General features: G+C 29.4%; 3 protein-coding genes across 6 annotated transcripts; 1 reads left to right on the top strand and 2 right to left on the bottom strand.

Moving 5' to 3' along the window:
• Positions 1-42,915: 42,915 nt before the first annotated feature.
• On the bottom strand, positions 42,916-212,184 carry LOC129906615 (terminal nucleotidyltransferase 5C). Of its 3 annotated transcripts, XM_055982430.1 has the most exons (3): positions 120,268-120,383; positions 113,133-113,237; positions 42,916-45,810 (listed from the first exon to the last, which is right to left on the bottom strand). In XM_055982430.1, exons 2-3 carry the CDS (start codon positions 113,169-113,171, stop codon positions 44,191-44,193), a joined length of 1,659 nt encoding a protein of 552 aa, XP_055838405.1. In that variant the 5' UTR covers positions 113,172-113,237; positions 120,268-120,383; the 3' UTR covers positions 42,916-44,190. The 3 variants fall into 3 exon arrangements, with proteins under 3 accessions (XP_055838405.1, XP_055838404.1, XP_055838406.1); XM_055982429.1 differs by lacking the exons at positions 113,133-113,237; positions 120,268-120,383 and adding an exon at positions 209,832-212,184; XM_055982431.1 differs by lacking the exon at positions 113,133-113,237 and having other exon boundaries at positions 120,268-120,385.
• Positions 177,537-179,523, top strand: LOC129906616 (KRAB-A domain-containing protein 2-like). Its single transcript, XM_055982432.1, has 2 exons — positions 177,537-178,367; positions 178,427-179,523. Exons 1-2 carry the CDS (start codon positions 177,846-177,848, stop codon positions 178,745-178,747), a joined length of 843 nt encoding a protein of 280 aa, XP_055838407.1. The 5' UTR covers positions 177,537-177,845; the 3' UTR covers positions 178,748-179,523.
• A 14,889-nt stretch (positions 212,185-227,073) lies between the features above and the next one.
• Positions 227,074-236,931, bottom strand: LOC129909177 (kynurenine 3-monooxygenase). Of its 2 annotated transcripts, none has more exons than XM_055986197.1 (9): positions 236,895-236,931; positions 233,066-233,135; positions 232,809-232,999; positions 232,614-232,750; positions 228,169-228,340; positions 227,852-228,103; positions 227,566-227,793; positions 227,339-227,500; positions 227,074-227,274 (listed from the first exon to the last, which is right to left on the bottom strand). In XM_055986197.1, exons 3-9 carry the CDS (start codon positions 232,878-232,880, stop codon positions 227,152-227,154), a joined length of 1,146 nt encoding a protein of 381 aa, XP_055842172.1. In that variant the 5' UTR covers positions 232,881-232,999; positions 233,066-233,135; positions 236,895-236,931; the 3' UTR covers positions 227,074-227,151. The 2 variants fall into 2 exon arrangements, with proteins under 2 accessions (XP_055842172.1, XP_055842164.1); XM_055986189.1 differs by lacking the exon at positions 236,895-236,931 and adding an exon at positions 235,192-235,268.
• Between the last annotated feature and the right edge of the window lie 5,522 nt (positions 236,932-242,453).

Below are 242,453 nucleotides of genomic sequence, written 5' to 3'. Positions count from 1 at the left end.
TTTATAAATAATTTTTTGGAAAAAAACTTTTAAAATAAAATTGTAATGCCATTTTGTAGAAATCACTAATCAAGAATGTGAAGTTAGTGTCAACACAAAACATGAAAATGGATGAGTTCAGACACCAACAATGAGGATACTGCGTTTACATACACTACTTAATATTATTACTCTCGGTTTAGATGGGCACATTTGTTTGGCACAAATATTTTGGGTAGATTTGACATAATTACAATTTTTTTTGTCAATTATTAAAAATAAAATTATTTTAGAGAAAGAACTTGGAAAAACCTACCAAATTGACTTCAAACCCACCAACCTACCCAAGGTAAAAAAACCTACCCAGTTTGGTAGGATCCTACCCACTCCGGCAACCGTGCTTCCTACACTGGTGGCTGGTCATCGGCAACAGAATTCCACAGGTGTTTTGAGGTATTTTTCAAGTTTTTCAATTTAAGATTGTGTAACTTGTAGAACACATACCGTTATGTGTGATATATATTAAACGAAAGGTAAAATTATTAGCATGCGTATTAAAGTTAAATCAAATTTTCTATATCTATTAAAACAAAATATTATAATCAATTGATTTTTCCTGTCGCTTTTTCGTTTCATCGTGTTTCAAATCACTACGATACTAAAGAAGTTTTCACTTCAAAAAGTGTTGCGAATTAATTTTAATTTCTCCATTTGTCTTTTCGGATAAGGATCTCTAGCTTGCAGCCAAAAAATAAAAATCTGACAAAAAGGAGATTTTCTACTTTTCAATTTTCTCGAAAACTAGAAGACATAGAAACATATGGTTTTCAGTGTTTGGTAAGGAATCAATTAAGGCAGTTTTCTTTATCATTCAATTTTGTATTCAAATCCCCAGTCTTGACAAAAATAGTATTGGACGTGTTTTTTTAATTTTTTTTTTCAAAATTTTGAAATTGAAATCGATTATTTCAAAAACAATTAACTTAAAGAACTTAATTTGAAAGCTCGAATTAAGCGTAATGTTCTGGCTTTTAAAAAAGATATCATTTATAACTGTAAGTGTTACCATTGATTTTTAATATTTTTTTTGTTATTTGAAGTAATTTTTAAGAAAATCATTTTTGCGACCAAATGAAGTTTTCAATTGCCAGTAAAAAACGCAGTGGCACCTGGTGGCACCTAAATTTGGCCTTTATCGAAAGGTAATTTCATAAGGAAAATGTTTTTAATAGTCTCTAACTGTAGGCAAGTGTAGCTAAAATTATATGTACAAAAATATGAAAAAATCAAGCCATTTTTTTCTCTTTTCTTTAAATAATTATATAAAATAATTAACATCTTTAAAATTAATAATTTATTCGATTTACAATAGACAAATTATGGCATCTTTACGGTTAAATAAAAGTGTATGAGTCGGCTCAAGCAAAAAAAAAATTACACAACTTTAATTTCAGGGTATTTTCACTTCGTTTTTTATACTTTCAACAACTTGTCTCTTTACAAAGCTCTAAAAAGTAAACTACAAGTCCGATTTTAGTAATTCTTTCTGATTTTGATTCAGATTTTATTCTAGAATTTAGAAATTGTATTGAAAATGTTCTCCGAGGTACTTAAAATTTTTGACTTTTTTCCGCAAAATCCCCAGTGTGCGGCGCACAATGGGCCCAAAGGACCATTAGCGTCTCAAAAATGTTTTTATGAAATTTTAATTTTTGGTAATTTCTTTATGGAAATGAATCAAGGGAAAGTCAATCTATATGTTTTTATTGAAAATTGATTTTTAAAATGAGTTCCTCTGTTACAAAATTGTATCTGAAGTCTCCACTTGAAAATACTTTGTTTTTAAGTAACAAAATAAAACAAATCTTCACGATACGTTTTCAAAACTATATTTGAATAAATTATATAAGTGTTGTATGTCGTTGGAAAGCTTATTTTAACTGCTATTTATATTGCTGAAAATAAAAATTTTTTAAAATATATTTTTAATTAATATAATTTTTTTCACACAATAAGCTTTTATTTGCAGTTTTTTAATTTCGAATTGAGTTTTAAATGTTTCCGCTGTCTACTTTTTTTCACAATTTTGTTCTTTGGTTTATGTTCTAAAAGATACAAAAAGAATTGGCTGCTTTTATTTGCTTTTCTTTGATAGAGAACGATATATCTGTCGGAAGACATAGTACAAAAAAAAACGTATTTTGGTGCATCCTGACCTGTTTCAATACATATCTTGAGTTCTATTGATCGCACTGTCAAGATTGATTTCTTCAGGCTTTGGGAAAATGACAGAGCATCAGTCCTTATATATTCAGAATGTGATTTTGTGTTAATTTAGCCTACTCACATTAATTGGAAAACTCACGATATTTAACCCCTCGGAAACCATATAAAGCCGCGATTTAAAGCTGACAGACTTTTGAATTCGTTATTAAAACGCATAAGGCTATAAAACTGCATACTCACATTTTGGTTATACCTCAACTCCCAAAATTTGCTGTGTGCTTTTAGACTTAGTATATGCACCCGAAATTGAAGATATTTGTATTTTGAACAATGCTGTCATTGTACTATTAGAAAAAGTCTAAGGTAGCAGAAAAATGTTAGAATTTAATATTGTAATTGTTGAAAAAATTTTATCTATGGAAAAAGTTACATAGAGATTTTATTTACTGATTTTGATTTTACTCGAAGATTTTCAAAAGAGCCGTTTAAAGTATTTAATTAAGAAAGATTTTCGTGAAAATTTACAACCAGTTTTTTTTGTGATTTCTTTTTTTGTTCTTTTCTTAAAAGCGTAGTTTTTCGACTATTTCACTTTGCCTTACAAAAGACTTTATTTAAAATGAGTATAATCAATATTTTTCTTATAATTTTTCAATAAAATAGCTTTAATTTCAAATAACGTAACACAAACAAACTACATTGAAATGTATTTTTTCTTTATTTTATACTCATACAAATAATTAAGTAATTTTAAGACACAAAAGGAAGGCCTTTATAAAATTAAGAAACCAGTTTTATCTTATTTTGCAAAATTTGAGAAAATAATCTTTTAAGATACAAAAGTTACAGATTTTTGAGACGTTCTAGCCTAGTCAAAATCGTATTTTTTTTTAGCTTTGAATAAACGTTTAATACTTAAATAAAAATATTAGCTAAAAAAACAGTGTGTCAAATAATTTTTTAAACATTTCAGGTAATATATTCCTAATTTGAGTTAATTATTTTCAGACTCGAAGAAATGAAAAATTTTTGGAACGCTATAGTCGAGCCAAAATTGTATTTTTTGAACTTTGCCTAGCTTTTCAAACTACGCTTAATGATTTTTGATACATTAAAGATTATATGTTCCAAATTTGGTTTGATTATTTGAGGAGACAAAAAAGTTACAGATATTTTTAAATACCCAAATCAAACGAAAATCGTACTTTTTGAACTTTGTCTAATTTTTAAAAGCTTAAAAACAATTTTAATTTAAAAAAAAAGTAAGTTGAATGATTCGTTATATGCCAAATTTGAAGCAATTATCACAAAAGACAACAAAGTTACAGATTTTTGAGATGCCTAAGGCCATATGGGCCCACTGTGCGGCGGCTCAAATTAGTATGGAAATTATAATCACCGCGGAGCCGATTCTATGTGTATTGGTTTTTTCATCATGATCTCTCCTTCGACTTTGTGTTCATACACAAAAAGTTGCAAGTGTTTGAGTGCAACCCCGTTTTTCTCGTTTTGAGGTTTTAGTGTCTTTTCTGAACTCAGTTTTCTTGCTTGAAGGGTGGGCACAACACTGTGTAGCCAAGGCCAAATTATTTATATTTGGGGTGGGTCAAAGTTCTGTTTTCGAAATTCGGTTTTCAAAGTTCTGTTTTTTTAACAAAAATTTTTGATGAGGATATCACATTTCTTAAGTTGAATTATGTTATTTTTTTTATACCTAAACAAAAAAAGCATTTGATTTTTCTATACAGTTTTTCTAGAAAAAAAGAACCAATGCATTTCTCATGGGAGAGATTTTTTGTATATTTTTTCCGAAAAAATATATTTTTTAACTCACCACAGCTGTAAACCAAAATCGAAATATAAATGTTTTATACTAACGACGATTTTTTCACCATTTATTTTTTTTTTTTTATCAAAAAGTTTTTAGTTTTTATATACAAAGGTATTGGGCTACTAATTGGGCTAGTGTAAAAAAGTGTAAAAAAATTGTAGTCTGAATATTTTGCTGTTTAAATTTAAGAAAATGTTACACTTTTGCAACGATACAAGACCATTTGCATCGAATCGTGAATACCCCGGTGCAGGGAACTAAGTCCACGGGAACTAAGTCCACTGAGGGACTTCGTTCTCATTGAGTGGGTACAAAATCCACTTTAGTGAAGTGGTTTTCTTTCCCATTCAAGGTGGGATTGAATTCCACTCTCTAATGGGAACCTGGTACACACTCAAAAAAATTAAAAGAGAATTTATTTCCAACAACGATTTAATAACGAAAGTAATTAAATAAGCGTGATTGTTCGTAAAAGTACTTTTTAGTAAAAAAAAAGCGCAACGGCATGAGTCCCGATTTTTTGGAATTTATGTCCCACTTTACTAGAATCCAATTCGGGATTTGTCTCTCTACTGAGATAGACCGAGAGCCGGCAGCATATTTTGGCAGTTTTGATATAACCGAAATTCGAGTGTGCACATATCTAGATATGCACCACAGTATATCAACGGAACAAGTCTGGCAGTGATCTTTTTCAGCTTTCCCTTGCCAGACGCATCCAAAGTGCAGCAAAAAATCAATTTTTGGCGTTTTGGTATAACCGAATAAATGATACACCAAAAAATCATAAAAAATCCCCTGATTTCGAATCTGTGGGTACAGCAAGTTTCTTTTTCAGCTTTCCCCCCGCCAGACCGCTTTAAAGCATTTTTAAGTGCATTTTTCTAATAAAAAACCTAATTACTTATTTTCTGTTAGGTATAACCGTATGATGGTAACAAATTAATATTCTATGTCTATTCCAGGCCTAGAAAATATAATTTTTATCCAGCTATTTTTCAGCCTTCCCTCTGCCAGACGCCCTAAAAGGTATCTCAATAGTACGGGAAAGTTAGATTTTGCTATATGGGGCATGGGGGTCTGGGAAAAAATCCAAAATGCATTTTGACTTCAGGGCTCGAAAGGCATAAAGACACGAGTCGTAAACCAAATTTTGTTCAATCGCACCAAGAGTCATTTGGCCGCCATTTTTTTTAATACAAATTTTAGTTTTCACATAACTCGCGTATTTTTGAACCTACAGAAAAAACAATGTAGGTATGACAAACTTGAAATAATTTAATTTTCTACAATATATGTTAAATAACATTTTTCGATTATCCCTTTGGTTTAAAAGTTAGGGTGTTTTTTTTTTTAAACACGTCAAAAAGTGATTTTCTTATTTTTGTCATATCTCTTTTACTTGAGCGTTTTTTAAAAAATTTGTTCGTTGTAAAAGTTGTAGATCTTTTAATTACCTTCATTTGTTACAATATTGGTTTTTCCATTTGACACACCGTTTTCGATCTGTAGGCAAAAAACTTCAAAAAATTGCAATTTTTTGTATAGGGACAAACAAAATGATTCTTGGTGCGGTTGTACAAAATGTGGTTTTAGACTCTTTTGATCCCTGGGTTTATGCTCTTTTAATCCCTGAAGACAAAATGCATTTCGGATTTTTTCCCACACCCCCATGCCCCATATAGCAAAATGTAACTTTCCCGTACTATTGAGATACCTTTTAGGGCGTCTGGCAGAGGGTAGGCTGAAACAAAACTGGCTTAAACTTACATTTTCTAAATCAGGAAAAGGCAGAGAAAGTTAATATTTGGCCATCATATGGTTAGGTACTCTAAACAAAAACTATTATTTCAATTTTATAAGAAAAAAACAGAAACTAGGTGTTTTTTCTATGGAAAAACCTGTTTGGGAAACCTTTAAGGGCGTCTGGCAGAGGGAAGGCTGAAAAATATTTGGCTTAAACTTATATTTTCTAAACCAGGAATAGACATAGAATTTTAATTTGTTACCATCATACGGTTATACCCAACAGAAAATAAGCTATTAGGTTTTTTATTAGAAAAATGCATTTCAAAATGCTTCAAAGCGGTCTGGCGGGCCGAAAGCTGAAACAAAGCTTCTGGTACCCTTATTTTTGAAATCAGGGGATTTTTTATGATTTTTTCGTGTATCATTTATTCAGTTAATACCTAGGAAAACGCCAAAAGTTGATTTTTGACTGCATTTTGGATGCGTCTGGCAGAGGGAAGGCTGAAAAATAGCTGGCTAAAAATTATATTTTCTAGACCTGGAATAGACATAGAATATTAATTTGTTACCATCATACGGTTATACCTAACAGAAAATAAGTAATTAGGTTTTTTATTAGAAAAATGCACTTAAAATGCTTTAAAGCGGTCTGGCGGGGGGAAAGCTGAAAAAGAAACTTGCGGTACCCACAGATTCGAAATCAGGGGATTTTTTATGATTTTTTGGTGTATCATTTATTCGGTTATACCAAAACGCCAAAAATTGATTTCTTGCTGCACTTTGGATGCGTCTGGCAAGGGAAAGCTGAAAAAGATCACTGCCAGACTTGTTCCGTTGATATACTGTGGTGCATATCTAGATATGTGCACACTCGAATTTCGGTTATATCAAAACTGCCAAAATATGCTGCCGGCTCTTAGACTAAGACATAAGTCTCAAAAAAACAATTTCGGCACTCATTTCCCATATGTACTTTTTTTTATTTTTGCGTATAAGTACCTGAAGAGACAAGTTAATATGACCACTGCTGATGAAATAGTAGAACTGAAATAGTAGAACCGGTCTTGATTCATTTTTGTCGGTAGTACCTAGTCCAATGCAAAGCACAATTACAAGATGTTGAAAAACAAAAAAGAAGTTGGCAAACTTAATGGTTAGTCGAAATAGCATCGTGACAAAATAAGATCATGGAAAGTGAGTCTTTTCGAAAATATTTTTGATATGATGTATTCTTTTTGAGTTAATAACAGTTCACAACTTTTGCTCACATGAGAATATTTTTAATTTGTACAACCCAAACGCGAAGCGGAAAAAAATTTTGCCCAGGGGAGAATCAATTTTGAGGTGTGAAAATAAAAATTCGCGCGGTACTACCGACAAAAATGAATCAAGACCGGTTCTACTATTTCAGTTCTACTATTTCATCAGCAGTGGTCATATTAACTTGTCTCTTCAGGTACTTATACGCAAAAATAAAAAAAAGTACATATGGGAAATGAGTGCCGAAATTGTTTTTTTGAGACTTATGTCTCAGTAGAGAGACAAATCCCGAATTGGATTCTAGTAAAGTGGGACATAAATTCCAAAAAATCGGGACTCATGCCGTTGCGCTTTTTTTTTTACTAAAAAGTACTTTTACGAACAATCACGCTTATTTAATTACTTTCGTTATTAAATCGTTGTTGGAAATAAATTCTCTTTTAATTTTTTTGAGTGTGTACCAGGTTCCCATTAGAGAGTGGAATTCAATCCCACCTTGAATGGGAAAGAAAACCACTTCACTAAAGTGGATTTTGTACCCACTCAATGAGAACGAAGTCCCTCAGTGGACTTAGTTCCCGTGGACTTAGTTACCTGCACCGGGGTATTCACGATTCGATGCAAATGGTCTTGTATCGTTGCAAAAGTGTAACATTTTCTTAAATTTAAACAGCAAAATATTCAGACTACAATTTTTTTACACTTTTTTACACTAGCCCAATTAGTAGCCCAATACCTTTGTATATAAAAACTAAAAACTTTTTGATAAAAAAAAAAAAATAAATGGTGAAAAAATCGTCGTTAGTATAAAACATTTATATTTCGATTTTGGTTTACAGCTGTGGTGAGTTAAAAAATATATTTTTTCGGAAAAAATATACAAAAAATCTCTCCCATGAGAAATGCATTGGTTCTTTTTTTCTAGAAAAACTGTATAGAAAAATCAAATGCTTTTTTTGTTTAGGTATAAAAAAATAACATAATTCAACTTAAGAAATGTGATATCCTCATCAAAAATTTTTGTTAAAAAAACAGAACTTTGAAAACCGAATTTCGAAAACAGAACTTTGACCCACCCCAAATATAAATAATTTGGCCTTGGCTACACAGTGTTGTGCCCACCCTTCAAGCAAGAAAACTGAGTTCAGAAAAGACACTAAAACCTCAAAACGAGAAAAACGGGGTTGCACTCAAACACTTGCAACTTTTTGTGTATGAACACAAAGTCGAAGGAGAGATCATGATGAAAAAACCAATACACATAGAATCGGCTCCGCGGTGATTATAATTTCCATACTAATTTGAGCCGCCGCACAGTGGGCCCATATGGCCTTAGGCATCTCAAAAATCTGTAACTTTGTTGTCTTTTGTGATAATTGCTTCAAATTTGGCATATAACGAATCATTCAACTTACTTTTTTTTTAAATTAAAATTGTTTTTAAGCTTTTAAAAATTAGACAAAGTTCAAAAAGTACGATTTTCGTTTGATTTGGGTATTTAAAAATATCTGTAACTTTTTTGTCTCCTCAAATAATCAAACCAAATTTGGAACATATAATCTTTAATGTATCAAAAATCATTAAGCGTAGTTTGAAAAGCTAGGCAAAGTTCAAAAAGTACAATTTTGGCTCGACTATAGCGTTCCAAAAATTTTTCATTTCTTCGAGTCTGAAAATAATTAACTCAAATTAGGAATATATTACCTGAAATGTTTAAAAAATTATTTGACACACTGTTTTTTTAGCTAATATTTTTATTTAAGTATTAAACGTTTATTCAAAGCTAAAAAAAAATACGATTTTGACTAGGCTAGAACGTCTCAAAAATCTGTAACTTTTGTATCTTAAAAGATTATTTTCTCAAATTTTGCAAAATAAGATAAAACTGGTTTCTTAATTTTATAAAGGCCTTCCTTTTGTGTCTTAAAATTACTTAATTATTTGTATGAGTATAAAATAAAGAAAAAATACATTTCAATGTAGTTTGTTTGTGTTACGTTATTTGAAATTAAAGCTATTTTATTTATTATTTATTATTGATTATACTCATTTTAAATAAAGTCTTTTGTAAGGCAAAGTGAAATAGTCGAAAAACTACGCTTTTAAGAAAAGAACAAAAAAAGAAATCACAAAAAAACTGGTTGTAAATTTTCACGAAAATCTTTCTTAATTAAATACTTTAAACGGCTCTTTTGAAAATCTTCGAGTAAAATCAAAATCAGTAAATAAAATCTCTATGTAACTTTTTCCATAGATAAAATTTTTTCAACAATTACAATATTAAATTCTAACATTTTTCTGCTACCTTAGACTTTTTCTAATAGTACAATGACAGCATTGTTCAAAATACAAATATCTTCAATTTCGGGTGCATATACTAAGTCTAAAAGCACACAGCAAATTTTGGGAGTTGAGGTATAACCAAAATGTGAGTATGCAGTTTTATAGCCTTATGCGTTTTAATAACGAATTCAAAAGTCTGTCAGCTTTAAATCGCGGCTTTATATGGTTTCCGAGGGGTTAAATATCGTGAGTTTTCCAATTAATGTGAGTAGGCTAAATTAACACAAAATCACATTCTGAATATATAAGGACTGATGCTCTGTCATTTTCCCAAAGCCTGAAGAAATCAATCTTGACAGTGCGATCAATAGAACTCAAGATATGTATTGAAACAGGTCAGGATGCACCAAAATACGTTTTTTTTTGTACTATGTCTTCCGACAGATATATCGTTCTCTATCAAAGAAAAGCAAATAAAAGCAGCCAATTCTTTTTGTATCTTTTAGAACATAAACCAAAGAACAAAATTGTGAAAAAAAGTAGACAGCGGAAACATTTAAAACTCAATTCGAAATTAAAAAACTGCAAATAAAAGCTTATTGTGTGAAAAAAATTATATTAATTAAAAATATATTTTAAAAAATTTTTATTTTCAGCAATATAAATAGCAGTTAAAATAAGCTTTCCAACGACATACAACACTTATATAATTTATTCAAATATAGTTTTGAAAACGTATCGTGAAGATTTGTTTTATTTTGTTACTTAAAAACAAAGTATTTTCAAGTGGAGACTTCAGATACAATTTTGTAACAGAGGAACTCATTTTAAAAATCAATTTTCAATAAAAACATATAGATTGACTTTCCCTTGATTCATTTCCATAAAGAAATTACCAAAAATTAAAATTTCATAAAAACATTTTTGAGACGCTAATGGTCCTTTGGGCCCATTGTGCGCCGCACACTGGGGATTTTGCGGAAAAAAGTCAAAAATTTTAAGTACCTCGGAGAACATTTTCAATACAATTTCTAAATTCTAGAATAAAATCTGAATCAAAATCAGAAAGAATTACTAAAATCGGACTTGTAGTTTACTTTTTAGAGCTTTGTAAAGAGACAAGTTGTTGAAAGTATAAAAAACGAAGTGAAAATACCCTGAAATTAAAGTTGTGTAATTTTTTTTTGCTTGAGCCGACTCATACACTTTTATTTAACCGTAAAGATGCCATAATTTGTCTATTGTAAATCGAATAAATTATTAATTTTAAAGATGTTAATTATTTTATATAATTATTTAAAGAAAAGAGAAAAAAATGGCTTGATTTTTTCATATTTTTGTACATATAATTTTAGCTACACTTGCCTACAGTTAGAGACTATTAAAAACATTTTCCTTATGAAATTACCTTTCGATAAAGGCCAAATTTAGGTGCCACCAGGTGCCACTGCGTTTTTTACTGGCAATTGAAAACTTCATTTGGTCGCAAAAATGATTTTCTTAAAAATTACTTCAAATAACAAAAAAAATATTAAAAATCAATGGTAACACTTACAGTTATAAATGATATCTTTTTTAAAAGCCAGAACATTACGCTTAATTCGCGCGAATTTTTATTTTCACACCTCAAAATTGATTCTCCCCTGGGCAAAATTTTTTTCCGCTTCGCGTTTGGGTTGTACAAATTAAAAAGATTCATATGTTAGCAAATGTTTTTCCACTTCCCGTTTGCCAAATTATAACACTTCACTAACATACAAAAATTTGCGTCTGCCTGGCGATCTAACATTACCTAAACAGAGAAACGAACTAGCGTTAGCGGCCATTGTTGGCTGCTTTTTAACTAACTGAAACCTTACCTGGGTCGCTCCATGGGTCTCAGTATTTTCAATCCCTTTTAGGGTTCTCTGTCCCGCTCACGTAACTTCGTTGCTCCGCTAAGGGTATGTAAAGTCGCCAGCCAATAACAACACTTTTTTAACTAAACTGTGCCTCGTCGCGTGGATGTTAATTCCAAATTAAATGGAACTAACATCCAATTGGGTTAGTTCCGTGGGTGTTACACTCTTTTCAGTTTCTTGAAAACTGGATCTCAAAATGAAAAAGTCAAATTAAAAACTCGCGACTCTTTTTCTTCTTATTTAACTTCTTCTTGGTGAAATGGGATTTAAGTTAACATTGAGAGGGAACGAAAAGCACACGTTTCTTTTCCGGAATTAGATTCCCACCTAGCATGGGAACTTACTCCACTTTACTAAAGTGGGTTTCGTTCCCACTGAGTGGGAACTAACTACCTCAGTGGACTTAGTTCCCGTGGACTTAGTTCCCCGCACCGAATACCCCTAATCTAGGTACCTACATATTTGCCATTAATCAGAATATGGATGTTTTTTTTTTTTTTAATACAATTAAAATAAATTAATTTTCTGCTGTAAAATATACTAATATGTAAATTATATTTTAATAACATATTGCACTTAAAATTTTATAAAAGAAAATTTTGTTAAATCAATATCCTACAAAAACAAAAAATAAACCCAACAAATAAAACCAACAAATGTTTGCTTTTGGTATTCTAATTTCATGTCACTCAATAATTATCATAAAAAGTGATATAAAATACATGTTTTATAAAACAAACAAATTTTTTTAAATTTTTTATACGAAATTCAAGAACCTTTTATTTTAATTTGTTAAACAGAAATAAATAATGCATGATTCTGATGACTTATTAAAACATAAACTTCTTTTAATTCAAATTAGTTCATTATAAAAGTTTTATGAATTTATTCATCAGCAGATAAACATTGCGTGACACATCTTTTTCAACAAAGACAAAATTAAAAATAATTTAATTTAGACTTAAGATTAAAAATAACATGAGAAACCTGCTCTGATTTGCATCTATTACTTTTATACAAGTTATATTTTTGTTTTGAATATGAAATATTTAAATAACATTATTTATAGAGAACAATAAATTATCACGTTTTCATATAGAAAAAAAAAAAAAACAAAAATATGTCCTGAACATGTTTAGCGACAAGTTTGGAAATAGTTTAGTTTATTTTGTTAACGATGTGATGCGGACAAGTTTATATACATATACATATATTAGGGTGGTCCTTAACACAAAGTTCATGAAGACATCCGCTCAATCGTCTCGAAATTAATAAAAAAAATCCTCTAATTTTTACAGATTTTTATCTATACCCCTTTCACTTTGTTGCAGCTCTAGCTGCAACAAAGTGAAATTCTTGTACATGGACTTTGCGTCTGATTTTTGTATTATTTCCATATATCTCCTTTACGACGTGATTGATTTTGTACTAATTTTGCACAATTATACTAACAATGATCCTTTGTAATAATGCATTCCAAGATATTTTTAAAAATACAGTCTTGAACCACAAAAAAATCGATTTTTTGCGTACCTATAACTTGTAGCATACTTTTTTTTTAGATTTCTCAAAAACGGATTGAGCAATTTTTTGCAAGCTTCGTCAACACGTCAATAGACAATGTTCAATTAATGTTGCATACTAAAAACCTTTGTTCGTGTTTTAGTTTCCTTGTAAATTTAAATAGTTTTCTGATATTCTTCGTGTTGACGAAGTTTGCGAAAAATTACTTAAGCCGTTTTTGAGAAATCTTAAAAAAAAACTATACTACAAGTTATATGTACGAAAAAAATCGATTTCATTTTCGATTTTTCTGTGGTTCAAAATGTATTTTTAAAAATATCTTTAAATTGGCCCTCCCGGCTAAACGAGGGGGAATAGCCCCCCCCCCCATCCTATACTATTTTTTCTTTGTCTAGGCCCAACCTACACGCTCTAGCTTTTTGGCCCGTCCCTCCTGAATCACCCTGTATGAGCTTAAAGTTTGCAACTGCACAAGATCTCCATATATTCTCTAAGGTTTGCACCTAGGCCGAAGTTTTAAACTGTACGACCACTTTGAAAACATGTATAATCCTTTTTATAAACAGATTATTATAATCATTATTTTTAAAGCCTAGTACGCTGCTGAAGCGAAGCAAATGTTTTTCTAAGTCTCCAATGTCAATCAACTCTTTTATAGCAAGAAAAATGATCTGGACATTTAAATGTGAGTGAAAAAGGATTTTAATTTTTCTAAATATTCTAGTATAAACTGGAAGCTGCGTGCTATGCAACGGAAAGCATACATAATTTTCGTTTACCATTTCGTTGTGCTGGTTTTGAAAATCTTCGTTTCACTTCAGCAGCATATGTACTTGGCTAAAGGGAATGGAGAGCATTTTTAGAAGTAACAGGTAAGAAATAAAAGTTAAAAAAAAACATTGCCCCTCTTAAAGATAAGAATGGCTTGCAAAAGCCAAAAGTTCGTCTTTTCTATAGGTTTCGGTACGGTGTCCATTTTCCTAATGACCAAAAAGAGGACATAATTTATAAATTAAAAAAAAAAAATGGATAAAAATTGTGCAGCAGGCTGTTAAAACCAATTTCTTGAGCGATTTCCTTAATTCCTGACTGATAAGCGATCAATTCACTACGAAATACGGTTTGGTGCGCATTTTGGGCAAATGATTCAAATGATATTTGGGAAGGCACGTTTCAGTGCAATCCACAATAAACAGCGTTCGTTATCGAGACTCATTTATGAGTTCTCCTAGTCTTAAGCCAGAACTATAACTGACTGAAGCGTCGGATGAAACGGAGGGGAACAGCGCTCGCAACCGCAATCGGCGGATGAAAACTTATCGAAAATACAAAGAAAACAACAACAATTGACAGTAGCTACCGACTCCATCCGCCAATTATGGTTCTGGCTTAAGATTGGTAAAACTCAAATGAGTTTTCATTAACGTGCAAATTATAAAGCGAACTAAATTTTGGCTTTTTGGAAGAAAAAATTTGTATGTATGCATCTTGCTAAAAACATGTTCTGCCACTTTTATTTTAAGTTTTTGTATATCTTTCTTAAATTACGAGTATTATTGAAAATATTTGCGGAAAGAAGGACATTACTTAGGACAATTTTGGGAATGAGGACAATTTACTGACCTCTTTTAGTAAATATATTAGGGAGGACATACTAACGAAAACAAGGACTGTCTTCTCTAATAAAGGACGGATGGTCACGGTAGACATCGGTGTATTTTTTTCAATTGAATATTAGACGACAGCAACGTTTTTTTTTACAATTGTGTTTAATAATTTTCTGGCCAAAACTCATTTATCTATGAACGGTTAAAACTCGGCCATAATCTGGCGAAAGTTTTTTCTACTAGGCCAGGATTCTTATCTCGCTCAAATTCGGAGTGTATTTATTAAGGTTTAAACACATTGCCGTGGCAATGGAAATAGCAAAGTCGATCGAATTTTTGTGCAATGTGTTTTTTGTGACGCTTGTATTTTGTGTAAAATTTCACACCACGCTGCTCCCAGGGTAAATTCTAATATTTTTCAAAGACTAGTTTGTAACATGTTAAAACTTCCCTACCAAATTTTAAACCTGACCTGAGTTAAACTTTCAAACCACAAAAAAATATTTGGTATAAATGTTAAGATATTTTTTGGTACCTACCTACATTGTAAATCTTCAATGGAATGCAAAAACGAATTTCCTGTACCGATTAATCGGATTTATCCAACATTCGCTGAAAACTAAATTTAACAGGGTTTAAACTCTATGTTCACCTGTGGCAATGTCTTATGCAATCGCAACAATTTAATATCACTAGAAGGTGATCATCATTCAAAATGTAAATACTTTACTATAAATACGAACAACAAAATTGTTAAATAAACAAAAAAACATAAAAAAAAACCTTGCAGCCTTTCCTCCTATTTATATCTAATTGTAATTGTGTTCTTTTATTTCATCATTATAAACTGCACCCATGTAATTGTTTTGATTATTCAGTAATGATACGGTTTCCTCGGCTCGGCGTACACCATGGCAAAATGAAGAATTCCCTTCCTCCTTTGTGTGAAATTGTCTAGCATCAGAGTTAGAGTGCCACCGAAGTCTTTCACTTTTCTTAAACATAGAAATTGATTATGGATACTGGTTCGTCTTTTAGCTTGGAGGCACCAGCAACAGCAACATTAGCAGCAGGTTACCAAATGTCCAATCATGGGTCTGGTCTTTGTGGTCCCTGGGTCCGTATGGACAATCAAAGAGAGTTTATACATTTTCCTCCTGATGCTGCTGATGATGGTAGGTTCCTCCTTTCGAATGGAACAAGATTCGAACAGCCGTTATGACACAATCATCTGCCGTGTTTCAACGTTTATATTGTTGTTGTGGATTAAGTTTGGCTGATGATACTCGATTGCAGTGTCTTCCCCAACAGAGGATGATTATTGCCCTCTACCGATTAGTTTGAACACACCAAACAAATCAACCTCAGCGTCAGCTCCAGCGTCCAGCATCGAATAAATTGGCTGTTTGTGGTTTTTTTTTTTGCTAACTGGTTTTTGGAGGTAGCTTATGACGGCCTATCTATGGGATGATGCGATGGTCAGTGGGATGCACGTTCGTCAAATTACTGGATATTAATGTGTACCGGGTGCGCAGTGCTGTGTAAATTATTTTTAATTTTTTTTACAAGTTTGTATTATTTTTAGAAGAAATAATGTCCTTAAAAAATCTTACTTACAAAACTGAATCAAAAATTACACTGGTTGGCAACGAAAATGTAGCTTGGATCAAATCATACTTTTCTAAAGGACTTTTGTGTGCTGATTCCGAATCTGAAGTCAAAATTTGACTGGCACGTCAAGTTTTCGAAATATTTAAATATTAACAGGTCAAAAACGCGTTTTTGTGGTACTTTTGGCCTTGAATCTCATCACCGTTAAATTTTTTTACGCAAAACTACATATGCAATATTCAAAAGCCATATTTTATCGTCTTAAAACGTTTATTTTTATTTTCAAAATTATTTTTTTCTAAAAGATATTTGGTATAGAAAGGTATGATATCTCAAAATCTTGGTGGTTAAGGTAACTTATGGTTTTTGAAGCAGATTTGAAGTAAATTTCAGTTTCGACTCCTGATTCGGTTGAAAAAATAGCAAAATATTACGGAAAAATAATATTTTTAGATTAAATTTCAAAGAACATTGCATTTAAAATTAGTTTTTGGAACTTTATAGCTAAAATTGTGATGAGCAGAGTTCAAAAACTAGACGTGATGGAAAAAATCTGTAATCTGTTTTTGAATTCAGCACAATTCAATCAAGTTTATTAAAATCACCTTACAGAGTTCTTGCTCCCGACTTTTTATGTTTTTTTGCCGACCAGTGTTATCTAGCTAAAAAGGTTTTAAAAAATAATTTCAGGTACAAATATTTGATATCACTCTATTAACCGAAAGTCGAATAAATCTAGGTTGGAAATATATTTTTTCCCAGCACAGTATATAGCCAAAGCCAAGAAATAAATTCCATGAAATGTGTACTTTTGTACCTACATATACTTTCAACTTTTACTCGACGAAGTTGTAGATTAAACGCGATCAAAAATATTTTTTTCATCTTCTTTACTTTGCTTGTTGAAAGATGAATTTACTAAGCAAGGCTTTTAATAGGTGGTTGCATGGTTTTCTTATTGGAAGATCATAATGCCTTTTATGTCTAAGGTGTCGTCAGCTAATTGTACTCGAATTTAGTTAATATTTTTTTTTTTGGAAATTCCATTCAGTTGTATTAATTTTGTGTTAGAAGTTTCAAAGCGTTTGTATAAACAATTTTTTTTTAATAAAATACTTGAACAGGGCACAGGAACTTGCTCTTACAGTTAAAGGAGCTCATGAGGTGAATATTTTGCTTATTAGAAAATTCTTTTTTTTCGGAGAAGGGTTCACCTGATTTTCCGAAAAATCCAGCAACCAAACCACAAAGAAACTTTTGCATTTCAATTATAAATAGAGCATAAAGAGACCATTCACAGTGAATCTGAACAAGTTTAACAAGGTTGACCTAAAATGAAGACAAAAACTAAAAATGAGGCTTTATTCTTCATGGTCTCAGCAATAACAATCCGTTTTTACCAAAATCGGATTAGATTTTTTTTTTCGAGATATCCCAGTAAACGTGTATTTTTACGTGAAAAATTCATATTGACGCAAGGCACGAGTACGATAACTTAGGCATCGAGAATTAATAACGGTTTCTTGCAGGTCCATAGCCAGAGTTGAATTTAAGGTAGGGCAACGGTTTTATCAGGTTGGGCATTGGTAATCGTTTAAAAAGTGTAAAATTGCTAGACTTTATTTTTCTACTACTACAACCACAAATACACAAATTTTGCACAATTGTATTTTTTTTATACATAGGTATAGCAAAAGTACAAAAGTGTTAAAAAAAATTGTAGTCTGTATATTTGGTTGTTTTAATGTAAGAAAATGTTACAAAAAATGAAATCCCAATAGAGCAAGCACAATATATAACCAATTTAATTTAATTTTTGTAAAAAATCTGCACTTTTTTTTTGGTTCTATTTTTGAACATAGTAGACTCTTCTATTGTTGGAATTGTTAGACCTTAAACGCCAATTGAAAATTAGCATTTTTATGCAAATGCGTTTAATTTGAACACATATCACAAAGGTTAACAACATTAAACTTTTAGTTTATATTTGAGACTAAACTAAACTTTTTAAAAGGTTTTTTTGTGTGCTGAACTCGTCTCCGGGAAATTAGGCCCCAGGAAATAAGCCCCCAAAAGAAAAAATGAAATAAGGCTCAAATTGGGGTATTTTTCTGTACCTAATGAAATTATGCCCCGCTGAAATATGGCCATAACGAAATGAAAAAATGCTTCAAAAATAAATGAAATAAATCAATAACTTCTTTTGACCTTTTTTGGAAAAATGAAATAAAACTCCAATTTTTCTTTATCTACATTATAAATCATAAATCGTGCGATTTTGTTAGCTACTCTTTTACTTACTAATACTTTTTAATGTAAAAATTTTGCTGCCAACCATCAGCGAGTCCACAATAAGCGATACTTTGACAATTCTGGGCAGGAATTTCACAAAAGTTTTTTGAAAGACAATTCAGTTTAACATTTTCATGTTATATGAAAAGTGAAATATGGCCCCAAATTATTTTTAAAATAAAATAAAAGTAAGAACCAAAATTAGTATTGGGGTCTCATTTCATTGGGACCTTATTTACCTATGCCTCAAAAACAAAATTAAATAAGGCCCAAAAAATGAAACAACACCCCGAAATTTAAGAAATTTCGTTCTTGTTGTTTTATGTGTATTTTTGGGGCCTTATTTCCTGGGGCCGCTGAACTCGAAGTCAAAATATTTTGGTACTTTTTCGATTTTTAAATATTTATTAACTGACTGTGCTGGAAAATGCAAAAAAAAAGAAGTTTTTTACTGTTTTTGAAGTTATGCTCTAGTGTATCAGTTTCCTTAAAAAAACGATGTCTTCTCTCAAAACTGTTTAAATCTTTCCGATATTTTTTTACTGTCTGAGATATCTTCAGTTGTTTGGCATTATAATAACCATAAAGGAGAAATATAACGTCTCTTCTATAAGAACGATATTTTTAAACGAAGGGCATTTTCATAAGTAGGGCATTTTTGAAGGTCGAACGTTTTCATAGTTAGGGCATTTTTGAAGGTAGTGCATTTTTGAGGAAAGGAATTTTTAAAGGTGGATGAATTTTGAAGCTACGGCCGGCATCTTTATAAGTTGGGCATTTTAAAAGCTAGAGCTTTTTTGAAGATGGGGCATTTTTATAAGGGCACCCTTTTGAAAATAGGACATTTTAAAAGCTAGAGCATTTTTGAAAGTAGGACATTTTCATAAGTAGGGCATGTTCTAAGGTAGGGCATTTTTAAGGCAGGGAATTATTGAATGTACAGCATTTTTATAAGAAAGGCATTTTTGAAGGTGAGCCATTTTTGATGGTAGGGCATTTTCCAAGATAGGACTATTTAAAGGTAGGGCATTTTAAATTTAAGGTAGGGCATTGCCTCTCAATGCCCCCCCTGGCTACGGGCTTGGTTTCTTGTAGAGTTGTTCAATACAATCATTTTTTTTTTTGTTATGGGAGGGGGGTCTATGACCTCTCCTTTATACGTAGACATAGACATAAATCATAAAAACAAAAATAAAAAAAGGCAACACTTACAATTACCAATGACACCTTTTTCAAAAGCCAGAATTATACACTAAGTTTCAATTTTCAAATCATGTAATTTTTGAATTAACGATTTCAAATTCAACATTAGTGAAAAATAAGTTTAAAAAAATACATTGAATACTATTTCTGTCAAGATTGTGGATTTCAATACGGAATGAATCGATGAAGTGAATTGCTTCAACAATTCTCCTATATCATACAAAATATACCTGGAGGTGTGTTTCCGACAGGTGAAAACTGTACGATTCGGATGAAATCGGACAAAATCCACTCCGACGGATTACCTCACTAGGGCCGTTTAAAAATCGAAAACTAAAAAGTACTGTGCTTTATCTACTTCGACTCTATAAATGGGTTTTATTTCCATGTAAAATTGTATCTTAAAAATAAAATTTCTTGGTACCAGTGTGGTACCAGTACGCTTATTAGTGAGCCTGATTTGTAATTTTGTTTACCGAAATGCATAACCCTGGTCACTATGAGCTTGAACTCGTTTCGAAACTTTGATCGGAAGCAATGAGGAAATAACTCGGCAACAAGACCTCTATTCAATTGTGAATAAAGCTTAAAGAGAACTTTCTTTTGATGTAACATTTAATGGGTTTGGAGAAAATTTTTTAAAATGCATTTTTTTTGACAAGGCGATTTTTTTCGAAAAATCAAAAAAAAAAATAGATTTGTAATTTTTGTACCCAAATGCCTGGTCACTATGAACTCTTACACCCTTAATAAAAATAAACCCAAACTTCAATTTGAGATTTCGATCTGAAACTCTATCTGCTTTTGATTTTTTTTGCATAAATTATATCAATGGATCTTGCATCTTGACTTAATCTTCCCTGGTGCCTTTACATAAATTATGTTATGTGTACTTAATTATAGTCAATCCTCATTTAAATATCAGCTAGCCAACAATAAACATTCCTTCAAATAAGTTTTTGGAAACCGCTTCACGTTTTTTCATTTATAAAAAAGTAATAAAACAAAGTTCATCGTTATGTCCTTTTCAAATATCAGTTAAGACATTTCAATATGCAGCCCATGGAAGACGGAACAGGTTATACTTCTCTCAGTTAACTGCTTTCCAAAGTGTTTAAAGAAACATTATTTTGAGAAAGAAAAACAATAAATCAAATTGACACAAGTTTTTACACCCTGCACATAAGGAAAAGTGCAGCACTTTGACTTTTGCACTTTTGTTTATAGGAGATTTCGTTGCTAGTCGTCTGACCTGCACACGTAGTGAGCCGTCTTTTCATACAATATTTAAACTTGCGCGAGTTATCGGTTGGTTAGTTTTGGTAGACATTTAAACGATAACATTGTTTCCATTTCCGTACCTTGTCACCTAGCAATGGCGACGCTTGCACCGACCGTAGCCCGTCGTCGTCGTTGTCATCATCGACACAATCGACTATCGAAAACGCCATTCCATAGTGATGTCGCAATGTCGTCGATGCTGAATGTCCCGAAAAAAAATAAAAACTCCTTTCCCATTTTTCGTTTGGGTGATTATAAACTTACAACAATAAATAACCTGTATTACATTACTATATTCGCAGAAATGCCTAATTTATGGCCAACGAAATCGCAATGCTCGTAAACCGAGATAAACCGCCAGATAGGTAATGGCTATCTAATTCCAATGACTGTAACGCTAAACGGTTGTCCATGTCATTACTATCTTCTGTGGCACAAGGAACCCTATTAAATTAAACGAAAGTGATGAGTTAATTATGATGTTGAGTTTAGGTGTCTTTGAGAGGTTTTTATATGCATACAAATATACAGTACGCGAATGGCATCCTTGTTTGTTTGGGATAGCTAATGCACATACATATATAATGCACCAGCATTGTGCTGTCCGAGTTGGTAGATTTAACTTTTACAAATGGCTGCTTGAGATTTAACTGCAGATAATTTGGCAGAAGTTTTTTTTTATTGTAAAATGATGTAACAAAGTTTGTCAAATAATAAATTTTTTGTTAGAAAAGCCGGTACAAATTTTTGAGAGGAAACACAATTATGTGACTGTTAAGATTATAGACTTTCTTGTTTTAACTACAGCCAAGCTTACTGGAGAGACCTGAGACACTACCTACCTATACTTTTGGTTATGACAAATGTTGGCAAAAAGGCAATAGAATATAATTGCTGTATTTATCTCTCCAAAACAGAAAACAGATAAAATTGCGATAAGCATAGGTATTTTTTCAACCACTAATCCCATAACAACTTTCTAACTACATATAACCATTAAGAGTCTTTTTGATTTTAAGTGGACAAACAAAAATTATGTATTAAAAAAAAAATTGCTGAATTTCGATAGGAAACCTAACAATTTTACACATTCGTCCCTGGTTGATGATTGGTGCATTTGATAGATTGTATTTCAAAACTTACGTAATTCTTTTTGATGTTCTTTTATGGTGCCAATTGCCATATTGTAAAAGTGTCCCTTGATCATTTCATATAAATGTATTTTGGAAGTCAGAGCTAATTACTTATAGAGCATAAATTGAATGGAATGCAAAGAAGTACACTGAGGGAAAAAATAAATTGAAGTTGAAACGTCATTATTTCAAAGAGAAACTGCTTTGATTTATGTGACTTTAAGATACGAAACCATAAAAAAATTTACCTTTTTCCCACGTTGATTTTAAAATGTTCACCTTCAACGAAAAATAATTTCGAATAATAGTTAAATCATTTTGGTGTAGTTTGTACTTTCTTAACTGAAAATATATATTTTTTAAATCCTTAAGTGGCCTTTTATTATTGCATTTCTTTTCAAACCCTTGGAATGATCTAATAAACCATTTGAAAGGTCAGAGAAAAGACAACAACTCTTCTGACTAAATACTCAACAGGAAAGTTATTTTAATTTAAATTTTTCATTGTACAAAAAAGTACACATACACCAGAGTGTTCTGCTAATTTCGCTTTGATTTAATTTAATTAGATTTTTGTTGCTTATTTAGTTATAGAGTTGAAATTTAACATGCGTGGTCTTAAGATATTGGAATCTGTAGGCAAAACATGTGTGAAAGGCACACGGGTGCGAATTTGGTTTGTACTTTTTCATGTCCCTAACTTTTTTCGGTTTCAATGTTTTATATGGAAATTTACGTAGAATTCCGAAGAATTCTTAAAAAATAAACTGTCACCATTATAATGATAATGTTTTGCGAACACATTTTTTAATTTTAAAATTTACTTTAGCCAAATTCGCAAAACTCGTTCGATTTTGAAAAATCAAACGGAAATCGCTTTGTTTCATAAAAATTTACGAGCAATATTTTTTAGTTTTCTTTTAATTTCACTTTACAATCAAGTTATGGCAAAAAATCGCAAAGATCACCATAGAAAATAATTTACAAAATTTTGGACTTTCTCCACCACTGTAATAATGGACCGATTTTATTAAAAATACAGCAATCGCTTTATTTTGGCAAAATTTTTTAGTTTTTTTTTTATTTGTCTTTAAATAAAAGTTATATGGCCACAAACTACAAAAATTTCCTTAAGAAACTTTGGAATTTTGTCACAACTGTAATAATGGACCGGTTTTCTTAAATTATACAAACGCTTTGTTTCATAAAAATCAAGTGGTGATATTATTTAGTTGGCTTAACAATACAAAATTATGGTCAAAAACGCAAAATAGACCGAACAAATCAACTAAAAAAACTTTAGACTTTGTTTGCTAAAAAAACTGGTGCCCATTTCATAAAACTACAAGACTAAATTATTCGTGAATTTTCTAACAACTAACAACTACAAGCATTGAATAATTATATATAGAAGTGACACCGATAGTTTCTAGCGCTACAGAATTTTATTTTTTTCGGCAATCAGATGTACTAAAAAATCCCCAGAGAGAATGGGGCTTGTCTTAGAAAATTATTTTTCCAAAAATTTGTTTTTAAAAAAGGAAATTTCACAAATACAAACGTAACAAAACAAATATCAAATAAAAATAAATTGTATCAACACGTCGACATCCTATAGTAGAAAAAAAAATAAGGAAATTTTACTCACACATAAAACATAAAACAAATATCAAACAAAAATAAATCGTATCGACACATCGACATCCTATAAATGAAAAAATAAAATAAGGAAATTTTACTCATACATACAAAATTACACAAATATCAAACAAAAATATTGAAAAGTTAGTTGACATTATAAATGTATCCATAGTAACTCGAAACTAAAAACAAGAAATTTTGTATTAACGACGAGAATTTGAACAAAATTAAATATTATTGTTGTATATCCTAGGCACGTTATAGCTTATAGGGCATGAAAGTTACCCTTGTTTCAATAGTCCTATTAGCGTAGGTGACAAGGCGATTGCTGTTTAATTTTGCTTTCTGAGTTCGTATCCCCACAGAGATTGCTATTTTTTTTATATTATATTTTGTTTTGGAATATTATGAAATGCGTAACAATTAGAGTCTTTTTTTGCTGAATCGAAACTTAAGCATTTAATTACAACATAAATCCTTATGTGACAGTTTACGCCGAAGTCAAAATAGAGCCTTAAAATTTATGTTCAACATGAATTATTTAAGGTTCGTTTCAGCTAATGGCCCTTAAAGAAAAAAAGAAAAACGTTAAGAAAAACTCAATGTAATAATTTAAATGAGGTAAGAGCTCAAACCAATAAGTTGTTTTGGCTCAAACTTTTTGTTTATTTTTGATTCCAAGGAGGGAAATTTGAAATTTTTTAACGGCACCAACTAGAGATGCTGCAAATAATGATTCGGTCGAATACCGAACATTCGACCACGCTTTTATTTTATTTTTTATTTTTTTTTTTATTTTTTATTTATTTAATTCGTTAAATACTAACGTTACATCTTAATACTAAATTTATAAACTAAAAAAAGAAAAAAAAATATTAAATACAATATTATAAATAGGTATGTACATTAAAATTGTGCATTAAAAAAACTTTGTTTGAAACTCTTACTCTTAAAATTAACATTAAATGAAGAAATTATAAAATAGTATCTGTTGAAGACTGAAATCAGTTGATTTAAGGGACTATTTACACCATAATTTGTTCTGCTAAATATTGGACTTAAAATAATTTGTCTGCGTAAATTAGCTTGACTGTAGCTGAAATTAAGACGATCCAGAGCTGATGGAGATGTTATTGACCCATTTATTAATTTTAAAATAAAACATAACTGTAAATATTGTCTATGGCACGATAATAACGGAAGATTGATTAACCTCAATCTATTTGCGTACGGGGGAAGTGTATATCCTGGAGACCACGGGAGAAAACGTAGACAAAAACGCATGAACCTTCTTTGGATGCTCTCAAGGCGGTCTATGTGAACTGTGTAGTATGGTGCCCATATTACACAGCCGTATTCTAGAACTGGTCTCACAAAAGACACATAAAGTAGTTTTACGACGTAAGGATCCTGGAACTCACGAGCAAATCGTTTAATAAATCCTAAAATTCTATTTGCTTTTTTTACGATATAATTGTAGTGATCAATGAAAGCCAGTTTTTGGTCAAGAATAATTCCGAGGTCGGAAAAGAGGGATAATTTATCCAGTGAGAATGTGTCCAACGTATAGTCATATGTCACAAAGTTCTTTTTGCGTGTAAAACACATTGTTTTACATTTGTCTAAATTTAATAAAAGACTGTTTTTATTACACCATTCTCTGAATGAATACAGATCACTTTGAAGATCTAAACAATCTCTTGTTGATGTTATTTTCTTAAAAATTTTTACATCGTCAGCGTAGATAAGTACAGATGAGTTTTTCAAAATTGAAGGCAAGTCATTAATATGTAATATAAATAACAATGGACCGAGGTGGCTACCTTGGGGAACACCAGAATTAATAAAAAATTGATCAGAAAGTTCATTTCTGAAATTCACACTATAAGTTCTATTTCCTAAATAAGATGAAATCCATAATAAAAACGATTCGTTAAAACCCATAGCTCTTAGTTTAAGTATAAGTGTTTTGTGACAAAGCTTATCGAACGCTTTGCTAAAGTCGGTGAACACACAATCAACTTGTTTATGATCCTCAAACGCATTGAGGCAAAACGTAGTAAAATGGAACAAATTAGTTACTGTTGATTTATTTTGAATGAATCCATGCTGATTGTCACAGATAATGGATCTACAGTTAAAAGACAAGACTTCACATATAATGGACTCGAATATTTTTGGGATGACAGAAAGTTTTGCAATAGGACGATAATTGGTAATTTCATTCTTAGACCCTTTTTTGTGAACTGGTGTTATAAATGCACTTTTCCACAATATAGGAAATGTTGAGAAATTAATAGATATATTGAAAAGAACACAAAGAGGATAGGATAATTCTGACACACACTTCTTCAAAACACAAGATGGAACACCATCAGGGCCCGGACTGAAACAGTTCTCAAGATCATTAATTTTTTGAGTTATTGAATTTTCTTGAATGCCAAAATTGATCGAACTAAGGTGCGAAAAACTTAGGTTTGGAGAAAATGAATACGAGGGTTCTTGAGAACCAGTTAGTAAAAATGCTTCTTTAAAAAAATTTGCAAACATATTTGAAATCTCTCGCGAATCATGGCTTGAATTCTTATTAAAGCTCATAGAGTTAGGGTATCCGTCAACATTCCGTTTACTGCTCACAAAAGACCAAAAGTTTTTAGGGTCATGTTTTAACTCGTTTTGAATTTTAAATATATACACTCCGTTTCAACTGAATAAGCACACAAATTTTCAAAGGTATTTTGTCCATTTTTTCCTAAGATTAAGCTTTCATGTAACATTTGATGATGTTTATCGTTAGCTTGTGATGTTGAGAAACCAAATCAGAAAGAATAATTCTCAAAGTGCCGCTATTTTTTTTCGTGTTCTCTTACAAAGCGTCCCATATGGAAAAATGCAGTTTTTTTTTGCGTCAACTGAATAGACACACGGTCTTTAAAGGTCAATATCTTCGTTATTTGTGAGAGTTTTGAGGTGATTGGCATACCAAATGAAAGGTTGAAATGTTCTTATTGAGATTTTGTTATTTAATTAAAATTAAAAAAAAAAGTAGTAGATTAAAAGCTTTGAATACTGTCGACAGATCTAAAATTAATTTGTTAACGGAACAAGTACTGACCGGGTCTGCTATAGCTACCAAAATTGATCGGAGTTTTAGTGTGTTGCCTATTCGTACCTCAAAAATAAAAGTTCGTACAGGAAAAATATGAATTAAGGTAAAAAACGGCAAAAATAGCAGTTAATCGACGAGAAATTTTGAGATCTGCCTCCAATTCATTTGACTCTGGGGCAAAAATCAAACAAAAAGCTGGTGTTTCTGCAATTGTTTCAACACTCCGCAGAGTAATTAACAGCACGGATCATTTTAACCCATTAAAAGTCCAAAAGAAACCAACTTTAAACAAGCAACAAAAAGGTATTCGTTTAGAATTTTCTAGACTCCATATGAGCTGGAAAAATGAGTGACGCAAAGTGGTTTTTTTCATTTGAAAAAGGTCAATTTTGATGGCCCCGATGACTTCAATTATGAATCCATCAAAATTGACCTTTTTCAAATGAAAAAAACCACTTTGCGTCACTCATTTTTCCAGCTCATATGGAGTCTAGAAAATTCTAAACGAATACCTTTTTGTTGCTTGTTTAAAGTTGGTTTCTTTTGGACTTTTAATGGGTTAAAATGATCCGTGCTGTTAATTACTCCGCGGAGTGTTGAAACAATTGCAGAAACACCAGCTTTTTGTTTGATTTTTGCCCCAGAGTCAAATGAATTGGAGGCAGATCTCAAAATTTCTCGTCGATTAACTGCTATTTTTGCCGTTTTTTACCTTAATTCATATTTTTCCTGTACGAACTTTTATTTTTGAGGTACGAATAGGCAACACACTAAAACTCCGATCGATTTTGGTAGCTATAGCAGACCCGGTCAGTACTTGTTCCGTTAACAAATTAATTTTAGATCTGTCGACAGTATTCAAAGCTTTTAATCTACTACTTTTTTTTTTAATTTTAATTAAATAACAAAATCTCAATAAGAACATTTCAACCTTTCATTTGGTATGCCAATCACCTCAAAACTCTCACAAATAACGAAGATATTGACCTTTAAAGACCGTGTGTCTATTCAGTTGACGCAAAAAAAAACTGCATTTTTCCATATGGGACGCTTTGTAAGAGAACACGAAAAAAAATAGCGGCACTTTGAGAATTATTCTTTCTAATTTGGTTTCTCAACATCACAAGCTAACGATAAACATCATCAAATGTTACATGAAAGCTTAACCTTAGGAAAAAATGGACAAAATACCATTGAAAATTTGTGTGCTTATTCAGTTGAAACGGAGTGTAATTTGTATACAATTCTTTGGAATAGTCAATAAACATAGTTTTTAGTTCAGAATATATCATAAAATCACCATAAGCTCGGGATGCACTATATTTTGCCCAAGATTTATTTCTTTTATTTTTTAAATTCTTAAGTTCAGTATTAAACCATGGTGCAGTTTTAAGACTTTCAAATGATTTACGAATCGGAATGGTTTGATAAAAGCAATCAAATAGAATGCTATAAAATTTAAAGCACATCTCGTTAATGTTACAATTTAAAAAAGTTTGATTCCAGTCCACATTACATAATAAGTTTTTTAGTTGATCGAAATTGCATTTTTTGTAATCAAATTTAAGTTTGTTATTTGATTTAAAAGAAAGATTGTTAATATTAATACTTAGAGATATGTCTAACGCTGGGTGATGTCGGTCTTCTTCTAAAAGTTTAGTATGAGCGGGAATTACAACCATGTCATTGTATATTGTGTTGGAGAAAAAAACCAAGTCCAGAATTTTATCAAAGCGATTTGTAATTCCATTGAATTGGCTGAGTCCGCATGAAGCTAAGCCATCGATAGTCGAAAATTCACTTGCGGATGAAGGGTTAGAAGGAGAGAAATAGTTGCATTCAGTAGAATTTGTCCATGTCAAGTTTGGAAGATTGAAGTCACCTAAGATTAAGAGCTCGTCACTTGGTTCCATTTGGTCATGTATGCTATCAATGCAGTTAATATAGTTTTCGTAGGTATAGGTGTTGGATCTCGGAGGTATATACAAAGATATAATGAAAAGGTATCCAGATTCCATTTTAATTTTAATGCATATTATTTCAATGTCAGAGGAATCGTGATTATTGACTAATGTGCATACAAAAAAGTTTTTAATTGCTATGAGTATTCCGCCTCCAACTGTTTGCGAATCGTTCGAGTGTCTGTCACGCCTGAAGACTTGATAAGATGAATCAAAGAGCTCAGTGTCAAGAAATGTATTATTTAACCAAGTTTCAGTCAGAATAATTATATCATGTGGAAGATTATTGATATTTTTGTAGACCGTGTTGATCTTTGTCCTTAGACCGTTTACATTTTGGTAATAAATTAATACCTGTTTATATGTACAGTGCGGTTCACTTGGTTAGACGCACCAATTTTCGTTTACATAAATTTCATTTTTTTTTGTGTGTGTGCAAGAATAACCAAAAAAATTGTATTTATTAGAATGGTTATTTAGTTCTTAATAGAAAAACAAAAAGAATTAGTGGGTGAGTGGAAGTTAACGGTACTTTTTAGTCCTTCTTGTCCTTGATGTAAGAAAAAGGGCAGCTTTTTTCGGTTCACATGATTAGACGCACACCTTAAATTAGTTAGTTTGGCGAGATCTATACAACTGATTTTTAAGATACAGTAGTTTTTTTTGAGATTTTCAAAATACTTTAATGCGAATATCTCAGAATCCTGACATGATAGAATTTTTGTTGACTTCGGATTCTAACTCATCACATCAAATACTATAAGACAAGTATACTTTTGTTTCTAGGAGAAAAAAAAGCATTATAAGGCGGTTTAGTGAATAAGATATTTATAATTAGAAAAATAGTGTATAAAATTACAAAACACGTAAAAATTTTGTTTAATGTATTTTATTATGGTTTTCTTTACATATCCCTCCGTAGGCACACCTCTTTTTTTTTTGACGTGATAGGCACACGGGTGCGAATTTGGTTTATGCTTTTTCATGTCGCTAGAACTTTTTTCGGTCACAATATTTTATAGAGAATCAAGCATGAAATTAATGTAGAATATTCCGAGGAATTCGAATATTGTATTCACATTTCCGAAAAAAAAACTATTTTCACCCTTATAAAGAAACTTTTTTGTGACTACTTTTTTGAAAAATCGTAATTTTTTAATTTTTGTCCTGCCATATTATGAGGAATAAGTACTTCAAATTTGAGCTCAATGCGACAAGTAGTTTTAATTTTATACAAGTTCAAATGAATCTAAAAGGATGATTTTTTAGAAACTACCCACATTTTTCAAAAATCATTTTTACAAAAATGGTACCTGATAGAATTTTTCTGAAACCAGATTTAGATTTAAGAAAATCTAATCTTTCATAATATCAAAAAGTTATTTGAAGGAGAAAAAAATAGTTAAATTTTGCAGACCAGTGTAATCAAATTAAAGGTTCACTTAAATATTTAACTGAATTATACATATTTCTCTCAACCAATATAAACAATTTAATACTCAGATTAAAGGCTAAAGCTCGGCTAAATTTAATACTTGAGTTTCATAACCATAAAATTTAACCGAGCATTAGCTTTTAACCTGAGTTGTTTTTATACACTAGCCCAAAAAGTTTAAGGAACAAAGGAAAATTCGTGATAGCTCCAAAACAAGTACCAATTCGATTTGATTTTTTCTACTACACAGAGAAAAATAGACCACATAAAATAGAACAAAAACAATAAGATTTCTCTATGGTTTTCATCCAAGAAGGAAACCTTATTAAAACAATCGGGTTTTCCTTATTATTTTAAAATCTGCAAAAAAATAAAAAAAAAAGATGACCAGGCTGGGAATCGAACTGGAGACTTCAAATCATTAGTCGCCCACCTTACCACCTGAACCAACCTGCCATGAAAATAATGATCGCGATTTTTGTTCTAGTGCTAAGTTGCAAAAAAAAATCAAGTTTTCAGTCAAATTTTAATAAGATTTTCTCTATAAAAATAATAAGAAATCTTCTTAAAAAAACCTTATTAATCGTTGATTTTAATAAGATTTCCTTATGAAATGTATGGACGGTAAAACAATATGGCAATCTGTTAGTTTTTAGCGGGTCATATTTTTCTCTGTGTAAGATAGATTTTTACACAGAGAAAAATATGACCCGCTAAAAACTAACAGATTGCCATATTGTTTTACCGTCCATACATTTCATAAGGAAATCTTATTAAAATCAACGATTAATAAGGTTTTTTTAAGAAGATTTCTTATTATTTTTATAGAGAAAATCTTATTAAAATTTGACTGAAAACTTGATTTTTTTTTGCAACTTAGCACTAGAACAAAAATCGCGATCATTATTTTCATGGCAGGTTGGTTCAGGTGGTAAGGTGGGCGACTAATGATTTGAAGTCTCCAGTTCGATTCCCAGCCTGGTCATCTTTTTTTTTTATTTTTTTGCAGATTTTAAAATAATAAGGAAAACCCGATTGTTTTAATAAGGTTTCCTTCTTGGATGAAAACCATAGAGAAATCTTATTGTTTTTGTTCTATTTTATGTGGTCTATTTTTCTCTGTGTAGAAAAAAAAAATTTCAAAATCGTTGGAACCTTATAAATTAAAAAAAAAAAAAACTCAAAAATAAAATTGGTATGCAATTTTGTAGAAATTACTAATCCAAAAACTATTATTTTCCCAAATTTTCTTTCTGTTTTATATCTAAACTATATAAATGCTTTTGTATAAAAAATTCGTTGAAATTAAATTGGTAGTTTGGCACGGTTCTACGGTAGGTTAATAATAATTTTAAGAAATGTCCATGATTGCCCAAAAACTATTATATAATTTTTTTAAACAAAATCACTGGTACCGTTTTCGAGAAAATTAAACATTTCCTAAATTGGTTTATGACAGGTATCGTTATTTTTGATAAAAAAAAATTAGTTCTAAAAACCCCTATGGAGATTCTGCAAAAAAATGCTACATACCAAGTTTGATGTTACTCGGTAGATCCATTTAGCTGTTCCTTTGGGAGGTGGCAAAGTACTACTAATAGTTAACTAGCGATTTTCAATGGAACGCACTTTCAACGAATTCAATACAAATCGTATCCACTCGGGAAGAAGAGCATGAGTAGGTAGATGATAGTACTAGATTAAACAAAAAATCTACTATTAGCAGACTACCACCTCCAGTGGAACAGGGCTATAGTAATCCCATGTCTGATTGTTATCTCAACTTTTTTTTTGTACGAATGCATAGCTTGACTATATCATGACAAAATAAAAAGCATGTAAAAGCTACATTCTTCTAGTTTTAGAATCTTAGAACCAAATATGTATTTTATTTCAAATGGTGAAATAGAAAAATCATTGGAACTATCCCAAAACCACATTTTCTTGCATTTGCGATCAAAATATGCCCTTTTACCTTTTGAGTTTATTTTAACATTTTATTTATAAATATCGTTTAAATTTTAGATAACAAAAATGTTTTAATTAAAAATAAAGAAAAGTATACAAAAATGGTACGAAAAGATTTTTTTTTCAAAATTTAATATTTTATGAAAACTTTTAATTTTTATTTGCAGTTGCAAATTTGAACAAAGCCGTATATCCAGAGTCCTTGTTCGCAAACATAAATCAGTTTAAGCAAATAAACGAGGTTGTTTCGTATTGTATTAAAATACTTTAAAATAATGTGAAATTTGGCCATATTGTATGAACTTGATCCCTACCTACTCTTGCATTATGCGGTTTAAGAAAATAGTAAGTATATGCCACAGTGCATGTGGAAAACATTCAAACAATGTGAACTACAACTTTGGCCTAGATATTATTACAAAAAGCACCCTAATCAAAATTAAATAAACACTTCTATAACTGAAGAAAATCTTCTTCTTTTCGTTAATAAAAACAAAAAACAAAATCCTTCCAAACATACATAAGAATCAAACATTCAAAAATAAATATTCAATTCAAAATAATACAAAAATTTAAAATAAATTCAATTTCAATATTACAGAAACAAAAATAAACAAACATACTACTAGCACAAAACAAAACTAATACAAATACACCAAATATAAATAATATTGTAAATGTGGTTACTTAGTAACCAAAAGTCCTTTTCAGGGATTTTTCGGCCATCGAATACACAATCCTAAAACGATTGTGGCGCCACCCCTCAAACGATTGTGGCTCCACCCCTCAAACATAGCGGACGTTTTTTCCGGTGTCACTTCTATATATAATTATTCAATGCTACAAGTATCGTAGACTTGTAATTATATAATACAAGTAAATAAAAAATGAGGCGAATATTTTTGTTTCATTAAAGTATTTGCAATTCCTCTGTGCCATGGCCACCTGCTCGATTTCTTTTAAATTGAGATAATTTCAAACTTCAAATCAAATAATTACCTGCACGATAAGACATAAGACGAAATAAGAAAAGTTTGTGAAATTAAACTGCGTTTTCATTTTTACTTAAAAATTCGGATAATGGAAAATTGCGTTTCGGTTTCTGAAAAAAAAAAGTTAAAGCTTATTTGATGAAATATCATAATTTTTGAAAGTCAAAAGAAGTTCATTTTGACGTAAAAAAACTAATGTCGTTTTCGATTGGCTCTCCGGAAGCGTCTGGAGTCATTCAGAAGTCTTCTGAAAGTATTTTACTCCCACGAACATGACAGAAAGAACGCTTCTCAGAATACAAATTCTCTTCTCGATTTCAAAACAGAATTCACTCGAATTCACTAATATTTAAATAACACTGGTCAACAAAATTAAACTTTTTTTTTGTTACAGAAACCAAGGTATACTTTTCTATAGGATTTTGGTGTGCTGAGCTCAAATCCGAAGTCAAAAAAATTCTATCACATCACGTTTTTGAGATAATCCCGTTAAAAAATCGAAAATGCCGCTTTTTACCAGTTTTCGAGATTATTTCTTAGCTTTTGGTTATTTGTTTTAAATAAATTTGTAACGGTTTCTAATAGAACTAAATGTTGTCTTTCTAAATCCGTTTAAATCTTTTAAAAATCTCTTATCTTCTTTGAGAAATCTGAAATTGAAATCAACGTGTTTGGTATATCTCATATTTATTTGCTTTTAATAGTAAATCTCGAAATGTTCTTTGCCAATCGCTTTCAAATTTTGACACAACGTTTCATTTACATTCCAGTAAGTTCTTATCTTGTTTTTAACAAGAAAAAAAATTATATTTTTCTCACTAGTAATTATTTAGTATAAGTATCTGACACGGTCACGCTTTGATGTATCTCACTGCGATTCACCACCTTCGCAAATATAAAAACTTGCAAGATTCTAAATGGAACGTTGTGTCAAAATTTGAAAGCGATTGGCAAAGAACTTTTCGAGATTCGCTATTAAAAGTAAATAAACATGAGATATACCAAACACGTTGATTTCAATTTCAGATTTCTCAAAGAAGATAAGAGATTTTTAAAAGATTTAAACGGATTTAGAAAGACAACATTTAGTTCTATTAGAAACCGTTACAAATTTATCTAAAACAAATAACCAAAAGCTAAGAAATAATCTCGAAAACTGGTAAAAAAGCGGCATTTTCGATTTTCTAACGGGATTATCTCAAAAACGTGATGTGGTAGAATTGTTCTGACTTCAGATTCGAGCTCAGCACCCAAAAAACCTATAGAAAAGTATATCTTGGTGTCTGTAACAAAATCCTTGTTGACCAGTGTAATTAAACGTCAAACCAAATTTTCTAGTAGAAAAGCAAACAATTTTTAGTTGATTATTCACCAATACAGGCATACAATTTCAGAATTGAGTGGAAGTGATTCAGACCTTTTTTTTTGGATTTCAGAATGAGTAAATCCTTGAGTGAAACCAACCCGAAAACGACATAAGAAAATAAAACTGATTCATTTTAAAAACTCAATTTAAATTGTAGCTTTTTTCAAATCGGATTTTCTGCAAAACTGCTTATTGTATTTCAACGAAATTTTTTATAGAAAAGCATTTATATACTTTAAATATAAGCCAAAAATAAAATTTTGAAAAAAATAATAATTTTTGGATTTTTAAAAAAATTTTGAAAATTTTTTTTTTTGAAAAATCAAATTTTCGAAAACGGGACATTGAATGTTTTTGAAATTTTGTTTTTAGATGTTGATTAGTAATTTCTACAAAATGGCATACCAAATTTTTTTAAAATTTTTTTTTCAAAAAATTATTTATAAAAAATTAGTTTTTTTAAAAAACGGCTCTAACGATTTTGAAAATTTTTTTTTGTAAAAATGCACTTTAATATATCAAATAAAACTGCGTCCTTGTTTTGTGGGGCGATTTGATTTCAGATATTGTTTTATTTTTTTTGAAATAGAATTTTATTGTTTTTTATTTGTTTTTTTTTTTGTTTTTGTTTTTATATACCTACATTTCTCAAGTTTCTATATAAAAAGTCTTAAAAACTTAAGCAACTTGAACTCTAAGAGCAAGTTCGTGCGACCCAGTCGTGCATTTTATTTTAAATACAACTCGCAACGCAATTCGCCGAAAGAAATTTTTATGGTGTGACACTGGTTTTTACTTGCTCTATAGGGCAAGTATTGGTTTCGTGTCAAAAAAAAAATTTGAGGTTTTAATCAAATCCAATATTACGATGATGGAGAATTTCAAAAAAGTGGGTCTCGCAATTCCGTCCGTGCGTCTGTGCGTCCATCTGTACACATTTCCACAGCCTAAACGGGTGGGCGGATTTTCTTCAAATTTGAAACAGATGATTGGATGATATGGAATTCTGAAAGTTGGTTTTTTTTTTGTTTTTTTATATCTCGTTTAGAACGTATACCTCCCATACAAAAAATACGATATTGCGAATTTCTCGAAAACGGCTCTAACGATTTTGATTAAACTTTGTAAACGTAATATTTAAAGCAGTGGAAATAAAACTGCATTTTTATTTTTTCTCAAAAAAGTCAAACAACAAAAAAAAATCATGTGTGCAATTTACACGTGGTAGAAGTGAAACCTTAAATAATCATTTTTCTTGAAAAAAAATAGAAAAAATCTACCTATTTTTATTCTATCACCTTCAAATATGTACATGTTTTTTATATGACAACCTATATAAATTTTATATCATCTGAAAGCTTTTTGTCTTAGCTCAAAATATATATATCGATCAGGTCTATGGTCTATCTACAAAAAGAGCTAGAATTTTTTGAACTCGATCAATTTCCATAAAAAAAAAGCGAAAAAAAAACACGGATTTTTATCTTCTCACGCTATTAAATGCATTTTTTCCCTAACAAGCTATAGAAAATTTAATACCATCTGAAAGCTTATTGTCTTAGCTCGAAATATATATATCGATCAGACCTATGAGACATCTATACAAAAGAGCATTTCTTTTTATGTTCTCATGCTATTAAATCAATTTTTTTGTTTGACATCCTATAAAAAATTTTATACCATGTGAAAGCTTATTGTTTCACCTTGTATAGTGATGTATAAATCTTATTTTAAAGATGTCTACAAGAGAAGTTAGAATTTTTTAAAGTCAACCATGTCGAATTTCCAGACTGAGACTACGGTACTTCCTACACTGGTAGCTTGTCATCGCCTACAGATCTCCACAGGTGTTTTGAGGTATTTTAAAATTTTTTTCAATTTAAGATTGTGTAACTTGTATAGCACGTAACGTTATGTGTGATATATCAAATAAAAGGTTATGTTATCAGCATGCGTATTAAAGTTAAACCAAATTTTTATGTGCACTAGATCAAAAGATATAACGTGTGTTGGAAAAGAACATCTTTTTACCGTTATCTCCGAATTTTGAATATGAAATTAATTAAAATTTTGTACAATTATAATTTATTTAATTAGCTATCTACAGTACAAATTTCATTCATCAATCTATTAAAACAAAAAAGTTATAACAAGTTGAAGTCGTGTCGCGTTTTCGTTTCATCTTGTTTCAAATCACTACGATACTAAAGAAGTTTTCACTTCAAAAAAATTTTCATGCCCTAAGTGTCGGATCTTCCCCAATATCAATTTTTTTTTTTTAAATTAAGAGCCAGTTTTTAAAATCTACAAGTAGACTCACATAAAAGTGCTTTGAACTGCAAGAGCAAGTACGTGCGACCTCAGTCGTGCATTTAATTTATTTTAAAAACTTGTGCCGATGTTGTTTTCAAAAACGTATAAAAGTTTCCAAAGTTGAAGTTAGATCGAAAGATATTACAATTTGAATTCAACAAACCAGGGTTTTTCAAAAACAAAAATAAACACATTTTCTCGAACTTTTGTTTGTTTAATAACGAAGAAAAAAATAACAAAAATAATAAAAAATTATTAAAATTATTTTTATTTTAAGTTTTGTTTATTTCCCTTTGCCCCTATTTTTATGTATTTTTTTCTTTGATTCAAATTTCAATATTTTTCGATCTTACTTCAACTTTAGAAACTCTTATTTTTAAACTACAACTCCATAGATACATTATTTTGTGCTTGTAACTATAAGTACAACACTAATAGTTTAATGAAATAGAAGGCCCCTGGTTCCAATTTTCAGCATATTTGCGAATTTTGTATCATTAGATTCAAAAAGCTCAAATTTGTGTATCAAAGAATGTATTTAAATTTGGAGAGGAAACAAAAATTAATAAGAAGTTTCTTTGCAATAGTTATAATCAGCAGCTATATATACTAGATAATAAAATTATATATAAACCATACTCCATGCCTTCATCAACAAAATTAGTCCTTCCTAAAATACAAATTAAAATAAATTAAATTGTGAATGACCTGTCTAATTCAAATGTTGGGTTATTTGAATTGATTTCATTCCTAAAACCTAAAACAACATAACATTCACGGTTTAACTAAAGTTATGCCTTTCCAACTAAGGCATATACAAAGACAAACAGAGATACCTTAAATTCGACCTAGCCACGCCAAGACCATTCTCTTCGCTTTATAATACCATTTAAGCTATGTGTGTCTTAAATCCGACTGGAAACTCCACAGAAGAGGTTTTACCTAGAATCAAATTGATATACATTAATGCACCCAGAAATGTACCGCCTGTCAATAGCTAGTTGATCTCTTTTAAGTTGTTTTGGTCTGAGACTACAAAAAAAAAAAAACAAAAAAAAACAAGATTTAAAAACAAAAAATAAATCAAAAGCAATTACATTAAAATAAGCGTTATAAACGAAAAATGCCAGTTAAACAAATTAGCTTGGATATATCCAAAGCAAAAGCCATAACCAAAGTAATGTGATCGTTTCGGTCGGTTTGGTGCGGTGGCGCTTATGGTGAAGGAAACTAGTTACCTTGTCAAGGTGTTCAGCATTCGAATATCTCTAAGAACCAGTTGCCATAGATTTTTTGGGTAAAAATTATAAAATAGACGAAAAACAAAAAAAAAAAAAAAAAAAAAACTATCGGAAGCCCACAGAAACTCTTTACTTGTCAACGCAGGGTAATATCTATTATTTTAATAGATATAAGTTGAAAATATTATGCTCAAGGTATTAAAGAATTGATTTGTATGTAAATTAATATGTAAAACCATCAAAATAGTTTCGTTTTTTTTTTGACGAAGCTTGTCTGTTAAACAAAGGTGATCCGGGTATAAATTAGGTCGGAATTTATTTACGATTGTTTTATATTTATTTTGTAGATTAATTTCAAAAATAAATCTTTAAATAAGCCTTTTGCTTTAGGTTTTCTTTTGTTAATATACATACCTACATATGTATATTTATTTTCACTCAATCCAGTAATTAAAAAATTAAGCCTTTTAACTTTTTATACCTAGTGTATTTCATTCCGAAGTGGTAGCATAATTCAGAACTTGAGGAAACAATATATTTTGAAGATATGAACAGGGACATGTTTTAGAACTTACAACAACTTTAATCATTAACAGTAACAGGTGCGGCCTTTTGGACTTCTTAAAGAACTTTTTAGAACACTTTCACTATTTAGACCATAATAAGTATTTCGTGAGGTTCAATCAAAATCAAGTACTGATTTTTGAGGTCGCTGTGCTTACATCATAAAGAATAAACGATAACTTAAAAAACTGATTGATCAACAGAACCAATTGAGTTAAACTTGGGAGACGACAGTGCGATTTAAGATTGGCCGAAATTTCAAAATATGATTTAATTCTATTTCGATTTTCGAACTGAAAACAAAGTTACTTTGGACGTAATGCCTAATTTCATGTATAGAAATTTTAAAGATCATACAATTCTTATTCTTTTTATTCTCCTTATTATTCTTAAAAAAAAAAAAAAAATAATTTTTTTTTTTGCGTATAGCTCATAAACCATCAATGTCACTATTAAATATTTTGAAACAAAGTTTGAACATTATCTACTTTTTCATTGACAATTAATTAGCTATAACTGATTTTGACGTTTTAGGTATTTTTAATATACCTAGGTATGTACCAAACGATATCTTTAAAATCAGTCGGAAGAACAAAAGTGTTAAACAGTTTTTGTAAAGAATTATTTGGTCTAAATACATTGATTACTTTTTGTGGTGACTTTAAAACGTATGAAATAAACAAGAATGGGTAGATTCAGAAACCTTAGGGACTAAATATTTAGGTAATTTCTCGGTCTCTGATTTGCCAACAGTCAAAAAAAAAAAATTCTTCCAATTTAGGTAATTTTATTGGAAAGCTGACTGTAAAGTTAGGCAAGAAAATTTTCTCTAAAAATTTAGGAAATATTTTTTGTCAACGCTGATTGTTTTTAATTACAGAATTACGGTAATAGAATTGTGTAAATATATTTGTGTGAAAAACGATTTAAAAGTTCATTATCGGTTATAATTAATACTATTTATTTATTTATTAAGTAAAGTGAAATTTGGTGTCTGCCCCATGCAATGTGTAAAATTTTAAAGTAAATTTCGAAATTTGGTACAATAAGAGCATACCCAAACTAATTTAGTTAATTTAGAGCCGATTTTTCAATTTTCTAATAAACAGTCAGTTAACTGTTCGACGAATAAAGTTATTAGGCTCATAAATTGTTTTTGTTTTCTTGTGTTCCGCTGTATTTTTTATTAAAATTTCTTTCAAAACAGTCTTGACAATTTACACAATAATATTTTTGTTGAGATTATTCCCTAGAATAATTTTTATTCGTCTCTGACTATTGAAAAATTTATCTTACTCAAATTTCCGTTCAGAAAATGACGTTGCCTAAGTTTCTAGTCCCTAATATTTGCTGAACGTGACCAATGAAAATTAATTTGATAAGCATGAACACTATTTTGACGTTTAATTTCAAGGATTGGAATTTATGTTTGATTTTGTCAACCACCTGAACTGGCAGTCGTTGTACTGTCCTGTCCTTTCATTGTGCTATGGTGCTTTAATAAATATATTCAAAGAGGAAAGTCACTAGCAGACACAAAATATTTTTCATAACAAACCGAAATAAAAAACCATCGACCAGCCAAGGCATAGGCAGAATAATATGATGACATCTGAACGAAAATGATAGTCAAACTTTACCTGTATAGTACAGGTAAAATAAAATAATTGCCGAATTTCAATAGGGCACCACTAATATTACTCTAGTATTGCATACTTTTGCAAATATAGGTACCCATATTTTCTCTACACTAAAAAAAAAACACCCTTTCACATGAAAAAAATGTATAGATTTCTTTTATTCGTAATTCCCATGGGAAAGAGAACACATTTAATGAATTTCGTAACTGTACTATTTATACCATTGGTTTTATCGGACTTATTGCGGATTTTTCCCAATTTCCCAAAAAAACATACTTTAACCTAAAATATTTGTAAAGAATTTTTGGGTTCTTGGTTTCTGTTATAAATGAAACATTTTTACCAATTTTCATTGGTGTAACAATTTTTTCCCAGTTTTTGTGATACTGATTCCGAATTTCATCATTTCTTAAAAAAAAAACACCCTTTCACTCAAGATAATTTTGTACTTTTTATAGATTCTTAATTTTTATATACCAACCAAAACTTTTTCACCAAGTTTTAAAAATTAGTAAAATTTAAGTTAGCTGTTTTGATACCTTTCTCACACACAACTTAACCCATCAAAAAAACACCCTTTCACCAAAAGTAATTTTAAGAACTTTATGAATACTTTGTCCTTGTGTAGCATGTTTTTTACATGGATTTTGGTTATATTTTACCTCTTGTTTTTAATCGGCAATAACTTGTCTTAGAGCAATCGTATTGACTTTATTTTTATGTCATTAGATTCAGCATCAAAAAATACCTTGAAAACATGTGTCATATGATGATATTTCACAAACAATTTTGTTCACTAGGTATATTTTTTAGCTTCATCCCCCAACTAACAATTTTGCTTCTATAAAGCTTTATTGAAGCAAAAGAAGCATGTATAAAGCGTTACAGAAGCAAAATTGTTAGTCGAGCCCTCCCTCTTGTCCGCGAAAAAACACCCTTCCCCCCAACTTTTTCTTGTAGACTTTTTTATTCTTGGTTCTTATCCCAAAAGCAAACTTTTTGCCAAGTTTCATGAGTTTAACAATTTTTTTTTTATTTGTTGATTGTATGTACTATTTTACCTGTACTAATAGGCAAATGCCAGTCGTAAGGATTAACAAATATCGTTAAAATAAAACGACAGCGACAAAAATGCTTTAATAACATTGCTATAGAAATCCAGGGCGTCATCTAAGAAGCCACTAAAAGAAGTCAACATGATTTGATAAGATCTGCATTCTTAAAAAAAAAATGACTGCTACTTTACTTACCAAAATGGATACTTGCAAAAAATGTCACTATTTCGAAGAAAAATTTGCAACTTCTTTTTTCAACCTTTTTACGTCCATATCGAAAGTTGCCAATCAACAACAAGGACCATAAGGGCCGGAGTTACACAATGATCAAAATTAGGACCACAATTAGGACATTTGGAGAGAATCATCTGCGATTGACTCCCTACCTTATGATAACCAACAAAGACAACGCCACATACATAATTGTTTTTCCATGGCAATTCACATCCTTTAAAATAATCTGCTAGCTCTTGTCCTTGCCTAGTCAAGACCTTAATTACAGCTAACAAATAAATTGTATTTTAAGTTTGTCTCTCCGATATACTTGCTAACTTAACTTATCTATAATGACCCGTTTCTAACCAAATCTGGTAAAATGTTCTCTAATAAATGTATGGTATACAAAATTCCTCCATGGCTTCTTCAAACCATTCATTACACAAACTTTTTGGCCTACCAGCCAGCGTAAGTTCCATATTCGGGCTATTGGTTAAGTTGAAAATAGAGTTACAACGTTCTCCAAATTTCGCAACTCAACTTAAGCAATAATCTTTTTGGTTTCCTTTTTTCTATTTGATACTTACTAATAATAATTTACTCTTCTGAATACTTCGTTATTATCAATTTTTTCCAACCCTAATTGTATTAAGTAAAACACCTTTTTTATTTTTTTAATTTTTTTTTTGTGGTATGACTTCAATTCACAAAAAATTATATTTTATTATAATTCTCAAGAAATGTTTACTTTTTTTTATATTTTTTTTGTGTTTATTTATAAGTTTAAATTATAATAATAATAATAACTAGTTTTTTTTTTTAATTAATTAACTATTTATATATAACAATATCAAAAAAAAAAGAGAAGAAAAATACAAGAAATTATAGGTTTACATATTTTTTTTTTTATTATTATTTACACATACACATAATATTTTCCTTTTTTTTTTATTTATATAATATGAATATAAGCTCTATATGTATGCTTTTATTTTGGAGTTTTTTTTTTTTGTTGTTTTGTCTATAATCGTTTTTTTTTTTTACTTAAACTGAATAATAATAAAAATTAAGAAAAAGAAGAAGAGAGTGAGAAAGAAAGGAAGGAAAAAAGAATGTACGAAATTAAAGAAAAAATATATAATTCCTAGAGAATTTTTTTGTTTGTTTTATTATTAAAATAAAGAGAAAAAGTACATTGTTTGTTGTTTTATAAAACTAAAAAAAAAAAAATATTAATAATAGAACATTTTAAAAAATATAAATTTATTTTTTTTTTTACTTTCTTAATGAAAATTGTATTTGAATTTGGAACTTAAAACATTGTATTTCTATTTCACCTTCGTTTTTTGTTTTTCCTTTTTTTGCAGAATACTTAAAAATATATTTATTTTCTCCATCTTCATTTTATTAAAAAAAAAAACTTATAGCAAAAAAATATTGTGTAGTCATTATCAATTTGTATTAATAGGTATTAAAAAAATGAATTTATGGTATGAATATAATATTTTATCACCACAATTATGATTTTTTTGTATTTTTAATTTTTTTTTTGTTTAAGAATTTAAGAGATTTATTCTTGTTGTTTTTTTTTTGTTTTGTTTTATTAAATATGAAGTAATTCCTGTTACGAAAACAGGTATTCTTTGATTTATTTATTATTTTTACTGATTATCTTATATGAACTTAATTAATTAATAAAAAAAAAAATTAAGAGAAAAAAATCGAAAAAAAAGCAGAACAAACTATGTGTTTTTTTTTTGTTTTTGTTTTCTTTCATTTTGATTAAGTCATTCACCTTAAGATTTAACTAAATTTATTATTAATTAATTTTATCTGCATAGAGATTTAATTTAAGAAAAAAAAAAAATAATTAAAAGAATCGCAAGACAAATGACAGTCTGTATAAGATAATATTATATAACATATATTTTTTTTTTTATTAATTTTTAAATACAAATAGGAAGATTTTCTATGATCTCTGTTAAACTTCAAGTTAATATCCAATTTTTTTTTTTCTGTTTCAATAATTTTTTTTTATATTTTGATGTGAGTAATTTAATTTTTATATATTTTTTTAATTTTTTTTTTTTTTGTAATTTATTTTTTGTTTTTTTCAGTTAGTTTAATATTATGTATAAATTTAATAGGATCTCACATTAAAATAATAATTTTTTTTCTGTTGTTGTTTAGGTTATAAAAGTTTTTTTTATTTTTTTTTGTTGTTGTTTAACATCATGGTTAACGTGCTAAATATTTTTTTTGTTTATTTATTTATAATATGTGGGTGCATATTATTTTTAAGTTGTTGTATTTTTTATTCTGCTGTTTTTGTTGTTGTTGTTTTAGTCGATTTCGATGATCACCTGGATGAAGCTTGAAGAGAAGATTGAGCCTCAGAAAATGCACAAAGGCTTTCAAGTGTGGTCGTTGTAGGAGTTGATGATGAAGAGGTGTAATAAGTAGTACCTTTGTGTTGGTAATCTGCAGGGATGTTAAACGATGTTTGTTGGGTAGTTGTAGTATTTGGCCAAATGTAGTAAGGAAGAAGTAACTCCTCGTTGCAGTCACAGCTCAGACAGGGAAGTGTTGCATAAGAGCAAGCATTCACTGAAATATTTTCTGAAATTGACGGAAAAGATGATTGACATGAAATAAATGAAGATGGCGTTGTTGTTGTTGTTGTTGATGATGGGGATGATATTGATGATGTTGATGTAGATGGCGTTGTTGATGAAGTTGTTAACGAAGTTGTTGTTGTTGTTGATGATGACGGTAATGATGTTGCTGCTACTGATGGTAGCAGTGATAATCACGTGCTTAACCAGGTTGAATTGCATGTGCAGATTGTTGCTGGGATCACAGGTGCGTAATAAACTCCATTGGCATAGATGAGACCAGGTGGACCGGCTTGAATTTGTATCGTTTGGGGTATGGTCGCTGAAGTCTGTTGTTGTGTTACGGTCAACACTTGTTGCTGTTGGCCATCTTGAGGTTGGCTAATGCAGCAAGAAGTGGACGGTTGATTTGACTGTGGCGACTGTTGAACCAAGACATGTTGGCTTGTGGATGCATTTTGTTGGGCTTGCATGTCAACAACAATTGCTTGTGTTAACTGTTGCTGCTGTTGTTGTTGCGCTTGTTGGTGTTGTTGTTGTTGATGGTGGTGTTGTTGATATTGCTCTTGTACTTGTGCATTATGATGTTTTTGTGACTCCCGACAGAGCACTTGCATTGCTAACGACTGTATTAGCAGTAGAGTCTGTCGTCTCTCGTGGCCCATTAGGCACACGGTTGATGTCTCAACTACTTCACGTAAATGCATCAGGTACTGATATTGAAGGGGCTCCTCAACCACACCCCAGAAATGATTCCTCAGATATGCTTCTAATTTAACCGTCTGTGTATTTATATCGGGGAAATCAATGAAAAATCTCGAACACATATATCGTTCGAGTGTCTTGATTCGTTGTGTATCGACTGGTTTGTAATTTCGAACCAACAAATTGCAATATTTTAAAAGACCACCACCGCGAATCTCCTCCGGTTGTCGTGTTGAGATCAATTTTTTTTGCAAATGATACAAAGCCTCTTGGAAATCACCGTATACAGATTCACCAACAACAGTTGGATAGAAATTCTCGGATATTGGCAAAGCAGCACAGTCATAGAATAATAGAAGAGAGTCTAGTACAATTTGGAAGGAATCAACACTAAATTCGAATTGACGACGCATTGTGTCGACAAATTTGAGTTCGACATTTTTGTGTCCTGGTGAATTGCCCAATGAAATCAAACTCCATCGGTCGCCATCGTTATTATTATTGACCTTGACCATTTTGCCAACATAAGCCTCTTTCAAGGCACATGGCATAATGCGACGTTTGGATACACCTTCTGGCAAGAGATCGAGCAGTGTATTGAGAACTGCTGTCTTGACTCGATCGAAATGACGATTTGAACTGAATTCAATGGCATAAATAAGATCCAAATCATTGTATGGCTGATCCTCAGATGCTAAGACATGACTAGCTGCTCCACCATTTAAGCGTATGTCTTTGACTATGACACCAGCTCCACCGGCGGCAACATCTGTTTCGAGCTTTCGGCGCACGGAGTTGACTAAGTCTTTGAGTTTAACTTCAAGTGTGGGAAAATTACCACGGCCATGTATGGCAACTGTTTCGTCCATGACGTCATGCAATTTGCGAACCTGTTCAAATGATAATACAGCCAAGCGTTGTGCTCCTCCAGTATCAACACTCTCCAATGAGCCATGATCTGAAGTCGATGCAATTGAGCTGCCCGAACTGGGACTTGGTGGTGGAGTTTCTGTTCCACCATCCGAATGGAAACCATCGTCAATTTGGAAAGCGTCCATTCTGGTTGATCTTTGATGGTGATACGAATCGGGTGCTCCTAATGTCCCGCACTGTAAATACAAAAAAAAAAAAATATCAAATGTTAAAAAAACCTTTTTTTTTTAACTGAGGTGTGTTACTATAGATCTATAATATTAAAATCAATTATTGTGTTCGCTTAAGATATACTACTTTCTGACTGATTGACTAATATTCTTAGAATGAGTTATTGTATAGTCGGTAGAGAAGTTCTTCATAAATAAAACAAAAGTTTCTGATAAGAGGGTTCTTTTCTGTTTTTAATTAATGACTTGTACAACTATAATATGTTATCGAAGTAGGTATTTTTTTGTTAAGTGCCGATGCAATTTGCAAACGATTTCGGCATGAACCTGAGCAAATACGAATGTGCAGTAATTTTGTTTGCACAGTTCATCAAAGTTGTGAAATATTTAATGATAAAATATTGGGCAAGAAAATAAACAAGTCACTTCAATTGTTTTGATAACAATATTTTCATGACGCTAATCGGATATAGGGTAAAGTCGGGTGATATGGCACCACGGGTGATATGGCACCCTTTCAATATCTCCCACTTAATGACTTCTTTTCAAATCAAAAAGAGCAAAATAGAATTCAGTCTAACGTAAGCTTTCAGTTGATGCATTCGGATCCGCAGTAACCGTTGCCACTTAAATTTAAAAAATGGACAAACAAAAAAGTGAGTTCAATTTGAGCGAAAAGTTTTTTTGTGTAAAATTGTTGTACGTGTGGTTCCAAAAGTATTTGACGCCGGGGGTTCATTTTAACACATAAAGAACGGTAACGATTGTATTTTTGTGTTTGCTCATTGCAATAACTAAGCAAACGTGATTATTCGTGTATTTTGAAGAAAACAGAAGTGTAGTCAAATGGGGGATATGGCACCCAAAAACCTCGGGATATATGGCACCGGTGCCATTTCCCCCGCATCTACTTTTTAACCTATTTATTTTTCAACTGACAATTGTAATTTCAAAAAACTTCAGCAAACCAGGCCAAGTGGACTTAAACCCAGATCACAGCAGCCGTTGGAGCTGCGGAATGTCAAAAAAAGCAGGACCTAAGCATTTTGCGATTCCCTTCACACTTCACTACATTAAAAAGGCTTCTTAAATGATCAGAACCTAAAAGTTTGCCAAATAGCTTTCAGATTGGATGAAAAGTGCGGAATAAGGCAGTAATCATAATGTCACTTTGGGTCTCATGCTTCGTGTACGTCTTTCAACAACACATGCAACAAGTGTCACAAAAAAATATCAAGAAGATATAGGGTGCCATATCACCCTCGATTAGGTGCCATATCACCCTCCATTTTTTCAGTCATGTTTTTTTTAATGTTTTTTATTTTTGCAAAAAATAACAAGAAATTATCTTCGAATTACACTTATGTACCTATTTTGTGTTTAAGAAATAGTTTTAATATAAATCTGCTTTTGTTTGAAATAGATATCTTCTTTATTTCTCAAGTAATAACGAAAAACGAAAATGGGTGCCATATCCCCCGACTTTACCCTATGGACGCAGAAAGCAGCTGTTTGAAAGTGGCTAGATTTTGTTGACATTAAGTAATTTCCGTTAAACAACGATCATCCTGATACCATGAATCACCTGAAAATCTGACTGCATTTGTAGTTAATTGATTTAAGGTCTCTTACAATGTGCTGTGACTGCATTTAAGGCATAAAATACATGGTACATGTACATAGTTAAAAAAAAAATCATGTGTGCAATTTACACGTGGTAGAAGTGAAACCTTAAATAATCATTTTTCTTGACAAAAAATTGAAAAAATCTACCTATTTTTATTCTATCACCTTCAAATATGTACATGTTTTTTTATATGACAACCTATATAAATTTTATATCATCTGAAAGCTTTTTGTCTTAGCTCAAAATATATATATCGATCAGGTCTATGGTCTATCTACAAAAAGAGCTAGAATTTTTTGAACTCGATCAATTTCCATAAAAAAAAGCGAAAAAAACACGGATTTTTATCTTCTCACGCTATTAAATGCATTTTTTCCCTAACAACCTATAAAAAATTTAATACCATCTGAAAGCTTATTGTCTTAGCTCGAAATATATATATCGATCAGACCTATGAGACATCTACAAAAGAGCATTTCTTTTTATGTTCTCATGCTATTTAATCAATTTTTTTGTTTGACATCCTATAAAAAATTTTATACCATGTGAAAGCTTATTGTTTCACCTTGTATAGTGATGTATAAATCTTATTTTAAAGATGTGTACAAGAGAAGTTAGAATTTTTTAAAGTCAACCATGTCGAATTTCCAGACTGAGACTACGGTACTTCCTACACTGGTAGCTGGTCATCGCCAACAGATCTCCACAGGTGCTTTGAGGTATTTTTAAATTTTTTTCAATTTAAGATTGTGTAACTTGTATAGCACGTAACGTTATGTGTGATATATCAAATAAAAGGTTATGTTATCAGCATGCGTATTAAAGTTAAACCAAATTTGTATGTGCACTAGATCAAAAGATATAACGTGTGTTGAAAAAGAACATCTTTTTACCGTTATCTCCGAATTTTGAATATGAAATTAATTGAAATTTTGTACAATTATAATATATTTAATTAGCTATCTACAGTACAAATTTCATTCATCAATCTATTAAAACAAAAAAGTTATAACAAGTTGAAGTCGTGTCGCGTTTTCGTTTCATCTTGTTTCAAATCACTACGATACTAAAGAAGTTTTCACTTCAAAAAGGTTTACTGCTTAAGTTATTTTTTTTTTGTGCAGTAAGTTATAAAGCTTATAAAAGGATTTTTGTTCTCAGAAAGCTATTGCATTTTGACATAAATAAAAGAAATATTTCAAATTAAAAAAAGTACACTACAGTCAAAATTGTGTTATAATATTCTGACTGCACATTTAGTTAAAACAGTTGATAGATTTTAAATCAAATACCTTATACACTTTTTGGCTTGTTGTAGTTTTTTTTAAGTGCAGTAAGTTAAAGAACATATTTTATAACTTTTCATAAGACTAAAATAAATCACTTGATCGCATTTTTAGTTTATAAAACGCATTTTACATCGGAAATCAGCCAGTAGTTTTTTTTTCAATATTTTGACTGTACAGTTAGTAAGGGCATTTATTCAAAAAATGTGAAGCTGCAGTAAGTAGAACATTTATGTTATAAGGAACTTTTGGTTTCAGAAAACTAAAATAAATTACTTTTTCTTCGAATTTTGTAATGGATTATTGACAAAAGCAAGACATTTATTCTTAGAGTACTTTTTTTTTTAATTAATTCATTTTGAATCGGTTGACATTGTTTGCTTCTTTTAAAGCTTTTGTTTTACATTCAGTAAAGAATAATCTTAACTGCAGTAAGTTAATTAATTTATCTTAAAGCATTTTAAGTCAAGAAACATAAGTCATTTTGTGAACTCAAACAAAATTGCAATTAAGTAAGTAGTTACGAACTGCAGAATAAAAAAAAAACATTTAATCTGATTTGGTTTAGTTTTTCCTCCAAAATTTTTTTACTGCATTTCACTTTTTAGTTAAGGTCTTTTATTGTAAACCTTTTTTACTAAATTTTTGGTAAGAAGACTTTAACTTGTTAACTGGCTGCATTTTTGGTTTGAAAAAGCTTTCGGACTATTTCATCTACTTAGTCTTTATCACTTACAAATCATTTGTACCACTTTGCTGTAAATTTAATTCGGAACTTATTTTAAAATATATTGAATAAAAGGCTTGAAATGGAAAAATGGTTAACCGACTGCAGTTTACTATCAAAATAAAAATTTCACAATAGTTTTTATTTTTAAATGTTCTGATCCAAAAAAATGCAACAGTCACGAAAATAATAATGATAATTGATTTTTCTTGACTGCAGTCACTGCTGATTTTTGTTAACTGATTTAAGTTAGTAAATGTTCTCGAGTCAAACAAAAAACGAAACAAAAAAAAATCAAACAAATATTTGTTCAGTAGGTAATTTTAAAAATTTCGGACTTTTACAAAATTAAGTAATTTAATTAAAAAATCAACAACACAAAATTTGTCTGTTTAAATGACGTCATACAAAAAATTGCACAAAAGAACAAAACTGCGTCTTAAAAAAAAACTTTAATGCGTTTTGATCCACCATAACAAATAAGTCAGCAATTGCACATAATATTAAAATCTTTTAAATTCTTTAACTACTCATATTTTCTTAAATCAATAACAAATTGTTTTTTTCTTAATCAAACTTTTATTTTCAAACTTAATCAAAAGACACAAAATAAAAGTAGAACGTGCTTAAAAATCTATATCCTCTTTTCAATTAAAACTTATAATTCACACTATAATTAAATTCTGTTGAATTTTATCTTTAAAAAGAAGTCTAGTATTTTTTAACAACACACACGACAAGCTATCAACTTTAATCGCACGTTTTAATTACATTTTTTTTATCCAATTGTTCAACAAAAAAATGCGTTAAATTATAACTGTATAGATATTTTTTAATTATTTTTTTTTTAAGTTTTTTTTTTTTTTTTTTGAACTGCACGTTTTTACCTACTCTAAGACTCTAAAATCTACTTTCTGATTTTTATTACGCAATTAACAACAAGTTTCCATAAGAATAACGTGAATACATAAAGAGATATTTTATCTTGCACTGTGCTCACATACAAAAAAAAAAAAAAAAAAAAATAAGGTACACCAAAATATGCAGAAAAAAAAAATTATTACCGAAACAGAGAGAAGAACTTTTAATCGAAAGTCCAACAAGTCAGTCCCATTTACCACAAACAAACATACTAAACTGAAGAAAAAAAACAAAACGAACCTCAACTCACCACAAAAACCAACTAAAAATTAAAAGTTGAATACAAACTAGCTGCCACATTCATGGAGGAATGTGCAATAATATTATAGTAACACAATTAAAAACCTTGAGTTTGAAGTCGGCTGTTTCTGTTGGATTGGATTGGATTGGACTTGCTAGCTGCCTTTCCCTTTTTAAATTGTCGGCCATAGCTTCGATATTTTAGCCCGCTAGCTATATAGCCAAGCAGCACTAGCAACTCTTAACTATCTACTACACATACCTATCCAGTCAACCAGCCAGCAGCGCCAGTCAGTGTACAATGTTAATATTACACTCCGGACACTTCTCTTTGTAAGAACGCTACTTCAATTTGCTTTTTTTTTTAAGATCACCTGCCTTTTTGTGCAACAAGCTTTAAAGGCGGTTGAGCTCTGTATATGATCAGGAGTGGATTTGTTCTTTTTAGCGGTGATTTTTTCGATAACAGAAAATCTGATCTAGGGATGGGCAAGTTAAACAAAATATATCGATAAAATATCGATTTTTTACCCTGACTAATATTTTTTTCAAAGTTGAACCAAAATATATTTTTGTGTCATTATGGGCTTTCAGCGAGTTTCTTGGTAACGACTCTTACAATTATGATGAAACTACGATCGTAGTTTCCTTAAAGCCATTGGTTTTTTTTTTTTTTTAAACCGGCATTTTGTTTCAATTTTTTATATAGAAGAATTTTCAGAAAAGTTCAACTCTTGTCAAGCTTTCACTTCTTGGTTTCTTGGAAAAGCATTGTGATCAGTGGTATCGAGTATACATAAATTAATATTGGGAACAGTTTAAGAAAATATCGTCCATTGCATTTTTATTACGGCTTGAAACCATCAGTTATGAAATTTGAAAGAAGTGTAATCAAAATTTAATTTTTAACAAACCATTGGTTTCTTTAAAATGCTCTTTAATGGAATTTAGGAACTGTTCTAGGAATAAGCAAAAGTTGGCATATGGAAATTATTTCGAAAATCTTTTGGAAGTTATTTTGTACGTCTTTTTGGCTCGCAATTTTATGGGACAATAGCTCAGCCATGACTTAAGTTAAGACGGTGAAGAAAGGCAGTTCTTGAAACATCTATCATACACAAAAATGCAAAACCACGAGCTTTCAGTTGGTCTCAGAAATGAAACAATAAAACTGGAGACTTGCCGATAAAGATACGTTAGAATGTTATGATCTACTCGACATCAAAATCATACCAGCGGCAGCCCTGAATGAAAGGAAGAAGAAGAATGATTTTATTGTATTGTAAGTTGCTGAAAAATACTCACCGACCGAACGTAGTTACCAGTGATGGCAGATTAAGTGTGCACGTTCCTTTCAGCCTAATGTGACCACCGATTTGCAGATGGTGGCAGTCGTTGAGTATTTATAAAGGGCTTTACCATGTTTATCTTTTGGTAGGAGACAGGGACAACGATTATTGCAAAAATTCTTAGATTGCTCTCAAAGAAAGTTTTAATATACCTTCTTTATCGAATACCACTCTTAGACTAGAACTTATTCCGAAACAAAGGAAAGTTGAAGGAATTGTAATGGACTATACACCACCTAGCAAACCAATACATGAAAAAAAATCGTACAAGCTCATTTCGTTTTTTCATTAATATTTCTTCAGCGATTTCAGTCAACAATAGAATAAAAGGTCTTATGTTTGAACACCAGTTCAGTTTGAAAATTGATGGAGTGCATAGAATCTTGTAAACTCTTGAACTCTTGTTCAGTGGTCTTTTTAGATGGGTCTTGAGCTTTTGGTAAAATATGACAGAAAGGTCTCAAATTCAAATAAAGACAAGCCGTGTTTGAAGGACTCAATAAAATTTTTGCGTAAGACCCGAAAACGATTATTCAGACTCTGTTCAGACTTAATTGCTGGGGTACCACAAGGTTGTATTCTAGGTCCAATTTTGTACCATATTTTTACATGCGATATATCTCAAACAGATTTGCAGCTACTTTTGCTGATGTGTGGTGTGGCGATCCACTTTTATCGGAAGCAACCGGGAAGAAGAACGTTTTCTGGTAGGATTATACACACGGAGAAAAAAGTGTCACCTTAAAATAAGATGATGCGCACATTAAATTTTACCAGTAACCCAACCCAACAGATGTAGGTTCGATCAACCAGCTGCCAGTTATTTTTTTTTTATTTTGCGCATTCAAGAAATTAATGGGATTTGTCATCTTAATTTAAGGTGATGTCCACCTTAATTGAAGGTGAAAGTCATATTAGCAAAAAACCATGCAGAAATCCGCTTAAATTAAGGTGCGATCCACTTAATTCTATGTGATCTGTTTTCTCCCTGTAATCTACACGTACAAAAAAATTCTTGAAAAAGAAGAATTCATAAGTTTTTACACTAGTTTACCGCTTTTGCAAATCAAATTCATCATTTTGCAAGAAAAAAATACTTTCTTTGCATACCAAAGATAGATTTTGAGTTTTGAGGCATTTAAATTTACTTGAATTACAATCTCTTCAAAAGTCGGGACAGTATGGTCACCTAAATTAGGTTATTCAGGCTTAGGAAAAATGTCAATTCGTTAAATTATAATGTTTGTCAAAGTGAATTTTATTTGCAGAAGGTAAATTTGATAAGCAAAAAAAGGAGAATTTAGTTTCTAAAGAAAATTTATAAAAAAGTGGACTTGATGTAAAAAAAAGCAAGGTATTACTGACAAGAAATTTTACAACTTCCATGAAAAAATTGCTTAAAAATTCACAACCACGTTGGCTAATAGTCAGTAAGTTTATTCATTGATAAAAAAAAACATTTGTATTGAAACGGTTCTGACATTTCGAAAATTTATTCTTCAGAAGGATCAATTTTATATATAACATAGTTTATAATGCTTAACACAATTCCCATCAATGCGGCCCTGTAAATCAACTTTATAAAATTCCGCAGCAAGTGCTCCAGCAAACGATACGATACCATCGACCAAATTCATGGATAGTCGTTCGCTTGTACATATAGTCATGTATTTTTCTGTTCTGCTGAAAATATCTCGAAAACTAGTTTTAAGTTAAAATGATTCTTGTTTTCTATTTTTTTTTTGCTGCATTTTGTAGTTTTATTTAAGAATCGAGTACGAGCGACTATTCAACAAGAAATAAAAAAAAAAAACTTCTACAAAAATAGCATCACACGCATACAATAGACAAACTTTATAGATAGATATTGTATCTTTTTTACTTCTTTTTTTTTGTATTCTTTAAAAAAAAAAACGAACTCATCCCTACCACTGTAACACAATATTATAACGAAAGTGAAATACTATTCATCTCTAAGGTGCATGCATCTGGAGGAGCAACCTTTGGTGTTTACTTCTAAAGAGCTTAGAGGTACATGCTTTTTTTTTATTATTTTTTTTTTCTTCTCCAACACCGACCGCATCAAAGTCACAACAAAACGTGTGTTTTGTATCTATATCTTTGTGAAATACCTTACACTCATACCCATCTATAGGTATGGTATAAAATTACAACCACTTTTGTGGTAACAATGGAAACAATATGTGACATATCTACAAAGTTCTAGTTGAAAAAAAAAAATAATAACAATACAAGAAAAAATTGTAATATAATAAAGTAATATATTCATATCCCTGGTGAATGACTGAGTGAGATGTTAGTTTACAATAACAAAAAAAAAAAAAACTACAACCACAAGACTATACTATACAATGACTTTTACGGCCTTGACCTAATAATTGCCTTTAATTGAAAGCACCCATGGAGAGCATGTTGTTATCCATTCATAAGAAAAGAAGACAAAAAAAAAAAAATAATAAATATAAGATAAAGGAATGTTCCGAGTATATCAGCGTGAAGCTTTTGTTTATGATCTTGGGGTTATATTGTTAAATTATGAGAAAACTTATTCATCCAGGCAACCACCGCATCATCACAGTCAGATAGTGAATGCTATGTTTTTGAGAATAAAATGACTTGTGAACAGGATAATTAAGTAGCTGCAAGTGATGTTTTTGTCTTAGTATAGTGTACTGAGTGATTGTTAAGACACATTCTTCGAAATACTTAAAAGAAGATTCACGCCAAGGGTATAAGATAAAAATAATACAGTTTTTTTTTTTTTCAAAAAAAGGTCATAAGTTAGATGAGAGTTCTATTGTTTCAATTACGTTGAAATATCAATTAAATAAAATTGAATTAGAAAAAAAAAGGAATGTTCTCAATAAATTGACAAGTTGTCAGCAACAGGTTACAAGGTAAAGTCTGCACGTTTGAAAATGTCAACAGAATACCATCAATGTTATTTAAAAAAGGTTTTTTTTTTTTGCGTCATAAAAATGATTTTTTGTCTCTTTTCTTTATCTGTTTAGATATTTTAGAAATTTCCTTCAAATCCAAAATTCAAGATAACGCAACTGTATCAATTCCTAAAATTTTTAATTTTAGTTAAACCACATCATTTATTTTCTTGCTGTAAAATATCGACCGACACGTCAAACTCCACCTTCACCCCACCCAGTCTAAAATTTTCAATAAACTTTTATCGAAAAGTTTTCCAAATGAAAACTTTTAATGCGAATCATCAGCATCAAAGTTGAACTTCTTCACGAAATTCAAGTTGACGTAAGAGTCCACGTTTTGAATGTGATTCTGTTTGTTCTATTCTTCAGAATTCAGGGTTTATTTTTGTTTGTTAAAAGTTTTTAAAGATTTAAAGCATCACTAAAAAAATAAAAAAAGCTAATTAAAATTTCTGCTTTAAAATGTTGTTACACACTTGCGACTTTAATTTTTAAAACAAAAATCATAAAAATTAAGCACCACCGATTTTTTTCAACGTTGAAAAAAAAAAATTACGTAGGTACATCTAAAATCTTTAAACTAAAGTTAAAACAACTTAAAAAAATTTAAATTCTTATCAGATTGGGTTGCAAGATCCATTAGTGAAAAAGAAACAAACATTTACAAAAAAAAAAATACTTTGGCAAAGCTGTTTGAGGATCAAATTAAACATTTGACATTTTAATGCCAAATACTACCACTGCACCATTTTTTGCCAACGTTGTTTTAATCTTGTAAGATTTATTTTATGAATTATTTATTCACCAACTAACAATTTTTATTAAGTATACCTAGTTTAAAGAAAAGGATTTTGAACAGAAAAAATATTTGTGAAATCAACTGTGTTTATTAAAAGTAAGTCAGATATTAAAAAAGTTTGCATTTGCAGAATTTTCAAGATCACAAGTTATAATTGACGGTTTTGGATAATTTTTAACTGTAGACACTTTTCGTAAAAACGAATTAGGTACAACATACTTTTGACTTTTTTGTAAATTAAAAAAAAAAAAAAACTAATAAAAGATAAGCGTTTTTATTAAATTAATTTTTAAAAATCTAAATCTAATGACATATTCAAAAAATAGGTTTTAAAAGTCTTGAAAAAGACTTCAAGACTTTATAATTCTTTTGTTTTGAAATGTTTTAAATTTATAAAAATAAAACCTAAAAACCAAAAACAAAGACTTGAAAACTCTTAAGATTAATTTTTTAAGGATTAAAAGATTAAATAGAATTCCGACGAAGAGTGTAAACATACTCGAAACGTCCAAAAAGGAAAAAAAAATAAGAAAATAAACCTGAAGCCCATATAATGTGGAATTATATTTTTGACTTAGGATGTCAGAACCGTTTTACTGATTTTTTACTTTCTTTTAAATTACTTACATAAGCGATTTCAACGAATATTTTTATGCGGAAAAGTTTTAAATTTTTGGATTTTTTAAAAATATTAGGTAACATTTTTTTTTTTTTTTTAAGTTTTGTCTTAATGTGCCAAATAATTCCTTTTTATTGGCGTACCAATTTTTTGTTGATTTGAAGCTCAAAAGATTTGCAAAAAAATGTAAATTCTTTGTTAGGTATACAAAAATTATCATGGTAGACTTTATTTGAAGGTCAAAACCACAGAAGGAGATGTTTTTATAATTTTAAAAACAATTTGTATATAAAACTTTTGGAGTTTTCATTAAATGTTAAATATTCTTTTACGAAATTTAAAGAAAATTTTAGCATTGTAAGAAACCTTTATTTAAATTTTGAATTGAATTTCATTCAGTATAAAAAAATTATAAAAAAATATTCTTATGAAATAATATTTTTTACAATTTATAAGTTCAAGTGACCTCAATCCACTTTAAATAAAAATAATTTTAATAATTTTTTATTATTTTTGTTATTTTTTCTTCGTTATAATATTTTTTACTATAAATAAACTATGTATATCGCCAAAACATTTTGGATATTGAGCAAAACTTTATGGAATGAAAAGAAGTTAGTTTAATTATAAATTAAGAAAATTGAAAAAAAAAAAAATATTATGAAACAATAGAGTTCTCAGAAAAGTGTCCTATTGAAGACAAATTTACTTCAACTTGAAATATAAAAATAAATAAAAGAAATAGAAGAAAGAAAGAATTTTTCAGCATAGTGAATATTCAAATTTGCAAAGAAGTGAGGAAATTTAATTAAAAAGGTCCACAAGAAAAACAGCACATATCGACTTTTTGTAAAAACTGAACTAATGATGAGGTCTTGTAGTATTAATTAAGCACTATCTGTTATCTGATAATAAGAAAATTTAGAAAACAAGTTTAAGCCTTGGTGAAAAAATAGATAGTTGCGAAAATTGATGTGCCTTTAGTACTAAGTTTTATGGAAAACTAAATTTAAAAATGTTTTTCCCATTGACTCTTCATTTATTATGAAAGAGTGCAGCCAAATGTGCAAAAACTACTTGTGTTTGTGTATAATATTATATAAATTTTACCATTTTTGATAATTTTTTTTTCTAAATGGTCGCACCGTAAATAAAAACTCGTAGCTCAAATATGTTTGTCTGAATTTCATAAAAACAAACCCAAAACTGAAAGAAACAAATCGCTGCGTACGTGAGCTTCATCAGATATCACGCAAACCATTTGAACAAAAGACTAAATAAAGCTTTATTTTAGATCAAAAATGCATTCAATACTTTTAAAAAATTGAATACAAAAACTATATAATAAAATTTAAATCGATTGTAAATATTTTTTAATTGCTATAGGAACAAAAGATCAATATCATTCAAATTAATTCGATTAAAAAAATAAATTTTTTTTTTTTTAAACACCACATACATAAACAACATTGATTCATCCATAAAACAACTAAAAGTATGTGAAAAAAGCTAAATGCAAAACAGACACTTAACATCCATTAAAGAGATAGACATTTGCATGCATGCATGCTATTTACATATTTTTTTTTGTTTTGTTTTGTGTAAATTATGTAGATAAAATCGATTTTTATTTTTAACTAAAAATATTGCAAAAAAATAGAAAAAAAAATTCAGTTGACCTTGAAATTCATGAATGAATATAATATTACGTATTATTTATGTTTTCATTTTTAACTTCATAATAATTTGTTTATTAAAGGGTGGGGATATTGTATCTGTATAGACTCAATGAAAAATATTGGGATGAAAAGATAATTTTGCTTTATTCAAATAAAATTAACATTTTAATGAATGAGGCATACTACTAATGATAGTAATATCAGAATTATGCATGCATTTTTTACAGTTATTGGTCGAATTCATTCAATAAATGGTAACTCCCTTTTTCTGAGTTGACAATAAATTATTGTGATTTAAATATTAACAATTTAATATGGAAGAAGTTGAAAGAAATATCGGTTCAATAAATCAATCAAATTAAAAGGATGATAAAGATATATTAAAAAAAAGGACATGCAGATATGCAGGATATCTTCATTACTTTGACTTAATTCTACACCAAAGAAATATATCATCATTTTGACAAACAAAAGGTACAATAGCCCTTCATAATCGCATTAATTCATATTCATAGCACGACCAAACCAAAAATTATCCTTCAAGAATCCAATCAACAAACTCCGTTATACCAGCTATTTTCAAAACTCCCAATAGTCCTAGCCAAGTCGTATAGATGGCGTCTATGTTATCGTTTCTACACATCGCACTCTATCGTCGACGACATTATGTTTGACAAATAAAAATAAAAAAAAAAAAAAAGAATGCCATTTTAAGTGGTTATTGAGAGCTTTTCACAACCCTTATTTTCGTATTCAAAACACGAATTGAATAATAAAACTGGGTGAACAAAGTGTATAGTTTGTTTGTCCGAAGGACACACAAGAATAATGGAATTATGCAAAAAAGTACCAGAAAATAGAGAAAAAAAAAACAAAAGAGAGCAAAGATGAATCACCTGGTATATTAGTTTAGTTAATAAAATGGATGCAGGATACAAAAATAACTACATACATACTCTTTCCTTATTTCCATTCAATTTATTTTAAAAATTACAAAAAAATAAAAAGAGTTCAAAGCGAATTAAAATCAATGAAGAAGAACCAGAGAGAGTTTTTAATTGCCGATAATTGTTGTAATTATCACCTCTCACGTGGTCATAAAACTCAATTAAATTCGAGTTGATGTTTGTTTTTAAAGGTCTTGACTTTTGAGTGAGCATAAAGCGCAGTTCATTTTTTTTTTATTTTTTTTAATGCAGTTTAATTTTATTGGTCGTAATTCAAAAAGTTCATTATACTTTGAAGATGATTTTTTTTTTATTTGGGGTTATTCTTGTTGGATTTAAATTTTAAAAATCTTCAGTAGACGAAGTAGAATTATTACTGCAATTTATTTGTATCAAAATTGTCAATGTCACTTGCAAACCTTTTTTTTTTTCATTTACAGACTTTTATGACGTAGAAGTATATAAAAGCTGCAGGAAAATGCCTAGTGCAGCCCTTATACTAATCGATATCTAGAGGTACTATTGCGCAAAATATATATATTTTGAAATGGAGTTTTATTTTATTGCACGAACAAAATAAATAAAGTCCTTTTTATATTCTTTTTTTGTTTTTCAGCCTTGACACTCTTGTCGATGTCATGACGCCAGATTTATTTTTTAGGAATGTTGAGAAAATTATTTGCAATACGAAACAATTAGTTAAAGTGCTTTTTTTTTCAAAACATATTGTTTTCATCCTTGTTTTCATAGTTTAAATTTCTCTTCTGTGGAAAGCATAGGTACAAGTGAAAGAAACGTTAAATAAATTCGATCTCCAGGTTATAATTTAAACACAACATGTAGATGTTGAACTTATTTATAAATGTTTAATTTGTCATCAAAACCATAAATAAAATGAATCATTGGATTTTTGGGACCCAATTACAGATTTTACTGTCTCTTCGAAAAAACACAATTTCACCAAAATTTTCTTTATGAAAACTCTTTATTCTTGCTTTCTATCCCAAAATCAATGTTTTTACCAAATTTCATTAGGGCGACCCATTATTTTTGTTTTCACTCAAAAAAACACCCTGTTAACCATGATATTTTTATAGACACTTAAGATTCTTGTTTCTTATCTTAAAAGTAACATAATTGCTAAATTTCAACAGGGTACCACTAATATTACTCTAGTATTTCACAATTTTTCAAATATACCCATATTTGCTTTACTTCTAAAAAAAACACCCTTTCACATAAAAAAAATTTATAGACTTACATTATTCGTAGTTCCCATGGGAAAGAGAACATATTTAATGAATTTCGTAAGGGTACCATTTATACCATTAATTTTATCGGACTTATCGCCGATTTTTCCCTATTTCCCAAAAAAAACACCCTTTAACCTAAAATATTTGTATAGACTTTGCTTTCTGTTATAAATGAAACATTTTTACCAATTTTCATTGGTGTAACAATGTCGTACTAATTCCGAATTTCATCATTTCTTAAAAAAAAACACCCTTTCACTCAAAATAATTTTTTACTTTTTATAGATTCTTAATTCTTATAGGTACCAACCAAAACTATTTCACTAAGTTTTAAAAAATTAATAAAATATAAGTTAGCTGTTATGATACCTTTCTCACACACAACTTAACCTATCAAAAAAACACCCTTTCACCCAAAATATTTATGAATCATTTGTGCCTGTTTTATCTTTAACCTTCATCCCAAATTTTGTCAGTGTAGCATGTTTTTCACATAGGTTTCGGTTATATTTTACCTGTTGAGGTCAAAAAACAAGCACCCTGGTTTTTAATGGGAAATAACTTTTCTTAGAGCAATCGTATTGACTTTATTTTTATGTCATTAGATTCAGCATCAAAAAATACATGTATCATATGATGATATTCAACAAACAATTTGTTTCAGTATATTTTTGACCTTCAGCTCCTCCCTCTTGTCCGCGAAAAAACACCCTTCCCCCCAACTTTTTTTTTATAGACTTTTTTTGTACTTGGTTCTATCCTAAAAGCAAACTTTTTGCCAAGTTTCATGAGTGTAACATTTTTTTTTTTATTTCTTGATTTTATTTTAACTGGAACAATAATTGTACCGAGAAACCCTTTCAAGAAAAAAACAAGATTTCACCTGCCCCCCCCCCCTCCCCCCCGTAGCCGTAATGTAGAGATAATGTGATTTAACTGAAGCAAATCGTGATTTTACCGGGCAACCGAATCTTTCTCTAACTTTACCGAAGAAATCAAGGCCGACCAGTGATTTCAACGCAAATCTGTGATTTAACCTAAATGTCTTTACTCGAGAACACATAATTTACAAGGATTTTTTCAGCGAAACCCTGATTTTATCAAAATTATCATTAATTTAAAAGAATTTACCCTCATCTGGGAGGCTAAATTAAACAAATTCCTTTAGATTGTTAGAATTCACAGTATATTCATGCTGTGATTTTTTATAAATGTCGGTAAGAATGGACTAAAATTAGGCGTCTTAGTAAGGGTACGACAGACCTAACTGATGACCCCACTGTCGCACTCGCGCGAAACACTTGAACTTTAAAATTGAGTTAATATAGGTATAAAATATTCAAAACTAGGAAATATCTTCGAAAATTGTATTTTAATGTTTTTCAACAATATTTATCTTTTATCCAGTGGAAAATAAATCAAAATAAAAAAAAAAAAAAAATTCGAAATCAACAAATTTGTAAAAAAAAAACTAGATTGAGTTCGGTATCTGAGTAAATTCAGTTGGGCATATTAAGCTACAAGGCTTTAAGCATATAAAATATTTGACCACACATTTATTTTTTTTTTTTGTGGATGATTTGTATGTAAATGAAGACTTACAATAAAACTTGGTTTGCTACTAGAAACATACCTGAAAGAAAAAGAAAAAAACATTAATTAGCTTTTTAAATTAAAACATAGGTATTATCTAGTATTTAAATTAATTGAAAAGTCATAAATAGTTTAAAAAAAAAAAAAAACTATGAACAGAATATTGTTTATGGCAGAGTCTTTTAAAAACGGTCTCAAGAGAAGTTGCTCAAAAGATTACTCTTCAATGAAGAAAATTAGCTACATTTTCATAAACCCCTACTGATTTGAACAACTTATAGAACTTATAATTTGTTCGGTAAACAAAATAATAACAAAAAAAAAAAAAAAAAAAAAAAACATTTCAAAAGGAAAAACAATACAATTGAATCATTCACAATCTGGATATCTAAGATAAATGAACTCATTCACTTCCTGTGTCTTCTTGTTGTTTTAATGACCGTCATTAAAGTTCTCAAATAAATATTTTGTACTAAATAATTTTCACAAACAAAAAACAAAACACAAAACAAACACAACAATAAAGAACAAACAACAAGACACAAAGTGAGTGAGAGCGGCAAAAATAGAATAAAAAAGAAATCAAAATTAGATAAATAAACCGCCAACACGTTGACATACAAATTGCTGCAAAAATAAATTAAAAAAAAAAAAAAACGATATCAACGACATCAGAATGTAATGCGGTCTGCAAATGAATTTGTTTTTTTATTTTGTATCTACTTCCGTTGCTAACGGAAAATTTCATCTAATTACGAAACTCAAGTGATAAGATATATTTTGTTATTAGTGAACTGTTTTCTTCAGTTATTCACATGAAATATGATGCAACTGATGGATCTGACGTAGGTCATGGCACATATGGTAGTATATTGATGTGTGACATGTGACTGTCAAAGTGGCAGTTTTTTTTTTTTTTTTAATAAAAAAACCATGTGCCAATATAATTGACAAAGAAGTTAATTATTTCTAACGATATAATTTAATTTGTAGAAATTTAAAAGAATAAATATTCGAAACCATATAAGTGTGTTTTCTGTTTTTTTTTGCTGCGTTTGATCACCATAACCTCTCCAATGACCATTGTCTATGTCTAGGCTCTTAGGGTGTGTCACTGGAAGAATTTACACTTTTTGTTTCTCTAAAAAGAATATAATACTTTGAAAGACTATTTTTTTCTGCTAGTTGAACACGTGTTTTCTACTATGGTTGATTGATTTTAAGCATTTGGTCTGAACAGTATGTTTTCAATGTAAGACTAATTTTTTTGTTTCAACACTTCCTTAGCTTCATTTATATAAATTTTTCTTTTATGTATTTTGTTTTAACCTTGTGCAAATGACAATATCAGAGCAATCTTGAGGTTCGAACACATTTTAATTTTTTCTAAAAAATACAAAAAAAAAAATGTATATTTTTATTGGGAATTGTTCTTTAACAATCAATTTTAGATGAAAATATTTTCTTGTTCTTGAGCTGTATTTTATAAAATTAATCCTAAACATTTATTAGAAGCTTTAAAAAAAAAGTAAGCAAACCAAATTCACCTTTTATAAAAAAAAAACTTTTTTTTTTATTTTTTTTTTCCACGTAAGGCTAGGCGCACACATGCGATTTCAGTCGCGCCATTATTCAGTCGCAAAAATGGATCACAAGGATTTCAATGCCTGTGCACACACATTCTTCCCGCGATTAAGAATTTCAAAAATTGTGTCTACAGTCATTGAAATTGTTGTCATCTAATTTGCGACTGAGTAATCGCGCGATCAAAATCGCATGTGTGCGCCTAGCCTAACTCACATTATGTTTTTTTCTATATTATTTGTAGGAAAATTATTTCCGATTCACAAAAGTTGAATTTAATTTGAAGGAATTTACAAAATGGTGAATTCAAATTTTAAAACATTGAATTTTATGTGATTGTTAAACATTATAAAATTACCATTAATACAAACAAATAAAAATCTACATTACAAATTTGACCGGACACTAGGGCGTATTAGTACTTTTTACAGGCAAAACTATGACAAAAAGGAACAAATAAGTTAGATATATAAAATGAGAACAAAACCAATAGCTAAATTGTTCAAAGAAACCCAAAATCTTCAAAAAATAAAATGCACGACTGGGGTCGCACGTACTTGCTCTTATGCTAAAAGTAACTCTTATGTTAAAGGTTTTTATTCAAGAAAATTAGAGAAAATTTAAAATTTAATATTTTCAAGAAGTTAAAAAAGAAAAAAAAAAATCAGTTTTTAAAATTAATTAAACACTGTTTGAAATGATCTTTTACAAAAAAACAAGTATGCCATTTTATTTCTTTTATAAAAAGGAATTTTTAGAAAAAAAATTTCAAAAATCGATAGAACCGTTTTTTAAAAAAATAATTTTTTATATATAAAAATTTTTCAACATTTTTCATAAAAAAAGTTGGTATACCATTTTTAAGAAATAATTAATTTACATATAAAAACGAAATTTCAAAATTTTTCACCAACCCGTTTTCAAAAAATTTATTTTTCAAAAAAAAAATTTTGAAATATTTTTTAAAAATCCAAAAATAAGTTTTTTGAAAATTTTCTTAAAATTTTAATTTAACCTTTACTAAAAAGCTTTTGTGCAAAAATTTTCGTTGAAATCAGTTTTCTTTTGTACGAGATATTCAGAAACCAAAAAAACCGTTCTATGGCAGGTACCGTTAATAATATTCCAAATTTTTCCAAATATTTTTTATTTCAAAAGTTGGCTCTTAAGTGTAACACTACACACAAAAATTCTAATTAAAATCTTTAGAGCAGTTTTTGAAAAAAAAATTAACTTTTCTATTTCCGTTATATGGCAGGTACTGTTAGTTTTGGTCCTAAAAAAAAATTTCAATTTCCCTTCTAGGGAATCGCCTAAGACTGTTAATTACCAAGTTTGGAGAGAATCGCTCTAGTTGTTTAGGCTCTAGCTCGAGGTGCATACAGACGGACAGACAGACAGACAGACAGATAGACGGACAGACAGACAAGATTGCCGGACCCACTTTTTTGGCATTCTCCATCATCGTAATGTCATGTAAAATTGTTATCTCGAGTTCGATTTTTTTTACGAATCCTAAACTTGCCCTATAGTACCTATATCGCAAGTAAAAAGTGAATGTACACTACGGTGTATACGTTTTTTTTTTTCAAAAACAATCAAAAAAATTCGTTATGTGATAAACAAGTTTTGAAACTAAAATTATATAAACTATTCAAAAATGAAATGTACTCTGGGGTGTATGAGTACTTTTTTGGTTTTATTAAAATAATTTTTGGTTAAAAGAAAACAAAAATATTTTACAGCCAAACAATATTTTCTCATTGAACCTTTAGTCTAAATAGTATTATACTATTGACTAATATACAACAATATAATGTAAGTTCAGAGTTTTTATTTTTAGAAAATTGATTTCGTTAAAAAAAATATGAAAATTATGTTAATTTTCAGGTCTTTACCTTCTTTTGATAACAAAATCAATAAATTTATCAATAAAATAAATGGAAGCAACATTATCGACGCCTTTCATTTATTATCTCGCTGTATTAAACAAAAAAAAACTTCATTTTTGTGGTGTGAATCTTTTAGCTAAAAATAAACAACATTCCTAGATTTCAAACAAAATAATAATATTCATACATACAAAATGAGATTTTACCATTGAATATTTAAATAATATACAGAAAAAAAAAACAAAACCATTAAAACTGCATTAACAATCTCTCGCTGTTTTCAAAATGTGATAATAGTGTGCGACATAAATTAAATTAAAATCAATTTGCTGAACGGCACGAGTTTTTGTGTGTTGTATTAACAAAAAAAAAAAAAAACAAAAATATATCACATCATAAATATGATAACAGTCATAAAGGAGAAGAAATTTTAACTGCTAAAAGATGAACTTTTATGATATGAATCATCATCAGCACATTATTCATATAGTCTGTGAAGAGTAGTTGTAAATTGGAAAATTTCTAGAAAACTTCTCTAAACACCAAGATTAAACTTAAATGCTCATAAGACTACAAATGAAAAAATTAAATATTGATTTATGATCAGTGTTTTAAAGTGAAATCTTCTAAACCTGGAATTTTTAATTCATCCAATCGGAAAACATATATTGAATCTGTAAATCTTTTTATTTGAAAATTTTCAATAACTTATTTATAGTATTGTATTTTTACTTCAACCTTTTTCCATTTTCCATTCATACAGATAGTGAAGAAGAAAAAAAAAATGATAAGATTTAAGATATTGAAAATGTTGGTAAATATTTGTTAACTTTATTTTTTTTTTTTGCTCAACTTTTTTTGTATGCATCGTAAATCGTATTGAATGTGGAAGTTATGTTTGAAAGGTATTTTATTTAATTAGACAAAAAAAAAAAAGAACAAAAATGAAAAATGGAAGGTTATTTAACTGTTTTGTAATGATTGCAATGGGGAAGTTTACCTGTTTGATAGACACACGTTGATGGTAACTCTCGTGTATATAGAAATGATTTATTTGATTTTTTTGTTTTTGAGGAATTTATACTTATGCTTAGTGATCATGCAATTTTATACTTGGTATTGTATTTTGTATGTTGAAAAAAAAGATGCACGACTGGATCGGAGGTATTTGGTTTTAAAGGTATTTAGGTCAATATATTTCGGTGAAATAAAACTTTTTAACAATTTTTTTGAAATCTCCATTTTTGTTTTGGCATGAATGGCCATCAGTAATTCTGCCAAAATTCTTCCAAGTAAATGTTTTCAAATTGCTCGATTTGAAGCAGGGTTGTAAAACATTTTATTTTTTTATGTATATTTGTTTTCTATAACAAATGAAAAAAAATATAGCAAATAAAAAATATTTATTGCAACTAAAACAAATTTGCATAAAACAATTTTTTTATTGCAACTGAAAAATATTTTGATTTCCAAAAAATTTATTACAAATAAAAAATATCTGCATTAAAAAAAAAAATTTTTTTAATGCAAAATGTGCAAATTAAATGTTTTTTTAATTCGTCGAATTTCTTACAATTTAGGTTATTTGACCATACTTTTGGTTCAATATTATAGTTGAAATAATTAATGCATGGTCAAATTGACAAAATTTTTGTGATTTTACAGCTTAAATCACCAAAAGCATCTGTGTACACTCGGGCGTATACGTATTTTTTTTTGTTTTATTAAAATGATTTTTCTTTAATACAGAAATTAAAATATTTTAAAAGCCAATTAATATATGTACATTCTCACAATAACTTTACTAAAATTGTTCACAATTTTGATGGCTTTCTATTTTTATTTCATTTTATTTCTACTTGTTGGATTTTTGTTAAAATGAATTAAAATGCTTTCTTTTGTGGTGGCTAATGTGACTTTAATAATGACAATGACGGAACCACAATAATTCACCTAATATAACCCTGAACCTTAAGCGACAGCAACAAAAGCTGTCTGGTTCTTCAAAATAAACAACAATAAATAATTAAGGAGTAATCAAGTTCAAAAACAAACAAATTCATTCATTTAATAGCGCATGATTGGATTTTAAAAATATCATCATCTACAATAAATACATACCTACCTAAAATTTCTCGAAAAAAAAACTGGTAATCTTTTTTTTTGCAGATAATGTACACAAATCTGTCCTGAACAAAAAAAAAAAAAAAAAATAAGAAAAAAGCACCGTATTGTGTACATTTTTTTCATTTTTCAAAAACATCAAAGAAATAAATATTTATCTATTTTCGCGATTAAGATCGTCATACTTTTTCCGATCTGTTTAAAATGTCTGCCATTGCTGCAATGAAAGATTTACATATATGATATCCTCTTAAAACAGCTGACGGAAAAATATTAAAAGCTCTAAACATATAATTTTTGTTCTAAATTTAATAAAAAAAAACATGGGTTTCCTCGATATTTTAGTTTAGCTACTTTTACATCTTTCGTGGTCTATTTCTGTGCAACATGATGTCTAATTAGTTTGATTGTATTCCTTCATTTAGTGTTGCAATTACCTACATAAAAAGCTGCAACAAAAAAAATCATATTTCTTTGAATCCAATGACCTCAAATGCCACGCAAATATTCTTCAATATCAATATTTCGAAATAACATTTTTTCAATGCAATGGTCATAAAAGCAAAAATTGAAAAAAAAAAATAAATACACTAAATTTCGATCAAAAAACATTTGAGCCAAGTTATTTATTTTATTTATTTATTTTTTTTTTTTTTTGGTTTTAAGTTGATTGTCATCATCAAGGCACATGCGCATTTGGTTGATGTCTTGGCTTTGGTACAGTAAGCAAAGCAGAACACCACAAGCAATATAAATATCTTTCAAGTGTGTTACTATGTGCATAAATAAAATTGCAAAAAATAAATATCAAAAAAGTATATAGCTGCGCGCATGAATTGTACAAGAACAACAAAACGCCGACGCCAAAAGTAGAACGTAACCTCAAATCGATTTAATTTTAATTTTTTTTTTCTTTTTAATTTCAGTATGCTCTCGTATAACACAACACGGTGATAGCGATAAATAAAATTTTAAACAAGTTGCAATGAAAAGTGAATAAATAAATAATCAACACATGCGATACATTTTTAATTAAAATTTAATTTAACACATTTCACACCTGCTGGTATAATAGCTGATGGCTTTATGTGTGTTGTTCGATTCGTTCGTTCATTTTGGCATACAGAGTTGATTATTTTTTTTTTTTTTGTTTAATAAAAAGTTTGTGATTTTTATTTTGTCTGTAATATTGGAATAATAAAAAAAACACAGCTTGATAAATTAATAAATAATGTCTAGATATGGTTTTGAGAACATTGTGATTAAAATAAAAGAAAAAGAAATTACAATTCTTTGCATGCGCACGAAGATTAAGTTTGTGACTTTATGAAATAGTGTCATGTGAAGATAAAGTAGACTAAATACATACAATTTTGATTATTGGATGAAATTTTTTCAATTAAAATCTTATCTCTAAATAAAAAAGGGAACCAACTTTCTTCTTAGGAGCAGCTGGGCATTTTTTAAGAATGATGGAAAAATGTATTGAACATTAAAAAAAAACAGGACACCAAAGAATATTTTTAAAAAAGAAGCTTAAAAAAAGTTAAGCACGGTGTTACAAAAATGAGTTTTTAAAAAATACGCGGGCGGAGACCTATCACGTTTTGTAGAGCTAGTCGCACTGATTACGAAACGGTATTTAAAAAGTCCCTAACACCCCCAAAATCTAGAGTTAAGGGCAAAAAACGGTTTTTTTTTTACCTTCACCCATTGAAAAAAATCTAGCTTCGTCAAATTTGTACCCATTTTCAATTGTTTTTACAGTTTCTAATAGGAGATAAATATACCTTTTTAACAATATTTAAAACATGTAACTCGGTTAAACCACCTAGAATTTAAAAGCTGTCAAAGTTCAAAAATTCCATTTTTTCGTCAAAGGTATATTTATCTCTTATCAGAAACTGTAAAAAAATTGAAAATGGGTACAAATTTGACGAAGCTAGATTTTTTTCAATGGGTGAACGGTAAAAAAAAACGTTTTTTTAAATACAGTTTCGTAATCAGTGTGACTAGGTCTACAAAACGTGATAGGTTTCCGCCCGCGTATATTTTGAGTGTTGCACCGTGTTATCTACAATTTGTTGACTGAAATGCGTTCATTAATCCGAAAGTAATATTTGACATGCTATAAGAAGAGCAAACTTTATTTCCCCAATCCAGAAATAAACGAACAAAATGAATATCTAAGCTGCAGGACTTAGGATTTGTTCAATTCTTATAGCGAACTAAAGCTACAAGGCATACAAAAAATTGTATTTTTGTAGCTGCTATTTGGCTCAATTTTTATAGATTTACTGCTCTGCTGAAATAGTTTTTCTATATTTTTGGTTAAAAAATTATTAATTATACATATAAGAAATTTTAATACAAGTCACAATTAATGCAATTCTCAGAAGAATTTTAGTCTTGAAAATATAAAAAATTGGAACATTATGTATTTAAATTCATCCATTATACAGTAGAGCATTCTTAAAGTTTCAATATGGAAAAGAATAGCTAAGTGAAATATTTTTTAACTATTTTAAAATAATTTGAAGCTTGAGAAATTATTTTGAAAATTCATTTTTTTTTAAAAGCATAACAGCCAATTTTTTGAAAGAACTCTATCGCTATTACTGATCCTTCAAATGAATATCAACTAATTTCTGCACACATTATATTCTAGTCCAAATCATTTTTCTGTCAAAGATATTTTTATATTTCCAATCAGAAATATCTTTACAAATTTTCTGTACGACAAGAGATATTGACACTTGCGCGTGTTTTTGTGTTCCAAGTAAAACGTATTTTCTTTCAATGATTTTATTAATAAAACATCCAAAATTCCAGAAATTTAAGTATATTGAAGCCAAGAAAGAATCAAGTAATTCAAATATGGGGATAAAAAAAAAATGCTAAAAAAACACGCATTCACGAGCAAATTGTCGGAAGCGATACGAAAAAAAGCTAAATACAATAGTTTTTGATGATGTTAGTTGGAATGGTATTTATTGACATTTTTCAATGAAAGAGCTTTTAAATTGTATATCACTGAAGAGTGAAACTATCAATTTTACGTCCTGCGCAAGGAGGAACCATTTTGAGCCCTATTTCATAGTCAGAAATAAAATGTTCAACATGGAAGAATGTTATCAACTACGATACTATTTAACTTAAACTTCAAATCCCAAACATTTGTTTTTTAAGTATTTGAGAATAATTGTACTGGATTTTTCAACAGGATCACAACTCCTTCCAGAAGCAATCGAATGGGTCATTTCAAGATCACTTAAGTCCAACAATTTGAATTTTTCAGGAACCAATAAAAGGTATTTCATTCTCAAGCAAACGAATCTTGATGGACTTTTGTATGCTTGATAAACTATTAGACTGCACAGTGGGTACCCTCCCATACAAAGTGCGGTCAAAAATATAATGACCACTTTTTTTTTTTAATGAAACGCCTGTATTATCATTTTATATGATTTATTATTGCAAAAAAATGCATCAAGTCAGTTTTTAAAATTTTTCGTTATTTTGAAGAAAAATAAAAAATGTAAAAAAAAATTTTTTTTTTTTTAATTTAAAAAAAAAATTGTTAATGCCGGAAATGGAACCTGACTGTCAGTCGAGCACCTTAAACCTACCTTTTTTTATATACCTACCGACTTTGAATGGCTATTAAAAGGGGGTAACCGTCAAACTTTTTTTGGTTTTGGTTCGATGGGAGATTGTAGAATGTTGTTTAATCATTGGATTTAAAAAAAACTGACATTTACTTTTTTTATTTTTGACCTATGGCGGTACCCACTGTGGACTGGTAAGAAAGTGAAATGTAAAATAACCTTCACAGGTTTTTAGAAACAAATTTGAAATTAAACGGTTTTGTATTTAGGATGTTTTAGCAAAGAATAGGGAGATTTGAATATATGTGAATAAATGACTGGTATATGCAATTTGAAGGGGAAGAAATTTAATAACTTAGGTTATTAGTTTTTACTCAGAATACGTATCTACCTTTGAGCAACCATTTTCAGCAAAAAAAGGTCATTTCCGAAAAATAATGTGATTTGGGTGTATTTTTGCAATGTCAAAACTGTTCGAGTTGCTTTAAAGAAAAAAAAAACGAGATTTTATCCCATTTAAATTATGTAAACCAACAACTATGAATATGCCTCAAGACAAGATGTTTATTTTTATCTAATAAAAAAACAAAATTATTGAACTAAACTAAACCTATAAAATGTTTTAATATCTTAAATCCCTTTTCAATCGTGAAATTTTAGGGTTTTTAATAATTTCTTTACAATTTTTACTTGAATAAAAGTAAAATGAGTACAAACTATAGCTCAAAAAGTAATAAATTAAACAATAAAATTTTTAGTGTATTTTTAAAACTGTTTTTCGTTTTCTTGGAAAATGTAAACTTACTCGATATTTTTTCTTGATTTTTTTTTCCTATTTTTTATAACTATATCAAATAACACATCTCTCAAATGAATACTACAAAACTTCATGTTTTTTTTTTTCTTATATTTTTGTAAGAATGCTTTGAAAACTTGACGTCCCATTTGAACTCAAATTCTAAGCGTCAAAATCATTCAGAAGAGGTATGTATCTGATGCTTATGGTGTCCAATAACTTTGTGCAAAAACTGCATTTAACCCTCTACTGCATGAATTATGAACGAAGTGATATAAAAATTTTTTTTACATATTTTTAGCTTTATTAGGGGTTAAAAAAAGATATTACATAGAAATTTTTATTTTTTTACATATATATATACTTTTAGAAACATAAACCATATATGGGTTAGTATGCAGTAAGTCGATTTATAGCAAAAAATTAATAAACCATATATGGTTTAGTATGCATTCAGGGTATGTTTTGCAAAGTATGTTTTTTTTACAATGGACGCTTCTTATTCATGGAATTTATTCAAACTCTTTCTTTTATCATTGTAACAGAAGAACACATTCCATTTTCTACACATTGTGTACGTTTTCAGTCCGCAAATTTGACATATTGGCGTTTTTTTGCCATTCAGGGATTTGGTCGATGTTTCCAGTTCGCACTGAATTCAACGACTTTTGCCCTTGTATGATGTTGTGAGTGAATTGAAGTTTCGGGATAAGATGGGGATGGACTTCCGTGACTTGTATAACTCCTTCACCTTTGTTTTGTTCCATCTCTGCTTTGATCACCTGCCAAAGTTAAAGGTCGTCCTCTTTTTCGTGACATTGTAGGCTTTAAAGATTTGCATATAAGTGCTCGGAGATGGCTTGTTTGATGTTGAAAAGAGCCAGAATCGAAGCTAGATCATCATCACTTCGAAAGCAATCACCAGTTATAGCATTTACACACTTATTTTTTCTATAGATAGTCTTCGAATTCATTTTACAAAAAGAAATAAAAATCCCACAAAAATCAGTAATGTATGTCGCCAACGCATGATAACCCATATATGGTGTTTTGGAAAAAACGCAAAAAAAAGACAAAAATTATTATAAAAACAAAAAACAAACTTCGTAAACATATAAAAGTATAATAAATACATTCGAAACTTATTTTTAATTGGATGCAACTTACTTATTTATTATAAAAAAGCACTTGAAAAGTACACACTTTTATTCACTGATTTGCACTTTACACATGCTCTTGAAATAATGAGTTTATTTCAGAATCACGACTATCTTACTGATAATAAAAATCGATTTCATATATAAAAATAGACGTAGTTTTATTATAGTTTTTTCTTTTTGAAATTTTGATGCAATATAACGGAAATAAATCGATATGAAATCGATAAACCATATATGGGTTGGTATGCGGTAGAGGGTTAAAGTTTCATTCATAAGTATTTATATCCTAAACAATTTTGAAATTCTATATCCCTTATAAAAGCTCTTAGTTTACTATAACCATGACCACTCCTATAAAATCTCCTTAAATAATCTATTTTAATTAATTCAATTGTTTTCCGTCGACTCTACTATAAGATTAATTTCCAATTGAAATATGAAACTAAAAACTTATAAATCATTTCAAATTCCCATTTGCACTTATAGCGAATAACTTTTGTATGCTTGGCAAAGAGCTCTAACATCCTTCAACTGGGATTTTCTTTTTCCTATCCTGTATGTTAATTTGTATTCATATTAATTGTCTTACAATAATTTTTTTTGCAGAAAAAAAAAATTATAAAAATAAACTCCACCCTGTTCAAAGTTGCCGGATACAAGAACCAGTTCTTTCCTCTAGGAACATGGAACTCTATAAAATATGACGATTGAAATCTCTTTTGAAAAATTAATAAATTATTCTCATATATTCTCGAATAAATAAAAAAAAGTAAACAGTAAACAGGTTCAAAGAGTAGGTACATACAACTCGCTGCAAAGAGAGAAAAATAGATACAAAAATAGGAAAAAAAAACATAAACTTGGTCTTATAAATTTCTGGCAGATCCTGTTTATTTAAAATTAACATTCTTTGGATTTATAAGAAAAAAAAAAATTGGAAGAAAAAAAAATTAAACCAACAAATTTCTGAACTGTTACCAATTTCGGTTTGGAAAAAAAAAAGAGAAATTTATTTTAAACAAATTTATACGCGTGGCGGATATAAAACTATTTCAAACCGGATGTCACCCGCCAAACGGCCAGAAATAGCATTCCGCCATAATAATTAACAAGACTATATAGCTACCAACCACCACTATCAACACCACCAACAACATGTGGAGGAGGTTTGAATTGCGTCCGCATCCGTGTACTTCATTTTGACAAACTCTCAATTGAAACCGCTGCCGCTGCATGCCATCCATATTCAATGGTGATAGTATAAAGTAGCCTCATCGCGTTGTACGTTGTTTTGGCCCATGTGTAATTGTCTTAACCCCAACTCACCAAAAGTCTAAAAGGGAAATTGCCAAAAAATACTACTACCGTGATGCCGAATTGTATCTGCCATGTTTGGCAGCACCTGGTGGCGTTTCGGATACACCGACGACAACACAACGATGTAACAGCGTGCCACTTTGATTTGCATTTTTGTTGTTGTTGTTGTTGTTGTTTTGTTTAAGAGAACAGACAGTGTCTGGCATAATTTTACCGGTCAAGCACCACGACAGTCTTTGGATACCCTGAAGTGTTTTTTTGAAAAAAGCTTTGAGGGGACGACCGACCGGCCGACCGACGTTTTATTGGAAGGCTTGGGAATTTTTGAGGCCGTTTTCCTAATCTGACGACATGTGGATTATACTCGCATTTCAAGAGGGAAATCGGAAATAATTGAATGACGGCCCGGGTCGCATCTAAATTATCCAACATTGTATATTGTAAGTGTCGGTGTCGCTAAGGGGCACATTGTCTGTACTATTTTGGAGATGTACCGTTAGCGTTGTAGAGGTAATAATGTTCCATGTAACTGGTGTTGTACTTGTCATCGCAAAGCAATTGGAAGTAGTTTGTATTTTAAAAAACATGTAGTAAATAGATGTGCGCTGCAAAAGCCGTGAGGTGTTTTTTTCATTTTTATTTTTTTTTTTTTTTTTGTAACTTTCACTTTTGTACAGCGCGGACAGAGATCTCGCTAACGACTTGAATGTTCATCACGTTTATGCGGCCGTTAAGTCTGGTGTTTCTCACCACATATCAACGACCAACAACAAAGAATAAATTAAGGTTTTTTTTATATCATTTTTTTGTTCACTTTTTCTTCTTCTCGTTGTTTTTATTGTTGTTGGTTATAATAATATTTTTTTTTTAATTGTATTTAGCTTTTTTTTTTTGTATACATTTGGATATTAATGCGATTGTCTGTGGGCAGTCTGTGGTGTTGTTGTATTTTTATTTTTTTTTTTTTTAATATCATTTTGTGAAGCAATTTGATTACTATCGTGATTAGGAGAATTGGTTATGCATAAGGTACAAAAATAGACAAAAAAAAAAAAAAGTTATAAGTATTTGCTAGAGGGGGCGGGTGCTAAGGGAAATGAACTAAGACATAACAGGAGTATGCGGCGAGTTTTACAATGTATGAATGCAAAAGTACATAATTGGTGTTGTAATTCAAAGATGATACTAACGTACTTATAGATGGTATCTCTAAAAAGATAATTTTTCAAGAGGAGTGTATAATAAAAGGTAATTTGGTTTTTAATCGCTATATTTAAGGGGGAGGTTTTAATTTGTTTTTTTTAAACTTTTTATAAAATTGAATACGGAACTTTTTAATGGGAAGTGAAATTGATGATATGTTTTAAGCAACAATGTATCGGTAGCTTTTCGGTAGATTTCAAGACCGGAAGCTATGGTTTTTGAATGTTAATTGGTGTAATTAAGTTTCTTTTTGAGCCTTTTTTCAAGGACGAAGTTTTCGACCTTTTTTTGAAGAATTCGTAGAAGTATGCAATCAGTTTCAAAGATAACTTTTGCCATTGTTTTCTTTTGCGAAACAACATTCAAAAATGATAACACTGGCCAACAATTTTCAGCTTTTTAAAATTTTCCAGAAAGATTTATATCAAATCTTATAGATTTGGGCTCAAAAAAACAGACCTATTGAATTCTTTCTAGCAGCTCTTAGTAGAGTAACTAAAGCAAATTATTAGGGAACCCGGCTGAACAGAACGTAGGTAATTAAAAATACTTTAAAGTCTATAGATTAAAAATTGCCGGTGTTGCCGTATTGTTTTTAAAAATTAAAATTAATTTTTTTTTTTTAACAAAACCATTTTTTTTGCTTAAATTTCATAAAACAAATGATAGCAAAAGATTCTCTAGGTAATTAAAGGAAAATATATAAAAGGCAGTAAGGGACAATCTTCCATCGTTTAAGCGATAAATGCAATTTTCTAACATTCTGACATCAAACACAAAAAATATATTTTGAAAACAACGGCAACACCTACAATATTTTAAAATACATTTTTAAAAATCCAGAAGCTCATTCTTATCTCTTAAATTTAAATCCACTAAATTTAATCAAGACTTTTTGAAAAAATGGTCCTCAAACTCAGAATTAAAGAAAAAAATGTTATTAGAAAAATTTAAAATGACTTTTTTCCAAACCTTTTCTAATAAAATATGAATTTATTTAAAAAAAATTTTTGGCCATAAATATTATCAGTTGAATTTCGAAGCAAAAAAGGTAAAATATATCACACTTTTGAAAAAAAAATGAAAAATTACTTCAATTTCAATGGTTTTATTTTATTAAAACTGAATTTTTGCATTGAAATAATTAATTTACTCAAAGACTGTGGTAAATAGGAAGTTTAAATTTTTGCTATTTAACTTTCAACAGTAAGGGTTATTAAATGAATAAAAAATAATTTTATGTTTAGATGTTGAACTTTAAAAAAAAATAAGTTACATTTTTTTTTTCAAAACTTTTATTAAAAAAAGTTCTTCGAAAATGAAATACTTTTTAATTTTTTTCATAAACCGTTATACATAATGACATTTCCTTTTATAATTTGAATAATTTGAAATCATAATAAATGCGGCCAAAAAAATTTGAAAATAAATGCATTTTATATTACGACCAAGTTTAAAAAACGACATGTTAAAATTTTTTCAATCATTTTTTTTTTTTTCAAAATCTGAGTTCAATTACCATTCTTTCAAAAACCGTTCATTCAATTAACTTAATTTTAATTTTACATATATGACTAAGCTTCTAGCTTTTAAAAAATGTATATTTGAATATTGTAGGTGTTGCCGTTGTGTTCAAAATTTTTTTTTTTGTGTTTGAAGTCAATTAATAAGAAAATTGCATCTATCGCTTGAACTATGGAAGATTGTCCCTCACTCCCATATATGTTTTTTCCTTGAATTTCCTAGACAATCTTTTGGCATCAATTAATTTATGAAATTTAAAAAATCAAAACGGCAACACCGTCAATTGTTAATCTATAGACTTTAAAGTATTTTTAGTTACCGACGTTTAAAAAAAAGATCATCAAAATCTAAGCTGTTCGGCCGGGTTCCCTTATATTGCCAATTTTTGACCTTAAGTTACTCCACTATCTAGTTTTTGAAATATTTAATTTTTCATATTTAGGGCCAATTTTTCAACAGTCAGTTAAACAGTCAGTTAGTACTTATTCTCCTGATAGAGAAAAAATCATTTTTTCAACAGGCAGATATAGCTTATTCCCATGAATAAAACTATCTGCTTCTTTCAGAGACGAATAAAAATTATTCTAAGGAATAATATCAATAAAAATACTGTGTCAATTGTCAAAGCTGCTTTGAAATAATTTTGACACAGAATACAGAGGAACACAAGAAAACAAAAACAATTATAAATAAAAAAGACGTTTAGTTTTGAATTTTATTGAATTTGACAATTTTTTTTTGTTATTCTGTAGAATAAATTATTTTTGATTGAAAAATTCAATGTTGTTATCCGATTGTTTATGAGCCTAATAAATTTATTCGTCGAACAGTTAACTGACTGTTTATTAGAAGATGGAAAAATCGGCTCTTAGGGGAATATTCATACTAATTTTTAAGTTTTCCTTATTTCGAGCGCTTATTAAAATTTTCCAGAAAAATTTATATTAAACTTAAATAACACTGGTTGCTTTCTTGTAGCTCTATTTTTTTTTAGATATTTTAATTATTCACATTTTGGGGGTAATTTCATACTATTTTTTTTAGATTTTATTATTGCAAGCGTTTTTTAAGTTTTGCTGGGAAAATTTATTTTTAATTTATTGTATTTCGGTTCAATAAGTAAAATAAAAATACAACAAAAAAATTTTAAATATAAAAAAAATTTAACAAAAAAAAAAAATGAATATGAATTTCTATGCCTTTTCATGTACGAATAATTTAAAAACTAGAGCTGCTAGAGAAAAACTAATGTTGTTTTCGGAATCAGCACCCCAAATTTAGTAAAAAAAATGATAAACAATGGTCTGGAAAATTTTTGTGTGTTGGGCCAGTGTCATTAATTAATCGTGGGTCTTAAGTTAATACCGTTGAAGGTTAAAGCTTTGAAGCGATGAGTCTACAGGGGGTCTTTGCATACCATTAAATATGCCGTTTTTCCAAAAAATACGGTTATCAGTAGGTATATGAGTCAATAGAAATTGGTCAGCAAATTTTAGTTTTTTTTTAAATTTGCGTTGTCTTGTCTGCAAAGTACAAGTTTATCGCAAAAAATCGACCGCATACCCTAACAAAGAGATACTTTTCTAAAGACATGCATTCTTATTTCAAGTCATCTCTCTCACTCTTTTAGATATTTAGAAGGATATTGTGAGGTTCACTTCTGTAGCTGAGCGAAATGCATTGGAATTGAAGATGAGGTCATTTGAACTTATCAAAAAAAATCATACAAATTTTAATTTAACAAATAAGTTTTCTATCGTTGGCGTTGTTAAAACTTTTTTCATGGTGTTAATAAATTTATATGTTGTTAAAACTTTTACTTAATGTAAACTAAAGTTTTTTTTTCTACAGAAAAACAATTAAACTTCCTGTCAAAACAAAATTTTCGACAAATGTTTTGTGTTTGGTAAATCGTTTTTTACGAGGTATTGGTTAAAACGCTTATTTTTTTCTCAAGTGTTTGATCATAACTGGTAAATGACAGAAATACTGGAGAAATGCTCTTTTCTAAGAAACTGTGGGACATGTGGTAAAAGTTTCTTTCAAAATTAATCGGTAATTTCCAGAGAAATCATCATTTTTATTGCATTGAACTTTTTTTTTTTGTTCCCTGCAACTATTCCAAAGGAAATTCATGTTGGCATAACAAATTTCAGAGGTGTTACATATTTCCAGTTAAACAAGATTAAATAGAAACAGGACTTAAAAGTTTAGTTTTGTTGAGAGTCCCTAGAAAACCTACACAGCATTGTTCTTGTTTTAATCAGAAAATTAATTACTTTTTAATTTAAGTTAAAAAAAGTTTGGAAGGAGGCTTTAGTTTTTCTAGTAGTTTTTTCTTTCTATTTAATAACGAGGCATATTTTTTACAATATATACAAAGAAACCAAAGAATGATGATAATTTTAAAGGCATTATTCTTTTACTGAAGTTTTACTTATTCAGTAGTCCATTAACTTAACAATTGCAATAGTTTATGTATCATCAAATTATATGTTATCAAATTCAACCAAAAAAAAACCCCACTATTGATTTATTTTAGAAACATCATTGTTTCGATTACCTACTAATTATTTTCAAGGTTGTTACAAACGTTTTTTTTTTTTTAACCTTATGGGGTGGAACTTTAAAGAACTTGTAATGTTGTAATCAGATCTACATAACATACAAAAAGAGGGTAGAAACGAATGTCTTTTTGTATAATGTTATTGAATTTGCGCAGTAATTAAATAAACTTGAACATTAATGCTTTTTGGCTAAAGCAACATACATAAACATTTGTAAATTAACATATTTACATAGTTTGGAAGTTCGGAATAACTATTTTATACTTCATTACAGTTGAGACATCTTTTCTACAAACTAAGTGTCAAAATATCCTCAATTTCGATTAAAATTAACAACTTACAAAATTCTTTAAATTGCAACTAAAAAACTATGATCCATAGCATTATTGTATTTGCATAAGTAGATAATAATCATCATCACCAAAAAAAAAAAAAAACAGGTACAGACGACGTAATTGGTATTTTTATTTCAAGACTTCCTAAGCCTTTGAGTCTCTAGTAGCACATACCATTCATAGACGATAATGTTAATGACGATGTATTAGTGCGGTGTCGGCGGCGGCGGTTAAACAATTGCAAATCTTGTGAAACGAAGTAAAAGTGAAAGACGACGTTTTTTCGCATTTTTTTATTTTATTTAACCACGATATGTACAAACTTTAGAAGTAGGTACATTTTGTCTAAAAATGGAATTTCATCTTTGAATTTTTTTATTTCACACACAGATATTTTGTAAAAATAGGAGAAAAAAAACAGTGTTATTTTGAGACATTAACCAACAAGTTGAAATCTAAATAATGTCAATATCTCAATTAGATACATATATACATATAAAATACAATATATAGCATATTAAGAAAAAGTATTATAAACTCGTTATGGCAAGGTTTTTAAGAGAGATATAATACATTAATGGCTTGTCGGTATGATGTCCTATTAAATAAGCTTTTGTCAAATATGACTTTAGAAATAAAAAATACAACTGTTAAGTATTTGTTAGCACGGAAATGACTGAATTCAAATCCTCATAAATCCTGCCTTTAATAATATATTTTATATGTCGAATGGTAGCAAGTAACTTCAATACTAGTTTTTCTATTTTTTTATAATTCACACTTTGTAATGACGAGCGAAAGAAATCACCGGTTAGATACCAAAACTAGCGAAAGACTCTGCGAAACAGAAATCTCTTTTAATTTTGTCTAAGAAAGAGAAAGAGAAGATAGAAAAGATTGGGTTGGGGTCAAAATTCTGCCGGGGTCAAAATTCTTTTGCCAAAATTCTGCTTTACAAAATTCTGCTTTTCAAAATTCTGTTTTTCAAAATTCTGTTTTTCAAAGTTCTGTTTTTCAAAATTCTGCATTTCATAATTTTGTTTTTCAAAATTCTACAAAAAATTAAAAAAGGGTTTGGAAAATGTTCAAAAGCGCGCGTTTTTAACATTTTCCAAACCCTTTTTTAATTTTTTGCAGAATTTTGAAAAATCATCTTCTTGAAAAATTATCTGTTTATTTGATTACTTACCTACATAATTTGCATTCTTTGAATGTATATTAATTTTTGTTTTATAAATGAATAAATTTGAAAATATTAATATAAGAAAAGGTTTTGAATACTAAACATTTCCGAACATAATTCAAAATTTTTTAATTTGTCAAATAAAGATGAATATTCAAAAATTTAAATAAGAAAAGGAATATCTTGTATCAAACAACATCGGTTCCAATAAGTTATAGATTTTATTGAAAGAAAATCAGTCTATGCATTTTAAAAAATATTTGCGACACTTAAACAAAAAAATTTAGGAAAGTTCCAATGTTGAATTACATTAATGAGGTGTGTTTTTCTTTAGTCAGCGCATATGCTATAAAAAAAAAACAGAATTGGCAGAATTTTATTGTTCAAGTATATAATGCTGGCAGAATTTTGAAAAGCAGAATTTTAAAAAGCAGAATTTTAAAAAGCAGAATTTTGAAAAGCAGAGTAGAAAAAAAGCAGAATTTTGAAAAACAGAATTAGCTCAGGGAAATTAGTCAAAATATGGGCATGAAATCGCATTTTTCGCGGGACAAAATTTTTTTCATGGAATGTGTTTGGGTGGTTGTCCTTATCATAAAAGTCAATTTGTTGGGAAAATTGGAGGTTGGGAACAGCCGCCATCTTGGAAAAGAGATTGGTATCGTTTTTATTGAATAGCTCCATTGTTATTCATTTTAACAGAAAATGACTAAGGTAGGACTTATTAACAATAAAATTATCTAAACAATGATATACAAAACAATTCCGTGAGTTGATTAAATAAAATTTTATAGTTGGTCAAAGTGCGGGTTTGTATCGCAAGGTTGGGACAAAATGACATTTTTTCATATATCTGACGAACTTTTGATTTGTTTGGATAATTCTTCAAGAATGAATTATAGTTCTTATAATTACCTATAAAATGAGCCCACAATCGTTATTGTAACCATCGTATTGTAGAAGTAATCTAACTCCGAAACTGTCCATGTACTAGTCAAAAGTGAGAAAAAAGCTAGTTTTTTGCTAGTAGGCCGAGAAAATTTTGGGAGTAGAGGTATAACCAAAATATAAGTACGCAGTTTTGCTGCCATACTCGTGTTAATGTCGATTTCAAAGGTCTGACAACTCTAATTTTGGGCTTTATACGGTTTTTGGGGGGTTAAATAACGTAAGTTTTCCAGTTAACGTGAATGGGCTAAATTTATACTATTTGAAATTATAAATATACAAGCTGATGCTCTATTATTTTTCCTAAATCTAGACACCCCAATCTTGAGGATGTGACCAGTAGAACTCAAGATATAAGCCGTTTATACGATTATGTTTTAGAGGCTTTTTGTTTCGATTGTTGTTTGTTTATTTGAATTGAAAAGCCTGATATGGTTAGTTAAAAAAGCTTATATCGTGAGTTCTATTAACCCCATAGCCGAGATTGAGGTGTCCAGATTTAGGAAAAATAATAGAGCATCAGCTTGTATATTTATAATTTCAAATAGTATAAATTTAGCCCATTCACGTTAACTGGAAAACTTACGTTATTTAACCCCCCAAAAACCGTATAAAGCACAAAATTAGAGTTGTCAGACCTTCGAAATCGACATTAACACGCGTATGGCTGCAAAACTGCGTACTTATATTTTGGTTATACCTCTACTCCCAAAATTTTCTCGGCATACTAGCAAAAAAACAGCTTTTTTCTTACTTTTGACTAGTACATGGAGAGTTTCGGAGTTAGATTACTTCTACAATACGATGGTGACAATAACGATTGTGGGCTCATTTTATAGCTAATTATAAGTACTACAATTCATTCTTGAAGAATTATCCAAACAAATCAAAAGTTCGTCAGATATATGAAAAAATGTCATTTTGTCCCAACCTTGCGATACAAACCCGCACTTTGACCAACTATAAAATTTTATTTAATCAACTCACGGAATTGTTTTGTATATCATTTGTTAGATAATTTTATTGTTAATAAGTCTTACCTTTGTCATTTTTTGTTAAAATGAATAACAATGGAGCTATTCAATAAAAACGATACCAATCTCTTTTCCAAGATGGCGGCTGTTCCCAACCTCCAATTTTCCCAACAAATTGACTTTTATGATAAGGACAACCACCCAAACACATTCCATGAAAAAAATTTTGTCCCGCGAAAAATGCGATTTAAATTACTAATTTCCCTGGGCTAAATTTTCTTTAAAAAAGCTGAATTTTGAAGCCAGAATTTTGACCCGATCCCAAAAAAAGTATGTGGAGTTATTTTCCACCTGAATTTTTTTTATTAAGGAATGCGTTTCATAAAACAATGTAAGTGTCTTATTTTGACCCTGTTTGCTATGTGACAGTTTTGGTTTCGTTTGCTATCACTTCAAATCACTTGTCTTGATGGAGATCCGTTTGAAAAATTGAAGTCAAAAGAAGATGTTTTAGATCTCACGGTCACAAAAATGTTCGTTAATGGTTCAAAAGGCTTACCAAAAAATGGTTCGTGGTGAATGCATAATTCTTCTTAAAAATGATTGCTCTTATACTTTTCTTTTTTCATCATCGTAACTTTTTAGAAGAAAACTCATTTCCCACATCTCAAGAAATTTAAATTAACTTTTTGCGGTACTCTTAGTTTATTTCTATTTCTTTGAACACTCATTTGAATTTTCAACTATATTTACAGTGAATTATTTTACAAATAAAATTGATTTAAAAGTATAAATTAATATTCAACTTATTTTTAGTTGAACATTTCTTTGGGGCACTTGTTCATCAAACATTTCAATTTTTTTTTTAAATTGATTTGAAAAATTTGTTTTCCCTGAAAAGTTACACGTTAAAGATTGATATTTGTGGGTTTTATTTGCTAAACAATAATTATTTTAATCCTTTTTTTAGAATTTGTGTTCAAAACATTAAGAAAGAAACTTTTTTTTATCCATCATCTAACCCAACTGAAATTAATGCTTTGGAAAGAAATATTTCCCAACACAAATTTTGTGTGTCACATGTCCCACAAAATATTTACATCTAGATCTTTTGAGTATCCCATAAATCACTACCTTCTTTATGTACATAACTACCTAAATTTATAAAATGCAGGTAAAACTCCCTAAAGCATTATCCTTGTTTCTAGTTCAAAGACCTTTTTGTGGAATAGTAGTTTTTTTTTGTTTTTTTTTTTTGTTAAGACAACTATTATACGACCTACATAAGAACTGGCTAGACTCCAAGGAAACATCATCGTGTTGAAAATCAATAAAATTATTATAGTGAAAGTTGTTGTCTTTGTCTATACATTCATAATATTTTATTCATAAAAAAAAGTTTGTTTTTTGAGAGAGATGAAACTTTCAGAAAGGTTAACATTCCAAATTGGATTTTCAGTGATGAAAAGGATAATTAGTTTTTCTTAGAATTTTTTTCAACATTTCAACACAAAATTCATAATATCCTTCTTTTTAAGAGAATTTGAAATATTTTTGGGGTATCTAAATTTCCTGATGGTATACATTAAATATTAACTATGTTTCAAGTATCTACATAAATTTTATAGAAAACTTAACGAAAGTTTTGAGAGAGGATGTTTAGGTAGATATTTTAGAAGAAATTCTTAAGGAATAAGTTTTGTTTTGATTAAAGTTAGGATATAATGTTTTTGTTATAGTTTGAAAAACAACATAAATAAGAGTTAATATTTATTGCACAAATATGGGTTTCATTCTAAAATAAAATTTCAAAAGGAAACACTAGAAATAGTAAATTTTCTTTAAGGAGTGAACTATCAACTCAATCAGATTCTCCAGAGGATTCAATTCGCATATCAGGGATCAAACAGTTTGAAGGAGAATCTATTCAGTTGTTTTAAAAAGTAAAAGTATTTTATTTAAGGGAAGTAGAAATAAATTTTGGATACTTTTATTTTCGCTATTATAAATAAAATAAAAATTCGTTCTTGTTGATTCTCATGAAATAATATGACCAAACTAAATATATGTATAGAATTCATTTCTTGTGGCAGCAATGGCAAGATAAAGACCCAAAGTGCTGCTTATTGGCGCTTACTTCAAAGTTTATTTGATTATCTTTTTAACTCATATTTAAAATCTGGTATTTTTATGATCAGAGCCCTCAGCACTTCTGAGGATATTTCAGGCACAAAGAGTGTTGCGTTTTAAATGAATGAACACTAAATGCCCGAATTATGTACCCACACATGCAATTGCCGTTTGCGCCACAAGATATGGATTATTTATATACATTTTTTGGTCATTTGAATTCATGAGAATCAACAAGAACGAACATTTATACTAAAAGTCGATATAAATATGCAACATTTATTTCTATCTCGCTAAAATAAAGAACTAAAAAATGATAGGCCCTTCTTCGTCGTTATTATTGTGTCTTTATTTAAAAATAACTACATCCTTATTGCACTTTAGTTCAAAATAGCAAGTGATTATGCAAGATTTTTGCTCGTACATTTCAAAGATAGAATTGAAAGAGATTTTCAAAAATACCAATCAAATTTTACCCAAAATCTTTAGCGGAATATTAACATCCATTTCTAAAGTGGTTGTTCTATTCCTCAGTCGTGAAATTCATTTCTGGTTTAATGGTAGTTATTGTTCATAAGTAGAATGGTAGACCATATTTTTTAAATGAAAAGATTCCTAAAGATGGTCTTTTTTACAAATTAAATTAAATTACAAATTTCACTGCCTTAATTCATAAATCTTACAAGAAAAAAAAAAATATATGAGTGATGAAAATATATAAAAATATTTCAAAGTCACACCGCTCATTTATAACTCAAATGATACAAAACAAAAAACAAAAACCAACTCAATAAATCTTAGTGCAGGTTAAAAAAGCAAAAAGAGACCGTAAACTTAATCAAACCTGAACGACTTTTACTTTTTTTTTCCAACACTAAGCCAGTGTACCAGTAAATATCATTATAATTGTACAAGATATATATGTATGTAGGCAGTGTATTGTATATTTGTAATAAATTCATAAGAAACACACAAACATATTTATAATGTTATCTAATATTTTACAAAAAAAAAAAAAAAAATGTGGGCAGGTATTTGTGAATGTAGTGCTCAATTTATTGCTACTTCTGCCACCCTCTCCATTATTATTATACCCACTGTATCTAATAGGTTATGGTTTTCTCATTAATTTCTATACTGACTATGCAGTTGCTTGTTTGCAGTAGTTGCAATGCGATTATATATACCTACTTCTTCTTTACTTCAAAAAGCCAGATATGGAAATCTTTACGATTCAATATAATACGAACGAATACCGAATACCGAATATGATATTGTATATTTAAGGTCATTGGGTCGATGTTACGTTAGTGTTTTTTGTGTGATTTTTTCTCCTTTTTTAAATCAAATTTAAGTTGAAATAATACAGAATGCAGATTTTTTTTTTGCAAAAGAAAATTTGGTTCATATAAACATATAAATATGTTTTTGTTTAATAAACTATGATAATTTTTTTTTTTTTTCAAATGAATCTTAAAAAATAACAAGCACATCAAATTTTGATTATTCCACTTTAAAAATTTAAATCCATTTTGATACTTAAGTTCAAAAGCATTCTCGAGCACTGAATTTTCGTTAAACTTAGTTTTGTTTTTACTTTTTTGTCATATAAAATTTTGTTTATTAAAATATTTTATAAGTCGAAATGTGGTTTAATAAGTAGTACCAAAAAATTGAAGAAGTATCAGTGAAATTTATGAGTTCAAGTAGGTATATATTCAAAATTTCTATTTAAAAGAAATCAAAATTTGAAAGAAAAAATCAAGCTTCGAAAATTTGCACACAAACATTTTCTTAGTGGAACAATTTCATCTGTATAATAATTTTGAATTTTTACTTCCGATAAAGGTAACATATGGCAAGTTTAGGATTCGTAAATAAAAATCGAACTGATGAAGATAACAATCAAACATGGCGTTACGAAACGATGATAGAGAATGCTTAAAACGTGGTTCTTGCAAATCTGTCTGCCTGTCTCTATATTGAACTGCAGCCTAAACTACTCTCATAGTCATAAGCGACTTAACCGATTTCATAGAAAATATTTGTACAAGAAACTTTAATGTTAAAATTAAGAAAAATTCCCAAAATTATTTTTGGATTACATAAAAAATAAACTAAAAAAATTAATTTTTTTTTTGAAAAAATCAATGTTTCGAAAATGGACCAATGAATTTGTTTGAAACTATTTTTATATCGGTTAAAATTTTTTTAAACTGAATACCTACCCAATTTTTTTTATTTTTTTTTGAAAATCTATATCCATTTCCATACATAAAAAAAAAACTATTTAAAAAAAAACTTTATCAACAATTTTAAGATTTTTTTTCTATATATTCAAAACATTTTTGTAAAAAAAAATTTAAATAATTTTAATAAAATCCTCTTTAGTTGTAAATTATTCTCTAATGAATTTTGATGTACAAATTTTTAATAGACAACTTTTTACATATTTATTTCCCATATTTTCAAATGCAAATATTCAATAAGTCTTAAATTTAGAGCTACACAAAAAAAATTTAATAAATTAAAGTAAGCTGATAAAGTATTTTCGTATTTTTTCTTCTGTGTTGCTAGATTTTTTCTTTTATTTCCTTTTTTTTAAACTTTTTTTGTTTGTTGCAGGATAAAACAAAACATGTTGACCTTAAAATTGTAATCACAACCAAACAATAACTGTTAAAAAAGAGCCAATTTCTTCTATATTGATATGAATTATGCTGGCACAAAAAGTAGTTACTGAGATATAAAAGTGCACCAAGTTCTAAAGCTTGGGATTTTTTTTTTACTTACCAATTTTTAAAGTTATTTGAAAATTTTCCAAGTAAAATTAAAGAACTTGACTCTTTTTTAAAAAGTTACGTTTTTGTTGTGCACTACCTTTACTTGTTTTTTTTTTTTTATATATTATATTTCGAATTTTAAAAAGTGTGGACCACGTCCTCTGGTTAGAGAGTGTTTATTCTTAAAATATTTCTTTTGCTTAAAATTCTACCAAGCTATTAGATTATATCAGAAAAACTCAATAATATTTAATGAAAATTCAGCGAAAATGGCGTGGTATGGTGACCTCACTAAGCCTCCTGAATTCAAAATCCCACATTTTTACTTGCGATATAGATACTATATATCAAGTTATGCATTCGTACAAAAAAAAAAAGTTGAGATAACATTTTTCCATGACATTACGATGGTAGACAATGCCAAAAAAGTGGGTCCCGGAAGTCCGTCTGTCTGTCTGTCTGTCTGTCTGTCTGTCTGTCTGTCTGTCTGTCTGTCTGTCTGTCTGTCTGTCTGTCTGTCTGTCTGTCTGTCTGTCTGTCTGTCTGTCTGTCTGTCTGTCTGTCTGTCTGTCTGTCTGTCTGTCTGTCTGTCTGTCAGTCTGTCAGTCTGTCAGTCTGTCAGTCTGTCAGTCTGTCAGTCTGTCAGTCTGTCAGTCTGTCAGTCTGTCAGTCTGTCAGTCTGTCAGTCTGTCTGTCTGTATAATGACCTACAGCCTAAACGGATGGACCGATTAATGTCAAACTTGGTATGTAGCGCTATTTGGCGACTCTCCAGAGGGGTTTTTGAAATTAATTTTTTTGGACCAAAAATAACGGTACTTGTCATATACCGATTTTAGTAAAATTGAAATATCTCGAAAACGGCTCCAACGATTTTGTTTAAAAAATTCAAACGTTAGTTTTAAGCTAAGGTCTACCTTTTAATGAAAAATTTTTGTTTGGAAAATCATTATTAACGGTACCTGCCATAGAACCGTTTTTTTTCAAATCGGATTATCTCCGAAACCGCTTATTTGATTTCAACGAAACTTTTTGTGAAGAAGCATTTATATAATTTAAATATAAGCCAAAAATAAAATTTTGAAAAAAATAATTTTTGGATTTTTAAAAAAAATTTGAAAATTTTTTTTTGAAAAATCAAATTTTCGAAAACGGGACATTGAATTTTTTTGAAATTTTGTTTTTAGATGCTGATTAAAGATTTATACAAAATGGCATACCAATTTTATTTTAGAACTTTTTTTCTAAAAAATTATTTATAAAAAATTAGTTTTTTAAAAAACGGCTCTAACGATTTTGAAAATTTTTTTCTAAAAATGCATGTTAACATAAAAATCAAAACTGCATACTTGTTTTGGAGGGCAATTTAATTTCAGATTTTATTTATTTTTTTTTTTTTAAAAACGAATTTTTTTTTTTTCAAATTTCTATATAAAAAGTCTTAAAAATTTAAGCAACTTTAACTCTAAGAGCAAGTTCGTGCGACCCAATCGTGCATTTTATTTCCTTTGTTTGCACCACAAGATTCATCACCGTGCCAAAATACAAGTTTCTACGATAACGGGAAGTTCTCCATAATATTTTGATGATCTGTCTGTCAGTTAGTGAGTGAGTTAGTCAGTCAGTCAGTTATGGGTTTTTTTTTCAATATAAGCCCTATATCTCTGAAATTACTCATCCTAATTCTGAAATTATGTGACGAGTTTGTTTTTGGCTCAAAAAATGAAGCGAGTTTGAAATTTCTGGCATCTTTGGTACAGAAGTTAGAAAGGGGTCAAAAACGGCTTGATGTGTTTCCTGTAATTAAGGGTGTCTAAGTTTCTAGATAACTTTGCTGTGTCCCTTGAGTTTTTGTTATCATTTAATTTCTCGGGACCGTGAATGTTTTGTTAACATTTTGTTTTTATTTTTTTTTAAATAAACTGCAGATATTTTTCGTGACTGAAAATTGAGTTTATAAAGAAAAAGTTTTCACGGAAAATAAATTGAAATGAGCTTTTAAAAAAAAAATCTAAATTTGCATATGATTATATTTGTGTTATTTTGACTTACTCATTTATTTAAAAAAATGTTCAAATCAACATGGTCATACCTGAAAAGAAAGAAAAAATATTATTTAAATTATTTTTCTAAAGAAAAAACATATTTTTTTATGTTTATAAAAAAAAAAAAAAAATAAAAATAAAAATTGTTTTCTCATTATACTATATGAAAATGGCAAGCGAAATAACAACATGTGGAGATTGCATGCTGTTATTTTTGTATCGCAGGCAGAACTAATTCACTGTGCGATTCTATTTAAAAGTTTCGACTTTCTTTATAGAAATAAAAAAAAAATCATGTGTGCAATTCACACGTGGTAGAAGTGAAACCTTAAGAAATCATTTTTCTAAAAAAAAAAAAATAGAAAAAATCTACCTATTTTTATTCTATCACCTTCAAATCCATGTTTTTTATATGACAACCTATATAAATTTTATATCATCTGAAAGCTTATTGTCTAAGCTCAAAATATATATATCGATCAGGTCTATGAGACATCTACAAAAAGAGCTAGAATTTTTTGAACTCGATGAAATTTCATCCAAAAAGCAAAAAAAACATTTATTTTTATGTTCTCATGCTATTAAATCAATTTTTTTGTTTGACAACCTATACAAAATTTTATACCATGTGAAAGCTTATTGTTTCACCTTGTATAATGATATAAATGTTATTTCAAAGATGTCTACAAGAGAAGTTAGAATTTTTTAAAGTCAACCATGTCGAATTTCCAGACTGAGATTACGGTAGTTCCTACACTGGTAGCTGGTCATCGCCAACAGATCTCCACAGGTGTTTTGAGGTATTTTTAATTTCAATTTAAGATTGTGTAACTTGTAAAGCACGTAACGTTATGTGTGATATATCAAATTAAAGGTTATGTTATCAGCATGCGTATTAAAGTTAAATTAAATTTGTATGTGCACTAGATCAAAAGATATAACGTGTGTTAGAAAAGAACATCTTTTTATCGTTATCTCCGAATTTTGAATATGAAATTAATTGAAATTTTGTACAATTATAATTTATTTAATTACCTATCTACACTACAAATTTCATTCATCTATCTGTAAAAACAAAAAAGTTATAACAAGTTGAAGTCGTGTCGCGTTTTCGTTTCATCTTGTTTCAAATCACTACGATACTAAAGAAGTTTTCACTTCAAAAAAAAATATATAAGAAAAACAAAAACTTGAGGAACTCGTTTCAAAAGAATTAAATGGGAACATGGTATATCGCTGCTATGCTTCCTTAAAGGTCGTCTCTCAAGAAAAAGATAAAACAAAAAAAAAACAAAAAAAAAGAAAAGAAAAGAGAGAAATGTAGGTACATAGAAGAAAAGTTGTAAATAATTATTATTATTATTTGTTTCTCTCAGGGAGTACACACATCACACAGACTTGACTCAGTTAATTAAAAAAAAAAAAAATACACCCAAACACATCTTTCCTTGAGTATTGGTGAGAGTTAAATATTGTTTTTGTAAGAAAACAATGCTCCCACATTCTAAGTTAACTATGGCAACGTAAAAAATAAAAATAAAAAAAAAAAAATAAAATTTTTCATTAAAACGCTTTGGAAAAGTTTTGTTTTATTATTATTTTTTTTTTTATTTTTTTCATTTGATTGGTTTCTCTTTCTAATTTAATCCGAAATAATTTGTTTTTTTTTTCTGGTATTTATTTTGCTAATAAGAATTTTCTTCTCACTGTTTTTGAGAAGGAAGAAATTTTATTCGCAATGTGTTTTCTGACGTCGTCGTCGTCTTTGCTCGTCTTCGTGATACAAAAGTTTTGTTACAAAATTGGAATGGATAAAGAGTATAATATGCAGAAAGTGGGTGTGCTGTATAAAAGTTTCATAATAGTTCTAAATTTATAAGTTTTGAATCATTCTAAATGCCATAAAGTATTATAGATACTATATAGAGTTGAGGGTGTGTTTTTTTGTTTTTTTTTTGAAATTTGCATAAACTTTTGAGGTGTAAATGGGTGTTATTGTTGGAATGATTATATTGTTTTGTAATTTTGTTTTTAAAATCGTATTTATTTCATTTTTAAAATTTGTCATGTAAGAGTAATATCATACATAATATGTACTGTACATATATGGGATATGGGACTGTGTGAAAACATGTGTTTGAGTAATATTGTGTAGGGTTCTAATAAAAACAAGTATTTATTGGGAAAGCGTTGGCGTTAATGACAATCACATTAACATTAAAGTTTTTGTTTTTATGGGATAAAAAACCGACTAAAAGCTAAAAGCAAGGGCTATGTGTTTGACATTTACATTGGGGTGGGCCTCAACACACATTTGATCCGTCTCCAATAAAATAAAACAAAATCTAGTTTTTTTTTTCCAGATTTTTATCTATACCTACTCCTTACTCGACCTGCATCAAAGTGAAAGTCTTGTATTTGGGACTTTGCGTCTGATTTTTTGATTATTTCCATATAATCCTTTACGGATTGACTGATTTTGTTCTAATTTAGCACAATTATACTAAAAATTATCCTTAGTAATATTGCAAATTCAATCCTAAGTGGGCTTGAGGTCTTGTTTATATTACATACAAAAAATGTATAAACAAGACCTCAAGCCAACTTAGGATTGAATTTGTATTTACAAAAAGGTTAGAAGATAGGAATTATTCTTAGTAATATTGCATTCCAAGATATTATTAAAAATATATTCTTGAATCAAAAAAAAAAAAAAACTAAAAGGAAATCCAGTTTTTAGTACCAATTACGTTTATTACACTTTTTTTCTAGATTTCTCAAAAATGACTCAACTAATTTTTTGCAAATTTCATAAACACTTTTAAAAATTTTCCTAAGCATTTTAATTTCATTTAAAAAAAAATTAGTTTTTTGAAGTTTTTTTACAAGGATATTAAAACACTTATAAAATGTTTTAGAATACATTATTATTTATGCATTACATTTAGAAGTGTTGACGAAATTTGTAATAAATTGGCTGAGCCGTTTTTGAGAAAACTAGAAAAAAGTGTTATAAACGTAATAGGTAGGTACTAAAAAAATGGATTTATGTAAAAGTCACTTGAGTAATAAAAATTCTAAACAACGAAGGTCCAAAATGACTATCTTGTGGCACAACTGAGTAGTTAGTTGTGTTTTTAACAAGTTCCGAAAGAAGAGTCGGTTAGAGTCAAAAGATCGGAAACCTTAGGCGGAAAAGGAGAACACTTAAACAGTCAATGAAGAGTCAGTGTAACTTGAAAAGAGCTGGAGAAAGCTTAAGTACATCCCGGTGAACCGTACACGATGGCACGCAGAAGTGGTTGAGGCCCTATGTCCCTCAAAGGATAACCCGTACGGACTTAATAGGTCTGAAAACCTAAGTATTAAGATAAAGTAGTATAGCACTATTAATACAGTAAAATAAGGAGAAAAAAGGGGTAAATCTCGGAATGAATGTTAGTAGAAATTTTTTTTGCTCAATATCTTCCTTTTGCCATTCTATAACATATCTCAAAAGTCTAGAAAAATCTCATGTCCGCTTGTCGCGATTTCAAGGTCAAATCGCGAAATGGAGATTTTCAAAATTAGCAAAAATAGGCTATGGTATTATATACACATATGATACATGATTTCAATGTATTTTTTAATGCTGATTCCAAAAAATCTAAAATCAAGACAATCTGACGTCTCTGGAAAAAGTTATACCTGTTTTTCATCTGTCAACTCATATTGTTATAATAGTTGCAAACTTACTGCCGAAAAACCCTTAAAAGTTATGGTAGATGAACCAAATTTTGCATGAAGATTTTAGAATCCATCATTATTAAAAATCAAAACAATCCATTACAAAAAGTAAATATACCTACGAAATAATGGTATTTTTTGATGGAGGGGCAAATTTTTGGATATGCACTAAAGAAGATTCTTGTTCATCTTAGGAATAAGTGCTAATAGGCTATATTTTTTGTTTCTATGTTTGTTTGGATATTCTATAACTTATGTCAAAAATCTAAAAAAATCTCATGTCCGCAAGTCCTAATTTTCCTGGCTTGAAGATAAGATGCAGATTTTAAAAAAATTGAAAAACTACACTTCAGATATTTGTGTTAGATCAACATGAATGAGGTGCATTGCTTTTCAGGGATTGTCAGATTGATTTGTTTATGGATTTTGTTTGAATCGGCGTTAAAAAATACCTTGAAATCATATGGGTTATGTTGGTATACATATAAGAATCTAAAGTTTTCTTATTATTTTTTTAAATCTTCACCTAACTTTAGTTTAACCTGGAAAATTAGGACTTGCGGAAATGAGATTTTTTTAGATTTTTGAGGGTAGTTAAAGAATATGCAAACAAAGATTAAAATGAAAAAATTAGCCTTTTGGCACTTATTCCTAAGATGAACAAGAATCTTCTTAAGTGCATATCCTAAAATTTGCCCCTCCATCAAATAATACCATTATTTCGTAGGTATATATATTTTTTGTAATAGATTGTTTTGATATATTTAATAATGATGGATTCTAAAATCTTCATGCAAAATTTGGTTCATCTACCATAACTTTTAAGGGTTTTTCGGCAGTAAGTTTGCAACTATTATAACAATATGAGTTGACAGATGAAAAACAGGTATAACTTTTTCCAGAGACGTCAGATTGTCTTGATTTTAGATTTTTTGGAATCAGCATTAAAAAATACATTGAAATCATGTATCATATGTGTATATAATACCATAGCCTATTTTTGCTAATTTTGAAAATCTCCATTTCGCGATTTGACCTTGAAATCGCAACAAGCGGACATGAGATTTTTCTAGACTTTTGAGATATATTATAGAATGGCAAAAGGAAGATATTGAGCAAAAAAAATTTCTACTAACATTCATTCCGAGGTTGAACCCTTATTTGACTGGATTATATAGTAACCAACTCTTTGATTGACTGTAGAAAGCACTTGCTATCAATGTGAAACTACTATTTACTGTTGTAATCCGAGGATTTCGCTAAAACTAACAACGAACCACTCAGTTTTTATAACCTCCAGCTACACATTTCATAACACTGCCTCTATTCTCTATCTATATAGCCACTGCATTTATTTGTACCCAATTAAAATGACAGATTCAATAGAAATGAAAAATTTTCTTGGAAATCAAAAAAAAAAAAACTGAAAAAAAGTTGAACTTTTAATTCCAAAGACAACAACTATTAACACACATCGTTAACTTTAAATTAAGTTTCAAAATTGCAAGATACCAAGACATGCAATTCATCGTCGTTGATGGTTTTATCTTTCATTTAAATAGCATTGATCTCTTATAATAGTAAAAATGGTGATGGTGGTAGAGGCATTATATTATTAGATGGCAGCGCACTTTGCAAGTTAAAACAAATCAACATCAATTATAAAGAGCACAAACCAGAGGCGAGTCATACAATAAAAAGATTAATCCCATCGACTTTGTTTTTAATATATATTTTTTTTAACTAGGTCGACCTCATAGCTCAAACTCAGGTGCTTTAACTTTCGATACAAATATAAAAGATTCAATGCAAAAAGAATCGAGGGTATAAATTTCATCGAAGAACAATTTATTTATTTAATTTTTTTTTCATATGAAAATGTGCACTTTTGTGGCAAAGGTGTCTGTTACCACCCAAAGAGATTACGCCAGTATAAATCAAATTTCAAAATAAAATTTGTGTTGCCATCATCATCTCACATATACCGACGACCAATGATCGACGACGACGACGATGTTAGAGCTTTAAGACACTCTCGAACTCACGTACAATAAAATTCGATGCATCCGCAAGCAATTTTGTGGTTTAAGTAGAAGAGGAAAATTATAATCAAACCAAGCAACGTTCGTTGATCGGTCGGTGTCGTCAATATGACTATACCGCACCAACCAACAACAACCGACCGACATTGCAACGATAAAGGGGCAAGATTTCATCGTTAATTTGCTGTTCGTGCTCTGTTTTAGCGCGAATCGATGCATAACAGGTAGATGAACATTGCAACTGCAACAAAAATAAAATAAAAAATACTTCAAATGAAAAAATGTTCCACAAACAAAAAAAAAAAAAATCAGAAAATACAATTTTTCCGAAAGGTTAATAACTTTGCAACCAAGTGAAACAGTCTAAGTAGGCAAATAAATTGTTTATATAAAAATGTATAGCAACAGAGTAGGAACATGCCCGCAGGTAAAAATAAAACTATATTATTCCGAGATATTTATCATTCTGCAATTTTGATTTTTTTTTTTGTTTTTATTTTTTTTTTATAGTTTTGCTTTGTGTTTTTGATTCAAGTAGGTTAAGCGGGCTTAAGACAAAAGGTTGATGACTTTAACAATGAACAAAAAAAAAAAGAGCAAAAAATATTTATAAATGCTTAATTGTTTTTATTAGGAATTATTATTTTTAAAAGTTATTTTTTTTTTCACCTATTAAATGTTATGCAGTGCAACCGCAATTATGGCATATATTTTAATCGATAAAAGTGTGCCATGGTATTTATAGCACAATTATTGTTGTTGCATGAACGTTTTTGCTGCTGTTGCTGAGTTTGCAACATAATAATAATGTAGGTAAATTTGATTAACGAGGTTTGAGTATTGTTTAACATTTGTTTTTTTCTCTATTCGGAAAAAATTGTAAATTTTTAGATTTCAATCTTTTAATAGACTGTATTTTCTTACATGTTAAGTTTAGGAAAAGCATTTATACATAAAAGAGTGCATAATTGTCTGCTCTACAAGTTTTATTTTGACATTTTTGCTTTTAAAAGAACCGTTATGAATTTATATTGAAAAATGTAGTTTTTTGCATCTATAATCAAAATGGGAGTTTTCATAAAAGGCGATAGCCAAAAAACATATATATATAAAAAAAAAGTTCCTGTCCAAGAACATTGTTTTACATGTAACCATCAATGCAGATGGGATCAAAACTCATCAGATGATTACTTCTCTCAAAACTGTTATGGTAAAAGTTACTGTAAATTTTTGTTCGTCAATTTCGAAAAAAAAAAAATGTCTAAAAAATATCTTGAATAACCATTTTCAGAAATATTATTTAGTTCAAATTATTTTTTCGAAAATGAAAAAAATTTGTTTTTCGAAAATACATTTTTTTAAGTTTTTTTTTTTTTGATTTGTAGAGCACTTAGTTAAAAACCTTAATATTATACTACCCGAATGTCAACTAATAAATTTTCATAATTTTTTTCATCAATATCGAAAAAAAAAAAATTCTAAAAAATACTTATCTTGAATATCGGAAGCATTTTCCAGACTTAAAAAAAAAAAAATACTCTAATTCAAGAGCATTTAATTACACTGGTCGACAAAAAAACAAAAAAAGTCGGGAGCAAGAACTCTGTAAGGTGATTACAATTAACTTGAGTGTGCTGAATTCAAAACAGTTAACCGATTTTTTCCATCACGTCTAGTTTTCGAGCTCTGCTCATCACAATTTTAGCTATAAAGTCCCAAAAACTAATTTTAAATGAAATGTTTTTTGACATTTGATCTAAAAATATTATTTTTCCGTAATATTTTGCTATTTTTCCAACCGAATCAGGAGTCGAAAACTGAAATTTACTTCAAATCTGCTTCAAAAACCATAAGTTACCTTAACCACCAAGATTTTGAGATATCATACCTTTCTATACCAAATATCTTTTAGAAAAAAATAATTTCGAAAATAAAAATAAACGAATTTAAAAGGATAAAATATGGCTTTTGAATATTGCATATGTAGTTTTGCAAAAAAAAAAATTTATCGGTGATGAAATTCAACGCCAAAAGTACCATAAAAACGCGTTTTTGACCTGTTCGGAATCAGCACACAAAAGTCCTTTAGAAAAGTATGGTTTGGTTCAAGCTCCATTTTCGTTGCCGACCAGTGTTATTTAAGATAATTTAACAAAAAAAAATATTTTTTCGAAAATAAAAAAATTTGTTTTTTCGAAAATACATTTATTTAAGTTTTACTTTTTTTTTCATTTGTAAAGCACTAAGTTAAGCACCTAAATATTATACTAAACCCGATTAAGTATAAAACAAATCTATTAGTCTTTCATAATTTTTTCGTTAATTTCGAAGAAAAATTTTTAAATACTTATCTCTAATAACCATTTTCCAGGACATCAAAAAAAATCTTGTTCAAGAAGAATTTAAGATAGTTTGACACAAAAAAATTACACTGTGTTACAAAAATCAGGGGTGGAATTACCGCACACGATTACGATCATACGTTAACGTTTTGTTTATTGCTCTCTTTATTTAATTAGTAGAAGAAGATAGGGACACATAGCAACCATAAGTTAACGAACGTATGCTGTAGTTCGACCCCAGGTTTTAAAATATTTCGTAAAACCTAGAAGGCAGAGAAACATATAGTTTTCACTGTTCGATAAGGAATCAATTGAGGCAGTTTTCTACATGATTCAATTTTTTATTAATATTCACAGTCTGGACAAAAATAGTAAATAATGAGTTTTTTTTAATTTTTTTTCGTCTATTTTTAACTTTGAAATCGATTATTTCAAAAACAATTATTTGAAATATATGGATTTGAATATTAGAATTAAATGTACAGTTCTGCCTTTCGGAAATGGTATCAATTATAACTGTAAGTGTTGCCGTTGTTTTTTAATAATTTTTTTTTTATTTTAATAATTTTTTTTAGAAAATATAGACCCCCCTTATATAGTAAAAAATGATTGTATTGAACTCCTCTACAAAAAACCGTTATCAAATCCTGGCGCCCAAGTTATCGTACTACGTGCAAAAATAACATTTTCGTTCGGTGCCCAAACGTTCGAATTTCTGTGCCTGGGTTGAAATCGTAAAATTTTTTTTTCTAAGCTAATTTTGAACTCATTTTCATAAAAAAATACATCGTTTTATTTGAAAATAAATATTATTTAAGAATATATTTTCAAAACAGCATGTTGTTTTGAAAACATATACTTTTAATTGGTGTCAAAGTTGGGAAAATGACACAAAAAAAAAAATGGAATTTTTTAACTTTGACAGTTTATAAATTCTAGGTGGTTTAATTGAATCACATGTTTTATACATTTTTGAAAAGGTATAATGATCTTCTATTAGAAACTATAAAAAAATTGGTTAAAATTTGACGCAGCTAGAATTTTTTAAATGGATGAAGGTCCAAAAAATCGTTTTTTGCCCTTAACTCCAGATTTTGTGGGTGTTAGGGACTTTTTAAATACCGTTTTGTAATCAGTGCGACTAGCTTTACAAAACGTGATAGGTCTCCGCTCGCGTATATTTTGAGTGTTAAAAAGTGTTATATTTTTCGAAAATAAAAATTTTTTTTAGGTATTTTTTTGTATTTGTAGGTCACATAGTTAAGCACCTAAATATTATACTAAACCCAATTTTCACAATAATAGTTTTTCATAATTATTTTTTCAAAATTAATGGAGCATAGTCTAATTTTGGGCTGGTTGATTATCACAAAATGATGCTGAAAAATAAATAATAAATAAAATAAAACAGAGGACAGGACAACAGACAATAGCATAAATCTTTAGTAACTCGAATTTCAACGTTTAAAAATGTTTTTATTTTAATTTTAACCAAAACATGTGTCAAAAAACACAAAACATTCGGTTTAAGGAGGAATTTCTAAAACTAAAAATAAAACAAGAATTTTTCTTTTAGATAAAAATAACGGGAAATACAAAAAAAAAAATGTTTACATTAAAAATAATGTTCAAATTATTTTTATTGAAAAATAATTATAATAAATCTTAGTATACCATTTTTAAATGTTTAAAAGATAATTTTGTTTTATTATTTGTATAATTTATATAAATACTTTATGATATAATTTTTTTTATGAACGACTTCTCTTGAATTTTGATTTTTTCTTATTATATCAGTATTTTGACCCGATTCCCATTACAGTATTTTTCCTGTTCTATACCTTAAATGAATCAGATTATTTATAAAAAAAAAAATACAATTTTTATAAATGTCTCTGCTATATGATTCATTTCATCAAAGTAATTTATCTTTTTTAATGAAAGATGTGCGTTGTGTATGCCTCCGGAGAATACAAAAAAAAAAAAAACGACAGAAAAGTGATTTACCTTGTTTCATTGTGCTCATCAAGAAAAAAAAAAAAAAGTATTTATGATAAATTGAATTGATTTCAAAGATATGAATTGGATTTCTAGACCTTGCAATTGCAAACATAATTCAGATTTATTTGTTGACAACAAATATTTAGAGAAATATTAATCAACACCATACAGTTTTTTTTTTTAATTCGAAGGATGCGTATATTATTTCTATAGAGAGTCTACAAGTCTCCAGAGAGAAAAAAAAAATAATAATAATTAAAAATTCTAAATTTTAACGATGCTATATCATTTTTTTTTTTCTAAAATAAAAATCTATTTCCAGCTTATAGTAACCTTGTTCTACAAACTAAATAAAAAGGATTTCTGTGATTACTATCATATGGCTATAGTTCATTATTTTCATTATGGAGTATATTGTTTTTTTTTTTTTTTTTTTTTTTTCAAAAACCATGACCTCTCATGGATCCCAAGTCAGATTGACCTTATTCTGTTATTCGTGACCATGACCGTACTTATGAAGACAATATAAGCTATTTTATCTGTCAGTTACTTTGGTCAAAAGATATATTTCTAAACAAAAACTTAAAAAAAAAAAAAAATAATAATAATAGATACTGTTTCAATGAAGTTATTTTCAATGTCAATTTAGATAGTGTATTATCCCAAAGTTGATTATGTTCAAAAGCTTATAAAGAAGAGTACCTAATGAAAATGCTTGCGTGATTGACTCTAATTATATAGCTGTCAAAATTATGTCTGATGTAAACTGATTGCAATTGATGATGAAATAAAATAAAATTACGGTTTAGGAGAAGATGAGATATATCTTTTTGTTATCGGATTTATTGGAGATATGCCTAATATGAAATATTTCAAATGTTTTGACTGCTGCTATATTTTTTTATTTTATTGTTTAAACACAGTTTGAAGGTTTTAAAAAATTCTATAGGAGTTAAAAGGAGTTAAATATCTGGTTATTGGTGAAATATTTACTTTTTGACTTTAAAATAATATCTTCGCAGAAGTTGTTTGTCTGTACGTGACATATTTCTTTGCTTTTTATATAATCTCTTAGTAAAGCAAGTAAGGATTAAAATTTTTTAGACAATAATGATCCTCTTGGAATTACTTCAATCGAAAGAGTCAGATAATATGAACATTAATAAGTAAGATTTGTCTGTACGTGACGATGGAATGTAACTAGAATTATTTGAAACGAAAATTTATGCTGCATTTGCAGAAAATTCTAGTCCCTTCGACTTAATATGTCAGAATTTTACGACTTTCAACCCTTTTTCAACTTTAAAACTGCTTCATTTACCAATGAATTTAACAGATTTGTATAATATGACTAAATTTTCTTCTATTTTTGCAAACAACCTGCTACATTTGAAGAGTAAATAGTTGAGTCACATTCTTGTGTTTATTATATTAAAAAGCCTTCGTCTGCCCTATCTTCTTTCAAATGACAGCATGTACATTGTAAAAAATATAGTTATCTATGTCAAAGTATTTATTTTATGCGCTTAAGATTGGCAAAGATTCATTTCAGAATTGTTTTTTTTTTTTATATGTATTTGTATGAAAAATGCATGGAGATGATGATTGTATATCTTAAGTTGATTATATGGAATAAAACTTTGTTATTGTTGTTTTTCTCTATTTGGCATTTAATGATCATATTGGCTGGTACACTTAAGTACTGAACATCAGAAAAAAACTGACAACAACAACAAAAGATTATGCCATTTCTATTGTTCAGACGAGTTTGAATAAATAGATAGCCCACTGACCTCAGTCATCTTGTATGTCACTCATTTATCACAAAATGTGGTCAAATTTACATTCAACTCAGAGAATGGATCATTGTGATCTTTTTTTGAAAAGGCATGAAAGTCAGATTTTAATTTTATATTATTACAAAATGGAATGTGGTAGTGTGTGATCTATGATGTGATGAGTTACGTTTTTTTCATGAATGTTCTTGGCCGAAAAACTCAAAATTATGGAGATAATAATAATTATTTTATATTGTATCCAATGAAAAAAAAAATTAATATCTTTTGGATTAAAGCAGTTTAATTTGGTTTCAAATAAATTTGTCTCCACTTCCATTGAACACAATGTGAACAATGAGCGAAATAATATAATACATATATTAGTGACAATGAATTTTCAAATATGTAGAGGTTTTTTTTTTATTTGTTTAAGATACATTTCCGTCAAAAAAAAAAAATAATTTATTTTTGCACACGGTCAATGTGATGAAGCTTCATGGGGAACCAAATTGATAAATTAGGTGGGAATGCATATTATTATTTTTTGGAATGCGTTGGAATTTGTCAAAGAAAGAAAAAAAAATAACAATGAAAAATTGAATAGCTTTTAGACGGATGGCGCATCACCTTGAATTATTTCAAGTTTGCGTCTTTTTTTTTGCGTCTTTTTTTTTGTATTAAATTCCGAATGTAAAAAAAATAGTTTTTTTTGCTTTTTTTGATACAATTCATATCTAACTTATTTTTGAAATTAAAAAAAAATAGCAGGGTTGCCACTTTTAAAATGAGAGCTTCTATAGGACAATCCTATTTAAAATAGTCACATAACGAAATGTTTAAAATGCCAAAAAAAAAATGGCTGAACAAAGACATACATTTATAAAATAATTTAAGACATGTAGGCCCACAAATGTGGTTACCCTATTCAAATAAAAAAAAAAATAAAATACAAAAAACCTTTTCTGACCAAAAAGTATGATTTTATAAAAAGACTTAAATAAACATGTTACTTTAGCTGGCACTCTCTTCAATTTAATAAATGTCGGTCCCAGCTCTAAAATATGACCAATTACTCGGCAATGTTACTCATATGATAAAAAAAAATTAAAAAAAAAACTTATTTTTATCAGATTTTAAGTAAGACCCTTTTCTGTACTCGATAACCCTACTCAAATGTTAAAAAAAAAACACTAAAAACAGTTATTTATTGGTCAAAATTTTATCATAGGATTTAATGTGGATAACCACACGATCACGACTTAACACCTTTGAGAAAGATTTTGACGTCTTTTTACGCCAGAAAATTAATACTAATAATGTCCTTTTTCATTGGTCGTTTAATCCTAGCTTTATTCTAATCCAAAGTTGAACTCTTAACTCAAATGCACTCTCTTTAAGGATTAAGAGCAATATTTGAATTTCTATGCAAGTTCTATAACTAACCTTATCTCTTTTTATTTTTAAGTTATGTTTTAACCTGTTTTTATAAATGCCAGTATGAAGTTGTACATATGTTCCCTCATAACTTCCGAACGAATAATCATATTTTGATAAATAGGGTACCCTTGGAAGCGTCTTACATGTACTCTAGTTATAAACTGTGTAGCATTTACTAATATAACACATTCTAAATTCTAGAATTTAAAATCATTAACTATCCGGATTATAGTTTGTTTATTCAGGTTATTTTGAAGTTATAAAATAAGAATCAAAATTCTTATTCCTCTTATTCTATAACTTATACTTCCACAGCCCACAGGGCATATTCTATAATCAACGGACAAGTAAGACGCTTCTATCGGTATCCTATTTATCATTTTATGATAAGTTCCTCAGAAGTTATGATGGAACAAACATACTAAAATTTATACAAACAGGTTAAAACATAACGCTCTTTATTGCTACTCTGCAATCAAGCAAAAAAAAAAAATTAGGAAATATATTGCTGCGAAATAAAATATTTATTCATTTAGACTAGGAATTAATATCTCTCAATCACTCTTTCATAAGCTATTAATTTGTTTTCGATTCCTCTCTAATTACATTTTTTTTTTTGTCGTGAAATGAACCCAAACCTAATTTCTATATCAATCAAATTAAGAAATTCTTTTTAACCCCAAGGATTTCGTCACAACAATATTATTTATTTGTATATACGTATATCAAATGAATAGCATTTTCATGATAACTCAATCGAAAACCCACTCCATTTCATTGAGTTAACATTCCAATTCAATTTGGATTCTCATTTCAAATAAAAAAAAAAAAAAACAAAAAAAAAAAAAAACAAAAAAAGAAAAAGAAAAACCTTTTGGATTATGTTCCTTCATACCAAAAGCTCCAATCTAAAATACCTAACCAGAGGCCCTTTGATATTTGAACATCATTTCATTTTCAACATTTTTAGGACTTAATGTTGAAGGTTGCCTTGATCATCCAGAAAAAAGAATGTTTTCATTTTTTTTCACAAAACAAGATGACTTGACTTATATCAAATCACATGGTTATTCTCATGAGTTTATACAACAAAATAAAGCCTCATTCGAGTATAGTGTAACATAAAACCCCCAAACAAGGCAGTTATTTTTGTATTTTTTAACACTCCATATAAAATGCATATATACAGGAAAGTACAACATATCGATGGTTGTAAAAACATACAACTTATATTATACAAAGTCTTAAATGAAAAAAAAAAAAACAAAAACAACAAAATATCGACCATTTGTAAAAATAAAACAAAAACAAAAAACATTGCGATTAGGGGTTATAGAATCACTTCTACGACTCATATGTACCCTATATATGCATTAGTATCCTCGAATTGGCACTGTACAGTGTACAAGTACTTTTGTACATACTAAGTTCAACGAGACTAAAAAAAAAATCAATATATTGATTTTGGTATTCTCTCACGATTATAAGTTGTGCTTTCATGGCAGTTAACAAGGGTAATAGGTTCTTACACATTATTAACAAAATGCCTTAGGAAAAAACCCATAATTAAATGCATATAAAACAGATAAAAGATTAAAGAGGTAATTTTGGGCTTGGCCTCATTGATTAATTTTTTTAAACAAAACAACTGAACAGAATGTTTATATTGAATATGTGTGTGAGTATAATTTGAATAGCACTGAACTTTAAGAATATTAAATTAAATTAGTGTTCTGTTCAACTTGGCAATGCGTTACTAATCCAATACAACAAGAATTACAATTGAACTTGTGAATATATTTTTGTTGTTTTTTTACTTCTATTGTTTTAAGGTTAATAAGTTTCAGGTGTAAAAAGATGGTTATATAATATTTACAAACAACAATTTATTCAGCTGTTAACAAGATTTTTTCAATATTTTTTTAAATTAATTAATTAATTAAAGAAACACCTTATCAAATACAAAAAATTCAATATTTATTCTTTTTTTTTCAAAAATATAAAACTACAAGCAGGCAGCGATGTTTAAACTTTGTTGTTAATTTTTTTATTTTTGTTTTATTTAATACTTAATTATCAAATGCATTTTTTTTTTTAATAAAGTTAACCAATCTATGCGAAATTTAACTAAGTGTTGACGATTGATCAGTTCTTTTGTTTCTACCACCATACTGGCGACTCTCCAGAGGGGTTTTTGGAATTAATTTGTTTGGACCAAAAATAACGGTACCTGTCATATGTATATCGATTTTAGAAAAGTTGAATTTGTTCGAAAATGGCTCCAACGATTTTGTTAAAAAATTCAAATGTAAGTTTTAAAACAAGGTCTATCTTTTAACGAAAACATTTTTTTTTTGAAAATCATTATTAACCCTTTCGGACCCAGCGTTACTCTCATGTAACATTTTTTTAAAAATTCGTAAAAAATATTAAATTAAACAATTTTTTAGGTTACGATGGCTTAGTTGAAAGATAATAATGCCTAGTTATTGGATTATTACAAAAAGTTAGTCAAATATCATACCTTTAATTTTTTTTATCGAGAAAGGTACTGAAATTCACATTTTTTTTATTTTTTACAAAAAAAATTTTTTTTTATATATGGTCATAATTTTGAAAAAAAGATATAAAAAATGTTAATGCTGAAAGTGTTTTGTTTTTTTGCTTAGAAGAAGAAGCATACATTATAGTTTCATAAAAAGTTATTTTCTCAGTTCTCCGACTTTTTTTGGTGGTCATAGGCAGTGCATGTTATTTACATGTAACATGAGAAAAACACATTAGTTTTGCTATTTATTATTTTGGAAAATAAATTTTTGCTATTCATATTTCTTAGTTGTGATATTTTTGACCCGATAATACAGAAAAAACATTTTTTAATGTTGATTTTCATAGCTTGGGTTCGAAAGGGTTAACAATACCTGCCATAGAACCGTTTTTAAATTCGATTTGCTCCGAAACTACTTATTCGATTTTAACGAAACTTTTTGTAAGAAAGCATTTATATAATTTTAATATAAGCCAAAAATAAAATTTTGAAAAAACGAATTTTTGGATTTTTGAAAAAATTAAAATACAAAATGACATACCAATTTTATTTTAAAACTTTTTTCCAAAAAATCATTTATAAAAAATTAGTTTTTTTTTAAAATGGCTCTAACGATTTTGAATTTTTTTTTCTAAAAATGCATCTTAATAAAACAAATGAAATTGCAAAGTGTGCATCTAATCTTTTTGAAATTTTTTTTAAACAGTTTCTACCATCCTAAATCTTTGAAAAATATTAAACTAGCAATTTTTGGAAATTATTTGAAAATTTTAAATTATAAATTTTTTTCAAAAAAAAAAATCTGTTATACAAAAAATTAAATAACATACTTTGTTTAAAGGACGAGACAATTTGTAGAGATCTTTTTGGAATTAAGAAAAAAATTAAATAACCTTGAAATTTTTTAAAAATATTCTTAAAAACTAAAACTAATTTCATTTGCATTTTTCAATAAAAAGCTTTAATTGTTAGTTTCGATTAATATTTACTTTTCAATAGCAACAATAAAAAAAAATGATTAAAAAAAAAATTTATGAAAGAAATTATATGGAATACTTTGTCAAGCGGAACTTGAAAATTTAGTTTAAGTACCAAAATTTACGGTATATGATCAAGATAGAAAAGGGTATTTGAAAAAAAAGGGTATCTTGAAAAAAATTCTGCTGCAGCCTAAACCTAAACTACTAGAGCGATTTACTTAAAACTTCGTAGTTAAGATTTTTTTTGTTTTTTGGATCAAAAATAGCGGTATTTGTCATGTGACCAAAATGGAGAAGGTTATTTTTCTCAAAAAAAGCTCTAACGATTTTGACTAAATGTTATGCAACACTTAAAGTCGTACTTTTAAAAATGAAAACAACTATTTTTCGACCGTTATTAACGGTACTTGCCATAGTAGTGTTTTGATTTTTGTCTATCTCAAGCTGCAGCCTAAACCTAAACTACTAGAGCGATTTACTTAAAACTTCGTAGTTAAGATTTTTTTTGTTTTTTGGATCAAAAATAGCGGTATTTGTCATGTGACCAAAATGGAGAAGGTTATTTTTCTCAAAAAAAGCTCTAACGATTTTGACTAAATGTTATGCAACACTTAAAGTCGTACTTTTAAAAATGAAAACAACTATTTTTCGACCGTTATTAACGGTACTTGCCATAGTAGTGTTTTGATTTTTGTCTTTTTTCATAAACGACTGAACCGATTTCAACGAAAAATTTTGTACAAAAACCTTGTTGTAGCCTCAATGGGAAAAATAAGAAAATTTTCAAAAAAAAAGTCCAACTCTGTTCAAAAAATCAATGTTTTGATGAATTTTATTGAAACTTTGTTTTTATGTGCCAATTATTATTTTATTTTTAATGGCATACCAAATTCCATATCTGATTTTTTTGAGAAATTTATTCAAGATTTTAAAACGCTGCTTAAATTTTTGTACAGTCAGTGATTGCTGCGATATTGATGGTTAAGGACAAAATGATACTTTCTCAATAAAAGTTCGATATCTCAGTTTCTAAGTGACTGTACAAGTTATCTGATACATTTGGTGGTTAAGTTGGACAAAATTTTCTCAATGTTAATACCTAAAAAAATAACTCGAAAAACTTCGAATTTTGTTTCGGTATTCATTAAGATTGAACGGAACTTGCTTGAAAGTTTTTTCATCGTTATATCTCATAAATAGAAAGTTTGAGCTTTAAAATCCATTTTTTAAACTCTAGTACGACCATTTTTAAGGGTTATACAGTCACTTGAGAAACCTGACCAAATTTGGATTTTTTTGTATGCCTTAATTTTGTCCACTAATTTATGTTGAAATAAATAAAATCATTGCATTTTGTATCTACTCATAATACTATTTTTCATTTAATTTTTGCTCATTCTCTATTAGACTATTCGATATAATAAACAAGGTATTAAAGAAAATAATAGATATAGGTAATAAGAAAAGAAAGTGAATGCTCAAAAAATATGTAAAAAATTGTCTCATCGATCAAAGTAAAATAAAACTATAAACGCAATTAATTTTCATTAAATTCATATTATTTTCATATTATAAACATTGTAATTCGATTAAATAAAACTAATAATACACCATGAAAATTTTTATTTTAAAGCGAAACTCGTAAATTTATTGATAGAAAACTAAAAATTTTAAATGCCTTTTAATTTAATATCAAGCGACAACCGACCATAAATTACACACATTGCATTGCATGTTTACTTTTTTTTTTGTGTTTAAATTGTTTATTTGAACGTTCAATCAAAACTAGTGTAAAAATAACTTCCAGTCCATTCAATTCAATATATACTTTTTTTTTCTTAAATTCGAACACGCAAACTTAAACTCTATTTTAAAACAAAAGATTCATTATCCAAATGACAGCAATGAATCAATTACATTAAAAAAAAAAAAAAACTAATATACTACTCATTGGTTTGCCATAATAATAAAATTATTCATTTTTAAATTATTATGGAAGTTAATTCGTGATTCTTCGATAATAATTAAAATTAAAAAAAAAAAAAAACGTAATAAATTACAACTTAATTATTATAGAAAATTATACATATTTTGATGTTCATTTGTCATAATCGTGAATAGATGAAATAAAAATATTGTTTTTGAAAAGCAATTTCTGTCTCAACAAGTCGCAAATGGAAAGTGTGAGATTTGATTTTAAATAAGTAGGTACTCTCAATTAAAAAAAAAACTAATAACTTTTCTTATAGTTTTAAATATAGAAATACATACTATACTATAAATTAAATATACAACTGATTCATTTGTCATAACTGCGATTGCTTAGTTAGTAAATAAAAAAATATAGTTTGTTATTATTATTATACAGTATAAACTTTGTTTCATTTTAAAACTATTCAATAAAAAAATTTATTTTAAATAATGTAAATGTAGACATAATTAGTCACCACTAAAACTATTCTTGATTTATTCATATTTTTACGTCTGCTAAGATTTTGGCCAAAGTTGTTTGTGTGTTTTGGCTACGAAATATGTATATTTTATAACTGATGACACATTTGTTTTTATTTCTATATTCAGCACATGGTAAAACAATTTTTTTTTTTTTGAGAATCACATTATGACAGTTTGAAATCAGGAACCGCTCTTTTTGAAAGCACAATGTTGTATGTAAATTAAATATTAATAAATTGCAGGAATATTCCGCTCACACTTGTTTTCATAGTTCAAGTTGCTTGGCATGTAAAAATATGTACTATTCAATTAGTTAGATTACACAGTAGGGTACAAATTATGCTATATTTTCTGACTTTTGCTTTATATTGTTAAAGTTGTTGATATCTATATAAAAATATCTGTACAAAAAATTTAAAACAAAATTTGAACTTTTTGAAAAAAGTTTTTGATTTTTTTTTCTGCTTTCGTTGTGAAGGCTTATCTATAAAAAGTGTAAAGAGACTGAAATTCGGATTCAGAACCCAAAAAACATAGAGTATTGGAAAAACAACTTCTGTATTACTCCTATGATTTAACTAAAAAAAAAATTCCCCCCTTCCCCGTTTCGTTTTTTCGAAAATTTCTAAAAGTACTAAAAACTTCACTCAAGGTTTCTTTGAAATACTTTATCTTTTTAACGATTTTCTTGTTCAAAAACTTTGACATTAATATTTTATATAAAAAAACATTTAGAAAACGATTTGATACTATTTGACAAAAATGTTTATAATTAAGAGTTTTCTACAAAAATCAGAATTTTTGACATTAAATAATGTTGAATAAGTGTTTTTTTTTTTTCTGATATCAATTAACAATCAATCAATCAATTTTCAATTTTATGCAAATTTTTTTCCAATAAGACTGAGTTCCAGGAATCTTGAGTGCGAATTGAAAAATATAAAAAAAAACATACATTGTAAATGAATAGAATTGCAGTAAATTCATTTTGATTAGTAGTAAAATGTGATCCCTGGGTTCCACCTACAACAAGATGGGACTTTATATATTCTGATTCTGAATCTTTTTAAATTGTATCTGGTGGTTGTTTGAGCGCAACAAAGTTTTTAGAAAGAATAAGTGGATCTTTATAGTATCTAGTTGAAAGTTTGTATGGGTAGAGGTACCTATATATAATAATTAAAATAACTTTTAATTGATGACTTTTTGTCATATACTCATTATCATTTATATACGTACTCCCTCTCTGTCTATCTTAGTATGTCATGCTTAAATTTATCACGTTTTTGTTTTGTGTAATTTAAAATAAAAATTGCATGCAAATTGATGTGGTTTTTCAACAGAATTGTTTTGAAAAGAGTATTAAGTATGATTTAATTTATACCTATATTTGTTATAAATTAAATCACAAATATTAATTTAAGATTATTGAAAGTATTACATTGTACTTGTCGTTAAATAATACTGGAGGTTATTGTTGCAGCACAGTTTTATCAATTTCGCCGATACATTTTATTGCATATAAAATTGATGATTCTATGGATTCATTTACAAAATTTTAGTTGAAATAAGGTAGGTACTTTAATGCTTGAATAATATAAAATAGTGCAAGAACAAAAATTTTTTTACCGATACCAACAAAATTTTATCCCATGCAGCAAATTGAAATATGTAAAAAGGTTATTTCTCTTAAATGGGTGATTGATTTACAAAATTACTTTTCTTATAACACCAAAATCAAAATATGATGTTAGTTCAAATACCTATTTTGAATATAGTTAGCATAGTTAGTAAAAGCAATAAGTTACTTACAGGCATTTTGTAGGTACTGGTTTAATCTTAAACATAAGTTGGAATTACTTTAAACTGTTTCGATTCCAAGTCTAAATTTTTAGACGAATTTTTTTAGTGCATTTTTGAATAGTTGGGTATAAATTTGGTGTTGGTGAATGTCCAAAGATCAGGAGTCATACTGCCCTTATTTGTAGGTTTTAATAAAATAATATTAAAAAAGTTATTAAAAAAACATAATTTATTTAAAACAACTAAAAAACCTTTTCTTGATTAATCGGACTACAGTATTCACGAAAGTTCAAAAATACCATTCTTATTTAAAAACTTTCGTTTTTCTAAACCTTAAGTATTTTTTTTTAAACTTGTAGGTATACGTTGCGTACTTGTTCTCATAGTAAAAGTTGGTAAAAATAATATATCTTTATTTGTAAACATTTTTTTTTAATAAAAACTTTTTAAATGGTTAAGACCTCCAAACAAGTTTTGCCATTTTAATTTCTTGTAGGTATATAACAGTTTTTTATATAATTTTTTTTTTTTACAAAAAAAAAAAAACAATGGTATGGTATAAAATGGCAAACATTTAGGTATCCAAACAGAAAAACAAACTTTCAAAAAATTAAATTGGTCAATATTTAATAAATTGATAAAAAAAATATATTGAAATTTTTTTTTGGGTCAAAAAATTATTTCTTTTTTAAATTCTTTTTTTCGAGAAGCCTGCCGACGTTTCCTGAGGTCAACCCGGCGAACCCCACATGCGGAGCCGTAGTGTGAAGCAGTAAAGTGGGAGAGTTGTGACCCCATCCGAAATCATGACTATCGTCGATAATGGAGAAGAAGAAGAACAATTTTGTACACAAAAATTCTTTGAATTCGTTTATATGAAAGGTACCGTTAATTAGGATGTTCTCGACGACAGCAAACTAATTTTTTTTAGTAAAAATAGTGAAAAGCCTTTGCCATTTCGGTCATATGGTATGTACCGTTAATTTTGGTACTAAAAAAATCAATTTCTTTTCAAGAGTATCAGCTAAAACCAGTTAAGGGTTTTTGGTGATACTAAGTTTGAAACAAATCGCTGCAATTGATAAGTTGCTAAGGTCCATCTTCAGACCTCAGTAGTAATATTTGCAGACAGTTTGATTAAAATCAGATTAGTTTTACACGCTACATTCTACTTCTTACATTTGCAATATTATTAAAACATAATTTTAAGAATGTTCTTTAGGTATACCTATATTTTTATACTTATGTACATAAATATTTCAAGCAAATACATATACCTACAGGTTTATATGTCAAATAAATAAAAATATAAATTAAAATGTTTTAAATCACCTATATGTAGAAAGATATCTTCAAAAATATAATTCGCAACAAAAAAAAAAAGATTATAGATTTAATTGAGCCCTTAAGCTTAGGATTTTCAAATACCTTCTTATTTCTATAAAAATAAAAACATTTAAGTACAGAATTTCAACTTGTTAACCACCAACGCAAGTTAATGAAGGTCTTACTGTAATTGTTCATCATAAAGTAGGTAGAAATGTACCTACCTACATATATGTACTTGTGCAAGGATTTCATGTCAGCTTAAGATACACACATGGATATTATTTTCAATCTCTAATTCAGAAAACTCATTTCATTTCTAAGAATTTCTATATTGTACATACCTACCCACATGGTGCATGAAAAAAATATTGTGAATCCCCAAGCGATTTAGATCAAAATTATAAAAAAAAACATGTTTTTCTTTTTTTAATTAAAAAAAAAAGAGAAAAACATTATCCCCCAAATAAGTAACTAATATTACAACCTAAAATAACAAGAACCATAAATAAGTTTCATTTCAAAAAATGCATTTCAAATCATCCATATGTTTCACGAAAAAAACACCCTACCTAACCTAACCCATCCAAATTCAAACACACCCAAAACATTTTCCTTCAATATCTTTCAAGTTTTTTTTTTGTTTTTTCTTTGAAAAATTAAAAAAAAAAATCTGTAAAATTATAATTATTCAAATTAACAACAAATAACTTACCTTTTCATTGTAGGATGTGATCCAATTTTCCGATTTCATAAGAACGCTGTTTTATTTATCACGTTTCACAAAAGGGAGACAAAAAATATTTGTTTTAAAAGCAAACTAAAAAAAAAGAAAATCTTTTTATTTTCTTTTTGTTGCTAATTTTTTTTTTTTTAAATTTATTTTTTGTATGTTTGCTAGCGCTTTTCTCTGCTTTTAAATTTAAATTTATTTATTTACTGCGCCTTGTCGTGATGTGTCCAACAATACCAACAATAACTGAAAAAAACTCTCTCAATTATGATGTATCTCAAAAAATAAAAAAAAACCTCACGAAGATGAACTTTTTTTTTGTTGCTGTAGTAATTTTTTTTTGCGCTCAATGATAATTTGTTTTTCTCAAAGAAGTATTACTAACCCTCTTTCTAACGTTTTTTTGTTTATTTAGAGGGATTTTTTTTTATTGTTGTAAGTTTTCACTTCTCTATTCAACAATATGCTTTTCAATACACAAAATTTTTATAATAAAAATTGTCTTCGAATTTACACTTCAACTAAATTAATTTAATACACTTTGAATTTTTTATTCATTTGTTATAGATTTTCTTAAAAATGCACTTTTTTATCTGTTAAATTTAAATCACAATATGTTTGATTTTACGCGATTATATACACAAGACAAAAAATACACGCAATAAAATTTTGTTGTGTATTTCAAAAATATACTTTTTATGCACAGATGCGCATTTATTAGAGATACGTGCGGTATGAGTGTGTTCTTGTGGTATCTATATAAAAATGTCCTCTTGTGTTGTCGTCGTTGTAGCGCTTGTTGTAAGGTTGTAAGGTAGTGTATTATAATAAGTCGCCGCCGCCTTTCCTTGTAAAGAAGCTTGGCACTTGAATTGGACAAGAATTGATTTTGCTTAATGTGTCACTTGTATGAGTTCTTTTTTATTTTTTTTTTTTTATTTTAATTTGTTTTGTTTTAATTTTGTTATAGGGTGGTAATAATGGTTGATGGTGGTTGTTGTCGTCGTTCAGGGAACGGTGCAGATATTTTTTTTTTTTGTATTTTTTCAAAAGTTCTTAATACCACGTACAATTTTTTTCTAATTACAGCCAGCTGTCAGGTAATGGTGCGCACATTTGTCATAGGTAAGGTGTATAACGTAATTATACGATGAAATAGTCAAAATGGGTTTCAATTTAGTCGGCTTTCTTAAAATAGCTCTCAACACTGAGTAAGAGATATATATAATACATATATGAATGCAGATATGGTGCAAGACAGGCAAAAATGTCGAAGAAGAAGAAAAACAACTACAAAAAAAAAAAAATATACACAAACGTGTATTGTCCAATTGAATTTCTTTTTTTATATTTTTTTTTATACAAAAATAGCTTCAAGTTTGACCCCGTGTCACGTCACTTGAGATACAAAAACAAAACGAAGATAGGCACAAGTGTTGAGTAGAGTGTACTGTGAATTGGTTAAGTCAATTTCACTCTGCTGCGATTGGTTTTTTTTGAGTGGACACACACAAGAAAAAAATAACAAAAAAAAAAAGCAAAAAAAAAACTTTTTCCGAATGTTTCGAGAAAAGTCTATTCTATATAAATCGACGGACGAAGCCTGCTAATGTATCTTTTTTGGTTTTTCTTTGAATGAAAAATGAAATTTGTCAATTGTTTTTTTTTTTTTTTTCAGGACAAACTTGGTCTAAAATATTAGTGTTTTTCTCAGTTTTTTTTTTCTTTTTTTGTGGAAATTCAAAAAAAAAAAGGAAAATTTATTAATATTTTTTTTTTGTTGTACAACACGAACGATCAACTTGTGAGTTTTATTATCTGCAGATTGCTCCTCATCAACTTCACTTTCGTACGCGGTCACACTCACTGAACGACTGGTTGCTTGCCAGTTTCATTATTCCACTAATTGAGTGAAGAGTGAAAACGAATATTTTGTTCCCCGACTGTGTTTTTCTATGTTTGTATGTGTTTTGGGGATTGTATATAGAGATTTTGAATTAAGCCCGCTAAGGGGGGCACATTGTGCACACTCATACATTGATATAGACTTTTGAACTGAAAAAAACTGACTGTGGAACAAAATCGACGCCAGAGTAAAAAACTTGTTACGGTTTACTCGTCGTTAGCGCTATAGTCGTTGTCGTGTAAAGGGGGAGGCACACCGGGTATGGTGGTGAGGCGACAGGCGACACGACGGACGTTTATGATATTTTTTTTTTTTTTTTTAAAGATACAAAAATATCTTGTTGTAGGTTGACGCGCTACTAGTGGATATTTCCCCAACTTTGGTCTACTGAACGACTTCTGTATGGATTGGGTTTGGCGTTGGCATTTAGTGACCACCATAGCAAGTCTATAAAAGTCGCATAAACGAAAGCTTTTTTTTTTTTTTGTTGTTGTTTTTAGAGTCGAAGGGGAAAGCCTCTGCATACTTGTTAGAATGCCACCATCAAGTCTCCCCCATTCCATATAGTTCTCCCCTAACCTACCTCCCCTTCATCATTGAAAACACTCTCTCTTGGTGTTTATTAGAGCGGTTTTTTTTATTTCTTCAAATGTTGTTTTTGTTTTTTTAGTTTTGGTGAGGATAGTTTTGGTACCACTGTAGAAGTGTATAGAACAGTTGACAAGTGAATGCAACTTCTTTGCAATGGATGCGGTGAATTTCGTGATATTTGTTAAATAATAAAGTTAAAGGGTTTTTTTGGGGATACCTACACCGAGAACGAGGTTTTGATTTTATTCCCCTTCACTCTTTTGTAGAGCTTTATCTATTACGTCAGCGTATGTATTTTACCCCAGGCTAGCTATAGCTGCTTATTCAACTTTCAAAAGCTCATTTAGTTTAGGTTTTTTTTTTTTACGGTGTAAGAAGATTCTTGAATGCGTCGTTATCGTTTTCGTCCCACTGTTAAAAGTCGTGCAGCTTTTGGAGAAACTTTTTTTTTGTTATTATTTGAAATGAGTACTTTGTATAAGTACTAGTGTTAGTACATAAGCATTATATGTAGGTTTTTTTTTTTTTTTTTTTGAGAAACACAGAAAACAGAAGCTTTGAATGGCATTCAGTTGCTGTTGCTGTTGCTGGTGTTTTTTCTTTTTCATAGAGAGATACTATAGACACACACCCGGCCACCTTAAGCGGTATACATCGACCTGGTTATAGGTACGCGAGTATTATGGCATATGGAGAGAATGGCAAAGTTGTTTGGTTCATTGAGTTTTACTTTCAAACAATATTGGGCTGGTTATGTTTATTTGGTATTTAATGTTTTTTTTTTTTTTTTTTTTTTTTTTTTTTTGTTTGAATAGGTATTTTGTAAAATTGGTATATTTTTTTATTAAATTTATTTAATTGTTGAAGAAATAATGATTTCAAATATTTTAGGTAGTTTTTAACAACAACTATATTACTAAAAATTTATATTTGCAATAGGTAATTATGAACCTTTATTCTCAAAATAAATCTTTATCATTATTTTTTTAATGGTTTTTTTTTTATCTGCCCAGTCAAAATATAAATACCACCAAATAAATAAATAAATTAAAAATTTGTTTTTTATTTTTTGAAACACCACTCGGTTGGACATTGTTTTAAGATAATCCTTTTTTTGGCTAGACTGGTATGTAAAACTGGGTATCTATGGCGTATACGTAACATTTTGTTTCTATACAAAATCTTAGAGCTGTTTGTTGAATCGAGGCTTAAGCATTTAAGAGTTTATGTTCAACACAAATTATCTAAGTTTCGATTCAGCAAACTGTTAAACAGTTAAACTGTTAAAACAATATTGACTAAATAAATTTAAGCAATTTTTTTATGATTATTTTTTGTTCTTAAAGTTAATTCCCCAACTTATGATTTTAAGGTCTTAAAATCACAAATGCGACACAAATAACTTTGCAATTGAGAAAATGATGTTTTTTTTTAAATTCAACTCCCAACATATGGAATACAGTTTTGTTTACTAGAACAGTATAGAATTAGTGTCAGAAAAATTAATTAATGGATTTGAATATCTGGTATGGTGTATGGATGCAGAATTGCACCCTCCGCAGGAGATTAAAAGTGCCCACAAATCTTTGTTTAAGATTTTTTCTTAAACTACTTTTAAAGAACTGGAAAATGTATGTTAATCTGCCAAAACATACGTAAGGCCTTGCTTTATTAAGGTCTGTTATTTGTTTGACCAGAAAGTGTGTCGTTTCAAAGAAACATTTTTTCGAGAAAAAAATTCGACATAAGATTCAAAGGTTACGTATTTAGTAGAGTAACTAAAGCAAGCTCTGATTTTGACGATGTTTTTTTTCAAACGTAGGTAATTAAAAATACTTTAAAGTCTAAAGATTAAAAATTGCCGATGTTGCCGTATTGTTTTTTTTTTTTTAAATTAAAATTAAATTTTTTTTGAACAAAACCATTTTTTTGCTTAAATTTTATAAAACAAATGATAGCATTATAGTTACAATACTTCAGGATATCACAAGGGATCTACATTGATCTAAGTGTGACGGTAACAAAATCAACTGTCAGCCTTAACCTAACCTAAACTAACGTATTTATGTACTTAAAATCGATATCTCCGAATATGTCTAACGGTCTGTATTAAGAGCTACATGCTACAGCCTAAATGGATGGGCCGATCTACTTCAAACTTGGTATGTAGCAGTTTTTTGGATCCTCTACAGAGGGGTTTTTGGAATTTATTTTTTGGACCAAAAATAACAGTAGGGGAAAGGTGCGAACAGTGAGACAGTGCAAACAGTGAGACAATCCATTTTTCTCTTTTCTGAAAATAAGCACAGTAACGCTAGTTTGGGTCAAAACGTTTATTTCCCCGTCTGCGTCTTTTAATTTTGTCCCGACTAAATTAAAGCTGTCCATTTTCCTACACCGTAAAATATCAACCAAAATCAGGTGAAAGTAGTTTTTGGAGTGTTATAAAAGGAGTGTATAACACAAAAAAATCTGGTTAGTGGACAGAACTTTTTTTACATATGTATTATATTTATATGTTCTTTCATAAAAAAATATCATGTAATTAGAATTCCTTCTCGTTTTTTCTAATTTTATATTTTTCCGAAAAATGACAAAAAGTAAACAGTGAGAAATTTTGTAAAAGCAAACAGTGAGACATAGATTTTTTAAAAAGCAAACAGTGAGACATATAAATTTAAAAAAAATTTATTATTTTAGCATGACTTCAATATAATTTCGAAGTGTTTTTTCTTTCATTTTTTTTGGGCTTTTTGTTATTTTTATTTGAAAAAATGGGTTAAAGTAACATAAATTAATTAATTATGTACTTGTCAATTACCTAATTATTTTACATTTTCGTAAATTTATTTTTCATCTAAGAATGTCTCACTGATCGCAACCCTTGCAAACAGTGAGACGTTTTGACTTTTTCTACATTTTAGTCCAATGTGATGCTCTCATTCATTCTTTAACTACAAGATTTTTTGCAACATTAAGATAAAATGTGTCTTAAACTGTCTTCAAAGTTTTGTTAAGCTATCTTGAAAACATTCTAAGATATACAAATTTGAAAAAAAGGTGTCTCACTGTCCGCCACCTTCCCCTATACCTACCTACCTGTCATATGCATACCAATTTGGAAAGTTTTTAATTTTCTCAAAAACGACTCTTACGATTTTTATTAAAAAAAATCAAGCATTATTTTTTTAAATTTACCTTTTACTAAAAAGTTTTTTTCAAAAATCCTTATTAACGGTACCTCATATAGAAATGTTTTTTAAATTTTAATTTGTCTTCCAAACTACGAGTTCAATTATAACGAATTTTTCTATGCAAAAGCATTTCCTAAATATAAATCAAAATTAAAAATTTGAAAAAAATAGTTTTTGTTTTTTTAAAAAAAATTTGAAATTTTTTTTTTGAAAATTCAAATTTTCGAAAAGGGACATTGATTTTTTTTAAATGGCATACCTACCAAATATTAAAATATTTTTTTTTTTTTCAAAAATTATTTACAAAAAATTACTTAAAAAAAACGGCTCTAACGATTTTAAAATTCTTTTTCTAAAAACGCATCTTTATAAAAAATATTAAACTGCATACTTTTTATTCAGCTCCATTTCATTTAAAGAGTTGTTTTTCACATTTGAAGAACGAATTTCAAGTTTTATTTTGTATACATTTACCAAATTTGTATATAAAAAGTATTTAGTTCTAAGAGCAAGTTTGTGCGACCCAGTCGTGCATTTTATTTTTTTCATCATGGTAATAAAGACTTTTTTAAGCAAAAATATGCTGTATTGAAACTTTCAAAACTAATAAAATAAATCACTTTTTGTCGAAAAAAAATCTTATTGTTTTCCTTTTGACTCATTTTCCTTTAATAATAATTTTCTTTTCAAAAACTATTTGCACTAGACTATAAATAATACTGAGCATTAAACATCGAGTACCAGAAACCAGAAGTGCTCTGTAATAAAACTAAGATAGTAAAATAAGTTTTATCAATATGGGTCACTGGGGTGTATACGTAATTTTTTTCTTAAATAAAAATAGCTTTATTATTTTGGTGACAAATCAAAACTAAAACTTGTTGATTTCCAACTATTAAAAAATACTTTAAGTGAAAGAATTTGAACAACTATCCCGCACAGAAAGTAAAATGCTGATAGTAGGAATTTTCCCTAAAACTGCATTTAATCGAAGATCTTAAAGTTTCTAATTGAACAAGTTACCAAATTCTGAAGGGCCTTAATTAAACACATTCTTTTAATGACTTTTAATATCAAATAATCAATAAGAAACTTAAATATTTAAGTTGGACACATTTTGTGACAGTTCACATAAAAGCTTATGAGCTCTTTTCAGCAAAATTCTATGCAACTTGAACCAAAGGAGCAAATACGTGCGACCCAGTTTTGTTTGTTGGAATTTCTCGGGATATAAGTCAATGGTGACCTCAAAGAAATTTGACTGCCTACCGAAGAGAAGCAAGTACGACATACAGGCTGGATAAATTAATGATACAAATGGGCTAGTGTTTAAATTTCGTTCTGAGTTTATTTACACTAGATTATAAAGTGTTACCCAATTAAAAAAAAAAAAAACAAAATACATATGATTAATAAGTTAACTTACCCTTTTAACTTGATGATTCTTTTATCACAGATTGATGGTATTTTTCATTAAAAATTTTCTTTTGTTACATATATTTGTTTTTAGTTTACATAACTAATCCTTCGTTTAGATCTCAATTTTGGTTTTATTTGAAGATTTGATTTCAGTTGCTCTTTATTTTTTGCTGCCCACATACGATAAATCAGCTTATGTTCTGGTGATAACCGACGCCAAATTTCACCAGCCTTTTTTATTGATATTTTCAAATTTAATCTATCATTTCGATATTTTTTCACAAAAATAAAAAAAGGATTTGTTAATTTCTTTTTTACTAAAATTTGTTTCATTTTGACAGAATTGAAAAAAAAAATTAAACTTTTTTCTGTAAAGTAGATTTGTTTTTTTTTTTTCAAAAATCATATTGGGCTATCAAATATTTTTAATTTGGTAAAGGAGCAAACTGCAAACAAAATTAATGAATGTCTTTTGACATATATTCAGAATCTACTTTTAAATCAAAACTTGGTGCCATAAAAGTAATTAAGAAAGCGGAAACTATTAAAATGTGACATTTCTTAAGTCTCATAGGTCCTAAAGTCATCCCATCTTTGATGACAAATTAAAACGAGCAAATTGCTTATCAAAAGTCAAGTATTACAAAACAAACGTAGACAAACAAAGGATACGAAACTTACAAAATCTAATCAGATAAACATTTACCTAAAGAGTACTTACTTACTAACTGGATAACACCATATGGATGTCAAAAGCCACAAGTGGTTTTTGCCTAGAACAGTTTTACGTTAATGCATTTGCATTTCCTTAATTTCCCTCTTTTCAGCAGTGTCATTTGCCATCAGGCAACAAAAACAAAACAAAAAAAAAAAAAAACATGAAACACATTCCATGTATAATCCAGATACCCATTGAGATTTCAAAAAATAATCCATCCATAAGGTTGGATGAACTTTCAAAGTTTAAATGGCTCTTTAACATCCATCGAACACTCACTTCTAATCTTTCGACATTTTGCACATGAAGCCCATCGACGCCAACATCACTGCACGACATCATTACACAGTCGGGCACATGCCCACCTCTTGCCTCCAACTTATCCCCCTTAGTCCCTACAACCATTATATCCTATGTGTAACTTCTATTTTGCCTGCTTGCTGCTGTATAGAGCAAAGACAAATAATTAGGCACTTCTATCGTATAGCTTCGAGACTTGCAAGTCTATATAAATCTAGTACCAAAAATATATATACCAACAACCACATTGCGAGGAAATCGATGAGCAAACGAATCCGCCGGATCGGTTTCTTCACATTTTCATTTGGTTTCCTATGGCTCTGAGGTCTCACCTCTCACTCAGCACCACCATATCATCCTCCAGCGAGTGAATACAATCTTTTATGGGGTTCCGGCAAGGCAACCATATTGTTGTTGAAGTATATTCAATCGTACTATATAGTACCATTTTTCGACACCTCAAACATTCCACCCACTTGTTTTGTGGTGAACATGGAAAAGACGCCTCAATATACCTCAAACTCTGCTTTTCGTCATCCATGGCGTTCTAAAAACAAGCACGCAAACAAGGAATATAATCATAGAAGAGCGCAAATCTAAAAATAGCCTAGCATCCGCCCACCAAAATCATGCCTTTAGACGTCAAGCCATGGTGATGGTGATGCTGGCTGTGTGTGGAAATTATAATCATCATAGGAAAGTATATCTTCCATTCAATTGCTGGATGCTTTGGGTCGTGGCTCTCGTGATGGTATGAGGGTGGTGGATGATGATGATGATGATGATGCTGGTGTTAGGACATATTTCTTCTTCTTCTTCTTTCAAACCGAAGGTTGTTCCTGCTGAGAGAATTGTAGACACGAGTTCATTTTAAGCTTAAAAGCTTCTATTTTATGCGAAAAATAACAACGTAGTATTTTTTTTGTATATGTTTTTACATATTAAATTTTGTTAAAAAAAATATTAATGATTTATTATTCAAAAAGAATTTCGAAACATAGTCATAGTCAGTTTGGTAAGGTCTGTGGGGACTTTGACATATTTCACTTGATTAAACATTAATTTTCTAATCAAAACTAAATCTTTTCGACACATTATTGACAGGATTTTAATTGCCGCTAAGTCGGAATAAAAATGGAGGATTTGCGGAACCATTTATAACAAAAAGTTAGATGGGCTAAATAATTAATAGAGACATGAACCCGAAAAAAATAGTTTCCGTTTTTTGAATTATGTCTGTTAAAAAAAAACAGGGGATCCTTGAATTTACATTATGTAGGAAATCTAGTATGCATAATATATTTCCACTCATTTTGAATTTTTTGAAAAATGCACCTACGACAGGGTTGTTAAAAAAAATCATTTTTTTAATTTGAAAAAAATATCTGTCGCAAATAAAAAATGTTTGCATTAAAAAACATTTTTATTGCAACTGAAAAAATTTGCATTAAAACAAAAAAATTTATTGCAACTGAAAAATGTTGGCTTTAAGGAAAAAATATTAATTGCATAAAAAAAATTTGTGTTAAAAAAAAAAATAAAAAGCTTATTATTTCACCTTTAATATGACGCTTCAATCATAATTCTACGATGCCTACAAAAAAGGTAAGAATTTTTTAAAGCCAACCATGTCAAAATTTCAAACTGAGATTACGGTACTTCCTGGTTTCTACACTAGTGGCTGGTCATCGGCAACACATCTCCACAGGTGTTTTTCAAATTTTATTAATTTAATATTGTGTAACTTGTAGAGCTTATGTGTGATATATCAAATAAAAGGTAATATTATCAGCATGCGTACTCAAGTAGCACAAAAGTCTAAAATACACCAAAATATTTGGAGTATTTTTTGCACTTTCGTGATATGCATTTTGAATATAAAAAATATACCATTTTCTTGTATATAATAAACTCCGCTGGTTAAAAAATTAAACCGATTTTGGTATATAAATAGAGCTAGTGGTATAAAAAATGAACTGGTTTTTGGTGAAAAATTATTCCTTTGAAATTGAAAAATGCACAATAAATCTATGGATAAAATACACCATTTAAATTATTCTGATTTATAATTTGAACCAAAGTTTATTTTTTAACCTTTAATAGTTTGATGAATTAATATTTACACTATTTCTTATGAATTAAATGAAAATAAATTATTCTCTATCACAATACAATTAACTAATGATTAAATATGAATTTGAGTGCCTAATTTAAGAACGAAACAAATTCCATCTACTGATTTTAGATACTACCCCGTCTAAAAATCAAGCGCCTCAAAAATTTCAATGAATTAATGATTTTTGTTTTCGATTTTAAAAATCAGTTTTTCAAAAATAATAATTTTTTTGTTGTTTATACATTTTTTTTAGAAGCGTTCTCTTATTATAATATAAACGAATCGAAAAAAAGTAAGAATGCGGCATAATTAGGCCGATATAGTACTATTATAGTAAAATAATTAATCGCTGTCTTCATTATTTAAATGGCGGCCATGGAAAAATATGACGTCTCCCACTTATGCAGTCTGGTGAATTTTATGTCCACAGGGTGTACTTCCTACACCAAAGAGAGTGTACAAAATATACCGTTTCGGTTCATTTGAGAATCGAATAATTTTATGCACCAATAATGGTGTATTATAAAAACAATTGAATATCGGCGTATTTTTTGCACGGAATCTTAAAAGAAATGTTGAAATTTTGCACAGATAAGATGATGGTATAATTTTTATACCATCTTTTTTGATAAATACACCATTTTATTCAAATTTCTCAATTTTACACCAAAATTAATGAATTTACACCAATTTATACACCAGTGTGCTACTTGAGTATTAGAGTTAAATCAAATTTGTATGTGCTCTTGACCAAAAATATAACGTGTTTAGAAAAAGAACACCTTTTTACCGTTATCTCAGTATTTTGAATTTGAAATTAATTGTACAATTATAGTTTATTCTATTACATGTCTACAATATAAATTTAATTTATCTATCTGTTAAAACAAAAAAGTTAGGATCAATTGATTTTTCCTGTCGCTTTTTTGTTTCATCGTGTTTCAAATCACTACGATACTAAAGAAGTTTTCACTTCAAAAATGAATCGTTTGTTTTGTTAAAATCATGAAATGTTTACTCAACTAAGTACGAAATTACCACAAAAAAACACACCTATAGTTGAGAAATTTGAAATTCTTCGTGACCTTTGTTGAATAACTTAACTTTTGTTGTTCTATTCAGGCTGTATAGGTGGTTTTTGATAATTTACAAATTTGAAGAAAATCGGTCCACCGGTTAAGACTGTTATGTACCTACAGACGCACGGATGGACCATACCCACTTTTTCGGACTTCTCCATCATCGTGCGTAATGTTGGTTTTCATTAAAAGCTCAAATTATTTTTCGTCACGAAACAAAAACTTGCCCTATAGAATAAGTAAAAATAAGAGCCAGGAAAATAGAACTGTAAATGAGCTGCTAAATGAAATGAAATAATTTGCAATGAAAACACTTTTTATACAATTTTCGAATTTATTTCATTTATTTTATAGAAAAAAAAATTTTTCAAAAGAAATCAATTTTGAATTTACATTAGTACATACATGACTTTATAACTAAATTGTTTAATCATTTTAAAGATAGAAAAGTTGTTGTACAGTGTTGCTTAAGTTTATAAATTAGAATTTAAAATATAAAGCAAACTAATTTGCAAATTTTTCAAGTAAGTACTTAATTGAGTTTAACCACAAAAAGTTCATTTATATTATATATAACACGAATTTAAAATAGCAATTAAAATCCTTCAAATTAAAAAAAAAAAAAACATACAACAAATACGAGAGAAAGTTCAAAGCCCACCATTTAAACATTTTACATTGAAATATTTTCTCATTATGAAGAAATTGTAGTACGAGTAATCCTATAATTTATATAAATTATTCATCCTATGGGAATTTTACTCACTATATTCTTGAAACGGTGTGAAAGTTTTTAAATACAAATGGAAAACAACATAAAAGGATCAAGTTTTATCCGTTTTTTGTAATTGTAATATATTATGAATTATTTTTAGATAAATTTAATAATGAATTTAATAGAAATTCAAAGTATAACTTTTGGTTTGAGTAACTTAATTACAACGTTTATGTATTGTTAATTTTCATATTATAATCATATGAGTAAACAATAAATTTTACACCAGAGTATTTAAGTTTTGATCCAGAAAAAATACTATAATATAACCAAATGACTGTAAAAGTCCTTTTAATGCAGTTAATATTTTCAGTTCAACAGGTACATATTTTTCGAAAATTCACTTCCCTTGATGGTACAGGGATTAAATTCGGCATTAATGTTTATCATTTGCAATCAGAACCATGAACCAAGAGAGTGAATATTTTGAGTGAATGGGTGTTTTTTTTTAAGGGAGAAAGAATGTTGTGCAATAAGTATCAAAATATTCCGTTAAGATATCATGGTTAATCATATCATGGGTGAAAGAGTTTTTTTTATTTAACTGAATTTACATAAATGTTGGATTTAAAGGGTGATAGCTATTAGTTTCTTGAGAAAGAATTAAAACGGATAGAGTGTGGGAAATAAAAAAAAGGATTAATATATTGAAAATATTTGTGAATTAAATTAATTGACACTATTGACAGTTTCTTTACAGAAATCTTGAAAAATGAAATCAGTAAAAAACTGTCAATAAATTTGTGTTTAGTAATTAAATCACTAATTTTAACTCTAGGCTAATTTTATTCCACGTAGAAAAATGTTTAAAACTGAAATATCTCAACAACTAATGGACAATATTTGATCTTCATTTCATTGAATGTTGAATACTTAAATATTTTCAAAATAAAAGGTTTTCAGAAATAAAACACAAAAACGTCATTGATTATCTAGTTTCCAGAGGCACCAAAGGCTAGCTGCCAGTTTTGGTCAAAGACACCCTCTATTTTTATTTTAAATTACAAACTTTACTGCTTGTCTGAACTTTATACTTTTTGAAAATTACAGAACCAATTAAAATTACAATGGTTTACAAGGGCTTTGTTGCCGAAACAAAAATATACTTTTCTGAAGGTTTTCGGTGTGCTGAACTCGAATCCGAAGTCAGAAACAACTAATCAGCTGCCGTTTTTGAGATTTTACCGTTAGAAAATGCAAAAAACCGTCTTTTTGAGTTCTTCGGACCTTATTCTTTTGTATAATGAAAATTTTTAGAGAATATTTAGTTACAGTTTCTATAAAAACTATCCATCTTTCGATACCTGTTTAAATCTTTTCAATATCCTTTCCGAGATATCTTAAAATGAAGTAAGTGGGTTTGGCTTCATACATAATAAAGGAGATAATGACGTTATAAAATTTATAAAATAGTAGAAGCAGAGCCCGACTCAGGACAACACGACTTTGTACACCCCAACTCACGACAGCCCGATTCAACCCATAGCCCGGCTCAAGATAGCCCGACTCATCGCAACTCGACTCAGGTAAGAACTCGACCTGAGTCGAGTTGAGATGAGTCGGGTTATCTTGAGTCGGGCTATGGGTTGAATCGGGCTGTCGTGAGTTGGGGTATACAAAGTCGTGTTGTCCTGAGTCGGGCTATACCCTTCCCTTATAAAATATACCAAACCACTGAGGATACCTTGGGCAGTAAAAAAGATATTGGAAAGATTTAAACAGATTTAAAAAGGTGGAAAATAGTTCTTATAAAAACCGTAACTAAATATGCTCTGCTCAAACAATTTTCCTTATATAAAAGAACAAGGCCCGAAATTCTGCATTTTCTAACGGTAATATTTCAAAAACGGGAGCTGATTAATTTTATTTGACTTCGAATTCGAGTTCAGTCAGGGGCGTATTCAGGTTTGCTTCTTACTGGGGGTCATGCCAATTTTTTTTTTTTTCAAAAGTTTTGATAGCAGGCATAAACCTGAAAATGGGCTTTTTGAATTATTAAACATTAAAATTTGTGCGTCTTGCATTTCGAATCGAAAAGTTCCGAATGTAGTTCTAAAAATAACCAAACAAAAACGGTATGAGATTCGTTTAAGTTTAGCGTTAAGCCTTAAAGCCTAGAACGCTGCTGATGTGAAACGAAATTTTTCGTTGGTCTCCACGAGGACAACGAAATGCTTGCGAAATCTGGACCGAAAAATTCTCAAAAATTGCAAAACATAAATGAAAAAAAGCAAACACGCATTGCAGAAAGACATGCAATGACAAAATGAACAACAAAAACAACCAAAAAAACTCAAAATGTCATTTTTCCACACACAATGAATGTCCCCGGCAATTGTTTGTGTGCGAAAAGGAAGTTTAGACTTTCAATTTCGTTGTGCCGAACAGCGTACTACAGACCGAAAAGTTGAACGAAATTTTTGGTTTACCATTTCGTTGTTTCATTTTTGTATGGGATTTTTCGTTTCTTATCAGCAGCGTACTAGGCTTTAATTTTGACCAATTGAGGCTATCCTCTCCTAAAAATAAAATGTACTGTACGAGTACTTCGATTGAATAATTTGCCTTAAAACAACTGTTCATTGTTTTCCGCTAGCCCAGAAAGTTAAAATAAAAATCGTTTTTACTTAATAACAGTTTTAACTTTTGAATTAAAAGTCTTCCTAACCTCAGGCAAACGAATCGCAAAGTTTTGTAAAAAAAATTGCATTGAAAATATAATTTTTTTTAAATTTTGTTTTAAAATTGTATGGGAATTTAAAATACCTCTATTAAAATAGTAAAGACAAAAAAAATAATTTTGGCGATATTTTGGAATTCGTCTGTTTTCCGGTATTAATCAGCGGTTTACAATATAAAAAACATTCAGTTGTATTTATTAGATTAAGCCCTGCTTTTCCAATCGTCAGATAGACTATCAGAAGAATAAATGTCACTATAAAAAAAAACTTTTATTCCAAGGAATAAGCTCTAACTTAGGTTTATCTAACTATTCAAAAAATTAGCCCTAAGTGATATTTAATAATAATATTTAAATTGCCTTAGTTGCTTACATTGCTTCTATAATTGGCTGGCCATTGATGATTAACAAATCGATAGTTGTTTCAAAAAATGCAACAGATCTAGCAAATTTAGTATGTACAAAATACTGTTATATTCTGTAAGCAAACAAAATTCACCAAATTTTATCAGACGAATGTATTGAACTGGAACATTGCAAAAAACTAAAAGATTTGAGAAATGATATCCTTCTTTAACATTTTGCCGATGACGAATTTTATCAACAGAATTGACCTCCACACAGCAAGGCCACAGAAAGCTTCCCCATTTAAAACATATTTTATTCACTTCATCATATAAAAAAATAGAAGATATGGCTGCTTCTTTTATTTGCTGGTAAGCAGTGTCTTGCCCTTAAGATATTATTTTTGTGTACCTACTAGATTCAATTTTTTTTAAAAAGCTAATAAATAAATTTAAAAATATAATACTTATCCGGATTTTGTTTCCATATAAAACTCTACAGCACAGCTCAACTAATATTATCGAACGAATCAAAATAATCATAATCCAGCATAGCGTTCGCTAAAAATATGACCACATCCCCAAAATATGGTAAAATAGTTTGTTTGAATACCAAAATTTTTTTATTTCTTTTAATTTTCGTTCATGTTCTAAAACTTCAACATTTTGAAAATAATCTTACTCAAGAGATTTCAGTATCACATAACAAATTCTTTTTTAAGTTCTGAGTTCTTGGTGGGGGGGGGGGTCATGACGCCGTGACCCCCCCCCTTGTATACGCCGTTGAGTTCAGCACACCGAAAACCTTCAGAAAAGTATATTTTTGTTTCGGCAACAAAAAAAAAGTTTAATTATGTTAACCAGTGTAATTAATGTGGACATTAACACCCTGTACAAAATGTAATAATACACAGATTTTTTTCAGATATAGATACTTATTATCAACTGCCTAAAGATACATCAATAGGATCAACTTAACATATCACAGTACATAAAATCATAGGACAACTCATCATGGACAACCCATCAGTCGTCACAAACGATTGATTAAAACAAATTCATTTTTAAATCATTTTGTTTGAAAGTTCTTTTTGGGAGGAAACACTTTTTAATGGTTGCCCAATACTAGCCATGTAGTACTTAGTTGGGTTGAAACCATATCAATTAGTAAGAAAAAAGGAGTGTTGACGTTAAAAAAATAATGTACAATTAATTAAAATCTACACGTGTTCATAAACATTTAACTATAATTTTGTAGGTTAGTCATATTAGGAAATACTATAATTATTTTATGGTCATTACCTAATGAGCTTATACCTACCAACCTTTAACTTATACAAATATATTTGTAGTACGTGTAAGGACCTTTTCAATCAAATAAACAATATATTCATTCTTTCATAGCAGCAGAATATATAATAATTGAAAGTAGGTACGAGTAAGTACCTAAAAATTCCCATCAAATTATTCATAGTGCGCAACAAGTCAGCACTTTATACAAAAGAGAATAATGACAATCTTCAGGCTTCCTATAACGTCTAGAACTTGTTATAAAAAATTTAAATAAAATATAATAAGGTATCATTTCCATTCCACCATCATAAAAAAACAAAAAAATAAAATCTCTTGGGTATCTTACCTACCTACACATATTTTTCCATTTCTTCCTGAAACTGAAGTTCCTAGTCCATGATTCTCGTATAATATTTGTAAGCTAAAGTGGTCGAATAGATTAATCAGCAACCATAACTGGAGAAAAACCATCTTACAAGCAGCTTGAATCTTCAACACCCACGCTTTTACCCTAAATCATTACATCTTCCACCATATTGCTGCGCACTGTAACGGTGACGTATTTTGTATTTCTTTAAATGGTGCTTAACACAAAATTTTATTTACATTGCTTCGCCAACAGAAAAAATACATATAAAAGCTTTTCAAATCCCCATTGACGTCAGCTTCATGAAAATCAAATCCAGTGAACAAGTTGTCCTACGTCATTCATTCATTAAAAAGGCTCTCCATTCATTCATAGCGCGTTTTGAAAGCGCATACAACAATGTATAAGTTTAAAGGAATAGCAAGAGGGTGTATATTTACCAAAAATACCACATAAGCATTTTTATATATAAACACACTTACACTATCTAACAATTATTATTTACACCCACACACAAAACTTACTATTGCGTAGTTTATTTTGATTTTGAAAAGGAAGAATCTGTATACTCTGTAATAATAATTTCCCCAGGCGATTTTCGTTAACCTTGGTCCTTTTTGATTAAGCGGCAGAAAACTTGGGGAAACTGTTCTAGAATGTTCTAGAACATTTACAAATTTGCGCGTTTACCTGAACCATTGGCGGAAATTTCATTAAAACGAATATTTTTGATACTTCCTTAATGAAGCCATACAAAATTTGTCACTAGTTTGGGCCGGAAAACCCTTTGGCATGGAAAAAGAGCCTTCCATATGGTAGAAAAGTCACATGGCGACCGGGATGGCGGGCTTGGCGACCGGCGCGTTTCTACTATCATTTTACAAATACTAACAAAACTATACTTTATGAGTGTATTTGTGAGTGGGAGAGGAGTGAAAGAGTTTGAGTCAAAATTTATTATTTTTTTTTTTTCATGAGGATTAGCGTAATTCTATATCCTCATTCCACGTTGGTTTCTGAATATCCTTTTTTTTAATCCTTGCTCACATCATGAAGTTTGATTGTAATTATTATTCAGTAATTATAGTTTCAGGACACAAAAAGGATATTGTGAATGAATAACAGGGTGAGGTTAGATTTTCTTTTTTTTTGTTGAAGAAGAAGAAGCAGAGCCTGGCGCCAGATGAAATCAATGACTGCTTCATTTCCTGTTGTTGATGGCGATGGTGCTGCTACGTTGTTTGACGTTTGACTTTTCATCAGAGAGCTAGTCGAGTTGAGTGTTGGGGTAGTCCTTAATATTTTCGCCCACGAATTTTTTATTCGCCCACGTTTTTACTCAATATGTACTGCATAGCAATATGAATAAAAAAAAATTGTGTTCTTTTTTTAGAATTTGCGACAAGGGTAAGGGTAGAAATTTGAGTGGTTTGAGGGTTTTTTTTTTAATAGGTATTTACTTTCACATATTTTTTTGTTTTAATGGCATTTTATTGATAAGATGTTTTATTATTGTAGACATTACACCACATTGACAAAACAATTTGGTTTCGTTTTGTTTTTTTTATATATTTTTTTTTTTATTTTGTAGCAGCAATTTTATCAACATTGATAGGGAGGAATATAATGTGCATAGCAACTGATATAAAAGTATCTTTGGGTAGAGGGAACATTTTTCATAACCTCAATTTGAGAAGGAAGCCACCAGAAAAAGATAACATATGGAGGTGTTTTATTTCCATTTAGGTTCAATTAAGATGTTTTTTCGCGACATCATATTGTTCAACATTGGTATTTTAGGTTGATTTTGTATTAAAAATAAATAAATTCTTGTTATTGTGGAAAAATTATTTTCTAAAAGAAAGTCTCTAGATGTTATTTTAAATATTTATAAATCTTAGAAAGGCAATATTGTTGATTTTTTTTTTTTAATTAATAGCTTTTTAGTCTTTTTCCGTTTTTTTTTTTTATGCTGCTCTAGTCAACTATAAGTTCTATATATGTTCAATTTAAAAATATTTTCTGATATAAATTGTATGAAAACATTTGTTGAAATAAAAAGAACTGCCATATAAACTAGGCTAATAAATTTATGTTCACTGTGTCGTATACGTGTTTTTTTTTACTAAATGAAAAATGTAAAAAATTGGCTTTGACTTGCATTAAGTAATTGAAAATTTCGGTAATTATAATGTTTTAGAAGAAATGGAGACAGATTAAGCAAAACAAATTCCCGGTAGTTACTATCAAAAAGTTTGTATTAGTTCACACGTTCACAGTCACAATGATAATAAAATATGGAAAAAAAGGAAAGAGGTAAGGACAAAATTGCCTTATGTTTTTAATTTTTTTTAATTTTTCTAAACTGTCTCAGTTAAAATTCCCGTTGAAAACTCACAAAATGTTTATTATAAAAACAAACAAAAAAATAACTTACTGTTTTAATTGCACAAGTTACTAATATGGATAAATAAACATACCTGAAAATAAAAAAAAAATAAATATATTAATACTATTCTGTTTCCAGATAAATGAAACAATTATTTGAAAAAATATATTTTTAATATAAATTGATAACATTGAATTTTTGGTCACTTGCAGTAGCAATGCAAACATACTGAAAATCATTCTTCCAAATGCTACAGTTTTGAGTCTAGAAACAATGTTTATTAGAAACCTTTTATATGAAACAAAAAACTGGATAGAATTTGTTTTGTAAAGATCAATTATCAGATTTGTTTTCACATATTGTGAAGAACTTGCAACACGTCAACAACAGTTTGGTTAATATTCTTTACAAACTAAGTTAAATCCATTTTTAATTCACCTTGAAAAATTTATAAAATTTACTTATCTCCTCTTCAAAATAACGATTCAACGTCGATTTTACGTCTAAGCTCTTTCCATCCATAGGAGGTGGAAATTATTTAGTTTCAAATTTAAATTTTTGTATTGGAAATTATAATTGAAAAACATTCATGTTTATGGCGTTTTTGTTTTTAGGGATTTAAAAGTTAAATCTTTCTATGTTTTCAAAAAAGATCTTTAAGAAAGTAGAATCTAAGAACTTTGTCCTGAAAAATAAGTATTCCAACCGGTGATAATCTCTTAAAGGCATCCCTCTACCGAAATGAAGTTTACAAAAAATTTGACTATTCCGAACAAGGTCAACCCTAAAAACATCTCTTGATTAAGGTTGAATTCCAACCACTATAGCAATAGCACTAATAGAATTCCTACTCGAACTTTTTAGAAAAAAACAAAATAGTTACGAAATTCTAGCTTTTAAGATGCAATAACCAACAGTAATAATTGGGATCGGGTCAAAATTCTGGCTTCAAAATTCTGCTTTTTTAACGAAAATTCTGTTTTTTCAAAATTCTGCTTTTTTTCTATTCTGCTTTTCAAAATTCTGCTTTTTAAAATTCTGCCAGCATTATACTTGAACAAAAAAAATTCTGCCAATTCTGTTTTTTTTTTTTATAGCATATGCGCTGACTAAAGAAAAATACACCTCATCAATGTAATTCAACATTGATACTTTCCTAAATTTTTTCTTTTAAGTGTCGCAAATATTTTTTAAAATGCATAGATTGATTTTCTGTCAAATACAAGATATTCCTTTTCTTATTAAAATTTTTGAATATTCATCTTTATTTGATAAATTTAAAAATTTTAAATTATTTTCGGAAATGTTTAGTATTAAAAACCTTTTCTTAATATTTTCAAATCTATTCATTTATAAAACAAAAATTAAGATGCATTCAAGGAATTTTTTTTTTTTTTTTTTTTTTTTGACGGGAGGAAATCTTCAAAAGACAATTGGCAGTATTCGACACCAAGTAGTGTGGGACTCTTAACCACTAAAACCACCTCTTTATCAGGACCAATCTTGAGAGATCGACATCAGATTTTTCTTTCTTAACTTTGTAAAATCACTTTGGGGGAAGTTTAAACTTTTAATACTTTCCCATGTTTTTTTAGACCATAAGCTCATGAGGCTTGGTTCTTCTTAATCTCCGAACATGGTTTCTTGTTTTCAAGACGGGCACCATTTCAGAATTGGTATGACTTTGCAGTCTCTGATTATGCGATACAGCGTATTTTTTTACAACTTCTGTAACCGTTTCTATTTGTAGGTCACGATGTAGATCGCTATTTCTTATGTACCAAGGTGCATTAACTATACCACGAAGGACTTTGTTTTGGAATTTTTGGATGATTTCGGTATTTGTTTTCTTTGTACAGCCCCATAATTGGATACCATAGGTCCAAACAGGCTTTAGTAGTTGATTATACAGCATTATTTTGTTTTGGGTTCATAAATCAGAGTTGTTACCAAGTAACCAGTACATTTTTCTATATTTCAAGTTTAGTTCTTCTCTTTTCTTTTTGATGTGCTCTTTCCACTTTAGCTTTGCATCCAAAGTCATTCCAAGGTATTTGGCCGCATTCAAGGAATGACAAATTATTTAAGTAAGTAATCAAATAAGCAGATAATTTTTCAAGAAGATGATTTTACTGATTTTTGCAAAAAATTAAAAAAGGGTTTGGAAAATGTTAAAAAGCGCGCGCTTTTTTTTTGAAAAGCAGAATTTTGTAAAGCAGAATTTTGTCAAAAGAATTTTGACCCCAACCCGTAATAATTTTATCAATATCTTTGTCTTCTTAAAAAAAAAAAAAAAAACCTTTTTGGTAGGTTCTTTCAATGAACTACGAAATAAAGGTCTTGTTTTTATTAGCTAATTTTTTTCATCCAGCTTATTTTCGTTTTTGTTTGTAATTAATTAATTTTTTTATTAATTTTTTGTAAAAACATTTTTTTTTGTAGGTCTAACAAACACTATTATTTACTAACCTCTATAAGCGAAGGCTACAGGCTCACAAATAAAGGAAATATTAATTATATTTTTTAACAAAAAAAAATCAGTTATATCTTTCCATTTACTGAAAACTACTTTGTCCACTGTGGCGTATACGTAACTTTTTTTGTGTGGGTTTATTTATTTAATTATGGAGAAGTTCAAAGTGGTTTTCATCATGTGTCTGTCTGTGTATCTGTATATGAGCTAGACCCTAAACAGATGAACGGATTTGTTTGAAATTAAGTACAGATGATTTTGATGTACCTAATTTCAAAAAAGTTTTTGAAAATATTTTTTGAAGTAAGGTCGATGGATTTTTTTTTTAAACTACATCAAATCATCTTTGAAATGAGTTAGAAGTTTGTGCACTTACGATAATGTAAAATGTAGTAAAAGTTTTGAGATAAATTGAAACTTTGGAATCATATCTTTTTTGCATTTCACTTAACAATAAATGATATAACAATGTCTGACATAATTCGATCATCATTTTGACCATTTTAAAAGCATAATTTTACTTAAGGAACAATAGTCACATCATTATACCTAATAACTCTTCGAAAATGAGTGGTAAAGTGATAAAGTTTAACATGAAAATGTCATATTTTATGAGAATAAGAAAAGAAAAAAGTACCTACATTAATAAATTTTGGGTTGAATGATTTTACGTGAGGGTCCCACACAACTTTGTGTCGGAAAACAATCAAGTTTCTTGTAAATATAAATCATTTAAAAAAAATCAAAACAATGACATTTGAATTCATACAGTCTATTATATGGCAGCATAAATATATTCGTGTGACGGAAATTTTATGTGGCTTTCTACCAACCACAGTAAGATTTCCAAGTCGAATGTGTTCCAAGAATAAGACAACCACTTTTGACTATAGAAATTGGAGCGTGTGATAAATAAGAAATGAAGATGACGCGACACATATTAAATTCTGATAAGAACCATATTCAATCCAACTAAAATAGATCTGATCCTTTCTGATTTTCAACAATTACAAAAATTTAATTTCTCCAATTTTCTTCACTCGCTTGTCTTTTCTTGAAAATAAATTTTATTATTAAAATTTAGAGCTTCAAGTTAAAGTGTAAATTGACGACTTAAATACAAAAAATTACCCACAACAAATGTCAACCCAAAACGATTCAAATTGAAGGTCCACAACTTTGTTCTGCTCTAAAATATGTGTTTTTTTAATTAAAATGCATTTAGGTAAGCTTAAAAGCCATACAATTTTAAATAAAAAAAATATTAAAAGAAAACACACGACTTGTACTTAGAGACAAATTGTCATAATAAAAAAAAAATCCAGTTCCCCAGATCCAACAACTTCTTAAAGCAACATTGTATTTATAAAAAAAATAAATACTCGTTTACCTACATTATAAAAAAAAAATAATATTATAAGCTGATGGAGGAATTTTTTTATTTTAACTGTTTCCATTTTACACCAATCTTAACCATCGATACATCCGTTCAATCAAACTGGAATAGCGCATTCAACATCACAGACTCTTGACGACAAGCTTTCAAGAATATTTAATCATATTCATACCGTTATATGAGAGTTACTTAATCAAAAACTGCATCAGAATAGTATCGGTTTTCTTTAATTGCCTAATTTACATTAAGATATACCTTTTCTTGTTTTTTTTTTTGTTTTTTGGTGTTAACTTAGCTTGAACACTCTCTGACAGTTTTTTTTTTTTATGATTTCGAAATTCAAAGAACTTAGCTGATGGAGCTGTTGAAATGTTGAACGCACGCCACTTGGGCGCTTATAAGTTGTGCGATCGTGATACTCTCAGATCGGATTGCAAAGTTTCAAAATTCCCACTTTACGCAAATAATGCAAAAAGGTGTAACGCATATAAGTTTTTACAGATCAACGCTCATTGAAATTTATGCTAAGCCAACCACCGCAAAGCAACGCGAGGGTTCTGCACACTGCCACCATTTTTTATCATCAGTGCTGCCACTGTGACTCTGTGAGCCACTACCACCAGCCATCAAAATCAGAAGGTGCGCTTGTCAAATCAAACCTAAAAGTCCGACTTGTCATGTGACCTGTAGCTGTCATTCTGAGGCGTCGGTCGTCGTTGTCGTTTATAAACAAATGACAATCAACAACAAACGTTGATGTTGTTGTTGTTGCTAGCTTGAGTTTCTGGTTGGATTGGATGCGGACCGATTAAGCCAGTTAACTATCACTCTTGTTGCTGTTGCTATTGCTGCTGCTGCAATCCCAAATACACACAAGAGTATAAAAAAAAAAACAACAAATCGAATTCGAGTTCGTGTTGCTGGCCTCAGTGGTATGCTCTTGGTATGGTTCTGGTGCAGTGGGAGCTGCTGAGCTCCAGCTTTAGCAGCTTCAGCGAGTCGGGTCTATGGCAATCGCGCGCATTCAATTTTGAAAGCACGGCATGCCTCTCTATGTCTATATGCATGCGCCTAACTGGTAAGATTGGTTTTTTTGTTTCAAGGACTTTCGGTGGACATTCACTTTTGGGTCTGCTATTAAAAATATAACCTGAGCTATGAAATACAAATAAGAAAAAAAAAAAAAAAATTAGAAAGAGAGAATAAAAAGCAGAATAGATTGCATAAAGTTGCTTTGGAACTATCGCTTTGCGTTTGTGCATCAGAAGCACCACCATTTCATGCATCCACCAGCATCCAGCAGGGAGCGATTGTTGTTTTTTTTGTAGTTCTTCTTCTTTTTTTTTTGAAGACAGCTGATTCTTTGGATGTGAAGATGCCTTTTGGATAAGATACTTGGATGCACTTTTGTATGTCGTTTGCATTTGAAGCTTGTTTTGTTAGATACTTTGATGGTGTCGTCGTTGTCATCTGGAGTGAATGTATCTTGTAGGCATCTTTTGCCTATATGCTCACTACTTGTTGCAAATAATAAGACATTTTTGTATTTTTAGTATCAACTTTGACAAAAAGACTTTTAAAAAAATTGAGAGTGGAGTTATGGTTTGGGGGTTTGGGTGGGGTGGGTTTTGTTTTATTTTTTTTTTTTAATACAAGGTTCTTCTTTGTCAGCATCAAACTTGTCTTTTAATCAACCAACACACACACACACATATATAGAATTTTTTTTATTATGACTACATATCAGAGTGTTTTTTTTTTTTATTACCATGGTAACTTGAATTGCTGTTAATTGATCCAGATGAAATAATTTGATCGCTGTTGGCCTTAAAGTTCTTGTTTGGACGGCATCGATCGGCATGCCAATTCAAATTGATATAGCTTTAATCGGTTTAGTGGATTGGAAAATTGCAGTTCATATTATAAATTATGTGTAACACGTTTTAAATATTATGGTAATTGTATTTCAAAACAGGGTTCGTCTTAATTTTTTATCAAAGATTTAAGTTTTTAAAAACCTTGAAGTTGAATTTGAACTAAGTTTGGATAGAAACTGTTTTGTGACCTTAATATCTGATCATTCATTTGATATTAAAAAAATCATAACATGTTTTTTTTTAACAATTAAAAGTATTTTTTATGTTCAAAATATTATTCTATTCAGAACTCAAGTATTCTTAAGAATTTAAAGAACCTTTAAAAAAACCGTTAAGCGTTCTAAACAGTGTAGGTAAGTTATATTCCAGGTCTTAACAACATGAACTTTAAACAAAACAAAAACAAAGACTAACCTGCAATTCAAAAAAGACTCAAAATCAAAACACAGAATTTTGTTTGTGAGTGCAGAGACATTACCGTTTCTATTGAGATTAAAAACATATCGCGAAATTGTGTGCAAACTGCTAGCTTTCTGAAAGATTTGGTATCATATTTAGGAAAAATTGTATGACCGTTTATGATTGGTAAATTTTTTATTTTGACTTGTCTTAGCTTCGTTTTTAGTTTGAGTTTTTTTTTAGTATATTAAGACTACACTTGTTCAACACCTACCTACCTACCATATTAACTAAATTAAATTCTTTAAGGGTTGAAAACAATTCATGAAGTACGCCACACCATATAACAAGTTATGCATTCGTTCAAAAAAAAAAAGTTCAGAAACAATTTTAAATGACATTACGATGATAGAGAATACCGAAAAAGTGGATCCTGGAAGTCCGTCTTTCTGTCTGTATAAGGAGCTACAGCATAAACGGATGGACTGGTTGACTTCAAACTTGGTATGTAGCATTTTTTGGAGACTCTTCGGAGGGGTTTTTGGAATTAACTTTTTTGGACCAAAAATAACGGTACCTGTCATATACTAATTTCGGAAAAGTTTAATTTTCTTTCAACGGAAAACAGTGATTTTTGTTGAAATTTTGGTTTGAAATGTTTTTTAGTGATTTCTACAATTTTATTTTAAAACTTTTTTTTCAAAAAATTATTTTTTTAAAAAACGGCTCTAACGATTTTGAAATTTTTTTTTTCTTAAAATGTATCTTAATACTTGTTTTGGAGGGCAATTCGATTTCAGATGTTGTTTTATTGCTTTGAAATTTTTTTTTTTTTTAAGTGAAAACTTCTTTAGTATCGTAGTGATTTGAAACAAGAAGAAACGAAAAATCAATTGATCATAACTTTTTTGTTTTAATAGATAGATGAATGAATTTATACTGTATATAGGTAATTAAATAAATGATAATTGTGCAAAATTTTAATAAATTTCAAATTCAAAATTCTGATATATTGGTGAAAAGATGTTCTTTTTCTAAACACGTTATATCTTTTGATCTAGATCACATAACAAATTTATTTAACTTTAATATGCATGCTGATAATATTACCTTTCATTTAATATATAACACATAACGGTACGTGTTCTACAAGTTATATAATCTTTAATTGAAAAACTGGAAAAATACCTCAAAACACCTGTGGAGATGTGTTGCCGATGACCAGCCACCAGTGTAGGAAGTTTGAAATTTCGACATTCTTACTTTTTTTGTAGGCATGGTAGAAATATGATTGAAGCGTCATATAAAAGGTGAAATAATAATGATATAAAATTTATTATAGGTTGTTATTTAAAAAATGGATTTAATGGCGTTAGAAGAGAAAAGAGATTGATTGTTTTGCTTTTTTAATGAAAACTAATTGGGTTAAAAAAATTCTAGTTCTTTTTGTAGATGTTGTATAGACATGGTCGATATAAATATTTAGAGCTGAAACAATAAGCTTTCAGATGGTATAAAATTTATTGTAGGTTGTCATATAAAAAAAGTGATGGAATAAAAAAAAGTTATATTTTTTCGGTTTTTTTTTTTTGCAAGAAAAATAATTTTTAAGGTTTCACTTTGTGAATTGCACACATAATTTTTTTATATTGTACCTACATTCACCCAATTTCTATATAAAAAGTCTTACAAATTTAAGCAACTTGAACTCCAAGAGCAAGTTGGTGCGACCCAGTCGTGCATTTTATTTTTTTTATCAAAGATATGAAGTTTTGTATGAAATAACCTTATTTTTTGTTTTGCATTCAAAAAAAATGATTTAGTACATTTATCTGCTATAATTCAAATTAATACATCTTTGATTTTTTTTTATTTTGTCTTTACTGATATTCCCGTTATTTGTTATACTCTTTTTGTGCACGATTGGCTTTTACCAAAAATTCACCCACAATGCAATTTATTTTTATATACAACTCGATTGATGATCAGACAATGATTTTAATTTTAATAAAATTAATCTGTTAAAGTTGCAACATTTGTTTACTAATTTTGACTGAACAAAGGTTCAAAAATTAATAATGTCAATGTTTGTGTTTTAAACTTTGTATTTATTTTTGTAATCCTGTTAAAAGAAAGAAAGCTTACCTACACCCCATCTATCAACTGCTTAAATATAAATGTAAGGGTTCTACGAAACCTACAAAATTATTTTTGTAAAAACGGAACAAATAAAATCTTTGCCGCCGGGTACAAAGGGGTTAAGTCATAATTGATAGTTTGCCTGAAAATGTGAAGTTGAGCTAATCGATGAACTTTTGAGCATTGATCCTCTTATTTTTATAGAAAAGAGTTGTTCTAAATTTATGTTTTTGATACCAAATAAAAGAGAAAAAAGAGGTTATTCTTTTCATCGAAACCCGGAAAGTGCAATTTTGTGACTTAACCCCTTTGTACCCGGCGGCAAAGAAATAACAACGGAGTTATACTGTTATATTGTTTTTTATTTAGGATTAAGTGTGGAAAAATGACGAAAAATTAAATAAAATGAAAAATTTGCCCAATTTCGGGATCTCATTCGGGATTTTGGGTTCTCGGGATTCAGGGTTTTTGGGATTTTGGGTTCGCGGGATTTTGAACTTTTGCGATTTTGGGTTTTCGGGATTTTGGTTTTCGGGATTATGACCCCAACCCATTTTCAACTTCATGCAACTTCAACAAGTTTGCTAACCACGTAATTATAAATCTGCAAATATGCTAATCTAAGTAAAGCATTTGCAGAATATGCTACTCAATTAAGTTAGAGAAATACGATATTTCTGAGGTGATTCTTGGTTGATTAAATCATATTTGAATAAAATTTCAAAATTTTGTACGGCTTAACAAACTTTATGACTATTTATTTTTGTTAATACATGACATCGATAGAATTGTTTAATATTGCAAAATATATGGTTTGGGACTGCATTGTATTGCATTTTATTGTTGCTGAAATTATTAACATTTTTAAAAATAATGAAATTATTAACATGACTGCAATATGATGATTTATTCCTGGAGTGGAACCCCTGTTTTCATCTTGCTACTTTATAAAAGAATACAATGTTGAAAAAGTTGAATACCTACGTTAAATAAATAAATTTAACTTTTAAAATTACCAATAATTCTTAATTCAAATAATATAAAATTAAAAAAAAATGTATTTAAAATTTTTGTAAGCTAAAATATTACAATATTTTAATCTATTTTTTCCTCTTCTAGAATGCGTTGAAAAATCACATTTTCAAGGAGTATAGGTTAGGTACCCGTTCCATAAGTATAAGTAGGTACTTATATTTTTGCAAAAGGCATGATAAATGAAAGGTTGCTTAGTTTATAATATCGAATAGAATTATATATATATGAGACCAGAAAGCCGGTCTTGAAAGGCAATAGTCCATATAAGTTAATCCGATTAAATTCAATTCTAGCCATTAAGCCAATGGCAAGTGGCCATTGGTCTGCTTTCAAAAATGCGCTCAATGTCTTATTGCAGTGCCGCACCCAAAGTGTCTCTTATATTCTGTCCGTTCTTTTTGCAAAAGTTTTTTTTTTCATTTTTTTCTATTTTTTTACCTTTCAATACCACGCACCAAGTTGAGAACTCTGTGTAACCACTTTTGATCTTTTAAAGATCGAATCTAGTATATGTCTATATGTATAAATAAATTGACAACGCCCTGATCATAAAATTAAAAAAAAAAAAAAAGTTAAAATGTAAAATAAATTTGATACCCTGATGGCTACCACATTTCAATAAATTCAACTTCGAATAACAAATCTGGTCCTAATGGCCTCTAATTTGCAGTTAATTCCAAAGCAAAGCAAAGAATTAGTGTCGATTTGGCTTTGAGAGAGGTTTTTTGAATAAAAATTAAAATTAAAATTGGTTCATCGTTGTCGTTGGTGTCGAAAGTGCATAAAAACAATGCGCATGCGCAATAGATTCGAGCTACCTCTCTGAGTTGAATTGAATTGAATTGAAGTAGCGTAAACTGATCGCTTAGCAATTTCTTAACAAGGTAATTAATACAATAACCGCCTCTGGGTTACTAGGCAAGTAAGTGCTGCACGCGTCCGTCCACATCCGCAACACCAGCTAGCTAACAGCCATCAACAGCAACAGTGTAGCACCGCATACCGCGGACTTAGTGACTGAGACCACGCGCGCGAAAATGTTGTTTTATTTCTGTTTTAGGTTTAAGTCCATACTAACATCTTGATAAAAATAAGTTTTATATAATATAGGGTACGTGCTTAAAGTGTACTGTATACTGAACACGATTACCACACCTTTTATGATATAGACTCACCTCTAACGGCTGAGAGCGGGGGATATGGAACTGACCATCAAGAACCAAGCGTCGTCGTTGTCGTCGTCAGCAGTAATAGCAACAGCAGCAGCTGCACTTTGCTGAAAGGGATGTTGAATTGAAAAAAAAAAAAAAACAAAAATAATATTGAAAGTGTTGTACAGGTCGGACGGCCTTGCCGAAGGCAGTCTTTAAGCCCCATTTAATGGAACAGCGATATGCGGGCATTATAGTAGAACAAATCAATGCAAGTGTGTGACGGTGGTGCGCACTTGTTTTATTACACTTAGCTGGCCATAAAGAACCTGTGTGTGATTTTGTGGTTGGTTGTTGTTAACTTAGAAGTTAGCAGTAATAGGCATTTCAAATGCGAGAACTGAAATCTATGGACAGCAATGTTACCTTGCTAAATCAATCATTCTGCACTGAAAGGTTTTCGTATTACCTATTTTTGTTTTTAATTTTTTGTATGGTAAAAGGTTTTTTGGTGACCAAGGCTGTTTTTTTTTCTTAGAATTTTCTTGTATAGAATGCATTTTTGAAAGATTTAATTAAATTATAAAGAAATCATTTTTACGAAGAAATCAGTTAATACGCAGAAGATAAGCTAAAGATCTTTGAAGAAACAGGTTAAATAGCCATAGATAAAACATTCTTTCTACATATAAAAACACTCTAAAAATGACTTACATGATTTATTCAATAGTATTTGTAGTAAGAAGAAACATACCTGAAAATTAAAAAAAAAAAATTAATATAAAATTGAAAGGTAAGAAGAAATATTTGTTTGTTTAAATTGTTTAAGTGAGAAAACACGAAAGTTATATTTAAATTATGGTTGCTTTGAAGATAATGCATACAAATTCATAAATGGAAATCTACTAAGCGAAATTTAAAATACATAAGTTATTCAATCAAATCAGCCCGATTGGCGTCCTTTTTACCAGCCGGACCTATCGCAAAATTAAAAAAAATATAGGGGAAGTGGGGGCAAGACTGCCTATGGGGGCAAGACGGTTTTCGCACTATGTGCCCTTTGGTACGATCGATCACGTCTGTAAGTTTTAGCAATTTCGGTTAAGACACCGAAGAGTTAGGGTAAATTTTGTGATTTTTCATCAAATTGTTATCGTTCATGTGAAAAGTCAGTTGTATTTTTGACACTGAAATAATTAAAATTTTTAACTTTTCTTTTTTTTTATAATAGAAAGTGAATATTGAAACGTATTTTCTGGGAAAGAAGGAGTCATAAAGATAAATTAAAAAAAAAAAAAATAATACAGAACATCAAAAATATGATATGACTGGGGCAAGACCGCCCATGGGCGAAATTGGAAGCTCTGGTAGCTTAAATAAAGTGAAAAAAGAAGTTCACCGTTAAATCTTCCAAAAAGCTAAGCAATAGGCGCCAAACAATACTGTAATTGATGATTCTGATGAAGAGTACTTTAAAAATTGTATTTGTACCTTCTATCTGCAACTGTTTTCTTGGTTTTTAAGACAGTCAAACACTAAGTGGGCGGTCTTGCCCCCACTTCCCCTATGTCAAAGTTTTGTACAGTTTTGTACAACCAAAGCCGAGTTTTGTACAATCTTATATAAAAAGTTATGGCTAATTTTAGTTAACGCTGGGTACATTTAGACAATTGCCAATAATTTTTGAAAAAAAAAAAAAGAAGAAATTGTGAGCAGCATGATAGTGGTAGGAAAATTTAGGATAAATAGTATATGAAAAGGGAAAAATAAATTGCCCGTCACAAAAATATTTGGGGAAAGGGGGTGTGTGGACGAAAAAGTGGGGTGATTGTAAAAAATCGTGGTTTTAGAAAGTAGACCACCTATCGAAAAAAGTTAAACATAAAAGTTATAGATAAGTATATGATCTACAACTTCTTCTAAATTTATTTCTTTATATGTATAACCTCAAAAATTGTGGGAAATTACGACTTTTTGGGTTTTTATTTTTATCTTTTACAAGAATAGTTAAATTGTAGCAAAACTTGGAAACCCATATTTTTTATGTGTTTTTTTTTTCTATTTTTTTAATGTTTCTCAGCAAAATACTAATTTTTGGATTTTTTTACGAATTTAATTTGAAAAAATAGCCTATTTTTCAATCAAAAAAGTTCCCGAAAAAGTATTTGATTTTTGAAAAATTTTGGATGCTACATTTAAGATTAAAACCTTTTATTTAAGTATAATGTATCTACTACATTTATGTGCTACATTTTTATTTCAGAAAATATTGGAAAAATTTGAAAAACAAAAAAAAAAAAACATCGATTTTTCCGTAAATGACAGTAGTATTGGCTAGCCAGATCTAGCTATAAAATTCAAATTATACATTTTCTAATTGACTTTGACCATCTGGATCTAATCTATCATCAGAACTGCTCATTTTTTATGTTTTTATTTTATAATTTTCCTCGATACCTCAAAAGCTTCAAACTTCAGATCATTTCTATACTAGATTCGAATTTGTACACATAAAATTATGATTGTTTAATTGGCAATTTTTCAAATAGCTTTAAAAATCGGTAATTTAAAGCCAAGCTTTAGAACTTGGTACACTCATCAATGTGCCAAATTACAAGTTTCTACTATAGCGAGAAGTTCTCCAAAATTTTGATGATCTGTCAGTGAGTGGTCAGTTACGGTTTTTGGGATTTTTGAAGCCCTATATCTCAGATAATACTCATCGTAAGTAGCTGAAATTTTGTGAGGAGCTTAGTTTATACCAGCTTAACAAATGAAGCGAGTTTGAAATTTCTTTCATTTTTGGTATGGAAGTTTGAGGGCGGACGAAAATGGCCTGAGTTGTTTTCTGTAAATAAGGGTGTAGTGCCAAAGTTGCTAGAGAGCTTGGGTGGACACTTCCGTGCCCCTTGATAGCATACAAATTCCATCCGACGTCGCGACGTAATGTAGATAGACATCGTTCTCTGTCAAACGCCAAGTTCAAAACTTCAAAAACGTTTATCATGTCAACAAAAGGGGTAAAAACCAAATTGTTACCCTAGATTATTAAGATTTAAAACTACATATTGTCGTCGGCGTAAAGCAAAATTGTTCTAAATCCACTTTTTACCGAAAATGAGTTAATGATTACTAATTTAAGGTTGCTCTTTCCGAATTTTGCTTTACGGCGACGATATGTATATCAGCACGTGCTTCACGCCCTTTTTTTATGTATTTGGTCTATGCTGATGCTGTTATGGTATATCCGGTGAAGTAAGTACATAAAACATCAATAGTCAAACCCCTCCTCAAAGATAAAATCCTGGATTCGTTAAAATTTTGTTTGCTTAGAAAAATTTCAGGAAATCAAAATTTAACCGGATTTCCACATTGCCAAAAAATGTTTGTGTAAAAATGGCTCTCCAACTTTCAAGCATGTTGCATGTGTTGTACCTATATTTTCTGTATTATTAATTTAATGGGTTAATTTACGGTGAACTGCGTCCTTGATAAAAATAAAAATAAAAACAAGAATAACAATAAAAAAAAAAAATAAAATTCAATTCAAACAAAAGAATAATTATCACAAAGTAAATACTTTGTTGTTTTGTGATTTGAACCGCAGCATGTCGAAATGAAAGTTTAACAAATAGATTTTTATGTTGGACAATGGACAATGGACACACTCAATTCTAGTATCTCTCTCTCTCTTTGTATTCCAACAAAACTGGTTGGCCTCTCAAGGCAATCTCATCAAGGACTTAAAAAATGATATTTATATATTTCACACCTTAGAGAATGCACACACAATAATGCCATGGTCAGACCACCAATCATATAATATACACTGTATAACAAAACAGAATTGTTTGACTTTTGCTCTCCTGCATCAGAAAATCAAAATCAGCATTATACATTATTATATTTGATTTGAAACGCCTTTTGATAAGACACAATCTATAATAATAATATTGTCTTGTCATAAGCTATAAGGCTATAAAAAAATTGTTATTGCTTGTGCAGGCAAAATGTCATATTTTTATGACGTTCGTTTGGGTTATAAATTTAAAAAAAACAACAAAATAAAAAATCAGAATAGCAGTAGAGAGGAGATTGTGTAGACAGAATTTTATTCTTTTAACCGTGTAACTTTGCTTAAAAGCAAAAATGTTCAAACACAAGCTTGTATAATGGTGGTTACTAGGCCGAGAGTTGTAACGCACCCACAACGCAACGATTTGTAAACAGAAATTTATATTATTTGTCCAACGCTATCGCGCCCCATGAGGGCTCGTTTAATTACCACAGAACCAGGATCAACGTACAGGGTAAGATGTAATAAAAAAAAAAAATATATCAGCAAAATAAATTACTTTCGCAAACCAGTCGATGGTGTTTACTTGTTGCATTTAAAACAATTTTAAAAAGGTCAAGGCCAGTTATCAGTTCTTTTAATGTGCCTTTGGGCGCCAGTATTAGTTTCAAGAAAATTTAAAGAATCGTAGTTAAGTTCTATAAATTGTAAATTTTAGTTTAGCTACGATTTTGCATTGACGTTCTCAGAGGCGTACGTTGAGCTACGTGGCCCCGAGGCAAGACTAAATTTGGAGACCATTTTTTTTTTCTTTATTTGTCTATTTAAGAAAATGAAAGCAGGTTTTTTACATGTTTTTAATTTTTTTTTTTTTAAGATAAGAACTGTAGCTTTTTTAAGACTCTATAAGAGAAAAAATTTGTCTCCATAGATCATAGGTTGAAGACTCTGCCAATAGTCCACGTGCATGCGACTTTGATAGGTAATAGTAATGGAGTTATGAATACCATACCAAAAAAAAATGTATGGTCTATAAGTAGATTGCATATCAGCTCTGTAATAGGTGTTCTAACAGGATACTGTCTCAAAGGTAAACATGAGGAAGAACATCTTCAACATCTTCTCTGCTCATGTCCTGCCCTTTCCAGTAGACGTAAAAAAATACTTTGAAAAATATTTCTTAGAAGATACTCAATATACTGACATCTTCAACCTTCACCGCTTCATTAAAAGCTCCAACTGGTTTAATTAGTGAGGAATTTCCTTGCAAAATCATGGTATCACAATGGACCAGTAAGTGGTATAAGTGTGTCAGTCGTTTTCCTGACAGCCATTTCTACCTTACCTAACCTATGAATACCAGAGTTATGCGCGTCAAAGTTATGAAAAACCAGAGCTATGAACAATTGAATACCAAAGCTATGAAACGTGATTTTTGGGTTGGCAACCATTGAGAGGAACGATATACGGGAGGAATGTACGGGGGTGTCTATTCCCCCCGTTTAGCTGGGAGGGCAATTTTCTAAGAAATTGAATTAATTTGGAAAATAAATTATTAGAAATCAACGGTTACACCAACAATAACTTGCTCTACCTTTTTGCAAAGGACCATAATATTTAGCTGTTTTGTAGAGATTTATGTATGTCCTTGACACAAATCAGTATGCTAATTGAATATTAGATCTTTTTCTCAAGATATTTTATTTATAGCCCGATATTTTTTTTATTTTTTTGCTAACAAATAATTTTTAAATCATTTTTTTTTTATTTTAAGTACACAACCTGTTTTTTATAAGACTTTATCATGTAAAACTGTCGCTTGTTAACCGACTTTAGAAACAATCAATGTTTTTTTATCAACTTTTAAACGCTAAATGCTTTCTTCTATGGAGATTAATTTTTAGAAAACAAAATTAGTGGTAGTTTGTTTTGAATTTTTTTTTGAGTCATTAAAAACAGTTTCCAAAATTTTTTTGAAAAAAAAATTTATTTTCGAAGTTCGAGCTTAAAGACAATTTTAAACAAAATAAATTCACTAAAAAAAATTGGAATTTTTGTTTTTGTATCCTTTAATTTTTTCCATTTTGGAAAAAAAATCCAACTAATAGTGGAGTAACTAAAGCTCAAAAATTGGCAATATTAGGGAACCCGGCCGAACAGCTTAGATTTTGATGATCTTTTTTTTCAAACGTCGGTAATTAAAAATACTTTAAAGTCTATAGATTAAAAATTGCCGGTGTTGCCGTTTTGATTTTTTAAATTTAATTGAAGATTTTTGTGAACAAAAACAAATTTTTTTCAAAAATTTTTCTTAAATTTCATAAATTAACTGATGCCAAAAGATTGTCTAGGAAATTCAAGGAAAAAAAAATATATGGGAGTGAGGGACAATCTTCCATAGTTCAAGCGATAGATGCAATTTTCTTATTAATTGACTTCAAACACAAAAAAAAATATTTGAACACAACGGCAACACCTACAATATATAAATATACATTTTTTAAAAGCTAGAAGCTTAGTCATATATGTTAAATTAAAATTAAGTTAATTGAATGAACGGCTTTTGAAAGAATGGTAATTGAACTCAGATTTTTGAAAAAAAAAATTATTGAAAAAATTTTAACATGTCGTTTTTTAAACTTGGTCGTAATATAAAATGCATTTATTTTCAAATTTTTTTGGTCGCATTTATTATGATTTCAAATTATAAAAGGAAATGTCAATATGTATTACGGTTTATGAAAAAAATTAAAAAGTATTTCATTTTCGAAGAACTTTTTTTAATAAAAGTTATGAAAAAAAATGTAACTTATTTTTTTTTAAGTTCAACATCTAAACATAAAATTGTTTTTTATTCATTTAATAACCCTTACTGTTGAAAGTTAAATAGCAAAAATTTAAAGTTCCTATTTACCACAGTCTTTGAGAAAATTAATTATTTCAATGCAAAAATTCAGTTTTAATAAAAAAAACCCCATTGAAATTGAAGTAATTTTTCATTTTTTTTTCAAAAGTGTGATATATTTTACCTTTTTTGCTTCGAAATTCAACTGATAATATTTATGGCCAAAAATTTTTTTAAAATAAATTCATATTTTATTAGAAAAAGTTTGGAAAAAAGTCATTTTAAATTTTTCTAATAACATTTTTTTTTTAATTCTCAGTTTGAGGACCTTTTGTTCAAAAAGTCTTGATTAAATTTAGTGGATTTAAATTTAAAAGATAAGAATGAGCTTCTGGCTTTTAAAAAATGTATTTTAAAATATTGTAGGTGTTGCCGTTGTTTTCAAATTTTTTTTTTGTGTTTGAGGTCAGAATGTTAGAAAATTGCATTTATCGCTTAAACGATGGAAGATTGTCCCTTACTGCCTTTTATATATTTTCCTTAAATTACCTAGAGAATCTTTTGCTATCATTTGTTTTATGAAATTTAAGCAAAAAAAATGGTTTTGTTAAATAAAAATTTAATTTTAATTTTAAAAAATAATACGGCAACACCGGCAATTCTTAATCTATAGACTTTAAAGTATTTTTAATTACCTACGTTTGAAAAAAAAATCGTCAAAATCAGAGCTGTTCGGCCGGGTTCCCTAATAATTTGCTTTAGTTACTCTACTATAATAAATAATTAAATTTCAATTTTAAGAAGAAATAACGTTAAAAGAAATACCAAACAAATAAATGCTTTAGTTGAACATATGTAAGAAAAAAAAAAAGAATATCATTAAAAGTTACGTAATAAAGACATAAATGTAAGGCTGAATAAAGTAGGAATTATGTAGATGGAAGAAAAAATATTTTATTTCCATTAACTCATATGAAGAGTAACAAAATGCGACCAAACTGTTGGCTTTATATTTTTGCTCGTAATAAGCACATGATGCTAAGGCATAATTTAGTTTATGGTTGTTTGTCTTGCATTTTTGTTAAGAACATTTAACCAATGCAAATGTGTTTAATGTCTTTAAAAAATGTATATATATAAAATTAAAATGTTGTTGTATATACCTATACTTATAAATAATCATGTCTCCCACTCATTTGGTTTACCTACCTTTAAGCAAGTTTATCGAGCTTGATTTTCTTGACTTGGTTTTATTACTAAAATAATGTTCTTTTTATTATGGTAGTATATTTTTTGTGATTTTAATATGATTGTGATTGTGGAGTAGAACGTCTGACTGTCAAAACCTAATTTACCGATTAACTGACTAACTGATATCCAGCTCTTGAATTATTTCTTTAAAATGTCCTCAACCAAAACCTGCAACATAGCATACATATGAAACCATCTTTATGTCTTATAATTCACACTTTATTATTAATTAATTACAAAAAAATTTAAAGAAATACCACTCGATCACCAAGATCAGTCTTGACCAAAAAAAAAACAGCCATCATTCTATAAATTATTAAGACAGGCAATTCAATTCTAAACTTGATGTGATATTTGTATTCTAATCAAAATGCACATCTTCTGCATTACAATCAGGTCTTAATTTATGCCATTCCTTTCACAAACTTAGTTTCGCTTAAAGTTCGATTCCAATAACCAAAGAATTATATCTGCCGCATAATGCCAATACAAAAAAAAAAAAAAATTGTGGTGCGGCACAACATTTTTTTTCATTCAAAAGAACAACAACTTTTATAGCAAGTTGATATTGGTCTTCAAATTATTTTCGCCTCACCTCGAAAAATCTCAACACACCTCGACTTTGACAAAACCAAAAAAAAAAAGGAATATTAAAATGCAAAAAATATTTGATATTACAAGAAATTAAAAATGCAGAAATAAGAGTTTCACCTTTTAATAAATTATTTAAAGTTTATTAAAGGCATTATTTTTTTTTTGCTAAGAAAAAAAAAAATTAAATAAAATGATTGAAAGTAATAAGTTTGACATAATAAAAGGGGGCCTGAGGAGGTAGTGTGCAATAGAAGGTACACAATAAGTATAAAGAGAAAGGAAAAAATACAAGAAAATTCGATATAAATAGTAAATGAGATGGGAGATGGCGCGACGAATGGTTAAAGAAACTAAAAAAAAAATAAATAAAAATACAAAACTATATGCAGCAATACCAATCGCTTGAAGTGAAAATGAAAAAATTGCATACAAAATGATTGCAAGCAAGTCTTTTTGATGAATTTAATTCGCAAAGTGGTTTTGTTGATTTGTTTGCTGTTGTTGTTGACCTATCGCAAATTCCGTTAGAAATGCTTTAGGTTATAGGTTTTTAGTTTTTTATGAATTTTGATTGACATTGTTTGCATATGATAATTATATAATTGATTGATTTTTATAGTTACCGACACTTAGTTATTCAAAATTGAATGAAGCATATTAATAGAAATACTTGGAGTAAGAAGGTCTTAAGTGACATTTTTTGTAATATTTCTAGTAAACAATTACAGAATTCGGATAGGTAGTTAAATACTAAATAGTCTTATTTTTTTCAGCATCAAGCCCTTTGGATCAGTTTGTTTGTTATGCAGGGTTCCCATAGTCACCGCCCCAAATGAAAACCATGGATTATTGAGGTTATTGTTAGTCGAAAAACTTAAGAGGTAGTTTCCTCGTTACTGTCCCGTTTTCGAGCTATCACGGTTTTTCCGATTTTTGTTCTCTTTTCGATTCGAAAGATTTTTTTATAACTAATCAAGAATTAATTAGAGTTTTAGTTTGTTCTAAAACTTTTTTTCTGCGGACTTCCGCACCAATTTTCTTCGTTTTGACGTGATAACGTCTTATAAATCGATGAACTATGGCGGCCACCACAAAAAAGTGACGCCATTTTCTCCCGTTCCACTCTCGCACTTTCGCAGTGCTGCAAAAATTTCAATTCAAAATTAAAAAAAAAAAAAACTATTAGAGCAACAAAAATCTTCTATAGCTTATTTGAAAGATAATAACCTAAAGTTAAATACATTTGAAGGATTTTAAAAAATTCCACGGGGTAAATAGGGGTAAAACAAAATTTCAAAAAATTGTTTTTTTTTTCCAAACGCGGCAATGTAAAGAGTTGATTTTTTTTTAATCAATAGATAAATTTATTGCAAGACTGACAATGGTATTGAAAAAAATTTTTAAAAATTTCAAAACCAAGATATTAATGGTTTTCTAAAACTAAAACATGAGGTAGACCTTTGACAAAGTAGTGATTATAGGTAGGGGATTTTTTTTTTGACAATTTAAAAAACGTCATTCGAAAGATAATAAAAACAAAAGTTAGGGGTCTCATACGGATTTTTTTTTAAGTCTCTGGGTTTCGAAATGTGAATTTTTGAATAACACCTACTTCTTTTGGGGTATTTTTGGGTGATTTTTTATTTTTTTTTAATTTTTTGTAGCATTCAAAAAATCTCAAGCTTATAGAACATGTAGTCTATGACTGTGCACATTAGACTGATTAAAAAAAAAATTTTTCTTCTTTCGTTCAAAGCATTGTTGAAAATATTGTTGGAAATGACGAAAAAAAAATACTGTAAAAGTTTCAGCCCTTAATGTTAACCTTTAGTACCGCCGCACAGTGGGGAACCTAGTATGGGAGAGTGGAAAAAACTTCGTAAAATCTAAACTACTGGACCGTTTTTGATGAAATTTTCAGGAATAATAGGAAATAAGAAGATAAATCAACACCAGTAATGTCCGCCCACTGCCCCGCCCACTAAAGTGAAAAATGGCTATTTAAGTTGAAAAAAGTCGAAAACTAGTACTTTTGTATGAAATTTCACGAAGACAACGTGACTTGCAGTAACCAAAATATACTTTTCTGAAGGTTTTCAATGTTTTGAAATCGAATCCGAAGTCATAAAAAATTAATCAGCTCCTGTTTTTGAAATATTACCGTTAGAACATGCAAAAAAAAATTTTTCTTGACTATTTCGGACCTTATTCTTTTATATACATAAGTAAAATTGTCTCAACATATTTAGTAACGGTTTATATAATAACTGATTTCCTTCTTTCAAGACCTGTTTAAATCTTTTCGATATCTTTTTTACTGCCTGAGATATCTTGAGTTGTTTGGCATGGTATATCTACCATATAAATTATACCGTCATTATCTCCTTTATAATATATGAAGCCGAACCCACTTACTACATTTTAAGATATCTCGGGAAATAAAAAAGATATCGAAAAGATTTAAACAGGTCTTGAAAGAAGGAAAACAGTTCTAATAGAAACCGTTGTTCACGTTGTATGGTGAACTGGAAAAAACTCAATTAAACCTTAACCACTGAACCGATTTTAATGAAATTTTCAGGCAAGATTATTAAAAGCAAGAGAACCAAAATAAGATTTTCTTGCAAGCTTAATTATTGTTTAAGACTTAGGAAGAAATTTAAGAAACAATTTGTAGTTTTAATTTTAGTCATATCTTTATTTTAGTTTTTTTGTGCTCTGAGGGCCATTTGCTGAAACGAAACTTAAATAATTTAAGTTGAACATAAGCTCCTATTCTCTACTTTTTCCTCTGCGTAAACTGCTACATAAGAGTTTATTTATAACATAAATGCTTAAGTTTCGATTCAGCAAACGGCTGTGAATCTAATATTCGTAAGCCCCAGAAAAGTTTAAATAAATTGCACAAAACGTTGAAAACCGTCCATTTATGTATTTTTCGATTTTTTTTTTTAATATGTAGGTATTTTCAAATTAACGTCAGATTTGAATTCATCGGATCAAAAAACATATTAAAACATATGATTTTTAAAAAAATCTTTCCATTTTTTATTATAATCTGCTTTTTTAGAAAATACGTTTTTAACATTTGCTTAGCTTCAAATTGCTCTAAAAAGTTTATTAGGACGAACTAGGATGAGATTTTTGGTGCCAAATGTTGCTGAGATTCAACACTATCATGTGATATGAGTCCGCCCACAGAGGCAAACAGAGGAAGTAGTTAAAACAATTTTTGAACTCAAAATTCCGGAAAATTATAAGTGTTCTTAAAATGAAAAATCGAAAAATTTTTTTTTGTGCTAAACTTGTAACTGATATTGTTTATCTGTTTATTTTTAATATATTTACAAAAAAAAATTTTTTGAAAAGTCAAAATTTAACTGATTTTATACCATTTAAAAAATACTCGTATTTACATCAGTTTTCATAATTTTTCAACTTTGAATACAAATTTCTAAATCTAGAAATTTTTTTTGAAAGAAATGCTTTCACATCCTGATTCTACAACATAATTACTGTAAGAAAAACTTCCAACATATAAAAAAATCCAGCTATCACACCAATGAGTTTTTTCCACTTTTTTCCCACTGTGCGCCGCATCGCAAATTTCTATTTCCCATACGATTTGTATGGGAAAGATTGTGTATTTGTGTTTAGAATTTTTTATCTTTTTAATGGGCCATCAAAAAGGCTAGATTTAATCATTTTCTTGTATAAAATTGAACGCTCTATAAAATTGCATTTATGAAATTTAAAAAAAAACGGACGCGAAAAATTAATTAAAATAATTTTTTGTTGAAAACATGAATAATTCGAATTTATTGAAGAAATCTAAAATGGTAGTATTAGGGGTTTGAGAGTTATATAAAAAGATCAGTGAAACCAAAACACAACATAGAATGCAAATATTCAAACATTTTGCCAAATTTTTTGAAAAACCTAATAATTTCGTCAAAAAATCGGAAAAAAAATGAGAAAAAATTACTTTTTATATTTTAAAGTTGAATAACTTCGAAACGCGGGGGTAAACCAAAAAAATTAATAAGAGCTTTTTTGTAGAGCGGACAATTTTATAAAAGAAAATGATTTTGTCAAGCCTTTTGGATGAACCATTAAAAAAATAAAAAATTCTAAACACAAATACACAATCTTTCCCATACAAATCGTATGGGAAATAGAAATTTGCGATGCGGCGGTACTAAATGTTAACATTAAGGACTGAAACTTTTACAGTAATTTTTTTTCGTCATTTCCAACAATATTTTCAACAATGCTTTGAACAAAAAAAAAAAATTTTTTTTTGAATCAGTCTAGTGCACATACATGTGCAAAAAATTGGTATTTCAAAATGGTTTTTGACCGAATAACGGGAAAAACAAGTTTTTTTGTCCCAAGTTTTTTTTTACCTTTTTTAACCGTTTTTTATTTTTATCTTTTTTTCTTCAACAGATTCTAGATAGATAATAGACAGGACTATATCTGTGCAAAATTTCAATCAATTTTGTAGTCACAATTTTGAGATAACGGTAAAATAAAGTTTTATTATCCAACATTTTCTATCTTTTGATCTAAAGCAAATACAAATTTGATGTTACCTTTTATTTGGTATATCACACATAACTGTTCATTCATTACAAGCTACACAATGTTAAATTAAAAAACTTGCGAAATACCTCAAAACACCTGTGGAGATCTGTTGATCATGAACAGCCACCAGTGTGGGAAGTACCGTAATCTTAGTTTTGAATTTCGACATGGTTGGCTTTAAAAAATTCTAACTTTTTTTTCTAGGCATCGCAGAAATAAGATTGAAACGTCATATGAAATGTGAAATTATAAGCTTTTTACATGATGTAAAATTTTTTATAGGTTATCTAAAAAAATTGATTCAATAGCGTGAGATCATAAAATTATATGTATTTTTTTTTGCTTTTTTTGATGAAAATTGATCGAGTTCAAAAAATTCCAGCTCTTTTTGTAGATGCCTAATAGACATGATCGATATATATATTTCGAGCTGAAGCAACAAGCTTTCAAGTGGTATAAAGTTTATTATAGGTTGTTATATCAAAAAAATTAATTTTTGGGTGATGGATAGGATTTTTTCACTTTTTTCATAAGAATTGATTGTTTTTAATAAATTATTTTGATACTTTTTGCGCATTGTAAAAATTTAAAAATGGTTTTATTATTTAGAAGAAATATTAGGCTTTTTAATGGTATAATTTTTGTTTGTAAGCTTTTAAAATAAAAATAAATTAGGTAATATAATGAGAAAAGAAAAAAGGTAATTTTTTTAAGCTTTTTCTTTTAAATTATGATTGTTTGAAATAAATAAACGCTTCAATTTACTCATTTTAAAAGCACACAACCTGATTTCTTACGACGTTATCACGTAAAATCATCGTCCGTAAACCGGCTTTACAGACCTCTTTTCTTTTAGGTTGTTTCTTCTTTCAGTTTCATATCATTTTATTCAAAAAAAAAAGTTTGAGTTTTTATTTGTTTAGGGAATTGTTAACAAAAATTTACAAAAAGTTCTTAAAAATTACATATAGTTCTTAAAAATGATGAAACTGATCGCAAAGCAATTTTTTTATTTTTAAGAAAATTAAATGTCAATAAATTCTGGTCCATGTAAGCTTTGAATGACTGACACAAAAATATCAAAGTGTTTGTATGACTAGAGCTTTTTTTTCTTACTTTATCAAACACCACCACACTTCAATTCACATCCTCTTCGAATACATCCCTTAACTTTTTTCATCCCTTCTGTCCAATTATCTGATTAACTAACACAGAACAAAGAATTACAAAAAAAAAAAAAAACACATGAATTAGCATTATCATTATAAAAATTCTTTCACTTAGTAACATTTCGTAACGGAAATAAAAATTCATTGATCTCAAATTATTTCATCTAATCAGCTGATTACAACAAGAACATATCAACAAAACAAAATTAAAATTGAATAAATCTGCAGTCACGAGCATGCAACGATAAGAAAGGCTAATATCCTCTTACGTATGTATGTATTCGTTTTTGTGTACGGTTTTAATATAATAATCCAGATATTTTTTTAATAAATAACAAGTATAATGCAGTAAATATTTCAAGTTTATTTGTTAAAAAATTTGTTTTGCACATTGTTTAAACTCAAAACAGGTTCAAACACTTGGAAATTGTCCGTAAACCAGTTATGATTATCAAATTTCATTTATTTCAATATTCAACAATAATTTAATACCTACTTATTATAAAATTAAGTACTTTTTTTTGTAAACAAAGTTTGCCAAAAACGTGATTAATAAAATTTAATAATTATATTCTATATTTTTGCTTCAAAGTTAAAATTTTATTTGTATATAAGTAGAGTTGATTAGGTAAAAAAAATTCGAAAATTAGTTCAAAACGTTCTGATAACTTTAAAGAAATATTGTAAAGAAAATGGAGAGTTTTTTTCAAAGTAAAATGCAGGGATGTCTCTACTTTATGTTCTTGAATGTTTCAATTTAAAAGAATTCATTTAATTTGATATGAAAATCTATTTATTTTTATGTGAAGACATTTGAATTTGAATTTATTTAATTTGAATATACTTAAACGGCTTCTGTTTAAAGGTTGGATACACGTTATGAAGATAAATTTTACCTGAAAATGTTTCCTTTTCAGACTCCTGAAGGCCAAATCAAATAGAATAAACTTTGATAAAAATGGGCAGGTTCAGAAACGTTAGGCACTAAATATTTAGGTAATTTCTCGGTCTCTGAAATATGAAAATCTATTTATTTTCAAAAAAAATCTTTCCAATTTAGGTAATTTTATTGGAAAGCTAACTGGAAAGTTAGGCAAGAAAATTTTCCCTAAAAATTTAGGAAAGTTTTTTTTGTCAACATGACAGCTGATTGTTTTGAATTAAAGAACTAATTTATCAAAATTAAATGTATTTGTGTGAAAAACGAGTAAAAAGTGCATTATCGGTTATAATTAATATTATTTATTCATTCAAGTTAAGTGAAATTTGGTGTCTTACCCATGCGACCGGTAAAATTCTTAAATAAATTTTGAAATTTGACAATAGCATCACATCCAAACAAATTTAGTCAATTTACTTAAATTTCCGTTCAGAAAGTGACGTAGCCTAAATATCTAGTCCCTAATATTTCCTGAACGTGCCCAATGAAATTAATCATTAGGGGTGAACTAATAGGTATTATGCGAATAGTTTATCAATTTTTCTAAACAAAAGTCATTAGTTTCGTTTTTATCACTGTACCTACTAAAAAAAATAAAAATAACAAAGAAACAAATATATTTTAAGCAGATTTTCAATTTAAAATTATTCCCTTCTTTTATAAAAAATCAATGCCTTCATTTTATCAATTTAATAAAAGTTTAATTTTCTTAAAGCAGTTCAAAATTTTGATGAAAAAAATCAAAAGTTTGTTTCATAACAAAGTCTATCTTTTGATGAAAAAAGTTTATTTTCAAAAATCATACTGGTTCCTACCATAGAACAATTTTTTATTTCTGATTCGCTCCAATTTCAACAATTTTTTTTTTCTTAAGAGCAATTTAAATTTGAAATTTATTGAATAGTCAACAAAGGTGAACTGGTTTAATTGTCTAATCAGCTAAAAATTTGTTTTAATTATTTTGTCTACTTTCTAACTGCGGGTCACTATGGCGTATGTGTAACTTTTTTTATATTGAGAAATCTTATTGGTTAATACAAAATGTAAAAATTGTAAAATATGGTAAGTAATTTTTGTATTTATTAATTACACTTTTTAAAAATACCAACAAATTATTTTGATCACCTTTTTGGGTCAAATACCCCTATTCGCAACGTGGGGCAGCACATCTGCAAAAATTAGGGGATTTTGTTTTTTTATTATTTTGAAATAGTGTGTCCACTAAGAGACTTGATTCTCGAAAAACCCTTAAAGTATACGTACTAATTGTTCTTAAAATTAATGTATGCTATTGATATTAAGAAATATTATTGTAATCACAACTTTGTCAAATTGTTAAAATCTTATAATTTGATGTAGATTCAAGTGTACATAGTGTGGGTCAAATGCAAAAAGATTAAGCTTAAGCTCTTTCTAAATTTCAGAAAATTTTCTTGAGATCTATCTTAAAAAAATAACATAGGTAGATCTCAAGAAATTGTACTGAGAACAAGAGCTTAAGCTCAATTGTGCCCCCTCGTTGATAGGCAACAGTTGTTTTTTTTTTTAAATTTGATATTTCAATTAATTTATAATTATCATTTACTGTGCCTATGCAATAAACAACTGATAATGTCAAGCAATCTAAAAACCTCAGTGAAATAGCCGTATATTATAGTGCAACGTGGTAGACTTTATTACTTGCTTAGATGATGAAATTTTTATTTCTGTCAAAATTGACTTGATGTACTTGCATTAAAGTAGTGTTGTCAATCAAATTGAAAATAATTAATATTATAACAAAAATATATAAATTTTCGTTCTTACGTAGATACCCAATATTCTCGTGCAATTTTTTTATTAATCAACAAATCGGTAAGAGGCTCACGATGCTTGTTACAAATCGTGCTTTATATTATTATATATTTAAAACACTTAAAATGTTATAATCGTTCAGCTATACAGGTTAATGAACGATAAGCTTGCCACCGGTGGCAGCACCAGCGACAAGCTTGTTTAAGTATACATACTTACAATAATTAACATATATATAAGCAATTGAATTGATAGTGAAGCGTTTACATTGAAAACAAAACAGCAACAAAAAATAGATTTATGTAGCTTTTGACCTCGAAACAAGCATGGGAATATGTCAAAACACCGATAACACAGGACAGGTAATGAGCTTTAATGCGTTTGTATTTAATTAAAATGTAAAGCTTTGGCTAAACTAGATTAATAAAGAAATGGGGAAAAAAATTAAAACAAAAATACTGATTTGTGGTTTAAAATTTGGAAATGCTTGTATAAATATCAGTTAACGCTTTCCTTTCTTTGTACCTAGAAACTCTGGAATCTCAATAAAGCTTAATCCAGAATATGATTGTTGATATTTGTCTTTCGTCGTCAATGGCGATATGGCTAATCGATAAACATGTTCATTGATCTTGTCGAGAAAAAATCTACTACAATATTGTCTTCCATTGAAATTTAAAAAATAGATTTCGTTTACAGAGGAAGAAGTTTAAGTTTGAAAACATCATAACAGTCATTTTCTATTCTTAATTTCGTGACATAAAAATCATATATGTACAAATTTAAGAAATTAGCTACTAATTAAAGCTGAATGTATAAACTTTTGAATCTTAGTAATGGTGTATTGAAAAAAAAATACAAAAGCTGCGTTCCTTTGGGAAAATTTGTCTGTTGCTTAGTACTTATACGTAACTGCTCTAAACTACTTTTTCAATAGTGTAAAAGTAGATCAAAGTAGCTTTAAGTACTTTGTAGTTGATAAATGTGCGCAAGGGAACGCAGTTAAAATACCTGTCCTACATTTTCTTAGAACTACGTGCTTTCAAATATTTTTATATAAAACAACTGAAAACTAAACTATTGAAGAGCTTTCAAATTTAATTTTCAAACTTTCAATATGAGCATTTTTCATTTTAATTACGGCCTCGTGAAAACCACTAAAAAAAATTAATTTTTTTAAAATCCTAAATTTTTTTTTTACTAGTGTATGACAACTATTTAACAGTTTTTAAGAAATCGAAAGCTTGAAATAATGATCATAAAACTTTTTTTTTGTTAAATATTTGTATCTGTTAAATGAACAAAATTTACAACTCCGATATCAGTAAAAAATATGAACATATACAGTAGGGTGGGTCAAAAAAATCGAAATTCTTTGTTTTGATTTGGTACTCCGAAAAATCGATTGCTAGACCCCTCTAGAATATGTAGAAGCCTCTTGCTACACCGAAAACAAATTTCCATCCAAATTGCTATTAGCATTGCAACAGCAATGTGTTCCAGCCTTTAACTCCAGGCACTCCGAATTTGCGATTCTGGTCTATGAGAAACTTTCGCCCAGATTATGGTAAAATTTTAAACGTTCATAGATGGGTGAGTTTTGACCAGAAAATTATTATACAGAATTATTCATAAAGAATAAATCATTCTTTTTCAAGAAAGTCAAAAATTTAATTTTTGTGGTCAAAATTGCACTTCCTACCTCGTTTATTGTTTTCGCTATAATTCTGGGCGGGAGAAATATTTGAATAGACTAGATCCTTTGTCCAACTCAATTTGAATGCTAATGGGGCTACATGGGAGTTGAGTCGAAACTGAGACAAAAATTTCGTACCTAAATATTCCGATAAAAATACAAAATGCATTAAAACAATAACATTTCTCTTTGTGTATTTCTGAATTGCCATTTAAATTGTAAAATTTATTGAAAAAACGACTTAATGTACATAGATATCAAAAGAATTCTTTTTCATCTCAATAATTTTAAACCCTACTTAAACTCAACCTCCGTGTAAATCATCGCTTCAACTTTTCGCGAAAAATTATAGCGACAGCGAGATGCGTTGGTAGGGGAAGTGACGCCAAGTTTATACGAAGGCAGACACCCAAAAGTTTGGGCAATCCCATTTTAGAAAGTGGATTTCATCGTGGTTGGTCGCGTCAATCAAGTGGCAATTAAAACAAAAAAAAAGTCAAATAAAATCTTAGTGCGCGATTTGTTAAAAGTTAATTCGTGTGCCCGTGAAAAAAAAAGTAATTATTGCACAACTTCGACTGGCAGTGACGAGCCGATTGAAATTTCAATCGAAGTTCCACAAAAGCCACCTCGAATCAGAGCAAAATTTCCACGGAAAAGTGCATACGCACCACGTGCCACAACCTCAGTTGCCGCCCGCCACCAAAAAAAAAAAAACAACATAAAGAGAAGAAAAACTATCCGCACAACCACCACTGCCCAAGAAATCCACCAAAACATCATCGCCGCCACCATCATCGGCAAAAAGTCACCAAATTCCACCACCAGCACCATCGTCTACCACCAGAAAATCATCATCACCTCAAGCAACCGCCAAATCTACATAAGCCGTAGTCCACCTTCAGCAACCCCTGCGCAGGAAGCCAAGTAAGTAATAAAACTTTTATTTACTTAACCACGTGCAGCACCGTCGTCGTCGTCTGCCTACCAAAACTTCTAGTTGCGCATACGACCGGCTGTGACGATCCGATTGAAATTTCAATCGAAGTTCCACACAAGCCACCTCCGTTGTCTGAAGGAAGTGAAAATTCACCTCCAGCATCTACTGCAGCTGATTGTGAAGAGCCGATTGTATAAAATCGAAGTTCCACAAATATCTCATCAGCCGCCGTTTCACACTACATCACCACCACCACCGTAGTCGTCCGCCTACCTAAGATTTGCCGCCACACAATTGCTTCTACAAGTGAAAGTGAAGAGCCGATTGTCTAACAATCGAAGTGCCACAATATTCCTCGACCGCCGCTCCAGACAACGAACGAAATCAACATCATCATCAGCACCTAAGTCGTCGTCCGCCTACCTGCATAAAATTGGCTGACCCTCAACTACATCTTCGACTGGCTGTGATGACCCGATTGTATGTCAATCGACGTTCCGCATAAGTCCATCAACTGTCTCACTGCAACCAAAACAACAAAAAAACACCACCTTCTCCAGAAACCACCAAACTACCACCACCAGAGTAAGTACCAACCAACAGCGTATGCCAAATCTTCGACTGGCTGTGACGATCCGATTGAAATTTGTAAATTTCGATCGAAGTTCCACATAAGCCTATGTATAACCCGAGTAATCTGCACCTGCGCTGGTTACATACTTAAAATTGTTTGGTTTGGTACATACGAATGGTACAGTTGTTGGTTTGAGATTTCAATTTTGTTTGTTTTGTTGTGGAAAGTTCCAGGGACGCATTTTCATTTTATATTTCGGGAAATTGCTACCAACCATCTCGCTGTCGTCGTCGTCATCGCCGTCTAATGGATATAATTAAGTATCATTAAATTTTTTTTATATTTTTGATTTCATTAAAATTTCAAAGCGACCATACCTTTATGTAAATTTATTACCAATGCATTTTTTTTAAATCACAATTAGCTTCTACAATTCATATCTACATACCCGGAAAGGAATGAAGGTGCACCTACATCTCCCCCTTCTTGGAAGAGAAATTGGAAAAAGCCAATAAATAAGTAAAGATTTGTGAATCCCATTGAAAGGGGTAAGTGTTGAATTTATATTATTGATATAAAGAAAAAACATTGGGATAAAGTTAGGTATTTGGTCAATTTAAATTTTGCTTGTTCTCATACTAAATTAATATTTTTGCTTGTTTTCTAACTAAATTTTTTTTTTATCTGGATTTAAATTTTGATATCTATGTACATACAGTACATACATAAGTCGTTAAATTTTTGAAATAAATAAACTTTTGTATATTTTAAATATTTGTTGGTTCATATTCGGAATTTCTGATTGATGATTTGATGGGAAGTATATGTATGTTTTGATGGGAAATATATATACTTATATATACATATTACTTAGTTACTCGTGTTCAGAGTGAAGATATGAGTTTGAGTTGTCAGTAAGGGGCAATATAGGGATGTGTAGGGTCGGTATAGGATGGTAGGGATGGGATAATTTTGCGTATGTGATAGATTAGTCACATGCGTTTGTAAAAGGGGTCTTTGCTTATAATTAGAGCATAGCAAAGGCGTAGGTAGAAGGGAAGGGATAGCTCTGAGAGGATTTTAACAGCTTTTCCTCTCACTGAATATCAAAGTCCGTTTGTTTTGAGGTTGATTGTGAAGCGAAATTCGGGCCTTAGGAAAGAACAGTTTATGGTTAGACTTAGGCAGGCAGTAAAAAAAAAAAAGTAACCCATGTCTGGGGCTAGCAGCAAGAACCCTCACCCGTCGTTGAGCTACCGGGAGTTCAATTTTGCCTGAGCTGCAAGTGCCTAGACACCCTTTCATCACTTTTGGCCTAAGGTTCCTGTGGCTTAGGTCAAGAAAGCAAGTAGAAGTGATAAGAGGTTGGCGGAATCGGCTTTGGGATTTTTCTTTTTCCGATTTAGGTCGATGACGTTCGTTACAGGTGGCGCCCAACGTGGGGCCCGAAATTTTGCGTTATAATTCACAGTCACTTAAAAGAAATTTTAAAACTTAAAAATTTATTTTCAATTTTTCCATCTTTTCTTTATTTGATGAAACTTGACCAGTAAATGTGTTGAAATCGTTCCGCATTTATGAATGATTGCAAGTTTTATCATTAACAGAATACTTTACTTCTCTAGACACGTTTCATACTTATCAAATTTATATGGCCGATAGATTCATTGACTTTTAAGATTCTACATCTATGATTGTTGCATATAATATTTGGTGAGAATTTGTTTCGATGTTTGGGTTAATAAATGTTTACGTCCGGTAATTGAATTAGAGTATGATCTTCACTTATGGCTGTTGCGTGGCATAACATTTTCTCAATCAGAGAGTAAAGTCAAGCTTATGACAAGCGAGACCGATCGTTGAGTTGAAATAGTTCCTCATTTTAGATTGCAGCTCATTTTAAATTTGCTTGATATTTTATTGAACATTGAAGTTTTATACGTTGATATTTAGAATAATTCTCATCCCTATCTATTTTATTCTGACCAAACACATCCCTTATGCGAATGAAAATATTACATTAAAAAAAAAAAAATCATTTAAAGACATTACGTTTAAGAAAAGAAAATAGTATTTTGAAGTATTAAGTATTAAGATATTGAATCATTTTGGAATTTTGATTGAGTTTTCGAAAAATTTAGTTGAGTTGAGAAAAAAAAAAAAATATATTTACGTGTACATAAATACGAATAAGTACATACATGCATATTTATATACATATGTATTTGGATGCAGATGTTTATTGTTTTCATTGAATAATAACATTCTAATATTTTGAATTATAATAAATCGGTTCAAAGCGATTGAATCATTTTTGAATTTCTTTTGTTTTCGAAAGTAAAGTTGTCGAGTCTCGAGTGAGATAATTTTACTTGCAGTTTTGCTTTACATACTTGGATTTTTTTTTTTTGTTACATGCATAGTAAAAAAATAGGAAAAAAAAATTTAAGTTCTTTAAGACGTTATATTTTCTTGAAAAAAAAGAAAAGCTATATTGAATTATTAAGTCGATTGAATAACTTTGAAAATTTTTTGCAGTTTCAATAATTTAAATTTCGATTTGAAAAGTATTTAAGTGCATTTGAAAATAATTTTGTTGCAAAAAACTTAAAATTGAATTCCTTATAAGTAAGAAAATTAATTCGAGTCGATATTAGTTACTACGTGATATGTCCAATCCTGAAGATAGGCCTCACAGTAGCAGATATCCTAGTCGAACCACAAGACAGATATATTCAAGTTTAAACCAGAATAGACAGTATAATAAACGTAAACCTAAATCAAAGAATCAGAACATACAGAACCTTCCTGATATGGCAGATTCTCAAGCTAATGAAGGAGTCCCTCGTTCCGTTGATCCAACTGCAACCGGTTCAGAACCTCGTCAGTCACCGAATTTAATTGGCGCAGTTGGAGGTTTACCGGCGGTACCAACACAATTTCGACCTAATGTTGCTAATGAAGATGATAATAGTAACGGAGAAGTTGAGAGATTTGAACATTACGTTCACGAAGTTGTTTCAGGAACTATAGGTCTCAGTCGCACTGAGGACCGTAGATTTATTCAAGAAGAACTTGATAAGACAAGACAAATTCTTCGTCAAGAGTTGGCTTCCATAGTCACTGAGGCTCTCAATAAATCCTCTAGCAGCCCAATAAATAGAAACCCAACAGCTGATAGGGACTTGGCATCTTTTCCAACTCCCAATGTACCAAATATTCCTGCGGGAGGTACTTCAGCTAATCCTCCACGGAATAACCCAGCTATGAATGAACCAATTTATCCCGTCAATATGCCTCTCAGCTCCAATGTAGACCATTTCTTATCTCAGTTCAGAAATTTGAATCTTAGTGACCCTTCACCTCAAACAGCGTCGGATCTTCCAACAACATCCCATGCACCTTACGTTGGTGGAAAGTATCCAAACTATCACAAGTGGGATTTACACTACGATAATAAGAACATGGATGTTGATGACTTCTTGTTTCGTTTAGAAAAGCATAAAACGGCTTATTGTGTTTCTTATGACGATGTTGTGAAAAATTTTCACTTTTTCGTAACGGGACCTGTTAAAACTTGGTACTGGATTTATGTGAAAAGAAATCCTTCAGTGAATTGGCCTACCTTGCGACTTGCACTCATAGAACAGTACCGAAGTCTTGACACCGATTTTGAATTGTCACGTCGAATGTCTGAAAGAAGACAGGGTGCTTTCGAATCCTTTGATTCTTTCTACGAAGACCTTATGGTTCTGAATTCTAAACTCCGAAATCCCAAGACTGACCGAGAGTTCATTGAAATTTTAAAACAAAACGTTAAAAGGAAGTTGGGAGAGCAACTCATTACTTTCAACACCCATAGTATCCCGGAAATGGTTCATGTCTGCCGAACTATTGAAAAGTTTATAAATGACCACGAAGTTCCACGTCAGAAACTTCAACCAAACCCTCCTTTTCGCAAAGTAGTAAGTGAAATTTCAGATCCCTTAGATACTGAACCATCTGTTTCACAATCTCAAATTGAGGCAGTAAATTTTTCTCGTCGTGATCCAAGTTCTATTAAATGTTGGAACTGCAAGGAATCCGGACATACTTATATCTATTGTCCAGTTGAACAGCGCATTCTATTTTGTTATAAATGTGGTCTTGAGAATACGACCCTTCCTAAATGCCCTAAATGTTCGGGAAACGTTTCAAAGAGCAATCTTTCGGCCGGAGAGAATTGCTCAAAGAAACCGGATCCGGCGAACTAACTCAAAAAGAAAATCAGTCTCCTTCTTTCAGAGTATTGCGACGCTCTGAAAATCTCCTTCCTCCAGGGAATATAGAAGAAGGAAAGCCAGAAATAGCCCAACAGCCACCGAAAAGCCTTCATCAACGCCTTGAAGAATATTATAAAGTTAGAGATCGAATTTTCAGTACTAATAGTGCCCCGATCTCGTCAAAAGTAAATCGTTTAAGGAAACGTTTTTGTAGTAAAAAGCAACTACACCGGTCTATTGCTACAACTACATTAGTAAATTCAAATAATGACCCGCGCCCATACGTCTCGGTACAAATGTTTGACAGAGATTGGCTTGGTCTATTAGACAGTGGTGCCTGTATAAGTTGCATAGGTTCAAAAGGTGTCCAGTTCTTAAAAGAGAACAATATAGCTCTTACAAAATTGTCTGCAGCAGTGACAACAGCTGATGGTAAGAAACAGGATATTGTGGGAAAGGTAGTAGTTAAAATAAAATTCAAAAAGTTAGTTAGAGACCTTACGCTTTTGGTAGTTCCATCGTTAACCCAAGAATTGTATCTTGGTATTGACTTTTGGGAAAAATTCAATATTGCTCCGGACTTGATTCCGAAAACTCAAAGTCATTCATTAGAGTTAGAAACCATTTCAGTAAGCAACGATGTTTTGGGAAATGAGTGTCAGAGAGAAAGTGCGCTCTCGGTTGCCCATGAGCTAACAGATGAAGAGTCGTTGGAGTTAGAAAATGTCATAAACATGTTTCCGTCATTTTTAAAGAAAGGTTTGGGGAAAACGTGTTTGGAAGAGCACATAATAGATACCGGGGACCATGCGCCAATAAAACAGCGCCACTACCCCGTGTCTCCAGCGGTAGAAGCCCTGCTAGATGTGCAATTAAAGCGCATGCTTGATATGGGTGTTATCGAACAAAGTAATAGCTCCTGGAGCTCCCCCGTCGTTCTCGTCAAACGTGGAGAGAAAATGCGGATGTGTATCGACCTTCGTAAAGTCAACGAAAAAACGAAAACCGATGCATATCCGATGCCGCACATTTCATCCATTCTTGGTCGACTTGCCGATACCTTTTATATTTCAAGTGTTGACTTAAAAGACGCGTTTTGGCAAATACCGCTGGAGCAAGGCTCGCGGGAGAAAACAGCGTTCACGGTCCCCGGTAGGCCGTTATATCATTTCAAAGTTATGCCCTTCGGGCTTTGCAACGCTCCTCAACGTCTCTGTCGGCTCATGGACAAAGTCATTCCGCATGAGTTACGAACCAAAATTTTTGTATATCTAGATGACTTATTGATTTTCTCAACTACCTTTGAAGAGCATATGAAACTTTTGAAATTAGTTGCAGAAAAACTTCAAGATGCAGGTCTCACTATAAATGTTGAAAAGTCCAAATTTTGCTATAAAGAGGTAAAATATTTAGGGTTTATAGTAGGACATGGCTTGTTGAAGGTAGACCCAGAGAAAGTATCAGCGATTAATGACTTTCCTATACCGAAAACATCCAGACAAGTCAGACGCTTTTTAGGAATGGCGGGCTGGTACCGAAGGTTTGTTCGAAACTTTTCTACACTAGCCGCGGATTTGTCAGACACTCTGAAGAAAGGAGTAAAGTTTCACTTTGGGGAGAAGGCTATCAAGTCATTTAATGCGATTAAGGAAATGTTAACATCGAAGCCAGTTTTAGTCAATCCCGACTATACGAAACAGTTTATTCTTCTTTGCGATGCTTCGTCAACGGGAATAGGGGCAGTCTTGTGCCAAAAAGACGATAATGGGGATGAAAGACCTATCTTTTACTTTTCGCACAAACTTAACGATGCACAAAAGAATTATTCCGTCACAGAGCGAGAGTGCTTAGCAGCCGTATTGGGCATAAAGAAATTCAGGCCTTACATCGAGGGTTATAAATTCAAGGTGATTACAGACCATGCTAGCCTGAAGTGGCTAATGGGCTTGAAGGATCTAAGGGGAAGATTGGCCCGGTGGAGCCTAGAGCTACAAGGATACGTTTTCGATATAGAGCACCGGAAGGGCAGTCTAAATGTGGTACCTGATGCACTCTCCCGTGCTTATGAAATTGAAGCCATAGGCTCAACCTCAAAAGAATCTTGCGAAGTGCTGCATTTAGACTTGTCTGACCCGAGCTTTCAATCGAAGGAGTATCGGCAAATCATAGAGACAGTGGAAAAGAATAAAGATCAGTTGCCTGACCTTCGTCTTTCCGGCGGGTATGTTTACAAAAAGGTCAGACATAGCAATGGCAATGCGCTTCAAGAAGATCTAACTTGGAAGCTGTGGGTTCCTCCGGGACTCGTTAATAACTTGGTTCTTCTTGCGCATTGTCCACCGAGGGCTGCGCATGGTGGTTTGGCCAAAACACTTTATAGATTGAGACAGCAATTTTACTGGCCCAATATGGCTACGCAAGTTAAGGAATTTGTCTCTAACTGTGATGTCTGTAAAACTACTAAAGCACCTAATATGATTCTAAGAGCTCCGATGGGAAAAGCCTTTACAGTAGATCGTCCTTTCCAACACGTATATATAGATTTTTTGGGACCTTACCCACGTTCTAAAGTTGGAAACACTCATGTATTTGTTGTATTGGACCAACTTACAAAATTCGTATTTATTAAAACTCTTAAAAAAGCAACGTCAGAAACCGCTCTTAATTTTCTTCGCCATGAAATTTTTCTTATTTTTGGTGTTCCCGAAACCCTCTTATCAGATAATGGGAAACAATTTGTTAGTAAAGAGTTTAGTAAATGCATGAAAAGTTTTGGAATAACGCATTTAAAAACCGCTTCATATTCGCCCCAGGCAAACGCCAGTGAGCGGGTTAACCGTTCCATTTTGGCGGCGATCCGTTCATATATCGACACTGACCAATCGAATTGGGATGTTAATCTTTCTCAAATCGGTTCGGCATTAAGAACTGCGGTGCACTCGGCGATAGGTATGTCACCTTACGAGGCACTCTTTGGGCAGCGAATGATGGAGCACGGTAGCGATTACTCAATTTTAAGGGATTTAGACGGACTTAATAATTCAGAGTTAGAAATTTTACCAAAATCAGCTAAAATGAACATTCTTCATTCTTACATTAAAGATTCTCTCGAAAAAGCTCATCAAACATATGAAAAGGTTTATAACACCCGGAGTACCGCGGTCAAATTCAAAGTTGGAGAACCGGTTTATAAGAGAAATTTCGTATTAAGTGATGCAAATAAGGGCATCAATGCAAAGCTTTCTCCAAAGTTCTGTAAGGCAATAATTCACAAGGCAGTAGGTAATAATTTGTTCGAGTTGGTTGATGAAGCTGGTAAAAGCTTAGGCGTAGCGCATACAAAAGATATCAGAAGGTAAGACTAGCAAGATAATTTGTATAAATTAAGAAGATATAGTACGTAATTGAAATACAGTAGTAAAAACATAGTTGGTAATAAGAAGCCCGACTAGATCAGCCTGAACACGAGACTCTTGGGAGGTAAGGGGTTCAAGTATTCGTTCGACTACCAATCGTTTCCATTCTTGAATTTTTTATGCACCTGGTGTTCTAAAAATTTCAAGTTTTGTAGAAGCCTCTTGCTACACCGAAAACAAATTTCCATCCAAATTGCTATTAGCATTGCAACAGCAATGTGTTCCAGCCTTTAACTCCAGGCACTCCGAATTTGCGATTCTGGTCTATGAGAAACTTTCGCCCAGATTATGGTAAAATTTTAAACGTTCATAGATGGGTGAGTTTTGACCAGAAAATTATTATACAGAATTATTCATAAAGAATAAATCATTCTTTTTCAAGAAAGTCAAAAATTTAATTTTTGTGGTCAAAATTGCACTTCCTACCTCGTTTATTGTTTTCGCTATAATTCTGGGCGGGAGAAATATTTGAATAGACTAGATCCTTTGTCCAACTCAATTTGAATGCTAATGGGGCTACATGGGAGTTGAGTCGAAACTGAGACAAAAATTTCGTACCTAAATATTCCGATAAAAATACAAAATGCATTAAAACAATAACATTTCTCTTTGTGTATTTCTGAATTGCCATTTAAATTGTAAAATTTATTGAAAAAACGACTTAATGTACATAGATATCAAAAGAATTCTTTTTCATCTCAATAATTTTAAACCCTACTTAAACTCAACCTCCGTGTAAATCATCGCTTCAACTTTTCGCGAAAAATTATAGCGACAGCGAGATGCGTTGGTAGGGGAAGTGACGCCAAGTTTATACGAAGGCAGACACCCAAAAGTTTGGGCAATCCCATTTTAGAAAGTGGATTTCATCGTGGTTGGTCGCGTCAATCAAGTGGCAATTAAAACAAAAAAAAAGTCAAATAAAATCTTAGTGCGCGATTTGTTAAAAGTTAATTCGTGTGCCCGTGAAAAAAAAAGTAATTATTGCACAACTTCGACTGGCAGTGACGAGCCGATTGAAATTTCAATCGAAGTTCCACAAAAGCCACCTCGAATCAGAGCAAAATTTCCACGGAAAAGTGCATACGCACCACGTGCCACAACCTCAGTTGCCGCCCGCCACCAAAAAAAAAAAAACAACATAAAGAGAAGAAAAACTATCCGCACAACCACCACTGCCCAAGAAATCCACCAAAACATCATCGCCGCCACCATCATCGGCAAAAAGTCACCAAATTCCACCACCAGCACCATCGTCTACCACCAGAAAATCATCATCACCTCAAGCAACCGCCAAATCTACATAAGCCGTAGTCCACCTTCAGCAACCCCTGCGCAGGAAGCCAAGTAAGTAATAAAACTTTTATTTACTTAACCACGTGCAGCACCGTCGTCGTCGTCTGCCTACCAAAACTTCTAGTTGCGCATACGACCGGCTGTGACGATCCGATTGAAATTTCAATCGAAGTTCCACACAAGCCACCTCCGTTGTCTGAAGGAAGTGAAAATTCACCTCCAGCATCTACTGCAGCTGATTGTGAAGAGCCGATTGTATAAAATCGAAGTTCCACAAATATCTCATCAGCCGCCGTTTCACACTACATCACCACCACCACCGTAGTCGTCCGCCTACCTAAGATTTGCCGCCACACAATTGCTTCTACAAGTGAAAGTGAAGAGCCGATTGTCTAACAATCGAAGTGCCACAATATTCCTCGACCGCCGCTCCAGACAACGAACGAAATCAACATCATCATCAGCACCTAAGTCGTCGTCCGCCTACCTGCATAAAATTGGCTGACCCTCAACTACATCTTCGACTGGCTGTGATGACCCGATTGTATGTCAATCGACGTTCCGCATAAGTCCATCAACTGTCTCACTGCAACCAAAACAACAAAAAAACACCACCTTCTCCAGAAACCACCAAACTACCACCACCAGAGTAAGTACCAACCAACAGCGTATGCCAAATCTTCGACTGGCTGTGACGATCCGATTGAAATTTGTAAATTTCGATCGAAGTTCCACATAAGCCTATGTATAACCCGAGTAATCTGCACCTGCGCTGGTTACATACTTAAAATTGTTTGGTTTGGTACATACGAATGGTACAGTTGTTGGTTTGAGATTTCAATTTTGTTTGTTTTGTTGTGGAAAGTTCCAGGGACGCATTTTCATTTTATATTTCGGGAAATTGCTACCAACCATCTCGCTGTCGTCGTCGTCATCGCCGTCTAATGGATATAATTAAGTATCATTAAATTTTTTTTATATTTTTGATTTCATTAAAATTTCAAAGCGACCATACCTTTATGTAAATTTATTACCAATGCATTTTTTTTAAATCACAATTAGCTTCTACAATTCATATCTACATACCCGGAAAGGAATGAAGGTGCACCTACATCTCCCCCTTCTTGGAAGAGAAATTGGAAAAAGCCAATAAATAAGTAAAGATTTGTGAATCCCATTGAAAGGGGTAAGTGTTGAATTTATATTATTGATATAAAGAAAAAACATTGGGATAAAGTTAGGTATTTGGTCAATTTAAATTTTGCTTGTTCTCATACTAAATTAATATTTTTGCTTGTTTTCTAACTAAATTTTTTTTTTATCTGGATTTAAATTTTGATATCTATGTACATACAGTACATACATAAGTCGTTAAATTTTTGAAATAAATAAACTTTTGTATATTTTAAATATTTGTTGGTTCATATTCGGAATTTCTGATTGATGATTTGATGGGAAGTATATGTATGTTTTGATGGGAAATATATATACTTATATATACATATTACTTAGTTACTCGTGTTCAGAGTGAAGATATGAGTTTGAGTTGTCAGTAAGGGGCAATATAGGGATGTGTAGGGTCGGTATAGGATGGTAGGGATGGGATAATTTTGCGTATGTGATAGATTAGTCACATGCGTTTGTAAAAGGGGTCTTTGCTTATAATTAGAGCATAGCAAAGGCGTAGGTAGAAGGGAAGGGATAGCTCTGAGAGGATTTTAACAGCTTTTCCTCTCACTGAATATCAAAGTCCGTTTGTTTTGAGGTTGATTGTGAAGCGAAATTCGGGCCTTAGGAAAGAACAGTTTATGGTTAGACTTAGGCAGGCAGTAAAAAAAAAAAAGTAACCCATGTCTGGGGCTAGCAGCAAGAACCCTCACCCGTCGTTGAGCTACCGGGAGTTCAATTTTGCCTGAGCTGCAAGTGCCTAGACACCCTTTCATCACTTTTGGCCTAAGGTTCCTGTGGCTTAGGTCAAGAAAGCAAGTAGAAGTGATAAGAGGTTGGCGGAATCGGCTTTGGGATTTTTCTTTTTCCGATTTAGGTCGATGACGTTCGTTACAAATATACACACCAAATATGAGCTCTTTATCTTAATGGGAAGGTCCTCCGCTTTTCAATTTACCATTTTTACATCAAGCTTCTACTAAAAAAAATAATTTTTTTTATTAATTGACTTTTTAGTAAATTTCTTTTCATATTCTTGTAGGAAATTGAACGTTCTACAAAAAAGGCCTTACACACTTTTTTCGTTTATCTAACCGTTGAATAGATATTTGATGTCCAAAAATCGAGAAAATCTTTAAAAATTCGTTTTTTGTTCTTAATTTTGTAACAAATTGAAAAATTATTAATAATCAAACGCGCAAGACATATTCTTGTTGGAAATTGATTCCTCCACAAAAAAGGTGTTGTTAACTTTTTTTATTAATCTAACCATTCTAAAGATATTCGAGGTCAAAGTTAAAAAAAAATTATAAAAACATTTTATATTTTTAAAAAATTTCCAATTCACTGAAACTTCATTATTTTCAAATTAGCAAGATATATTCTTGTAGGGGCTTAAACGTTCTACAAAAAATTCCTTGGAATCAAAGTGATTGCTTTAACCGTTTAGAAGATATTCGTATCCAAACCAATGCTCACTGATTTCAATAGTTTTCTTATGACCCGTATGCATTGCGATTTGGATACAAATATCTTCTAAAGGGTTGAAGCAATCAATTTGATTCCAAGGAATTTTTTGTAGAACGTTTAAGCATCTACAAGAATATATCTTGCTAATTTGAAAATAATGAAACTATTAGTTAATTTGCAGCGAAATGACGTATGAAATAAAAAATATTTTGATTAATTAATTGTTCGTAATTATTTGGCAATTTTTAAGTAAGAATTGTAAAAAAAAAAAAAAACAAAAATCAATAATGAGCGCAGAAAGCAAAATACTGTTTCAAAGTAGGGATTTTTCGAAACTTTACAAGAGTTGCATTAAATCGAAAACCGTAAAGATTTGGGATGAACAAGACCAAATTCTGAGAGCCCTTAAGATCCCCTATTAGCATTACGCTTATGAGATATACGCAAATAATAAAACAAACTGATTTTTTCGCCAACTAATCTGTTTTAAAATGTAAGTACCTAAATATCTTTAAAATGATCTTTCTGAGGAAGTTTTTTAATAAAATAGATACTAATCCAAAGCTTTTACCATTTAAAAGTTACATTTATCGACATTCTGACAAATTGTAAAAAAGGAATTTTAAGAAAAAATATATTTTGAAAATCGTTAGATTATATACTTTATACACATAAAATTTTCTTTTTTTTTTCAAAACAAAATAAAACTATATTTCGATAAAATTCATCCACCCGTTTAAAAAAAAAATTGAGAAAAATAAAGAAATATTTTTTAAGAATCCAAAACTTTTTTTTTTTTTGAAAATTTTATAAATTTTTTATTGATTCTTTATTAAAGTTTTGGTTTAACTCGGCTATTTCGTTAACGAGAACTTCATAAATTAACAAAGCCGTTGTATGGCAGGTAAAACGATACAAAAAATAGTTTTATAACAAAAGTTGGCTCTTGTGTGTGTTAATACTATACAAAACAAATTTTAATCAAAATCGTTAGCGCCATTTTTCTCACAAATAATTTCTAAATCCTTTTTTTTATCTAAAAAACAACCTGTTAGATTACACTGGTCGGCAACGGATATAGAGCAAAAACCAAACCCTACTTTTCGAGAGGAATTTTGTATGCTGAGTCCGAATCTGAAGTCAAAATTTCACTGGCACGTCACGTTTTTGAAATAATTGAATATTAATAGGTCAAAAACGCGTTTTTTTGGGTACATTTGACATCGAATTACATCACCGTGTAACAGCTTGTTCAGTCGGTTGTCGTGTTGTGGTATCTTCCAAGCAAAACTCAGACACAAAAGGATATTTTAAATAGTAGTTTTATTGAACAAACGAGGATTAAATGATTTACAAAGTTTGGTACTACTTCTATTGAAAGAGTATTATTATGGTGTTCCTACCCTTTGCTATTATGCGGTTGGTGTTCCGCAGTTATTACAGAAGCCGTAAGGAAACACTGTAATAATACTTTCAAGTCGAAAGTGATTTAATTCTAATTTTGGCTCTCCTTTTATAGCAAGAAAACATTGATAAATTATTTAAAAAATAGGAGGCTTTGAAATTTAGAAAAAATATAAATAATAATAATATAGTCAAAGGCGACATTGATTTCAAACTTATATAAAATAAAATATAAAAATAATAGGCAAAGGCGGTACTGCATGCTAACAACAATAATGTGTTGTTACAACCGTTAATTTTTTTTTTGTAAAACTACTTATGCAATCTCAAAACGCCATATTAACACGTCCTAAAGGTATTTATATTTTTTCAAAATTATTTTTTTTCCCAAAGATATTGAAAAAGAAATTTATGACAGATATCTCAAAATCTTGATTATTTTTTTCAAAGTAATGAATGGTTTTTTGAATCAAATTCCATCTTGCTTTCTTCTGATTTGGACTTATAAAGAGCAACATATTACGGAAAATATATATTTTTGACTAAACATAAAAAAACTCAATTGAAAATTAGTTTTTGAAGCTTTATAGCGAAAATAGTGATGAGTATAGCTCAAAAACTAGACGTGATAGAAAAAATCTGTAAACAGTTTTGAATTCAGCACACTAAAGTCAATCAAAATCACCTTATAAAGTTCTTGCTCCCGACTTTTTTTAGTTTTTTGCCGATAAGTGTTATCGTCCGTAAAAAAGACATCACAGACAACAAGTGTGTTTTTTTTTTTTAATCTTAAAACGCTCAATTTAGAGCAACAACTTTATAATTCTTCGTATAAATATATATTCTCGCCGAAATTTAAATTTACCCTTGTGTACCTTACTAAAAAAATTTTGAATTTCAAAACATCCCTTCTTAGTGAGCACCTAAATTAAGACTATAGAATTAATCTGTTTGTATATGTATTTTTCTAGCGATTTACGGTAAATACCACTAAATAAACTGAAAACTATAATGAATCAGAAAAATCACTCAATCATTGAGTGACCGTTTTTCCCCGCACTTATAACAGTTAATTCATCTGAATCCCATAAAAACATGCAACGAAAAAAATGAACAATTCTAAAAGTAGGTACTTCGAGAGAAATGATCATGTGTTATAAATTCCTTATCTATGAATATATTTAATGGCTAAAACAGCTGATACATACCATTCATCACGTGATTCCCTCTCAGGGAATATACAAAATAACAAACATTTCCAAAGGTCATCTTTTTCGTCGTAATGTCGTCGTCGTCGACTAAGTCTCGCCACCATTGGGAATTCTCTATAAACAACACACACACACACACTACAGTCTGTCTGCTCATAAATTAACAATATAATCGAATTAAACAATTTGAGATTGAAACAAATTTGTTTATTATGCCGGCTTGCTACCCAGGGCTGGATTTTGTCAAAATTCCAATTTTATAACAAGAAATAACAATCATATCTGTAGAATACAAAGTTATTTTGATAAGCTTGTTTCTACAAATAACTTGTCTTGAAATAAAGTCAGAAATATCAATTTCTCCAAAATATCCCCTTTAATTCAAAAATAACCTAACTTCTAATTGGAGCCCTCTTCAAACTGCGCCCAAAACATAGAATTTTCTCAACTATAAAAATCCGCCTTTGAATGTGAATCTCATTTTCTATAGTATCAACAACTATCTGCTGGAAGCTATAGCTTCAAAGATTATAAAGCATACACTTCGCCTAGCGGGTAAGAGAATTTATTTCGCAGTCGTAAATATTCAGCATTGCAAGTAACAAGTTAAGTTTAGTTAACAAATAATAACAAATTAAAAAAATGTGTGCGTTTCTAACAATCAAGACTGAATTCGAAAAACAATTAAATCAGCTATTGTCAGTTAGGAAGGAACGAACTCTCCTTATGACAGACGATCGTTATAATGAACTTATAGCAGAGACTAAGGAAGCCATTGAAAGACGACGTTGTGGCTTAGAATTGTCAGGGCTGCATTATCGTCGGATTAGAAGATTTGACATAATCAAAATTGATGGTGATGAAAAATTGGTCCAGCGAAATGAAAATGAACGTGATACATCACCATCAACAAAAACGATGATACACTTTTGCAAGGCGAGTGATATGTTTGAGGCTATACATAATGCTCATTTGAAAATTGGTCATAAGAAAGAGAAAGGCATGGAATTCGAGTTAAAGAAAATGTATTGCAATATCACAAGAGAGGTGTTAGCGATCTATTTGAAGCTGTGTCCAACTTGTGCACTAAAGAGGAAATATAAAGAAAAAGCTGCAAGTGTTAAGGTGGATGCTTTACCTGATGACTTGAGTTTACGTTGTCAAGTAGGTTTAATTGTTTCATTTTGTTACATAAAAAAATATATAGAATTCCATTAATTTAGATTGACATTATTGACATGGAAGTGCAAACAGATCAAGGTTATCGATTCATATTGAATTATCAGGACCATCAAACGAAGTTTTTGATCCTTCGGCCATTAAGGACGAACACTCCGGTAGAAATAGCTGATATCCTTTTTGATATATTTTGCTTGATCGGAATTCCTAACGTACTTCTATGCTCAAATGAATATGGACTTTGTGATAAAGTAGGTATACACATTCATTCGACTTTACAACCTTCTAATATCTTTGAAATTTTATCAGATCCTTCAAAATCTTTCGGACAACTGCAATGTAAAGCTGGTAAAAGGAGAATTTAAACAAGAACCTATTCAACGAATCTCTCAAGATATATTCCGAACAATTGTTGCTTGGATATCACACAATAATTCAAATAATTGGTCCTCCACTCTGCGAATCATTCAAAGTTTAAAAAATCGTTGTTTCAATCCTTCAATCAAACGTACACCATTTGAAGCACTTTTTGGTAATCGTCAATCAATTTCTCTGCTAGATAAACAAATTAATTTTGAGTTACAAACTGAAAATGAATTTAAGCAAAAAATTGATTTATTCCGACAAAAATTGAATGAAGTCAATGAAATTCGTAAAGAAATCAGTAAGAGTCATGAAGAAGCTTTACAACGAAATCGTGATAATCCTCAGACGTTATTATCAACTCGATGTTTAAATTGTGAACAAATTTTGGTGGCAGAAGTTTTTTGTTGGAAATGTAATGGACCATTGCATTTTAATTGTGCATTGACAAATGATTATTCGGAGAATCCATTTTGTCAATTATGTGCAAATAAGACAGCTGTTCATGTGATAAGAAAAGGAAAGAAACGAAAGGTGGTGGATGAATTTGAAGAAAGACAATTTGATTTCATGACGTGTCCTTTGTTAACCCATGAAGAGTTTTGGTGATTTGAAATTTAGAACTAAAAATTTTCATTGTTTGAATGTTAAACAGGATTATGAATTAAAGAATGCTTTTCCAAGTCGGGGGAAAAGCTAATTTTCTTTAAAGAAAAATAGTTTTGTTAAAAGTGTACAAATGTAAAATTATAAATAAAATATATCTCTCTTAAAAGTATTTTACTGGAATCGTAGTGAGAGATTCAATTTTTTTTTCTATAAGGAGAGAAATCAAGAATTTGAAGAAATTGGTTTTGCGTAAAGAGACAATACTTCCTCAAAAGAAACTAAACACATCGTTTTTTTAATAAATTCTTCAACTTTTTTTGCACTTTCAATAAACAATAAATTAAGTTTTAATTGATTAGATCAAATTTAAGAGAAAAAAAACCTTTTTTATAAACAGACTGCACGTAATAAGTCGAAAGTTTAATCTAGTTTTTTTTTTTTGCTTTGTACCAAGGTCAGATTTTCTTTAAACAAAACAATCAATCAATCTTTTCAACATGTGTTTTTTGCATACTCTCCTATTCTCTTTGTTAAAAAAGATAACTCAAAACTCAATTTACTTTTATATGTACAAATAATTAGCAGAGATTTTATTAGATGCAATTTATAATTTTATTCAAAAGGTGAGTTATAATTTCTTGTTTCAACTACTGCTATTATACATATCTGTATTAAATAAATTTTTTTGTCTAAACTCCAGTCAAATTAGACATTTCACTTGGTATGTCATCTCATAACTCATAACAAATAAAAACTCCATACATCCGGTACGTGAGTTACAACGTTACAAGTTATTCAAGAATCTTGAAACAAGGTCAAGTGTCGAACGTTAAAAAAAAAGTACCAAAGAAACACCTCCCAAAAATTTGAATGCAGTCCAAAATTGTTTTGAGGAATTGGTCAATGCTCTAAATGTAGGAGAACGTGGGGCAGAACGGGGTAGTTTTTACTTAGATGTTGATATCTTCTGTAATTTAAAAAATAAAGACTTCAAAAATAAAAAAATAAAAAAAACTGTAATATTAATATGAAAATAGGAACGGTCTCATTTTAGAAAATAGTCTGTTTTTTCGCATTCCACCCCGCTTTACCAGGTTGAATGGGATTTTTTTTAATCCTTGCTTAACTTACAAACAAGTGTCGTCATCACTTTCGAGCCCTGCACACTAGCTATGTGCCCTTATTTTGGGCAAAATGCAGTAGCACCAGCCACAATTTTGGAAGACCGAAATTACATGTAACCTTTAATACGCTTTATAAAAGGTCATTCCACCAATGACAGCGCGTAAAACTTCCTCAATTGACTCAGAAGACCCACATCTGCCTCTTCGTTTTACGTTTATAGCTGCAAATCATCTATTAAATGGAAAATTATAAATTTCTGTTGTTCAAAATTGCAAGTGGGTCAGAACTAGACATAGGTATGTATCTCATTCAGCCCCGTCTTCCCCGTCCAGCACAATTTCAACATAGGAGAAGTTGGCTCTTTTTTTAACAGTAGGCAGCGATGCCATCTGATCCATAATTATGCCTTTTAGGCATAATTTTATTAGCTAAGGCATTGAGGCTTACTTTTTGCCAAAAAGGCATAATTTTTTTCATTCTACTCTTGATTTATATTTTAAAAGTTTCTTATAATTTTTTAAATATTTTGATAAAAAGACTAAAAAATAATATTTTCTATATCTTTTAAATAAAGGTCGCTCGAAATTTTTTTTTCGGAGAATTTTGTTCACACTAATCACTATTACTAGAAAAGAATCTAATTTAGTTTCTGTAAAAAGGCCTAAAACGCTTGCAAATAGGCTAATATTTTTTATTGGTGAAAAAAATTGGCCGCTAATTTCTTCCAATTATATGAAGCAAGGTCTTAAAATTTTCCTTTCGAAGAATATAAGTTTCCGTTACGTGACAAATAAGTTGCCTTAATTTTTCAATTGTCAGTTAGACTAAAGAATAAATTTCAATATAAAAAATTTTATTCCTAGGAATAATCTCTATCTGAGGTTTATCTGGCTATTGAAAAATTGGCCCTTAATGTATAAATTGATTAAATAAACATTTCGTTTTGTGTACTTGTGTACTTTTTGTATACAATTTTTAAGCATAAACTAAGAAATTTAAATTGAGGCATAATTTATTTGAAAAGGCATAATTTTTTTTCAAGTGAGGCATAATTTTGACTGAATGGGTTGGCAACGCTGTCAGTAGGTAATGTTTTTGTTGTGATTTTACTACTTTTTACAAGGTATTGCTATAGAATTTAAAATCTCTATATTTGATGAAAATTCAGCGAAAATGGGCGGTTACCACGCCCTTTAAAATTCTCACATTATAAATTTTTTCCTTTGTATAAACAAGCAGTTTTACCATTATACCAAATTTCAAGGTTTCTTTGTATACACCACGAAACCCATAGCGGGAAGTTCTCCATAGTTTTGATGATCTGTCATTGAGTCAGTTACGGTTTTCTAGATTTTTGAAGCCATATATCTCAGAAACTACTCATCGTTAGAAACTGAAATTTTGTGAGGAGTTTGGATTTGAGCAGAAGTAAGAGGGGGGTCGAGAATGGCCTGAGTTGTTTCCTGTAAATAGGGGAATAGTGCCAAAATTTGCTAGAGAACTTGGCTCCGAGAAATGAAAACAAGCATATACATAAATTTAAAGAAATCTATGAATTGAAAATGATTTCATTATTATTTTGTAGTATTTTGTTTTTTCTGCAATATTAAGATAAAATATGTCTTAAAATGACTTCAAAGTTTGGTTAAGATAGCTTTTAAACTTTCTGAAATATAACAATTTAAAAAAAAGTTTCTCACTGTTGGTACATTTCCCCTATTCGATCTTGTTGCTTGTTCTAAATGTCGATTTGGAAAAAATGAGAATATGAAAGAGCGTACTAGTAGTACAGAAAGGCTGATATTTTTCAAATCTGAAAGAAGGATATCAGAAAAGCTTAAGTCCTGGTTTTTGGGACCATTTTACACAAACACTAACAATTTATACTATCACAATAGGTACCTACTAAAAACATTTCTTGTAATACGATAAATATGTTATAAGTATATTAATTCCAACAACAAACAACCTATATTATGTACCTACTTATATTTAAAACTTTATTTACCTATATAAAAAAATAGCAGTACTTGTTTTTATGACCTTGTAATATTTATAGAACACAGAAAATCAATATTATGCAAATGACTGATAATAATACATCTTATCAATAAACTTCTTATAAAATAATAATACCAAAATAAAAAAAACAAAAATTTAAACAAGGTGCATGCATATTTTTTTATATTTCAATATTCTTTCATCTTGACAAAGTCTTTATAAAAAAAAAATTAATAAAGCCAGTTGTGTTTATTAAAGTGTTCCAAATTGAATATTTTATTAAAATTCAATATCAATTGCTAACTTATTTATTTATTTTATTAATCATAAAAAAACTCATTACACCATTAAAAAATTGATTTAAAATTAAAACTTTCCAGATATCAATCACTCTTAGAAGTACCTACTATTAGTAAACAATAATTACAATGTTTACCTAAAGAATTATTGAAAAAAAAAAAAAAAAATGAAGAAACAGATCCCACTACACAACAACTTAACATTTACATATTGCAAATTAATTAAAAAAAATATATGTATATAAATAATTATAACGTTTTCTCTAAAAGTTTAATATCTTGTCGTAACAATTTTCATTCAAGTTTTCAAGAATGGCTTAAAAAAAATACCATGTAATAATGGGCGTTTGAAGGTCGTTGGCAAAGTGTAGCAGCCAAAGCTAGCCATTGCAGTTGGTTCTCGCTGGCTTAGCCGTTGACATTTTGTGGCGGAATTGTGGTCAGGCAAAAGATTTAAACCCATTCAGGCCTTTTAAGGTAAAGGGGCTCTTTGTTGATGTCTTAATCTAATACCGAGTTAATGTTTATAGAAACGAGTTTAAATTTACTAGGTTTTCTGTTAAGTATTTCACAGAACTAGACAATTTTTTAGTTTTTCAGAGATATTTTTTGGTATTATTATCTTATAATTGCTGAAAAGGCGCTTTATCATCTAATTACGACACTGTTATTAATATATTATTGCTGCAGCATTCTAGACAGTATCAAATGATACTGAAACCTTGATGGCGTACATATAAACATCTATTGAAAGCCATAACCGAGAGTTTGTATAGTTTGTCAGGGGAGCAATTAAGCGGGTATGTAGAATAGTATTCTGAATTCTTGTAAATATAAACTACATCCGAAGCTGGCCAAAAAGAGAAAGGACTATTGGTATTCTAGAAACAAAAAAGAAACGTTTGTATAGGTAGAATAAACCAAGGTCACATACAAAAATTATGTTGATAAATATATATTTTTTTATTTTTTTTTTTTTTTTCTTATTTGTAAATGTCTTTAAATGCGTTAATTGAGTGTGGATGGCGGACAGGTTTTCATTGAAATATTTCTTTGTAGTTTAAGACTTTCAATATAATTAGAATTTATTTGGGAATTGGTATTGATCGTAGGGCCATGTAATGAAAAAGAAATACAAGAAAAGCTTAAGAGCTATGAATTTGATTGAAAATCGTAGTTTTAACACTTTGCAGAAACAAAAATACAAAATCACTTTCAATGTTTTTTTTTTTTTTTATTTCTCAGATTTTAGAATATTTTGACATTAAGTAAATGAAATTATTTTTTTAAACAATTTAAATTATTTCTGTGTGTAAAATTTAATCAATAAAGAATTGTGTTTATCAAGAAAAAAAAAATAAAACTTTAATATTTTTAAGCACCATCCTTTCTGTTCTGTAGCAGAAAAAATATTTATATGTGAGTATTTCCACCATTTGATTCATTTTTGTGATATTTTTTTGTTTTTTTTTTATGTACATAGCTACATATGTATGTATGTATGTATTTGACAAATAAAATTTGCCAATTATGGTGCCTTAGTGTTGCCTATTAGACCATACATTTCTGTTTTATATTTTTGAGGAATTTTCTAGAGGCATGAACTATATTTTCATCATTTATCATGTTTTTTTTTTAGAATAGGTATACAAAAAATCTTTTTTTTATAAATTAAATATGAAGTTTCTATATTTTTTGGCTTGACTTTTGCTGCACACAATTTCCTTTGTCGCTAACAATAAACACGCATTAAATTCGACTCGTCAAGAATTTATTATGTACATAATGTTCGAAATTCGACCTCCCGTTTTCTATACTTCGCTCAAAGATTACTGGTTTTAATTAAGAAATCATAATTTTTTCTGAACAATATAATGTATCATTTTGTATTTATTTTTCCTTATAAAGACGATTTGTTGTACAAGAAATTAATTGGCACTGGCATACTCTTTTTGGAGGTCAAAACATTTTATAAACATTATTTAAAGCAAATTTAATAGGTACCTTATATTCTTAGAATTTTTATAAAATTCAAATAAATTTAATTAAAATTACATAAATGCTAACATTAACGCTATACTATTTTAAGTAACTTTTACCATAACAGCAATCAATTCGTGTATTTATTAACATTGAATTGTCTCTGGAAAATTTTTGCTTTGTTTCTGATAGAAAAAATTGTTAAATGTTTTTTTTTTAACTGAAACTATATGAAAGCTACAAATACATACACAACCATACAAGAACATTTCATAAATAAGTTCAGAATATCAGTTAAATTTTTGTAAACGTAAATTCAGACCGAAGCAAAACTCTACTTATTTTATTGTTGACAAAAATATTTTCCCATAGTAAAATAATTTTCAAAAGGGGAGACGTCCTCAATCCCAGACAACCCAAAACCCCAAAAATGAAAAAAAAAACACGAAAACCCAGAATCCCGAAAAACCCAAAATCCGGAAAACCCAATCTCCTGAAAACCCAAAATTACAAATTTTTCATTTTGAATAATTTTTTGGGATCTTGGGTCTACAGAATTATGGATTTTCCGGATTTTAGAATTTCGAGATTCTGTGTTTTCCCGAATTCTGATTTTACAAAATTTTGATTTTCGGAATTTTAGTTTTCAGAATTTCGAAGCCAACTATTGCAAAACGTTTGAATTCATTTGAATACATATAAGGCGGTTTTAACCATAACAATATACAATTCAATCTGAATTATATTCTTATTTAAGGGGTTATACCTTTACCTTTACCTAGTTGTAATTTTGAAAAAAAAAATCAATTAATTATTTTTACATATCTTGAATGTACATATACATACATAAGATTACTGTCCGAAAATTTCACATTGATAATGCAATAATTAGTTTCAGAGAAAATAGTGTATTTGTGAGGACTTTTTAACTCAGTTAACATGGTTCCAAAAATTTAAAAACCCGTTTTTCTCGAAACTGTGTTTTCAAAGTCGATGAGCAAAATTTCTCCCAAACCGATCGGCTTGAAATTTTTACACGGTCTTCTTAGATACAGATCTTAGATATAGATCTTCTTTGTCAGGTAATGAAGGAAGGAATAAAGTTTCTAAAGCCACTTTAAAGTGAAAATATTCGTGAAAAAACGAATTTTTTCTTTGCTAAGCCGCCCGCCATTTTGTCAAAAATTAAAATTTTGACTATTCCTTCGTTCATTACCTGCATTCGTCTATCTTGCAAATGAATTTTTTGTTTTTTTCAATTTTAGGTGATTTGGATCAGACACCTTTTTTTGGTGGTCGTCCAAAAATAACGGAACCCAATATTTTTTTTAAATACACAGCGAATTCTTTTAATAAATTAAATTTGCTATATGTACATGAATTCCTTAAGTTTGTATAATTAAAAATCACAAAATCAACAAAAAAGAACGTTTTTTCGCACCCCTTAAGGGGTAATAACACCTTGTAAACCACGAAATCGAGCGTCATTTTCATCACCGTATAAAACAAAGAAGAAATATTATTTTCTTTTGGTGTTTATTTAGTTTAATTAAGTATATTAATAGGTAACAGAATAGGCTAATGTTAAATTTTTTAATGATGTGAAATTTTTTAAATGGCGGTGTAGTAAAATCCTGTGCTCCCATCGGGCGACCAACTAACTCCTACAGTTTTTAACCGATTGGGCTGAAATTTTGTGCGGTGCTTAAAAATACTATTCTCTAATGAAGTACGTAGGGTTTTTTTGAAATATTAAAATTTAACGATTTTATGGTCTTTTTTTCAACGAATTTTGTTTTTGGAATGAAATAATTTTTTCAAACTAATGTTATTTCTTTAAAAATTAATATTCCAAAAAAACGTACTTCACTAGAGAATAGTATTTTTAAGCACCACACAAAATTTCAGCCCAATCGGTTAAAAACTGTAGGAGTTAGTTGGTCGCCCGATGGGAGCACAGGATTTTACTATCATCCTGAACTACACCGCCATTTAAAAAATTTCACATCATCATTAAAAAATTTAACATTAGCCTATTCTGTTACCTATTAATATACTTAATTAAAATAAACAAACACCAAAAGAAAATAATATTTCTTCTTTGTTTTATACGCTGATGAATATGATGCTCGATTTCATGGTTTACAAGGTGTTATTACCCCTTAAGAACTAGGTACATACAATACATCTATTTTCAAAAGCCAAACATCGTTATCGTTATCACTTCATGTAATGACCGTACATCTGAAAAAAAATTTTCTAGCTACTGGCAAATTTGAGATATGTGTGTATACGTAACGTAGTGTTGTTTTTGTTTTATTTTTTTAATTATACTACGCTACGCACATAGTTTATGTTTTGAATACCACACACGCAGAAATTTCAGTAATAGCCCTGGGCCTTTGGGATGTGGCAAAGTACTACTAGTAGTTTACTAACGATTTTCAATGGAACAAACTTTCAACAAATTCAATACATGGAACTGGCCAAATAATGTACTTCTTGTTCATATATTTAGAAAAATATAACTAACTACAAAATAATCTTGTCCTTGTCAATCATTTAATTTCTATTTTGAATTAGTTTTTTTCAAAACTAATAAAAAAAATCAACAAGAATTTTTTTTACTACGCTTGATATTTTGACAACAATAGTCTTCTAAGGGATGAGTGTGGACAGAACACAGAATAGACCGATAAAGTTTTTCTTTGCTACATAATCATTAATCTCATGAGAGATTTTTGTATAGTCATAGTCACAGAAAAAAAGCTTTAAAGCTTATTCATATTTAGTTATTGCATACTTTTAGGAAACTTAATTGAATTGAATTATTGGATGGTTTTATATTTAAATTTTATAGAATGGTAGCTACAACTTCATTTTAAAAGAAAAATCCAATTCAAGATTTGAATTTACTTTTTCTTTTATTTAGTTAAGAATTTTCTAAAAGCATTTTCATCTCAATTTAATGATAGTACCTACATACACAATATGTTTCGATAAATGTAATTATTATGTATTTCAAATAGTTTTGATTTTATTGCTTAAAGTAAAAGATTGTTAATAAGTTGATTGGCATCTACGGACGCATGGACGGTTAACACTAACCAAGTTATTTTACTGGTAATAAAATGCCAATGAAGGATTATTCTTTTTTTATCCCAGTCAGTTATGCTGCCTCACAAACTTCTTGTCATACTTATCTCGTTATATATATGTACATTAGGGCGTTCGTTATTTACGTTTTTTTTTGGGAATCAAGTTCCTAAGTGGAAAATCTGTTTCTAAATAATTAAAAAAAAAATCCCCTAATTTTTTTAGATTTTTTTTTTCGCTAGTTGGCGCCCCAAGTCAACATTTACCTATTTCAAATGAGAACAAACTTTAACCCTCTTGGGGCGCCATCTAGAGTCAAAATAAAAATCTGAAAAAATTAGGGGATTTTTTTTTATTATTTACAGTTTTTTCACTTAGGAACTTGGTTCAAAAATAACGAACGCCTAATGTACATACATAAGTATAGTAAGACGAATTTTGTAAGCTGAAACATAAGTTCTTAAAGTAAAAATGTAGTATATATACAGGGTGTCCCAAAAGTAATGGATCAAACGAAATATGCTGATAGGGGAACTTAAGGGCTCTCAGAATTTGGTAACTTGTTCATCCCAAATCCTTACGGTTTTCGATTTAATGCAATTCTTGTGAAATTACGAAAAATCCTTACTTTGCAACAGTATTTTGCTTCCTGCGCCCATTATTGATTTTTGTTTTTTAAAATTCTTTTACAAAAACATTGGCAGATAATCAGGAACAATTAATTGATCAAAATGTTTTTCATCCCATACGCCATTTCGCTGCAAATTACCTAACAGTTTCAAGTTTTATAAAAAATCAATTTCTAACTTTTATTTGAGAGCAACACCGCAAAAAAAATTTGTACGGTGTGAGAATGGTTTATTATTTTAAAAAGTTGCCCTGTTATTCTAGTTATCAAAAATGTATAAAAGTTCGCAAAGTCGCAGTTAGATCGCATAATATTACAATTTGAATTTAACAAAACAGGGTTTTTCAGAACAAAAAACAACCAAAAATAAACACATTTTCTCGAACTGTTATTTGTTTATTTTTCTTTGAACAAAAACCTCTATTTTTGTTTGTATTTTTGCTCTAAAAAACCCTGTTTTGTTGAATTCAAATTGTAATATTACGCGATCTAACTGCAACTTTGCAAACTTTTATACATTTTTGAAAACTAGAATAACAGGGCAACTTTTTAAAATAATAAACCATTCTCACACCGTACAAATTTTTTTTGCGGTTTTGCTCTCAAATAAAAGTTAGAAATTGATTTTTTATAAAACTTGACAATGTTAGTTAATTTGCAGCGAAATGGCGTATAGGATAAAAAACATTTTGATCAATTAATTGTTCCTAATTATCTGCCAATGTTTTTGTAAAAGAATTTTAAAAAACAAAAATCAATAATGGGCGCAGGAAGCAAAATACTGTTGCAAAGCAAGGATTTTTCGAAATTTCACAAGAATTGCATTAAATCGAAAACCGTAAGGATTTGGGATGAACAAGTTACCAAATTCTGAGAGCCCTTAAGTTCCCCTATCAGCATATTTCGTTTGATCCATTACTTTTGGGACACCCTGTAGAATTTCAAAACATTTCAATGTTTGTAAAGTTTAAATGGAGCTACTTTTTCTTTATTATCGTTTTGATTATTCCAAATGCTGACACTCAAAAATTGTAATGATGTTTTATGTTTGAAAAATATTTTATAATAAGCAGGAAAAGCATTATTTAAACTTTACTTACATACTTGAAAAAGTTAAAATTCAGTGAGACATACCTAAAAAGTAAATAAATAAAAAAGAAATTAATAAGAAAAAAATTAAAAGTGTTATTTAAATAAAAATACAGTTAATTATATTTTTTTGAAGACACTTGTGGTTTAGTGCATAATGGATTCGTATCCAAGTGGATAGTGGACAGACTTAAATTGAGTTAAAGATAGATACTTTTTTCAGTACCTATTAAAGCATTTTTTTGAATAACAGTTTTGAAAAAAAAAAAAAACAACAATTCATGGAATAGCGTTGTGCTGCCAGAGCCAAAAAAAACATACTTTATTACATTTTATTATTATTTTTTTTTTTTTTTTGTATAAAGTTTTTAATAAAAAGCCATGTTTTTGAAATAAAATATTAAATATTTTGTCCGAATCAAAAAATAACTGCACTCTACGAAAGCTATTTTTTCTCTTCCATTTTGTTTTTATTTCTACAATCCGTTTAACTACTGATCAATAAAAAATTAAACGCCATACAAATAGTTTGGAGCTTAGAATCATTTCAGATGTTTTCTTTATTATTTAAATAAATAACTTTTTTATTTGTTAAAAAATTCTTAAAAACGAGGAAGAAGAAGCTCTGATTTTGACATCTCATCAAATGTTCATTTTGAAAAAGATAATATTTTCCAACAATATAACAATCATATAAAATTCGTAAGAATCGATTTAATTATAACTTTGCAAAAAATTATTATATAAAATGATAAGGGTAAACTGTGAGCACTTTACTCCTACTTATTTAATAATGCTGGTAAAAATAATTAAATAAACAATAATTTATATAGATTTTTTAGATTAAAAGGGAATGATGTGCATGGTGTTCAGAACTATAAAATATAATTTAATCACAAATTTATTGTTGATCAATTTTTTGATTTAATTATTTATAATGAAATAAAAACAAAAAATCAACACAATTTAACCAAGTAGGCAATTTGTCTACTAAATTCAATAAAAATTTTAAAGTGTTGTGATTTTCGTAAGTGGATTTTTTTTTAACAACGTCAAAGGTTTGCAAATCGAAAATAAGTATCAATTTCCTTTCTTGGAAATAGATAAAATTAGATATCAAATAAAGTGCACAACTTTGTTTGTTTGAAAATATCTCGATTTCACATTAAATTGTATCTTATCTTAATTCTGCTTGAACTAAGTTATTTGGTTTTCTGTTTTTTTTTTTTTTTTTTTTTAGACAAAGTTTTTAATTATTTTTTTTTTAATAATTATAGTGTCCTTGAAACCTTCGTATACAACAAAAAAAAAAATCGCATTAGAAAGTTATTTAAAAAAAAATGATTCACAAATTATTACTTTATCATATTCTGCGCATTGATTTTCTTTTTCTTTTTTTTTATTTAAACACAAAATAGATAATATGAAGATACTTCAAACTCATTAGAAATACAAATTACAATCAATAACTTTTCCTTTTGTCTTTATTATCAGCAAGTTGAGATTACACTGATATCTGGATTCTGATAGACATTTTGGAGTTTTTTTTTTTATACATTTCTACTTACTGTTGGCAAATTCTGTTGTTTTTTTTTTTTTTTTTTATTTATAAACAAAAAAAAACATCATGTTATGAAACTTTAACGACGCACATGTGTACTTGTGGCAAATTGCCAAAAAAAAAAAAAGAAATGAAAAAAATAAAAAATCAACAACGCAAAAACAGGTTTTGACTCGTGTGACGGATAAAAAAAAAAGTATCTAAACAAGTAAACACTTAGGTTAGTAGGTAATAAAAGATTAGAAATGCAAGCCAAAAACAAAAAAAAAAAAAATAATTGTATGAAGTGTTAATTAAAGATATCTTCTTTTTTTTGTCGTATTTAGTTTTATTTTTAATTAAACTTCAATTTGTTTTGTTAGACTTTTTATCGTCGGATGAATTGAAGAATGTTTTTTTTCGATAAAGATTCACGAAAATTTTCCACTTTAAACATAAAATATTTCGCTATTTACTAATACATATTAAGATCAAATTGATTTCGATAGAGGAAATGGTAAACAAACTTGGCCTTGGATTTCGGTCTAGTAAACTGCGTTATATTAACACGTAAAAAGAGACAAAGCTGATTTTCATAAGATTTTTTAAAATTTTTACTGCCTGCAAGTCTGTGATAGTTAAATTTAATTGTTAAATTTATTGTTTTGCTTAATCTATTGTACAAAATTTACATCGACTTTTATGATACTGGTACTAAAATGTGCAAAAATTATTTTGATACAGAATCCCTGCAAGTTTCGAATTTTGTATTTTGGTATATTATTTCTCGTAAAATAACCTCATACATCAGCCCGTGCGTTGTATCTATTAGTTCTGATTTGATTTTCATTATGGCCTTATAAATATAATTTTCGGCCAAAAGCTTTGATCGCATCATTGTCAAAAATGCATAAAATGTGAAAAAATTACCCAAATTTTTCAGTTTTTGTTGTTGTCAATAACGATTAACTATCATTTGAGCCAACGAACTTTAGTGTAGTCTCACTGATTTCCAAAAGATTTTTTCTAAAATACACTCAACTTTTTTTAAGTGTATTATTAATTTTGTACGCTTAAAAGCCCTGTTTCCAAGATATTTTATGAAATGCACTTTTTATCCAAAAAATATTATTTAATAAAGTTGGAACGAATTCGCACGCTACTTGTAGTAAAAAAAATAAAATGCACGACTGGGGCCGCACGTACTTGCTCTTATGATAAAAGTAGCTTTTATGTCAAAGATTAAAAAAAAAAATATTTTGAATTAGTTAAAATTTGATTTTTTTAAGGAATTTCATAATAAATGCAATCATACGAAATTATTTTTTTTTTAGTTTTTCTTACGCCATATTTTTGTTACTGGTGTTTTTTTGACAAAAACAAAAAACGCAATTAGCTACATATATTAAAATCACTTAAAGCATTATGTATGTTAAATTAAGTCTAGAAAATTGTAATAACTCATTAACGGTGTACGGGAAGAGCCGACATCAAAGATTAAAAAAAATGTAAAGTCATATTTCCATTATCCGTATTTTTTGAGAAAAACTAAAAATGCAGTTACGTTAGATTTACGTATAACATTACTTGTGTAAAATTTAATCGAAATCGTTAGAGTCATTTACGAGAAAATTGCAATAACTCCATTAAGATGTAGGGGAAGAGCCGACATCCGCGATTTAAAAAAGAGTTAATGTCATATTTTCACTATCCGCATTTTTTGAGAAAAACTAAAAACGCAGTTATGTTAGAACTGCAAACAGCATTACGTATGTTAAATTTAATCAAAATCGTTAGAGCCGTTTTCGAGAAAGTTGCAATAACTCCAAAACTTTGTATGGGAGGTATACGTTTAAAGCGAGAAATTAAAAAACAAAAAAAAACCAACCTTGGAAATTACAAAAAAATCATCTGTACCAAATTTCAAGAAAATCCCTCAACCCGTTTAGGCTGCAGCTTCATGTACAGCTTTTTGTGACGACGCACCGACGCACCGACGCACAGACCGACGGACGTCATGACGAAAACCACTTTTTCGGACTTCTCCATCATCGTAATGTTAGTTTTGATTAAAACCTCGAATTTTTTTTTTTTACACGAAACCAATACTTGCCCTATTGAGCAAGTAAAAATACTGAATTTATTATACGATTTCGACCAAGTTGATTATAATTTGAGAAATAAAATTTTGGACATCATTTAGACTAAAGTGACGGTCTTGGGCTCAAATGACAGAGAATTTTATTAACTTAAGGACTGTGATACATCATTTCTGTCAACAACTAGTCTTTAAGGGCTAAGACTTCCAAAAACTTGGTATGTTCATTACGTCATAACCAACAAGTCACAACAATGAATAAGTTTCTCTCGCGGCTGGGAATTTTGTGAATTACCTACTCTACAAAAAAATATTTTTAGGCTCAATTCAAAACAAAATCTATAAACTTGTAAATTGTAAAATAACATTAATTTTGAAGATTTTAAGTTTCCAATTTAATTCTTTTTATTTTCTGATGAGGTTTTTTTTTAAACATAATGCGCAATCAAAAATTATGACTTCTCTTAAAATGATTGCAGCAACTAGAAAAATTGAAGAGAATAGGGCTTTTAGCCAACAGCAAAAAAAAAATTTGCATTAACAAAATAAAATACCTACTGCAACTGAATAAAAATTCGCATTAAAAAATTTTGTATTGCAACTGAAATAAAATTTTTATTGCAAATATAAATCATTGTATTAAAAAAATATTTTACTGCAAATAAAAAATTTTCTGCATTGAAAAAAAAAAATGAAAAATGTGTGTTCATCGAATTTCTTACAATTTTAGCTATTTGACCATACATTAGCCATTGGACCTAATTTTTGGTCAAATAGCCAAAAATGTAAGAAATATTTAACTGACACATTTTACATAGAATTTTTGCAGACAATTTTTTATTTGCACTAATTTTTTTTTAATGCAAAATATTTATATTTGCAGCAAAAGTTTTTCAACGCAAATATTTTTTAGTTGCAATAACATTTTCTTATGCAAAGTTTTGTTACTTGCAACAAATATTTTTTTTAATGCAAAAAAAAACTTTTTTTTTCATGAACATTTTTTTCAATTATTTCAAATTATTAAAAATACGGCAGAAGAAGGATAAAATGATAAGCATTTCTAATGGTGCTTGTTTTATGGCTTCTTAAGACCTGACCAAAAAGCAAAATAGTTTTTATAGGATTTGTTGTAGCTATATATGGGGGAATATATATATCAGAATGAGTTCCTTGTTGGAACTAATGAAAAAAACAGAGTGCAGTACAGACATCATATCAACTTTAAGTGCAAAAGATTTTTGAAGGGATTTTGCAATGGAGTATTATAAATTTCACAAAAGATGAACTTTTCAAGCTTAAAGAATTATGTTTCTTCATGTTTTAGAAAAAAAACCCCAAATACTCAAAAAAGGAGTACAAAACACCATTTTGAGTATCGACTCCACAGGTAATCATTTCTTTGGTGCGTAGGTGCGTTCGAACAAACATGTTGATTGTCTAGCTTCTTCTTGAATATTTTTGTTAGCGGGTCTCACTTCTTTCCCGAATCTTTCATAAAAGTTGTGTAACATCAAATTCATCAAATTTCCCCTATAATGGTATACTTTTAAGGATTTTTCGATTTTTCAGTGCAAAGTTACTGATCGTTGAAATGCATTTAAACATAAGATATTGAAACAATAAAATAGGTATGCGTTTGTCCATGAAATGCGAAAAAGGAAAAAAAAACTGTAAGTAAGGTCAATTATAAAAATGGAGGAGAAGTGCAGGGCGATGAAGAATATGCATATTCCTGTTTTAATATCTTGATCTTCAAGAAAAATATAAAATTTAAAAAAAATTCTTTTAATATTTTTTCGATACATCTCTAAATTTTCTTATAATTTTACTATACCAAAAGTCTTATACTTAATGCAAGCAGGACAATTTAACTGATTAGTAAAGTACTAGCACCCTTATGAACAATTGATAACGCGTTACGTGGCACGAGTACGATAACTTGAGCGCCGAGATTTGGATGAGTGAGTGGGGATGACTAATTGGCCATACATCAGCTATGTCAATTATAACATTGAACATAATGTATTGTCGAAAAATCAGAAATTGTAAGAAATGCGACGAATATTAAAACAAAAATATAAAATGCAAACCTTTTGCATTGAATTTTTTTTTTCAATGCAGAAAATTTTTAGTTGCAATAAATATTTTTGAATGCAAATATTTTTCAGTCGCATTCAAATTTTTTTTTTGATGCAAATTTTTTTTAGTTGCAATATATACAAACTTTTTTTTTTTTAATTTGTAATGGAAAACAAATGCATTAAAAAATGATTTTTTTACAACCCTGTTTTCGATATTGTATGGCACCTTAAATCCCAGATACTCTGATTTTTTTTTTATTAATTTCAATGTAAAGTACATACATTATATTCTATACTATAGTTAATAGTTCTATTAGAGTTCCAAAAAAACTTTTTTGCATGCGCAGAAATACTATGAAAAAACGCAAACTGTTTATTATCAAAGTAGTATACAAAAATAATTTGTTGTCATGCTCTGAATATAATAATACAAAAAAGTATTGGTACCTACTCAAACCTACAACAAAAACTTGCTTTGAAATCAAACCAAATTGCACAACTACATACAAAACAAATATTTATAAAACCAATTATTATATTTTTGGACATGCTGTTTATGTTCAATTAAATGACTAATACTCAAATATATATAAATTAACAACAACAATTGATCGGTTCTTTTTTTGAAAACGAAACCAAACATGGTAAGTTTCCTCTTGCTCTTACTTTCATTCAACAACCAAGCGCAATTAACATTGAAATTGGTTTTTTTTTTTGTAAACCGAGTTCATTCTAGAAATTACAAAAAGCTTTTTTTATTTTGTATTTTACTTGACTGATTCATAAATTCTCTAAAATTTACTACGCCTCTTCTCTTTCCGTTTTCCATTTCCAGTGCGAGGTAAGCCAATTTTTTTTTTTCTAATAAAAAAAAATTCCACACGAGATCTCGCCAACTCACATGTATAATAGTTTGTTGTTGGAGGAAAAAAAAGCTTTGATTTTACGAATAACATAGCAAAGTAAAATCAAACAAAAATAAAACACAATTAAATTCGTCTGCAAGCGAAACGTATCGACTGAAAAACGAACATTAAAAAATATATATATAATATCGTGTTAATTTATTTGTTTTTTTTTTGTTATATTTTTGGAGGTCGTTTAAAACAGAGCGTCAATATTTCGCCAAAAATTTGTCATATTGACATTGGAAGATAGTGCGTGATTATTTGTATTAGAAAAATACTGAGGGAAAAGGGGTACCTATATCTATTATAAACAGCTGATTCTGAATTTTGAATATAGTTTACGGATGTTTGTATAAAATCAGTATTAACCAGATATTGATTAATTGTAAACAGAAAACATATGTAACGTGTTTTTAGATGATATTTGAAGATTATAGTTTTCAAGTGACATTGAAAACTGTTCAAATATAAAAAAAAAAAATAAAACCAACAATACAAATGACTTGAAAGTTCATGTTTTCTTACATGAATACATACAATGAGGCTTAGAATTTTGATAATATCCGTCATTAATAAGTTTGGTTCTGGTCCAAACGGTCTTTGTATTTAAGTTCATACAGTATGAAATAATGAATGAAGTGATGTTTATACACGTGTGACCTTGTCCCTTCATTATAAGTAATTATTACAATCAAAAACCTTTTTTTGTACCCAACTAATTTTGCATTGAAAAAAAGTACGTATACACCGTAGTGAACCTATAATAATTGTAATTAATTTATTTAAAGTTTTTCACAAAACTCTTTATTTTATGTCTATCTAACTTCATATTTATACAAGCTTAGAACCGATTACACTGAGGGAAAAAATAAATTGAAGTTGAAACGTCTTTGTTTCAAAGATGAACTACATACTTTGATTTATGTGACTTTAAGATACGAAACCATCAAAAATCAACCTTTTTTTCCACGTTGATTTTAAAATGTTCATCTTCAACGCAAAATCATTCCGAATAATAGTTAAATCAATGTGGTTTTCATTAATTTTATGTTGTTTTAAGGTGGCTTTTCCCTCAGTGTATATATTTTGAAAGTAGATACAGATAGGTATATGAGAATGAAGGCTTATCTATACTGCCGTGCTAAGCAAAAAGGGCGCATATCCATTTTTGTAGTTTTGAGATAAATGCATTTTACTGACAAGGGAAAAGGTTGAGAATTGTAAGTGGGCTCAATTTCAAAAATGATTTTAAGCAACTTGTAGTATGAAAATTATAATTTTTAAGTTTGCAGAATAATTATATATTGTTCAAGCCTTCCAAATGCTATCTAAATTTTTTTTTTTTTTTCAAATTTTAGAGTTAGTAATAAATGCATTTTTCTATTTAGGAATACAGAGGAGTAATATTGTTGAGCTCATCTTAATTGACTATTTTGAGCTACTTGGAATTGGAAATGCGCTGTTTTTAGTTTACATATAAATGAGGATGTCAAATATGCCTTTAGCTCAATTTTGGATTTTTGGCTCATGCGCCCTTTTTGCTTAGTACGGCAGTATATTCTCATGAACTCTTTGAAAGAAAATTTTTTTCTTTTTTTTTTTGAAAATAGTTCTTTTGGCATTCTTGTAGTAAAATTTCTTTTGAATGTTAAAGCTTAAATTAAAAAAAGATTAATTTTAGTTAAAGTTTTTTTTTAAATGTAAAAATAGGGATCGGGTCAAAATTCTGGCTTCAAAATTCTGCTTTTCAAAATTCTGCTTTTTCAGCGAAAATTCTGTTTTTCAAAATTCTGCTTTTTTTCTATTCTGTTTTTCAAAATTCTGCTTTTTAAAATTCTGCTTTTCAAAATTCTGCCAGCATTATATTTGAACAAAAAAATTCTGCTAATTCTGTTTTTTTTTGTATGGCATATGCGCTGGCTAAAGAAAAATACACCTCATTAATGTAATTAAACATTGGTACTTTCCTAAATTTTTTTATTTAAGTGTCGCAAATATTTTTTGAAATGCATATACTGACTTTCTTTGAAATAAAATATGTATACTAATTGGAACCGATGTTGTATATTCCTTTTCTTATTCAAATTTTTGAATATTCGTCTTTATTTGATAAATTAATAAATTTTTAGTTATTTTCGGAAATGTTTAATATTAAAAACCTTTTCTTAATATTTTCAAATGTATTCATTTATAAAACAAAAATTAATTCGCATTTAAAAAATGACAAATTATGTAGGTAAGTAATCAAATAAGCAGATAATTTTTTCAAAAAGATGATTTTACAGAATTCTGCAAAAAATTAAAAAAGGGTTTGGAAAGGGTTGGGGTCAAAATTCTGCCGGGGTCAAAATTCTTTTGTCAAAATTCTGCTTTACAAAATTCTGCTTTCAAAATTCTGCTTTTTAAAATTCTGTTTTTCAAAATTCTGTTTTTCAAAATTCTGCTTTTCATAATTCTGCTTTTCAAAATTCTGCAAAAAATTAAAAAAGGGTTTGGAAAATGTTAAAAAGCGCGCGCTTTTTTTATTTTTTTGCAGAATTCTGTAAAATCATCTTTTTGAAAAAATTATCTGCTTATTTGATTACTTACCTACATAATTTGTCATTTTTTAAATGCGAATTAATTTTTGTTTTATAAATGAATACATTTGAAAATATTAAGAAAAGGTTTTTAATATTAAACATTTCCGAAAATAACTAAAAATTTATTAATTTATCAAATAAAGATGAATATTCAAAAATTTTAATAAGAAAAGGAATATACAACATCGGTTCCAATTAGTATACATATTTTATTTCAAAGAAAGTCAGTATATGCATTTCAAAAAATATTTGCGACACTTAAATAAAAAAATTTAGGAAAGTACCAATGTTTAATTACATTAATGAGGTGTATTTTTCTTTAGCCAGCGCATATGCCATACAAAAAAAACAGAATTAGCAGAATTTTTTTGTTCAAATATAATGCTGGCAGAATTTTGAAAAGCAGAATTTTAAAAAGCAGAATTTTGAAAAACAGAATAGAAAAAAAGCAGAATTTTGAAAAACAGAATTTTCGCTGAAAAAGCAGAATTTTGAAAAGCAGAATTTTGAAGCCAGAATTTTGACCCGATCCCGTTTGGAAAATGTTAAAAAGCGCGCGCTTTTTAACATTTTCCAAACCCTTTTTTAATTTTTTGCAGAATTTTGAAAAGCAGAATTATGAAAAGCAGAATTTTGAAAAACAGAATTTTGAAAAACAGAATTTTAAAAAGCAGAATTTTGAAAGCAGAATTTTGTAAAGCAGAATTTTGAAAGCAGAATTTTGACAAAAGAATTTTGACCCCGGCAGAATTTTGACCCCAACCCGTAAAAATATTAATAAAACTGTTTTATTTTTTTATATTTATTTATTTATTTATTAGCTTAATACAAGCATAGAAACTTACAACTATTGTTTACAAAAAAAAAACTTAAAACTAGATGATAAAAATACTTAAGAACTAAAGTAATTTTAGGGAAGATAAGTTAAGGAGGTTCTGGGGTTAAGAAAATATTGTAGAGAGAGGTTTTTAGAGAATGTTTGGAATGGTGGAAATCAAAAGAGTTATCCACGCTATTAGTGGTACGTAGCATGCGATTCATTGGTTCGTTACATCCATAATTTGTACGGTGATAGTCGAGAACAAAAAGAGAAACAGATCTCAGATTTCTCGGGTTGGTATAGAGGGAGATTTTTTGCAAAAGAGCAGGGCAATCGATATTATCTACCAGTTAAAAGTTGATGGATGAAAACAATGTCAGCAACTTTACGGCGCATATCAAGGGGTTGTAAATCTATGAGTTTTAAACGATCAACATAAGGTGGGAGGTTAAATCTATCAGGCCAGGGAAGACCACGGAGAGCAAATCGAAGAAATCTACGTTGGACGGCTTCTATACGAAGTGAATAAGATGCATAAAATGGGGACCATACCTTGCTAGCATATTCGAGAAGAGGTCTGACAAATGTTAGATAAAGGGTTTTTGTGACATAGGGGTCGGAGAATTCTTTGGACCAACGTTTAACAAAACCGAGTGCGGAGTTTGCTCTATTTATCGAGTTAGTGATGTGGGATCTGAAATTAAGTTCCTTATCACATATTACTCCGAGATCTCGCAAATAATCCACTTGTGTGACCGGCTCATTATTAATAAAGTAGGTACGAGGGAGAAGTGATGAGCGTTTACGTGAATACGTTATTGCTTGACATTTGCTCACATTTAGCTCAAGGAAGTTCTTCTGACACCAGATAGAAAATCGGTCTAGGTCACGTTGAAGAAGGAGGGTATCATTAAGGGAGGAGATACTTCTATATATTTTTTTATCGTCAGCGTATACACTGAGATTGAAGAATCTTTTATGACACAATCGACATCATTGATTGTTAATATGAAAATCAGAGGGCCGAGATGGCTACCTTGCGGAACGCCAGATGTTGCAAGGATTGGGATTGATTCTGAACCTCTAAAAAGGACATTATACTGACGTCCATTTAAATATGATTCGATCCATGCAATAAAAGAAGGTTGAAAACCAAGCGATTTTAGTTTGAAGAGAATAAGGGTATGTGAGATTTTATCGAAGGCTTTGCTTAGGTCAGTTGCAACTACATCTATTTCTTTGCCAGCCTCCATGGCACAAATTGAACTGGAAACGAAATCAACTAAGTTTGTGGTAGTTGATCTACCAGTTAGAAAACCGTGTTGATTAGGGGAGAAAATTTGCTTACAATGGAAGAGCATTGTGTCATAGACTATGCTTTCAAAAAGCATTATAGTTACAATAACATCTGTTAAAATAGTACTAAGCTCTAAACAAAGTAATCCATTCAGTTTCATTTACAAGAAAGATTTTAAGAAAAAACAAGATTCAAAAATTTTCAAACATTTTTCAAAAAAAAAAAAAGTTGATAAGTAGGTATGTCATTCAGAGGAAATAATATAATTAATCAACCTGTTTTCAAAAAATTTAATTTTCAATAAATTTGAAATTTTTTCACAAAATTCAAAAATGTGTTTTTCGAAAATGTTGCTTGCTTTCAATTTTTAAAAATACAACCTTATTTGCTAATATAGTAGTTACCTCTATCGTATGTTAAAAAACAAAACATTTTTTCTTCTTGTTTTGCAAATTAATAGAAATTTGAGGACAGTTATCGTTCAAAAAAGTATCATTTTTTGTGATTAATTTTCTCATGCGAATCGAAATAAATGTGAATTTCAAAAGAAAAAGTTTACCTAAGCAAAGGGTTTAGGTTTTGATTAAAAAACAGCAATATTGTTGACCATTAACGACAAACTTCTAAAAATTAAAAAAAAATTAAACTTTCAGTGAAAAAATAATTGTTATAAAGATATTTTGGATTTTTAAACAAAATTCACCCCCATGTTGATTACTCATGAAGGCACAATCCAAAACAAGTTACTCTTGTTTGGTTGAAAGCACAAAATTATGTTCAAGAGCTAACAAAATTTTTATTTAACATATTGCATAATTTTGACAGTATGTTTTCTTATCAAATTAACATAAAATTCATACCATCCCATATCCAAACTCGAAAATCATTGTATTCAAATGAAATGAAAATTAACACATATTGCTATAGACACGTTCCAGTAACAGTTTTTATTAAGCATCCTGAAAAAAAGTGAAACCAGTCTAACAATATATACATAAAATTGAATATATTTAACTTTTTAACAATATTTTTAGCAGGCAAAAAAGAATAAACAAAATGATTAGAATCAGAATTCTTTATCATTTTTATTTAATGCTAGTAATTTGGCACATTCTTGGCACAAAACCAGGAAAATCAAGAAATTGGTTGAAAATTATTGCGTTTGAAAGAAGTTATAAGTTTTATGTTATTTATATAAAAATGAATTGGCAGGTATATTATGATAATTTTCCTAATAAAAATGTCTAGCCAGTTTTAAACTATATTTTAATTACTATTATTAACATAGCTTAAGCACACTTATTAACCTTAAGAGGAAATGACGTGTGTGTTTCTGTTTATTATAAAACAAAATTGACTGAGCCGAAAGTTTAATTTTTTTTTTTAATTTTTAGAAGTTTGTTGTTAATGGTCAACAATATTGCTGTTTCTTAATCGAAACCTTAAACCTTTGCTAAGCTAAACTTTTTCTTTTGAAATTCACATTTATTTATTTTTGCTTCAAATTGAAAAAGTTCGTCACTAGTAAACACAAATAGAAATATAGAATTATTTAAGAGACTAGTCCAATATTCACAAGAACAGGTTACTTCTTACTCTAATGAGAATTAAAGTTGCTATTCTAGATTTAAAACGACAGAAAATAATATTCAAGAAGAATTCGAATACACACATGAGGAAACGTTTTGAACAAAACTTCCGAAATTAGCCAGTCTATCAGGTTACGTAAATAAAATTAACATATATAATGAATATATTTATTATTAATTCAATTGTTTCGAAAAATTGTTCGTTTGCTTTGACGTCAAAATATTGACATGAACTGAGCATGCCAATCAAATAGAATAATTCTTAAAATAAGAACAGATTTATTAAATGGGAACAAAATTCAAAACAAAAACTCATTTGTACTAAATTTTGTTTGAAAAAAATATACAAATTAAATAGAAATTGAAGCAAACTGGTTTGAAATTGCTTATTTTTCAATTTATTTTGATAAATTGTTTAAGTTATATAAAATGAATTGTAAATAAAGCGTTTAACTGGGTTGGGTAGGTTTACTTTTCTAATTCAAGTTGATACAAAATTTTTAAGTCGTTTCTTATCAGTGAATATACAAAATGTTAAACAAAAACGAAAAAAATTGAAACAAGCATGATTATTTGGATTTTAAACAATCAAAAAAATCTGTATTGTTTTTTTGTGTCACGTTAGTCAAAACATTTTATTTGATTCCTAAAGTGAATTTTTGAAAGACAAAAAAAAAAAATAGATTTCTGTAAAATCGGATAACGGACGATAATTTTATGGAATAACGTCATACGAAAATTAAAAAATTGCTAGAAAGCAAAAAAAAAACGCTCAAAAACAATGTTTCAAAGAAATTCATTCATCCGTTTTCAAACAAAACAAAAAATTGAAACTCTCTTAAAAAAATCCAAAACTATTTTTTTTTGAAAATTTTTTCTTAATTTTATAAATTAAATTAAGTAATAAACAACAAGGTTTTTGGTCATTTTTTTTTTTTTTTTTGAAATAGGTTTTTCAAAAAAATACTCTTAATAATGGTCTAAACAATATTTATTTTTTTTTAAATCAATATCCTCTGAGCCTTTTTTGAGAAAAACATGTTATATATTTTGGTTGTACCTATGGCAAAAGTACGTATACCTACCTACAGTTAATTTTGTTTCAAAATACAAATTTCATTTTCCACTAGGTATGGAATCACCAAAAAATCTGAACTAGGTACTCGTACAAAGCTTGAAGTCAATCGCTCCTGTGGTTAAGCCTGCAGATCGAGATACAAAATTTTTTATTTGCAATAAAAATTTTTTTGTAATGCAAAATATTTTTATTTGTACCTAATACAAATTTTATCTTCAATGTAAATATTTTTGAGTTGCAATGCTTACAATTTTTTTTATTGAGAAATTTTTTTCACTTGCAGTAATTTTTATAATGCAATAAATATTTTTTTTTAATTTTGAATGGAAAAAATGGCCTGCAATATTGTTCTTTACCTACCTTTTTTTAAAACCTAAGCCAAATTAAGTAAAAAACAATGATGCATGGGTAAAAATTTATGAGAAAAAAATGGGTACTTCATATTTCTGGATTTTAAATACATACTCGTACTTGTCTTCAAAATTTTGAGTTGTAAAATTAAATTTTGAAAAACTATTGATCAAAACAACTAAACACAAGTGTAAATGTTTATTGAAAAACCTGATAAAGTTTTCATTCTTATAAAAATATAAATTAAAGCAAAAAACAAAAAAAAAAAAAAAAGAGGGACAAAATTCAAAATGTTCTTCAGGGCCTTCGCCTTTAAATTTTGCATTTATCTGTCACTTGTATTATATTATTGAAACAAAATGAGATTTATATAAAATAAAAATATTGTTAAACTTTTCAGAAGTTAACTTTTATTTCAATTCCAACAGTAACTTAAGCCTTTTATTACAAATGAATTGATTTATTATCTTTTCTGAAGTGCTAAAAAATATTTCTACTTTCTATCAATTTAAATCGACACCCTTCAACATTTTGTAATCATTTGTACCTATTTACAAAAAAAAAAAAAACAAACCCTTACTGCTGTTGCGTGTCATTTTCAATAGCAAATACAAATAATATTGTTACAACTAAAAATAACTAAAATAAAACCCCTCAACTATGAATAAATTACAAACAAAAATATTATTTCAGTTGCAATACCTACTTGTTTAAAGTTTACAAAAAAAAAGAACAAAAAAAAATACATACAATACGTGTCTTTAGGTTACATCTGATCAAACCTACTAATTGTTGTCTACTAGAAAACAAAAATACTATTTCCCTACAATAAAAGCTTTTCTAAAAAGCTTTAACGATCAGTATTGTTTGATAGCATTGAATGTTTTCATTTATCCAACACCCACATGTTTACGGTTCGGCCGGACTGGCAGAACAAGATCTTTGTTGTCAACTCAATGAAAATATCCACATACCTATAAAAAAAAAACCTTCAAATATCAAAAAACCACGAAATCTGATTAGAAGTATCTGATAAAGCTATTTTTTTTTTTTCTTCGAATTTTAAATTTTGTTTACTTAGCCCTGAACTTTAACAACAACAACAATAATAGAAGAAAAAACAAAAACTGACAAATAATGAAAACAATATTAAAATTAAACTTGTTTTCGTTATTTATTAAAGCGGTACACTATTTGCAAGTTATTGCATTCCGCCTTCTCCGTTTGGTTTCGGGTGGTGTCACACACACATACACACATCACACTTCATTCCATTTGTTATGACTTGCACATTATTTATACAAAATCAAAACGGTAACATTTCCTATAAACAAATTCGAACTAAAAAATAAGGCTATACATACATTGCTGTGTAAAAAAGTGTGAGTATGTTTTCTCGCATTTCTCTATTATAAGCAGGGTTGTAAAAATATCAAATTAAAAAAAAATGCATTTTAAATTCAAAAAAAAAAATAATATTTATTGCAAACAAAATAAAATGCACGACTGGGTCGCACGTACCTGCTCTTGTAGTTCACAGTATCTTTATCTTAAATATCTATTGGAAATTTAAGATTTTGTAGAAAAAAAAATCAAAAAAAAAAAAATCAAAAGTTTAAAAATTAAATTAAAAAAATTTTTTTTTTCAAAAATGTTTTTAAAAATGTTTTTTTTATACTTAATGATCTCTGTAAATTTTAAATAAAATAACTAATGCTTTGATGAAATATATGAACTTAAAAAATATGTCAATTTTTGAAAAACGGCAACGCCATATTTCCGTTCTCCGCATTTTTTGAGAAAAACTAAAAACGCAGTTTTGTTGGAATCAATAAGAGTATTCCGCACACCAAATTTGATCGAAATCGTTAGAGCCGTTTTCGAGAAATTTGCAATACCTCGAAAACGTTATATGGGAGGTATGGAATGGAGATATTAAAAAAATAAAAAAAAAACGGGTCTAGGGAATTACGTAAAAATCATCTGTACCAAGTTTCAAGCAAATCCATCCATCCGTTTAGGCCCTAGCTCGATGTACAGATGGACGCACAGACGCACACACGCACAGACCGACGGACGGCATGACGAAAACCACTTTTTTTATCTTCTCCATCATCGTAATGTTGGTTTTGATTAAAACCTCCATTTTTTTTTTCTACACGAAACCAATACTTGCCCTATAGAGCAAGTAAAAAATTGCATTTACCTACAAAAAATATGTAGGTATTGCAACTGAAAAAATTTGCAATACAAAAAAATTTGTGTTACAACTGAAAAATATTTGAATTGAAAATGAAATTTTTATTGCAAATAAAAATATTTTGCATTAAAAAAAATTTTATTGCAAATAAAAAATTGCCTGCATTGAAAAAAAAGAGTGTGTGTACACATGTACACGCGACTGAAGTTATACTTCTCATTCAGTATATTTAAATGAATTTCATTTGATATTTTTAATATCTATTATTAAATTAATTAATCCACACTTCGTTTTTCTACATTTTTATCAAGTGAACAATAAATTAATTCATTCCTCCTCCTTGCGTCCATGTAGTTTTCAATTTATTCTGTGAAATTTACTCATGTTGTGCGGTTCAGAACGTACGGTATATGCTTAACGAAAGTAAATGAACTGCGCATAAAATGTGCGATATGGTAATTTAATGAGAATTGTGTGTGCTTCAGCACTAGTAGTAGCAATATGGAACTTGCAGGGTTGCCACAAAGCTCAAAAGTGAGCTGAGCTCAGCTCACAGCTCAGCTCAAATTTTGAGCTAGTTCACTTTTGAGCTATGTACCATAGCTGAGCTCATTTGAGCTGAGCTGATGGTTGAGCTGAGCTGTGATGGGTGATTGATTTTTATTTGGAAAGTATAATGAAATATGAAGATATTTTAAACTTTTATAAATCACCATAGCTTAAGATGTTTGGTTCTAGTTATTAATGGGATTATTTTAACACATGGATAGCTATTTTTATAAATAAAACAGATAATTTTTCGTGATCTTTTCTCTTGGTTTTTTTAATAGTTAATATATTTTTATTTTTTTAGTAAAATATTTCTTTTTTTATCATAAAAAAAATAAAGGTACAATCCGGTTTTTCGACTTTTTTCAAAGTTCCGAGAAAATCGCGTTTGAAAGTTTGGGTAAATTTTTTTTTTCGAAAAATCCCCGAATCTTTGAACGCTCCTGGAAGCTAAACCGCTTGAGAACAATTTTTGGGAGTGATGCCAAATGATAGCTTTTGTCATGGGCCTACGCTTTGCACATTGTCAGATTTTTAAAAAATCGCCTTCCATGTTAAACCGCCACATCATGCCTATTTTTTCAGAATCGTGCCTATTTTTTTTTACTTTTAAATTCTCCCGGTTTGAGAACGCGTGGACCTACAGGGATGGGAGTTGTACCCAAATGTAGGTTAGAGTCCCCTCTACCTTTTGGCATCAAACATTTTATTTTCATTTTCTTCAAAATTCCGCGATATAGGCGTTGGACCGCTTTGATCTAGAGACAGGGGAGTGGTGCCATATGAAAGCTTATATTCTCAGCTACCCGATAGTGGTATAATCCGGTTTTTCGATTTTTTTTTCAAAATTCAGAGAAAATCGCGTTTGAAAGTTAGGGTAAAATATTTTTTCGAAAAATCCCCGAATCTTTGAACGCTCCTGGGAGCTAAACCGCTTGAGAGCAATTTTTGGGAGTGATGCCAAATGTCATGGGCCTACGCTTTGCACATTGTCAGATTTTTAAAAAATCGCCTTCCATGTTAAACCGACACATCATGCCTATTTTTTCAGAATCGTGCCTATTTTTTTTTTTACTTTTAAGTTCTCCCGGTTTGAGAACGCGTGGACCTACATTGATGAGAGTTGTACCCAAATGTAGGTTAGAATCCCCGCTACCTTTTGGCATGACATTTTTATTTTCATTTTCTTCAAAATTCCGAGATATAGGCGTTGGAAGTTGGGGGCGCTCACTTTCAGCTCAGCTCAAATGAGCTGAGCTATGCAACTTGCCACACGCAACTTTCCACATGCAACTTGCCACACGCAACTTGCCACATGCAACTTGCCACATGCAACTTTGCCACATACAACTTGCCACATGCAACTTGCCACATCAAACATGTAACTTGCAACGTGTTGTGTGTTTTATGTTTGCCGTACTGCGGCGTACTGCATTTTTAAATACTAAAGTACTGCCTACTCTAAAGGTGAAACGACAGCCCTGCTACCCAGGGTGATCGCGTCATAATCCCTTTGACATTCTTGTCAAAAAGTAAATTTTCATACCCACCCTCCCATAAGAAGTATAACTTCAAAAAAAATATTTTTTGTATATTCGTCGAATTTCTTAGAATTTTGGATATTTAGCCATAAATTAGACTCGATATTATAGTTAAAATAGCTTATGTACGGGTATGGTCAAATAGCCAAAATTGTAAAAAATTCGATGAATATTAAAAAAAATATTTGCTGCACAATTTTTGCATTAATTTTTTTTTTTTTCAATTAAGAACATTTTTATTTGCAATAGGTAAATATTTTTTTAATGCAAATATATTTCAGTTGCAATTAAAAAAAATGTTTGTCCCGCGAAAAAATGCAATTTGATTGACTAATTTGCCTGTTTAAAATTCATTTGAGTATTTTTTTCGTTTTTTAAGAGAAACTTTGTGTTGGTCGTCAAAATCGTCAATTTTGTAACTTTTTTTTTTTGATTTTAGGTTAGAATTTTAGTCAAAAATAATTTTTTAAATTTTTCAACCATCTTAACTTGACAGGAAATTTAATTTGCTATGAAAAGTATCTATAAACCATTTCAAAGTTATGCTTGGTTTTCGAGTTAGTTTAAAAAAAAAACTGAAAACAGAAATGCACCAATGGATTTAGTAGCACTTTTGGCTGGAGTATTCTTTTATGCCAAACCCTCACAACAGAAAAACTGTTTGATGAATAAGTCTGAAACTTTGCAGATTAAATTCAGGTATATTAAGCTTCAATAGTAAAGCCTCAATTTAATCTTTTCACCCATAATTATAAAATAACGCCTATTTTTATAGCTTTTCTAAATTTATCTCAAAAAACACTTTTTTTTAACAAAGTAAACTTTATTTGTAAAAAATTAGATAACATTTTTAAATGTATCCTTGATTTTTTTGTAAAAAGATTCGTTTTTGAGGTATTGATAGTCAAAGTCAAGAGTATGGTTTTTGGTTTGTGATGACTGATTTTGCAGTCTAGAAATCGCTGAAGTTTGAAACAAAAAGAATCTTGAACCTTAATAAATAGCCTTTCTAAAAATAATAATCATTTTATCAGAAACAAATTTTCCCACTTTTTTTAAGAGAAAAACAAAACAAAAATTGGAAAATTTTGATTTTTGAACAGTTCCAATGATATAGCTATTTTACCATTTGAAATAAAATATTTGGTACTAAAATTCTGAAATTAGAAGAGTGAACCTCTTCTTGTTTTGTCATGATACGATCATTTTTTACTGAGATACAGTCTATCGAAAATCATTAAAAAAAATCACGAATTTTTTGTGGTCTTTAAATTTTTTGGCCTAGTGTAATTTAAAAATTAGAATTTTTTTATAAAAAATCTACGTTGAATTTAAATTTTCCGTGCAAATTGTATGAAAAATCTTCATGGGCACTCAGGCACCAAGTACGCAAAAATATCCATACAAAAGACCTTTTCAATGAAAACTTGTTGACAACTCGATTGTTTCCAAATTAGCCTCAGCTTGAAGCTTGTAGCTATTCATTTGATTCGAGTCTTATCCATGAACGCACTAGGCCTAGACTTCATAGAAAAATATCTAGAAACATTTTTTTTTTTTGAACATCACTATATTGATATACAAATATTTTTTTTTTTTTTTTCAAAATGTCATAAACTCACCTGCATAATGGGATACGAAGTCCTTAATTTACCCGTTTTCTCAAAAATAGTAAAACGATCCGTATCAGCAATCACAGCTGCAATATTGGACGAAGATAAAATCGGTACTTTAGGTTGTTCAATTGGCACAAAAGTACTATTCATGACGACATTTCGTGGTTCGTTACGTTGGTTATAGCTGTTGTTGTTGTTGTTCGAATTCGAACCTTTTCCATATTTGTTATTTTTCTTTTGGAATTGTTTGCCTGTGAAAATCATAGGATCAATCATACTATAATTTGTATAACCAGCTTGGGTTGAACATTTAGCACATTGGGTCATGGTTGAAGAAGATGTCGAGGTACCGGTTGCGGTAGCGGTAGCGGTAATAGGAATATTAATAACACTCGAAATTCCTGCCGATGTACTTGCTATATTACTCTGATCAATATTAAGAAACTCTGTAAGTCTCATTTTGCCAAATTGATTCTTCTTATGACCCATCGGATCATTCTTGTGATCTTCATCACGTGACTTTATGCGAGAAGTACCTCCCGATGATGGGGAAGAATAATGATGATTTCGCTTGTTCGAAGAAGAATGATTATTCTGATGTGAAGTGGGTCCCTTAGAAGTCTTTTTATTGGAGTAGTTCATACGTTTCAATGATGCACTTAGATTGGACAAATTGGGGTCATTTTTCAGACCGGAAGTAGTGTTTCGATTCTCTTCTGGAACAGCATTATTATTCTTGGGTTTATTGTGATATGGGTTAGGGGATGTTTTGTTGTTGTCAGCGGATGCTGACGAATTTTGGGTAGGTTGTCGAGCTTTGCCACCCTTCTTGGGTTGCGACGCTGCTGCCGCCGGTTTTGACGACGACGACGGAACCTGCTGTTGTTGCTTTCCCTTCGGTTTATTATTCATCATTTTGCTGCAATTACTGTTTAAACAATAATTCGGTATGCGATCGTGGCCAAAAAAAAAAAGCTTTTATTTTATATTTCTTTTTTCTCACTCTCAGAAGTGAAATAATAGCACTTTGCTAATTGCCTTTGCCAGAGTGAGAATAAATAGTGTGCGATAATGATGTAATTCAAATGTACGAGTAGGTAGGTATTATTTGTCTGTATTTTTTGTTTTCGTCTTCGACGGAACACAACAGTTTTTTTTTTTGTTTTTATTGAATTTATTTAAATTTAACTTTCCACCTTATAAGATAATTATAGACAGAGTCCAATTGTTTATATCAATTTACGCAGAAATAAAAACTGCAGACACTCTTTACCGGGTATATGAAAAACGATGATGATAATGATGAAATGGGGCGATAGGGTGGTTGCTAGTTGGTTTAGGCTTAACGAAGAAGCGACGACAGCGACGAAATAATAACAACCACGCGACAAAAATAGGTAAAAGTGTAGTTTATTTTTTCTATTTTATTTTTTATTTTTATTTTTGTTTAAATTTTTTTTATATAAAATGTTCCTAAATGCGCACAATGGGCAAGGCAGTCAAGGTGAGTTAAGTAAGGTTGGGGATTTTTTTTTTAACCATGTGCGAGGGGGGGCAAATCAAATTTAACAGTAAAATGTCTTGAAAAATTTGTAAAATACTACAAAATAACAGACAAGGCGGTAAGGTACACAAAAAAGAGTTTTTGAACGGATCAAATACACTTTTTGAAAAAAAAAAAAAACACACAGAAAAATAGAAAACGCGAAAGTAGAATTATATCGGAGCACTTAATGAAACGACGACGACGTCAAGACCTAATACGGGACTACTTATAATCACTCGGAAAAGGCTTTCAAACAGCAGAAAAAAACTAACGATATTGTTGCGGAAAAGGAAATATATGCCAATATAACGTCGACAACGGCGACAAAGACGAGGACGGTGGCGCTGGCAGTGGTGATGGTTGGTTATGCTCTTGCAGTGAGAGACGAAAAGAAATGTGCGAGAGGAGAGTCAAGTCTACTCGTCGTAATACTTGTACTAGTAGGGTAAGACGAGAACCTTTTTTTTTTTTTGAAAATGTCAAGCCGCTCAAAAAAAAAAAATTAAAACTGACACACAACTTTCGACTGACGATACCGTTTCGTTGGTTAGGTTAGATAGAAACGGTTGAGAGATCTTAATACCGATATCTTAAAAGACTTCTTAAATCGTAGAGACTTTGTCACCTTTATTGTATGTCTATGCGCTTTTTGATATATTCTTCGCTTTGATCCGTTATTTAATTTTTTTTTCAATTTAATTCCTTTTCAAAGACTATAATCGATTTCGATAGAGTTTATCGGATTAATAATAATTTTTTGTTTCGCAAATAAAAAAAAACGTATTGTATGTCTAAATAGCCGAGCATGTGATGACCAACTGACGACGTCTTTGAAAAAGCTTAGAAAAGTGTTTTTTTTTTGTGTTGTTGGTTTTTTTTTTTTAATTTGTTTCTATTTCTTTTGCATTTATATTTTGTTTGTTCTTTTGGATTTTAGCTTTTTTTTTTTAGCTGTTTGAAGAATAACAAAATGAAAATAAATTTGAAAAAAATTTAATACCACAGCTATAGAGACTGAGTGCTGCTGTGAAATAACAAGAGCTTATGAAAGCTTATATAGCAACGTGGGCAGTTGCTTTAAAAAAAATTAGAATTACTAACAAAAATGAAAACAATTATACAGTAGTCAGACTAAAAAATATATTATTTAATAAAAAATTAGGCTGATGATGAAGGAGGGTTTGTTAGGGGTTGTAAGTTTTTGTTTGAAAAAATAAAATTAATAGAAATGGAAAAATAAATTTTATTATTAAATAATATTATAATTTTAAATACAATTTTTAGCGCTGTTGCGTACGAGTATATTTATTACTATTTCTTATTTCACAGCTTTTAGTTGTTTCAGTATTTAGTGGCAGTGGTACCACTTTACTTCAATTGAAGTAGATCTACTTCTTTTTTTCCAAAAAAAATTAAATCTACTTCCTACTTCGCACCATCACAAAAATATCGAAATCTACTTCATTTTAAAATTTCTGTTCCAATCTAATTTAAGTTATCAAAATTTAAGCCAAATCTACTTCTTTTTTCAGAAAACCAAAAATTTTACTAAAAATTTTTTATAAAACAATGTATAAAAATACATTTACACCGAAAATATGTAGTTTGAAAGAATTCAATTTTTTTGTTTTTAGTTGTTTTTACTAATTAAATTATTTAACTTAAGTAAATTTAATAGAATTATTTTTTTTTATATCGATTTTTTATAAAGAAAAGGATATTTTGAAATTTACTTCGATTTTTCTCAATCTACTTCCATTTTTTCCTCAAATCTACTTCGACTTTTTTTCTGCAAGTGGTAACGCTGTTTAGTGGGTGAAAGAAAGTTTTTTTTCATTGTTAAAAGTCGTCGCTTTACAAAATGTTACACATACGCCACAGTGACCAATTTATTTTATTTGTTCCATCTTAAGCATAGATTAAGAGATTTAAAGCCAATTTTTCACTAGCCAGTTAAACCGCAGTTAAGGCTTATTCCTACGAATAAACTTTTTTTTGTATTGAGTTTATTAATCTGATAAATCCAATTGAAAAAATTTGTTTACTATTATTATTTACAATGTTAATTATTAAAATTTTACTAGAATAATTTAAGGAATTTGATATATTAGACGCACAAATATATACTTAATGTTATTTCATGAACGTTAACATTTATGTTTTCCTTAACAAAAATTAAAGACTTCTTAGGGTTGCCACGACTTCAAAATATTTTTCTTCTTCCTGTTGATCAACATAAAATATGAAAAATGATAAAAAAGTATAGATGGGTTGTTTAGATTGCCTCGAGATAAGAAATAAATTTAACTGAGGAGGACATAAGCCCCTTTCGCTCTCGTTGGGAAATAACTCCACAAAAGGAAAATGCAAGAACTTGTTTTTGTGGTAAAAATTGCTTAAAATTTAAGAGTTTTTAAATGAAAAAATTAATAAAAAAATAATTTTAATTTGAAATATATGTTCTTGTTATTTGGAAAAAAAGTGTGTACACATGTAAACGCAATTGAAGTTATACCTCTCACTCACAGAAATTCACTTAGTACTTACAATTATGAGCACTAGATGGTGCTATTTGCTAATCCCCTTGACATTTCTTTTCAAAAAGTAAATTTTCTTGCACAATGGGGCAAGATACCCCGAAAGTTGGAATTAATTAATTTGCGAAATTGAGTTGGCTGAACTATATTTGTGACATGATAACATGTTATAGATCGATGAACCCGTGCTGCAAACACGAAAAAGCATGACTTTTCCTCACATTATCCACTTGCCGTTAGCTGTGTGGTATAGATTGGAATTTAATCTTATTTCATATGACGCCAAGTCGAACTTAAGACAAAATATACTATAGTTTATTTAAAAGTTTATATCCTGAAATTGAACACTGACAAAGGATTTCTAAAAATTCAATCACTAAATAGTGTAAAAGTAGGGGTAAAATGTCATGGTAAACAAACATTTATTTTCTAAATGGTTAGTCGTAGAAAGTTGATTTTTTTTTTTTCAATCTGTTGGATACATTTTAAACATCTTAAATCTTGAAAATTTAAATGCTGAGTTATGAATTTTTTTTTTTTAAACAATGCAAGGGGTAGACCTTTGATAAAATGGTTATTATAAATGAATCATTTATTTTCAAAACTTTTTTCAAAATTCACTTTTTTGACCAAATTTGTACTCTAGGGTTAACCACGTCTGTTTTCAAAATATGAAGTATCTACTCCATCTATATCCGATCTTACAGCTACGCTAAATATTTTTTAATATAAAAAACAGGATAAGTCCCGGACTTATCATCTTTTTTAAAATAAACAACAGCTTCTTTATGTGTAAATGCTATATTAGACTACTGGCCGAAAATCTTAAGTTTAAAGCGTCTTTAAAGTTAAATAAGTACTCTGAATTGTATTTTATTTTAATCTTAAATACAATTGTTTGATAGACTGGGGCTAAAAGCAAAATTGTATATCCATTTTAAGACTAATTTAACATCCGTTTATTTTCAAAGTATGATAAGTCCAAAAGCGTTTTTATTTTTTATCTTTTGAACTATCGCTCCAAAAATTAAAAACGAAACGGTATTCTGTAGCTATACAAAAGTTTTGCAGAATACATTTTTTTTTAATTTAGCTACACACATCAAAAGAATATAGAACGTTTTTTTCTTCTCCTGAAAATTTTAAAATCATTGACTTATCATGTTTTGAAAATAAATGATTTAAATAAAAAAAGGATTTTTCACCGAAATTAATACTATTAGTCTATTTAATAGACCCGAGCTCCAGAGCAAAAATAGAACAAATTCGTTCAAGACTTTTTATTAGCGATTATGATTCCTTGGCATACAACAATACTCCAGCCAAAAGTGCTACTAAATCCATTGGTGCATTTCTGAGAAAACGGCAACACTGGTCGGTTTTCAGTTTTTTTGATTTAACTCGAAAATCAAGCCTGACTTTGAAATGGTTCAAAGACACTTTTTATAGCAAATTAAATTTTCTGTCAAGTTAAGATGGTTAAAAAATTTTAAAAATTATTTTTGACTAATATTCTAACCTAAAATCCAAGAAAAAAAAGTTAAAAAATTGACAATTTTATTTTTTTTTTACTAAATCTAGGGGCATTTTGTGTATGTAGCCGGGACGTCCAAACTTTGTACTAATAAAATAAAGTAGAGGTAAAATCCTTTGATAATATGCAATTTTTAATTTTTTTTGTCAAGAAACAACTTAAATGTACCTATTCAAAAATTAGCACTTTTTCTAAATTTTTGACTTTTTTAATTAAAAGCAAGTTTTTAAAACTCGATAAAATCGTATTAATTGGTAACTTTTAGACTTTTAAAGTAAACATACTTCGAGGGATTGATTTAATATAAACTAAATATGACAAACAAAAAAATTTATTTGCATCCTAATGGCCTTTTGTGCAATTTTGTGTATGTGCATTTTTATAAATTCGGGTCGAATGGATGGACGGAGAGCCATTAGCTTTGGTCTATTGCATAGAAGAACATTTAATACCAACTCTTTTACTGTTTTCAATGGCATGAAAAACAATTCTTGTAAAATCCGCGACCAACGAAAAGTTTCTCTTGAAAAACGAAAAAAATACTCTAATGAGTTTGAAACAAAATAGCTCAGGCAAATTAGTAAATCAAATTGCACTTTTCGCGGGACAAATTTTTTCATGGAACTTGTTTAGGTGAATGTCCTTATCGTAAAAGTGAATTTTTTGGGATGATAAGATATCGGGAACAGCCGCCATCTTGGAAAAGAGGTCGGTGCCGTTTTTATTTTATAACTCCATTTTTACTCATTTAAACCAAAAATGTCCGAGGATAGACTTATTATCAATTAAATTATCTAAAAAATGATATACAAATGAATTCCGTGAGTTAGTTAAATTCAATTTTATAGTCGGTCAAAGTCCGGGTTCTTCTCTCAAGGTTAAGACAATATGACATTTTTTAAAATATCTGAAGAACTTTTGATTTGTTTGGGATTTTCTAAAAGAATGAAATATAGCACTTTTAATTATCTATGAAATGAGCCCTTTATCGTTACTGTAACCAACATAATGTATAAGTTATCTAACGTCGAAGTTCACATTCTACCAGTCAAAAGTGAGAAAATATCAAGTTTTCTTTTATTAGACCGAGCAAATTTTTGAAGTGGAGGTATAACCAAAATATAAGTAAACAGTTTTTTAACTATATTCGTCTAAATATTGAATTCAAAGTTTGAAATCTTTAATGTTAACCTTTATATGGTTTTCGAGGTTTTAAATGAAGTGAATTTTCCAATTAATGTGAATAAGCTAAAGTGACACTATTTAAAATTCTAAATATAAGAACTGATGCCCTGTCATTTTTCCTAAACATGAACACCTCAATCTCAGCATTACGATAAGTATAACTCAAGATATGAGGTGTGTAAGCCGTTATGTTTTCGAGACTATTGTGTTTAATTTTTGATTGTTTATTTGAACTATTGAAATCCCAAATATGTTCAGTTTAAAAATCGTATATCATGACTTCGACGTTTGTTGCTTATACAATGTGATGGTTACAAAAACAATAAAGGGCTCATTTCATAGATAACACTGGTCAACAAGGTTTTTGCCACAAGAACCAAAATATACTTTTCTAGTAGTTTTTGGGGTGCTGAATCCGAATCTGAAGACAGAAAAGTTTGCTTGGCCTTCGGTTTTGAAATATTACCGTTAGAAAATGTCAAAAAACGTAATTTTGGCTGTTTTCGAGGTTATGTTTTTATGTGGAGTAATTCATTATGAATAAATTTGTAACGTTGCCTATAAGAGCTAGTTTTATTCTTTCAAAAAATGTTTAAATCTTTCCGATATCTCTTTTATTGCCCGAGATATTTAAAATTTAAGTAGCGGTCTTTGAATCAGAAACAACACTGGCCAACCAAATTAAACTTTTTTTGCCACAAGAATCAAAATATACTTTTCTAAAGGTTTTTGGGTTGCTGAACTCGAATCCACAATCAGAAAAATTCTATTAGCCTTCGTACTTGAAATATTACCGTTATTAAATGCAAAAAAAAGGGTTTTTTTTATAACGGTTATATTTCAAGAACGGAGGCTAAAAGAATTTTTCCGATTGCGGATTTGAGTTCAGCAACTCGAAAACCTTCAGAAAAGTATATTTTGGTTCTTGTGGCAAAAATTCTGTGACCAGTGACTTATACTTTAGATTAAGTTTAGTTTCTCTTTGGCTTATTAAATAAAACTTAAGATATCTCGAGCAATAAAAGAGATATCAGGATAATTAAAACAGTTTTTGAAAGAAGAATATATGTTGTTATAATAACCGTTACAAATTTGTTTATAATGAATTACCCCACATAAAAACAGAATCTCGAAAACAGTCAAAATGACGTTTTTTAGCATGTTATAACGGTAACATTTAAAAAACGGAGGCCAATCAAATTTTTCTGACTTCAGATTCGGATTCAGCATCCCAAAAACTACTAGAAAAGTATATTTTGGTTCTTGTGGCAAAAACCTTGTTGACCAGTGTTATCTATGAAATGAGCCCTTTATTGTTTTTGTAACCATCACATTGTATAAGCAACAAACGTCGAAGTCATGATATACGATTTTTAAACTGAACATATTTGGGATTTCAATAGTTCAAATAAACAATCAAAAATTAAACACAATAGTCTCGAAAACATAACGGCTTACACACCTCATATCTTGAGTTATACTTATCGTAATGCTGAGATTGAGGTGTTCATGTTTAGGAAAAATGACAGGGCATCAGTTCTTATATTTAGAATTTTAAATAGTGTCACTTTAGCTTATTCACATTAATTGGAAAATTCACTTCATTTAAAACCTCGAAAACCATATAAAGGTTAACATTAAAGATTTCAAACTTTGAATTCAATATTTAGACGAATATAGTTAAAAAACTGTTTACTTATATTTTGGTTATACCTCCACTTCAAAAATTTGCTCGGTCTAATAAAAGAAAACTTGATATTTTCTCACTTTTGACTGGTAGAATGTGAACTTCGACGTTAGATAACTTATACATTATGTTGGTTACAGTAACGATAAAGGGCTCATTTCATAGATAATTAAAAGTGCTATATTTCATTCTTTTAGAAAATCCCAAACAAATCAAAAGTTCTTCAGATATTTTAAAAAATGTCATATTGTCTTAACCTTGAGAGAAGAACCCGGACTTTGACCGACTATAAAATTGAATTTAACTAACTCACGGAATTCATTTGTATATCATTTTTTAGATAATTTAATTGATAATAAGTCTATCCTCGGACATTTTTGGTTTAAATGAGTAAAAATGGAGTTATAAAATAAAAACGGCACCGACCTCTTTTCCAAGATGGCGGCTGTTCCCGATATCTTATCATCCCAAAAAATTCACTTTTACGATAAGGACATTCACCTAAACAAGTTCCATGAAAAAATTTGTCCCGCGAAAAGTGCAATTTGATTTACTAATTTGCCTGAGCTATTTTGTTTCAAACTCATTAGAGTATTTTTTTCGTTTTTCAAGAGAAACTTTTCGTTGGTCGCGGATTTTACAAGAATTGTTTTTCATGCCATTGAAAACAGTAAAAGAGTTGGTATTAAATGTTCTTCTATGCAATAGACCAAAGCTAATGGCTCTCCGTCCATCCATTCGACCCGAATTTATAAAAATGCACATACACAAAATTGCACAAAAGGCCATTAGGATGCAAATAAATTTTTTTGTTTGTCATATTTAGTTTATATTAAATCAATCCCTCGAAGTATGTTTACTTTAAAAGTCGAAAAGTTACCAATTAATACGATTTTATCGAGTTTTAAAAACTTGCTTTTAATTAAAAAAGTCAAAAATTTAGAAAAAGTGCTAATTTTTGAATAGGTACATTTAAGTTGTTTCTTGACAAAAAAAATTAAAAATTGCATATTATCAAAGGATTTTACCTCTACTTTATTTTATTAGTACAAAGTTTGGACGTCCCGGCTACATACACAAAATGCCCCTTGATTTAGTAAAAAAAAATAAAATTGTCAATTTTTTAACTTTTTTTTCTTGGATTTTAGGTTAGAATATTAGTCAAAAATAATTTTTAAAATTTTTTAACCATCTTAACTTGACAGAAAATTTAATTTGCTATAAAAAGTGTCTTTGAACCATTTCAAAGTCAGGCTTGATTTTCGAGTTAAATCAAAAAAACTGAAAACCGACCAGTGTTGCCGTTTTCTCAGAAATGCACCAATGGATTTAGTAGCACTTTTGGCTGGAGTATTGTTGTATGCCAAGGAATCATAATCGCCAATAAAAACTCTTGAACGAATTTGTTCCATCCAAAAGGGTCTATTCAATAGACTATATTTCAATAATAGAAAGATAACAAAAAAATAGGCTCTCATATGGATTTTTTCTTAAGGCCCTGATTTTTTAAATATTAATTTTTTAAGGGTATTTTTGAGTGTTATTTTATTTTTAGGAATTCTTGAAACTTCTAGGTGAGGTTGATTTACATACGTGTGGATATCTAAAATGATTTTTCACCGAATAACGGGAAAAAATATTTATTTAAACATTTTAAATTAATAATTGAATAATTCTGAATTCACGAATATAGGAAAAATTTTTAAAAAAATATATTTTTTTAACAGTTATTCGAAAACTGGCATACGATTTCTATCATACGTCATAGTACTGACTATGTCTTTATCTTTTTCAACTGATTAAATAGAGTAAGCAATTAATAGTCAAATCGTTAACGTATGATCGTAATCGTATGCCATAATTCGAACCCAGGTCAATGAATTTGTTTGGTAACTTCAAAGTATTTCCCATACAAACTTATTTTCAATACACATATTTGTTTTTAAAACGCATTTTAAAAACAAGAAAGTTTCTGCAGTGTTCTTTTTTAATCTTTTATTAACTGTTAAAATTTTTATAAATCTTCTTCGTATTCCTTAAGAAAAATTAGACTTAAAAAATGCGTCTACCGGTAGCACGGCGAACAACGTAAAAAGAAAACTTTAAGCTTTTTATTTTTTGGCTAACTTAAATAAAAACTTAAAGTTTATTCTGATGGTCTTGGTTTTCAATTTTAGCTTTTTTTTATTCTTTTATTTCTTCTTATTTCAGTTTTTTTTTTTTGTATATAAAAGCTTTTATTTTATAAAAAAAAAAGCTTTTACTGATCAGCAATGTTCAGTGTGAGAGAGAATACGATCACTTTATATTTACCGGCCGGCTGATTACAACAATTTTATATATATTTTTTTTTTTTTTTTGAGGCATAGGTTTTTACACGAATACAGAAGGGTTTCATATGGGAGTTGATTCCCTTAAAAGTGGTACCAAGTTATCTTACACCTTGTTTTCTTGTTACCTTCTTTCTTGATGGTTCTTTTGATTTATATGTAATAAAAATTACTTTTGAAGAAAATAATTCAAACAAATTTTTTATGATACAACGAGATAAAAGAGAATGCAAAAAGTGTTTCCCTTAAGTCCGTTTTTCTGTGTAGGAAGCTACCGTCTAACCGGTTTGACCGATTAACTTCAAACTTTCTATGTAGCGTTTTTTTGAGACTCTTTAAAGGAGGATTTAAATTTTTAAGGACCAAAAACAATGGTGCCTCCCAGATTCCGAATTTAGAAAAGTTTAATTTTCTTTTTTTTTTTCAAGAACGGCTCAAAGGATTTTGTTGAAAAAATTCAAGTGATAGTTTTTTTTAAGCAAGGTCTGTCAAACGATTTATTTACTTTCTACGATTTTTTTTTTTTTCAAAAGCATTTACACAAATGTCTTAAGTATAAAGCAAAATTAAAATTTACAAAAAATATATTTTTTTATAGAAAAATAAAATTTTTGAAGATGGGCCATTGAACTAAGCGTTCGATTTTGAATTTTTTTTTTTTCTAAAAATACATCGCGATAAAATAAAGTATATTGCATACTTTTATGGAGCTAAGTTTTGGTTTAAAATGATGTTTAGTTTTTTCTATGAAGAACGAACTAACGAACGAAAATAATAAAGCAGATTTGTTCGTACGTGACGGTGGAATGCACAAAATGCCTTATCAGCCTTTTTCAGGAAAAAGTGTTGCATCATTTGATTTCGGGACAGAAGAATGGAATATGCTAACTTTTTTTTCTTTAGAAAAATCTACTTTTATTATTTCATCATCTGTTCACCAATTTATTCGTTCAAATAAGCCATATTTTTCGAAACAAATTTATAAAAAATTTTGCGTGAAACGAGTAAGCAAATTTAAACTTTTTCTCTTTATTTAATAATTTTATGGAAAGTAACCTCCACCTCATTAATTTGTAACCCAAAATTTGTCTATAATTTATTGTTTTTATGTTTTACGCACAATTCATCCTTGTCGTGATTTTATTTATTTATTTTTTTTTTTTTTGCAATTGTCTGAGAATTTTTAAAAATGTAAACTTTTTTTTACTAAAAACAAAATATTAACCAAAAAAATACTTTTATTAAAATTCTTAGTCATAATCGTCATGCTTAGTGTCGGTCGTCGTCGGTCAGTAGTTTTAATAGTGAAGCTGTACAAATTTATTTTCATTGAAAATAATGTTTTTTTTTCTTATATTTAGCTACTTTAGAATATACATATATTTTCAATGAAAGAGCCAGCATTTGCTGAAAATGACATTTAAATCACAGATGAGCGACAGACATCGTCTGTTATAAATAGAAGCGAGGCAAATCGACATCAGACTCATTCTGTTTTTGGGTAGAAACTAAATTTAATGTTGTGTTTTGAGACAAAAAAAAAAAAACATGCAAAACTAGACATAAAATAAAAGAAAAACAAGGATATTTACTTGCAGGAGTTTCTAAATAAAATTGCTTGTTTCTTTCAAAATTATTATTGTTTTGCATTAGAACGCATTAGGGCGCTTGTTATTCAGGGGTTTTTCGATAACCAAGCTTGTGAGTGGAAAAACTATTTCAAAACAATAAAAAAAACCCTAATTTTTTTAGATTTTTTTTTGACGCTAGATGGCGCACAACGATTGTTAAATTTTGAAACAGGTATATTTTGACTTATGAGGTAATTTGGATTTAGCTTGAAGAGCTTCTTGTTTGCATTAAATACAGTTTGCAAAAAGGTCTAAACCATTTTTCTAGGACCAAAGGTTTAGTCAAGAGCAAGACATGCATGCTTTTTTGAGTTTTATTTTATTTTTCATGATTTTTCTAGTTCGTTTTAATAAAGCCCAAAAGAAACATGTATTTCCTGACTAAAGCCCTGGTCCTAGAAATATGGTTTATACTTTTTTGAAACGGTAATTAATGCAGACAAGAACCTCATTCCTTAATAGCTAGCTATGTACACTAGGGTGGTCCAATTTTTTGGTTTTTACATTTCCGTTGTTCCCCACTCAAAAATTGGTTGCATATGTGTTTTGTATTACACACGTGAAATTTCAGCTTTTAAGGTGAAGTGTAAGTGGGCGCTCAACAAGCTCAAAGTTTTTGCTCACATGCTGTTATAGCTGGGTCCTCATGCCTAGTAAATAACTCTTGTTTTGATTTATCAAGATTTATCAAGTGGATTAAGTTATGATGTGGTAAAGTTTTTCATAAAAAACCAATAGTTAAGTGATATTTTCACAGATAATAATTTTTGTTCATTTAAATTCGTCTGTAAGTATTTTTTGCTTAAAGTTAACAAAACAGAATTAATCAATGAAATACGAGCTAGTGACTCAAAACCAAAGAAACATGAAAATCATTTACATGGTTGTCGTTAACATGCGTGCTTATCATGTTTAAGCCAAATTCCAACCTCAAGCCAAGTCCTAATACAATATAATCAGATATTAAGGGTAAGGTAAGGGTAACAAAGTCTAATATTCCAAAGCTGATGAGCGCCCTCTTCCTTTTGCTTTTGAGGGCCAGTGGCGTAGATAGGGGGGGGATCAGGGGGATATATCCCCCCCATTGAGATTGATAATTGTTTAAAATAATCAGTCATGAACAAATAAGTTAAAGAAACGCACTCCGAAATTTAGTTCCTAAGTTCCTACTTGAATTAAGTCTAGTTAGTACTCACAGGATCTGGATCTGTCGCGATAGATCTCAAAATATCAAGCTTTGAGGAGCTATTTCCGTTTGTGTTCGAGACTCTTGACCAAATAAGATCATTGGAAAGTGACGCAAAGAACTTAAAAAACGCTATGGATTTCGAGTTCTTGACTAGCTTAAAGGTTTTAATTATGGTTAACCATATCTCGTTGCGATTAAGTCGTGAGTTATAAGGAGTGAATTTAGACTTGGTCCAAGCTTGGATATCGCCAAAGAAGACGACTCACTTTCGAAAGTGTTTGAAGATGCGAAAAAATAGCTGAAGTCGTTGACATTGGCGATAACTTACTTACTTCCTTAGGGTGACCCGCGCCGTAAGGCGGCTACAATCCGCTATGGATTTGGGCCTCAACCTACAAGCTTCGCCAGCTAGCTCTACAATTTTTACTAAAATTTTTAAAAGATTATTTCTCCATGAAAATAATAAAAAATCTCTATGGAAAAACCTTATAAATTCTTTATTTTAATAAGATTTCTTCATAAAACAGTTCAATAAGAAAATATGTTAGTTTTTAGGTGGTCATATTATTCTCAGTGTTAAAAACTCGTAAAAGATTTTTGATCAGAAGGAATAATACTTCCTCTAAGAACTCATTGGAAGCGCTCGATAACTGCCCCGAAGAAAGCTTTCCCAATATACATATATATTTTATTAAAGATATTAGCTACATTGCTGGCTTTAACGTCAACTACCGAAAGAACTTTCTCCAGTTTATAGATTATAAAAACAATACATAGAAGCTTAGAACTTAAAAAAAATGTGCGAACTATGTAGATCTATCCCCCCCCTTAGCGAAAAGCTATCTACGCCACTGTTGAGGGCTAAAACTTTCAGCATGTGTTGGTATTGATGTCTGAAGCAAAATAATGCGTGGGGAACTAATGAATTATATGGTTTATTTTTTTGCCTAATAACGTGGACCACACTAATGTACACTCAGTCACAAAAGTAAGTATACACCCCTAACTTTGTTTAACCAAGACCTCAAAAAAAAAGAATCTAACACATTTTCGAAAAAAATTTAAATGTGGTTTTATTTCATTAATCATTGCCTACATATTAACAAAAAAAATTTGTCAAATAATCAATACTAAATCAAAAAGTGACAAAAAATTAAACACAGTACAAAATTTCGCATTACAAAAGTAAGTATACAGAGAAGAAAAAACTATGAAAATCGATGTTAAAAGTATAAATATCTAAATTTTTTTGGGAATTAATATATTTTAGGCTACCCCCTAGACTTGACGAGGTCAAACTCACTTGAAGGCATTGATTTAATAGATTTTTTGCAACTTTTGGGCCGAATCTTTTCCACTCTTCCTAAAAGACTCGTTTCAGCTAATCCTTTGAATGCTTCCTTACTTTTCTAACCAAATGGTCTAACAGATGCTTAATAGTATCCAAATCGAGTGAATTGGGGACGTTTGCATCTGGTTTTGAAAGTTTTTGATCAAAAATTCACTCAAAAATACCGAGTTTTGCTTAGGGCCGTTACCTTTATTGAAGAAAATCAATCCATCTTAGCCTAATTATTCGACACTCTGGTGCAGGTTTGTCTATAAAATATCTAAAAAACAATACCCATCCATTGTTTCCTCAAGGAGACCAAGTAACCCACACCAAAAGCTATAAGCAAAAACCCCCATACCATAAACGAATCACTGCCGTTTTTACCAGTACCATCTTTTTGATGGGATTTTGTTACTTTTGTATCTTTCTCCAAATTTTACCAGGTCCATCTGAGCAGTACACTTCGTCTTACATCTATATGAGTTATGGATGTGGCAATATTTCTAGAAAACCGATAAAAGAAGTAGATCCGAAAAGAAAAAGTTGGTATACCATTTTGAAGAAATAATTAATTTAAACTTAAAAACAAAATTTTGAAAGATTTAAAAACCCGTTTTCAAAAAATTGATTTTTTCAAGAAAAAAGATTTGAAATACATATTTTTTAAAAATCCAAAAATGTGTTTTTTGAAAATTTTATAAAATTTTAATATTACCTACGGTTAATTAAACGCTTTTGTATAAAAGTTTTCGTTAAAATCGGGTTAGTCTTGTAAAAGATATATTTGGAAACAAAAAAAAACCGGTTCAATGGCAGGTACCGTTAGTAACATTCCAAAAAATATTTTTTTGAAATCAAAATTTGGGTCTTGTTTGAAAAATTATACACAAAGTTTTTATCAAAACCGTAAGAGCCGTTTTCGAGTTATTTGGTATAACTTGAAAAATTTGTATGGGAGGTAGGTACACTTTCCAAGTGAGATATAAAAAAAAACCACTATTTCGGAGTTCTCCATCATCGTAATGTTGATTTTGATTAAAACCTCAAATTTTTTTTCGACACGAAACCAATACTTGTCCTATTGAGCAAGTAAAAAGACCTCAAAAGCCGTTGTTACCTCATAACTTTGGACTTGTTTAACCAATTCTTTGTTGATTTGTTGATTTTTTTTTTCTTAATTTTTTTTAAATTGGTCGTTTATGAGAATGTCAGAAAACAAGAAAACGGCTCTATAGGAAATATTTTTTTTTAATTTCAAAAGTAGGATCATAGTTTCCGCATTACACATACATATTTAATAAAAATCGTTAGAGCCGTTTTTTGAGAAAAAAACAAGCTTTTCTATTTTGGTCATATGGCCAACACCATCAGTTTTGGTCCTGAAAAACAAAAGCTAAACCCTCTAGACAGGAAAATGCCCAAAACCATTAACTACCAAATTTGAAGCAAATCGCTTCAATTAGCTTCAAATTTCCAAAGTTCAACTTACAACGAAAGATATAACAATTTAAACTCAACCAAACAAGGCCTTTATTTTTGTTTGTTTTTTTTTTACTCTGAAAAACCCTGTTTTGTTGCATTCAAATTGCAATATCTTTCCTTCTAAGTTCAACTTTAAAAATTTTAATACTTTTTTGAAAACTGCGATAACTGGGAAAGTTTAATAAATGATAACCCCAAAAACGACACAATTTTTTTCAGAATGTTTCTCTCGAACTGTTTTGAACTGTTAACTTATTTTAAGAGAAATGGCAAACGAAATAATCCTATCAGCCTGTATTTTGTTTGAACCATTTCTTTTGAGACACCCTGTATATTATTGAAGAGGTCACTTATAAATTCCTACTATGCTAGGTATTTTGGCATACCTACACAATTTTGGAAAAGCTCCTTCACTTTTGTTCAAAAATTATTTTTTTTTATTTTTGGTTGGTAATTAATTATTTCTAAATAATGCGGCATGTCACTTTTAAAAGTAAATAAATTACTTTCTTAACACAGAGGCCTTATATTAACAATTTTGAAACTTTTTTGGCTAAAAGTGCATCAAAAAGAGAAATTGTTTAATAGAATTTTATTTTCCATTTCATGTTTTTTTTTTTTTTAATTTAGATCTTTTTGTGTTCTGTAGTTAGAACTAAGAAGTATTCCATATAAAGTGGAAGACCCAAGTTTCCTTGAACTAATGAAGACCATGAGCTAAAATTTTTAAATCTACCAAAATGTTAGCAATTTTCAAATTTTACTAATGTTCCGAGAAAAAGAAAGACAATGAATTAACAATATTACAAAAAAACGAAAAATATATTTGGAAAACAACTACATCCATTTAACATTACAAAAACAACAAACGTTTATTTTAATGACAACCTTATTGTGCCATTAGATATTAGATCTGGAACGTAAACGACTGCTGCGTAGGATATTCCAATGAGTGCAGTTAAACTTCCTAAAACAATGAATGTCTTGTGAAGTGCCTGTGAAAACAAAAGTCGTTACCAATATAATCAATTTCGAAAAAGTTTAAATTTCAATTTTTACCTTATCTTGCCATTTTCTATTTTCAATACACTTCCGGTAAGGCATATTTGTAAATGAAACACTATTGTAAAGTGGTACCCAAAAGTTTGGAAACAATGTGTAAAGCAAATCATCAAAGACTTTTCGACAACGGAATGAAAAGCGTTTTGTCAAATCTCTCATCTGAAACAGTATTATTTGAAAATATATATTTTTTAATACATCCTATTAAATGTTTAATAAATTACCACAACATAATTATACATTGCTAGATCACAAATAGCATGTGCATCCTGCCATCTTGTTTCAGTAAATTGCTTCAAGACTTCTTCGACGGCTAAGTTTGGCTGTTCAAAAATTGAGAATAGCACACTGCAATCTTCGAATCCAGCATTCATTCCTTGTCCATAGTAAGGTACCATTGCGTGGGCGGCATCGCCAATTAGAAGTGACTTACCATTGTGATAGGGGTAACACTAAAATAATATTTAACATTTTAGAAACTCAAATGACAAAAAAGACTTAAAATAACACCTTAATTGATACCAAATGTTGTGGTTTCGATTTAAAGAAATCCTTAATAAGTTTTTCTTTTCCAATCAAAGGAAGAGCATCGCAGTAATTTGTTTCAAAGAATTCAATCAAAGAATCGGCATCTGTTATTGTGCTGAAAACTGTAAATGGCATTGAAAGAGTCACTGTAAATGATTTGTCTTGATTTGGTAGAGCAATCATCATGTAGGAACCCCTTGGCCAGATATGAAGATAATTCTCTGGCATTTGAAACTATAGTGATACATTATGTCATTAAAATTTATTTAAAGATTTTTTTAAAAATGTTGAAATTATACTTCTCCATTTTTAGCCGGTATACAGAGCTCTAAGTAACCATGTTCAATGTATTCTTGAGTATAATTGAAGCCAGGAACTTTGATCATTTGGTTTCGTACAGCACTAAATGCACCATCACATCCAATTATCAAATCGGCTTCGGTATTGACAATTTCGGTGCTGGAATAGTTTCTATGAGAAGAAAAAATTATAAAATATTTAAACAGTATCTATAAATTAATTACTTTTGGTTATAAGGATTATTTAACATGCTTTAAAAAAATGTTTTCAAGTCCAAAATTAAACAAAAATGTAGCAATGCTAATAATAAGATGTTAAAATTGGTGTGAGTTGGTAATGAAAAAAAATGGTTGCCACTTTTAAAATTCAAACTTCTATATGGCAACCCTACATTGAAGGAAATATTGGCACATGACTAACTTTGTCATATCTTAGTACTTTGGTCATATGGAAATGTTTTAAATGCCAAACAAACGCCTAAATATAATTTAAGAAATGCAAATCTACAAAATGTGGTAACCCTATTCAAAGGAAAAAAAAAAACACTGAAAACAAAAAAGTATTTTTCAAACTTTTTTGATATTTCTATTCCCTGAAATTGTGTTCCATAGAAATTGATCCTAGAACCTAGGACATAACTGAGAACGATTTAATTTTAATTTCAAAATTGAATTTAATTTTGAAAAAAATCACCGGAACGAGACCCTGTAAAGTGTGCACTTTTTTTTGTGTACCTACGCAAAAAACTTCCTCTTTCTGAATCAGGAACCAAACATGGCATTACGATGGTAGAGAATGCTAAAACTGTGGGTCTCGCAATTCTGTCTCCCTGTCTCTATCTCGAGATGTAGCCCAAGCCTCTGGAAGTGATTTACTTCAATCTTCGTTGATAATTTTCACAAGTGGGAAAATTTAAATTTCAGAACCAAAATTAACAGTACTTGCCATACAACCAAAATGGAAAAAGTTGTTTTTTTTTCAAAAATGGCTCTAATGATTTTGATTAAAAAAAAAAACAAAAGCGTCTTACTTCTGATATAATATATTGAAAAATAAATTTTTCGAAAACGAATCAATGAAATTTTGTTTGATTAATATTTCCTATTTTAATGATTTTTTTATTTTAAGAAACTGGCTCTGAAAATTTTCAAAAAAAAAATGTCTCAAAAATTCCTTATTTTACAAGAATTTTTGAGGTGTACTACGTCTATTTTAAAAAACGAGTTACATATTATATAGGTACATATTTTGTAAGTTTTTTATAAATTTCTTGTAATTAAATTAAAAATACTCTCTTATAAATTTTTAAAAAGCTTTAGTATTTTTAGGAACTTTTAACACAAAAGCAAGTACGTCATTTAGTTTTCAAAAGACGGGAACCTTTCCTGTCTAGATATAGCTCATGGTCCTGGGTTCGGAGTTGCCACTGTTACAGTTGGAAGTCATCACTTAAAATAAAAACCTAATTTTACCTCCTACAAAATGACATAATTATTTTTATTTTGAATATTTTTCTTAAGAGAATTATTTTAAAAAAATATATATTTTTGTTTAAGGGTGTAAAGATCTTGTTTTCTTCTAAAAATGCACCCTTAAAAAAGAAATTAAATTGCATTTTTCTTTTGCAGCTCAATTCATTTAAGAAGTTGCTTTTCCTTAAAGATCGAATTAAGTTTTTCTTTTTTTTTTAATTAACACTTAGCAATTTTTATATAAAAAAGTTTTTAAATTTTAAGGAACTTGAACTCCAGAGCAAGTTTCTGTCCAACCTCCATTTTTCCCATTTTTTTTTTTGCAGTTTTGTTTAGTGTTTTTCACACAAGAAAATATTATTTTAATCACAAAAAAAGAAAACAAAATCAAATAATCGTTCCAAAAATTACCAATGGTAGAAATTTTAATTAAATGCAATTGACACAAGGTCTTAGTACTTTATCTAAGACGCGGGAGCTTATTCAAAACTTCTAAATTACATTTGGGTTTCTTGCAAATTACGAGTAGTAGTATAAATTTTATTGTTAGTATTTTCAAAAAAAAAATTGTTTAAGCAATGAATTGCATGCTTTTTTCATTTCATTGTATATTGACTATGTTTCTATAAAATTATTATTATTTTTATTCTGGACAACATGCACACTTAGAATAAATTCTTATAAACAGTCGTGCACTGTGTTTAAAAAGCAAAATCCAAAACAATTCTATGCCACTGTTACATTCGGACTGCCTTCACACCATGCATAAAAAACTTGCTTTTATATTGTTTTAAAAATTACATTTACCAAAATAGGTATTTTTTATTTGAAAATCTTAAATGTTAATTAAAAAATATATTGTGATTAAATTAATACAAAAATAAAAAATAAAAATTACATTTTTAAGTAGGTGAGAGTGGGGCTAAAAGTAACAGGGGTAAGAATTAACAGCTAAAAAAAACGATGTTCCTTTCAATATTAAGAAACGCGTAAAGGAGAAAAATGCTCAATTTTTCCATATCTACCGGCACATTTTCTTCAGTTGAAGATAAGATGACAGGGTGAGAAGTTATACTAGTGGTGCCCAAAAAAAGCATGTTTGTAACTTTTTTTTTTAATTTTATTTTTGGTCTATCTCTTAACCCGAAAAAGATAGAGTGCTAAGTGTTTTTTTTATATGCATTTGTGTTTTGGCTCTAATTGCGTCTATATGTTATGTCTATATCAGTTTTGATAGAGTGCTAAGTGTTTTTTTTATATGCATTTGTGTTTTGGCTCTAATTGCGTCTATATGTTATGTCTATATCAGTTTTGCTTTTTATTCAAATTGATTTTGTGGTAAAAATTTCATGCTGGGGCTAGTTGTAACATTTTTCCGGGGCAAGTTGTAACATGCAAAAACCTACCTATAGATCTGTTCACTTAGGTATTTATGTTTGAATAAACTGTGGCTCACATTAATATTAATTTTAATTTGTATTCATTCGACTTTATTTTACTTTTTACACGTGAATTGTGATTTTTCGTTTATTTTTTTTTATTATTTATTTTGCATTACAACAAATGCTGTTTGTTATCAACTAATGTAAATTGATTTGTTGAATAAGTACCAGAGTTCAAACCTTGCTCGGTTTGGAGCATATTTATTCAACTTTCAGGGAAGAAAGATTTACTTTAACGTTCAACGTAACGATTTTTTTCGACTTACAAATATACAAATTTTTTACCTAGTATAACCAACAACCCTGGATATGAATGCTTGTAAATGAATTTGTATTTATTATTTTGGGATTGCAAACACATTTTGAACCAACACTTGAATTTATAAAGCTTATAAAACAATTTATGAACTCAATTTTAATTTAAGACTTTAGTCAAATCTTCTCCGAAATCTTGGATTTAATCCCTTTTTTTCAAATCTGCACCGAAATTTCATATCTGAGGTTTATTTTTATTATTTCTGATGAAGAATAAATAAATATTAACAAATAAAGGTATTTTTTCTCGTATTTTAAGTTCTTGGTACAACCTACCCAGGTATGTGTTACACTTTGCCCCGTATGTGGGGTAGGTTGAAACAACACGATTTTTTTTTTGGAAGATTTATTTTTCAAAATTACCGTTAGGTTGTGAGAAAAACTTGTGATGGATGTTGCAGCTAAAATGTGGTTCTTTTATTTAAAAAAAGGTTGGGTTGACTTATTTTTAAATTTGTAGGAGTTCCATCGGTTTTAGTAAAAAGTGTAACATTTGGCCCCCCTCTCCCCTACAATATCAACCTGAAAGTTTTGTTCAACTTCGAGTGAATAAAATCGCCTTTAGATAATTAAAATTAGACCACGTTGCATACAATTTCCCGTTTATACATTATGCCTGAACTGGACATCTTAAAATTAATTGTCAAAGCTTATAATTGCCACGATGGCAACCTTAAACATTTTATCAAAAATATAAAAAATTAAAAACACCCTGTATCTGTATATTTCATATCCCCAAGAAAAATCCTACTCACTTATATTCCTGTTTGAATTTATTAGGATTGAAACCTAAAAATTTAAGAAAACATTTCCAGCGTCGCCGAGTGATCTGTTTTTCTATTTTCACACTAACCAAAATTTCGAAATATAGGTACATACGAGAATAGATATCATTTTAAAGTTTTTATTAATTTGAAAGTTGAGTAAATTCTACTTTCCTAAGCTTGCGAGTTTATGAATTTAAAAAAACGCTCAGCTATAGGTTAGATTTTTTTAAAATATTGATTCGAAAATTATGTACGTTTTTATGTTTAAATAAATAAGTTTAAATAGATTAAATACAAACAAAATGAGTTTTTTTATCAATGATGTGCATTATATTATTTACAGTTTTTTTTAACTTAAAAGTCAATTTCTAAGATTTGAACACATTGAAGTCTTGTTCTAATTATGTAAACTAAAAAATAAAAAAAAAATAAAATTTTATTATCTTACCTATTAAATTGCATTGTGCCTTCTGTCAAGTTGGCTGTAACTAATTTATGTTGAAAATGTAAATGAATATTTTCATATTGTTCTCCTTTGTTTAAAAGTATTTCATTCAAATATTTTCTTCCAACGGAATAAAGACACTAAAAAATGTTGATTTTTTTATAGCATTTTTTTAAGAATATTTAAAATAAACATTACCTGATGATTACATGAATCATAAATGACAACTGTTGTATTTCCTTTCAAATCATGCAACATACGTCCTTTCATTGGAATTGCTGTTTTAAGAACCTCATCTTCCAAACCAACAGCTGCCAATGCTTTCCGACCTCTTTGAGACAGGGCCAAATTGATACTTCGTCCTTGTGTAATTTCGGATCCTCGTGAATCTATGATTTTTAAATTGGTTTTCGTATTATTGAAATATAAGGAATATTTCTATAAGTAAATTATACCTCCTCGATATTCGTATAAATGAACTTCATGACCCTTTTTTGCTAAATTTAATGCAGCAAGTGAGCCGACCTGAAATGAAAGAAAAAATTTTTTTTTTTTTTGACTAATGTTTTTGACTAATTTTTTTTAACTTTGAGTTGAGTTAAAATATTTAACAAGAAAGTCGAAGAACTAAACTTTGAGTATAAAATATTTGTGTACTAAAAAAGCTTCGGTTTTTTGCTTTAATTATTGTATCCTTAAAAATGCAAGTGATCTGTGGTCTTGTGAAGCATGCAAAAGAAAAAATTGAAAATTTGAGATTTTTCATTCATGGGGTTATATCCACCCATTTGCAGCAAATATAGGGGAGCACTTCTGACTATCGCGGAATCTTGAAGTATGGTTGAATGATTTTTTGCAAAGAAAACTTTTTTAAATATAGAGATTTACTACTCAAGAGTCCTGGTCCGAAACGTTTGATGTAAGAAATATAGAAAACACTTTAAGGTACCTTATACAATCAAACAACTGCCTTAAAAAGTATAAGGAAAATCGAAAACTGGTAGTCCGGTCAATTTAGATATCCGAGGTTACATTAATTCCCAGCAAGCTGAAAATCGGTAGGATTATTAGAAACACCATCATAAGTTAAATCTAAAAAGTCCTCATGGATCCGAGATCTGGAAAAAATTTTACTTGGGGTCAAAGGTCCCAAAAAATGGTTTTTCACGATTTTCGGCAAAACAGTAAGTCTTATCAAAAAATTTTCAATGCAAGAATTGTAGACCTTTGACCCCAAGTAAAATTTTTTCCACGTCTCGGATCGATGAGGACTTTTTAGATTTAGTTTATGATGGTGTTTCCAACAATCCTACCAATTTTTAGCTTGCTGGGAGTAAATGTAACCTCACCCCATTATTTTAGTCTAATTTGACCGGACTATGGGATTTTTCTAAAATAAAACAAACTAGAATAACCAGATAACTAAAGATTTTAAATTCTAAAGCAATATTTTGCAAAAAGCAGTAAAATCACAACCAAATATAGCTGTTAAAAATATGACAAAACACCTTAAAAAGTATTACAACTTTTAAATTTTAAATTCATATTTTAGTCTTTTTTAATAATAGGTACTTTTGGTCTCATCTATTGCAAAACCATTAATTTTTCCTTAATAAAGGCTTTACTGATATTTTTATAACAATAAAAATACCATAACTGGTTTCTTTGCAAATAACAAGACAAACATAAAATCCAAAAAAAAATTCAGAACCTTTTCAATAAATTTTATCGAAAGCTTTTATTAAAAAAAATACTTAAATATGTATCTCAACCCGCTCCAAAAATATGAATTTTGCAAAGAAAAATAAAAATCTGGCCCACTGTTCAGCGTTTTTTATATAATGTAAGTCTACTCAATTTAAGAAAAAATGTTCACACTAGTTCAAAAAACTTTTGATTTTTGTTAGTGAAAAAATATAATTTCAATCGTTACATATTTAAATGCTGTTAAACCCTCTGTCGGCACATATGGGTGCGAATTTGGCAGGACAAATATTTTAAAATTTACGATTTTTCAAAAAAGTGTTCTCAGAACAGTCTCTTTATAATGGTGACAGTATATTTTTTAGGAATTGTGAATTGATATTCGAATACTTCCGAAAATTCACTGTCATAGGTACTTACATAACTCAAAAAAACTGATTTTTCAGGAAACGAGTTTTAAATTTAGTATCGATCGATTTTTCTATGTAAAAAGATAGTTTCTAAAACAAAACTAGTGCTTGTTCTCCGTCAGTTTTTAAAGCTAAGAAATGACTTTTTGCAGGATTAAAGATTACTTTATTCCAATACCTTCTGCAATAATAACTCAAAATTCGTGATTTTTTAGTTATGACTTTATTCAAGTAAATAATCACCTCTTAAAGCACAAGACTGGACTACTTGTACAAAAAAAAAAATGAGAAAAGCAATATTTTGGAAACGATTAGTCTCATATATCTAGATGATTTTAAACTCCAATGAAAGTAACTGAACTTTACCGCGTATTTTATTATTTTTCAAATTTTATAACAAAATTATAAATTATCTAGGTATGTAGGAACGTAGTAGAAAATATAATTTAAATATATTCTTAACTTACCAATCCAGCTCCAATTACTGCAACCTTCATGGGACGAGCGTTATTTCCATTTGAATTGATTTGTTGAATTTTCTCCATATTTCTTTTATTTGTGGTGGTGGTGTAGTAGAAAATGAACTATTCACTATTCCACTTAGATGTAACACAACGATTTCTTAAATAAAATGTATTCCTTTTATGTTTCTTAAATCCAGTTGAAAAAAAAATATATATAAATAAGAACTTAACCATTTAATGGTTGAATAACGAATGAAAATAGACAAGAAAAGCTTAAGTAAAAAATGAGAAGCCTTAAAACAAAAAACAAAGGAAAAAAATACAAAATATCACATTCAACCGCAATTAAATGAAAATGATACCAACCGACGAAACCAAGTGCCAGACTGTGAATGAGTTTGATTTTCATATGAAGAAGTCAACGAAACAAAATAATAATATGTTAAATAGGTTTGAAGATAACTGTTTGTAATATTCAATACAATGTTGTTTTTTTTACAGACAAAACCCTTTTACTCGAACTGTGTTACTAGCCGAAAATGAAAAAAAAAAGATTTTGTGCTTTTTTTTGGAAAGGGAGTTTTTTATACTGAATCCAAAATAAGCCTTCTCAAAGAAATATGAAGTTAGATTTTTCAAACACTGGAGTTTTTTTGATATTGCAGATAGCTACTTCATTAAAATTAAAAATTTTATATTGTATTTTTTAAGTAAAAAAAAAAAATATTTTTATGTTACTGTATTTTCTAGTAATTGCTTATTAAAGTTTTTTTCTGGTTCAACTTTACAGGCTGTATTTAATCATGTATTAAGTCCCAATTTATTCACACTCCATTAAATTTAAAATCTTCATTAAAAAAGAGAAATTTTAAAAATTAAATTTTTAATGGAAAAAACCTTAAAAAAGCTTTTTTTATAATTTATTTTCCAGTTAAGATAAAATATTACATTTGTAAAAAAATTAAAACAATTTACTGCAAATGCATAACATACATTATTTTACTGTAATTTCTATTTTTGTTCTACTTATTCGAGTTAGAGAGTTTTTACTGTAAAAAAAAAATATTTTTTTAAATATTTTTTGTATTAAACTGATTGAGATGACAATCTTGTGACAATTCAAAGAGGTGTGTATTACAAATTTTGAATGAAATCACAGTTCAACCTCAGGCACTTATTTTACTAGAATTTAATTTCTAAATAAAATCGAAAGGATTGTATTCGATATTTACCCCGGAATTGAAATTAAAATTTAATAGTATTTACAACATTCACTTAAAAAAATTGATACACAAATCTATACATAAGTACATGATAAGATGTAAACATTAACAAAAAGATGATAAGAATTATCTTTATTCAACGGAGAGAAGCCCTTGTGTGTAGCATTCAACTTGATCTTGTTATAATGTGTAGCATGATAATTACTTTTCTTGATAACATTTTTGTATGGTATGAATTGTATGTAATTTTTTTGAAAAAAAAAGTAAAAATTATGAAGCAAATTTAATTTAAATTCATCGCAAAATAATAAAATCAGCCACCAGTACGTTCTAAACCGTTTTTGACATCTTAATAGTTAAAAGCAAATTTATAAAGAAACTTTTGTAAAATAATTTATCAATAGCCACTAGAAAATGTAACTCATGGTTATGTAACTTAAATCTTAAAAATATCTCAAACAAAAAATTGCAAAATCAACAAACCGTTTTTAATCCAGAAAATTTCTACTAAAACACAATTAATATTAAAAAAAATAATAAGAAAATATTAATTACATAAATTATAAATTAAAACGTGCCAAAAAATTTCACAATTTTGTGAAAAGGAAAAAAAAATTGCGGCAGACTAAAATGAAGTCTTAATAGAACTTTGTACCTAGAATGAGAATGGTCCATCAGATTAAATAATTTAAGTAGTTGTTTCGTTTTTGCGTTCGGAAAATAGAATGAATAAGCAGATAAATTCATAGAGTTTGTCTCATTCTAACAACTTGATTTCATCTCTCAAGTACCATTCCGAAATATTACCATAATGATGTTGTAGAAAGTTAATAATTATGACTACAGCATACAAAGGCATCTTATGAATGATTTATTGCCATGGAATTTTAAGATAAGGTTCATCTTGAATGTAAACAAGACGAGATTGAAAGAATTTATAATTTTTACAAGATAACATTATTTTTACATTTTTTTGGGTTTAAATCATAACAACTCGTCAGCACAAAGAACAAATTTGTTTCAAGAATGTTTTGAAGATGCACTACTTCTTTGAATATAATTTTTTGAGATATCAACCAATTTTTTAATCAAAAAAAGTTGAAATATTTATGTATCGTCTTGTTTTATCTTTAAAAGACACACAAAAAGAATCAATTTAAAATTAAGATCAATTCAAATTCCTTCTTTTTTTAAAATTAGGTTTACTACAAGTTTTTGTATAAAATTGGGTGAATTGTTCACGAAAAGTCAGAAATCAAGATATAGGTTTTATGGCAGGTACTGGTTCAAAAATATTTTTTGTATTTTAAAGGTGGGACCTTTTTTCGAGAGCACACTTATTTTTTGTTTAATCAGAATTTTAAGAGCAGTTTTTCAGAAAAAACATCCAATTACATTTTAGTCATATGGCAAGTACAGTTCATTTTGGTCATTTAAATTAATTTAGTTTTCACCTCTAAAAAATCAACCCAAAACCCTTACCACCAAGTTCGATGTTTATTGCTTTATCTCGAGTTCGATGTTTTTTTTTTCCAAATTTTATACTTGCACTACTATCAACACTACACATACAGGGTGTCCCAAATTTTAACGTCGAAACGAAAACGGTAGATAGGGTAGGTTGTGACAGTTATCAGAAAAATTATTTAAAAAAATCGCAAAATCAAAATGGTATAACATTGTTGTAAATAAATATTAGTGATGGGAACTATAGAATAAAAACTATCAAACTATCGATAGTTGTGAAATATTCATTCATTCGATAGTTTTAAATCATTCATTCATTCATTTAGTTACTATTTTCATTCGAATAGTTTTTTCATTCGATAGTTTAGTAACTATTTTCATTTGAATAGTTTTTTTTAAACGATAGTTTTTTCAGTCAAATAGTTTTCTTAAACGATAGTTTTTTCATTTGAATAGTTTTTTTAAAGATAGTTTTTTCATTTGAATAGTTTTTTAAAAGATAGTTATTAGTTTTTTCATTCAAATAGTTTTATTAAACGATAGTTTTTTCATTTGAATAGTTTTCTTAAAGATAGTTTTTTCATTTGAATAGTTTTCTTGAACGATAGTTTTTTCATTTAAATAGTTTTTTAAACGATAGTTTTTTCATTCAAATAGTTTTCTTAAACGATAGTTTTTTCATTTGAATAGTTTTTTTATACGATAGTTTTTATTCGATGGTTTATTCGATAGTTTGTTCGATAGTTTTCATTCGATACTTTTCATTCGATAATTTTATTCGATAGTTTTTATTCGAATGAATAAATGAATGAATGAATGAACTATTCGATAGTTCAAATCATTCAGTTACTAACTATCGATAGTTCAAATCATTCGATAGTTCCCATCACTAATAAATAAGCGAGATAAAAATTATTTTCTTAAGAAATTCCACTTTTTTACTAGGTAATTTTCCATTTTATCTAAGTTTTTGTATTCTGAAAGGTTCTGAAAGGGTACAAAACTTAAATAATATGGAAAAAATACCTAATAAAAAAGTCGGATTTCTTAAGAAAATAAATTTTATCTCAGTTATTTATGGAATATTCTCAACAATTTTATATAATTTTTAAAAGAGAATTGAACACACCAACTTTTAAGGTAACTTGCCGAAACATCGTAGTGCATTTTTTTTACACTACGGTTCATTGAATTAGAGTCATGTAAATTTTTTTAGTTTTTATTTGTTTTATTTTTGTTTTTATTTGCTTTACAACAAAAGTATTATTTTGTTTTGTTATTGTAAAACAAGTGAATACAATGATCTGGATCACAGGAAAATAAAACACAGCTATTGTAATCCGTTAAACCATAAATAATTAATTCTGAGATATCGCTTTTCTGAAATTAATTTCTAAAATGGTATACATGTATGTAAATGCTCAACACGATATAAAGTTTTTAGATGAATTTCCATACAAAAAAGTTTCACACACGCCATAGTGACCCTTCAAGTTTATTGTAATTTTTAATAAATGACTAAATTAAAAAAAAAAATATTTTTGGTAACCATTCATAACTTTGGTTGTAGAGACAAACTTGATGATGATGATTATTCTTAATATCAAAATATATACGATATAAGTTTTGAGTCCAAATTAAGTAAAAAAATCAGCAGAATTGTAATCTTTGATCTGGCGAGAAGAAGTCTTGGTGCGAATAACTGGCTTAGATCCAAGGAAGTCAGCGCCACAGACAAGGAGTGTGCCACAGTTTCACATCACTTTTTTTTTTAATTTAAATTGGCGTGATAATTTTTTTTTTATTGATATATGTATATGTTTTAACGTAGTTTTTTTAAGTGTCGTTAAACGTTAGCAGGAAAAAGGTGAGGGTGCTAATAACGGTAAAATTGTCAGCTATTTCTGACGTGCTGTTTTTTTTTGGGTTCTTCGAACCACCCGTTTTATTTTTGCCGCAACATTTTGCAAAACCGTTAAGGTACTTATACAGAGCTCTATATAGGTACGAGTTGAAAATCGCCTTCGCGAAAAAGTAAGCGAGGTGTAGTAAAGGGAAGCGGGATTTTAGGAACCTACAGCCAAAGAAGTCGTTAATTTGGGAAATTGTTTTAACTAGACATTGATCTAGATAAACCTCACACCTTTAACTTTGCTACGAACTACTTTTGTTTTATTTTTCTAGATTTTAAAGATTTTTTTTTATCGTTTTTTTTTTTAAGATTTTTTTTTATATCATCATAATTTGTATTTCAAAGATCTGAACAATTTTCATGAAAATTTATAATGACGTTAATGATGAGCTTAAATATGTATAGCGTTTACCTTTCATTATTTGTTTATTTACCTTTTTACTTTTTCTAAATAAATCTATGTAAATCACGTCAATGTGTCAGAAAACAAAGTAGTCTTTTTCTGAGCTTACAATAAGCTTAATGGCTGTTTAAGAAATTTTCAGGGGGTGCGGTAAAGCGGGTGAAAGTTGAGGTAATGTAAGTATGGTGCGATCGCGATAGTAAGGTGTTCTTGTTTTCAGGTCAGGGGGATTCGAAATCCAGGTCGACTGAATCCCAGGTCGGGAGGGTCTAGACCAGTCTGTACCGTCAGCAGCAGTCGTCCTAAGGTGCCATGGATGTTTTCTTTTATATTTTGAGTTTTAATTTAGTGTGTGGTGGTACAAGAGTGAGGCATATTAAAATATTTGTTGAAATAAGTGAGGTCTGACTACGGGGGCAAGATCCCCCCATATCCGTCAAGCTAAGTCGAGTGTAGCGAGCATGCCCTCGCCTCCGTAGCAGATATTCCTCCTTTCCAATTTCCTTCCTATCCTGATTCCTATCCCAGATTCCTAGTATATCCTATCCTAGTCCCTTATTCTCATTATCTAGCCCTCCTTTTGCTTATTTCACATTATAAGAGCCCTGGAACGCAGGGCTACCTTTGCGCCTCTAAAGAGGCGTTTTTCCTCTTTTTTTCACCCAATCCACTTTCCCTCCACTTTTTAAAAATTGTCAAAAATCCCTCTTTTTGATATTTGGTTCCTATTTTTCCTCTTTTTTAAAATTTATTATGTACGTTTGATTAAATAAATTGAAATTTTTTTTTGAAAATCAAGTAAAATGTGACTTATACCACTTTCAATTATAACGGCTCAATTGTAAAAAAAAATATACAAAGTGAAAAAAATAATAAAAATAATCATCAGTTAGATGCTGTAAGTAAGGGTATGACAGCATCTAACTGATGAGCCCACTGTCATACCTGGGCGAAACGCATATGGAGTTGAGGTCAATTTAACTTTTTAATAATAAAAAGTTATTAACTTTTTAATTGAAAAAAAATATACGTTACTGTTGTTTAGCTCTGATTTGATTTGTATAACGTTATTTTTGATAAATTTTGTATTTTTTCTTGAAGAAATTATGCACAGGTAATGTGTTTATATTATTCTTATAATGTGCATACAATTTTAATTTTAAGAAATTGTGTTAAAAGGTTTGTGTTGCGGTTCGGGAAAGGCGCAAATGAAGTATTTCGTGTGACTGTCGTACTCAACTTATTCTATTTTCACATTTTTTTTTTATTGGGGCCTCTTTTTTTATCAAAATCCTCTTTTTTTGCCTCTTTTTGAAAATCTACGAAGGTAGCCCTGCCTGGAAGCTTCTTTTAAGTAGAAAACTGAAAGAATATTTTCATAAGTTAAAAAATCATAGATTCATAATTCATTTTAGCAACCAGAAAAATATTTATTTGCAACAATGCGTCCCGAACAAAAGTCACTATTAAAATCAATACAATTTTTTTAATATGCAACCCTACCATTAACTTTAACTTGTATTTCTTTAAGTTAAAAAGAAGAATTCTTATTATGAACAATAAGATCTGAATAAGAATTATTGCACAAAATATTTAAAGGTGTTTTGCAAAAAATTCTGTCTGATTAAAATTACTTTTATTTTTTATATTAAATTAAATTTTTAAACTATTATTATTTAATAAAATTAAAATTACTTGAAGTTTTAATAAAATGTCAACACTGTCAGTTTTTGAAAACACTACACAAAAAAACAACAAATCTAGATGAACATAATTTTAATATATATTCTAGAATAAACAGCAATATAATGACGTATATACACAGAAAACATCAGCCAGCACCTTCAATAATAAAATGATTTATAAATTGTTTAACATCCATATATACAAGATTCATGTTTCCAAATTCCAATAAAAACAAACGCCAAACAAAAAATTAAAAAAAAAAATGATTTAAAATAATAAACATTCAACAAAAACGAGCCATTAAAATGATTGTTCTGTTTCTCGTTTAATACCTAAACTTACATACTTCCATTTGCAAATATCTACACTACGTTTGATCTATTTTTAAATATTTTCAAAATTAAAAAAAAAAAAAAAAACATTATCCTAACAAAAATTTATAATCATAATGTAGCATCAACAAGTTGGTGTTGCATGTATGTCTCTTGTTCAGTTTCAATTCGAATACACTAATGTACTTTTTGCTGTAAGTTAGAATAAGATAAATCTATTGCATTGTTTTTTTGTTCCTTAT

Source organism: Episyrphus balteatus, chromosome 1 (genome assembly GCF_945859705.1).
Source record: "Episyrphus balteatus chromosome 1, idEpiBalt1.1, whole genome shotgun sequence".
In the NCBI taxonomy this organism is placed as follows: domain Eukaryota; kingdom Metazoa; phylum Arthropoda; class Insecta; order Diptera; family Syrphidae; genus Episyrphus; species Episyrphus balteatus.
This window is presented reverse-complemented; position numbering and strand designations above follow the sequence as displayed.

Excerpts from the sequence above, each read along its gene's own strand:
- LOC129906616 (XM_055982432.1), top strand. The coding sequence starts at position 177,846 with ATGTGTGCGTTTCTAACAATCAAGACTGAATTCGAAAAACAATTAAAT. Across the intron at positions 178,368-178,426 it reads ACTTGAGTTTACGTTGTCAA|ATTGACATTATTGACATGGA; the intron begins GTAGGTTTAATT and ends CCATTAATTTAG.
- LOC129906615 (XM_055982429.1), bottom strand. The coding sequence starts at position 210,740 with ATGATGAATAATAAACCGAAGGGAAAGCAACAACAGCAGGTTCCGTCG. Across the intron at positions 45,811-209,831 it reads CTTCGTATCCCATTATGCAG|TGCGGGACATTAGGAGCACC; the intron begins GTGAGTTTATGA and ends TTGTATTTACAG.
- LOC129909177 (XM_055986189.1), bottom strand. The coding sequence starts at position 235,221 with ATGAAGGTTGCAGTAATTGGAGCTGGATTG. Across the intron at positions 233,136-235,191 it reads CAGTAATTGGAGCTGGATTG|GTCGGCTCACTTGCTGCATT; the intron begins GTAAGTTAAGAA and ends CTTTCATTTCAG. Across the intron at positions 227,501-227,565 it reads CAATGTATAATTATGTTGTG|ATGAGAGATTTGACAAAACG; the intron begins GTAATTTATTAA and ends ATACTGTTTCAG.